The 288358-nt window shown below is 44.7% G+C and overlaps 2 protein-coding genes across 11 annotated transcripts in view; one reads left to right on the top strand and one right to left on the bottom strand.

Moving 5' to 3' along the window:
- Positions 1 to 132153, bottom strand: part of PHC3 (polyhomeotic homolog 3) — a 133935-nt gene extending 1782 nt beyond the window's left edge. The window contains exons 1-16 of one of the 10 annotated variants that reach the window (XM_029615141.1): positions 132114 to 132153; positions 131163 to 131334; positions 129945 to 130100; positions 115020 to 115196; positions 112294 to 112371; positions 97520 to 97678; positions 63607 to 63711; positions 53650 to 53869; positions 51088 to 51923; positions 46119 to 46272; positions 43863 to 44116; positions 41567 to 41726; positions 19936 to 20050; positions 4626 to 4776; positions 4311 to 4545; positions 1 to 789 (exon numbers count right to left, since the gene is read on the bottom strand). The exon at positions 1 to 789 is cut by the window's left edge and continues 1782 nt beyond it. In XM_029615141.1, the coding sequence (XP_029471001.1) occupies positions 635 to 789; positions 4311 to 4545; positions 4626 to 4776; positions 19936 to 20050; positions 41567 to 41726; positions 43863 to 44116; positions 46119 to 46272; positions 51088 to 51923; positions 53650 to 53869; positions 63607 to 63711; positions 97520 to 97678; positions 112294 to 112371; positions 115020 to 115196; positions 129945 to 130100; positions 131163 to 131334; positions 132114 to 132127 (3141 nt within the window). In that variant the 5' untranslated portion in view covers positions 132128 to 132153 and the 3' untranslated portion in view covers positions 1 to 634. Of the gene's footprint in view, positions 790 to 4310; positions 4546 to 4625; positions 4777 to 19935; positions 20051 to 41566; positions 41727 to 43862; positions 44117 to 46118; positions 46273 to 51087; positions 51924 to 53649; positions 53870 to 63606; positions 63712 to 97519; positions 97679 to 112293; positions 112372 to 115019; positions 115197 to 129944; positions 130101 to 131162; positions 131335 to 131775; positions 131979 to 132113 lie in introns of those variants that run through there. The other 9 variants (XM_029615140.1, XM_029615139.1, XM_029615144.1 and 6 more) reach the window with 9 other exon arrangements.
- Positions 132154 to 156321: 24168 nt separating this feature from the next.
- On the top strand, positions 156322 to 285128 carry PRKCI (protein kinase C iota). The gene is made up of 18 exons (XM_029615014.1): positions 156322 to 156722; positions 172368 to 172489; positions 173831 to 173920; positions 188391 to 188441; positions 189101 to 189186; positions 197576 to 197713; positions 199258 to 199312; positions 201987 to 202042; positions 213699 to 213875; positions 225801 to 225898; positions 229385 to 229471; positions 243693 to 243828; positions 252730 to 252817; positions 267648 to 267773; positions 267868 to 267947; positions 279606 to 279695; positions 280887 to 281002; positions 282444 to 285128. Exons 1-18 carry the CDS (start codon positions 156385 to 156387, stop codon positions 282529 to 282531), a joined length of 2022 nt encoding a protein of 673 aa, XP_029470874.1. The 5' UTR covers positions 156322 to 156384; the 3' UTR covers positions 282532 to 285128.
- The last annotated feature ends 3230 nt before the right edge of the window (positions 285129 to 288358 follow it).

Genomic DNA, 288358 nt, shown 5'->3' with positions numbered 1-288358 from the left:
TCCATGTGCGCTCAAGTCGCATGGGCAGGAGCTCTTATACTCTCTACTTCCCAGCAGCCTTTTCCAGTCTTAAGCGTCCCCGGCAGCAAATGAGTTTCAAATGCCAGAAGCCTGTACGAGAGAGTTCCCTTTTCCAGTCGCACGCTCAAGATGTAATGAACTTCAGTACTAAATGCATAGCATTTTACCATAATACGTGTTTCCGCAGACTCTGCGGAAGCTGCTGTTACGCCACATTCTAAAAAAAACCCTCTACAAAGGGGAACACTGCCGTTCTGAAAACTACTACTAACGATGCTCACAGTTCATTAAAAACCTTACGCTCCTACCACAAGACATTTTGGAGCAGGGTCACAGTAGAATATAATCATAGATTCTTTCTGATCCTCGTGCCACCCAAACACTCTACTGTAACGATACATTGCTTCCAGCCCATTCTTACCTTGCAGAATAAAAACTTACCCTATCATCACATTATTTCATGGTTTGAAGCATACTTTAGCTGCAAACAAAAAAAAAAGAAGCTTGTAAAAGTCTTATTGGGGAAAGAGCCGGCTGTAGAGCAGCACTCCGTGTTCATATATGTGTTAATTTACAAGCCCGTCACAGACCCAGCTGCTCTGCACAGCTCCCGTCAGGTCTCTTTCAAGGAGTTAATGCGAGCGCAGATTTTCAGCGCAGGTCCCAGTTTGATGTTCATTGCACTCATAAGGTGGTCCTCCTTCAGCAAGAGAAGAGCCTGCCCATCAATCTCCTGGGCTCTGAATTCATTCGCGATGTCCTGGCATCCTGCAAAGGAATGAGAGAATTAGCCAAGCAGGCAACCACTGTCCCATCTCTCCCAGGAGCCACACAAAGGAGGTGGGTAAGCCAAGAAGCTCTTTCTGGGAAGACACAATTAAGTTGTAAGATACATGCATGCTGTCTCCCAAAGCATTTCATGATTAAACAATGGATAATCCAATTCTGTGGCTTTTCCAGAGATTATGATGGCAGATAAGGACCATGAGGCCTCTCTAGGCTGCCCGGTTTATTTCCTGGCACAGTGCCCTAGACCCCAGTTGATCTCTGGCTTTCCTCTTCACTTCTTTGCAACTAGGGATTCTTTGCACTTATCCCAGGCTTTCTCTGTCACTGTTTTTGACTCCATCTGGAAGCCACTCCAGGCATTTGCCATCCTTTCTGTGAAGAAGCATTTCCTGATATTACTCCTGAGTCTGCCTGCTTGGAACCTCATAATACGAGCTCTTGCTCTAAAACTTGCTTTCTCCACTGGAAAAAATGTGAAGCATTTAAAATTCTTCCTACACAACCAAAAAATCTCCACTCTAGGCTCGCCAATAAATTTCCAAAGAAAGGATCTTCATGGTATAACAATACAGACCCAACCACCCCGGGGCTGGGGTTAGGCAGGAGAACAGGGAACGTTTACAATAAATTAGCAATAAATAAATGATAGCCCCTAGATTCAGAGAGGAAAAGCAGAAGAGTAGCCTAGTGGCTGAGAACCAGGGAAGCCAGAGCTGAAATCCCACTACAGCTCCTTGAGCAAGACCCTGCATTGCCTCAGGAGCAAATTTAGATTCTGAGCCCTCTGGGTTCCTACAGTACCTGAATGCAATCCACTCTGAAGGGCCAGAAAAAATGACTATAAATAAAAACAAAACAAGGAGGTGAAGGATAGTAATTATATATATATATATTTTTTTTTTTACTACTTAAACATACCATAAGAATCTGGAACCAGGAAGTGCCTCTCCTACTGTCCTGTGGAAAGTGTTCAGATTTATAATTTCAAGCTGCTTAAAAACATGCCAGAAGAAGCTGGAGGCTCCAACTTGGAAGCTGCAGCCTGAGGCAGCGACAGGCCCGAGGTGCTGACTGGCACAAAGCCAGCATGCAGGCAAGCGAACGCAGGAGAGACAGACTGAGGACCTCGGTCACCAGTGGATGCTGATTGGTTAGCTGGATTTATCCACCCTTAGGGCTTCGTGCACCAAAACAATTAGCTGGGCCAATGGATACTTTTCATTTCATTAAATTTATAAATTGCTTTACCCAATAAACAGGTTGATTTTAAAAGCGTTGCTCGCACAAAAATGATCACAAATGTGCGTATGTGGGCCGCATGTGAGCATCGCAGATTTTAAAAAGCCGCAAAATGCACGTGTATGTACTTGTATGTACTTGTTCGCACGCATGGGCATTGCAGGGTGGGGCTTAACATTACGGGCATAACTCCAAGTTTTAAAACCAAAAATCACAGCATGCGTACGCTAGATATCCGCGCAACTTTACTGCTGCCCCTGCTGAGGAGCAAGACTGCAGAACTCAAGTTTTAGGGCTTAGAGGTCAGGGTGAGGGGTCTGGGTCAAGTGGGCAGCCTGCAAGATGAAGAAGCAGAGGGGTCTGAAAGGCCTCGATATTAACTGGACAAACTGGTGGACTAATTTGAAAACTGGGAATGTGCCCGGTGCGAGCCTGTTTTACAATTCGCCGACGTATGAGCGTAAAAGCCGACAAGGTCCTATGGAAGACACACTCGCACTGCCCGGGCTCGAGTAAACTCTTAAAATTAGGAGCATACTTACACGGGGCTGGTGCGTTTTAAAACATATGCACGCACGATTAAAAATTCTAGCATATTCTCACTCATGTGCCTATATGCGCGTGTATGAGGGTGCACAAGGGTCCATTTTAAAACAGACCTGAAAGTGATGTGCACCAAATTAAAAAAAAAATATGTACAAAACTCAATACACTAAATACTTAACTAATGCAAAACATACATAATCCAGGTCACAAAACATACATTGAGCGTGCAGTCCAAAAACATACTAATGCAGCACTCTAAAATATAGTCATTAAAAGTCAAGCAAATAAACTGAACAAAGCCACAGCAAATAAATGCCTAAACGGAAGACAATCTGATTCCACCCTATTGTTTCCTGTTAATCTTGCCCGAATTACTGGGTGAATGAGCATCAAGACTCTTGCAAGGATCTCAAACAGCTCGAATTATAAAAAATACAAATGGCGCTGGCAAAAATAGGTCAATAACTGAACACTGAATATATATATTTTGTGCACTGGAAACATTGGGTTTATGTAAATACATTTGAAATGTATTGGCATGGATACTGTTTTTGTTTCTGTTTTTGCCTGTTGCTATTGTGTAAGGATTTCCGCAAAATTTCCAGATACACCCATGGAAGCTTTCCCATTTCCAGAATGTCAGGACTTTTCTAAGTCTTCTAAATATATTCTTTGCCCAATAACTGGTTTCCATTGCTGTGGAACCCCGATTAGAAACAGGAATACATTTATAGCAAGAGGAAATCAAATGGAGGTCTTGTGTTAGGAGGAATATGCTCTAACCCGCTGGGAATCAATCAGAGACGAGGTGTGATACAACTTTCTGACTGGTCAGGGTCTGTGTTTTCAGGAGCAGTTTCTATTTAATACCAAAGGAAGAGGAGAGGTTTTTCAGCGACTTTGTTTTACTGCAGAAATGCGATTCATTTTCAGAACAAAATACACTGGGGTAGATTTTATAAATCTATGCGCGCAGCACCAGGCGCGAACAAAAGTACGCCGGATTTTATAAGATACGCGCGTATCTTATAAAATCCGAGGTCGGCGCGCACAAGGGGGTGCACATTTGTGCAACTTGCGCGCGCCGAGCTCTCCAAGGCCGCTCCGAAATTGGAGCGGCCTAGGAGGGAACTTTCCTTCTACCCCCCCCTACACCTTCCCCTACCTAACCCACCCCCCGGCCCTATCTAAACCTTCCCCCTACCTTTGTTGTTAAAGTCAGGTGTAACTCTGCGCGCGCTAGCGGGCTGCTGGCGCGCCATCACCCGACCCGGGGGTCTGGTCCGGAGACCTCGACCATGCTCCTGGGCTGGCGCCACGCCCCCGGAATGCCCCGAAATTCGCACCACCCACCCGACACGCCCCCCTTGCGAAACCCCGGGACTTACGCGCCGCCGAGCCTATGCAACATAGGTTCGGCGCGCGCAGTGGGGTTTTAAAAGGGTTAAGCGCGTACCTTATGCGCGTAACCCTTTTAAAATCCGGCCCACTATATGCCTCATGTCAGAACTTGTGCCAGCTTAAAACAATTCCCAGTTAATGTGATCTGCTTCTTGAAGCATCTATTTTTAACCCTGGTTCACACAAACTGCAGAACCAATCGATAAGGAAACCGCTGTGCTGCTGCCACAACTCCCAAGTGTTTATAGGAAAGACCCAATCCATTGATGCTGTAGCTTATTTTCCTTGTTTGTTTTTCATAAGAGTGCACGTACCAGGCAATGAATGGATGAAGGCCCAAACTTCATCCACTGTCCACAGCGCAGGATCGGTTTGGGCATCTGGGAGCAGATCAATGCTGTTTGGTGTCTTCCTGATTCTTAGCTCCCTACGTTCTCGCTCCCGCTCCCTCTCATTCTGCCGTCGCAGGCGTGTTGTCATGGCGGCCGGCACAGGATCCTCGTGAGAAGTTACTAAGACGTCATCTGTAGGTGGATAGGGAATTGGAAGCTGGAAAATGTAACGCAAAGTATTATACTCCCCTTATAACCTTAGCAGGTACTGTAGACGTCTGGAAGCTTTTTACAGACCTGTCTAAGAAAGTGTTCTCTAACAGCCCCTTCAGAGCCACTAGGTCGACGCCCTCGACGGCTGAGACTCGGGCCGTCCTGCTTCCTGCTCCAGCGACTGGTCTTGTCCGATTTAAAGATTCCAAGCCTCTTACTGCAATTCACATTGTACCTGAAATTAATTATTCAAGTTAAATATCTTCAAAACCAAATCAACCAAGGAGTTCATTTTATCTTTTTTGCTTGTTGTAATACATATTCAAAACATTGCCAAAATATCAAAACAAATGTCACTGAACAAAAACCTGAGCTAAATCAATAGAGGAAGACAATCAGGTTACGCCAACACCTTCTGTCCCGCAAATACTCTCCAGTCCTGCTCAGTGTTTTTGTTTGTTTTTTTTAAATGTTAGCAACAGCTCAATGGAGAACCAGTACCTAAGCATGCTATTAAAACAGGGAGATAAAGGTCAGACTATGCAAGAGACCCTCATTCAGTAAGTCCCAAGGCCCAGCTTCTGCTCTCCAAGTCAACTGTGGCAGCGGAGGAGGGGAATCGCATGCATTGTTCACTGGTGGCAGCTACTGGCTGGACGTGAGGTGCCACAGTCTGTGGCTGCTAGCCAAGACTCTCGCTGTGAGGGGAGGGCTATATGGAATGGGGCTTGGGCTTGTCTGTTTACAAACTCTGGATACTGGCAAATGAAGACTGATGGCACCGTAGCCCAGTAAAGACCAGATCCAGCTGAAGAGGAGAAAACTGGCAGGCCAGAAAAAAATAACAGGAAAATCATTTAGTGTCTAGGTTGTCTTTCACACAGACTGCATCATAGAATCACCTGCATCACAGACTTTCACACAGACTGCATCATAGAATCACCTTGACCCAGATTTTCACTAAATGCGGATGAGTCCCCCTCGAACTGGTTTCTCCCTAAGCATACATCATTCCTCCTCTCACTCCCTTCTGTATTACCCTACCCCCTCCCTACCCCTTCTTCTCCCCCCCTCTCCTCACCCCTTCCCTTCACATTTGATATTTCATGTTATTCCCTATAATTGTACATTTTGTATATACCTGCAATCTTTGCCTACACTAATTTATTAATCTAATTTCATTCTTCTGTCACTTTTCCTCCTTTTTTCTCTTTTTACCCTCTTGTATTCATGTTATTTTAATTTTAGATTAATGCTTTATTTCCCCTACCTTTCCTTACTCTCTAATTATTATGTTACAATATGTTCTAATTGTATTATGTTAAACTTGTTCGATGTAAAGTGCCGCCACAGGCACTAGTTTCTTGTTTCGCTGTGAACCGATGTGATATCATTGATGAATGTCGGTATATAAAACCGTTAAATAAATAAATAAAATAAATAAAATAAATAGAATCATACAGCACTAAATCTCCATGCTTCTTCAAGAGAACAAGGAATGGACAAAGAGAAAAAAACCCATTAGGATCAACACAATACACATGATTACAGGGCATGCTTGAAGATGTATTACAAGGACACAGCTTTTGCCAAAATTCATACAATCCATACATCAACTGTAAGTCTACACAAAGAAATGACAGAAGACGTTTTGGACAAAATGTACAATACATGCATATATTATTTCAAAGAGGGTATATTTTAATGGGATCTCATTCCTCATAGTACACCCAAGCCTTAATAGATAAATGAACTCAAAACTGATAACAGTGTTATCTGTACACACAAACAAAAGATGTAACGGAAAAAAAGTCCACCTTTACATGGGTTGGGGGCCGGCTCGACTGCTCAGCAGCACGGCTGCCCACTGCCATGCAGAAGGACACAGCTTCAATCACCAAGTCTGACTTCCATCTCCTGGGCCAGCCGGGGCTGAAGGTGCTGCAGAGGGCAGCGGTCACAGCTTCCGAAGTCCCGGCCATTGCAAACGTGGCCAGAATTGGGGAGACAAGCTCCAGAGGGAGTTCCCTGACCGACAGGAAAAGTTCCCCTCCCCTCACCCCCAGAAAGCTGTAATTGCAGGCTTGTGGTGATAAACCTCCTGCAGAGGCCAGTTCTGACTGAGCTGGAAGCTCAAAGTAGCAGGAGGAAAAATTACGAGGTCTGCATTCAAAGGCATTTATAACCAGATATCTTATTATTCGGCTAAAACTTATCTAGATAATTTGGGGCATTCCGGGTCATACTGGGGAGGAGTTACATTAGCTGGACAAGTTATCTGGCCAACACCAATACTGAATAACCTATCTGGCTAAGACTGGTCATGCCATGGAGATGTGCTAAAGTTAGCTGGATAAGTTCATCCAGCTAACTTTACTATTTGGACAGTGACTGAATAAGGACTTCAATATGTATTTTATTTATTTATTTATTTAACATTTTTATATACCGAACATTTTGTTTATCACTTCATGTCGGTTTACATTATGACTAAGCCAGGTTTTAATCCTGGTCTAATAAAACAAGTAACTTTAATTAAATAAAAGCACTTGTAAAATTATCAAAATAGCAAGTAAAATAAATTAAAAATAAAATAAAATAAAACTAAATTAAAAAATTGCCCCAAAATATATTAAAAAGAGTAAGCAAGACAATAATACAAAATAATAAAATACAGAATGTTTTCTAAAAGCTTCCATTATATTTATTTATTTATTTATTTATTTATTTAAGGGTTTTTTATATACCGAGGCACGTTTGCATTAACGTAAGGATTTAATAACTAACTTAATATAAGCGGGGAAGTCCAAGAATAACACAAGGATTAACCTGGTTGGAGATAGGTCTGCTCAAACAACCATGTTTTTAACGTTTTTCTTTTAAACGATTGCATGCTAGCTTCTTGTCGGATGTCAAGTGGTAAAGAGTTCCAAAGTTTTGGCCTGGCCAGAGAAAGGGCCCTTTCCCTAACTGAGTTTAAATGAGCAGATTTAGGGGAGGGTATTGAAAGAAGTGCCTTGCCTGATGATCTTAAATTGCGCGCAGGTGTATACGCAAGGATGCGTTCAACCAATCCGTGTTCTCTCCGTTGATGGTTTTTTGAATTAAGGTTCAGCATTTATATTGAATTCGGGCACGGATGGGTAACCAGTGTAACTTGGCCAGTAGGGGGGGTGATATGGTCAAACTTCAATGAGTTGGTAAGTAGGCGAGCCGCTGCATTTTGCAGTAGTTGTAGAGGACGTATTGTTGCTGCAGGCAATCCTAAAAGGAGAGCGTTACAATAACCGAGTTTTGATAGTACTAAAGCTTGTAACACCATCCGGAAGTCACTCTTATGAAGCAGTGGTTTTAACTTCTTCAATGTTTGAAGTTTATAAAAGCCCTCTTTCACTGTGGCTCTAGTTTTAGAAAACACAGAAAGTAACAATACTATATACTTCCCTTACTTCAACTAAGTACTGGAAATCTTTTTAAATACTTTAATCCCACTGCCTCCTAAGGTAACAGCATTGCTTGTTTTCTTGGGACAGTAAGCAGAAAAGCTGCCTTCACATTTGGCAAAGGCTAACACTAAAAGGTCAGAGGGAGCTATAGTGCAGGGTTCCAGCTGGCAGAATTTTGCTCCTGCTCTTTTTGGGTTTCCAGCTCAGTCAGACCTAGGGCAGGGATGTGGCACTGGGAACCTTCATTCGCCACCTATTCCAACTTGATTTGGTCTAATCCAGGAGTCGGCAACTCCGCTCCTGGCCTGCCACAAATAGGTCTAGTTTTCAGGATATTCACATGGGGCGGATTTTAAAAAGCGCTCGCCACATGGACTCGCCAATTTTCTAATGGGGTAGATTTTCAAAGGGATACGCACGTAACCCCCGAAAACCTACCCCTGCGTGCGCCGCCGAGCCTATTTTGCATAGGCTCGGCGGCGCATGCAAGCCCCGGGACGCGCGTATGTCCCGGGGCTTTCAAAAATGGGCGGTCCGGGGCGGGGCCGGAGGCAGGGCGGCGGTCCCGAGTCCTCTGGCAGAGCGGCCGTGCCGGCAGTCGTAACAGCGAAATAAGGTGGTGGGGGGGGGGGGCTTTAGGTAGGGCTGGGGGTGGGTTAGATAGGGGAAGGGAGGGAAAGATGTGGGGGAGCTAAAAAAAAAGTTCCCTCCAAGGCCGCTCCGATTTCGGAGCGGCCTTGGAGGGAACGGGGAAAGCCATCGGGCTCCCCTTGGGTGCACATGTGTACCCCTTGTGCACGCTGACACTGGATTTTATAACATGCGCACGGCAGCTCGCGCATGTTATAAAATCGGGTGTACATTTGTGCGCACCGGGTAGCGCGCACAAATGTATCCCGCGCACGTAGGATTTAAAATCAGCCCCAATATGCACATGTTATAAAATACGATATCCGCATACACATGCAGACTGGGAGGGAACTCCCCTAACCCTAACTTTCTCCCTCTTCCCCTCTCCTCCCCGACCCCTAACCTAACCCTACCTAGCCCCTAAGTTTTTATTTTAATACTTACTGCTGCTTTGGAGCAGAAGTATCTTCCGTGCGCCGGCAGCCGGCTGGAGCGTGCTTCCCCAAGACAGCGTCTAAAAGCGCTGTCCCAGCCCGCCCTGCCTCGCCCCACCCAGACCATGGCACCATCTCGCTTTTACACGGCCTGGCACTCCTGCACATAACGGGGGATACACCCGTGGCCGGGCCCTTTGTAAAATGCGCGTGGCGCGCGCAAGGCCCAGCCACGCGCATAACCCCTGGATTCTACGTGCGTGCGGGTTTTAAAGTCAGGTTTATAATGAATTTACATTTATATTTCCATGTACTGCTTCCGTTGTATGCAATTATATCTCATGTATTTAATACATTTCTAGTGCGCCTTTTGAAACAAAATTGCACACATGTGTTCACTGTGGTTTTCCTGAAAACCAGGCCCATTTGTGGCACTCCAGGACCAGAGTGGCCTACCTCTGGTCTGATCATTGTAGTGACAGTCCTCAGCTGAGGGCCATGCACCCGGGCTCCTCCCAGAACCCTGTAAATCACAGGCCCTATTTCTGGCCTTTAGCTGCCACCACTGCACAAAGGTTGATGTCCCCGATCTCTCCCCTCACCCCCCTCAGGGGACTCCGTCCCCACAGCATCTCCAACCCCAATCAACCCAGGAAACAGAAGAGCGGAGCTGGATAAAGGTTTTGTATACCTGCAATTCTGTGCATTTATAATTTGGTCTTTTAGCTGTGTAATTCGCCTCGAGCTCGTTTAAATGGGCGGATGATAAATAAAATTATAAATATAACTGGATGGCAGCGTACAGCAGTGCCACTGAGCTGCTGGAATGGTCCCCGGTTACAGGATTTTAACTCTCTGGGGTTATATGTTTTCACACTATTTTCCAGTAATACATTTATTCTTTTTTTTTTTTTTAATTCTATTGCTGGATAATGAGCCCAGGTAGGGGGATTAAAACTATTCAAACAGAGTTTTATGTTTTTCTTTTTAAATAAAAAGCATTTACTGAAAACATAAGTGCAAAAAAGGAACACTGGTTAGTCAGTTGTGTTTTTATCCATGCGATAAAACTCTTTTAATGAGCCCATAAGGCAAGGCTGAGCTTCCATCTCTAGCATTCCATTAGCACTGTAATACACTCTCAAAGTCATGGCCAAGACAACATCCTTCCTTATGATCTAATCACCCTGAGTTTCCACTGTATGCTTCTCAAAGACCACAGCTTGTGCCTCCGAGTTACTTTGCTAATCCTTTTTATTGTGGTAGCTTTTTGACAGAAAAGGTTGTTCATCATGGTCCCTGGGTTTCAGAGGAGCTGCTTTCTAAAACTAAGTTGGAAAAGATGAGTCTTCTACAGAAGTGTTTTCACTTGTTTTTGAATTGTTTTCTTTCACATCCTTTATACCTGATGTGAACTAGGTATACAGCCTGAATATCCTATTCTCCTTACCTGACATCACTCTCACATTTTGTTTGATTCCCCTGTAGTGTAGCTATGCCTCTCCTCTTTCTGCTATAAATTTTGAAGTAAATATTATCTACCTAGACACCATGCAATTGTCCTCAAAGCTATGGGAACTCAAACATTTGAAAATACCAATGGCAATGCCTTTCCTACCAGCAGATGGAGTCGGAGAACAAAAGCTTTGGGCCCTGCTACACAACCAGGAGTGCCACCTGCAGCCCCTCAGTATTGGCCTGTACCCAAGCCCAAACTACTAACCTTACTTAAAGGGCAAACCCCTTTAAGTAACAGCCAACCCCTCGCTCGTAACAGAGAAAACAAAAAACCACTAGACCACCTCAGAACCTGCTCCTTCAAGAGCATCTGCAATAGAACAAATTTATTTCTTCAGGAAAACATCACCTCTTAAGGCAGTCTTTCGGAATCTGAAATGGGGGTGGGCCTCTGGACTGATCGGTGGTATTACAGGAACGAAAATTAGCAGGTAAGAACCAATTTTCCTTTCCTGAACTTACCCAGATCAGTCCAGACCAGTGGGATGTACCCAAGTCACCCTACACTGGGCAGGAACCTGAAAGACCCGGGCGCAGAACACTCTCACCGAAGGACGATTCATCTTGCGCCCTAACATCTAAACGATAATGCTTGGTAAAAGTGGACCAAAACCGCTGCTTGGTGAAAGAGGACCAAACCGCCGCTCTGCAGATTTTCTGTGGCGACAGAAGTTGACACTCAGCCCAGGAGGTAGCCTGGGCCCTAGTGGAATGAGCTCTCAGACCCAGGGGGACCTGACACCCTCGGGCAACGTAGGCTGAGGAGATAGCCTCCTTAATCCAGTGTGAAATTGTCACCTTGGAAGCCTTGTCACCCTTCTTAGGAGCCCCCGAACAAGACAAACAGATGGTCTGACCGCTGGAAGTCATTGGTCATGTGCGACGCACATCCAAAAGATGAAGCTCCTTCTCCTGAGGGGAATCCCTGGACCACTACGGAAATCCTGGCAGATCCACTGCCTGATTGACATGAAAGGCAGACACCACCTGGGGAACGAAAGAAGGAACCGTGCACAGCGAAACTCTATCATCGTAAATCCTAAGGAAGGGATCCTGACACGACAAAGCCTGCAACTCTGAAATCCATCGTGCAGAACAAATGGCTACCAGGAAAACGGTCTTCAAGGTTAAATCCTTAATTGGAGCCCTGCATAAAGGCTCAAAGGGGGCTCCGCAAAGCTCAGGAAACACCAGGTTCAAACTCCAATCTGGACATAACGGGCATACGGGAGGACGTAAATGACTCCCTTAAGGAACCGTGAAATATCTGGGTGCACCACCAGTGACCGACCGTGAAACCTGCTCCTTAAGGCACCTAAGGCCGCTACCTGGACTCGAAGGGAATTGAAAGCCATTCCCTTAGCCAACCCCTGTTGAAGGAAATCCAACACCTGGGGAATCTCCGTTGATAAAGGATCCAAGGAGTGCTGGCACCATGCCTCAAACAACTTCCAGATCCTAACATAGGCCAAAGAAGTAGACGGCCAACGCGCCTGAAGAAGAGTGGAAATGACCTGCTCTGAATATCCCCTCAATCGCAATCGTCGCTTCTCAAAAGCCAAGCTGCGAGAGAGAAGTGATCCTCCCGATCCGAAAATATGGGCCCCTGACGGAGTAGGTGCGGGAGATGAGCCAGCTGCAGGGGACCTCCCAGCACTATTCGAACCAGGTCCGCAAACCATGGACAATGTGGCCACTCCGGAGCCACCAGCACTATGCTGCCTGAATGTCGCTCTATGCGTCAGAGAAGTCGACCAATGAGAGGCCAGGGGGGTAAGGCATAGAGAAGAATGCCCGTGGGCCATGGACACACTAGGGCATCTAACCCTACCGAACTCACCTCTCGACGACTGAAATAGCGTTCTGTCTTTGCATTGGCCCGAGTTGCCATCAGATCCAACTGAGGCATGCCCCACCTGGCGCAAATGAGGTTCCAAGCTTCGGGAGCTAACTCCCACTCCCCCAGATCGAGCTATTGCCTGCTGAGGAAGTTTGCTGAGCATTTTCTACCCCTGCGACATGCAACGTGGCAATTCCTTTGAGATGGCGCTCCGCCCAAGCGAACAAAAGCCTTGCTTCCAGCGCCGCCGTGAGACTCCGTGTCCCGCCTTTGCAGTTGATGTAAGCTACTGTCATCACGTTGTCTGAGAACACTCAAACCATTCTGTTCTCGACTAGGGGCAGAAATGCTCGCAGGGCCAGTCGGACAGACCTCTTCTGAGGCGTTTAATGGCCCAAGATCTTTCCGTTGGGGACCAAAGACCTTGAGCGGATTTGTTAGGCAAACTGCTCCCCAGCCTGACAGACTGGCATCTGTGGAGATAACTACCCAATTTGGCGGATCCAAATACACTTCCTGTACCAGATTGCTGTGTAAAAGCCTCCATGACAGACTGACTCTGGACTCTGAAAGTAGAGGCAACGGTACATGGAACTGTTCCGACACCGGGTTCCAACTCGACAACAGCGCACGCTGCAACGGCCGCAAATGAGCGAACGCCCATGGGACCAAATCCAAGGTGGAGGCCATGGATCCCAGGTCTTGTAAGTGATGCCAAACTGTCGGAACCTTCCTCTGAAGGAGAGCCTTGACCTGATCTTGCAACTTCGTTACATGGTCCGATGCTAGAGAAACCTTGTCTTGGAAGGTATCGAAGAGCACTCCCAAGTAAACCAGCGACTGAGTGGGTTCCAAGTGACTTTTCTGGACATTTATCACACAGCCGAGCGACTGCAAGGCTGTGTCATAAATGGACCTCTGGACCGATCTTATGCAGTCTCCTGTGACTTCGCTCGAATCAGCCAGTCGTCTAGATACGGGTGAACTAGGACTCCCTCCTTGTGCAGGAACGCCGCCACGACCACCATGACCTTGGTGAAGGTACGTGGGGCCGTCGCCAGGCCGAAAGGAAGAGCTTGAAACTGGAAATGTTGACCCAGCACCTTGAATCGGAGGAACTGCTGGTGATTCTGGCAAATCGGGATGTGGAGATACGCCTCGGTGAGGTCTAAGGCCGTGAGAAACTCCCCTTTGCGCACAACGGCCACCACAGGCCTCAAGGTCTCGCAGACACCAGTTCACTTTCTGCAAATCCAAAATGTGACGAAAGGTACCCTTTTTCTTGGGAACCACAAAGTACACCAAATACCGTCCCTTGTCCTGTTCCACAGGGGGACTGGAACAATGGACCGGAGATCGAGAAGCCATTGTAGGGTCTCCCATACTGCCTCGCGTTTGGCCCACGAAGCAACGCAAGACTCCACAAAGGCCTCCCGCACCGGGTGTGAAAATTCGAGAGCGTAACTGTCCCGGACCACTTCCAAGACCCATTGGTCCGAGGCAATCCTTTCCCACTCCGCGTAAAAGCTCGACAATCTGCCTCAGACAGCTTCTACGATGGAATGGGTGCCCTCGGCTTCATTGGGAGGGTTTTCCACGTCCAGCACCCTGGCCCGTGGACTTTCTGCCTGGGCGCCGACCTCCACGAAAGGACTGCTGATGCCCCGAGACTGGCCTGGGCCCCAAAGGAGCTGAAGACCTACTAGTGCAAAATCTGCGAGAAACCCGAACACAAGCTCGAGAGGGAAAAACCTTCCCAGACATTTTCTTATTCTCCGGAAGTCGGTTGCCTTTGGACTCCCCCATTAATTTTACCAATTGGTCCAGGTCCTCCCCAAAGAGAAGCTTGCCCTTAAAGGAGAGGTTACAGAGTTGAGACTTGGAAGACAAATCTGCTGACCAATTCCGCAACCAAAGAGTGTACAAGGCGTGACAGCGGACACCATACTACGCGCCGAGGTCCAAACCAAGTCATACCACGCGTCTGCAACATAGGAAACTTCTGCCACCAATCGTGCGGCCTGCAAGGGCCCCCCACCATCGGCACTCAGAGCCACGGATGCCTCCTAGACTCAACAAAGGCAGGCTCGCTGCATGAGGCTGGCACAAATCGCCACCCTGAGACTCAGCGCGGAGACCTCGAAGACTCGCTTAAGCTGGATCTCCAGCTTGTGGTCCTGTATGTCCTACAGCGCAGCAGCCCCGGACACAGGAATGGTGGTCTTCTTAGTCACGGCCGACATTGCCGAGTCCACCTTTGGTACCTTCAGAAGATCCAAAACATCTTGTGACAGGGGGTAAAGTTTTGCCATGGCTCTACCCACTTTCAAACCAGCATCTGGCGAGTCCCACTCCCAGGTCACCAGCTTGCGGACCTTCTTAGGCAACGGGAAAGAAGTTGTCAGTCCCCGAATCCCATCCAGGACCAGGTTAACTCCTTCGCTGTCAGACTCTTCCTGTGAAACCTTGATCCCCAGGACCTCCAAGATCTGGGGAATGAGAGGTCGGAGCTCCTCCCGCTTAAATATGCGCACCACGCTAGGATCATCACCCTCCGAGGGTGGAAGCTCGTCTGGGTCCGTGTCGTCCTGGTTCCCATCACCCATATCATGGGTGAGCCCCGGATCCTGATCTCCTCCAGAGCCCATGGTATCTCCGAGCGGGACCAGCAACCTATCCTCGACGGGTTGCTGGAGGTCCAGGGGCTTCGTGGATATCCACTTAGGTGGAGGCTCCAACAAAACGTTCGGCTGTGAGGCTCCCTTCAGGATCACCTGTTTCCTAGCCAGGAACGCCTGGTGCAGCAGCAGCAGCACAAACTCAGGACAGAACTCCCCCGTGTCGGCACCCTCCCTCAGATGGAGGGTCTGGTAGCCCAGAGTCATCTCCAAAGGTGGAAACCTGCTCCACTGGGGATAGAATGGGAGGGGCATCCTCCTCCCGCGACACCCGCTGGGAGCCACCCTCCCCCGCTGAGAAGGACCTCGGCCGGAGGAATGGAGCCCCTTGTCTGCCTGATGTCTCCCCTGAGGAAGTTCCCTCCTGCCCTGTGGAACAGGTAGAACAGAGGGAACTAATGTCTAGGGCCTGCCCTGACACGCCACACGCGTGGCAGGTCCCCATTTTGGGTTGGGGTGCCATAATCCGGACCAAGCATGCCACGCGGTCATCAGCAAAAAAGAAAAAATCTAGTCGGGAAACCTTTGTGCGGTTGCTGGAGCTAAAAATAGCAAACTCCCTGCAGGCACGAAACTGCTCTGTGGAGAGCTGCCAGCGCGAAGAAATGTGGCCTAGCACGCACGCGAAGGCTCCCCCCCTCCCCCCCCCCCCCGCCGCCGACCTACCTGGAAGCACAGGGCCGTCGTCGAGACCTGCGGGGTCTAGCTCCCCAGTCCGACTGGCCTGCTGATAAAACGGCACAACACGGCCCATCCCCAAACCAGACTCTGCCTACCTTAGAGAGGATCCGCTTCAGACATACAGTTTCTTTTTTTTTTCTCAAGAAACTTTAAACAGGTACTCCTGGAGCCTGAGGAAAGGCGTGAAGGGAGCCTCCTCAGTAGGGAACCAGGAGCCCTGGTTGTCGAAGCCACTGGACCGTTGTGGGCGAGACTCAGGCAGGGGTGTCCAACCTCCTGTTCACCCGGCTTCCACTGAGGGATGGCCCACGAAGGTGCCTAACACCTCAGGAAGCTATATAGCTAACTACTAACTAGCCTAACTTAGGAAAAAAACTTTCCCCAATACTCTTTTTTTTTTTAACTAACTAACAGACTGCAGGTTTGCATCTCTACCAACTGCTGGAATCAGAGAAATACTGAAGGACTGCAGGTAGCACTCTCGGTTATGTAGCAGTGCCCAAAATATTTGTTCTCTGACTCCATCTGCTGGTAGGAATGCACAACCCATTGGTCTGGACTGATCTGGGTATGTTCAGGAAGTGCCATTTGAATTAACAAATAAAACCTGGGAGCAAATGCCAGAAGTATTGTTCAGGCTTAGCGGCTTCCCTCCAACAAAGGTAGCAGAACTCTTAAAAGCTTGCCACAGATGTACAGAGTTATTCCAATAGAAAGGGATTGCCTATTGCTCTTCTGCTTCTTTATTGAATTAGAATATGCATTTGTTCTTAATAGTTAAAGTAGTTATATTAGGCACTCCTGAATTCCGTTATTTATGTAAAGCCTGTTGCTGTCAATTGTTTACTTCCTGTAAAGCCTGTTGCTAATTTATTGTTTACTGTAAACCGAGGTGATGTATATCTTTACGTGCCGCGGTATATAAAAATCACTAAATAAATAAATAAATAAATAAATACAATTCATTTGTTGACTTGTTTTTACATATTCAAGTGATTCAACATGGCTATCACAATACTTTGCTTAGGACAATTTGATAAACTGGTCCATACAATCAGTGAATGTTAGCACCGCTTGTATGGATTCATCATACCAGAAAAGTAAAATCTTATCAAGATCCTATCATGTCCCAAAGCCTTTCAAGATGTTTCTATTATATTATTGTTTATTGCATTGTTACCCCCTTGAGCATGTTTGTAAGGCAAGCAAGAAATGTAATAAAATAAATAATATAATTTTAGCTTTACCTGGTATCATATTCTTTGTTTTATCTCCCAGTGTAACCTTAAATGACTTACTTTCGTTTAATTTGGAAATTCCTGTATCTAAAAATAAAGTATCTATCCCAAGACATCAGAAGTGGCTACATTTTGGCTTTTCCATTCGTGCTATAAATATTACTGATGGCTATTTTGCAATGCAACATAATTAGGGACGTTCATTTTCATTTTTTATTTTTCCTGGACATTATGACAAGAACAAAATTGATATTAACCTGGAAAAATGACAAGTTATTTTCTTCCACTGTTTTCTCCCATTTTTATTCTTGTTGTCATAAACACTGATAAATTTCTGTGAAAAATACAATAAAAACTGAAAATGAAGGTCCCTAAACATAATAAATGACCTTTTCTCTTCTTTATTTATGTTTGCACACTGTCCAAGTAATTCTGGGGTCCATTTTCAGCGGGATCTAGCTGTCTAATAGGAAGTTAGATGGCTACATCCTACAGGAGGAGGAAAGGAGGAAGTATCCCCCTCTCAGTAGCTAAATGTAGCTGCTCAAAAAAAAAGGGCGGCCCTAGAGGTGTTCCCAGATCAGAGGATGGGGGGGGGGGGGGGTGGATCTTTAGCTGCCAATCCCCGGCTGACCAAATGGCCTAAGTCTAAGTGGTTTTCAGCTGCAACTCGGTGTGGCTGAAAGTAAACCCAAGATCGCCAGCTAAGTTTTAAACTGGCGCTGTGAGGTCTCTGGCTGAAAATAGGCATTTTTGTGCACAGCTGTGGATTTAAAACCGATTCTGGTTTCTGGACGTCATGTCTACAGATACTACATTAATCAGAGACTGGAGCAAGAAAATCAGGAGGGGCACAAACTCTCCACCTAGATGCAGATTCAGTTACCAACTGCCTTAAGAGCAATTTCTGTAGCGGTAAAGTGAGATCTACTTCCCAAACACAAGTAACCAGCATTTGTGCTTTTCCCAATATTAATGCTCATGGGGAGGCGTGAGTGAGATTCGATTCCTTTCATTAATGTAAAGAGCACAGTACAGCATCCTCTCAATGAAGCAGCCATTTCCAGGTAACCTAATGGCACAGTGCCAATAATTCTTGGCTGAGCATGACATTACCTAAAAATAAAATCAATTTTCATCTACTGGGCTTTCTCATGGTAAGAATCTTTTATGAGCACCTTGTATTTTTGCAATTAGCAATTTTATGCATCCAGCAATCTATATATTTGTGCTCTCCCTCCTCCTATTATGCTTTTAGCAATACCTATGCATCTAGCAATTTTACTTCTTATGTTTCCCCCTATTCTTACTAAACTTCCTAACCTTCCTACCTCCCTTCATTGTAGTTCCTTCTCTCCCCCTCATACCCCGCTTTGCCTTTTACTCTTACCCTGTTATTTTAGTATTGCAGTTGCCCCGTTACTTAAGCCTCCCGCCCTCGTTATGTACCGTTGTTACCAGTTCATTGTAAAGCACCTGCGCCGCATTTCTTGTTCCTTGTAAACCGAAGTGATGATCCCAACGAATGTCGGTCTAGAAAAGCTTTTAAAATGAATAAATAAATACATCTGCTCATTTTCTAAGGGGTCGGTTTTTAGCTGGATAAGTGTGACTAAAGATAAACTGAACCAGCCACACTTATCTGGCTAAATATCACACTATCCGCCTAAATTAAAATAGCCCGCCCTGGCCCCTTTCTGGCATGGCTAAAGTTGTGCTATTCGCAATTTTACTCGCACAAATTTAACTGAGTGAAGGTGGAGGGAGGAAGATTTTGAAAGGGTAAGGTTTGCCCAAATCAGTGGCCCATCATTTTTTAGGGAGATGCCATCCCTCCCTCCCTTTTCATTGATCCCTATGAGAGTTGTACAATGTAATTACTATGTAATGCCTATTGGCAAAATTTATGTTTAGTTTCAATGTAAACCGATGTGATTTGTATTTCATACAGGAACACCGGTATATAAAAATCTAAAAATAAATAAATAAATAAATAAATAAATATCACTGTAGCTGGAAAAAAAAATAGAATGGTAACAGCCATTGACATGAACGTGACTCTAGAACCACAGGCTCTGCCCTGGCTACACCTGGCCCTGTACACCTGGCTCTGTACACCTATGTACACCTGGCTCTGCCGTGTACACCTGGCTCTGCCCTGTACACCTGGCTCTGCACACCTATGTACACCTGGCCCTGCCCTGTACACCTGGCTCTGCCCTGTACACCTGGCCATGTACACCTATGTACACCTGGCTCTGCCCTGTACACCTGGCCATGTACACCTATGTACACCTGGCTCTGCCCTGTACACCTGGCCATGTACACCTATGTACACCTGGCTCTGCCCTGGCTACACCACCAGCACACTTCAGCGGGGAATGACTCCAGTCTCAACAATTCCCATGCAGTGCAGGCACCCACTTGGCCTGCCCATCTCAATCTCCAGCAGACTGTGAGAAGGTAAACCTCCAGGTGTGAAGGAGAGCTAGGTTGGGCGTCGAGCCAAACGTCTCAGTGTCAACAGCAAAAGAAAATATGGGGAAAAGGGGCTTGGGTTTGGTTTAAAGGACTGTGAAGCAGCAGCAGCAGCTCTGCCAATCCCTTCTTTTTGAAAGCCCTGAAGGATTATTGCCGGCACTCTGATGAAGTCCAAAGAGAATCCAGGCACCTGCTGATTTTCAAATTAAATGTTCTGTGCCAGAAATAATTGCTGAGCAGCAGCACAGCCAGGTGTTTTGTCTTTTCTAACGAACAACAATTACCTAATAATCTTATTTTGCAGACCAGCCTGGAACCTGCCGCTCCTAACTCGGCAGTGAATTATCGCACAACTTAAATCAGTGCTCAGCGGTGTTTGAGAAGCAGTGAAAAACAACTGCTGAAGCGTCCCCGCCCTCCTGGGCTTGTCCACCCTCCTGCAGCGTACCTTTTGGCGCAGGACATGGTGCAGAAGCGTTTGGACCTCAGGAATGTGTTCGAATATCCCATCTTGCCACAAAATTCACACTTTAGCAGCTCCGGTTCCATTTCCTCTAAGGCTTCTGAAGAAAAGAAAAAAAAAAAATTAACAAAATTAGTTTCTTCAGATATTTAAATATTAATCAAAAAAAACTCTGGTTTTTGGTTACAAATCCCTTTGATTATGCAAACGACTGCCATTTTCACATCACTTTGATTAAAAACAAAGAAGGTAGGTGAATAAGAGATTTAAGATCAGATGTAAGAAAATGGGAAAAACTCTTCAGTTTGTGCCTGAGGCCCACAATGACAGATTCTCCGAGGATCATGGAAGAGTCTCCCGTGCACCTGCCTTCACTGGCTCACTGACCATTTATACTTGTGAAACCTTCCAAGCAGGCTGGGGCAACTGAGACGCCTGCATAGGACGCCAAATAACCAAGCCAAAAAGAGGCCAGCTTCTGCTTGCTACAGTGCCATGGCACTGCCTATGGGTGCCTCAAGGTGAAATCCAGACCTGCTTCCAAGCATTTGTTTCCCCTGACACCCTCTGAAATTCCTCTGTACAAACTAGAAGCAGAGGCTGGCACGGTTTCACCTCTCAGCTACTTATGGTGACTGAGTAGAGTACCTGAAGTCACATCAAAGATGGATTAAGGCAAAGGTAAGGGGATTTTCTTTTTAATGTTTCATTTTTAAGTCGGACAAATAGCAGTGAGATGTACTGTATGGTACAGACAAGACGGCACATTTTTCCAATACTTAGTGATGGTTAATCTCGCTACTAACAACATTTGAGAAATTAAACTCTTTCTTTTAATCCCAATTACCTTAAAGTTCCAGCTCAGGAGAAAGGTGAACAAAAAAAAAAAAAACCCCCCCGAACTCCTGAAACGTCAGAAAAATCCTGAACCCAGAAGTCTACAACCATGGAGCGAAGTCTGTCATGTGTGAATATGAGAACCATGAATCACACATTGTCTTTATCACAGAGGACCAGGGCTGGACTGAGACATGTTAGCGCCCAGGGCAATTGGCGCCCCCCCCTGGCGAGGTTTCAGTGCCCTATTGGTTGGCGCTCCAACCCTGCAGAGGATGTGACAAGAGATTGAACTTATGAAAAAAATTTAGGAAACCGGTCACAGCACCGACTCCTACCTCTCGCGAGCGGCCCCACACATGGCTCGCCAGCGGCAGCAGCAAAGAGGAGATTCAAATCCCCACTCCTCTTTGCCGCCGCCACTCGCCAGGTCAGATATATACCACATATATCTGACCTGGCACTCGCACCCCCTAGGCCCAAGGCTTAGCTTGTCTAGTGCTTCCGCCGGCCTGCCTATAGATACAGTGAAGAAAATCTAATCATAAAAGCCAAACATCTAGCACATGATATGTGACTAGCATCCTCCCAAATTCCATACCATCCATCTAATGTCAATTGTTCCATTTACAGTTGACAGATTCCAACATGTGTTTCCTCTAACCACGTTAACAGCCTTTTATAAACAGCAGAGATCACTTTATACTATTATCACAAAATATCGATTCGATCTGATTCTGCTGACGCAGTATCCATCCAGCCCTTAGGGCCTCAGTTTTATCAGACTGTCTTACCTAAAGATATGTAGTCAAAGTGTCATCAGAAAAATCATACTTGTTCCATAAATAATCAAATGAATGTCTTTGAATAACCAGCCAAAGCTACCAGAGAAACCATCATCTGCGCTATTCCCACCTGGTAGTGTCTGCAAAAATAATTATGAATGGAAACTAGATGAGTTATTCTGAGCGAGGGGTAAGGGAAAACACCCCCTTCCTGTGGCACCCATCTTTGCATGTGCCATATTGACAATGTGTGTGATTCCACATATCTGACTTGGCACTCCGAGTGTGATTCCACATATATCTGACCTGTGTGTGATACCACATATATCTGACCTGGCACTCCGTGTGTGATTCCACATATATCTGACCTGGCACTCCGTGTGTGATACCACATATATCTGATCTGGCACTCCGTATGTGATTCCACATATATCTCCATGTGTGATACCACATATATCTGACCTGGCACTCCGTGTGTGATACCACATATATCTGACCTGGCACTCCGTGTGCGATACCACATATATCTAACCTGGCACTCCGTGTGCGATACCACATATATCTGACCTGGCACTCCGTGTGCGATACCACATATAATCTAACCTGGCACTCCGTGTGTGATACCACATATAATCTAACCTGGCACTCCGTGTGTGATACCACATATAATCTAACCTGGCACTCCGTGTGTGATACCACATATATCTAACCTGGCACTCCGTGTGTGATACCACATATATCTGACGTGGCACTCCGTGTGTGATACCACATATATCTGACCTGGCACTCCGTGTGTGATCCCACATATATCTAACCTGGCACTCCGTGTGTGATACCACATATATCTGACGTGGCACTCCGTTTGTGATACCACATATAATCTAACCTGGCACTCTGTGTGTGATCCCACATATATCTGACCTGGCACTCCGTGTGTGATACCACATATATCTGACCTGGCACTCCGTGTGTGATACCACATATATCTAACCTGGCACTCCGTGTGTGATTCCACATATATCTGATAAGGCACTCCTTGTGTGATACCACATATATCTAACCTGGCACTCCGTGTGTGATTCCACATATAATCTAACCTGGCACTCAGTGTGTGATTCCACATATAATCTAACCTGGCACTCAGTGTGTGATACCACATATAATCTAACCTGGCACTCCGTGTGTGATTCCACATATATCTGATATGGCACTCCGTGTGTGATACCACATATATCTGACCTGGCACTCCATGTGTGATACCACATATATCTAACCTGGCACTCCGTGTGCAATACCACATATATCTGACCTGGCACTCCGTGTGCGATACCACATATAATCTAACCTGGCACTCAGTGTGTGATACCACATATAATCTAACCTGGCACTCCGTGTGTGATACCACATATATCTGACCTGGCACTCCGTGTGTGATACCACATATATCTATGATACCACATATACCCTACTCTCGGCTCTCAACTACATGGGCTTCACACAAATTATAAAAGCCCCTACCCACAAAGCAGGTCACACTTTAGACCTTATTTTCATTAATCAGTGCATCTCAAACACAAATACAATCACATGTTCACCTGTCCCTTGGTCGGACCATCAAATCATCAACACGACCTTCAAGCTTTCACAACATCCTCCACTTTCGTTCCCAAAAAACACTATTCAATTCAGGAAACCTTGTTCTACAGACCTTCTCATCAATCAGTTCACTAATGAATTATTACATCTCGATCTCTCCAACGCATCTACAGCCACCACCTCATGGTGCAACATCACCAAAAAGATCGCAGACATTACCTGCCCTTCCATCACAAAAGTAGTACAACCTTCGCCAGACAACAGGAAACCCTGGTTCACCCCAGAACTGAAGCTGCTTAAACAAGAGCTAAGAAATAAAGAACACACTTGGAGGAGAAACCCATCCCCCACAACATTAGCTATTTATAAAACCTCCCTCAATGCTTATAGGATCACCATACTGAGAACAAAGAGAGATTTTTTCTCAAAAAAAATACATCATTTCATATTTGATTCAAAAGCACTTTTCTCCTACGTTTCAGCTCTCACTAAACCATCACCTCCTACCATTCCTGATGATCAAGCACTCAACAAAGCATCAGAACTAGCAGAATACTTTAAGGATAAAATTGACAAACTGACTATCTCTTTCTCATCATCTTTTTCATATCCCCCTTTCCCTCACATTACCTCACCTCAACTAAATACAACGCTGGAAACTTTCGAGACCACTTCAGCACTTGAGATAGAAAACATACTTAAAAAAATGAAACCGTCATCTCATCCCTTAGACACAATTCCTACTAACCTTCTCATCGCAATAAGAAACTCCATATCAAAACCAATTGCAGACATCATTAACTGCTCTCTCTCCCAGGGTCTAGTTCCTGACCAACTTAAATTAGCCATTCTCAAACCTCTACTTAAAAAACCTAACCTTCCAACCACAGATCCAGCTAACTTCCGCCCAATAGCTAATCTGCCATTGATCGCCAAAATTATGGAAAAGATAGTCAATAAACAACTATCTGAATATTTGGAAGAAAACAACATTCTTGTATCTTCCCAGTATGGCTTTCGGAAATCGTTAAGCACTGAATCTCTCCTTATCTCTCTTACCGATTCTATTCTATCTAATATGGACAAAAAACAACCACATCTTTTGATACTACTAGATCTCTCTGCAGCCTTTGACACTGTCAACCATTCATCTCTATTAAAATGTCTGGCAGATATAGGCATTAAAGGAACAGTCTTCAGCTGGTTCAAATCCTTCCTCGCAAATAGACAATTCAAAGTAAAGATTAACAACAAAGAATCACAACCGATCCCTTCCAACCGGGGGGTCCCTCAGGGTTCCTCCCTTTCCCCTACCCTCTTCAACATTTACCTCTTACCTCTATGTCATCTACTTACTAAACTAAACCTAACTCACTATCTCTACGCGGATGACATCCAGATACTCATCCCAATCTCAGAATCCTTACAAAAAACCTTGGCTCACTGGAACAATTGTTTGCAACAGATCAATCATCTTCTCTCCAGCCTTTGCCTCATTCTTAACAACAACAAAACTGAGATCCTAATCATCAATCAAGACATCAACATCAAACTTCTAAACCCAGCTGACCTACTCAACTCATCCACTCCCATATTAAATCACTCACCACATGTTCGAGATCTAGGTATCATGCTAGACAATCAGCTCAATTTTAAAAAATTCATAAGCACAACCACCAAAGACTGTTTTTATAAGTTACAAGTCTTAAAAAAATTGAAGCCTCTTCTTTATTTCAACGATTTTCGGATGGTCCTACAAGCCATTATTCTATCAAAAGTCGACTATTGCAATTCGCTTCTCTTTGGCCTTCCATATTCATCCATCAAACCCCTCCAAATGCTACAGAACTCTGCAGCCAGAATCCTTACCAATACGAATAAAAGAGATCACATCACCCCCATTCTCAAGCTCCTCCACTGGCTGCCTATAAAGCAAAGGATCCTATATAAAGTACTCACCGTAATTCATAAATCCATTCACAATATCTCTCCTCTTCAATTATGTAACCAACTACGCCCTCACTCCTCCTCTAGACCCATCAGAGGAGCATATAAAGGCACACTCTATGTACCTTCAACAAAATCCTCGCATCATAAACGTGCCATATCTACAGCAGGCCCCATTCAATGGAATGCGCTCCCACCAGACATTCGGCTTGAGTTCTGCCACTCTTCATTCAAAAAAAAACTTAAAACCTGGCTCTTTAGCCAAGCTTTTCCAGGACCATGATCATCATTTTTTCCCCTCCAACCAGCAAGAACATATCTTCTTCACAAACCCCCATTTTCCATACCACTACCTACTTCGGTATCTAATCTCTTGCTGCAGGACACTTGAGACGTTCTCACTTATACGTTATAATTTTTATGCTCAATAAGACCTGTCAACTTAATTGTTTAAGTCTTTTTTTTTTTTTTCTCCTTTATCTTTTGGTCATCAATGTTACAACGTTATCATTAAATTTTGAACTTATGTACACTGTTCCAAGTTTCATAACCTTGTTCTATGTAATGCCTTTTGGCAATTTTCATGTTCTGTTTCAATGTAAACCGATATGATCTTTATTTCATATAGGAACACCGGTATATAAAAATCTAAAAATAAATAAATAAATAAATAAATATATCTGACCTGGCACTCCGTGTGTGATACCACATATATCTGATCTGGCACTCCGTGTGTGATTCCACATATATCTGATATATTTATTTATTTATTTATTTTATTTAAAATTTTTATATACCGACATTCATCCAGGATATCATATCGGTTCACATTGTAACGCAAAAACAAACGCACGGCATGGCGCTTTACATTGAACAGTAAAAAACATGATAACAAGGCATTAACGAGAGGGGGGAACAATAATATGGGAAGTTTTGCAATAAAATTATATACAAGAATTGCAATTATATACATATGTACAAAAGAAAGAAAACTATGAGGTTAATTTTAATCTTAATTTTAATCTATATATAATTTTAATATAATCTAATAATTTAATCTATATATAATTTTAATATAATCTAACCTGGCACTCTGTGTGTGATACCACATATAATCTAACCTGGCACTCCGTGTGTGATACCACATATATCTGACCTGGCACTCTGTGTGTGATACCACATATATCTGACCTGGCACTCTGTGTGTGATACCACATATATCTGACTTGGCACTCTGTGTGTGATACCACATATATCTGACTTGGCACTCAGTGTGTGATACCACATATAATCTAACCTGGCACTCCGTGAGTGATTCCACATATAATCTAACCTGGCACTCAGTGTGTGATACCACATATAATCTAACCTGGCACTCTGTGTGTGATACCACATATATCTGACCTGGCACTCTGTGTGTGATACCACATATATCTGACTTGGCACTCTGTGTGTGATACCACATATATCTGACTTGGCACTCAGTGTGTGATACCACATATAATCTAACCTGGCACTCCGTGAGTGATTCCACATATAATCTAACCTGGCACTCAGTGTGTGATACCACATATAATCTAACCTGGCACTCAGTGTGTGATACCACATATAATCTAACCTGGCACTCCGTGTGTGATTCCACATATATCTAACCTGGCACTCCGTGTGTGATACCACATATATCTGATCTGGCACTCCGTGTGTGATACCACATATATCTGATCTGGCACTCAGTGTGTGATACCACATATAATCTAACCTGGCACTCCGTGTGTGATCCCACATATATCTGATATGGCACTCTGTGTGTGATACCACATATATCTGATATGGCACTCTGTGTGTGATACCACATATATCTGACCTGGCACTCTGTGTGTGATACCACATATAATCTAACCTGGCACTCCGTGTGTGATACCACATATATCTGATATGGCACTCCATGCAGGTTACTCTTAAGACTTTAACAGAAAGCTTCAGAGGAGCCTGCATGAAGTGGCAGTTACTACCCTAAAAATACTTGCTGGGCAGACTTCATGAACCATTTTGATCTTTATCTGCTGACATTTACTATGTTACTACGTAAGCAGTGAGGGACTACAGGTAGGTAGGTGCACAGGTCCATACCCATGAGAAGAGAGGATTCAACCACGAGCCAAGTGGAAGGACAGTCTGGAGCCAAAGAAACCAATCTGTAGGCCCAGTAATAAAACCGAAGACTAGGCAAAGCCATGCCTCCAATGTATTTTGGAAGCCATAAGGTACTGATCTTAAGGCACATAAGTCTTTTGTTCCAGATAAAACTGGATATAGCCCCATTTTACTGGGAACAGAGCAAGTTACATGCTGAAAAATATATCGAAGTCTAGGCAATTGCAATCTGCTTTGACCAGCTGCGAAAGCTGGAATATTAAATTTTAAGAATACTTACCCTACCGGATCATGCAATGGGAAAGGAGTTCCAAAATACTAAATCCTTTTTAAAAGATTGCATTGCTTCCTTATAAATGACCCCAAAGTATTGAAAGCTGTCAGTTTTAAGCTTAGAGGTGGAGAGACAAGACCTAGGAGCAATTGGAAAAAGCTCGGACTTGTAAAAATGTATTTAACTTGAGTGGAGTCCATGCCTTAGAAAATAGGAACAGTAGCACTTTGTCAGCGTATGAAGACACCTTATGTGAGATGCCATTTATAATAAACCCACAAACATTTGTGGATTCCCTTATCATTTGCACCACAAGCTCGATGGCTCAGTTAAAAAGGAGAGGAGAGCGGAGACAACCTTGTTTCGTACCCCTGAGAATCGCAAAATGGGAGGATGAAACTCCATTGACTAGAACCATGCTTTGGGGATCAGACTATAGAGCCGGTATCCAGGCAAGAAATGCAGACGGTAACAAGTTCCTCTAAAACAGAGAACATAAAGGGCCAATACACCAGATCAAATGCCTCACTGGCATCCAGGGATAAGATCAAACCAAGTGTTTTCCTGTTATCTGCCCATTTAATGATGTTAAAAAGGCATCTGGTATTGCCCTTGAGACCTTACCTTTAATGAACCCAGACTGGTCAGGGTTAAATAAGACTGAGAGCAGCTTCAAGATTTTCACTAGTATCTTGATGTCTGCATTTTTCAGTGAATTAATCCTATAGGAATCACAATCAAGCTTGACTCTTCCTTTTTTGTGCAAGACAATAATATGAGCTTCCAGTAAACTACCAGAAGAGCCAGGGATTTTGACATGATTAAATAACTCACGTAAGGCAAAAAGTGTTTATACCACTTAATATGACAGCTTTCAGCGCCTGGGCGCCTACTAGAAGGAAGAACTTTTATAGCCCTGTATATCTCAGCCATTAATATGAATGATGCCAAATACTCCCTGTGTTCCTCGATTGTCACTGGGAAATGACCAGAAAGGAATTGAGAAGTACAGGGGAGCATGATTGTTCACATGCATACAATTTACTGTAAAAATGTTTAAAAACATCAGACTTCTCTTGCAAGATAAGTAGCTTTCCCATTGGAATCTCTTACTCTAACACAGCTGTGGACTGCTTTTTTCTTTGTATGAGCCTGGCCAAAAGCTTCTCTGGTTTGTCTTCATGCTGATAACATTTCTCCAGGGTCTTCAGCTACTCTCTGGCCAAAGTGAGTGCCCTGAAAATTTTACTGGAACCAAGTCTTTTATGCTGTCTCTAAATGACTAATTTTATGTTCAAGATCCAGCTGCTTCTTAAGTCTATCTAGACTGTTAGTGAAACAAGGCTATATTTCCTCCTAAAACCGATTTAAGGGTTTTCCATCTTAGAAAAGAGGTATATTCATTAACAGGATGACATAAGTGTCAGACATAAGTACCTGAAATTCCTCTTTGTCCAAAAGAGAAAAAGGGACATTGTGCTAAAGGTCAGTTTGTATGGAGACTGGGTGATGGTCAGAGAAGAGTTAGAAAGAATATTGCAGGAGAGAATTTTATCAAGCAAGGAAAGCAAGCACACATAATAATCTAGTCTGCTCTAAGAATTAAAAGAAAAGTAGGTGAAATCTTTCCCTATGGAAAGATCTATCTTTCCCTATGGAAAGATCTATCTTTCTCCAGACATCTTGTAAATTTAATTTGGAAATGAATTTGAGAAGCTCCAGTGAATGTTATCTTCCTCCCAACTCCCTGAAGTCAGCAATGCAGCCTGGACTGTCTGGCATCTTACTCCTCCCCAAAAGGACCATGCTGCTGTGTGTTCTGCAGCAAATGTGAGGTGACCCCATGGCTACGGTATGTGTGTGTATGTGTATGTGTGTGTGGGGGGGGCGACGACAGAGGGCTGGAATAGAGGGCTGCATAAGAGTCATAGAAGAGGGGTTTTGTGTGTGAAATAGGGTGGGGCATGTAAAGGAGGGAAGAGACAGGAGATAGCCAGGGATGAAAGTAGAAGAGCTTGAAAAGCAGGGGTAATGGCAGTAGAGAGGTGCAAAAAAAGGCAGAGGGGAAGGGGTGTGTGTGAAAGAAAGCCAGAGGTGGTGATGGGGGATGATAGAGCCAGAAATGTCGTCTGGGAAGGAGTGGGGCAGAGGTAGTGATGAGGCTGTATGTGTGTGAGAGAGAGCCAGAAGTGGCAAAGAGAGAATAGAGAAAGCCGGCGTTCATGAAGGGAGTAGGGATGAGGGGGTGGCGGAGAGACTTAGGTAGGGAGAAAAAGCGAGCGGGAGAAAAGAGAGGGTGTCAAAGAGGATATGAGTGCAGGGCCGAGAGTGAGGAGAGAGGGGAACAGGAGAGCAGAGTTGCTTACCTCTAACAGGTGTTCTCTGAGGACAGCAGGATGTCAGTCCTCACACATGGGTAACGTCATCCAGTGGAGCCCAGCACGGAAAACTTAAGTCAAAGTTTCTAGAACTTTGACTGAGCCTTACTGAGCATGCCCCCACATGCATTATACCACATGTCCATTCGGGGTTGCTTTTGTCTAAGAATTTAGCAAAAAAAATCAAACCATGAAGTGGAGACCCCCAACACCACAGGGAGATGGTGGGTCATGTGAAGACTGACATCCTGCTGTCCTTGGAGAACATCTGTTACAGGTAAACAACTCTGCTTTCTCTGAGGACAAGCAGGATGGCAGTCCTCACACATGGGTTAATCCCTAGCTACAGGCAGCCCCCAACAAAAATGGAGGCAACAAAACTAATGCCAACGGACACAATCACAACAACGTTTTTGTTGGCAACATGCCTTTTTTCTTTCAGTATATACCCTTCATGGAGGGCAGCCTGGAGCAAAAGGAATGGGCCCTAGGTGTGAACAGAGTTGGGTTCTACACCTCAAATATGTTCTGAAGGACAGACTGGCCAAACCTGCTGTCACATTGGCCATCCCTGCCAGACGGTAACATGATGTGAATGAGTGGCTGGAACTTCAAATTGCAACCTTGCAGATCTCCTCCATGGGACTGATTGCAAGTGAGCCACCAATGCTGCCATGACTTGGACAGACGAGCCTTGACATGCCCCACTAGATTCAAGCCCGCCTGGGCAGAACAGGAGATGCATTCTGCTAAACCAAACGAAGAACATCTGCTTGGCATCAGCAATCCCCAGCTTACTCTGAGCAAAAGAAACAAAAAGCCGAGTGGACTTTCTATGGTTTTCTGTCTGCTCCAGATAGAAGGCAAGGCTCTCTTGCAGTCCAAACTGTGCAGGGCTTGTTCCCTCGGTGAGCATGAGGCCTAGGAAAAAAAGCTGGAAGGACAACTGACTAAGATGGATTTCCAACACCACCTCAGGCAAAAGCTTTGGGTGCATACACAAAACCACCCTCTTATGAAAAACTTGGGCAGAATTTTAAAAGCATTGCTCACACTAAAAGGCCCATATACACAAGTATGTGGGCCGCACCTGAGTGACACGGATTTTAAAAAGCAGTAATTACACGCGCATATGCGCAAGCTGAAAAAAATAAAGAGGGTGGGAAAGGGTGGGCATGGCCATTCTGGGGCAGGGCCACCAGTTGTGCGAGTAAATTCTTATTTTAAAACCAGAGGCCACAGCATACAGCGACTTGTTAGCCACATATATTTACTGCTGCTCCTGATGAAGTGCAAGTCTGCAGAAATCGCTTTTTAGGCCTTACGCGTCAGGGTGAGGAGTCCGGGTCAACTGGGTGGAATGCAGGCTGAAGAATCAGAGGCTCTGGATGACCTCGAGATAGACTGGTGGACTACTTGGTAAAACTGGGAATGTCCTTCGCGCGAGCATGGTTTAAAATCCGCTTACCTGCATGCGTTAAAGCCGACAAAGTTATAAGGTACACGAAGTATGTTTGCTCGAGTAATGACTTAAAATTAGGAGTACACTTACACGCAGTAGTTATATTTTAAATCATGTGTGCATGATTTACAATTCCAGAGTATGTCTGCTTGCGCACCCATACGCACATCTATGGGGACCCGCGCACTTGTTTTAAAGTTAATGGATTTATCTGCCTGTGTAAGGTAGATACATTTATTTATTTACTAGTTTTATGTACCATCGTTCAGTATTCTATCACGACGGTTTACAAATCACAGAAATAATAAAATATACAGGTACATAAATAAAATGATAAAAAACAAATATTTAAATACAATAATAGCATAACTAAGAAATAAAATAATAAAACAGTAATAAAAGATGAAAATGATAAAACTAAAGTAAGTATAAAATAAATTAAAATAAGTACATTAAAGCCTATTTTATAACTTCAAAACTAAAACAAAAATGTGTTTCTCAAAGTGTTTTCCTGATCATTATTCTATTTTCTGAAATGCCTTCGTGAAAAGCCATGTTTTTAGGTCTTTCTTCAACGTTCTTAGATTGTTTTGTAAACGCAGCTCTACCGATAAGGTGTTCCATAGGTTAGGTCCTGCTATTGAAATAGCCATTGATCTAAACTTGCTTAAATGAGCTGTCTGAATTGATGGAACGATTAGTAAATCACTAACGCCTGAAGCTCACTGATCCTGTGTGCTAAAGTAACCAGCACCAAAAATATGACCTTCCAGGTCAGGTACTTCAGGTCACAGGAGTGAAGCAGCTGAAAGGGAGCTTCATCAGCTGGGATAAAATCACACTGAAGTCCTATGACACAACAGGAGGTCTGATGAGAGGCTTCAAATGAAGCAAACCCCACATAAAATGTACAACTAAAGGCTGTACAGAGTTAGGCTTACCTGCTACATGATGCAACAACTGCACTAAGGTGTACCCTGACTGAGTTAGTGATAAGACCAGCATAAAAAAGTCGTAGAAGGTAGTAAAGCAGTTTTTATGTTGAGCAGGAGAAGGGTTGCTCACACCACATGGTAAACCTCCTCCACTTCAATCCTTAGGACTTTCTGGTAGAAAGCTTTCTGGAAGTCAAGAGAACACAAGACACATCTTCAGAAAAGTCAAGAAGTTGCAAAATCATCCTCTCAATATCCAGTTGGTGAATGAGAGGGCCTGAAGATTGGGATGACCCAACCTGCCTTGATTCTGAGTGATGAGATCTGAGGAAGTCCCCAGTCTGAATGGTTTCCGAATGGAAAACTCCCGAAGAAGCGGAAACCAAATCTATTTTGGCCAATGGGAGGCTATGAGGATCTTAGTCCTCTTTTCCTCCCTGAGCTTCAACAAAGTCTTTGCGACCAGTGGAACTGGAGGATAAGCATGCCTGGCCCCCAATGAAGGGTGAAGGCATCCAAGGCTAGCCTTCCTTGTGCCCCATAAGTGGAACAATACAGTGGGACCTTTCTGTTCCAGGGAGCCATAAATAGGTCCACCTCTGGGATAACCCACAAGCAGAAGATCTGATTTGCTATTCACTGGTCCAGGGACCATTTATGGGGTTTGAAAAACCCACTCAAGTTTGTCCGTCACCCTAATCTTCAGACTGGCCAGAGAGGTGACCTAAGCACCATCCCCTGAGAGAGAGTACCCAGGCCCAAAGCTGGATCTCTTTGTGACACAGAAGGTAGGATCCTGTACCTCCCGGATTGTTGATATAATACATTGTCACTTGGTTGTTAGTCTGGATCAATATGATTTTGTTGGACAGTCATTCTCTGAAAGCCTATAGCACATACCGAATTGACCAGAGCACCAGGATGTTTATCTGGTACTGATATTCCTGGATGGACCAGGAGCCCTGGGTGCAAAGTCCATCTATATGAGCTCCCCAGCCCAGGTTGAATGCATCTGTGGTTAGGTTAATTTGATTTGGAGGAACCTGGAAGGGAATGCCTCCCACCAAATTGGAATTGTCCAGCTAGGGAAACATATGTACTCCCAGCCAGGCAGTTACACCACCACCATGGTTAAGCATTTTGTGAAGACATATGAGGTAGACACAAGCCCAAATGGCAGAACATGAAACTGAAGGTGCAGGTTTCCCACCACAAACCTGAGATACTGGGAAAGATCTTGATGTGTGTATAGGCATCCTTTAGATCAAGAGAGCATAGCCTATTCCAGAAAAGGGATCAAAATGCCCAGGAAAATCATCTTGAACTTTTCTCTTTTGAGAAACCTATTCAAGGCCCTTAGGTCTAGGATGGGATGGAGTCCCCCTGTTTTCATTGGAATCAGGAGTACCTGGAATAAAATACCTACTCTCTCTGCCATTAAGAGGGAGACGAGTTTCAAAAGCAGTATCCCCTGATGAGCTATGCGCTCCCAAGATGGGCTTGGAGGATGATTTGGTGGAACACCCAATAGATTTAATTTGTACCCTCTCTGACCAATGCCGAGGACCCACTCATCCAAGGTTATATTGTGCCACCGGTTCATGTAGAACCGCAGCCTGCCTCTGACTGGAAGGTCCCTCAGCACGGGTACTGGGATCTGTGCTATACTCTCTGCATTCCTGTCAAAACTCTGTCCCAAGTGTTGGCTGGGATGCTGTCTGGGGCTTAGGTGCCCTCTGCTGCCTGAGGCAGCTGCATGGGACCTGCTGAATGTGGGATTGAGAGGGCAGAGGAGTGTGTCCCTTCGGTGGAAGAAAGGCTTCCTCTGCCCCATTCTCAGGTCCTTCCTGGAAGATGAGATTGGGTCGAAAGTGGGAATGGAGAGCTGTTGGAGTGTTGCTTAGTGATGATGAATTTGTACCACTACATCCTTCATCCGATCTCCGAAGAGATTCTCTTCTATACACGGCACATCAGTGAGTTACTTCTGCACTTCTGGATGGAGATCAGAGGCACGCAGCCAGGTGAATCTGCAGGCCCCTATCCTTGACGTAGAGACTCTCAATGATGCCTCGAAAACATCATAGGTCAACCAGATCCCATGTTTTCCACACCCCAGACTCTTGGATACGAATGACCGGAGGGAGTCTTGCTGCTTCTGAGGAAGATGCTCAGCACCTCCTTCACCTGCTTCAAAATGTCCGCATATATTGTCTTATAAAGAGCTGGCAGGCTGCTATGCGGGCAATAAGCATGGCACCTTGAAAAACATTTTCTCCCAAGAATATACATAGCCCTAGGATCCCTCCCCGGGGGGCTCGGAAGAGTGGGTCCTAGAACACTTGGTAGTCTTGAAAGTGGATTTGACCACTACTGACTGTGGGGAAGCTGACACTTATTAATCCTGGAGATTTCTAGACAAGAAAAACCACGTCCGCCTTCTTTTTGCTGGGAGCCATTGAGAAAGGGTTCTCTCACATCCTCAGCAGTAACTCCTGAAGGATCTCATGCACTGGAACTGCCACAATCTCCTAAGGAGGCTCTTTGTACTAGAGGATATCCAACATCTTGTGTCTGGAATCGTCCTCCATTGGTAAAGTAAATGGGATGGCCTCCACCATCCAAGTTAAGAGCACAGAGTAGTTCTTTGGACCCATGTCCCATTCAAATAGTTCAGAAATCAAAGAACGAAATGTACAGAATGTTGATTCTGATGGTAAACTCTTGTCTGCAAGAGGGGATTTTACCAGATAATGTTAAAAAGCTTGTATATGTCCAGTTAAAAAAAATCTGTCTTTAGACAGTTCTAATTACAGGCCAATTTCAAATATACCTACCATTGCCAAGATAATTGAAAAATGGGTATTAATCCAGTTAAGTGATTAGTTGTATCAGAATGATATTTTAGATTCAAATCAGTATGGGATTCCGGAAGGAAATGGGACCATAACTTGTTTGTGTTCCCTGCTTGATGTATTGCATAAAGATATTGATGAAGATAAATCTACACTATTGGTTCAATTAGAAATACGCTCAGCTTTTGATACAATAAATCAGGGGATAATGTTAGATTGATTAAGAGCAATAGGGATCAGGACTACAGTATTACATTAATTTGGATGGTTTCTTCAAAATGAAAAGCAGAAAGTTAGACTTGCTGGTGACGTGTCTTCTTAGGGAGACAAAATTTCCAGTGTGCCACAGGGTTCCCTGAAGACATGTTGACATGGAATAAAAGGGAGGCTAAATCAAATTTGATGGCAGCGATCAATGGTCGATGGGTTCCAGAGCACAGAAGGAAACAGACAACAAATGAAAACTTAAAGAAACGACAAAAAACCTATCTAGTGATACTACAGGAAGAACACGGGACCCCACACTGAACCATGCAGTGAAAAATCCCACGGAAACTCGCAAATTGATAAAAAAACTGACTTGAGAGACTCAGAAATTGCAACCATTATACCAGAGACACGTGGTATAATGCGTGCTCGGGCATGCTTAGTGAGGCTCAAAGTTCTAGAAATTTTAATATGAGTTTTCCATGCTGGGCTCCATCGGATGATATCACCCATGTGTGAGAGCTGCCATCCTGCTTGTCCTCGGAGAATTGTTATTTTGGGGCCACCAAGCCCTAATGATAAAGATACAGCAAAAGTAATACCTACTACATAAACAAAATGAGAGAAATTTGATACTTATAATACATAAATATTTACAAAATATTTTATATAAATGTTTAATACAAATGATCCAAAAGCACATACATATAAATATACTGCATATATCAAATTATCTAATATGTATTACAAATACACTTTACAAATTACAGGAGAGTTGCAACACCATCAATTAAAAATATATGTATATAACTCACATAAAATATACACATTCAGGTCACGTGATGCGATTGAGCTGAGCAAGAAGTGCCTGCCTCAGCTCCGGACGCCACGCCGCTTTCTTTGATATAAAACAATTCAGACCTCTTTAAAGAAACCTCGAAGCTATTCAACATTGCCCATGTCAATTGTGACCTTCATGCACAAATCTCTGACATCGATGCTGGTACGGGGAGTGAAAAAAGACAAGGAAAAGAACTGTGGCCCAGAAGACAACATGGCGCTGACTTCTTCAGCGGGTAAGGATATTCCCACAGAACATTTGCCGAATGACCAACTCCTAGCAGAAATTAAAGCTACTTTATGTGCGGCCCTGGACGAAAAATTAGGCAGTATTAGGTCCCAGCTAGAGGAGGTAAAAACGGCACTCACGGATTTAGCCCCCTGAATGGACCAAGTGGAGGGGCAAGTTTCACACTCAACCTCACAACTAAAATTTATGCCCTGGAAAAGACGGTAAGAAAGCAAGCTCTAAAAATAGACAATTTAGAGAACTGCTCCAGTCGGTCAAATATCCACTTTACTGGCTTCCCGGAAACGATTGAAGACGCCAGTCTGGGGGCCAGGTTTGGGGAGCAGGCTCCGTTCTTTCCTTTGAAGTATTGCATCAATCTTAACCCCTGGAGGAGAAGGATTGCTTCCCTTATCTACAACTAGCTTCCTTTGTCCGATCCAGGAGGATTGCAATAGATTTAATTAGTAGCAAAATCGATGTTTGAAATTTTCTGTGCTAGAGCAAATAAATTGGATAAGATGATTTCTCGTCTTTATCTTTTACTCACTGGGGTTCTTAGCTGTAAACCTAGGCACATTCTGCTCTGGGAGTATGATCTTTCTGTCACCTTGGAAGATGCGGAGTGGGATAAGTGCTATCAGGCGCTGAGGAAAAGCTCTGCATCCTCCTTGATTTTAGAAAACGGTTACAAATTATTATATAGGGACCAAGATGCCTGCAGCCTAGAGTGCACGCATAGATGCTCTCTCCGTGGACTTTTGGATTTCCTATTTTACTCATTCTTACTATAATGCCGCACACAAAATGAAAAGCAAGAGTAAGAGAAGTTGTGACTTCTTCTCCGATACCTGATTCACGGCAGCAACAGATACTTTTGCTCTTTATTTATTTATTTATTATTTATTTATTTATTTATTTAGCATTTTTATATACCGGGATTCATGCAAAATTTACATATCATCTCGGTTTATATTGTAACTGAAAACAGGCATGTAAGAAAGCCATTACATAGAACAGGGTAAAAAAAAAAATTTGGAACAGAGTCTTTGCATTGCCTCTGTAGATACCACCGGAGAAAGGGGCCGCTGGGGAGTTCGGCAGTGAGCGAACACCGACCCTCTTGGCTGAAGAAACATCTTTATGTCCTGGTGCGCCGTTGGCCCCATTGCCACCTTTCACTGCATCTGATTTCATTTCGAAGGATAATATGCCATTACCACTGAAAGAGTTAAGCTCTGAAAAAAGATCGGATGTCTCGAAAAGGGTCGTCATTTTGACGTCACCTTCGGAAAGTCTTTGGTTTCGAGACTCCACGGGCCTTTCGGAAGTTCCACATATGCCTCAAGTTGTGATGGACAATGGAAACCCCATAGAAGAAGGAGTATGTGAGCCTAATCTTCTTTAGTTAGACCACTGGTTATAATTTATTTATTTATTTATAGCTTTTTTTAGACCGGTATTAGTAGTTACATCATACCGGTTTACATCACAACTGCAGGTTGAAATTATATTAAACAGGTGCAGGGTATGGGACTAGAAGGAACAAGAGCGATAGCGAGGAGCTAACAAACAAGTGCAAAAACAGGTAAACAATGTAACAAGTGACAAAACCTGGTAAACAATGTACCCTAATTTTATTCATAGGTTCCAGTCAAGTATTGATGCAGCAAGGAATAAGAGTGCGAGGGGTCTATTCAGGGTAGGCCTGTTTAAAGAGCCAAGTCTTTAATTTAGTTCTGAATTTGATGGTGCAAGGCTCAAGATGGAGGTTCGTGGGTAGTGAGTTCCAGAGGGTAGGACCAGCAATGGAGAGGGCTCGATCCCTCGTGGATGTTAGGTGTGCTTTCTTGAGGGATGGCACGTGGAGGGCACCTTTATTGGTTGCTCTGGTGGGGCGGTTAGAGAGTGTGAGGCGGAAATGCTCATCTAGCCAATTGGAATTGCGTCTGTAGATAGATTTGTGAATGATAATAAGGGTTTTATAGTGGATGCATGAGGATATCGGGAGCCTGGATTCAATTTAGAATGCCTTCACTTCGATGGAAAATGCTATTCATTCATTAACTCAAGTCTTGAAAGAGACTAGTACTAGGTCTTTGACTATGGAATCTCAAATTGCATCTATTGATTCCCAACTGAAAGAATTTGATACAAGATTATCTCATTCTGAATCTGTTCAGAGTAATTTGGTACGATCGGATAGTGTTTATTCACTGAAGTTAGAGAATATGGAGACGTTGGTTGAGAACGCTAAACCTGAGCGTTTTGAATTTTCCTTATTTAAAATTGATTTCCCCTAAGGATTTATATAGGAACTATCTTATGTGGATTCTCAAACTCCCCAACGAAGCAATTCCAGCTATAACAAAAATATATTACCTTCCTTCATTTAAAGATGTAAATTCAGGTAATCAACCACAAGTTCAACCACAAAATGTTTCTTTAAATATCTCAGAAATTTTGGAGCTCTCACAAGATACTGATATCTAGACAAGAGGAACATTACTTGTTACCTTTGCATTTATATCAGAAAGGGACTCTGTATTGAGGCTCTATTTCCAGAACCAGTCACAACCAGAAAGTCTAGATTTATCCAGACATCATAAGGAGCACCCAAGAACGAAGGAAGAAATTTCTATCTATGAAAACAGAAGTTGTCTCGCGAGGAGCAAGGTTCCAGTTTATTTATTTATTTATTTATTTATTTATTTAAGAGTTTTTATATACCGTCATTAAGTTATTCACCATCATAACGGTTTACAATAGGGCACCAATATAAAAAATATGGGTCGTACATTACATAGGTGGTGCCATTAGTATTCGGTAACAATAAGGTGTTTATTTGGGGATTGAGTGTTGCATAGCAATATGTCCTGAAGGTTGCCTACAGTTAAAAAGGTTGAAATAATTCAGTAAGGATCGTTAAATTAGGTATTCGGTGCTTTATGCCGCATATCTTTGCTTAGTTTCCTGCATCATTTTTCTTTCTTGAAGGCTTGTATGTAAAGCCAGGTTAGATCTTATAGCTGATATCACTGATATTAGCTTACCCAAATCCCAAGTTTGAGATATCCGTGCAAATGCTTAATTTTTCAGAATACTAAATACTTGTTTTTTGAACCTTCCCAGCTACGTACATTCTTGGACTCACACTCCTAAAATTTGTCTTCTGTGTGGGGTCAGGCATTTCGAGTTATGTAGAGGATAGCTAAGAAGCAATTTCTTTGTCTGATTTTTCCTATTGTAATCGCTCTATATATGTCTTGGTCTCTCTCTTTTTCTTTATTACAATGGAGATACTATATATCCTTCTCTCTTTGAGAGATATTGTGTTTTTCTTTTTTGAATTATATCTGTAAAGTATCTCATTTTCTGGAACAAGCATATGCTTGTGTTAATTTGAAAATTAATAAAAATAAAATTTTAAAAAAATTATATACATGGTATCTTACTCTGGAGAAGTTAGCAAAGATTTATTTAGGGACTCCAGCTCTCTGTTGGCGTAATTGTGGGGGGGCTGTGGCACTTTCTTCCACATTTGGTGGACCTGCCCTATAGTTTCCGAGTATTGGGATGTGGTTTTAGATCTTATAGCTGATATCACTGATATTACCTTACCCAAATCCCCTGGGATACTTCTGATCTCGTTGGGTCGTCTTGATACTGATAAACGGTTTAGGCGTCTCATTGGATATATTATTGTGGGGGTGAGGTGTGAAATTGCCGCTTAGTGGCAGAAAGTAGACGTACCACAGAAATCTCACTTGGAGTCAAGGCTCTTTACATTGTATAAACTAATCGCTCATCTCCATGATGATATTCCGAGGTTTGAGAAAACCTGGAGTTCCTTTATCTCTTGACGGTTTCACAGGGATTTAGATTAGGGGATATATTGGTTTAAGGTCTTTTTGGAGGGTGTATATCTTTCTTTGAGTTCTAATCCTGGGGGATGGGTGTGGTGGGTTTGCTCAGGGGAGGTAAGGTGGTGGATTCAGGGGTATTTGACTCATTGCAATACAGGACACAATGTTGTTGATTTGTACTCTGTGGTTCGACGCAGTGTCTTGTTGATTTTGGCTATGTTCTGTTGTGGTATTCCGTACATGCTATTATTATTAATAAACAGTAAATTAAAAAAAAATAGAAATGTACAAGGGAGAAACAGTATAAAGCAGCAGAAGAGAAGGCACTGCTGCTCCAAAGAGAAACAAGTTTATACACTAAAGCAAGAAGGCAAGTTATAGGTAATTACTGCACATCTAAAGAGATGTACAGCACTTCTCACAAATGCAATGACTGGAGACTATGATAGAGCCAATGACCTCAAGGAATATCACCAAAGGCATTCTAAGATGGAGGCAATTTGTAGACAAGGACACTTCATATCAAATCAAACTTTGGGTCTGATTTACGAAGGCTTTTGTCCCATTCTGGTTCTATGGGGGAAATGCTTACTAAATCAGGCCCTTTATTTGATTTTCAATTAAAACTGCCTGAGACAAAGTACAATCATAAATAAACTTACCAGTACAAAGAAACTTCTGCTTTTAGAAAATTATTTAGAGCTTTCAACAGGTACATGGTACTTGTTTGTGGGATTGAGAGTGCCAGAGACACTTATTTGCAAAGATTACAGCAGAAAAAGACCTTATGGCCCATCCAGTCTGGCTGGTTACTCCTGTCCACAGAAGGATATAACCCAGCTGCAAGTCGCAGAAGCATGACCAATTAACATTTTGAATGATCTCCGTGCCTTTCAAGACGACAGGCCACAAGAGGTAAACCAAATACTGCTTTTCAAAACATTTTTTTTTTATGAGCTGACCTGCATGAGCTGGAAAGAAGCAGCGCGTCACAGAGAAGAGCCAGCAGGAGGAGGTGCACTACAGAGTAAAGTCGGCAGGGGGGCAGCATGCCACAAAGAAGAGCTGACAGCACTATAGAGAAGAGCTGGCAGGAAGAAGCTTGCCACAGAGAAGAGCTGGCCTGCTCAGACCAGAAAGAGGAGGGGTACACTGGGAAAGGCTTACGTCTGCTGCGGGCTGCAGGGCAAAATGGGGGCAGAGCAGAAAAAAGGGCAAGGACGAAGAAAGTACCACAGGAGAGTTACTAACCCTCAGCAGCGATGTCCTCCATATCTGTGTCGGTGGAGTTTTCTGGATGCTTGGCAGTGCTCTGCAGCTCTGATGGGACACAGCTGATACCCGTCACCTGATCTTCTGGATGGGGCCTCCTCTTTACAGGTTGTTCAATGAGAAGAGAAGAGCGGCTTACCTATTACAAATAAGGGGGGATCATTTTGTAACATTAAGTTAGCCGGCAAACACGCGCACAAGTTAACACCCGTTTGCAAAGTGGACTCGTGTGCCATAAGTTTGCTGTGAAAGTTAGCCCACCAAATCCACCAACACACACTTCTGCCTCCTATTTACTGCATGGAAAATTTTTGTGCCCGCGTTTGAATTTTCAAAATGTACGCACACGAGCCCAAATCCTCTCCCACAACACGCCTCCACTCAGTCCAGGCAAATGTGTGCACAAACAAGACATGCGTGCATCAATTTACCTGCATGCTGGGCAGCCAATTTTTAAAAAGTCTCTTTCTGCAGGTGAAACGCTGTTTTACCTCTACACATGCTTTTGAAAATTACCCTCTAAAAAGGACCAAGCAAACAAATCCTTCAAAACAATAAGAAATATAAGTCCACTCGCAAAACACAATATGTTTGCTGTTGTTCTCTTGCCTTTGTCAAACTCCACATTATTTTATGATTGTGATTTTCAGGTTTGTTGTACAAGAGCTGAATAAAAAAAAAATAATAAAAAAAAAAAGATATCAAAGGGGACATTTCCATAAGAAATTCATTTGTGTTCCTAAAAATCGTACGCTGTAGGCAAGCAATTCTACAATAGGATTTTCATATTTTGATTTCTTGAAAGGCGACTGAATTGTGAATGTTCATGAAAGATGCGGAAATAGGACTGCATCCAAGATTGAAGCTTGGACGACTGGCACTACTGTTCACAAACCTGTGCGGATTCAACCAATTTTCTATAAGTGCTATGCATACGTACTTTCTGGAAATTATAAAGTTGACAATGCTGCATCTTTCATGGCTTGAGAGAGGAAGACTCACTGCTGCCCCCAAGAGGACTTGACGTGCCATGCAATGTTTGTGGCTAAATTGTAACCAATATTTGCTGACAGAGATCTTTTCCTAGGTTCATTTCAAGATGTTTGTCTAAACTGTTACTTGAAATTTTTTTTTTTTTTTTGCCAACAAGGCTTTTAATGGAGTGTACCGTACTACAGTACCAAGAGGCTATACAAATGAATGAATAAATGAATATTATGTTCCTTTGTTAACTGAGTTGTGAAATGAATGAATCTTCAGAGGCTTAATTATTACTAACAGACAATAACCGGTTAAACATCGCATGTGTAATAGAGCCACTGTTGGTTCGGTTTGTATTTCCACAGAATTGGGATAATATTATGAGACTGTACTTTCAGAATCGTCAAACTTCGTATGTGGACTTGATCTGGATTTTTCCAGATCTATGACATGAAACCCAGGAAAGAAGGAAAAAATAATTGTCTATGTGCCAAGAGGTTGTAGCTCTTGGTGTTTTCTTGAAAATGCATATTTTTTTTTAGCTCTCTCAATTGGGGTATTTTTTTTTCTGGATACTGAGCAACAGGGAAAAGTTTAATAGATTTATCTTAAGCCATGATGACTCCTATGGTTATTAGATGGGTAAGGGTACTACCCCCCGGTGACTAGTTTTTATCTTTTGGGATTTATTACCCTGCTCCTGGGTCATTTCTTATCTGCTACTCTACTAAATTAGAGGTGAATTTTAAAAGCCCAGCATGTGCATTAATTAGGGGATGTGCAAAGAACTCGGGCTTATGCACACTGATCGTATTTTTAAAAAGCACCCATATACGCATGTAAATGCCGCAGTGCGCACATCTCAGAAGTTTTCAAAAAGGGGTGTGGTATGGGCAGGGCGTGGACATTTCGGGGCGTGAGCCAAATATGCATGCAAAAATACTGACACGACCCGGCGTGTGCTGAGGCCCCCTGCTGCGTCAACTTTACGTCTGCTATTAAAATTTAAAGAAAACTAGGCAGATCTGTGATGTTTTAAGAGTTAGGGCCAACTGGGGGGAGTGAAAGCTATCAAACCAGGGGGGGGTTAGAGGACCTCTCTCTTAACTGGGCAAACTGGGGATGAACTGGTAAAACTGGGAATGACGTCGGCACGTGCCCCTTGAAAGTAACCATCCCTATGTTTTGCAGCGAAGGAACTGCTGATTTAGTCTTTGAACCAGAAGTGAACGATTAACAGTCAGAACATTTGTTATCATGCATTTAATAGATCCTAAGTTAATGTTCTACTTACTGGAAATGGCTCCAGGCCCTCCTGTATCACAAACCCTTCTATAACGTGGGTGAGGATTTGCGGCTTCACAACAGCCTGTGGGAGCTTGGCTTCTATGCTTGGGATGCTGTTAGGCATTAAAGTGCTGTTACTCCTTGTTGTGGCGGCCGGAAGCAACAGCGGAGGTGGTGGAATGGAGGCATGTAAAGGGTCAGATGGGGACTTAATTACGGAGGCACTGACCGACGAGGCCACTATCGGGATTCCCACATGCTCTAAGAAACAAAAAAAAAGGATTAAACAGTTGAAGTAGCATAAACTTAGCCATTACGATAAATTACAATACAGGAGTCGAGAAGTCTTGGAACCTGAGTTCAAGATTCCCATCTAACACCACCTCTGCTGCTCTTGGCAAGTAACTTTCTCCCTGTGTCTCTGGTATTCAGATTAAATCAGGCATTTACCTTAATCTGGCTTTCTCAATTAACAAAATAACATAAAATGGAATTTTTTTTCTATTTTTCTTTGTAACTAAATACTTTTCAAAGAGTTTAGTTATAACAGCGATAAAAAGGAGATAGAGCAGCTTTTAAACTAGAACAAGGGGGAAAGCAGACAGTCACTCAGCAGTGCATGGTTCGGAGGAAGGTATCTTTGAAGGATACTAATGAAACAGGAGAGTTAGGGCATCCCAATAGAGAGATTCTAATAAAAACAAAAGTAGTCCATGTGCCTATAAGTAAAGAATCACCTGAGCTAAAGGATTCCAAATTACCCCTAGCAACTGAAAAGCAGGTTGTTAATACAAACAAAAACGCACTTTGAAATGTCGGTATGCCAATGCCAGAAGTCTAAGAAGTCAGATGGGGGAGTTAGAGTGTATAGCAGCGAATGATGAGATTGACATAACTGGCATCACAGAGACTTGGTGGAAGGAGGATAACCAATGGGACAGTGCTATATCAGGGTACAAATTATATGCAATGACAGGGAGGATCAACTTGATGGAGATGTGGCGCTTTATGTCCGGGAGGGTATAGAGTCCAATAGGATAATGATCATACAAGGGACTAAATCTTCAGTAGAATCTATATGGGTAGAAAACCTGTGTGTGTTGGGTAAGAGTATAGTGATAGGAGAATACTATCATCCAACTGGCCAAAATGGTGAGACAGAAAATGAAATGCTAAGAGAGATCAGGGAACTAACCAAACTGGTAGTGCAGTAATAATGGGAGATTTCAATTACCCCAATATTGCCTGGGTAAGTGAAACATTAGGGCATGCTAGAGAGATAAAGTTCCTGCATGGAATAACTGACAGTTTTATGGATCAACTGGTTCAGGAACCAATGAGAGAGGGAGCAATTTTAGATCTAATTCTCAGTGAAGCGCAGGCTTTAGCAATAGTGATCATAACATGATCAGATTTGAACTAATGACTGGAAGGGGGACAATATGTAAATCTACAGCTCTAACATGAAACTTTCAAAAGGGAAACTTTGATAAAATGAGGAAAATAGAAAGAAACAGAAAGATGCAGCTGCAAAGGTTAAGAGTATGAAACAGGTGTGGACATTGTTTAAAAATACAATCTTAGAAACACAGTTCAGATGTATTCCACGCATTAAGATAGGTGGAAGGAAGGCCAAACCATTGGTTAAAAGGCGAGGTGAAAGGCTATTTTAGTAAAAATAATCCTTCAAAAATTGGAAGGATCCACCTGAAAAAAATAGGAAAAAGCATAAGCATTGTCAAGTTAAATGTAAAACATTGATAAGACAGACTAAGAGAGAATTTGAAATGAAATTGGCTGTAGAGGCAAAAACTCATAACAAAAACTTTTCTACATATATTTGAAACAGGAAAACTGCGAGAAAGTCAGTTGGACTGTTAGATGATCGAGAGGTTAAAGGGGTTCTTAGGGAAGATAAGGCCTTTATGGAAAGACTAAATTAATTCTCTGCTTGCATATTTACTAACGAGGATGGTGGGGAGATATCGGTTCTGGAGACGGTTTTCAAGGGTGATAATTCGGATGATCTGAACCAAATAACGGTGAACCAGGATGATGTAGCAGGCCAAATTGATAAGTCATTTTGATTTCCTTAATAAGTTACAGGTTTGTAATAAAAATAAGTGTTCTAAAGAACAAAACTCATTTCTGGTTTTGGAAACCAAAAAAAAAAAACCAGTCTGATTTTCCATCCAAACAATGCCATAAGTCTCACACAAAACTAAATCTGCTGCCGTTGCTACTATCTGCCCCCTGCTCTCACCTGATGAGGTATCCTCGACAGGAAGCTCCTCCCCATTCTCTGTAAAAAGAGGTGGGGGAGATAAAGTAGGTGGTGTTGGGGTCCTCATTATATGATTACAGTCTTCTGCCACCTCTGGCATCTGTTCCTCACACATGTTCTCCACTTGGTAAACCTGCAGAAGATATTCACACATAGCTACCCTTAGAATAAATACTGCATTGCAAAAGGTATCCTACCTTTTGAAGAAAAAGGCAGCAGCTATTTCAGGATTACCATTTTCAGACATATCAACTACCATAAAGCAATAATGCTCAACCTGATCCTCGGGCTATCCACAACGAACGTGCATAAGATATATATTTGCATGCACAGCCTCCATTTTATGCAAAGGTATCTCATATGCATGCTTGTTGTGGATATCCTGAAAATCAGCTGGCTGATGGGGCCCCGAGAGCATTAGCATAACATTTTTCCTTCTATAAAGTGATCTCCACAGATCCAGACCTAAGCAGGGTGGCAGAGGGTGAAAATACATGGTTCCACCCCTTGTGTCCTAGCTGCTCAGAGTCAGTCAGCACCTATCCTTGAGGAGGCACCAGGCTGGTCCTCATTCGGCTCTGCATCAGCAGCGTAGGTTGCCCTTTGTAAGTCCACTGCCTCTTCAAGCAGCTGGAATACGATACGGTAGCAGGTATGCTCTAGGACTAAGCCGGGCAGGAGATGCATTTCCAGAGCCTCCTTAGAAAACAGCCTTTAGTCCAACAGAGGGCAGGAAGAAGGTGGATAAACAGAGAAAGGGAGAGGCTGCTAGAAGACCCCTACCTGCCTGAGAACAACTGAGACAACTAGGAGACCATCAGCCTGAAAGAGAAAATGCACACCCCCCCCCCCCCCCACCCAACCTAAGAGAAAGACACAAGCAGTGAAACAGCGAGAGGCTGTGAGAGAGCCAGTGAGAGCTGAGACAGATAAACAGGTGGTGAGAAGCATCACTATGAGGCCTGCAAAAGCTCTAGCCCTAACCGATCCCCATATCCCCAATTGTGCTGGTCCAGTTCCCCAACATTTTACAAGCACAAATTGCAGGGTTTTTGGAACTTCACCCAAAAACGTTGCTTACCTCTGATCTAGCCTCCAGGAAAATATTGTCTTTAAGAAGTCATGCGCAGCCTGATAACCATTGTTTTATCTGGACAGTGCTAAAAACTTTAGGGAATGCCACATCTAGAATCCTGTTATCAGTTCAGGAGTGCGAAAATATTCTTCTTAAAACACTCTTAGATATATGAGACTGCCAAAGTTGAACTGGTTTTTAATATCAAAATAGATTTTGAAGCATTGTTGAAAAAAAAAAATGCTACTCCACTGGAACACTAAAGGAATCCAAAAACAAGCATTTAAGAGGAGATTTAAAAAAAATCTGTAAGGCAGCACTAACCAGTTACAATGCTAAAAAGGTCAAACAGCAGTAAATCCAGAGGTTGATATTCAATGGGCAGATGAGTGGAAAACTTATCTGGACAACGTTCCTGGATATTCAGTGGAATATACTCAGTTACAGTTACCTGGGTAATTTTAGGACAGCTCTTTTCCAAACCAGCAATAAATATTAGCACTCACCAGCTAAAATATAACCATGCCCCAAGAACATCCCCATCAGTGCCTCTTTCTATCTCTCATAATTTAGTCAAGCAGAAGGGGGAATATTCAAATCTCAAATTTTGTCTATGAACCTCAAAAGTTACCCAGAAAAAATACTGACTTCCCAGAGTATAAATTAGAAAACTGCAAATATTAATAGTAAATATTTGTACTATAAAGCGTTCTTATATAGAATCAATGGTCTTCTCATAGGGTTTTTCAAGATCTGCATAATCATATTGCCCTACCTTTGTGTGAATACAATGCACCTTTACGTGCAAAATGCTCTTAAAGGTGAATTTTAAAAGCTCCATGCGTGCCAAAATTAGGAGATGCATGAATATGTTGAGCTGGTGTGTGCCAAGCGGATTTTAAAAGCTGCCCGGATATGCGTGCAAATGCCACTGTGCACCCATCTCGGAAGGGATGGGCGGCACATGGGTGTTTTGGGACAGGCACCAGAAATTTAAGCATAAATACTCACGTGATCTGCTATGGATGGCGAGTAAGTCCAAAAAAAACCAAGAGAGTCATTTCAGAGGGGTTTAAAGGGTTTGGGGTAACTGGGAGTTGTACAGGCTATCAAAGCAGAGGGGGCTGGAGGACATATCGGTTAACTGGGAGAACTGGAAACGAACTGGTAAAACTGGCAAATGCCAGTTTTACCAGTTCATTTCCAGCGTGTCCCTTTTAAATTCCCCCCACTTACACAGTGGAAACAGGATTGGCAGGAAAAGGCATGCGCCCACTTAAAATTCAGCGCACATGTACAAGTAGTCGGGTTATTTTATAACATACGTGCATATATGCACGTTACAAGACGGCCACATGCCTGGGCGCGAGCCATGTACGCACATACGAACCTGCGCGATGGTTTTAAAATTCACCTTTTATAGAATATTTTAGGGAGGTAATTTTCAAGGAGTCACACATGTAAATATAACAGATCATCAGAGCAATTTTTAAAAAAGCCCATTTACTCAAGTAAATGCTTTTTAAAATCTGTGTGAAAGCAGCATTACACATGAACCTTTAAAATAGTTAATCTAAATACAATTCATCTCACAACAGCAACTGACATGTTTTGTAAACAGATACAGTATAAAAAAGGAACCACGTCATGTTTAAAATGGATAGTAGATACTTCACAATCCTGGCAGACATCAGCTGTAGATGGAAAGCCCTTGCAGTATCAGCTCCAAAACAAGTACAATTACCTACATCAGGGTGATTTCTTTTTTTGGCTCAGCAGGTCCCTCCTGCTCTTTAGGACTTCCAGTTCAGAACCAGGACTAGGATCTGGTTTCAGCCTTCATTCACAAATTCCCAGTGATTTTTCCCTAATTTTATACCCTCTCTCAACTCACTCAGCCCAGCAATCACAGTGACAGTCCTCGGCCGGCAGCCAAGCAGCAGCGCTCTTTCGGGCACCCTGTAATCATGGGTGCTGAATCTCCCCCAGCATCCCATCAACATTGAACTGCCACAGAGCTACCAGGCCGGTCCAAAACAGACTTCTAAACAGGAACATGGGCACCGAAATCCAAAAACTCAATTATACAGGAGCAAAATGCAGCATTACTTCTAAACAGGGACATGGGCACCGAAATCCAAAAATTCAATTATACAGGGGCAAAATGCAGCATTACTTCTAAACAGGGACATGGGCACCGAAATCCAAAAATTCAATTATACAGGAGCAAAATGCAGCATTACTTCTAAACAGGAACATGGGCACCGAAATCCAAAAATTCAATTATACAGGAGCAAAATGCAGCATTACTTCTAAACAGGAACATGGGCACCGAAATCCAAAAATTCAATTATACAGGAGCAAAATGCAGCATTACTTCTAAACAGGAACATGGGCACCGAAATCCAAAAATTCAATTATACAGGAGCAAAATGCAGCATTACTTCTAAACAGGAACATGGGCACCGAAATCCAAAAATTCAGTTATACAGGAGCAAAATGCAGCATTACTTCTAAACAGGAACATGGGCACCGAAATCCAAAAATTCAATTATACAGAAGCAAAATGCAGCATTACTTCTAAACAGCAACATGGGCACCGAAATCCAAACATTCAGTTATACAGGAGCAAAATGCAGCATTACTTCTAAACAGGAACATGAGCACCGAAATCCAAACATTCAGTTATACAGGAGCAAAATGCAGCATTACTTCTAAACGATAACATGAGCACCGAAATCCAAAAATTCAATTATACAGGAACAAAATGCAGCATTACTTCTAAACAGGAACATGGGCACCAAAATCCAAAAATTCAATTCTACAGGAGCAAAATGCAGCATTACTTCTAAACAGGAACATGAGCACCGAAATCCAAAAATTCAATTATACAGAAGCAAAATGCAGCATTACTTCTAAACAGCAACATGGGCACCGAAATCCAAAAATGCAATTATACAGGAGCAAAATGTAGCTTTCTTTGAAATTTCCCAGGGTATATGATATCTGGATGATGATGGGGTTTGTTTGTTTTTTGGAGGCGAGATTTTTTGCTACAGCTGACTTCTACCAGGTTTGGGAAGTATTTACTTTCTATTCTGAACATGACATTTTTTTTTTTTTTTAAGAAGTTCTTCGAATAGTTTTCTTTTTTTTAACGTTATCTACCTGCCAAAAATAGAAAGTCAATTGCTGTTTTGAGATGAACTTTATTTAGATTTCAAATTGTAGATGTTCATTTGCGATATCACTTGCACAATAAAACAGACACAGGAGTATTTTGCACTTTAAAGATGGAGAGGGCAATGTTCAGATTTACTTACCAGGGTAAAGAGCAGTCTGTGCAAGTAAGTTGGCTGTCTGAAGATTGCCCACCCTCAATCTGACTGAAAGGATGCACTGTCCTCCACAGTGTGTGGACATTTAGCTGGACTGCGAGGAGGGGAAGGAAAAGAGCATGTGCAGATTGGATTTTTGAGTCTGTGTACGTTATTTTTCATTGAAATTTCACCTGCAAAAAAGGCAGGTCGAGTGTCCATGAGTATTTTGTATTCGCGGCTGTGGACACATTTCAAAGGGAAAATAGACATGTACAGTCCCTTTGAAAATGAGGTACAATGCTCACGAGCAATCTGCACCTGGTCGGGGTTTTGGAAATAAACATTCGGAGTCTTATTTACACATTGGGTCACTGCTGTTTGAACTTTTCTGTATTTGTTGTGAGGTTTCCATGTCTGGCTCTCTTGTGTACTTTTGCTTGGAACAATTTCAATGTGTGCAATTGTATTCCAGAAAAAGACAACTCACGGGGCTATCATCATGCATCTATTTTTAGAAATATTAACAGAATCAGGAAATACTCCCAGAGCTTACCGCTGGTGTTTCTACAGGTGCAGACGGCTGTACTTGAAGGTTTACAGCGATGGTCTGTGGTGGTGGAAGAGTTTGAAACGGTAACTGCACCAAAGCTTCTGCGGCTGGAAGCTCTTCCTCCGATATGAGCGCATTTTGCATCATCATATGTCCTGGCGATAACATTTCGGGCTGCACTCCTACTGTTTGCACTGATTGCAGGGGCAGTGCTTGCATTTGGGCTGGGGAAGATGTTGACAACTGTGGAGGGCCTAATACAGGAGAAGGAAGAGAGTGCTGCCCTGAAGACACAACATTTGGCTGCTGCATTTGTCCAACGTGTGCCACTGGAGATGGTGGAAGGGGAAGATGGGATGGAGGGTTCAGCTCTTGAGTCGGTTGTACCTGATTACAAGTTGACTGCTGTGGATTCGGTCCTGAATGCAGAACGGGCGACATCAGAGCATGCGATTGTGGCTGCAGGAGTGTCTGGGGATGTATGATTATGGTAGGAGATTGGCTGGGTGAATGAGTGGGTGGAGACACCACTACAGACTGCTGAGTAGACTGAGGCTGAGTTGGAGATGCTGTTAATGGAGGTGCATGAGTATGAACAGGTGAGCAATGCTGTGACTGGACACTGCTGGAAACTGGCAGTCCACCATGGGCACAGCAGTGCTGCGACACAACTGGTTCTGCTGCAGAATTGTGAAGTGCAATTGGCTGCATCTGTTGCTGCCGATTCTGAATCTGCTGCTGCTGTAATATGTACTGATGAGACATCTTTGGAGGCGTTGGAGGGAGAGGAATTTGCTGATGTTTTATCATAGAATGAGGTTGCATTGGTGCATATGAAGCTACAAAGGAAAAGCACAGCAATTATTCCATTCTAAAAGTTGATCCATCACCAAGAAAACAAAGTTGTCATAGCAAATATGACATTCTAGAGCTCACGCCAAATCACATGACCACCACCGATATGACCGTCTTAGATATATAACTTTGGACATATTACAAATATTGCCCACTCTTGCAGGAGGAAGGTTATTCTCATGCTGACCAGCCAGACACACCGATGACCAGGAAAGCCTAGCCTATCAACAGCAATCAATTTCCAGGTCAATGGCAGCAAAGAGCACAAAGGCTGCAGCCAAGTACATGAATATCTGGGATGAAAACAGCACTCGTTTCATTAGGACCCCCAAGCTGAAGTGCACATTAAGGCAGCATTTCATACCTCCAACCAAAATCTAGTTACTTTCTCCAAAGATGTGTGGCCTAGTTTTCTAAGCCCCAAATGGCAGCAGCATTATACCTGGCGAAACTCCAAATCACACAGAAGTTGGTAAGTTTTTTGCTTTTGGAAAGGAGACACAGCATGCGCTTCAGCTTGCCTAGTTTCTGGTTAAGTAATTTGAAAAGCTGCTTTAAGCCCCCCACGCATTTCAGCTTTTTACTGACGTAAGTTATAATGAAAGTTAAAACAGCGACACAGCGCAGATTCTTCAAAATATTAAAATGCTTGTGTTCCTTGACCTCCTGCCTTTTAAAATCCTTTCTTAAACAGTGATGAAAACACTGCTCGACCTTCTCACATAAGGCATGCCTACAAGGTGCATTTGACGATCTCATTATTTAGGACCCTCTGAAGTGAAAGGGATGACAGAACAAAACATTTTGGACTGATTATAATTTGAGTTGTATGAATAACAGGGCAATGTTGTGAGGTGGAATGCAACTGTCAAACCTTTAATGGTAAACAAGCGGTGATTACAGACAACGTTCGGCATTTTACGTCTGTACTGGTTTCTCTGTGTTTCAAAATATATGAGGGGGCAGATAATAATGAACGTGGACAGACATGAAAAAAAAGCTGCTTTGCTGCAAAGTCCGTGGGTAATTTTTACATGAACTCTGTGTCAAATTTCAAACGGGAAAAGGCAAGTGTACTTTATAATTTGCCATGCAGATTTTTTACTTTTTTTTTTTTTTATGTGAGTAGATTTTTCGTAGATAATGACACATGTAGATTTGAAAAAGCAATATACATACATTCTTTTTCCAACCCCCCCCATACCCTTCCCCAAAACACGTCCGGGGAAACGCCTCTGCCAAAAGTTAACAGCACATGCCTTTTGGAACACTGTGTATACTCTTCGGTGAAGTGGGAACTCCTTTATTAAATGAATTAAACAATTGTGATCGGACCAGAGACTTAAAGATATGCAGATTAAGAAGTTTACCATTTGCTGATTGTGTATGGAGGTTTAAAAGTAATGATTATCTGGGATAAAATGGTGAGTGGTACACAAAGAAACGAAAGCAGGTGGCTGGGGTTTGCAGTGCTCTGCTCTAACCACTATGTTACACGGCAGGCACGATTTCAATTTTCTAGATTATAAACCACAAGTCCAATGGCACCACCTGCTGTTGCATCGAGCTTATTTATGAGAAATGGCTTTGATTTTTACGTAGTGTAGCTCAACTTTACTATTGGAGAGGAACGATGGAAATCAAGGATGTGTGTTAACTGCACAATACTTTTATTAAAAGTTACTTGTAAAAGCGATGCTTTCCACCTACTTGGTGCTATCAGTGGGTGTACACTTGATGGGCGAGTGACAGCTGTACTGCGAGACTCTGGGCCAGGGCTCTCCCCTTTCTTGTTACTCTCTGGAGACAGGTCTGGCTGGCTGACTTTGGAAATGGAGGCAGTTGTCTTGTGATTTATAGCCAATGGTTGGCTTTGACCAATGGTTTTTGGTGGGCCATTTTGCTGCCCTCTCAGGGTTAAGTTTTGAACCTAGGGCAAAAAAAAAAAAAGCAAGTTTTTATTCGTAAATCTAACTTACATGTTTCCAGTTAGTCCATTTTAAGATTGCAGTGCTCTACTCAGCCAAGTGCTGGCTAGCTGCAAGCAATGCCAACTTGGAGGCTTGTGGATCCACAGAGAATATTCACTTTTCCTTGACCGCCACTTCAGCATCACATCTAGTCAGTTCACTGTACAGAAATATATTGCTCAAATAAACAAAAATATCCTGAAGGCCAATCCACAACACCTATCAAAAATAACAGTCAAAAAGAGAAGTTAGGTAAGTTGTGGTGCCCAACTATGCTCACATAAGAAATTAATAAGAACATAAGACAAGTCATACTGGGTCAGACTAAGGGTCCATTAAGCCGAGCATCTTGTTTCCAAAGGTGGTCACTCCAAGTCACAAGTACCTGGCAAGCACCCAAACATTAAATAAATCTCAAGCTACTATTCCTTTTTGATTAATAGCTGTTTATGGACTTCTGCTTTAGGAACTTATCCAAACCTTTTTTAAACCCAGTTACACTAACTGCTATAACCACATCCTCTGGCAATGAATTTCAGAGCTTAATTATGCCTTGAGTAAAAAATAATTCTCTCTGATTTGTTTTAAATGAGCTACTTGCTAACTTCATGGAGTGCCCCCTAATCCTTTTATTGGTTGAGAGAGTAAATAACCAATTTACATTTACCTGTTAAAGTCCCTTCATAATTTTGTAGACCTCTAACATATTCCCCCCTCTTCTCCAAGCTGAACAGCCCTAACCTCTTTAGCCTTTCCTCATAGGGGAGCTGTTCCAAGCCCCTTATTTTGGTCCCCCTTCTCTGTACTTTCTCCAGTGCAACTATATCTTTTTTGAGATGCAGCGACCAGAATTGCACACAGTATTCAAAGAGTGGTTTTCACCATGGAGAGATACAGAGGTATTATGACATCCTTCGTTTTATTCGCCATTCCCTTCCTGATAATTCCTAACATTTTGTTTGCTTTTTTGACCACCACAGCACACGGTGCCATGACGCCTAGATCTTTTTCCTGGGTGGTAACTCCTAATATGGAACCTAGCATCGTGCAACTACAGCATGGGTTATTTTTCTTTTTATACACAACACCTTGCACTTGTCCACATTAAATTTCATTTGCCATTTGGACACCCAATCTTCCAGTCTCGCAAGGTCCTCCTGCAGTTTATCACAATCCTCTTGTGATTTAACTACTCTGCATAATTTTGTGTCATCTGCAAATTTGATCACCTCACTTGTCATGCCCCTATCCAGATCATTTATAAATATATTAAAAAGCACCAGTCCAAGAACAGATCCCTGAGGCACACCACTGTTTACCCTTTTCCTCTGTGAAAACGGACCATTTAATCCTACTCTCTGTTTCCTGTCTTTTAACCAGTTTGCAATCCACAAAAGGACATCGCCTCCCATGACTTTTTACTTTTCTTAAGAAATTTTGTTAAGAAATTTTTACAGAAAATGTCCTCCTCCCCAAATTTCCTTTTTTTAAATATACAGACTAAAAAAAATCTAAAGAAAATTTGTACAAAAGTGACTCACCCTCTCAAAATTTAATTAACATTGATGATTTTTTTATGCCTAAACAGGATTACAACCATGCTAGACTTTGCATATGATGCTGGGCAGCACACTTTTGCTATCAAAAATTGATTTTTTTTTTACAGGGTAAATGATAACAAGTGTGTGGTTTATTTTAATTTCTATCTTATCCTGCAGGATCAAAGCAATGTACAGAAGGAACCTATCTCTAGGAGAACAAGATTTTTGTAAAAATGTATTTAGATTATTTTTGATCTGTATATTTATAGAAAAGGAAACCTCTTTTGTGAATATTTTCTGGAAAAAAAACTCTTAAGCCATCCTTAGGCACAACTTATCCAGCTTCTGTTCCTGTTGAGAAATACATTGTGGCTTAAAAATAGTACAACCTATGCGTAAGCATTGGTGTTTAGAAAGTGTATATTTCTACCAAATAAATTAAGAGGGTAACTTTCAAAGTCTCTTCCATGGGTAAAACAGTGCTTTACCCACCAAAATGAGCTTTTAAAAGAACTACCCACCCAATAGGCGGATAAAAGTACACACAGACTACAGACTGAAGCGGCATTCTTGTGAACAGGGCTCAGAATATGTCATAGTTAGGCATTTTCAGAAGTATGTGCATAATTTTCCACAAAAGAAAACTGTGTACACATTAGCAGATGTACATGTGTACAAGTACTTTTGGTGGGAGGAAACACCTACTCTCTCTTTGAAAACTGATGTCAGGTCTGTGGATATAAAGTGCCCACAGACTTTACATCACTAAATGTGACAAAATCACCCCCTTACAAATTAAGACATGCTAGAAAAGCAAGTTTGCTTACCGTAAACGGTGTTTTCTGTAGATAGCAGGATGAATTAGCCATGCTGTCTGGGACATCCACTAGAGGGCGGCCTCGACGAAGCTTCACAAATATCAGAGTTTTGCTTTGTGTGGATGTGCAGCTGTTCTGTCTTTCCCACGCGGCACCATCTTTCTCTCAGTCCATAATAAAGCCGATACCATAAAATGTGTTTTTCCAAGGCTGGCCAGGGAGGCAGGTAGGTCGGCATGGTTAATTCATCCTGCTATCTACGGAAAACACCGTTTACGGTAAGCACAAGTTCCATAGTGTGGACACCCTTAAAGTTTGGAAAAGGAATGGACTACTGCTTTGCCCAGGGCTGCATCCAAAGAAGCCTGTTGATTCTAGGCAGTAATGCGATGTGAAGGTAAGCAAAGAAGACCATGTGGCAGCTCTGCAAATGTCCAGTAGCAGAACATCACTTGATGGGCCTTTGTACTGCCCGTGAGGGTCTCTGACCGCAGGGAGTAGCAGAAACTATGCACTGCGATATCCAGTTGGATATAGTCTGTTTGGCTATGGGATGGCCCAGAGCATTCAAGTTGAAAGGTACGAATAAATTGGTAAACTTTCTTATCTGACTGTGTTCAATGCATGTTTACAGTCCAGCATGTGGAGCAATCTCTCCCTCTTGTTGGCATGCGGCCTCAAGGAAAACGTCGGCAGGGTTATAGTCTGGTTAAGGTGGAAAGCAGAGGCCACCTTAGGCAGGAAAGTGGGATGCGTCCTTAGCATCACTTTGTCATGATGAAACTACAGGTAGGGGGAATAGTGAACTAAAGCCTGTAGCTCACTAACCCACCTGGCTGAGGTTACCACCACCAGGAAAAGCACTTTCCATGTAAGGTACTTCGTGTGGCAACTTTGTACAGGTTCAAACGCGGGTAGCATAAGCTGTTCCAAGACTAGATTGAGGTTGCATGGCACTGGAGGCTTAGCCACCGGTGGACGCAACCTGAGGAGTCCTCTCATGAAATGGACGCAATCTGAGGAGTCCTCTCATGAAATGTGAGACCGAGGGATGGTGCGAGACTGGTAGGCCATTGTGAGAGTGATAAGCCACAACTGCACTTAGATGGACCTGCAGGGACATCATCGCTAGTCCAGATTGAAAAAGCGAGTGTAGATATTCCAATAGCAACTGTAGTGAGCAAGAAAAGATCTCCTGCCTTCTGCACCAGGCCAGTTACCTAGTCCCTTTGCCCTGATAGTTTTTCCTGGTAGACGCTTTTTAGATGACACAAGGACACCTTGTATTTCCCTTGGAATTTGCCAGTGGCTCAATACTGCCCTTTCAACCTCCAGTCAGTGAGGTGTAGGGAGGTATGCATGGGGTGAAGAAGGGTTTCCATCATCCTGGGTCAGAAGGTCCTCCCTGGCTGGAAGGAGGAGGGAAGGTACCATGAAGAATCGCAATGGGTATGCATACCAGGGCTACCGGGGACACGCTGGGGCGATGAGAATAAGGTCCGCGATATCCTCCATGCACTTCCGAACCGTCCGTGACAGTAGAGGAATTGGGGGATAATTGTAAAACAGACCCCCTTTTCCATGGAATGAGAAACTTGTCCAGAGCGAATCTCTCTCTGCTTGGGTAGATGGAGCAAAAGTTGTCCACCTTTCAGTTGAACAATATCACGAAGTGATCTATGCAGGGCATCCCCCACTCTAGAAACAGATCGTTCGATACCTCATGGTGTACAGCCCATTTTTGGGGATGAAAAATTCTGCTCATTCTGTCTGCCCTGGTGATGGCTACACCAGGAAGGTACGTGGCCTGCAGGGCGACCGATTGCTTCTTCACCCATTCCAGGATTGCCACTGCTTCTCAGCATAGGTTCAAGGAACTAGATCCTCCTTCTTTGTCGATGTAGACCATAGCCACTTGGTTGTCCGTGTGGATCATGACTACCTTGCCACAAATGAGGTGATGAAAAGTGTGGAGGGTGTTTTTTACGGCCTGCAGTTCCAGAAAAATGATCTGATGAGATTGTTCCCAAGGTGACCAGAGGTCTTGCGTTTGCAGAGGCCCGAGGTGTGCTCCCCAACCCCTGGTGGAGGCGTCCATGGTGAAAATGATTTCATGGATCAGAGGGCAGAATGGTACCCCCATCCCTAGGGTGGCTGGGGCTAGCCAGCAGCTTAGCTCATTCTGCATGGAGAGGGTGCAGCGCACTATCTGGGAGAGTGGATGGATGAATTGAATCCATTGCTGGTTTAGGCCCCATCACAGACATCGCATGTGGAGGTGTGCGAGGAACCACATATATGACCGCTGTATCTTTGTATTCAGCATGCCTGCCTGGTATGTCCTCTTCTCAAAGTCATCCAGATATTTACAATCCCTGCCCGGTGGGATGCTGGAGTGAAGGCGAGTCTTCTTGGACCACTTCATTGCGGACTCTACAACCACTGAGGCATGGGGAAGCTGCACCGTGTTGTAATAAGGCGACTCTTGCATCCTGAACTTCAGTCAGTATTCTTAGAGGTGGGTTGAGCCAAGAACGGGGAATCCAAGTCTTTGCCATTATGGCGTCCAGGACATCATGGGACGGCAAGGCAGTGGGGCTCTGCTAGAACTTCAATTATTTTGAGAATGCCCAAAACCTTTGCACGAGGGTCCAGGATCTTCTGTGTCTCAATTCCCAGTCGAGTCCCGACCTTCTCCATGAATTTTGAATAAGAAAGGTCTTCCAGGGGAGAGTAGGGTTCCGGCTGCCACTCAGGTGGGTCCGAGAGGACCCCAGAGAGGAAGTGGGGAATCCTCTGGTGCAGAGTCCGGTTGAGGCGATGTAAGGGGATACCTGCTGTGGAGCCTTCCCCAGGAGATTGTGATGGCAATTTATTTGGTCGCGGTAGGTGGTCCTGGGAAGGACTAGATGGACCCTCATCTGCATTCTCCCAGGTATCAAAGAACTGCGAAAGGATCTGGGAGATCTGAGACATGGCCTGCAATGCTAATGTAGCCTTATCCGACCTCATCTGTCACCCCCTGCCCTTGGTGAAGACTGCCGCCTGGGGAATGTCCGAAGGTGGCCCCCGGACACGGTGTCCCGTGTGCTCCTCCCTTCGGGAAGATGTGCCATTTCCGCAGGGGACCTTGTAATTGCAGAGAAGCCTTCTTACATTTGGAGATGTAGAAAAGGTCTGAGAATACCCGCTCCAATGAGCTAGAAGATAGGTGCTCCAAGAGGAGCTCAACGTCAGAAATCTCCAAATCAAGACGTTCTCTTGGTGGGAAGCCTCGTTCCTCCGTTGGTCGCCTCTTGTGCTGGTGAGGCTCTGCAGGCTGGTGCGTTGGGTGCTTCAGATGCAGTGCCTCGGGCACCGCTGAATGAGTCCATCTTTTCTCCTGCGTTGACTGCATTGGGACTTTGTGCGTTGGGCAGGAAGAATGGTGCTGATGTGTTGTTGCACCCGACGCATCCCTGAGTCAGTCATTAGCGAGCCTAGCTGCCAACGCATACGCCAGTGACTGTACCAACAGCGCTGATCTGGATTCCTCGTTTCAAGCATGTGTCCACTTCAAGGCTTCTGACGACATGCATCTGTGCGGCGCATCTCCTGATGCCTGCTACTTTGCCACAGCGTAGGTGTCTATTTGGCGCCTCCGATGCACGGCCCGCTGTGCCTGATGCCCCCAGGGACTGTAAGGAAGAAGCTCTTTTGGCTTTGGTTGGCTTATCCGAGCGAGGCCCCGGATAAGCCAACCAAAGCGTCGGTCCGAGCCTTCCTCCCGCAGTGTGGCAATCTTCATGGCCCTCTGCCTCTGGGGGGATATGCGGCCGCAGTGTCGGCAGTTAGCCTGGTCTTGATCCAGGCCCAGGCATAGGTAACAATAATTGTACCCATCTGTTCCCGAGATAATTTTGACACACTGGCAAAATTTGAATCCGGTGTGCGCGGAGGCATGGTAACACTGAAAAGTGTTGTTCTTTTCTTCTTTTTTCTTTAAGAGAAAAAAAAACGCAGACGAAAAAACCCAAGAAACAAAACAGAGAAATTCTCTGTGAAGCCCCATGTGCAGCTCGCAATGCGGAAAAAAAATAGACTGAGAGAAAGATGGTGCTATGGGGAAAGACAGAACAGCCGCGCAGAGCAAAGCTCTGTGATCTTTGTGAAGCTCCATCGAGGCTGCCCTCTAGTGGATGTCCCAGACAGCATGGCTAATTCAGCATGCTTATCGACAGGAAAAGGCCTCAATACAGTAGCAGAAGGTGGTATTTGCCATAGAATGAAAATTTCAAGGAAAAGGAGTCACTTCATGAAGCCAAAGGGATGGAAGCATAAAAGGAAAGTGAGAAAATACTTTTTCACTGAAAAGGTGATGAATGCCTGGACTTGATGGAGCCAAAACTGGGGTAGAATTCAAGCATGCATGCAGAACCAAAGGGACCTCAATGGTGGAGGGAAGGAGAAGATCACGGATGAAGTAAGAACTCAGCATAGCAGACTCAAAGGTGCTGACCGAGTGCCCCACGTGTGCCTTTTCTGTCGACATCGTCTCTTCCTATTAATTTATGTAAGTGCCTGCAGTATTTTTATTAAGCCATAATTAGGTGTTTGAAACTCACAAGTCATTACAAACCTAATAAAGTAAAATACAAAAATCTTACCTCTGAAATTTTGTATTGCTTTTATATCAATGTAGGATAATCTATGTTCATAAACCAAATGTCAAATGTTTGAAGAATGCATAGAACAGTTTGAAACATAATTGTTGAGATGTCTCCTGAGGCCACAAGTACCAGTAACGATGATAATTATCTTTAATATACAAACATTACCTTGGTAGAATTCTACACTAAGCACAGGCCTTTCAAATTCAGTTTAGGGCCAATTCTTCCATCTGACTGTAAGACTTGGGCTGCATCATCAGAGGTGCAGAAGGAAAGAAAAAAAAAGTATGGCCCGACTAAGTCGGTGACAATGTTTAGACTACATCTAAACATCGGGTAAAAACAATTATCTAAAATATATTAAAACAGCTTTTCTCTGTCTATATGGAAAAAAAGCTTACTGTAAGCTTCCGCCTTCCTGTCCTTCCATCCTCATGATCCTCTTCTCTCTCTCACCCCCCCAGCCCTTCGTCCCTTCCACCAAAACCTTACTTTAAGCTATTTCTTCCCCTCTCTCCGGCGAGCAGTGCTTTCTTCGTGCTGCTTCCTCCTCCTCTGCTGGCCAGCTTCAAATGCAATGCTAGCAGGTCCCATGCATTCAAACCTCAGTGTAAAGCCGCATAGAGCACTGCTCTCCTCCTGCCATCTGAAGGAAGGGGAGAGGACTGTACTAAGACATGGGGGATATGTGCCATATAAAACAGTATTCGCCAAAAGCTGAGTGAGTCACATGACAAAGCTTTGCAGGCCACATGTGTGGCAGGCCTGCTTTAACAGCTGTTCGGAGATCCTGGGCTCACTTATGTAGCAGACTGATTTTTCTGCCATTATGCTACTGGGTAATATGTCAGGAAATCTTAATAAGACAGCCTCCTGGTCTTTGCCCTTCACACACTTTGCTCCATCTTGCTCTGTATATTCCCTCTAAGTAATTTTACTTTCTTTCCAGGTCTATACATATGACATCTAAAGAAAAAGTTGCAAAAGTTTCCAGATATTGCAGGAGATAGTTCCATTTCCATGAAGAACTTGCAGCTTACATTTCTAGCTTTGTTCTCAAACAGGGTTGCTCACAGTAACCAATTTACTGCTTGACAGACTAATTCAGGTCAACAGATCCTCAGATAAAAATAGGATGCACAAACAATTTTGAGAAGGTCAATGCAGTCGGATGACCAAGGATTCCTTAATAAAATATACTGCAAGGGCATTTCATGTTGAAGGTGCTAGTTTAAAAAAAATGCGTTTGGCAGTCCTGTGCATCACATTCATGGACAGTCAGGTGCTATGCAGTTATTATAACAACTTATCAGTTTTGCTAAAAAATGAAACTCTAAGCTTAAAGTTCAAAGGCTTGATCTTGCATCAATTACAGCTACAGCTGGCCTCAACTCATTCCTACTGAGGATAAAATATGAAGTATCTGTTTAAGCGCACTTGTTAGGATGTATGAGGGATTTATTTCCAGCCATAAACAAAGCAGAATTCCCTAAAATAAATCTTTTCTAAAAGACATCTTGGTAAATGCTTTCCCTCTACAAACCAAATTAAATACCGTATATTTGAGAATACAATCAATTTATCATAGTGCGTCGGTTCTGGGAACACATAAATCAAGTGAACAGGAAAACTGGTTAGGCTGATTAGATCAAGGAGTAAATCTCACTATGCTAGCTATGATTAATGCTTATGAACAATAGAGAGGTAAAGGAGAATAAATCTATAGTGCAAAAGAGTAAAATGATTTGCATACATCACTCAATAACCATACAATGGAACCCTAGGGAAAATATTGCCAGAGGAATTCTCGTAAAACAATCTTGTGACAGTTTGCAGATTTTTGGGAACCCAGGGGTCCATTTTCCGCCGCTGTGTGGCTCGGCTACTTAGCCAGATAAGCTGGCTAACTAGCAGGGAATTTTCGGCAGTGTGGTCGCTCTGCTGAATATACCTATCTTTAAGTTAGCTGGTTATATCTAACCGGCTAAGTTTAGGACAACCCTATGGCCCGACCAGAGTTAGCTGATTGGTTAAGTGGCTAATAACGAATAACTTATGCGGCTAACTCTGCTCCATCTTGAAACGCCTTCCGCCCAACCTTGGAACGCTCCCGACTCATGCGGCTAAATTCTAGCTGTGTAACTTGTTATGCGACTAGAATTTAGCTGCATATGACGATGAATATCGCCAGGTAGCCATTTAGACGGATAACTTTTCAATTATCCATCTAAATGGCTTTTGAATACCGACCTCCTAGTGTTCAGACTCGACTTAGCATGTAGAGTGAGAAAAAAAGAACAGTCTTCTGCTATCTCTGATAGCAATCTGGTTGCAGAACACAATATAAAAGAAAAAATATATGCTATTCAAATGAATAACAGAGAAGTGCCATTTATTAATCAAATAAAGCACAACAATCGCAGGAAAACTACATACCAGGTTACAGCGAGAGCATGTCTAGTCCTGGAGGGTTTCACTGCAGTTTTGAACACTACCTATTTGTTTAGCTCTTAAGAAATTAAGTTAAAACTGCAAAACAGGATTCCTCAGACTTGCAGCAACATAAAATCTTGCCTCTATCATTGGCAGTGTTGCAGGTAACCAGATGCCATAAAGTAAACATGGGACGTTCTCAAGACAAACATTAGCTCTGCATTACAGATCCAGCAATTCCTGGACCGGCTCTCACCTGAGTAGCTGCAGACTGACAGGAAGATGATGAAGATGATGATGATGATACAACAGGAATGTCAGACTGGACAGCAGCTACAGTAGCAGCAGGAGTAAAAATCAGCTGAGTAAAGACAGAAAAAAAGAGAACTGGAGATATAGGACACAAGTACACATTGCACATACACAAAAGACAGTCATCAGGTCAAGGGCAAAATTCTGGCACCTGTTCCTTGGACATTACTGTGCACTAGAACTCGCTGTCACACTGAAGTGTGCGGAATTCACAGACAGAAATAAGAGACAAACTCAGGGGTCTTCATAGTTTGCCAATTGTTAATCTGGCAGTTCACATAAGCTAAAGATTTCTTCAGTTAACATGGATTTTTGTCCTTAATGTGTACAGGACTGCATCACAGACCTTAACTTGCCTGCTTCCATTCCCTTCTGCCGGCTATGATCAGGGATGGCAAACACAGTGAGAAAGGCAGGACTGGGCTGAAGGAAAACATCTTCTTGAGCATAAACCATACAGTACTGAGCCTGACATATTTACTACTACTTTTTAAATATGAGAATATTTCAAAGATTGTATTCAACACATTTTTCCAACTGCTCACTCAATGTAACCAGTTTTGTTTCTTACATAATGGGAGGTTTCCCATCATCATGAGCTATACTGGACCAAAGTAATATAATACTGTTCCAGTCCCATGCTGATTATGTACTACAAAACCATGAATCATGTACTAAACGAGAAGAGAAACAGCAGAATTCAGAGAAAGCAAGTTTGCTTACCATAAACAGTGTTTTCTGTAGATAGCAGGATGAATTGGGGATGACATGATGATGTCATCTGGCAACACCGAACAGACCCGTCTGTTCTAGCTAGTAGAGCTTTTAACCCTACCGAGCATGTGCGGAAGTCCCACACAGGAATTACCCCATGAGCCTCCTCAGTCAATAACAGAGCATAATCTAGCTAGGAAGTCGACTCGCTGGAGAGGTGGGAGAGTATATAGCATGGCTAGTTCATACTACTATAAATGGAAAATACCGTTTACTGCTGGGGTGGGCAATTCCAGTCCTCGAGGGCCACAAACCTGTCGAGGTTTTAGGATATCCTAATGAATATGCATGACATAGATTTGCATACAACTGAGGCAGAGTGCATGCAAATCTCTCTCATGCATATTCATTAGGGATATCCTGAAAACCAGACTCATGCATATTCATTAGGGATATCCTGAAAACCAGGGGTGGGCAGTTCCGGTCCTCGAGGGCCACAAACCTATGTTTGTGGCCCTCGAGGACCGGAACTGCCCACCCCTGGTTTACAGTAAGCAAACTTGCTTTCTCCATTGATAAGCAGGCTGAATTAGCCATGACATATGGGGAATCCCAAACTGAGGGTTGCAGTGGAGTGTTACTGAGTGAGCAACCTGGAATCTACCATGGAGAGCAGGCTACTGAAAGAACAAGTTACGCAAAACTGCTTGTCCAAATTTACTGACAGTTTTTGAGAGATTATCCAGACAGTAACGGGACAGACAACCATACTGCAGCTTTGCAGATGTCTCTGAGAGGTTCTTTTCATGTGGACAACAGAAGAAGCCTTAGCCCTCACTTGAGCTTTGAAAGAGTTTCTGATGTACAAGCTTGCTGAAGAGCAGCAGTTCTGAATGCATTCACTTATCCAGTTTGACAATGTACGTTTCAAGATCGCTATTCCAAGTCTGTTAGGGTTGTATGAAACAATGAGCTGCTATGTTTGGCAATATGGCTGAGTTCTTTTCTTTCAGTAATCCAGAGCTCTTTTGCAATCGAATGTATGGAGAGTCTTCTCATCTTCATGTGCATGTGGTTGAGGAAAGAAGGTACACAATGTGATGGATTGATTGATATGGAAAGTAGAGACCAGAAGAAACTTTGGGTAGATGTGAATCCCCACCTTTTTATGGAAGAATATTATGTATGGTGAATAATGAACGAGAACTTGGAGTTCGCTGACTCTTCTAGCCAATGTCACTGCCACCAGGAAAACCATTTTCCAAATCAGGAATGTAAGGGGAGCAGTTTCTAAAGATTCAAATGGCGGTGTCATTAATTAAGAAAGGACAACTTTCAAATCCCATAGGACCAAAGGCTTCTGAACCAAAGGCTTCACATGCCATAAACCTTTCATAAATCTTGATACCAGTGGATGAGTAGAGATGGATTTATTATGTATCACAACATGATAAGCTGCTAAGGCGCCAAGATGTTCTCTGACAGAGGACATAGCAAGACCTGAGTTAGACAGGAAGAGCAAGTAGTTTAGTAAATGTTTCGATTCACAAGAAAATGGATCCAAGGTGATTTAATGACACCACCTGGAATATCTTTTCAATTTAAAGGCATAGTTTTTCCTAGTTGAAAGTTTCCTAGCTAAAACTACAATATCTTTAATGTCTCCGGGCAAGGAGACCCATGATTATTGAATGTTCAACATCCAAGCTGTCAAGTTGAGGGATGAAAGAGTCTGATGGTACAGCATTCCTTCGTTTTGAGTTTCCAAGGCAGGGTCTGCCCCAGATGTATCAAAGGACTTCTGGAGAGTTGTAAGAGATATTTAAATCACATTTATCTGGGCCATGCTAGAGGTATGAGGATCAAGCAATCACAGTCTTGCAGTAGCTTTTGTACCATCCTGGTGATCAGTCGTATAGGCAGAAAAGTGACATGAGGCTTGCTCCCCAAATAGGAAAGCATCCTCAGCTAACCTGAAATTGCTGGGTAGAACTGAATAAAATTAATCAAGTTTTCTGTTCTGCTCTGATTTGAATAGGTTGACTTGACAGCAGACCCTATAAGCTGTCTATTTTATCAACTGCTGATTGTTGAAGAGACCACTCATATGGATGAAATACTCTGCTGAGGCAATCCACCAGCATGTTGGATATCTCTGGAAGATAGGTGACCTACAGAACAGCTTGATTCCTGATCACCCACTGCCAAACATCTAACACTTCCTGGCAGAGGGTCCATGACCCTGTGCCCCCCTGTTTGTTGATGTAAAACATTGTAACTTGGTTGTCTGTTTGAAACAAGACAGTCTTTCCTTGAAGATGTGTGAATGTTGTCAAAGCATATCTGATGGCTCTCAGTTCCAGCAGATTGATCTGAATGTGTCCCCGAGAGACCAAACGCCCTGAGTCCGAAAGGATCCTGTGTGGGTACCCCATCCCTATGTGGAGGTGTCCGTCGCTAGGCTTACTTGATGGGGGAGAGCATGAAGTGAAGCTCCATCCTGAAGCATGCAGAGGTTTAATCGCATGCACAGTTCCCATTTCATTCTCTCTGAAACTTGTACTATTGTTGACAGCGGTTGAGCTAGCTGGTCCCACTGATTATGCAGACCTCACTGCAACCAAAGAATATTATTAATTTGAATCAGTTATTTGTTATTATGTAACTTTATTTCTTCCCTTTCCTTTTCCTCCTCTCTATCCATACGAACCTCGGTATATAAAAGCATTAAATAAATAAATAAATAAGGCAAGTTAGTGGAACCACATGAATGGCCGCCGCCACGTAACTTGTTAAGACTAGGGATGTGAATCGTGTCCTCGATCGTCTTAACGATCGATTTCGGCTGGGAGGGGGAGGGAATCGTATTGTTGCCGTTTGGGGGGGTAAAATATCGTGAAAAATCGTTAAAAATCGAAAAATATCGAAAAATCGAAAAACCGGCACATTAAAACCCCCTAAAACCCACCCCCGACCCTTTAAATTAAATCCCCCACCAAATAACTTAAATAACCTGCGGGTCCAGCGGCGGTCCGGAACGGCAGCGGTCCGGAACGGGCTCCTGCTCTGAATCTTGTCGTCTTCAGCCGGCGCCATTTTCCAAAATGGCGCCGAAAATGGCGGCGGCCATAGACGAAAAAGATTGGACGGCAGGAGGTCCTTCCGGACCCCCGCTGGACTTTTGGCAAGTCTCGTGGGGGTCAGGAGGCCCCCCACAAGCTGGCCAAAAGTTCCTGGAGGTCCAGCGGGGGTCAGGGAGCGATTTCCCGCCGCGAATCGTTTTCGTACGGAAAATGGCGCCGGCAGGAGATCGACTGCAGGAGGTCGTTCAGCGAGGCGCCGGAACCCTCGCTGAACGACCTCCTGCAGTCGATCTCCTGCCGGCGCCATTTTCCGTACGAAAATGATTCGCGGCGGGAAATCGCTCCCTGACCCCCGCTGGACCTCCAGGAACTTTTGGCCAGCTTGTGGGGGGCCTCCTGACCCCCACGAGACTTGCCAAAAGTCCAGCGGGGGTCCGGAAGGACCTCCTGCCGTCCAATCTTTTTCGTCTATGGCCGCCGCCATTTTCGGCGCCATTTTGGAAAATGGCGCCGGCTGAAGACGACAAGATTCAGAGCAGGAGCCCGTTCCGGACCGCTGCCGTTCCGGACCGCCGCTGGACCCGCAGGTTATTTAAGTTATTTGGGGGGGGGGTTCGGGAGGGTGGGGGATTTAATTTAAAGGGTCGGGGGTGGGTTTTAGGGGGTTTTAGTGTGCCGGCTCACGATTCTAACGATTTATAACGATAAATCGTTAGAATCTGTATTGTATTGTGTTCCATAACGGTTTAAGACGATATTAAAATTATCGGACGATAATTTTAATCGTCCTAAAACGATTCACATCCCTAGTTAAGACTGTTGAGTGCCGAGATGTGAGCAGCTTAAATAAGTGATGTCATAATGCTCGCTTGATCTGATGGTAAACTCTCCTTGTCTTGTAGTGAATCTATCCATGCTCTGATGAATTTTATGCAACAAATTGGCACTAGGCTCAACTTCTCAAAGTTCACCAGAAACTCCAAATCCTAAAGAAGACAGATCATCTTGTGCAGGAAGAACACTTCTTCCCTTGTTGTGACTAGCTAGTTGACCAGGTATGAGAAAACCTGAGTCCCCTGACAGCGCAAGTGTGCTGCCACCACTGCGAGGCCTTTGGTGAAGACTCTTGGAGCTGCCGACAAGTCAAATGGAAGTACTTTGTATTGATGTTGGGAAGAATCCATATGGAAGCAGAGGTAGTGCCAGTGGGAAGGATAGATGAGTATATGAGCATATGCATCTTTCAGATCGAGAGTGCACATCCATTTGCCCTTCTGAATATAGAGAATCATGCTGAAGGAATTCATTTTGAATTTCTCTTGGTGTTGATGTTTAAGAGTCTCAAACACAGAATGAGCCTCACTCCACCCAAATTCTTGGGATGCTAGGACTGGCTCTATTGCCAGTTGTTGAAGGAGTGACTACACTTCTAGACAAAGCTGTATCAGATGAGACAGGTCTATATTGAGAGTCAAACAATGAGGTCAGGATGGAAACTGGAAGAAATGTAAGCGGTATCCAGATTCCACAATCTTGAGGACCCAGCGGTCCTTGGATATCTGCGGGAAAGCAGACAGTTACTCAGAAACACATGGTTCGTAATGATGTATCTTTGGAGGATACTAAGAATAGGGAAATTAGGGCATCTTAGTACAGAGGTTACAATAAATGCTAAAATGGACAAGGTGACTAAGTAAAGAGCAGATATAGCAGAAAGATTCTAAATTACCCCTGTCAAATGATAAGCAGGTTGTTACTACAAACAAAAAACATACTTTCAAATGTCTGTATACAAATGCTAGAAGTCTAAAAAATAAGACTGGAGAGTTAAGAGTGTATTGCACTGCATGAAGAGGTAGATATAATTGGCATCTCTGAGCCCTGATGGAAGGAGGATAACCAATGGGACACTGTGATACAAGGGTTCACATTTTATCAAAATGATAGGATGGATCAAATTTGTGGAAGGGTGGCACTATATATTAAAGAGGGCACTGAGTTAAACAGGATAAAAGTTCTGCAGTAAACAAAATGCAACATTGTTTCTTTATAGTTAGAAATTCCAGGTGAAAAGGGGAATAAAATAGCAGTGGGGGTGTATTTTCATCCACCTATCCAGAATGAACAAACAGACAATGAAATGTTAAAAGAAATTAGGGAAGCTAACAAAATCAGCAACACAGTAGTAATGGGTGATTTCAATTACCCTCATATTAACTGGGTGAAGCTCATATCAGGACATGCTACAAAGGTAAAATTCCTAGATGAAATAAATAAGTACTTAATGGAGAAGCTGGTACAAGAACCAACAAGAGGGGAAACTACGTTAGATCTAGTCCTTAGTGGAACCCAGGATTTGGTGCAAGAGGTAACAATGTTGGAGTCCCTTGGCAATAGTGATCACAACAAGATCAAATTTGACTTAATAACTGGAGGGAGGACACTAACGAAATCTACTGCATCAGCATTTAACTTCGATAAAATGATATGTTTGCCGCATCTCAAAAAATACATAGTTGCGATGGAGAAGATACAGAAAACGCTGACCAAAATGATAAAGGTGATGGAACAGCACATCTAAAACTAATCAGAGAAAGTTCGTTTTCACTCAGTGCACAATTAAGCTCTGGAATTTGTTGCCAGAGGATGTGATTAGTGCAGTTAGTATAGCTGGGTTTAAAAAAGGGTTGGATAAGTTATTGGAGGAGAAGTCCATTAATTGCTACTAATCAAGTTGTCTTAGAGCAGGGGTCGGGAACCTTTTTGGCTGAGAGAGCCATGAACGCCACATATTTTAAAATGTAATTCCGTGAGAGCCATACAAGACCTACCAAATTAATTTACTACAACCCCCTACTCTCCTGACGCCCCCCAAAGGCCTGCCAAATTAATTTACTACAACCCCCCACCCTCCTGATGCCCCCCAAGACCTCCAAAATTAATTTGTTTCAACCCCCACCCTCCTGACCCCCCCAAGACCTGCCAAAAGTCCCTGGTGGTCCAGCGGGGGTCCGGGAGCGGTCCGGGAGCGATCTCCTGGACTTGGGCTGTCGGCTGCCAGTAGTCAAAATGGCGCCGACGGCCCTTTGCCCTCACAGAATGGATCCGTGCCTACCAACATTTAAAAAAAAACTCAAAACTTGGCTCTTCTTACAAGCCTTCCCTGATCCTTCAAACTTTCACTAGACAACTACAACTATTCAGCATTGAATTTGGAACTTCGCCCCTTCAATATTCTCATCAGTTACTAGTCTCCTAGTATTTTAATTTAATACCTTCTTAAGGTTTCTCTTTTTCCAGCTGAATTCAACTTCCTAGTTCATGGTCCTTGTTATTATGTAACTTTCTTACTTTTCTGCTTTACCTCCACTAATTATAAAAAGTTGTTCCTTTGTTATGTTATGTTACACTGATCTACCCCTGTTCGATGTAAACCGACCTGATATGGTATTCAACCTTGAAGGTCGGTATAGAAAAATGTTAAATAAATAAATAAACTATGTCACTGAGGTCGACCAATGGCGGCGGTAGCCCCTGTGACATAGTAAGGGCAAAGGGCCGTCGGCGCCATTTTGACTACTGGCAGCCGACAGCCCAAGTCCAGGAGATCGCTCCCGGACCCCTGCTGGACCACCAGGGACTTTTGGCAGGTCTTGGGGGGGTCAGGAGGGTGGGGGTTGTAGTAAATTAATTTTGGAGGTCTTGGGGCGTCAGGAGGGTGGGGGATTTTGTTAGATTTTTACTTTTTATTAAAGATTTGTCTGCGAGCCAGATGCAGCCATCAAAAGAGCCATATCTGGCTCCCGAGCCATAGGTTCCTGACCCCTGTCTTAGAGAATAGCCACTGTTATTACTGGCATCAGTAGCATGGGATCTACTTAGTGTTTAGGTACTTGCCAGGTTCTTATGGCCTGGTTTGGCCACTGTTGGAAGCAGGATGCTGGGCTTGATGGACCCTTGGTCTGACCCAGTATGGCAATTTCTTATGTTCTTATGAGGAAAATAGTTTAGAAAAAACAGAAAGGAGCAGCTGCAAAGATTAAGAGTTTACATCAGGCATGGATGTTGTTAAAAAATACCATATTGGAAGCCCAGACCAGATATATTTCATACATTAGAAAAGGTGGAAGGCTAGACTACCGACATAGTTAAAAGGTGACGTGAGAGAGGCTATTTTAGCTAAAAGAACATATTTCAAGAAATGGAAAAGGGATCCAAATTAAGAAAACAGGAAATAGCATAAGCATTGGAAAGTTAGATGCAAAGCACTAATATGGAAGGCAAAGAAAGAATTTGAAAAGAAGCTTGCTGTGGAAGGAAACATTTATAATAAAAACCTTTTCAGGTGCATTTGTGAGGGACTCAGTTGGCCCACTGGATGATCAAGGGATAAAAGGGCACTTAGGGAAGGCAAAGCCATAGCAGAGAGACTAAATTAATTCATTGCTTCAGTCTTCACTGAGGAAGATGTAAGAGATACTTATACCAGAAATGATATTCAAAGGTGATGATTCAGCAAAAGTGAAACAAATGGAGAAATGACTTACCTGATAATTTCGTTTTCCTTGGTGTAGACAGATGGACTCAGGACCAGGGGGTTATGTGCGCTTCTGCTAACAGATGGGAGACGGAGTCAGATTTCAAAGCTGACATCATCCTAGATATACCCCTGCAGTGACCTCAGCTCTTCAGTATTCTCTTCGAAAAGCCATTGTGGATATATATTTGCTTAAATAACTTGATTCAACTGATTTAAAAAAACTAGAGACCGCCAGTGCACTCAACCAATTAATGCAGACACCGGACAAACTGTGGGTGTCTTGAAGTAGGGGTAGGCAACAGCTTACCCATATTTGCTTAATCTCGAGGTTTGTCCGAGGTTCTCCTTCTCTGGGGCAGCCGGGGGCGGGATGCTGAGTCCATCTGTCTACACTAAGGAAAATGAAATTATCAGGTAAGTAATTTCTCCATTTCCTAGCGTGTAGCCAGATGGAGTCAGGACCAGTGGGATGTACAAAAGCTACTCCCGTACAGGGTGGGAGGCTGCCCGTGGCCCACTTGGTACTGCCCTTGCGAAGGCTGTGTCTTCTCGGGCTTGAACATCCAGGCGGTAGAACCTGGAGAAGGTGTGTAGGGAGGATCATGTCGCTGCCCAACAGATCTGGATGGGCGATAGCAACTTGCTTTCTGCCCAAGATACTGCCTGGGCCCTAGTAGAATGAGCCTTAATCTGTAGGGGTAAGGGCTTTCCTGTCTCTATGTAGGTCTCCTTGATTACTTCCTTGATCCAGCGAGCTATAGTCGCCCGCGAGGCTGCTTCTCCTCGATTCTTCCCACTGTGGAGAATGAACAAGCAATCCATTTTGCACATTGGTTCCGATCTTTCCAGGTATCGCAGCAGGAGTCTGCAGATATTTAGATGGCGAAGGCTCGAGTCTTCTGAGTCCTTATATTCATCCGGAGATGGCGGGGAGATGGCTTGGTTCAAATGAAACTCGGAAACCACTTTCAGTAGGAAGGAGAGGACGGTGCGCAGCTGTATGGTTCCAGGAGTGAACCTAAGGAATGGTTCCTGACAGGATAGTGCCTGTAGTTCGGAGATGCGAGGAGCTGAACATATTGCCACAAGGAATACCGTCTTCAATGTTAAGAGGCGTAGTGACAGACCACGCATTGGTCTGAAGGAAGCCCCCGCTAGGAAGTCTAATACCAGATTGAGGTTCCATAGGGGCACAGGCCACTTTAGGGGTGGCTGAAGTTGCTTAATCCCTTTTAGGAAACGGTTAAACCCAGATGAGCTAATAGACGGATTCCGTTCACTTTGGCTCTGAAGCAGGAGAGGGCTGCTACTTGGACCTTGAGGGAGTTGAGAGACAACCCCTTCTTCATACCGTCCTGTAGGAACTCCAGAATCATGGGGATCTTGGCCATCCGCGGCGCTATCCCGCGGTCCTCGCACCAGGCTTCAAATATTCTCCAGATCCATATGTATGCCAGAGATGTTGAGAACTTGTGCACGCGGAGCAGGGTGTCAATCACGGCCTTCGAGTAACCGCGCTTCTTCAGGCAAGTCCTCTCAAGGGCCAGACTGTAAGAGAGAATCGAGATGGATCTTCGTGAAGAATCGGGCCCTGCTGGAGAAGGTCCCTGTGTAGAGGTAGGCACAGAGGGCTCCCCACAAGGAGTCTTTGCATGTCTGCATATCATGGGCGTCTTGGCCAATCCGGGCCACTAGTAGCACTAGCACTAGTCCCCTGTGGTGTTCTATCTTGCGTATGACCTTGCCCAGTAGTGGCCATGGGGGGAAGGCGTACAGGAAGTCTTCCTCTGGCCAGGTCTGGATGAGAGCGTCGATCCCTTGGGAGTGTGGCTTTCATCTGCGGCTGAAGAACCTGGGGACTTGGGCACTGAGAGAGGTGCTGCCGTATCTTCATGCCGCTCTCTCCGGCGTCCCCGGATCGGCAATGGCGACGGTGTTCGCCATGATTTTCCTGAGGGCCTCCTAGGGTGTGTTTGCGCACGCCACCCAAATCTATATCTACGTCATGGCGGGAATATCGGGGTCATCTCCTCCGAGTGATGTCTTCACATCCTAGTATTTAGCCTGCCCTTCGTTTGCTAACAAACTGAGTTAGCAAGGATTGAGATTAGATTGGACTGCCTTCGGTCTAAGCTGCTCTGCCGCTTCCTAGCTGCCGCAGGAAGCTCTCTCTGCCCTTTGGGGTATTCTTCACTAACCTGGGTACCCGCTCCTCGGGGGCTCTTCTTCTCTATTTCAGGTACCTATCTTGGGATACCGGGTACTCGCTCCTCGAGGGCCTGCTTTCTCTAATCTGGTGCCTGCACTGAACAACTTCTGCCTGCCAGGACCTTCTACAATACAGCTTCTGCTTCAGTGAGTACTAACCTTTCAGTCTGTCTCACCTTCAGCTTCAGGATTTACATCCAAGACCTGTCCCTGCTACACCGTGCTGCCTATCACCTACTCGAATGTGAGGCTGGTCTCCTCTGCTGAGGACTACCTTCACTGCTGCCCACCCCAGGCAGTACCATCAAGCTGTATAATAAATACTACTTCTCTTTGTCTGCGTGTTTAGAGTCTAGCCTAGTACTGCGGTTCCTCACGAGGCTCCTCCCCGTGGGAGTGGTCAGCACCGCAGTACCGAAGAATCCACTCCAACACCTCAAAACCATAATAGGTCCATGGCTGGGAGGCCCCAGCGATTTACTTTCAGTTGGAAGCCTGTGATCGACAGGCTTCCAACTGAAGCCTCTCCCGGGTCCAGGCTCTCTCTGCTGAGGAAGTCTGCTGAGACGTTGTCTTTTCCTGCGATGTGGGAGGCCGAGATCCCTTATAGGTTTATCTCCACCCATGCCATGAGAGGGTCTATCTCCAGAGACACCTACTGGCTCCTGGTTCCTCCCTGGCAGTTGATGTAGGCAACTGTTGTAGCATTGTCTGGTACTACTCGAATCGCTTTGCCTCGGAGTCTGTGGCTGAATCGGAGGCATGCTAGTCTGACTGCTCGAGCTTCCAGACAGTTTATGTTCCATCCCGCCTCTTCCTTGCTCCATTGTCCCTGGGCCGTCAGTTCCTGACAGGGGGCTCCCCATTCTCGTAGACTCGTATTCGTGGTGAGCACGATCCAGTTCGGTGGGGATAGGCTTACTCCTCTGCTTAGGTGATCTTCCTATAGCCACCACTAAAGCTGAGAACATATCTCTGCTGGTAGCTGGAGGCAAATTGAGTAGTCCTGGGACAGTGGGTTTTAGCGTGACAGTAAGGAACGACCTCCAGGGTTGATGCCATGAGCCTGAGGACTTGAAGATAGTCCCATACCTTGGGGCGTACATTGGTCATCAATCGTAGTAATTGTTCCATCAGCTTCCTTCTCCTCGGGGTAGGGAGAAAGACTTTGTTCTGTTTGATGTCGAAACAGGCCCCCAGGTACTCTAAAGACTGAGAGGGCTGCAGACTGTTCTTGACTGTGTTTACGACCCAACCGAGATCCTGCAGTAGGTTCCTGACTCTGCTAGTCACGTGCCAGCTCTCTTCCAAAGACTTTGCCCTGATCAGCCAGTCGTCCAAGTAAGGGTATACCAAGATCCCTTCCTTCCTCAGCGTTGCGACCATGACTACCATAATTTTGGAAAATGTTCTGGGGGGCGGTTGCTATGCCGAAGGGTAGCTCTCGGAACTGGTAATGGTGACCCAATATCGCAAAGCGTAGAAAATGCTGGTGATCTTGATGGACTGGAATGTGAAGGTAGGCTTCGGAGGGGTTCAGGGAGGTTAGGAGCTCTCCTGGTTGTACTGCCATTATGGAGCGAAGAGTCTCCATGCGGAAGTGTAGTATCCGCAGATGACGGTTGACATTATTGAAATCCAAGATGGGTTGGAATGATCCTTCTTTCTTGGGGACGATAAAATAGATAGAATAGCGCCTCGTATTTTGTTGGGGCGTAGAAACTGGAGTTATTGCCTTCAGACTGAGTAGTCTTGTCAGAGTGGCTTCCACTGCCAGTCTCTTGGTGTGGGATGTGATCTCGACCCATCGTTGATAGAAGAGGGAAAGTCGACCCCCTTTTTCCTCTTCCTGTCGATGGATCGTCCCATTCTCATTGGGGAGTACAGCCGGAGCCTGCCCCCAATCCTGTTCCTCTCTTGGTTTGTCGGTTCCGAAAGGGCTGAGACCTTCCTGAGGGACAAGGTGCCTGGAACTGCGAGTTCCTGTAGGGGCGAAAGCATTGAGGGCCTCTGCCCCTAGTTCTTCTGGAGGAGGGGCGCTGGGATCTTTTACCCCGGTCCTCCAGTAGCCGAGGCACTGGAGATTTGCCCCATTTTCTGGCTAACTTCTCCAATTCGCTTCCGAATAAGAGAGATCCTTTAAAGGGCATCCTTGTGAGATTCGCTTTAGAGGTCGAGTCCGCAGACCAATTCCGCAACCATAACTATCTTCTGGCCGCCACTACTGAGGTACGCACCAGATCTGAGCTTGCATCCTTCAGAAAGGCTGCTGCAGGTTCAATCGTTTCACCGGTATATGTTCCTGAATTGTCTGCCTCTCTCGAAAGGAGCAAACAGGAATGTGCCACCAGTGCACAGCAGGAAGCAATCTATAGTGTCATTGCTGTTGCGTCGAAGGCCTGCTTAAGGATGGATTCTAATCATCTATCCTGAGTATCCTTCAATGCAGCCCCTCTCTCAATGGGAATGGTTGTTCACTTTGAGACGGCACAGACCATGGCGTCCACCTTCGGAAAACGCAGGCGTTCCTTGGTCGCTGGTTCCAAAGGGTACAAGGCTTCCAAGATCCGACCTCCTTTAAAGCTGGCCTCCGGGGCATCCCACTCCAGGTCAATCAGTTCCTGGATGGCTTCCATCATTGGGAAATAGCATGAGGCCTTACGAAGGGACACCAAGATGATGGGGTTCTTCTTTGGTTCCGCCATAGGATCCGTGTCTGAATTACCCAGAGTCTTCAGAGTTTGGGAATCAAGGGCTGGTAATTCATCCCTGTGGAAGAAGCGAAGCATGGTTTCGTATGGTTCCAGGCCTGGAGGGATTTCTCCTTCTTCAAGAGAGCCGCCATCATCAACTGAGGTGTCCGGGTCCCTGTCAGGGAAATTCTTGGTTAGGCGAGGCATGTCTCAAGTCATCCGAGCAGGGCCAGGAGGATCTTGCACTTCCGGCAGGGGTTGAACCCAGGTCACAGCCGGGGCTGATTGCGCCTGAACGAAGGATTGCAGCCCTTGGAAAAATTCTAACCAGGAGAAGGTCCCTGGGTCCATGTTAATCCCAGGGGAGTTGGAGTAGGGGCCTCTGAGGTGCCCTCTTGTGGAGAAGCCATTTCGGAGTTGCATAGATCCGGGGTGCTATCGTATGTAGTAGCTCCGAACCCATCCTCAGACAGTGAGGGATCAGGTTTTGGCCCCCCTGGGCTTCTTTGCAGTGATGACTCAGGCAGGATTCCAGTTCAGGCTGTGCAGCTCTGATATGGCAGGCTGTGCAAAGAGAGTGCCTTCTGGGTTTCTTGGATGCCGGTGACATTGCCTCTATGCCTAGGCGCACAGGTAATGTGCTTCAATGTGTGCGTAGTTATGCGCGTGAGCACAATGCGTGTAGCTGTAAGCACGGCTGTGCATGAAGTTATGCGCACGGTTGTGCACAAGTTGGGCGCATTGACCGACCGGCCTGCCCCGTGCGTACCGCCGGACGAGAAGGGACGATGGCACCGGCGCCCCACACATATGATCGGCGCCCCCCCCCCCCCCCAAGGGTCTCCACGTGTTCAGACCCCCTGCACCGGACCGGGGCCTAGCCCAACCAAGGCTGCTCAACCCAATCCGTGCTCCCTTTTACCTCACTGGATGAAATTCGGAATCAGGACAGCACTCCGAGCCCCGGAGACTTTAGTTTAAAGTTTTCCTCTTACCTGGTCTCGGTGCTTACCGATTACGTGCCGGGACGGTCTCCAGCTGCGGGAGAAGAGGGCTTTACCTTCACCGCCGTGCTTGGATGTGCACCCGCTGCCTTTCAGCCACTCTAGAGGCTAAGTCCACACCGGGTTTACCGGCTCCCGGACCAAGGCTCACCTCTGAGGGATATTGAAATCACCTCAGGAATTCTCAACTGGGGGTGGGACCCTTAAGTATCACTGCAGTAGAGCGGGGCTTTTCTTCTTAAGGTAAATTTTGTCTTTTTGCTGTAATTTCCTAATACTGTGCTAGTGTGTGGGATAGTGTCCGCATCTGCTAGGAGATGGAGAGATATTGAAGAGCGAAGGTCACTGCAGGGATATATCTAGGGTGACGTCAGCTTTGAAATCTGACTCCGTCTCCCATCTGCTAGCAGAAGAGCACATAGGAAATCTCAGTGAACCTGGAAGATGTATAGGGTCCTTGGTTTTCAGTTTAAACTGATTTTCACCCTAATTTTAGACTTATTAAAGAGCAGCTCAGAGCTGCAGATGCAGTGTCTCAAGGCCTTCAGCAACTGCTGGAAGCCAGTGTGAGCCAAAGTAACCGCAGCATTTCAAGTCCCACCCTCCACCAGCGAAAGTGCTTGCTCTCCAGTATTGCTGATATGGCACTGGAGAGTGAGTGCCTGCCTACCCCTCCCCCTCCAAGCAACCAATGTGCCTGCTGTCTGATGTCACCAATGCAGCATTTGACGCAGGCCACACGCACCAGAAGCATTTCTCAGCAGACTACCTGGACCCACACAATAGCAGAGGTGCAGTGCTGCAGAGCATGGCAACCTCAGTAAGCATGCTGCTGAAGGAGAGAGAAGTCTGGAATCACCACTAGTAAAAAGGAATGCTGTTGCAATGGGATGGGAGAAAGGAAGGAGATTCTCAGGAGTGTGGGGAGAGAAAAGGACATGCTAGGGCAGTGATGGCGAACTCCAGTCCTCGAGTGCCACAAACAGGCCAGGTTTTCAGGATATTCACAATGAATATGCATGAGATAGATTTGCATACAATGGAGACAGTGTATGTAAATCTTTCTCATGTATATTCATTGTAGATATCCTGAAAACCTGGCCTGTTTGTGGCACTCGAGGACTGGAGTTTGTCTTCACTGTACTGGGGGGGATGGGAACAGAGAGAGGATGCTGCTGAGTGGGTAAGTAGGAAAATCTGCTTCACTGTTTTATTGTACTGGCTTCTATCCACCAAAATAAACTCTTTCCCAGAAAAATGTTACGTTTTTCCACTGATTTTTTCCTATTTTTGTTTTTGTCTTTGTCATAATAAGCCAAGATAAATTCCCAGGAAAAATTAAAAAAATAAAAATAAAAAATGAAGGTCCAAAAAGATGTAATAGGGCAAATAGACAAACTAAAAAGGAACAAATCACCTGGACCAGATGGTATACATTCCAAAGTGCTGAAAGAACTGAAAATAAAATTGCAGACCTATTAGGAATTTGTAAACTATTAAAATAGTCTATGGTACCTGAAGACTGGAGCATTGCCAAAGTAATGGCAATTTTTAAAAAGGTATCAAGTGGTGATCCATGAAACTACAGACCAGCGAGTCTGATGTATGTACCAGGCAAAATAGCAGAAATTATCATAAAGAACAAAAATTGCTGATCATGTTGATAGGCATAGTTTAATGGGACAAAGCCAACATGGATTTCGCCAAGGGAAGTCTTGCCTCACAAATCAGCTACATTTTTTTTGTGGCTGTGTGCACGGTGGGCATGAGAGGTATATTATGTCATAGAACACACAGAAACAAATATTGCAAAAACAAAACTTAGTTTACTAAATGTTGCCAATATAAGGATAATAAATCAGCAAAGTAATATCAACATTGAATACAGTATCACAGTAAGCTGTACATAAATCAATAAAGGTGACTAGGAGACAGACAGAAATAACGATAGAACATTAATCAAAGCATAATAAAGAATAAAAGAACAAACACCTCCCTTATACGCCCTTCTTATATAAGCCAGCGTTCATAGGAAATCTGGAGGACTTTTAAAGGCCCAGAGACTCTGAAAAAGAACCAGCTTTTCGCTCTCTGTTCCCTCAGCTCATCCAATTAGAATAAGCAAATGCTATGCTTTATATATCTCTCTGCAAGATAGGTATTTCAAAGGCATACCAGTACCAGTTTTTGATCTTCCATTTGGTAAAAGGCATCAATTGTTATAACTCATTATCAGCTCATTGGTATTTGTGTTAGTCTTTAGCATTTGAACTTCCCAGGTGATAAAGAAATACCAAATGTCATGGCCTTTGATGTTCCCAGAGACATCAAATGTTCCTTGGGGTCATCCCTGCTCTTTACCAGCACATTGGTGCCAGGAAGTCTCAGGAATGAGGGAACAAATGGTAATAGTGTCATGCCTTTGATACAAACCTTGTACTTAAATTATATGTAATAGTGATCATAACATGATCAAATTTAAACTAATAATTGGAAGGGGACAATAAATAAATCTACAGCTCTAACACTAAATTTTCAAAATGGAAACTCTGATAAAATGAGGAAAATAGTTAAAAAAACAAAAACAAAAAACTGAAAGGTGCAGCTGCAAAGGTTAAAGATGTTCAACAGGCATGGACATTGTTTAAAAATATAATCTTTGATGCGCAGTTCAGATGTATTCCACACATTAAGAAAGGTGGAAGAAAGGCAAAATGATTACCGGCATGGTTAAAAGGTGAGGTGAAAGTGGCTATTTTAGCCCAAAAAACATCCTTTAAAATTGGAAGAAGGATCCATCTGAAAAAAATAGGTAAAAGCATAAGCATTGTTAACTTAAGTGTAAAACACTGAGAAGACAGGCGAAGAGAGAATTTGAAATGAAGTTGGCCGTAAAAGCAAAAACTCATAATAAAAACTTTTAAAAATATATCCGAAGCAAGAAACCTGTGAGGGAGTCGGTTGGACCATTAGATGACCGAGGGGTTAAAGGGGCTCTTAGGGAAGATGAGGCCATTGCAGAAAGACTAAATTAATTCTTTGCTTCTGTGTTTACTAATGAGGATGTTGGGGAGATACCAGGTCCGGAGATGGTTTTCAAGGTGATGAGTTAGATAAACTGAACCAAATCACTGTGAACCTAGAAGATGTAGTAGGCTAGATTGACAAACTAAAGAGTAGCAAATCACCTGGATCAGATGATCCTAGGGTTCTGACAAACTCAAAAATGAAATTTCAGATCTATTAGTTAAAATCTGTAACCTTTAATGTGGACCAGTGCAAAATGTGGCATATAAGGAAAAATAGTCCTTGCTGTAGTTACACGATGTTAGGTTCCATATTAGGAGCTACCACCCAGGAAAAAGATCTAGGCATCACAGTGGATAATACTTTGAAATCGTCAACTCAGTGTGCTGCAGCAGTCAAAAAAGCAAACAGAATGATAGGAATTATTAAGAAGGGAATGGTTAACAAAATGGAAAATGCCATAATGCCTCTGTATCGCTCCATGGTGAGACTGCATCTTGAATACTGTGTACAATTCTGGTCACTGCATCTCAAAAAGATATAGTTAAGATGGAGAAGGTACAGAGAAAGGCGACCAAAATGGATGGAACAGCTCCCCTATGAGGAAAGACTGAAGAAGTTAGGGCTGAGGGGGAATATGATAGAGGTCTTTAAAATAATGAGAGGTCTTGAACGAGTAGATGTAAATTGGTTATTTACACTTTCAGATAATAGAAGTACTAAGCGGGCACTCCATGAAACAAGTAGCACATTTAAGACCAATTGGAGAAAATTCTTTTTCACTCAATGCATGATTAAGCTCTGGAATTTGTTTCCAGAGGATGTGGTTAGTGCAGTTATTGTAGCTGGGTTTAAAAAAGGTTTGGATAAGTTCCTGGAGAAGAAGTCCATTAACTGTTATTAATCAAGTTGATTTAGGGAATGGCCTCTGCTATTACTGGCATCAGTAGCATGGGACCTTCTTAGTGTTTGGGTACTTGCCTATGGATCCATAAAGCCTGGAGGATGGGAATGAAGAGAAGAGGTATGGGGGTTGCTTGCAGGAATGACAGCTACTACCTGGTGATTAATACCCTTATTCAATAAACGTTCACACAGTTAATGCAACTCCAACCCTGCTCTATGCTTCAACGGTAAGAGGAAATGTGGAAAAGAGGATTTGCATTCAGGCAACAACCAACAAGGTAGCATAGTCTGGGTAAGCAAATAAACGTGGGAGTAGCTTGCTTGTTGTGGCAGTTACTACTCCAAACCAATTAAGCCTGATACTTCACTTTCAATGCATATCCAGCGTAGATCTCTGCTTCAACGGCAGGAGGGGAAAGGATTTACATTCAGACAACAACCAACAAGGACTGAATTGCACAGTCTAGGTAAACAAATAATAAGATAAAATGAATTTTTGAACTTAGAAATTGTAGTCCAGTTGCAGAGGAAAATATAAATAATAAGATTAATTTTTAGAACTCAAAGATTGTTGTCCAGTTGCAGAGACCTGAAGGTAGGACTTGGTATGGTGACCATAATTAGGGGATACTTCTTATTTGGGAAGACTTTCCGTCTTGGTAGGATTGTGAGTCTGGGAAGGCTTGTTGGAAAAGAAGAGTCTTTAGTCTTTTTTTGAACTCTTGATGATTGGGTTCAAGTCTTAGATTTGGGGGGAGCATGTTCCACTGGTGGGGGCCTGCTAAGGATAGCGCTCTTTTGCTCAGAGATGATTTTACTTGTTGGGCATGCAGTGATCCTTTGTAAGCGCTTCTGACTGGTCTAGAAGATGTGTGCGGTTGGAGTTGAAAGCTTAATGTGATGGGAGCTATTTTGTTTGTCGCTTTGTGGATGATTGTGAGTACCTTATAGAGTATCCTTTGTTTAATGGGAAGCCAATGTAGGTTACTAAGGATTGGGGTGATGTGATCTTTTTTGTTAGTGCTTGTTAGAATTCTGGCAGCAGAATTCTGTACCATCTGTAATGGTTTGATCGTGTTGTTGGGTAGACCTAGTAGCAGGGAGTTGCAATAGTCGAGCTTAGATAATATAATGGATTGAAGTACTAGCCTGAAGTCGGAGAAGTAAAGGAGGGGTTTAAGTTTTTTGAGGACTTGCAGTTTGTAAAAGCAGTCCTTCGTGGTATTGTTTACGAACTTTTTTAGGTTAAGATGATTGTCAAGCCATGCTCCAAGGTCTCTGACGTCCGGTGAGAACATGTTATTAGCGTTTGGTAGAGAGAGGCTAGAAGAGATTGTGAGGGGATCCTGAGAGACAATGAGCATCTCGGTTTTATTGGCATTCAATACTAGGTTGAGGCTTGAGAGTAATTCCTTAATGGGCTGTAGGCATTCGTTCCAGTAAGTGATGGTTTTTTGAAGGGATTCTGTAATCGGGAGAAGGATTTGAATGTCGTCTGCATAGAGGTAATGGGTAAGCTTGAGGTTTGAGAGTAGGTGGCAGAGAGGGAGGAGGTAGATATTGAATAGGGTGGGAGAAAGTGAGGATCCTTGCGGGACTCCTTGCTCTGTAAGGATTGGATGCGATTCTTGGTTGTTTATCCTTACTTTGTAGAATCTGTTGCTTAGGAAGGAGTGAAACCATTTGAGAGCTGTGCCTTTGATCCCTATATTAGCTAGTTGGTCTATAAGTGTAGTATGTTTTACCGTATCAAACGCCGCAGAAAGATCATGTATGAGTTGGCCTGATCGTGGTTTAGCACCAGGTATCGATAGCACAACACATTGATCATCCATGAGGGGCATTAGCTTGTTGCAGATGCAATTTCTGAAACTACTGATGATAGGTTTCTTTTTTGCCAGATATGTTGAGGCTAGAGATTGTTTTTTTCTCTAGCACAGACAAGTTCTGTTGTAGGTGCTGCAAAGGCAGTGAGGCAAATGAAGGAAAATTCTGAAGAAAAAATACTGAAGTTTTAGATTTTAAAGAAACATTATTTGGAGAAACAGAGTATATGTCCATGCTTGTGCCTGACAAAAATATGACTGGCAAGGCTCACAAGGCAACTACTGAACATGCTCAGTAGAGCTAAAAGTTCTACTATCTTGGAGAGAAGAGTCAATTTTGTACCATTTGATGATGTTACCACATATAATGGCTAATTCAGGCTGCTTACCAACGGAATACAAACTTTATTAGAAAAAGTTTAACTGGCACTCACAAGAAACTTATGGGCAGGACAATTTACAAAACCATTTGAGAGAGTAAATCATGCTTTACCCTCATAAACCGACCATTTGAAAAATTCCACTCTTTCGATGTGGATGAAGACAACAGGTTCTTCCATTGCCATATATAGGGGAGACATTCCCGGGAGCATATTTATGTTGGGGGAGGAAAATAACATGCATAGATTGCATTTTTACCTCTACGAATTATTTTCCAAGGAAAAAGTACTCCACAAAAAGCAAGTGCAAAAGTCCGCGAGTCATTTATAATCATTGCAAGTTTCAAAGTGGAAGTACATCCACACTCTCTCTTTGAATCTTGCAGCAAAGTTCACAGTCCCGCAGACTTTGTCCCAGTGCAGACAGTCTGAAAACCGTCTTCCATGAAAAGGCAACTTTTATTCAGCACGTTCCAAAGACATCAATATTCTCACAAAATATTCAAGACATCTAGTGATCAGAGGTAGACAATAATCAGACCCCAGGGTTCTAATACAGGAGAGCTCTTAACTTTATCATACAATTAGCACTTTTTTTTACTGAAGCAAAGCAAGAAATTTTCCAATTAACTTTATCATAATTATTTTAAAAAGGTTACAAAACATTCAAACTTCTGTAACTTCTGACAACAGCAAAAAAGTCTTTTACAGCAGCACATGAATCAAAGCTTGAGAATAGACCACAATTATTTAATGACAATTAACGAATGCCAGCAACCTAGAGCTTAAAATACAATAACCTTCATTGTAGTAGTTGAGCTTCTAGCAAATCTGAAACCAATTATTGTACAAATTTAGAAATGTCCAAAGGTCAGAAACCCAAATTTTTGAAGGCTAGAGAAGGAAAAGTCTTAGAGAAAAAGAAAAAGAGACAGAGGAATACAAGAATAAAGAAAGACTTACAAAGGAAAGAAGAGAACAAGTGATGAGTAGAACAGAAGACATATGCAGGTACAGCTGCATCTTTTTTAATCAAATAATAATCGTAAACAATTACCAAGCAATATTTCTCTGCAAGAAATGAGACAAGAAGTCTCTTCCTTCTCCCACAAAAGAAAATATGTTGTAACTGATGACTTGATATACTAATAGACCTCTATGATGAACCAAGGGGACTATTTATTAAGGGTATGAGCAATAGTATAGGCATTTTATTAAAGAGGCCTTAACATACAATTTCCCATTAATGCGCATTTTTGATTAAATATTTAAATGAACTGCTAAGATGCAAAATTATGCCCTGCAGTTCATTTAAATATAGCACAGACTGCATTGGCACAAGCAGGTTCTTCCTCCGTCTTCCATTTATCCCAGCCTTTGCAGCAACATCCTCAGTAAGGGACCACAGACCACGACTCCCTCCACAACCAGATACACATGCATATAACAGCAAGTGGGAGGTGAGGGGAACAGAACAGGGTAATATCTGTGGGTCTGCAATATTCAGACAAACTTTCTGGAAGATCTGAATTTGCCCTGTCTGGGAAATTACCAGACTAAAAAGAAAAAAATAGGGACCGTTCTATCTGGTACAACTTACACAGAAGCCTCCTAGAAGGAGGAGAGTCCATTTTTGGGCTCAGGGAGAACTAGATTGCAGATGTCTAAGTGTCCTACTCCGCTGTAAGGATGAAAAAAAGGGGATAGATGCCAAAAGTCTTATAAAATTCCTTTATTGAAGTGGCGACACAAGGGTAGCCCGACTCTGGCCGAGTTTCGCCGTCTGAAAACGGCTGCCTCAGGGGCTTACATATATTCTCTTGTATTCACAATTTAGATTCAAGTAAATTGTGTATGGAGGATCATATAAACCACTATATGACCAACAACAGTATTGAATCTTTTGAACGCATTCACGGTAGAATCTCCACTCGGGCGGTCAATACTGTTGTTGGTCATATAGTGGTTTATATGATCCTCCATACACAATTTACTTGAATCTAAATTGTGAATACAAGAGAATATATGTAAGCCCCTGAGGCAGCCGTTTTCAGACGGCGAAACTCGGCCTTGTGTCTCCACTTCAATAAAGGAATTTTATAAGACTTTTGGCATCTATCCCCTTTTTTTCATCCTGACGGCTATTATACTCCGCTGTAAGAAATTAAATCACACACTTATGAGTGCACAAGCAACCTCTAGCGGCAACTGATGCTTAGGAAAATGACAGTTTGTTGATTTTATTGATTATGTGCTTATTTGTTATGTCTGTTGTTCAGATTGTATTTTATGTGAAAGCTGTGATCCGCTTAGCATAACATTGTTGAGTGGAGGAGTAGCCTAGTGGCTAGAGCAGGGGGGGCTATGAACCAGGAGAGCAGGGTTTGAGTCCTACTGTTGCTCCTTGTGACCTTGGGCAAGTCACTTTACTCTCCCTTGGTACAAATTTAGGGTGTCATTTTCTAACCCTATCGCACGCTCCCCACTTCACCGCGCCATTCAAACCTTCAAAAAAGACCTAAAAACTTTACTGCTTCGCAAATTTTTCACGGACCCCCAATAATCTGCTCATACCTACTCTCAAATGAACTAAGAACTACATTTCCTATCTAACTCATTTCCCTCCTCTTCCAACCTTACTTTACTTACTAGAATTGTTATTCTATGTTTTTACTTTAATGTTCACAATGTTATAATAATATCTCAAAATTTCCTTAATATATTTCTTCACTATGTAAACCGTTATGATGGCTTCACCGAATAACGGTATATAAAACTCTTCAAATAAATAAATAAATAAATAAATAAATGAGCTCTGCGCCATAGGAAAATCCAGGCCTTAGATTGTAAACCCTCTGGGGATAGGAAAATACCTACAGTACCTGAATGTAATCTGCTTTGAAGCGCTGAAAAAAAGTGCAAAAAGCAATATCTTATCTGCTGCCACCATGTAAGTTTTGTGACATGACCTAAATATTTATTACCTCTTAAAAGGTGTCCAGAGAAAAGATAATAGAAAATTTTAAAGAATCACATAATTCACACCATATTTTTCTGGAAGAGGCCAAAGTCAGGGGTCACTAATCCAACCTAGAAGGCCAGAGGTGGTAACCAATAAAAGAAAATAACTGCACAGAAAGTCATCACAGGCCAACCTGAAAATGTGGCCTGCTGTTAAGTGTGCCTCCAAAAGGCGGCCCAAAGGCAGTCATCCCTTGGAGAGTTCCTTGTGGAGCAAATGGGTTTGTTATGTGATTTTTATTAGAGAGGTAACAGATTTAAGCTATAATTACTTTTATTTAAATATATTATTATTGACTCTACTGGCTCATTTCCCAATGAGTGTAGGGACTGAGTTCAATAGAGCATTATGAACTTTTTATTATTGTGATGTTATTTTGATTTATATTATGAATTTATATTTTATAAACTATTTTTGATCTGCATTTAAATTGTTTTGTATATAATTTTTATTTTGCAACAGCACAGTTTCATATTACAAATAAACTTGAGCATTCCAAAATGAGCACAAAAACCCAGAATTACTAAAACTGCCTGGAGTGCCATCCGTGCAATCCTGTGTCTGTTACAAATCTTTTCAAAAACTTTGAACAAACTCAAGAACATATCCCCAAATGTCCCACTCCCCATCCTCCTCTATGCACACAGTTCATTCATACACTCCCATACACACACAGTCTACTCCCTCATTGTTTATTTAAATTGTTATGAATTGTATTGCCTTTCTATTTTATGAATTGTATGAAACATAATAATATTGTTGTAAGCCACTTTATGCCAGCCATGTAGAATGTAAAGGCAGGAAATTAAGTGCAAATAGAAATGGATATTAATGAGGCTATTATTGCAAAACTTTAATGACATTTCTGGAGGCAGAGTTCAAGATTTTGTACCAAAAGTGCACATTAATGTGCATTTTATGATGCTCTTCATCACAGGGCTTAGTCATACGTGAAGAAGCATTAAACATGCTGCAGTAATGCACGCTTTTAGCAAACTTTAGTAATTAGGCCCCAAAGTATTTCCATCACTGTTTGTCCAGCAACCATCAAATTTGCGGTGTTTTCTTCCAGTAATTAGTCCAACTTGCTATAAAACTGAACAAGCATTACCTAAGAGCCCTACATGCAATGAGCAATATAGTAAGCATATTAAAGTTGAAAATGGACAATTAAAAATAAAATAAAACCATTCAAAACATTTTCTAGAGGATTTATAGTCAATTCCATTCTTGCCCCTTGGCTGGTAGGACCATTCAGAGTTAATTTTTAGCCTTTGGGAATTGCTGTTTTAATAATGTAAAATACTTAAATTAATTACTTTTATCACTCTGGAGTATCATAAGCAGGTGGCTTCCACATATATATCATATATAATGGAGAAATTACTTACCTGATAATTTCGTTTTCCTTAGTGTAGACAGATGGACTCAGGACCAATGGGTATAGTGTACTCCTGCTAGCAGTTGGAGACGGATCAGATTTCAATCTGACCCTAGTACATATACCCCTGCAGGAAGTGTAGCTCTTCAGTATTCTCCTCGAAAAGCCTTGTGGATATATGTGTGACTGACTGATTGATTAACTTAATAATTTGGTTAACTTGGATAACTTCATAACGTCATAACTTGGTTAAACGTTAAACTTGATTATCTTGATTAACTTGAACTGGTTGATTGACTATAGCTGGAGACTGCCAGTGTACTCAACCGGAAAGCGTCGACACCCGGCAGGGTGGATGCCCTAGGTAAATGAAAAACATGGCTTACCCTTGAACATTTGAGGGCCTTGCGTGATGGCAGCCAAGGGTGGGATGCTGAGTCCCTCTGTCTACACTAAGGAAAACGAAATTATCAGGTAAGTAATTTCTCCATTTTCTAGCATGTAGCAGATGGACTCAGGACCAATGGGATGTATAAAAGCTACTCCCGATCCGGATGGGAGGCTGCCCGTGACCCACTTAGTATTGTCCTTGCAAATGCTGTGTCCTCCCGAGCCTGAACATCCAGACGGTAGAATCTGGAGAAGGCATGGATAGAGGACCATGAAGCCGCCCTGAAGATCTCGGCCAGTGACAGCATTCTAGTTTCTGCCCATGAAACTGCCTGGGCTCTGGTAGAATGGGCCTTGACCTGTAGAGGTGGTGGCTTGCCAGCTTCTACGTAGGCCGCCTTGATGACTTCCTTGATCCAGCGGGCGATGGTTGCCCGCGAGGCCGCTTCCCCTTGTCTCTTTCCGCTGTGAAGGACGAAAATGTGGTCCGTTTTTCGTACGGGCTCAGACATTTCCAGGTATCTGGATAGGAGTCTGCCGATGTTGAGGTGGCGGAGACTTCGGGCTTCTTCCGAATTCTTCCGGCCATCCATTGTTGGTAGCGAGATGGTCTGGTTAAGGTGGAAGTGTGAGACCACTTTGGGGAGGAAGGAGGGGACCGTGCGTAGTTGGATGGACCCCGGGGTGAGCCTGAGGAATGGCTCACGGCAGGAAGGTGCTTGTAGTTCAGATATTCAGCGGGCTGAACACACCGCCAGCAAAAACACCGTCTTCAAGGTTAACAGGTGAAGGGACAAGCCTCGTAGGGGTCTGAAGGCAGTTCCCGCTAGGAAGTCCAAAATGAGATTGAGATTCCACAGAGGTACCGGCCACTTTAGTGGTGGGCGAATGTGTTTGACTCCTTTCAGGAAGCATGACACGTCCGGGTGAGAGGCTATGCTGTCGCTCTCGCACTTGGAGCCGTAGCATGACAGGGCAGCCACCTGTACCTTGATGGAGTTGAGGGACAGGCCCTTCTGTAGTCCGTTCTGTAAGAATTCCAGGATCACGAGAACTGTGAATGAGCGTGGTTTGATGTTGTGGTCTTCGCACCAGGCTTCGAATACTCTCCAGATCCTTATGTACGTTAGTGATGTGGAGAACTTGCGTGCTCGGAGGAGGGTGTCGATTACCGCCCCCGAGTACCCGCTCTTTCTCAGGCGAGCTCTCTCAATGGCCAGACCGTAAGAGAGAATTGAGCTGGGTCCTCGTGGAGGATCGGACCTTGTTGTAGCAGGTCCCTGTGTGGGGACAGGGGTAGTGGGTTCCCTGCCAGCAGTCTTCTCATGTCTGCGTACCAGGGTCTTCTCGGCCAGTCCGGAGCCACCAGAAGAACTAGTCCCTTGTGTAGGTGTATCTTGTGGATGATTGCGCCCAGTAGGGGCCACGGCGGGAAGGCGTATAGTAGAGTCCCGGGGGCCAGGGCTGTACCAGGGCATCGATCCCTTGGGTCTGCGGTTCCCGCCTGCAGCTGAAGTATCTGGATACTTGGGAGTTGGATCTGTTTGCCAGAAGGTCCATGTCCGGTGTCCCCCACCGATCCACTATTATCTTGAAGGCTGTGGGTGACAGCCTCCATTCTCCTGGGTCTAGACTTTCCCTGCTGAGGAAGTCTGCCGTGATGTTGTCTTTCCTGGCGATGTGGACAGTGGAGATCTCCTGGAGGTTTGCTTCCGCCCACGCCATCAAAGGGTCTATTTCTAGGGACACCTGTTAACTTCTGGTTCCCCCCTGCCGGTTGATGTAGGCCACTGTTGTGGCGTTGTCCGACATTACTCTGACCGCTTTGTTTCGAAGTCTGTGGACGAACCGCATGCAGGCTAGTCTGACCGCTTGCGCTTCTAGGCAGTTGATGTTCCATCCCGCCTCTTCTGCGTTCCACTGCCCTTGGGCGGTTAGCTCCTCGCAGTGTGCTCCCCATCCTCGTAGACTGGCATCTGTGTTGAGTTGAGTCCAGGTTGGGGAGGATAGTTTTGATCCCCGGCTCATGTGGCTGACCTGCAGTCACCACCGTAGCTGGGTCCGAACTCTGCCCGGGAGTGATAGACGTACGGTGTAGTTCTGGGACCGTGGGCTCCACCGAGATAGGAGTGAGCACTGTAGGAGCCTCATGTGGGCTCGCGCCCATGGCACAACTTCCAGTGTGGATGCCATCAGCCCGAGGACTTGTAGGTAATTCCATGCTGTGGGACGAGGATCGTCCAGCAAGGTTTGTAGCCGGTTCCACAATTTTGATCTCCTTGTGGGGGTCAGGCTGACCTTGTCCTCTTTGGTGTCGAATTGGACTCCTAGGTATTCCAGCGACTATGAGGGCTGTAGGGAACTTTTGTTTGTGTTGACTACCCATCCTAGGCTTTCCAGTGGAGTTATGGCTCTGCTGGTTGTTTGGCGGCTTTCCTCCGGTGACTTTGCTCTGATCAGCCAATCGTCCAGGTAGGGGTGAACAAGGATTCCTTCCTTCCTCAGTGTTGCCGCCACCACCACTATTACCTTGGTGAACGTCCGGGGTGCTGTGGCTAACCCGAAGGGTAGTGCCTGGAACTGGTAGTGACGGTTCAGGACTTTGAAGCGTAGGTAGCGCTGATATTCCTGATGAATGGGGATGTGCAGATAGGCCTCCGAAAGATCCAGGGATGTGAAAAACTCTCCTGGTTGTATCGCCCTTATAACAGATCTTAGGGTTTCCATGCGGAAGCGAGGGATCCTGAGGTGGCGGTTGACTGACTTGAGATCCAGGGTGGGCCTGAATGTTCCCTCTTTCTTGGGAACGATAAAATAAATGGAATAATGGCAAGTATTTATTTCTGTGGAGGTACTGGGGTTATGGCCTCGAGTGCCAGTAGCCTGGACAGTGTAGCTTCCACTGCCCCCCTCTTGGAGGGGTCGTGGCAGGGGGACTCCACGTACTTGTCCGGAGGGGTTCGTAGGAAATCCAGGTAGTACCCCTCCCGAATGATGGCTAGGACCCACTTGTCCGAGGTTCTCTCGACCCATCTGGGGTAGAATAGGGCTAATCTGCCCCCTATGGCTTCTTCCCTTGGATGGGTCGGCTGAATCTCATTGTGGGGTGCGGCTGGGGCCCGTACCAGAGCTGGCTCTCCTCTTATTGTGCTTGGTCCGAAAGGACTGGTTCCTGCCCGTAGGGCGGGGCACTTGATAGTTGTTCCTGTAAGGATTGAAGCGCTGTGAACTTCTGCCCCTGGAAGACCTGGGGAAGGGATACTGATTTCTCTTTGTCTTATCTTCCGGCAGTCGCGGCAATGGGGACTCGCCCCATTTGTCAGCCAGTTTCTCTAGTTCGCTGCCGAACAGGAGGGATCCTTTGAAGGGCATCCTTGTGAGGCGCGTTTTGGAAGATGCGTCGGCCGACCAGCTTCGGAGCCAGAATGGTCTCCTGGCAGCCACCGCAGAGGACACTCCTCTGGCCGCTGTGCACACTAGGTCGGAGGCAGCGTCCGCTAGGAATGATACCGCTGGTTCCATGTCTTCTCCCGGGGTGTTGTTCCTGGTTTGTGATAGGCAGGCACATGTTACCATGGTACAGCAGGCCGCAATTTGTAGAGACATAGCGGTGACGTCAAATGATTGTTGGAGGATGGACTCCAGACGTCAGTCATGTGCATCTTTGAGCGCAGCTCCTCCCTCCACTGGGATGGTGGTGCACCTAGAGACCGTGCAGACCATAGCATCCACTCTTGGGCATGCAAGAAGATCTTTGGTTGCTGGGTCCAGTGGGTACAGGGCCGCCAAGGCTCGTCCCCCTTTGAATGCGGATTCCGGAGCATTCCATTCCAGATCAATCAGCTGTTGTGCTGCTTGTAACAGAGGGAAATGGCGAGAAGTCTGTTGAAGATCCTCCAGCAGGGGGTTCGGTTTCGGTTCCCCCGAGGTACCTGGGCCCGGGATAGAGAGCTCCGTCAGACATTGACAGACCAGGTCCGGGAGCTCGTCCTTTGTGAAGAAGCGTCTCATCGTTCGGTGAGGCTCTGTCCCCGGGGGGGAGCTCCCCTTCTTCTAGGGGTTCGGCTTCTTCCTCAGAGGTGTCCGAGTCCCCGTAGGTGGGGCTGCTGGGTAAGGGGGCCTGTGCCTAGGTTTTGAGGGGCCTGGAGCATGTGGGTCCTCTGGTGGAGCATGTGGCTGGACAGCCAGAGGTTCAGTTTGCATTTGAACAAAGGCATGAATCCCCTTGAAAAACTCCACCCATGATATGGATGCTGGATCAAAGCCAAGGGGCGCTGGTTCCTTGGGGATCCCCGTCTGTGGGGGGGTCCCACTGGCTAGGTCCAGGGTGCCCCCTGAGGAGCTGGAACTCAGCCCTGGGTGGGACTGGCCCTGAACTGGATCTCCCAGGGCCTCCTCGCACTGCGTGCACAGGGCGTCGGCCTCCTCGCTTTGTGCGGCTCTGATGTGGCATGCTGGGCAGAGGCCTTGCGCTTTAACTTCTGTTCCTGGGGGTGCCATGGTTGTCGGCGCGTAAATCTTGTGCACTTCAGTGCGCTTAGATTGAGCGTGTAAGTTGTGCGCGTGGCTGTGCCGTAGATATGCACTCGGCTATGTGCGTGCAAGTTATGCGTGCAAGGGTTTATGCGCGCATAAGTCTGTGCGCACAAGTGCTTTGTGCACCTGGCTCGGAGATGTGTGCTTGGAGGCGAACGGCGCGGCGAGTAGGCCAAGATGCTACGGCGAGCACACGGGCAATATGGCGACCCCCTCAGAGAGTCTCCACCTGGGCAGACTCTTGGAATAGCCGGGGCCTGGCCCTGTTAGGGCGGATCAACCCGGTGGCACTGGTCCCGGTCGGTGACCTGTGCTCGTCCTCGACCCTCGGAGACCGGATTCGAGTAGAAGATTTCTACCTTACCTTGTCATCGGCGCTTCCCGGTTTCGTCCCGGGCGGTCTCCGGCTGCGGGGGGAGAGGGCAAATACCTTCACCGCCGCGCTCGAGGGTGCACCCGCTGCCTCTAAGCCGCGCCCGAAGGATCGGGGGCTAGGTCCTCTCCGCGATTCGGCCGCCGGACCGAGGCTCACCTCAGAGGGACCACGGAAATCACCTCGGGAATCTCAACTGGGGGAGGGACCAGAGGGTACCACCGCAGGAAAGCGGGGCTCGTCTTCAGGTGGGTTTTCTTCTTTCAATTTTGGGTTTTCTTCTTTAAATTTGATCTAACGCTTGAGAGCGTGCAGATAGTTCCTAACTGCTATGGAGACGGAAAATACTGAAGAGCTGCACTTCCTGCAGGGGTATATGTACTAGGGGCTGACGTCAGATTAAAATCTGATCCGTCTCCAACTGCTAGCAGGAGTACACTATACCCATTGGTCCTGAGTCCATCTGCTACACGCTAGGAAACTGTAGATGCTATGCATGATCCTCTACATTTATAAAAGCGTGTCCCATGTAGCCAGGGCTGCTTTGAAGCTGTAACAGGCGGTGAGACTTATTTGGGCCCTGCTGTTTCTGGAGACCCCAGATGAATGTTTCTCAGTCTTGGAGCGGCGGTGAGATAGAGCACCCATAGCCCCCTACGTTGCTTCTGCCCTGCCAAGGACTAAAGATGGACATTTTTTCTTTACTGTGCTGCCTCACTTCCGCCCTGCGGGGCTTAAAAAAAAAAAACCATAAAAGCAGTTTGCAACTTATTTTGCTGTCCCACAGCAGGAGCAAAACAGCAGAGTCAGAAACTTTCCTCCCTCCACAAGGAGAAGAGCTGAAGTATACTGGAAGGGAAAGGAGTAGCAGCAGCAGCAGCAGTAGTGGTCAAGGAGGAGATTCCTATTTGTTCGGTACAAAAGGGGGTGGGGGAGAGATGGCTGAAAGAGCCAGAAATGTTTATTTTATTTGCCATAAAATGTGGGGCAGGGTGTGGGAAGCAGAGTATGGCAGGAATCATCATGCTTCATATTCAAATTAAGTGTCCAATATATTTCTTCCCAGATAATATACAGGTTCTATGAGTTACTCCTTTTTGATTGCATAGTTTTAACATCTCAATTTACAGGAATCGATTTGCCATGCTAATCTAGGACTCCAAATCGGGTGCTTCATGGAGCCCTAAAAATGTGTTAAACCTGCTCTTGTGAAAAACCCAAAGGTTAATTAATATCTGTATTGGAATGATAGGAATGAAACCACTCTGATAAGCATAAGAGGATCTTTCTTGATCACATTAAGGTAGCACTGACCCTGGAAATAAAAATGGCCCAGTGGCTGTATTTGTGTTTAATTACTGATAGGCATTATAGTACTTTTTTTTAAAGATTTAAACACCCAGAAATAAAAACAATACAGCTTGTTTTTAGTAGGAAATGGAGAAGGCTTAACATTTTCTGCTTTACCAATGGATTCTTGGGTTTTTAAAAAGTGGAAAGTATCGCTTTTTTTTTTTAAAGAGATTTTCTCCTGGTTTCTGACCACCTCAAAACCTAAAAAATTCTGACATTAGCAGTTAAAACAAATCCAGCAGAGAGAACCATGAAATGCACAGATATCAGAATATTAATATTTGCCAAGCGTGCACCTTCCACTGGAGAGGAACTTTCAACCTCAAGCTGACACCTGGAGAGGTGCGTATTCAAGGGCTTTGCACCTGTAACTGAATCATTTCCGCCCGTCACTGGATATGTTTTATACGGTTAACATTTTATGCAGGTAGGGCAGGAGGCAGGGCTTACGTTTGGCTGGGTGGCACGGATACTGAGCACTAGCCAGTTAAATTATACAGGAAAACTCGGTGGGAGAAAACTCATTGGGTAACTTTAGGAGAGTCTATTCCGCAGCAGACTTACCCAGGAAAAGTCCTGCTGCGTTTCTTGCTTAAAAGTAACTAAGGTACAGTTACTCGGTTAAAATTCCTGCTCCCTGGGATGCTGAATATGGTCCTTCTTGTGTCCAGTCAAAACTGAAGGAAAGTGGCAGCAGTGTCGATGAAAGAAATCCAAACTTGCCTATTATTTCTGATATATCCTGGAAAATAATCTGCAATCATTCTTCATGCTAATCTGCACCCAGATTTAATGTACTGACAAGACTTCCAAGAGACGACAATCCCCACAATAACGAGCCTCAGAAATGCAGCCTAAAACCGAAACCTATTAAAAAACATCAGGGACGGGAACATTCCACAGGATCCTCTTAGGAGATTAACAACCAGGGTGCTGCCAAGATCCATGAGGACTGCAGAAACCTGCATGGATTTCTGAAGAAACAGCAGCCTGACAGCATAAAGTAGCTACTGAAGTTATTAAGCAACGCCACGGGCCAGGCCTGGGTCTGAAACCCAAACACTGCTTTGGCACAAAGCAGCTTCCTGGAAGAGCGAAACTACTCAGTAAGCTATGAAAGTCGCAGTTCTTTCCTGCACCGCAAAAATCAATGCATTATTTTAAAGCACATTTCCCCAAACATCTTTTCTGGAGGGCAATGTGTTATGTACCCACAAAGATTGCCCTGGTTGAAAATCCTCCCCTTCAAGACACGCCTGGGCTTTCACAATCTGCCAGAGGCGTTCTTGGGGGGAGGGGAGAAACAGCACACGTCTATTTGATTTTTCAATCTTCACGTGCTGCTGCTGAACTCTCTTATCGAGCCACCTGGGAAAAAATTGCAAATGCAAAGTAAGCAAATTATTGGTATGTGACTACTTGCAGGTAATTAAAAAAAAAAAAAAAAGTGCTGAAGTAAGCTTCCTCTGAAAATGAATCACCAGGAACGCACTTGCATTCCTTGCAACTTGCAGGCTATTCAAAATTGCCTCCGAGTGCCTCCTGCTTGCTTCCAAAATTCCCATGAATGCTTGAGGGGATAACTGGAAGTACTGAGGTTTTCCCCAGTCTGTTCTTTAAAAACGGATTTGACTGGGATTCCATTAACAGCAGTAAAATTAAACATGGACTATAATTACATTTTTATTTCTTCTTGCAGGGAAAAGGAGGGGGCTGGGAATTAAATTCCCCGTGACTGCTTTGATAAAACCAGACCTAAAATCTGTTTAGCAGTTAACTGGGGCTGAGAGAAAATGCTGGGCAGCGAGTCCAAGTTTCCTCCCACTCCCTCTCAGCTGCAGCCTCCAAGAAAGAAGGAGCAGGAGAAACGCGCTCCCCTCCCACTCACTGCAAAATTAAAATGTCTGCAGGGAAGAGGAGGAGGAACTGCTGCGTTAAGGGAATCCCAACAGAGTAAGCATGAGGCATTAAGATTCTCATGCACGATTACTCAGCCCCTACAGGCAGGGTCACATCAGAGTTGTGGCTAAACGTGAAGACGCTTTAATTCTGGGCCTGACAAATGCATGTAAGAAGGTCTATTAAAGCAACCTGCCGGGAATACAAGGCAGATGGCTGGGTTTGTGCCTGCATCCAGTGCACTCCTGTTCTAAATGTAGTCAGTCACGGGCACTTCAAAGTGCAAGAGCTCAGGGCTATTGAGCTGGTTCTACAGAGAATTATTTTTCCTCGCCTCGGAGTTCTGATAGTCACTTTCTTCCTTGGTGCCAGAAGTTATAAAACAGTATTCATTTGAAAAAGAGAAAAACGAGTGCTAGATTATTATGCCTAGAAAACAAAAAAATACATTAGCCATTTGCAGGAAAATAAATAAATAAATAGAATTAAGAAAGTGCTCAAGTAAGCTCTTGATGGTCTTACCATTTGAGCTCGAAGGTACATTTGAGCCTGGCTTGCAGTCAGCGTTGGGGAAGAACTCCCCAATAACATAGTTTGTTGGGTAATGCTGCTACTGGTAGTGCTGGAGGCCTGGGATCGGCTCATTAACTGTGCAGGTGTAGGAGACGTGGACAAATTAATCTAAAGAAGAAAGAAGTGGTGATTACAATTAAAATATTGTCGTCTTTGATAAATCTTTGTACTGAATGCCCACCGTTGCATCTGAAGCAGCAGAAATCATTTCCTCTTTGCTCAGATGCGCATTAGGCCTTCCTCCTTTTATGACATACCAGTAATGAGAACTGAATTAGTGTTAAAATTTGCACTTGCTGTTAATAGAAACATCCACAGTTAAACTCGTGCTTCATGCTTAAACAGGCCTCTCCCTCATAGAAAAACATTTTAGAAGTTTGGGACTGACAGTTGACTTGGGGATTGTCTGATCTGTGTTTTGACAGCAGTTGGATGAAATGCCATGACCAAGTGATATTAGATTCCAACATACATTTCTTAGATATTCTAGTCGCTCACTATATGCACAAAATATCTATTAGGCACCAAGGTATGATGGTTTACAGGCGCCACCAGATAAATCTCACTCTTAGAGGCTCCACAAAGATTTTTCTCCTGCTTTATACTCATAGCAGTAGAATTCCTTCTAGGAAGCTCAACTCTTCCCATACTTATCACTATATTCATATTTGTAGCTGGGAACATTAAACTGCTAAAGGCCGTGGTAGCTCATTGTCAATTTTGTCAGGCAGTAAATGGAGGCCACCGTTTTCTTAGCTTTCTGAATACTGTCTAGCTGGTTCATTATCTTCCCTTATCCACCCCACAAGCTACAGTGAGATAAGCAGAGAAGCGACCCAACCTCACAAGGAGATCACAAGGAATGAAACTTTGCAGCCTCCTTTTCTTCCCTGTCATGGTTTCCATTAGACATGATCCCACATAAGATAAATGAAACAGTGCAACTGTATTCCATTTTTCCTTAATCCTGCGATTTCTACTTTCCTTGCCTGTGTGTCTCACAGCAAAGTTTATCTGTATCAGCAAAAACTTTACATGATCATGCTAACCAAAGCTATCACAACAGCAAAACAATAAGTATGAGTCACATACTGCCCATGGATACTAAATCTTCAACTCTTGATCCAGATACCCTTTTGACATATAAAATACCCTGTATGCACAAGGATTTCCATCCATTGGATATATAATTGGAAGTTCCAGAACAAGATAGACTCCAAGAAGGCAGACTCAAGAACAACATAAGAAAATATCAAATCAACTTTATTTATAGCTTGTCTTTTCTTTAAAAACATAAGAACATAAGAAAATGCCATACTGGGTCAGACCAAGGGTCCATCAAGCCCAGCATCCTGTTTCCAACAGAGGCCAATCCAGGCCATAAGAACCTGGCAAGTTCTTTGACAGCTAAAGGCAAGGAACAATAAATCTGCAAACTGCAGCAACATAAAAATACACAAATATCTTAGAACCAGATAATACAAATGACATATGGACAAGCTAACAAGTAGAAACCACATGCAACTATATAAAATACAAAAAAAACCACATTTGAAATCTAAAATTACATCAACAAAATACAAGAAATAAGACATCAGATGCTCAAAATCTGTTAACTAAACCATAAAACCTTTAACAATATGATTAGTGCATTAGATGCTTAAAAATCAAATTAAACAGGTCACAGGAAGCATCAGTAAACACCAGGAAACTGCAACCTCAAGTTAAAAGTCTGCTCAAATATTATTTCACGGTGAGGATGGGGGATGCAGACAACAGCCGTTCAAAGGAAGTTGGAGAGACAATAAGAAAATGTAAGAAAGCGTGATAAACACAGATTAGGCTCTAGTCACATAGAAATGAAAGAAAGCCTGAGATCAACCGATGTTCACAACACGACAACAGAAAGCAATCTGGGCTGACTAGATGGGCCCTGCCTCCTTATCTGCCATCATATTCTAGTTTGAATGTTTTTAGAAAGCTGATGAGATAAAGCACATATGGCAAATATGTGTCCAGGAATAAAGGTAATAAAATAACTGAATAAGAGAAACTAACAAAAAATCTCATGTATCTTATTAGTGAAATTTGGGATACCTGAGAGGGTCTCAATCCAGTCCTTGAAGACCTAACAGCCAGTCATGTGTTCAGGAAACCCTCAATGAAAATGCATGAGATAGATATGCATACAATTTATCTCATGCATATTCATTTTGGGTATCCTGAAACCCCAACTGACCAGGTGATCCTCCTTAAGAATCAATGAATATTCCAAGCTGTCCGGTGTTTTGCAAAAGATAGTTCAATTCTGCTGAACCCATTCAAGTATCATCCAATGCATGCATCTTCTGACCAGGAGGAAGAACAGTCTCATGCCAGACACACTCACAAGACATGAAATTCTTCCTTTTAGACATTTGTCTCTAATCAATATGAAAGAAACCAAAGGTGCTCCTTTTTTCTTTTTTTTAAATCAAAAATTATTCAGTTCTAAAATTTCAATTATATTCTTTTGCCTAAGGGGAAAATACAAAAAAATAGTCTGAATCTTGGTAAGTGATCACATTATGGTTTAGTGGGGTTCCAATTTCATGCTTCTTGGTTTCCCTATCCCTATACATCACCATGTTTGCCATGGCGAATACTCCATACCAATCATCAAGAATCAACGTAAACATCAAACTAAGCCTCTCCCACAACACTACAACCGTCATCAAAGGCTAATTCCAATAATGATTTCACCAATCACACAATTCCTCGGCCTTTCTCTGTTATCTCTTACTCTATTCAATGCTCAATCACTTTCAAAAAAAACTCATATCTTAAACGACTACCTTACTGAAGTAAACCCAGATATCTGTGCAATCACAGAAACGTGGTTTAAACCTTCAGATTTAGCTCTGTTAAATCAACTACCAACTCAGCTTTATGATTTTTTCTCCATACCTAGAACCAAAAGAAAGGGAGGAGGTCTGCTTCTCGCAGCCAAGAAAGGTCTAAGAATATCTTTACAACATTCATATACCACATCAAAATTAGAGCTCTCTTTCTTTAAATCTGATCATTTACAAATTGGCCTAATCTACGCTCCACCAGGATCTTTAGATTCTGACCCTTCACCAGTCATTGAACTCTCTGCCAAATACGTCAACCCAGACAAACCTGCCATCTTACTGGGTGATTTCAACTTACATGTCGATGCTTCACCACAATCCCCAAATTGTGTTACCCTACTCTCGGCTCTCAACTACATGGGCTTCACACAAATTATAAAAGCCCCTACCCACAAAGCAGGTCACACTTTAGACCTTATTTTCATTAATCAGTGCATCTCAAACACAAATACAATCACATGTTCACCTGTCCCTTGGTCGGACCATCAAATCATCAACACGACCTTCAAGATTTCACAACATCCTCCACTTTCGTTCCCAAAAAACACTATTCAATTCAGGAAACCTTGTTCTACAGACCTTCTCATCAATCAGTTCACTAATGAATTATTACATCTCGATCTCTCCAACGCATCTACAGCCACCACCTCATGGTGCAACATCACCAAAAAGATCGCAGACATTACCTGCCCTTCCATCACAAAAGTAGTACAACCTTCGCCAGACAACAGGAAACCCTGGTTCACCCCAGAACTGAAGCTGCTTAAACAAGAGCTAAGAAATAAAGAACACACTTGGAGGAGAAACCCATCCCCCACAACATTAGCTATTTATAAAACCTCCCTCAATGCTTATAGGATCACCATACTGAGAACAAAGAGAGATTTTTTCTCAAAAAAAATACATCATTTCATATTTGATTCAAAAGCACTTTTCTCCTACGTTTCAGCTCTCACTAAACCATCACCTCCTACCATTCCTGATGATCAAGCACTCAACAAAGCATCAGAATTAGCAGAATACTTTAAGGATAAAATTGACAAACTGACTATCTCTTTCTCATCATCTTTTTCATATCCCCCTTTCCCTCACATTACCTCACCTCAACTAAATACAACGCTGGAAACTTTCGAGACCACTTCAGCACTTGAGATAGAAAACATACTTAAAAAAATGAAACCGTCATCTCATCCCTTAGACACAATTCCTACTAACCTTCTCATCGCAATAAGAAACTCCATATCAAAACCAATTGCAGACATCATTAACTGCTCTCTCTCCCAGGGTCTAGTTCCTGACCAACTTAAATTAGCCATTCTCAAACCTCTACTTAAAAAACCTAACCTTCCAACCACAGATCCAGCTAACTTCCGCCCAATAGCTAATCTGCCATTGATCGCCAAAATTATGGAAAAGATAGTCAATAAACAACTATCTGAATATTTGGAAGAAAACAACATTCTTGTATCTTCCCAGTATGGCTTTCGGAAATCGTTAAGCACTGAATCTCTCCTTATCTCTCTTACCGATTCTATTCTATCTAATATGGACAAAAAACAACCACATCTTTTGATACTACTAGATCTCTCTGCAGCCTTTGACACTGTCAACCATTCATCTCTATTAAAATGTCTGGCAGATATAGGCATTAAAGGAACAGTCTTCAGCTGGTTCAAATCCTTCCTAGCAAATAGACATTTCAAAGTAAAGATTAACAACAAAGAATCACAACCGATCCCTTCCAACCGGGGGGTCCCTCAGGGTTCCTCCCTTTCCCCTACCCTCTTCAACATTTACCTCTTACCTCTATGTCATCTACTTACTAAACTAAACCTAACTCACTATCTCTACGCGGATGACATCCAGATACTCATCCCAATCTCAGAATCCTTACAAAAAACCTTGGCTCACTGGAACAATTGTTTGCAACAGATCAATCATCTTCTCTCCAGCCTTTGCCTCATTCTTAACAACAACAAAACTGAGATCCTAATCATCAATCAAGACATCAACATCAAACTTCTAAACCCAGCTGACCTACTCAACTCATCCACTCCCATATTAAATCACTCACCACATGTTCGAGATCTAGGTATCATGCTAGACAATCAGCTCAATTTTAAAACATTCATAACCACAACCACCAAAGACTGCTTTTATAAGTTACAAGTCTTAAAAAAATTGAAGCCTCTTCTTTATTTCAACGATTTTCGGATGGTCCTACAAGCCATTATTCTATCAAAAGTCGACTATTGCAATTCGCTTCTCTTTGGCCTTCCATATTCATCCATCAAACCCCTCCAAATGCTACAGAACTCTGCAGCCAGAATCCTTACCAATACGAATAAAAGAGATCACATCACCCCCATTCTCAAGCTCCTCCACTGGCTGCCTATAAAGCAAAGGATCCTATATAAAGTACTCACCGTAATTCATAAATCCATTCACAATATCTCTCCTCTTCAATTATGTAACCAACTACGCCCTCATTCCTCCTCTAGACCCATCAGAGGAGCATATAAAGGCACTCTCTATGTACCTTCAACAAAATCCTCGCATCATAAACGTGCCATATCTACAGCAGGCCCCATTCAATGGAATGCGCTCCCACCAGACATTCGGCTTGAGTTCTGCCACTCTTCATTCAAAAAAAAACTTAAAACCTGGCTCTTTAGCCAAGCTTTTCCAGGACCATGATCATCATTTTTTCCCCTCCAACCACCAAGAACATATCTTCTTCACAAACCCCCATTTTCCATACCACTACCTACTTCCTCTCTTGCTGCAGGACACTTGAGATTTTCTCACTTATACGTTATAATTTTTATGCTCAATAAGACCTGTCAACTTAATTGTTTAAGTCTTTTTTTTTTTTTTCTCCTTTATCTTTTGGTCATCAATGTTACAACGTTATTGTTAAATTTTGAACTTATGTACACTGTTCCAAGTTTCATAACCTTGTTCTATGTAATGCCTTTTGGCAATTTTCATGTTCTGTTTCAATGTAAACCGATGTGATCTTTATTTCATATAGGAACACCGGTATATAAAAATCTAAAAATAAATAAATAAATAAATATCTGAAAGATGAAGTATGGAATTAAGCGAGTAATCGGACTAATGACAACATGGAAATGAAGCAAATTATACCAGAAATAATTTATCTGGCAAAACTTTACTTTAGCAAGTCTTGTGTACATAGTATAGCAAACCAAACTATACTAAAATAATTTGAATTTGATTACTATATTATAATATTTTTTTCAAAAGAGAAAACAAAGAACCAAATCTGTTACTTGCAAGGGTGAATAGAGACAAAGAACATGACAGCAGATAAGGACCTGAACACTAGTCTAGTAGGTAAGGGACACCACAAAATCTGTCTGCAACACATGCACCAATATTTATGCAGACAGGGAAGGATTAGAATAACCATGATTATTTTGCAGACAGTTCTAGTTTGACTTTCAAAACTGCTAAGCCTGTAATTTTACAGCTGATATGACTTACAAGTCTTTTACTTTAAAAGCCTTTGTTACTAAAATATTAAAACAGAAGTGTTTTCTTTACTGTTCCACATCAAATTCCACTTTAATGTACCACATAACCTGCCAACACTCGCTACAAATTCTCACACTACAAACTGCAAAACCTCTAAAGTTTCACGATTAAGTACAGTGAGTTTGCTTACTATAAATGTTTTACATAGCTAGCAGGATAAATTAGCTATATGTGGGTGGCATCATCTGGCAGCACCAAATGGATCTGTCTCTCCTAGCTAGTAGAGTTTTTAGCTCTACTGAGCATGTGCAAGAACTCCCGCGCGGGTTTGCCTAGGTAGTTGACTGTCCACAGAGGCAAAGGGGTATTTAGCACAGATAAATTAATCCTGTCAATGGAAAACACCTTTTATGGTAAGCAAGCTTGCTTTTTCCGTCAATAAGCAGGGCTGAATTAGCCATGACATGTAAGGAGTCCCAAGCTGAGAGTTGCAGCAGATAATTTATTGAATAAGCAACCCAAACCCCACTGTAGAGAGTAGACTACTGAGTGAACAGGCTATGCAAAACTAATAGTCCGAATTTATTGCCACTCTTTCGGGCCGATTCAGTAAAGTCCGTGGGAGAGCGGGCAAATGCTCGCTCTCCCGGCGCACGCACAGGCCACTCGCCTGTGCGCGCAATTCAGTATTTAAATTAGGTCTGGCGGTAGAAACGGACAAAAGGAGGCACTAGGGACACTAGCACGTCCCTAGCGCCTCCTTTTGGCCCCGAGCGGCGGCTGTCAGCGGGTTTGACAGCCGACGCTCAATTTTGCCGGCGTCGGTTCTCGAGCCCGCTGACAGCCATGGGCTCGGAAACCGGACGCCGGCAAAATTGAGCGTCCAGTTTTCGACCCGACAGCCGCCGGCTGACTTAAAAAATTTTTTTTTTTTTTTATTACTTTTTTTACCCTTCGGGACCTCAGACTTAAATATCGCCATGATATTAAGTCGGAGGGTGAACAGAAAAGCACTTTCCCAGTGCCCGAAGACATTAGCGCCTACCTTTGGGTAGGTGCTAATTTCTGAAAGTAAAATGTGCGGCTTGGCTGCACATTTTACTTACTGAATCGCGCACGAATACTAATAGGGCCATCAACATGCATTTGCATGTTGAGGGTGCTATTATGTTCGGCGGGTTGTACGCGCGTTTTCCGCCCCTTACTGAGTAAGGGGTAAGGGAAAATGCGCGTCCAATGGCAGGTACTGTATCGGCCCGTTTGAGAGGTTGTCCAGACAGTAGTAGGATGAAAAGTTGTGTACTAATAAACAAGTTGCAGCTTTGCACATATTTCTGAGAGGTACTGCTCGCAAGTGATTGTAATGCATGAGGCCATAGCTCTAACTTGATGAGTTTTGATGGAATCTGCAATTTGTAAGCCTGCTGATGTGTGGCAGTGTTGAATACAGACTGCTACCCAGTTAGACAATGTTTGCTTAGCTACCGCTATGTCCAGTTGGTTAGGATCGTAAGACACAAAAAGTTGTGAAGCCTAAAGATGTGGCTGAGTTCTTCTCTTGTAGTAAGCCAAGGTCCTTTAGCAGACTAGGGTATGAAGGGCTTTCTCATTTTCATGTGTATGTGGTCATGGAAATAAGGTACGCAATATGATGGACTGATTAATATGGAAAGCTGAATCAACTTTTGGCGACTCTTCAGATGGGTGATGAAGCGCCACCCTGTTGTGGAAAAATTGCATATATGGTGGATAATGAACTAATGCTTGACATTCATTGACTCTTCTGGATGATGTTACTGCTACAAGAAATACTATTTTCCTCATTAAAAACTTAAGAGAAGCAGAGTCTGAGATAGAACAACATTCAAATCCTTGGCACAGGTGGTTTCTGCACCAGAGGTTTAATTTGCTTTTCATATTAATCAGTTCATAAATCTTGAGATACAGGAGCATGAGTTGATATAGGTTTATTGTCAACTTAAATATGGTAAGCCACTATGGTGCTGAGATGTACTCTTACTGATAATGTGGTAAGGCCTGAATCAGAAAGAGAAAAAAAGTAGGTTAGTAAATATTTGGGTTCACATAAGAATGGGTCCAAGGCATTATGTTGACACCACATGGACAATCTCTTCCACTTAAAGCCATAGGCCATTCTAGTTGATGGCCTCCTGGCAGAAACTATTATGCCCTCAATGTCTCTGGGTAAAGAGAGATCTGCAATTACCGAGCATCCAGCATCCAAGCCATCATGTTGAAGGATGGGCAGGTTGAGTGGAATAGACTTCCTTTTTCTTGAGTTAATAAGGTTGGATCTTTTCCTAGAAGAATCGGAGGACTGCTGGAAAACTGTATGATATGCAAACTAAATCTGTGTATGCCACACTGGAGCTATAAGGATCAATCAAGATTGATCTTTTAGCACTTTCTGCACTGATCTGGTTATCAGTGGGCTCAGTGGAAAAGCATACATGACGTCTGTGTTCCAGTTAAGTCTACTGGTGCGGAGTCACAACCCAGGTGTCCTGGACTGATCCTGGTACGTACAGGGAACACACGTTAGGATGGAAACTCTTCTGAGACAATCTACCAATTTGTTGGAGATTCCTGGAAGATAAGTTGCTTGCAGGCAGATTGATGCTTGAATGTCTTGGTAGAGAATCCATGACCCTGTGCCTCTCTGTTTGCTCACAGAGGACATGGCCACTTGGTTGTCAGTTTAAATTAGAATACTTCTCCCTTGGAGAACATAAGAACATAAGAAAATGCCATACTGGGTCAGACCAAGGGTCCATCAAGCCCAGCATCCTGTTTCCAACAGTGGCCAATCCAGGCCATGAGAACCTGGCAAGTACCCAAAAACTAAGTCTATTCCATGTTACCATTGCTAATGGCAGTGGCTATTCTCTAAGTGAACTTAATAGCAGGTAATGGACTTCTCCTCCAAGAACTTATCCAATCCTTTTTTAAACACAGCTATACTAACTGCACTAACCACATCCTCTGGCAACAAATTCCAGAGTTTAATTGTGCGTTGAGTAAAAAAGAACCTTCTCCGATTAGTTTTAAATGTGCCCCATGCTAACTTCATGGTACATGAAAGTTGACAGCATGTACCTGATAGCTCTCAGTTCTAGTAGGGGGATCTGAAACTGGTTTTCTTTGAAAGACCACATCCTTTGTATTTGAAAAGGTCCAGTGTGTACACCCAAACCTTTTACTTATTTAATTTAACGATTTTTATAATCCACAGATTTCCAGAAATTAAGTTATTATGGAGAACACCAAAACATTCATGTTAATAAAATACAGAAACATAAAATAAAATTAACAAACATAAAGGGGTAGATATTCAAAACTGGCTGTGTAAGTAACCTGCAGGTAAATTTTTATTCGCCAGCGAGCGCAAACACCAGGAGATATGTGCGTGGCTGGGCCGAATGCATTTTAGAAATGGCCCGGCCACGCGCATATCTCCCGGTACGTGCAGAAGTACCAGGCCATTAAAAAGAGGCGGGCCAGGGCCAGGGGCAGGGGCAGCGCTATTTTGCAACTTACTTCTACTCCAAGGAGGAAGTAAGTTAAAAAACAAACAAAAAAAAGCCAACAATGGATAGGTAGGGTAGATTTAGGGGTTGGGGTGGAGAGGTTAAAAGGGAGAAAGGTAAGGTAGGGGGGTAGGGAAATTCCCTCCCAGTCTGCTCCTTAATTGGAGCGGACTGGGAGGGAACTGGGCAAAGGCCCGATCGTGTCGCCAATGTGCTTTACAAAATCCTCCCCCCCCCCCCCCTTGCGCTGATACAAAATTTGGCACGCATGTGCGCATGGGCATTGTATTTTGAAACATGCGCACGCAACACATGCATGTTATAAAATCGACACGTCAATGCGCGTGTGCATGTTTTCAAATCTACCCCTTAGTTGGTTAGAACTTATCCGGCTAAGTTACGATGTATATTCAGCGGCACGGCAAAGTCGATACACACACACACACACACACACACACACACTTAGCCGGATAAGTCTACACGGCTAAGTTTAGACCTGCTCTATGGGGCGTCTAGACTTACATGCACACTTATGCGACTAACTCCAAATACTGGTAGTTAGTCGCTCTGCCCCCCCCAACCCACCCACTACACCTACTTGTCGTGCATGTAACTTTTAGCCGTATAAGAGGCTTATACAGCTAAGCAGCAGTCACTGAACATAGGCACATATTTAGCGGTTGCTAATTAGCTACAAGTCTCACTTATCAGGCTAAATAGCTCTGAACACGCTTTGAATACTGCGCCCAAAATGTACAAGTATTATAACTCATACAGAAAATACAGAAATATAACCATAATACATTATGCCCAATCAACAAATGCTTCATTAAAATAAAAGACTTTTAACTTCTTTCTAAAAATTGTAATATCTTTTTCTGAACATAGTTCTCCAGCAAGCTGTTCCATAAAGATGGGACAATGCAAGAACATGCTCATTCATGTGGATTAGAGTCTATGAACTCGTAAGGACAGAATTGTTAATATATGTTAGAAGCAGATGATCTCAAAGATGACCAGGAGATAATGTATAATAATTAGATGGGTTTTCAATATTTAAGTTTAAAAACAATTACTAACATTTTAAACTGAGCCCTCCACTTTACTGTAAGCCAGTAGAGGCTACGCAAGTAGGTGTAATATGCTCAGTAAGTTTAACACCAAATAAGGCATCTGTCACTAAATTTATCTGATGAGAGAGCAAACGAAGTGGAGCTCCTTTTTGAAGAACACGAGGGTTCAGTAACCAATGTAATGCCTGTTTCATGCTCTGTGAGATTTGTATTTTAGCTGTCAAGGGTTGAATTAACAGGTCCCATTGACAGAGGAGATGCCACTGTAGGTGGCAGAGGTGGAGGCAGGTTAACGGCACTATATGCATGAATGCCACCATGTGATCCCAAACCACCAAGACTTGTCTGGCTGCCGTGCGCTGTGAGTCCAATAGCTTGTAAATGAGTGATCTCAGAGTGTTTTCCCATTGCGACAGAAGAAAATCTTTCTCCCGCAGTGAATCTATCCATGCGCCAATACATTGTATTTTCTGGGTCGGCACTAGATTCGACTTCTTGAAATTCACCAGAAATCCCAACTTCTGTACAAGGTGAATTGATATTTGCAGAGAGATAAATATGCCCCCCTGGTTATGACTAGCCAATCATCTAAGTATGAAAAGATTTGGATTCCTTGATATCGTAATGTGCTGCTACTCAGCCAGGCACTTGGTGAAGACCCTCGAGGCTGCTGCAAGTCCAAAGGAGAGTTCTTTGTATTGATAATGGAGACATTTTTCCCTAAAGCAAAGATAATGCCAGTGGGTGGGATGGATGGGAATGTGGGTAAACGCATCTTTCAGGTCGAGAGCATATATCCATTTCCCCTTTTGGATGGTAGGAAGAATCATTTTGAGGGAATTCATTTTGAATTTCTCTTGGAGTAAATGCTTGTTCAGGCTTCTCAGAAGTATCAGGAGTAGAATCCCTATGCAATAATGCAGGGATCAACTCTATTGCCCATTGCTGAAGAAGCGATTCGACTTCCAGACAAAGCTATGTTGTGAGGTGGATCTGGATTGAAAGCCAAAAATTGAGGAAGAAATGGTACATAAGAACATAACATAAGATATGCCATACTGGGTCAGACCAAGGGTCCATCAAGCCCAGTATCCTGTTTCCAACGGTGGCCAATCCAAGTCACAATTTCCTGGCAAGAATCCAAACATTAAATAATTCTGAAGCTACTATTGCTTATTAATAAATATCAGTTTATGGATTTTTCCTCTAGGAACTTATCCAAACCTTTTTTAAACCCAGATACACTAACTGCTATAACCACATCCTCTGGCAATAAATTCCAGCGCTTTTCTTTTATTTGTTTTAAATAAGCTACTTGCTAACTTCATGGAGTGCGCCCTAGTCCTTCTGAGAGAGTAAATAACTGATTTACATTAACTTGTTCATGTCTTTTCATGATTTTGTAGACCTCTATCATATCCCCCCTCAGTATTCTCTTCTCCAAACTGTATCTCGATTCCACAATTTTGAGAACCCATTGATCTTTTGTTATGTTGTGCCACTTCTCCAGAAAGGCCTGGATTCTCCCCCCACCCCCCAACTAGAGAGGGCAGTTGGTGTTCTGAAGAGATCAAAAACTCAGGCCAGGCTTGAGCTGGACTTCTATGCAGTTTTAGGCCAATGACACTCATGCTGTTGAGGACAAGCCGGAAGCTGTTGTTGAGTAGGAGAGGCGGAAGGGCATCTTTGGAAGTACAGTCTCTTAAAAGCCTAGAAAGAGCATCTTGAACAGGACTATTGTTCAGTTCTTGTAGAGAGGAACTGGACCACTACATTTTTTTCTTTTATTTGAGTGACAATTTATCTGAGTTTCTCTCCCAACAGGTGTTCCCTAAACAATGAACATCTGCTATCTTCCAACGGTCCATGGCTCTCAACTAGGCCATGTGACTCGCTCTAATAGAAGCTGTTGATGTATGTGACACAGAATCAAAAGATTCATAGACTAATCGGAGAAAAAGGTGTATGCACTCTTCAGCATCTAGGTGCGGCTGTGAATAATAATTTCCACCCTCTATAGGATGAAGAAAGAGTTTTAGCTTTTGTATACAATCGTACAAATACTGCACCATGTAAAATTGGTGAGAATAAATCCATGGACAGCATGGAGCTCTGAAAAACTTTCTTCCTGAAATTGTGCTCAGACAAAAAAGACTGAGGAGGCTGATGAGACAATGCCCACACGCGAATTCCCTGCTAGCTAGGAGAGACGGGTTCATTTAGTACCACTGGACGATGTCACCTGCATGTCATGGGGGTGATTCATCCTGCTTATCGACAGAAAAAAACCTCTTACAAAACGTACAAGGCTGCAGTGATTCAGTATAAAATGTTTTTTATCCATCTATTTTTCTTTTCCAATTTCACATTGCTTATTTGTCTGTGAGACAGCCAGACTAAAAACAATAGCTGGCAATCCAATTCAAGTTTATCTAATCTTTAACAGTTTGAAGGGTAAACTAATGCAGCTACTACCGGACTGATAGCTTTCATGCAATGCTAAAGAGAGAGATACGATTTGCATTTTAGAGCCTGGAAAGGAGTTTGGCTTCTTTGGGGGCTGTGATTCCACAGAAGTGATGGCCTGTGTCCAACTGAACGAGAGGTCTAGGTCCTCGGTGAAGAATCTGACTGGACACAGACTGACACACTACATCACAGTTTATTACAAAAGCATAATGATATGCGGGGATAAATTTAATCTCCAGCAACAAATGGACTGGAACCTGTGACAGTCTGACGGCTTTGTGCTGCTTCATCAGGGTCCTTTTCCCTGAAAGTTAATCAAACTTCCACCCCAGCCGTACTGTGGTGTCGCAGTTAATTCATGTTCGGCAGTTTTCTGGTCCTCGGGAAGTAGCTCAGAGCTGTAAAATGACTGCTGGGAGCTTTTGGTCTGGACCACACAAGCTTTTAAGACTTTTCCAAATTGTTCTAGTAAACCTATAATTAACTCTAACACTCAATGTGCAGTCTTTTGACCTGTGAAGGCAGGCACCTGACTGCTTTAGAAGCTCAGCATGCACATAATGTTACAATGAAAAACCTAAGCTATTGCAATTGTTCATGCCAGAATGGAGGTTTGGTCAAAACTACAGAACAGCTCAAACCTTAAAAAAAAAAAAAAAGGTTTTTTTGTTTTTTTTTAATTTTTTAATTACCAGCTCTCTAATTCTAGAGCAACCTGCATGTACTCTTACTTATGGCATGCTCCCAGATGGCACTTAGAGCCTCTGTAGAGCCCATCAACCGATATCTCTGTAGGGAGGGCTAGAGGGAAGCTGGGTACACATATTAAGCTGCCATCAAATCACAGAGACATGTTCATTTCCACTTCTTGAAGTTTAATCATTTCAAGCCTACCAAATTTTCAAGTCAGCAAGGTTGAACTACCTTTTTTGAAAGTACACAGGGAAGCAGACTACATTTTTAAATGCCACCTCGTTTCATTTCTATCTGGGCTACCCATGCTGCTTTAAGTATTTTAATAATAATCCCCTCTCACATTGGCTTTGTGCTCTTTTTTCCTCACCAGTCAATGATCTGCCTTTCCAGAAACCTGATCATTCCATGTGTTCATCTATTTCAAACCTGCTAGGTATATTTTCTAGTCATGATAAATCAGTGGAAACATTGCCTTTTCTGAGGCTCTCTAACTCTCACAAAGAGGTCAAGATTTGCCCAACAGCTGGTTTGCAGTTACTTACGGAAGTCTGTGACATGCTTGATTGCTGAGTGACACTCCTGGTGGGGGAGGTAGATCGTCTTCCCCCTGACATACTCGACTGAAAGACAAAAACAAACTGTTACATGCTTTCTTCAGTTCGTATCAAAGTCATTGTATTTATTTAGCTGTGATCTGATTTCCTGACTCATCAACTCAACTCAAAGCGGGTTGCAAGACAAATCAATCATTCACATTTACAAATGCAAATCTCAACCCTAGAAGAATAACTCCCCAAACTCAATCTCAGTACCATAATAAAACCTAATTTCATGCTACTGATCATCTGAAACTCATGTTAGAACAAAATACAATCCCATCCAAATTCCTCCTCCCTTGCCACCCCCCCCCAGATTTCATATCATTAATGCTCTGGTACTTGCAATAATAATCAGTCCTAACCCCAGTGCTAATAATATTTGCATTGATTAAAAAAATACTTCAGCTATTCTAGTGTGAAACTCTGAAGAAGAGATAATTTAATAAGAACTGAAGAAAGCAGGAGATGATTAACAAGTCTGCGATGTAATTTATTGCCCCGGTTTTGCATTTTTATTATCGCAACCTGTGCTCATGAACCCTCCCATGCTTAATACTCTGATTACTGGGGAGAAGAGTGGGGATTGCAGTCCAGATGATGGGCCCCAAAACCCCAATCTAGTTCCACTGCTCACTAGCAGCTGAGTATTTTGGAAATATTATTTGTTGAAATAAACGCCTTCTGATATGACCCTCAACACAGGGCGGGGGGGTCAGGGTGAAGCACTGGAGGGTTTAGATGTACTGGGAGACGTATGGGTGAACCGGTCATAAGTAGAGTATGTGCATTCGCTATAAAACGCCCTCTTCACGTATAACTCTGGGTAATTACATGCAGTTACAATTATTACATGCATGAAATATGTGTGCATACTTTGTTTAAATGGGTAGAGAAAGTCTGAGTTTTCCTGCATTACAAACATGCAGGTTCTGGGCAGATACAGATTTATACAATACTGCTGCAACTTTTCACATGCAGACTAAGGCAGAGCATTGAGAATTACCCTCAATAAGCAGGCATCTAGAGAACCAATTTCTTCATTAATACTTGGGGAAAAATGTCTTTCCAACAAGGAACAGGTTCAAATTTAACTTCCACACACGACATTAAAGGGTTGGCCAACTTTGGGACAAGCAACGTGCAAAAGGCCGGCAAATCAATTTTTTGTAACTGCCCACATTTTGGAGTAAAGTCTGCAGGTACGTTTTACCAACAGTCCTTACCCCAGTTTTCATGGATTTTCCTGTTTAAAAATCATGCCACCGATACTACCCACGTGCATTCTCACCTGCCAAGGTGTGAGCAGAATTTTTGGGGGTAAAACTTATGCACATACTTTTGAAAATGCAAACAATTGCAAATCCAACCCATAAGGACACTTCATCACATTGCAGGTAAAAGTAGGCCCCATACAGGTCATATACGCATACTTCAACTCTCATATTGGGTGGACAATGCTGTAAAAGTGCTGTTTTACACATTGAAGTGGCTTGGAAAATGATTCTCTTCTTGACTAGCCCTTGAGAGCTAACACTCCCTTCAGTGGGTCAAAACAAAATGGAGCAGGACAGAGCAAAAGGCACTGTAGCCTGACCATACAAGTGACTCATCGATTACAATGAAAAAAGCATTTGTTTTGAACTTATCTAACTCTTCAATGGACTTAGCAGGAGGGAGCTTGTGATATGACACACATGACCAATGGATGCCGATGCACTTTGCAGCAGCAGGGTCTCTCTCTCAAAGCAAAATATCAGCTGTGTATCAAGAGGGTGGGTAAGCCTTAATCTGGGGAAAGGGGAGAAAACTGCAGGCACCATTCTCAACTAAACGCCGAAGCAGGCAAATGGCCAGCATCGCCCATTCCGCTTCTTACCACCAATCTGTTGCTTTGCAAACATCAAATATAACTTGCATTGTTAGTAGAAGGATTTGTTGCTTAATAATTTGCCTCCAATTGGCTTACTTCTCCCAATAAGCACATATTCTTTATTATTTGAAGTTTCTTGTATTCCGTCTAAACAAAATTTCTGTCCTAAGTGGATTCCAATGTAGTTATCCATTTATTTAATATTAGGACATAATAAAATTCCATTGGTGCTGGTGCTGTAAAGTAACTGATTACACTTATGGTCTTAATTTCTTCTAACTCATTTCAGGCATGCTTATATCAGAGCAGTATGATAAGAATAAAAGCTTTGTTCTTTCTTTAAAATATATGGATTGCTCAGAAAGGTAGGTACACATTAAATATGGTACCTAAAATTTCTGACAAAACGGTGAGAGGAGAAGACTGTGGACCAAAACCTGATTTAGTATTGAGGTCCTGGGGTGAAGCTAGGCTCCCAGGAACCAAGAACTCCAACAAGAGTAGGATGAAGAAAGCCAGTGGCTCTTGTATGTGGCTATATGTCCGTGCATTTATTGTCATGCCTATGTCAGTAATTATTTTGCTCCCAATTCAAAGTCTCTGCAAATATTTCCAATGCCATGTCAGCATCTTGCCGTCACAAGCACACACTTCAGGATTCCCATGGCTCCTCTCCTGCTAAATGGATATTTTCAGTTAATGGTTGCTTGCAAGACTCAATACAGGCCCAAAATGAATTGTGCCCTGATGCAGATTTTAGCTAGAAAATGAAGCACTGGTGTTTTCTTTATAGATTTACCTTAATAAACATTATTTCTCTATTTCTGACGCCAGCCACTGTCCTGCGCCTTCTCTGCTTTTTATCTCCTGGGCTTCTCCTCCCTCTCAGCCGTGTGCCTGTTCCAAGCCCGCTAGCGCCATTTCCAAAGTATCTACAGGAAGAGAGTTCTGGTGCTCTGACAGCACCCCAGTGAGCCTGTAAATGGGAATGCTAACAGTATTTGCATTAACTATAAATATACTTCAGCTATTCTAGCGTGAAACCTTGAAGGGAGAATTATTAAGCAATGAAGGAAGCAGGATATGAACAAGTCCATGATGTCATTTATTGCCCCAGTTTTGCATTCTATGCTCATGAACCAATAAACCCCTCCCACGGGTAAATACTCCAGTTACTGAGGAGAGGGGTGGGGACTGCATCCAGCTGATGGGCTGCAAAATCCCAATCTCTCTCTACTTCTTACTAGCAGGTGAATGGTATGGAAATATTACATGCTGAGATAAGCCCTTCTGGCATGATCTGCAACACATCAACTAACTTAGCTTATGCTTCCCGCGCAGCCCCCTAGATCCCCTTCTCCTACGGCGACGAGCTGTGCTGGAAACGTAAGCTTAATGTAAGCTAACGCTTGCGGCGCTGTCAGTCTCGGAGCAGCGCTGGAGGTGCCAGGAGCAGGGCAGAGGTTCTCTTGCTTCTGGCAGTAGAAAAAGAAAGTATTGGGAGAGGGGTGGGGGATGGTAAGAGGAAGGGGGGGAGGGGGATCCGCGCCATTTCTCATCTTTGCAAGAGGGAGCAGCAGGCTGTTCGTCAAGATTGGTATAAACGTTAACGAAGACCGGGACAGGGAAATTCTGCACCAAAATGTTTATGGGGTTGAGATGAGAAAGGCCCGGAAAGGCCTTCGAAAGATACTGGGGAGGGGAGGGATAGGATTGCCCCAGAAGCTCCTATATTTTATAGTTTTTCCACCCTTATGACCCGAATACTTGGGCAGGAATCATTTAAAGATATCCAGTTAAGTAGCTAGATATTCGGCCACACATCGCTGAATAACTTTAGACTTGCTTCCGAGCAGCTCTAAAGTTATGCGGCTAATTTAGATGGATATACCCGACATTTGGTTAAGTTAGCCGCATTACGGACCCCTCCCCGGAACGCCCCCCAGAACGCCGCTTTTATATACGGCTAAATTAGAACTGGATAACTGGCTGAAATTGCCATATTATCCATTTACCCAGATAACTTGTCAGTTAACCATCTTAGTGGCTTTTGAATATCTACCCCCAAACTACTTGCCCCACCCTAACTCTTCCTCCAGAGTTATTTGCCCCACCCTAACTCTTCCCCCAGAGTTATTCGCCCCACCCTAACTCTTCCCCCAGAGTTACTAACTTTTTAGCCTTCTAGAAATTGGGAGCCTCCTGCACCGAGAGCCTAAATGTAGGCGCTAAGGCCTAGCAAAGTTTCAAAAGGGCCCAACTTAGGGGGTCTGTCTCCAAACGTTAGGAGCCTAAACCTTTTGGGAATTGACCTCTTTGGGCCGAATTTTCCAAGCCATTCATGAACGTAAACCATGGCTACGAGTTAGAGGCACAAGTTATGCTCCTAAAGGTTGTGTGCAAAGAACACGAGTTAAAAGCATAAACATCTTTGCTCGTAGGTTGTGCGCAGAAAACCCACATAAAACCACAAGCAGAACCCCAACACCATCAACTCCAGGTTCAGCCCCACAGACTAACCCTAGCCCCAGAAACTTTAGTCCACCTCCGACGTTAAAAAAACAAGGGTTACGCTATGTTCCTCTCTATACTGGCGGTTAATAGCTAATATCTTAATTAACCTGGGATCTGCATGGTGCAGTGCTAAGCTGTCTGCACTTACTCAGGTTTATGTGCTTAAAATAGGCTTTTTGAAATCATCCTGGGGATTTTAGGCAAAATAGTACGCAGGAAAGTGATTTCACGTCTACTTTTTCAGGCGCTGACAAGAGGCGTTCCCGGAAGAAGTCGAGGCAGGGAAATCCTTTCCAAGTATACTTTTGATTTTCAAAAGATTGCATGTGAACGTTTCGCGTGGACACCGACGCCCGCTTCCTGGCAAGCGTAAACGCATGCGCCTCTGCCCACACGAAGGTCCCCCGTCATCCTGCCAACCACTCTGAAGTTGCAGGCTGAAGACCGCATGTGGTGAAATTGGATTCCCGTTGCGCAGAGCTCCCCTCCAACACAAAACTGCGTGCAGAACCGCACACGGACAGCCGAGCAGGCCTTGTTACATGGGGGCCTCCATGAGGGGGCTGCTTGCTATTTCCTTTGCCTGCCTTGCTAAAATTATAGGCAGCTTTGGGATTGGGAGAAGATGTTGGCTGGCGCACCCTGACTTCATGGATAACAGGCTTCAAATCTAGCTGGCTCCCGATGACCTGTAAAAGAAGGCTGCTTTGTGAATCAAGGGAGCTAGGCCAGGAGGGAGAAAGATTGAGGCTCCAGAAGAACATTGCTTTTTTTTTTTTTTTTTAATTGGGAGAGCCAGGCTGGTAGGGAAGGAAGGAGGGAAATTGGGGCTCTCGGGGATAATTGATTTGTAGGAATGTGCACTGATTTTCTTTTCATGTGATTTTCTTTTCAGGTTTTTTTGTGCTTAATTTCGTTTTTTTAAATGGTTCGGGGGGGGGGGGGGGGGGCAGGTTGTGTTTCCCTAATTTCGGACTTAGTGCGCACTAACCCGAAAAACTAATTATACAAAATTCTGACTTTTTTTTGTTTCGTTTCGGGGCGCTCCCAAAACAAGACAAAAGAGAGAATTTCGTTGCCATTGTCTATTTCGTCTAAAACAAATGCACATCCCTACTGTTTTGTGTATATGAAGAGTCTGGCTGAGAGTGAGGAAGTGAGACTGCGGCTTTGGGAGAGGGTGGGCTTTTGTACTGGGGAGCCAGGCGAAAGGAGCAGATTTTTAAAGAGAAGCTGAGTACCAAGGCTAGCAAGCAGCATAGACATTCAAACAGGAGCCACATATAACATTTATGCTAGAAAAAACACATGCCCAACTAGTATTTCAGGAAATTGCGCATTATATATATTTCAAGATTTATTAGAGAAAAGACATCAAAGCTGCCCTTTTGGGAACGCCACTGAACATTTGAGTCATTGTTCCCACAAAGTGGAGAGACAGGGGGAGGTTTCAATCCTTTGGCACACGCAGTATAAGGAAACCAGGAACAAGCCGGAACCAGAACAAAAGACAACATAAAACATGCGGAAAAAAAAGTTTGTACACATGGAGGTTGTAGGCATAAATGGATAGGTTATTGGCAGTATCCAACATTATACTGCTATAATTTTCCATGACACAGGCTAACTTTATTTGGCACTATTCTATAACAAAAGCATGCATTACATTTATGCTGGCTCAAAAAGAGTATCATTGCCTCCAAAGCCAAACTGAATACATATAGTCAGAAAACTAAATATTCTCATCTCCATGTTACTTACTGAACTCGGAACAACATAATTGTTTGTAATAAGACTAATTCTGGTCAATAACAAATATAAGTCCTTGAAGTATTGCAAGTAATTCAGTAAAGAACCTATATAATAGTGTCACTAAATATGGGATTAATTTAAATCAATGCCACCTTGCACTATCAAGTATGTCAGCAGTTCTCCAAGCAAAAGCAAGTGCTAAAACCCCAATCTGTAAAGTTTTATATGATTTAGTTGATATCACCCCTATCTGGCACAGATGGAGTCCTAATATTGGAGAGAATACTGGAAAACCCAAGAACCACAATCTTCAGATATTTCAACATCTATGTGGATGATCAAATACTAGCCAGTGTGCATGACTTCCTTACCTCCACAGATGTCCTTGGCTTGACCTTGCGGGTCAACAAATCAACAGAAGATGTGAGCCACACACCTGCCCTGGTTCTTGCCTCAAACTCGTTGCTACAAGCATTATCTATTGGAAAAATGCCAATCACCCAATTCTCCTGGTTGGACTATGACATGGATCTTTTTGTTTTAAAGAAACTTCCCCGCTAAACAGAATAAAAACACAAACTCCACAAAATTAGTCAGCCCTACCATGCACATAAACTCAGAGACTGTTCTAAATCCTCAAAAACCAACCTGCAGAGATAACAACTGAAATACGAACTCATAACAGGTCTGCAAACTCAAAAATCTTAAACCTATAACTTGGTTTACACCAGAATTAACCGACGTAAACAAACTGAAAGACAGCTAAAACAAATGGCAGAAATCAGCATTGCAGTCTGAAAAACAAATGACTGCAAGTGACACCAAGCATTTAGCTGAAGTGCTATCACCAAGGCAAAGAAATCCTACTTCTCAAAACTATCAATCAAAGAATTCTCCAGAGAACTATTTCAAACAGTAAAGAAATAACTAGGATCTACATCATCTCATGCCTCTTCCATGGCAACCAGCTAAGCTAGCAAAATTCTTCTTAGAAAAGATCACATTTAACTGGACAGACCTAAACTCTGGCACCCCAGACAATCTACTGCTAGCCCATAAGATCACACTCTCGCACAGCTTCACATCCTTTCGCCCCTTACTAGACAAAGACATGGATACCCTTCTACCTAACATAAAAGCTACAACATACTGTGATAACATTTGCCTCTCCTGGATAATAAAACAAGTTCCATCTGGTCTACTTGATCATATCCATTCAACTGTAAACGCATTGTTAGTTGGGTGGGGGCATGTATCCAACTGATTTTAAAAAAGCATATCAGACCTGAACACTAATGAGCTGAGCCTCAAACCTATCATTTCTGGAAAGATAATAGAAAATGCTGTTCTAATATAGCTATATGGCTTCCTATCAACCATAACCAAGCTTCATTTCAGCACGAAGTAAGCCTAACTGACAAACTCCGATTATACACGAACTGGAGGAGAGAAGCCCTGTGGATACGACTTGATCTCTTGGCAACTTTTGACACCGTCAACTATGATATCCTAATCAACTGTCTAAATTTTCATTCCTGTAGTACCACGGATCAGTCCAAACACCTGGGTTCTGTCCACTCGCCAGCAGATGGAGGCAGAGAAAGTTCCAACTGACGCCGCCCCTTCCGTGAGGTGCACCTACAGTACTTCAGTATTTAAATGTATCGAAGCAGAAGAAATGAAAAACCCAACTAAGTAGGTAACTGCAAAAAACCTGAGAGAACATTCCAGAAGAACCAGACTCACTGACCCAAACGGCAGCAGAGCACCTAACAACATAGAACAAACATTTTATTTGAAAAATACTTATCTGCAAAGTAAATAACAAGAACGAGCGGACTCTGTTATCCCCAAACTGAAATGGACGGGACTCTGGACTGATTCGTGGTACTACAGGAATGAAAATTAGCAGGTAAGAACCAATTTTCCTTTCCCTGTACATACCTGGATCAGTCCGGCTCCTGGGATGTACCAGAGCTCCTTTACACAGGGTGGGACCCTGAGAGTCCCGCTCGGATCACAGCTTCACCGAAGCCCCCAGATCCTAGGGCCTGAACATCCAGACGATAATGTCTAGAAAAAATGTGTAAAGACTTCCAAGTTGCTGCCCTACAAATCTCTTGCGGGGAAACTTGCTGACACTCCGCCCAGGTAGTTGCTTGTGAACGAGTAGAATGAGCACAAAGACCGGGCGGAAGCAACCAACCATGAAGTAAGTATGCCAAACCAATAGCTTCTTTTAGCCATCGGGCTATAGTAGCCCTAGATGCTTTGTGTCCTCTCTTGGGGCCGCTCCAGAGCACAAAAAGATGGCCTCGAATGCCACCAGTTGGTTCTTGGTTCCCTCCTGGTGGTTGATATAAGCCACTGTCATCGCATTGTTGGAAAGGATTCTGACTTCCCCTGAAGAAGTGGTAGAAAAGCCTGTAAGGCTAGCCTCACCGCTCTGGTCTCTAAACAATTGATCGACCAAAGAGATTCCTCTGGGGACCATTGGTCCTAAACAGACTTGTTGAGATAAACTGCCCCCCAGCCGGATACTCTGGCATCCGTAGTGACTACTGTCCAAATTGTAGCCACTAGGTCTACTCCACGATGCAAATTCTGCGATAGGAGCCACCAATCGAGACTGGAACGAGCAGAGTCTGTAAGAGGAAGGGGAAGGTGAAACTGTTCCAGCACTGGATTCCAGCAGGAAAGCAATGCTGACTGAAGAGATCTCATATGAGCAAAAGCCCACGGAACTAACTCCAAAGTGGAAGCCATGGAGCCTAGAACTTGAAGATAATGCTCTGGGAGGAGACTTGGACAACAGGAACCGAATCTGACACTGTATTTTCCAGATTTGTTCATTCGTGAGAAAAACTTTCCACAACCGTGTGTCGAACAGGGCTCCCAGGAACTCCAAAGACTGGCACGGTACTAAGTGACTCTTCGCTGGGTTGACTACCCAGCCTAACGACTGCAGCAACTGAAGAACTCGAGACACAGCCGAGCGACAGAGAAGTTCCGATTTTGCTCGAATGAGCCAATCGTCCAGGTAGGGATGAACAAAGAATCCCTCCCTTCGGAGCTGAGTGGCTACTACAACCATTATCTTGGTGAAAGTTCTGGGTGCCGTGGCGAGACTGAAAGAAGGGCGCAAAATTGGAAATGATCCCCCAGAATCGAGAATCTCAGAAACCTCTGATGGTCGGAACAAATTCCTATATGAAGATAAGCCTCGGTCAGATCGAGAGAAGCTAGGAACTCGCCTTTGTGGACTGATGCTAAGACAGCTCTTAAGGTCTCCATACGAAACCTTGGAATTCGCAGACACCGATTGACCCTTTTTAAATCTAGAATGAGACGAAATATGCTGTCCCTTTTGGGCACGATGAAGTAGATGGAATATCGACACTTTCGTCTTTCCGGCGGAGGAACTGGAACAATGGCCCCGAGCTCGCTTAAGCGATGTAAGGTGTCCCATACCGCCTGACACTTTTGAGTGTAAGAGCATGGAGAGACGAGAAAACGCTTGCGGGGGTGCCATGCAAAATCTAAAGCGTAGACTTGTTTTATTACAGAAAGAACCCATTGGTCCGATGTTATTTTGGCCCATTCCTTGAAATAGAGAGACAATTGGTTTCCCACCACCGGAACCGAAGAACGGACTGGCCTCATCTCATTGAGAAGTTTTCGCTCCACCAGAAGGCTGGGAGGGCCCAGGTCTCCCATAGCGACGTCCTCAAAAGGGCTGAGTCCAAGACTGCTGTCTAGTTGGCTGTTACCGAAAGGAAGAACCTAAACAGCGGGAAGAGCGAAATCTATGATTTCCTCAGAAACATGATCTGGAAGGTAATGACCCCCTTGTCTTGGGCTTATCCTCAGGCAGACAATGTACCTTATTGTCTCCTAAGGAATGAATCAAGTCCTCAAGATCTTTCTCAAAGAGAAGTTTACCCTTAAAAGGCAAAGATCCCAATTGAGCTTTGGAAGAGACATCCGCAGACCAGTGTCTTAACCAGAAAAGTCTGCGGGCAGAAACAGCCAAAACTATCAATCTGGCTGAGGTACGCAACAAATCATAAAGAGCGCCAGCACTGTAAGCAACAACGGCTTCCAAACGCCCAACTTGAATAGCTTCGGATTCAGAAAGAGAAGAATTACTCTGCAGGAGCTGAACCCAGCGGAGCCCTGCTCTTAAGGCGAAGCTGCTGCACATAGCAGCTTGGACTCCAAGAGCCAAAACTTCAAAAATCTTTTTTAGTTGAACCTCTAGCTTATGATCCTGAAGATCTTTGAGAGCTGTAGTACCAGTTACCAGGATAATTGTCTTTTTGGTAACCGCAGAAACCGCTGCATCAAGCTTGGGAACCCATAAAAGGTCCAAAGCATCCTCAGGCAGAGGATATAGCTTATCCATGGCCTTACTGACCTTTAATCCCATGTCAGGAGTGTCCCATTCGCGAAATAATAAGTCTGTGACCGAAAGATGAAAAGGAAAATACCAAGCTGGGCCACGAAGACCAACCATGACCGGGTCAATTGAACCCATATGAGAATCCTGTGGTGGAGAATCAATTCCCAACTCCTCAAGAAAAGCAGGAATGAGAGGAATAAGCTCATCCTTCCTAAAGAGGCGGACCACCTTAGGATCACTGTCTTCGACCACATGGGAACCCTGAAAGGGCAAGGGATCCTGACCAGGAGCAGAATCAGGATCTTGAGGAGCAATGTCACTTGGGTCACCCTGGTCTGACTCTGAGGTGTCAGTAGAGGTGTCTGGTAAGACCCGAGACACCGGAGTCCTGAGAGAGCGTTTACGTTTAGGAATGTCCATCCCCCCCAAGGATTTGTTCCTTTTAGAAGCTGATTTATGAGACAGCGGTACTGAATGAGAAATCCCCTCAGGGTTCTTTTTAGAGGATTTTCTGGCCTTGAAAGCCTTATGTAAAAACATAATAAAGTCGGAAGAAAATGAAGAAGAGGAGTCTGAAGTCCCCTCAGGACTCTCCTCACCAGTAGCAGCTAAATTAGCAAAAAAATCACCTCCCTCGGAGGCTAATTGCTGTGGAGAAAGAGGAGGAGGAGAAACACCCCCCCCCCCTCTGGTGCAAGGGAAGCAGTGCGAAAGGAGCCTGAAATAGCTTCCATTGAAGCAGTAAAGAGTCTGCAGCAGAAACACGCAGGTGTCTCGGTCTAACAGAGCGATGGAGAGAAGAAGAAATGGCACCCGCAGCTGCCCCCGGGGAGGCCGTCACGAGATACTCTCGCCCGTGAGTCTCCACACGCGCGGCATTTCTAAGAACGAGCCGGCTGAGGAGAAAATGAAACTAAAAGAAAAAAAAAAACCTGCCGACCGCCCAACGCAGCGAAAAAGGTAACGGGGAGTCCGACTGGCAAAGCAAAAAGGCTGCAAAAAGTATTTACTTCAGAAAAACATATAATTAAGTTAATTCTTTATTTTATTTTCTTTTTTTTTTTATACGACCTGAGAAGAAGCTGGGTCCTCTGCTCCCCGGTATCACCCCAAAAGCTGCAGCAAACTAAGGCTAAGGGTCCTCAACCCCTAAAGCCAAGAGCCTCAAATACCAGGGAGGATGGTGCCCTCAGGACCTGCCAGCCCCTTGGGAAGCTAGTCTCTGCTTATCATTTCTTCAACAAAAAAAGTTTTGTTTTTTTTTAAACTAAAGTAAACTAAGAAATACTAAAAGAAAGGTTAAATTTCACAAAAAAAAACCTCTTTCTTTTTCCTTTTTTTTTTTTTAAACTAACTGACTAAGAACCTGACTGTAGATTTTGAACCGCCACCATCTGCTGGAGGCAGAGAAATCTTGACATATTGTAGGTGCACCTCACGGAAGGGGCAGAGTCAGTTGGAACTTTCTCTGCCTCCATCTGCTGGTGAGTGGACAGAACCCAGGAGTCTGGACTGATCCGGGTATGTACAGGGAAAAGACCTTTAACTTTCAGGGCCGGAGCTACTCTGGTTCAAATCCTTCACCAGATCCACCCCCAAACATGATACCTGAAATACTCATCCTTATACCCCTTGCTCTCTCTTGTGGAGTGTCTCAGAGGTCTGTACTATCACCCACCCTATTTAATATCTCTACAGCCCGTAGATAAACTATTCCAGGACAATCACATCACCCACTACTCATATACCAAAAACATTCAGCTAGTAATCCCTCTTGACCTGGACCCTGACAGTGGATAGGAAAAAATGATCCAGACCACTTAGATATCAAGATGACCCTTGAAGTTCGCAGTTTCGGATTTATTTTAGACTCCACAGTCTCTCTATGGAAGCTCAAATCCTAGCAGTATCTTAATCAGCTTTGTTCCAACTATGTTATCCTTGTGCTTCTGCCACAGTCCATTCAGGCCTGTGTGACTTCCCATCTGGACTACTGCAGCTTGCTTTACACTGAGATTCCAAGAAGTCTTCCAAAAAGTTGAATGTTGCTGAATACAAAAAAAAAAAGGGGGGGGAGGGGGGAAGGATCACTCTCATCCTAAAATCTCTGTATCAGCTCCCAGCATTCTACCGTGCCAAGTTCAAAATGCTGATGCTGGCCTTTAAGGCCATTAGAGATGATGATCCAACCTAGCTCAGCAGTCGTATAAAGTGTTATATGCCGTCCCCACCTCCACCTCAAGCCTGCCTCGCCATTCCCATGCAACTTACAAAGAAACTGCTCCTTACAAGGACCACGGAAGAGCCTTCTTGGGTTTCGTTCCAACCCCGTGGAACTGCCCATCACTTAACATAACGACTTGCACCCAAACTCCTAAATTTCAGAAAATTACTAAAAACCATGACTCTTTGAGGCAGCCTTCAGACTAGAAGCTGAAATAGAAATGTGACAGACAGGCCAGAAGGTCTTTTTCTGCTATCAAGTCTGTCCATTCACCTAACCAATTCAGCGTTACAATCCTTACCATTCCTTGAGATCCTCTGTTTATTTCATGCTTTCCTGAAGTCAGACACTGTCCTCATCTCCACCAGCTCCACAGGGGGACTGTTCCATGCGGTAGAAACTACCGTTAAGTCTGTTCTACTATTGCACTTCTACTACTCTCCTGCAATCTTTCTCTAGCCTCAAATCCATTGCTCTTTATACAGATGAAATCTAGAAAACTACCTCGTACCTTGCCCTAAAAGACTATTTGACAAAACTACCTCACACCTTACCCTGTTGTCACCTTAGCTGGACAAAGAGCAACATTTGAATTTCCACCACGGAGACTGTCTCTATCAAACTAAGCACACAGCTGGATAAAATGTAGCCAAATAATTCAGAGGCAATCTGAGCAGAGCAAAGTTTTTTGTATAATGCTGGTGTTCAGCATCATCCAGCAAAGGTATTCAGCTAACTTTAAGACTGCCTGAGCGCAGTCCTAAAAAATATTATTTTATTTTTATTCCGCTTTTTGGCACTTCAAAGCGGATTACATCCAGGTACTGCATGCATTTCCCTATCCCCAGAGGGCTTACAATCTAAGTTTATACTTGAGCAATGGAGGGTAAAGTGACTTGCCCAAGATCACAAAATGCAGCAGTTGGGACTCGAACCCTGGCTGCTCTAACCACGGCTACTCCTCCAAGTTAACCAGATAAGTTCATCTGGTGAGCTTGTCCAGACGCCACGCTGCTGAGTGTTGGCCTCTAAAAATCAAAACTGCCTTGCACCTTACCCTGTCATCACCTAAAATGCCACTTGACAAAGCAGGATTATTCCTGCTCACCTAGAAATGAGCCTGCAATTTAGCAATCACCACCTTAAAAGACTAATTTGATATTCACTAAAAGTGCTCAGGCAGTTTTTAACCCCATATCCCTGTGTTCTCTTCTGTTCCCTTTACTTCATTTTGCCTCCCCAAATGTTACTCTGCATGCTTTTGGTTACTTTACCATCACCCCAGTACCATTATCTTATCCATGAATATTAAAAACGCTTACAAATGCTGCTGTAAATCCAAGGGCCGCAGGACACCTTTCTGGTTGGGTAGGCCAACCAAGCTCCACCCCCAACTCCCCAATTATGCCCACAGAGCCCACTGCCAAGTTTTTACTTTAGATTTACAATTAATGTCATTCTTTCTTGCATTATATTCTTCATGTGAATCAGGGTATAAATATTCATTCCCTGTCCAACCAATAAAAAGCTTGATGTTAAAAAAAACCAGAAATAACGGTAAAGTTAAAAATGACCAAAGAAATAGCATGACTTATAGAGGTGTCAGTATTAAGCAACTATTCTGTGCTATGTATGGACGGAAAGAAGCTGATCATGTAGCAAGACATGTAATCAGAGACCCACAAAACATGGCCTAAAGATACAGAAACAGTCCCGCTTGTTTGGGCACCACCACTCACCTAATTAAAATGTACTTCCCAGCTCAATATTTTGCCTGTATGTATTACACCCTGCAAGTGCCAGAAAGAAGGCACTTGTAAGCATTAAGAGCACTAACAGTAAAATTGAGAGACTACAACAATACCTGTAACCGTAAGGGTACCTTGCACATCCCTCCCATCAAGAAGGCCCGCCTCACCTCAACAAGAGAGCGTGCCCTATCTATTGCTGGCCCCACTCGCTGGAATACACTACCCACTAATCTACGCCTAGAGCCCTGCCCTTAGAAATTCAAGATAAAGCTAAAAACATGGCTCTTCCACCAGGCATTTCCAGCCTAGATCCATTTTTTCATTCCCCCTTCTCTCTACCCTACCCCCCAAACCCCCTTTAGTTTAATGCCCTATTCCCAGTACTCATAGATATGTTTAACTCGCACAATATCTCCCCCAATCCAGTAATTTGTATAATATGTATATTTTGTAAACTATGTTATCTTGACGTTATTTCTTGTTATTTTTCACTGGTTTCGCTTTCTTCTCTTTTTTCTTTCCTTCACTCATCTCCTTATAGCCTTCTTTATTACAGCACCCCTGATGCCACTCGCTCCTTCCTGCTATCCCCTGCCCCGCACCTGTTAAATGTAATTTCCATCTTTTTGTTGATGTAAACCGATATGATGTATCTACTAATGTCGGTATAGAAAAGCTGTTAAATAAATAAATAAATAAATAAATAAATAAATAAATAAATACCCAACATACCTTGGCTTAAGAGTGAGGTTCATTCTTATCCATGTATGTGCAAGACAAACCAAACATACAGCCTGTACCTCCAGTTCTGTAAATATATGCTCTGCATCCACAGAACCCACCCCCAATACACACACACACTCTTTCAAAAATGGCAGCAGAGCAGGATGTTTCCTTGTACACCTCATCGTTCAAAAAAATATTCTAATTCTGGTGTCATCTAAGCAATAGAACACAAACTCCCTCCTCTACCAGGCATATTCTGAAATACAACAAAATCCTGCAAAAACAAACAAACAAACAAAACTGTACACTCAGCACATACCACAGCAGCATTAATTCTCTGGACTTCAATAGCAATAGCTCTACCTATGAGAAGGCAGCACTGCAAATATTACACCAGGCTCTAGAACACCAATATACCTCCTGTTGGGAAAAAGATAATGAACAAGATTGCTGCAGATCCCTATATTTTAGCAAAATACCTCAGCTCAGTCACACTTGTAGAACACAGACAGACTATTACCAAATGCAGAATAGTGGACCACATAAGACATAAGAAATGCCATGCAGGGTCAGACCAAGGTACTGTACATCGAGCCACAAGTACCCAACACACCCAAAAAAGTAGATCCACAAACTACAAATTTGCAGACAAAAAAGGAAATGGAATCCCCACTAAGCCAGAGCAAAACTGGAAAACTAGGAACAGAAATATATCTTTCCATGCTAATCCAAGGCCCTATCATCATTCTTGTGGAGAGTGAGGGGTGTTATGTGGGGGCTCGCCGAGCTCCTGTCATTTTCCTTGTGGAGAATGGGAAGGGCTTTGTTATATAACACTCACCCCAACACCCATATGAATAACATGGGGGCTCAGCGGCCCAAAAATAAAAACTTCCCACCCCAGCCATGTGATACTTTGCTCTCCCTACTACCTGCCCATCACCAGGGATGTAGCAAAGCTTGAGGAATGACCTACAGACTGGTAACTAAGCCTTAATGCTAAAAAAAAAATAATGCAGTCATGCATTCAGGCTGCAAAAAACCAAAGGGAGCAGTGCAGTATAAAGATAAAATTCTTCTAAGCACAAAAGAACGACTGATATTGGGGTAATCATATCGGATGATCTTAAGGTGGCCAAACAGATGGACATGGTGATGGCAAAAGCTGGAGGGGATGGTTGGCTGCACAGGGAGAGGAATGGTCAACAGAACAAAGGTGATATTGCCCCTGTATAAGACCCTGGTGAGAACTCATTCGGAAAACTGTGTACAATTCCTACAGCCACACCTTCAAAGGGATATAAACCGATTACAGTCGGCCCAGATGGTGGCTACTAAAATGGTCAGTGGTCTTCATTCTGAAGCATGAAACAGACTTCTGAACACGTATACCCTTGAAGAGAGGCAGGATAGGGTGGATATGATAGAGATATTTAAATACCTCCAAGGTTTCCATGCACAGGAGGTGGCCCTCTATCAAAAGAAAGGAGGCGCTAGAATGAGAGGATGAACATGAACGGGAGGTAGACTCAGGAACAATCTAATGCAATATTGTTTTTGCAGAGAGGGTGGTGGATGCATGGAACAGCCTCCCCTTGGAAGTGGTAATGATAAGGATGTTATCTTGAATTCAAGAAAGCATGGAATAAACACAGAGAATTTCTGAGGGAGTGGGAGAGATTGTAAAGCTGAATGATTAGTGTGGATGGGCAAACTAGACAGGCTATATAGTCTTTCTGCTGTCATGTCTCTGTGTTTCTAATATCATCCCAACCCGTCTTTTTTTCCACATGACCAGCAGGTATTCTCGACTTCCTCTCTTTCTGTCCCCCGACCCACCAAAGGAACAAGGATGGGAAGAGGACCCCAGCCTGCCTCAAATCCCCAGCTAGCCTCAGACCTCCAGTCTTGGACCCCCCAGCCAGTCTTGAACCCCGTCCTCCCCAGTGCCTAGCCTCGGAGTCCAGCCCCCAGTCACTTACCCTATACCCTCTCAGAAGTATTCCTGCAGCAGGCATGACACAGCTCTGCAAGTCTGAGCCTGTGAGATTCAGTGCGAGACTACAGGCACCAGCATAGCTCAAACGAGATTCAGCATGAGAATACAGCTTTGGCACGGCTCAAACTTGCAGAGCCACGCCATGTCTGCCGCAGGAGTATTTCTGGGAGGGTGCGGCAACAATTTGGTGGGGTCATGGCCAGGGTGGCCGACTGTGTTCCAATGCCCATATGTAAAGCTGAACTTACTCTGACCTCTTTTGCTGGAAGAGGGTGAAATAAATAAATGATAAGGATGATGATGATATAAATAGTACTTGAAAGTGAAGCCAGCAATCTGCTCTCTTTCAATCTTACCTGCTGAACTGTGGCCAGGCTCTGGAGCTGAGTGCTACTTAAATGCTGCTGCTGGAGAGCTGCAGTCTGCAGCATTAAATGCTGCTGCTGGGCAGCGTACATCTGCTGGAGGTACTGAGCAGCTGAACTTGGACGATGCAGAGCCTGCTGGATTACCTGTGGGATGTCAGTTGTGAATTAGCTAGAATTGCAATATGGGCAATTTGACAACACAGCCAGTCAGTCAAGAGTGGAAAGTCAATCTAGGTTTCAGAAAACCAATCATCTTAAATTATAGCTTGTCATCACCTAGTCACTATAACCATATGTTCCAGATTAGAGGGTACACCATGGCCACCTATGCCTCATACTTCTACATTTACTCTTCCCTAACCACAAAAGTCAGAGAACTACATCAAAGAAATTAAAGGTCAGAGTAAAAATTAATCTCAACTGTAAGAGAGTGACTGGAAAGCAGAAGGCTTGGGCACAGGTGTCATTTTTGTAGGGGGGGGGGTAGATATGGGGGAACTGTGCCCCCCTACAGGTGCTAGTGCTTAATCAGGCATCTTCTGCACCCCCATCAATAGAATCTCCGTACACCTTGCCCTGCCAAACTAAGCAGGTAAACTACACCTATGGGCTTGAGGCTCAATCCCACTTCTGACAACTCAACTTCTGACCAAATGTATAAAGAGGTTTTGCCCATTTTGGGGCTATGAGAGAAATGCTGAGCATATCTGTCCCTTTATTTCCCATTGCATCAGGTTCCCAACTAGCTTTTAATCTTTCTAGGGAGACACTCAGTGTACTTGTATGTAATTTGTTCTAAAGTGCTCTGGTTTAGGGTACTACATAAATGCTAAAGTAATAACTTCAACTAATGATTTTGTCCCAAAGGGACACAACTGACCAGGCTGTTAATTTGTGGCACACACAAAGTGTTCTTGTCATTTGAAGCTGCTTGGAATGCCATGTATCACAAGAATTGTGTAGGGAACTGGAGATTTGCTAATTCTGCACAGTTCTCATTCCTTCTGCTGCAGTTTTGCGGGGTAATGGTCACAAACGTGTACACTCTTTTGTGAACAGAGGCAAAACACATATGTAAACACACAAGAAAAGGAACCAACCAGGAACAGCATCCTAAGACATTTTAACCCTAACGCTTTGCTATTTATTAGATGAAGTCACTTTCTGCTAGTTGCGGACCCTTGCTACTACTGCTGCCTGCCCTACCTGCACAGCATGGCGATCACTGCCACTATAGACAGAGATCTGGGGAGGCTGAGTCCGGAGAGATGAGGAGGAGGAGGAGGCAGCTGATGTTGTGGCGGTGCTGGTAGTACTGGATGCGGAGGATGTGGTTGTGCTCTGCTCGTTCTCCATGCTGCCACTGTGTTCTTTCAACCTAAGGAATACAGAGTATACACACAGCAAATATAGTTTTTGTATGTCGTAGTGTCATCGTTGATCACCAGTGTCCACATTACAAGACGTCACATGGCCTCACACTGCTGTACATCAATGTAGAGAGACACTGCAATCACAAGACAAAGCAAAGCCGCAATAACTTTCCTGTGGTACAGTATTTCTACACCTTGTAAGAATGATGTGCTAAAATAATCAGTCATCTTCCAAAAAAAACAAATAAACCTTGCACACCTAGTGTGCAAGGTTTATTTCTAAACCTTTAGGTCTAAAGAAGTTAGCAAGTGACAATAATCACAAAATCGTGCATAATTTTTTAAAAAGTCTTAAAAAAAAAAAGAAGCCACATAGTATCATCCTTTTTAACATGAATGATTTGTTTACGATGTTTATTAGGGCGTAACGAAAGCAGATGCTACACCTGTCAGCGCGAGGCAGGGAAGTTAAAATGATGTCATTTAGCATTTCCTACGTTTCATTATGTGCAGCTCGCATGGCAGAGCAGATCTCCGGGGGCTTCCCTCCCCGACCGGACTCTCCTCTTCACAGTTTCCCCGTTTTGGGGGCAGCTGCGCCGCTTGCGCGGGGCGTGGCTTAATGCCTGCAGCCTCGGGCTCTTGGCCACGTCCGTACCGGTGGCGGCCCCCGGGGCGGCCCAGCCGCGCGCGCCCCCCCCCCCATTCCTCCCGTCCCTCCTCGAGTAGATCCCGAATGCCCCCTCTCCCCCCCCCCCGCCTCTGCCGCCGATCATTCACTCACTCCGCTTCCGCCATCTTCTCTCCTCCGTCAGTAGGAGACGCTGCGCATGCGCCCGATCCCCCTCCCCACCGCAAAAGGGGTCAATGGAACGACCCCCCCCCCCCCCTCCCCGCGCGCACCGTTTCCGGCCGGGAAGCTGCGGCGGCGGCGGCCCTGCTGCTCTTCAGCTCGGGTTTGTGGAGAGGCGAGGAAGCAGGGACGCCCTTGGCGAAGTCACTTGGATGCCTTTGTCTCTGATTTCATCCTAAACTAGAAGCTGCTTACATTTTCTGGCTGTAATGCCCGGGGGGGTCGGGGGGGTCTGCTCGTTAAAGAGGAGGCATCCACATTTGATAATGTGCCCGCTTCTGGGAAGTAGGAAAAAATAACCGGACACCAAATTCTTAACAGGATTTTTTGTCAGTCAGGTACTTCCACGTAACAGTTTTATGAAGGTCAACTGATGCTATTGAGAATAAGTGATCATTCCCCATTTGATTGCTGCCCTAAAGCAAGAATATGGGACTATGGTGCTAATGAGTCTTTTTTATTATTATTATTATTATTATTGGTTCATAGGTCTTGAGGCAGACAAGAGCGTATCCAGTAACAATCAACTGTAGTTTTGATCCCTTTCTGCTGAAAATTCAGCAAAGTTTTAACAGCAGAGGATGACTTAACCTGTACAAACAATTCACAAAGCCTGTTATCACCAGGTTTCTTATATCCAGCCACTCCCAGCTCTGCAAGATTCAGAGGCTTCGTCAGAATAATGTCTTTGTTGAACTGCAAATCCTTCTTGCACAAGACACTTTTATAAGGAACCCTGGGTAAATAACCTGAAACGTGAACAGTTACATTTAAGTTAATAACATAAAAAAAATATGCATCGGGTATTTATTTCAAAATGTTTACAAATGCCTTTACAAATGAATTGATCAAAACTGATTACAAATAAATATAAATGTAAATTATAAAAATATAGAAAAAATAAATAAATATTAATTTTATGTAACAGTTTTTTTTTTACATAATATAAAACAAATAATATAAAACAAATAGTGATAAATATCAGCGCCCATTTTCTGCACGCTGATATTGCCATATTAGAGGCAAGAAAGCCTGAAGTTCTGCAAGTGGGTGGCTGGAACTCTCTAAAGGAGAGGTCCCTACAGGCCAGGATTTAGGCAAGATACTATTACCTAAGATACCAAATTTTGATAGGCGCCAAATACCCTAGCTGAAGAGGAATTTGTTTCAAGGGGCTGTCATCATAGCATTTCATCTACACCCCTCCAACCCTGAATTTCCAGTCTTGCCTATGCACGATAAAATCTTAAATCTGGCCATGGGTCCCTAAACCTAGATAGGAAAACCCATGCAAGGGGAAACATCCCAGTGAAAAGGATGAGAGGGCAGCTGTACCTGCCACTACTCATGCATGACCATCTGCACAAACAAATCAGTATGCAGTGGACTGTGCCAGCATCCCTAAAGCTGTGGGGAAATGTAGCAGCATTAAGAAACTGAAGTGCCTTGTGGTTTTGGGGGAGGCGAGATACAGAACAGAGACTGAGAGTAGCAGGCCCCACTTACAGTGTTTGTACTTGTTATAAATTGTACTTACAAAATAATGTTTGTTGGCCACATCCTGCATTCATTCTTTGGTATATGTTGTAATTAAACCCACAGTCTCAGAGGCAGGTAGTGTAGAGGAACCCAAACACATAGAATTATTGATGTTTATTAATGCACTGTAGCTGAGGAAATTCTTGGGTACATCGTGTTTAGAACCCAGAACCTTTATATACCTTGCTATGATGAGTTAGTTAGGCCCCTCCCAACGAATAAAGAACATCCAAGAACAGGTCACAGTGATACTAGGAGATCCGCAGGACTAAGAACTGTTCCTTCTTATAGGTTAAGGTGGGATATAGAGAGTGTAACGGAGAATCTGGGTTGAGGGCAAGGAAGCCAAGGCACCAGGCATGTAGGCAGGCTGTCAGGAGAAACCCCAGAGAAGTGGATGAAAGAATTCTGGGGCTCTCTTAAGGATGGAGTTCTCTACAGTGGAATCTCTAAGGCAAGAGTGGACAGAAGCTATGACTTCTCAGAATAAAAGTGAGGACATCATTCCAGTGGACACAGAGCAAGGTGAAGGAGCTGGAACCATAGCTGGAAGGAGATGACATGGAAGTGGACTGGCCTGAGAAACTACTGCTGAAAGACATGGACACTGATTCAGGACAGTACTGTTTAGAACTGTACATTTGATTCACTACCCGAGCATTTGCTTTGACAGTTCAGTGAGAGCTGTGCTATTGTATATCTTGAACTCTGCCTTCTGAATTACTTACTATCAGAGTGTATGACAGTTGCAGAGAAAAGAGAGAGGTATCATATGTTCCCTGTACGTACCCGGATCAGTCCAGACCACTGAGATTATGCCTCCCTTCCAGCAGATGGAGTCAGAGAAACAAACTGAAAAGTACCCCTCTTAACCGGTGTGTGCCACCTGCGATCCCTTCAGTATTTTCTCTGACTCTAGCAGATGAGGGTCACATAACCTGCGGTCCTGATCCTACGGTATAAAAAAACAAACCACAAGGATTTCTATTCAGGAATTGGAAAAAGAGGGATTTCAGCCCCTCCCTGTCTTTGGCTAGTTCAAAAAAAAAAAAAAGAGATACTAATTTGAACAGGAGTGCAAGTCCTCCCAAGGGGGACAACCGGTTCCCCTTGCTGGTAGGCATGGCTGGTTTTTTTCCCCAAAGCCTAATTTGCCCAGAGTCGTCTGTCACCCGGTGAGTGGGGGGATTTACCGGTGGGCCGGTCCCTCCCCCCTTGTCCCCAGAGATATGGCATTCCTCTGGAAGGAGCAGTTTTAGGCTTGGCTCGGACCCAGGGCGGTTAATCCTGGTTGATTAGGAGCATATAAAAAAAAAAAAAAAACCTGTGAGGAAGGTTTCTGCTCTCCTGGGTCTCCGGAGGTGATAATTTATTTTCAGTCAGGGTTCTTACCGGGCCGACATGCCGCGTGGATCTCGGTGCTCCGCCTGTGGGGAGCCGGCAGCGCGGCTCTCCCGCGACGGTCTCTGCTCCCTTTGCCTTCCCAGGGGAGAGGGGCCGTCAGATCAGCCGCGGGCAGGCCAGGGAGCATCTAGCACGCGATCGCGGGCTGCAAAGAAGTCCCTGCAAAATTTTAGAATTAGGCCTGCCTCGCTCCCGATCAGCGTGGGAGCGGTGGCCATTTTGGCTCCATCGGACTTGGAGGCAGGGCAGAGCTCGGGGGGAGGAGATTTTCCCCCACAGCTGTCGCTGCCTCGTTTGAGCCCTGTAAGGCCTCAGGAGTCGGAGCATGATTCTCCTCCTCCATCGGGCCCTCCCCCGGAAGGGGGCCTTAATGCGACAGCATCCTTTTTCCTCCCAGTTTGTGCTTCTATTGCACAAAGCTTACATGGAGGCTGAAGCTGATTTGGATGCACAAGCTCCTCTACCAGCGAAGGTTCCGAGGCCAGCAGAGGCCCCGGAGGCTCCCAGGGTCCCGAAAGTCCCCAGGGTTCGCGTGGGGGGTACCGCTCCGGACGTAGTGGCAGCTCCGCATGCCAACCCACCAGGTCTCACGTCCCTGGTTCCAGACTCGGCTGAGGACGTGGATAAGTCAGTTCAGGTAGAAGGCGATGACTCGAGAGTTCTCCGTCTGTTCAGCAGGGAGGAGCTGGATCCTTTGATCCCCCACGTACTAGCTGAGCTGGATGTTCAGGCGCCCACAGGCTGTAGCGGAGCCTGCTTCGGGAGATCCGGTTTTGTCGGGTCTTCGGCCCCTACCCAAGACTTTTCCCTTTCACCCAATGCTTTTTCAACTTATGACTCGGACTTGAAAATTCTGCACAGCTTCCTGTTAATGTGCGGTAAGTCTTCCCATGTAGTAGACCCTCTCAGTGTGACCTCATAACTGGCTTGCTTCTTAACAATATGAAAAAAAAGAACCCACACTCCCACCAACAGTGCCCCTCTTACAGTAGAGCTAATGGAGTCTTTCCAGAGTCAAGATACCACCGGTGTAACACCTTATAACTATTCTCAACTATAAGCAATGAGACAGAACGTCTTCCTGTTTGCAAGAAACAATAATTCCACATCATCTCATCTGATTGGCCACCTAGGTCCCTCTCCCAAGCTACTACGTGAGCTAGTTTCAAATTTCTTGTTCCGTAATTTATAAATCTTTGAAATGGAGAGCTTCATCCTATCAGCCTGTTCACAAAACCCCGCAAATAATGATTTGCCTTTAAGAAGGTCCGGTGTGACCTATTTTCATTTTATAAAATGTACCAGCTGAACAAATGGGAAGTTATCACTGGCTTGCAACAAAAATTTCTGCTGTAAATTAGTAAAGGGGAGAACTTTCCATCTATCCCAGTGCCAAGAGGTCTCCTTTCCCAGATAAAGCTAAATAATTTTTTCTGCCACAATTTGAAAATCCCATCCGAGATGGAAATCGGCAATGTTTGGAAGAAATAACAAAAATGGGGCAGCCCATTCATTTTAATTACTGCTATTCTCCCCAGCCATGTAAAACTATATCTCTCCCAACTGTCTAAGTCTCGAAAAATCTCTCTAGCTAATGGCTCATAACTGAGTTTAAGCAAGTGGCCTCAGTGAGCCCAATATATACCCTTAGGTATTTTACTCCCTCCTTTACTCACTTAAATGTAAATGTACTTTTTAATGCCCCAGCCTGGCTATTAGGAACCAAGACTTTCAACATTTCTGATTTGTCTTCAGTAATCTTAAAGCTGGATACTCTCCCATATTTCTGACAATAGCAAATCTATTGATATCTCCAGTTTCGATAGCCAAAATAAAATATCGTCTGCAAACAGTGATAATTTATAGTCATCTTCTCCAAGCCTTATGCCTTTAATCTCTGTCATGCTTCTAATTCTCTCTGCAAATGGCTCTAGAGATAGAGCAAAGGGGAGTGGAGAGAAAGGAAACCCTTATCAGGTTCCTTTGCCCACTGGGAAGGATGTAGAATAATCCCCATTGATCTTAATACATGCCAAGGGACCAGTATACAATTTTTTAATCCATGTTATCAAGTTCACTTGCTGTTCCATTTTCTCAAGGACTTTAAAAGGACTTTCTTCCTTCATGGAAGCAATGAAATCACTAGGATTCAAGCAAATCATAAATATGCCCACACATAAAGCTGGTCACTCACTCGACCTCATTTTTACCAACCGTCACATCGTAACTGACTCTCTATCATGCACTCCCATCCCATGGTCTGACCACTATATCTTAAGAACATCTAACACCATACAAAGACCTCCGCCCCTTCCAATTAGCACTACCACTATACAATACCGAAAAACATGCAATAGAGACGAGCTTACTACAGCTCTATCCAACACCCAGCTTAATCTTGATCTATCAAATGCTGACACTGCTCTAACATCATGGAATGAATACACCCTCTCAGTTGCAAATAACATTTGCCCCCTCATTACAAAAAAACTATCCTCTCAGAAAAATACAAAAAAACCCTGGTACACTCCCACACTAAAAGATTTAAAACATGCCCTTAGAAAAGCCGAAAAAAATTGGCGTAAAGAACCCACACCTACTCTACTTGCACGATACAAAACTTCGCTGCAAAATTATAGTGAGATGATCAACAATGCAAAAAAAAATTACTACGCTGGTAAAATACACCAATTTCAATTCAATCCAAAAGTGCTGTTTTAATATGTCACTTCACTTACAAACCTCACTCCCAATATCATCCCAGAAGAAGAAGCCAAAATCAAATGCGAACAACTGGCCTCTTTCTTTCAGGACAAAATTAACAAAATTATGACACGCTTCACCCACAATTCCCATTTGCCCCAATTCAATAACCTCTGTCACACAAAAGACTCTGCACCTCAGCTAACTATCTTTGAAAACACAGCAACAACTGAAATTGTATCCTTACTCAAAAAAGCGAGACCCTCCTCCCACCCCTCTGATACCATCCCCACAAAACTCCTCCTCACTGTCCCTGATCTAATAGCCAGCCCTATCTCTAACATTATCAATGCATCTATTGAACTTGGACAAGTGCCTAACTCTCTCAAATTTGCTATCCTTAAACCCACTTTAAAAAAACCTAAGCTCGACCCATTAGACCTTGCCAATTACCGCCCAATTTCTAATCTCCCATTTATTGCTAAAATCCTAGAAAAAACTATCAACCGTCAACTTAGTGACTATTTAGAAGAACACCAAATCCTCTCTCCCTCACAATACGGATTTCGCAAACTACATAGTACTGAAACCCTGCTATTATCTCTGTCTGATTACCTTCTCAAAAGCCTAGATAAAAATCTACCTCATCTTCTAGTAATCCTGGATATCTCAGCAGCTTTTGATACCGTTAACCACCAAATTCTCCTCCAACGCCTTCACGAGATTGGAATAACTGGTACTGCCCATAACTGGCTTACTTCCTACCTGTCCAACCGTAACTATAAAGTCAAAATTGGCAACCACCTTTCAAAAGAAATCCCCCTGAAGCAAGGAGTCCCGCAAGGCTCTTCACTTTCATCTACCCTTTTTAACATCTATCTCCTACCACTCTGCAATCTCCTCGCCAATCTTAAGCTTCCACACTTTTTGTACGCTGATGATGTACAAATCCTTATTCCAGTAACGGACTCCATACCCAAAGCCATTGAAATCTGGGACACTACCCTCGCTTCTATCAATAATCTACTAACCTCCTTACAACTTGCCCTCAACTCCTCAAAAACAGAACTCATGATCATTTCTCCTCCCACCCCTCTACATGCTTCTCCCACCTCACCAATAACATCGACGCACATACAATTCTCCCACCAAGTCCGAGACCTAGGGGTCATTATTGACGACCAAATGACCCTCAAAAAATTTATCAGCACAATCCTTAAAGAGTGTTTTTTCAAATTACATACACTCAAAAAATTGAAACCCTTACTTCACACATCTGATTTCCGGACAGTTTTACAAGCCATGCTGTTTTCAAAAACAGATTATTGCAATTCACTCCTCCTAGGCCTACCTAAAAATGCCATCCGCCCCTTACAAATCCTGCAAAATACTGCAGCCCGCATCCTTACTAATACAAACGCAAAGGAACACATTACGCCAGTTTTGAAGGATTTACACTGGCTCCCCATCCAATCTCGCATACACTATAAGACACTAACACTTATCCATAAAGCCCTCCACAATCCTGAAATGAAATGGTTTAATAATACACTACAATTTCAAAACTCTATTAAACCCACCAGAAATCAATACCTTGCCAAATTACAGACCCCCTCGCCCAAACTATATAACTATGCTTCTACCAAAGTGCGAGCGCTTTCTTTTGCTGGCCCTTTGTTATGGAATACCATGCCCACCGAACTGCGCCTTGAGCCATCTCCCAAAACTTTCAAGCAAAAACTCAAGACATGGTTATTCACACATGCCTATACTTGAAATAAATATGTCCTCCCCTCCTTTACCTGCCCTGCCTTTCTACCCGACACCCCCTGTCTATATACCATCTCTAACTTCCCCTATTTCTGCTCCTACTCTAATGATCCTACCATATAATTGCTCCTAATCTAAGATTAGCACAATCTCTCCCCTCTTACCACTTCTAATTTAGAACTCCATCACCCTCTAACCCTCTCCCTTAGCTTTTACCTATTCTCCTTGAACCCTCTTTACTCTATAGTGTTGTTTTAATTCAGCTCAGTTAAGTTACAACTAAATGATAGTTCTGTTTTTTATTTTTAAAAGATTCTACTTATTTTATGTTCAAATATTTATATACTTGCCTTTTTTAATTGTATAACGCTTATATAACTCTGTTAAATGTAAAACGCTCCGGCGTAAGTTCCTGTTCACTGTACACCGACGTGATATCTTTGATGAGCGGCGGTATATAAAAATTTTTTATAAATAAATAAAAAGAATGGCCTGTGTACCCTGTCAAACGCCTTTTCAGCATCTATTGTTAATAGGACGGATGGTATAGATTAAGTTGGGTCCACCATATTAAGTTTAAGACCCTCCGCATATTTTGCAAAGCTAACCTTCCGGGAACAAATCTTGATCATCATGTATCAGTGTTGGTGCCACCATCCCCAACTTCAGTGCTTAAGACCTTCGCTAGAATTTTCAAGTCCACATTAATAAGTGATATAGTTCTAAACAAGCTACATAGTCTTGAGTCCCTTCCCCCTTTACCTAGGACTGTAATTCATGCTGTATTTCATTCTGCAGCTAATTGTTCATCGAGGAGTAAGTAATTATAGATAAAGGGTTTCATAAACATAGGACTGGAAAATCTGTCCAGTCCTGGCGCCTTGCCTGGCTTAAGTTCTTTAATCACAAGAGCAATCTCTTCGGCCATAATCTCATTATTCAGAATATCTTGCCCCACATTATCTAACACCGGTGTCACCACTTAGCTTAATTAATGTCGATCGATTCCATAGACCTCAAATTAACTGCGGCGTACAGTTCTTCCTAATATTGGGTAAATCGTTCGCGGATGCTCTTATTATCGAACACTACTTTACCCTGTCTGTCCTTTATTTTAAGGATTTGAGTTTGGAACCTTTTTCTTTCAACCTCCTCGCCAAAAGGAGGCTTGCTTTATTCCCAAACTCGAAACGTTCCCGTTTCACCTGCTCCATCTGGAATGATTACTTACAGCGGCCAGATCCAGGGATTGTAATTCCCTTCTAAATGCAGAGCTTTAGCCAGGCCATTTCGCACCCATGGCCAAAGTGAAAAAGTGCGCCCTCAGCCTGAACACAACGTACATCAACCACAAGCCGGGAGACTCTTAAATGTAAGGAGCTTTTATTTTTATGTTGACACAGCAATTTCCTCCTACTTCTTTGGGCATCCAACTCAATCGGAACCAGTAAGGGGATCCTGGCGCCAGGAGCCTTAATTATTTATAAAAATATATAACCCACTCTATCTGCAGTTCTAGGCAGGGTAGAAAATTACATACATATTACAACTTATAACCATCAAAAGGCTCACAAACAGCACAAAGAAAAATATTTATACAGCCATGCATCAAATACTGTTTACCTTGTTTCAATTAGTTAGGTTTCCAAAGCTGAAATAATGAGCATGGCCGATATCTGTATCTCATGGATAGATCAGAGGATTCAGTATCATCAGACATATCCATGAAGTTTCTCTTTGAAAATCTGAGGGCCAGCTGGAGCCGAGGGTACGTGCACACCCACAGACTTTGCTCCTGCTTTGTAGCGCAGACAAAGTCAACACCATAAAGCACCCACAGGAATTTCAAAATGAAATCCCAGCATGTTTGCTGGCTCCACCCTTTCCCCTTCAAGCCTTGTGGCCCCCCCCCCCCCCAGTCACATCTTCCCCACACACATTTAAATTTAAATAAAATTTGTATATTCCGCTTCTCGGCACTTCAAAACGTACATCAAAGCAGATTACATACCTACATCAAAGCATAATTCCGATACTATAGGTATTTCCCTATCCCCACAGGGCGTACAATCTAATTTTGCACCTGAAGCAATGACTTGCCCACGGTCACAAGGAGCGTCAGTGGGATTTGAACCCTAACCACTAACCACTAGGCTACTCCTCCACTCCTCAATTATAAATTATACATACAGAATACATGAAAAAGAGCATTCAAAGTACAATCTTCTGAGTAAAAATATCACTATCAACATGTATATTTTATTTACATGCTCTGTTATGGTGCCAATCAGAAAAGAAAAAAAAGATGCTTAAACCCACATGGTATTACATCTATGGTAATGCATACTGGGTGTGCATTTCGCCCTGAGAAAACCATGAGTAAGCAATTACAATAATAATATAGTCAACCACCTATATCAGAACAGAACTAAAAGCCACCACGAACAGTTACAACCCTAGCTTGAAAATACAACACTGTAAATATTACACCAGGTCCTAGAACACCAATACCCCGTCTTTTACGAAAAAGGAACAAGCCAGGCTGTTATAGATCACTACACAGAAACTACAAACTAGCAGAATACCTCACTTCAGTCACACATGCAGAACACAGACAGCTCTTCAAACATAAAATAGAGATCATAATGTATAAATAGAAATGGGCAGACAAAAAACTAACTGGAAACCACAACAAGCCACACTCTGCATGCAGTAAACAATGGAAAAACAGAAACCACACCTTTCCTCATAAAGCATCAAATAAAATCAAGAAATATAAAACAATCATAATAGTAAAACCATATTAATGAAAAGAATAAATATTTAAAAACAGATTATAAACAAAAATCCAATAATGAAAAAAATCATAAAACTTTATCAAAGGCCAATAAAATATTTCAAAACAGCAGAACATCAAATAATGCCCATGTGAAGGAGTGGCCTTACTACCTCTCCTTAACCTGCGCAGGTCTACCTTAAATCCCATAGAGGGAAAGAACTCTGTGGTTGGGACCCTGCTAGGCAGGAAGCGTTCAGCTAGGAAGGATGAATCCGAGCCCAGCTGGCTCGGGAGGCAGCTACTGCATACACTGCTGTCCTAACTGAAGCTGTAAGTAATCCTGCTAGAGATAAGCAGTGGTAGTAGGAGAAGGCAGCTCTTATGTACATTTCTGTCCTGATTAAATCTAGGCGTGGTAATGCTAGAAGGTAGTAACTGTGCTGACTGTATATTGAGAGTGCTTAAGAAAGGCTGGAGTCAGTCTAATTTGTGCCTCTAGTTTATGAAAGTTGCTTGGTCATCCCACAACCCGATAACTAAAACTAAAAAGGATTTTTTTTTTTTTTAAATTCCTTACTTTCCATACCTGGCAACTTTTGATTTCCAGGTGCCCTGAGGTTGTTGTGCATTAGCAATGGGAGAGTAAGGGGTTTGTTGCTCACAAACTTTCTCCCCTCTCTCCCAATCACACACCCACAGGGCAGGAGGAACCAGTAGGCGAGCTAGGCCCGTGCCCAGGGCGCCGCGATTTAGGGGGCGCCGCGGCAGGTGGCAAAATTTTGAAAGGGCAAAAAGTGCCCTTTCAAAATTCTGCCAGCCCCCCACCTCACCGTGCCACCCTCCCGACGCCCCCCCCTTGTGGTCCAGCGGAGGGCCCGGGAGCGATCTGCCGCTCCCGGGGCCTCGGCTGCCACTAACCAAAATGGCGCCGGTGGCTTTTAGCCCCTACCATGTGACAGGGGCTGCCGGTGCCATTGGCAGATCGCTCCCAGGCCCCCACCTGGACCACCAGGTATTTTATACGTTTTCTTTCCTCCTCCTTCTGGTGTCAGGGCCGCACTGCACCTGGCTCCAGACTTAGGGAAGGCCGATGCTGCATCTTCTGGCCGGTGGGCGGTGCTGCTCCTCCTCCTTCTCCCTGCCTTGACTGCCGGGAGAAGAGGGGGAAATGTTTCTTCTTCTTGCGGAACCGCAGATTGTGCTGCCTCTGCGAGCTGGGGGGCAAAGGAGACTGATGGTTCTTGCGGCACTATGGGTCACACTACTCTAACTGCCAATGGGGGTTGGAAGGGAGGCCAAGGCATCTTCTTCAAGCTGGCGGGTGCCCTGCTTTTCCTGTTCCTGACTGGAGGGGACCCTGCTCAGACGCCTCCACTGGGCAGCCGCATTGATATTTTTGTCCCAATTTCCCCTCTCCCTTCAAGGATGGCTCTGAGGGGAGGGGAGACAACAAGAACAGGCGCAGCATTTCATCTTCTCCTCCGGCCTGTATCGGGAGGAGGGGAGGCGGCTTTCCTGCAGTACTGTGTGAAAGCAGTGGTGCCTTAGGCTGGAGGGCGCCTATGGTCATGGCCATACTGGTCGTAGGCCAGCTATGGCTCTGTCTTACTGATTCTACTTTAGAAAGCCCTTGCAAATTTGGGGTCCTCTTATAACTCAGTTCTAATGTGGCAATCGTTTGCAGCAACTGCACCCTAGCCTTCTCCTCCTTCGCGAAGCTAGCATGGGATATTAACTTTCCCCTTACTATTGCCTTCAGGCAGTCCCACATTATCACTGGTGACACCTCCCTGGTATCATCAATGTTAAACAATCCTGAATTTTAGCTATAAGCTGGTCACAAAAAAGCTGTATTGGTCAGTAAGTTATCATTGAGTCTCCAAATCTTCCTCTCAACATTCCCTCCTGCAGGGAAAAAAAATAACACAGCTAGGGGAATGGTCCGATCAGATTATCTAGCTTATATCAGTCTCCCCCGTACAAGGTACTAAGGCTTTATCCACCAGAGAATAGTCAATCCTTGAATATGAGGAATGAATTCTGGAGAAGAAAGTGTCATTATGAGATGTGGGATTCCTCAATCTCCATAAATCAAACCAACCCCCCAATTTGCCATCAGGTTTTTCAGGCTAAGCCTATGTTGTTGAGTAGCTGTTCTGCTCCCACTGGAATTATCATGATAAGGAATTTTGTTAGGTCTCCACCTATGATAAGGTTACCCTCGACCCAACCTGAAAGTGATTCCTGGAAGGGTCCCTGTTCCACATTTGAAGCATAGAGGTCCACCAGGGTAAATATCTCATTGTTTAATGCTTTCTTTATAATGATATATCGCCCCTCCTGATCTCAAATAATCATATGAACCTCTACTACCAAATTCCTAGAAAATAATACACCCAGTCCACAATATTTACTTGTGTTAGTCAAGGAAGCAAAATACTGTTGTGGAAAACTCTTAGAGGTTAACGATTTTTCATTTCTTTTATGCAGGTGTGTTTCTTGACAGAAAAATATGTCTGCCTTCCGCCATTCTGCTTCTCTAAGCATTTGTCTCCTCTTGCTGAAGGAATTCAACCCTTTTACATTTAAGGATAGGATTTTTAACTGATCCATCTAATCTTGCTGTAGAGCCATGCTGACATACATGCAGAGAGGGCTCCCTGCCTTTCAGTTAAGCTTCACAGCCCCCTCTTCTCCAGGCCCAACTTGTCCCCATATTCGCACTCAACAAAACCCCCCCCTCCCCCCCATACCAGCTGAGCATGTAGTTCCCAGTCCCTGCCTTCCCTTCCTCCCCCCTTATTCTTGTTTTTCCACCCCTCCAACTGGTGGCCATCCTTCCAAATGCCCCTCCCCCACCCCCACGCTTCTGTGCAAACCGCATGCTTCAAAGATATGTAACCATTCCTTTCACCCCTTTTCTTATTAAATGTTAAACAACAACTGCATTCTGCATTAACTTAGAAACCACCCCATGCCTGTTTCCTCGTTCACTTTGAATACCATTATGCCTTAACTACCAACTCTAAAGGCCATGTGTACTAAGCATTGTTCCCATAGACGCAGAATGGGAGAAAACCTTTAGTAAATAACCCCCTAAGTGTGGTTCAATCACATCATAAGTCATCTTTCAGGTGTGGCCTCCTTAGATGAGGATGAACCTCCCGACTGTCTTCTTAGTCTCTTGCCACCATTAGCGACTCAATGCCATTTAGGAGGATCCTCTTTCAGTGATGATGTTAGGGAGTCTCATCCCTGGACCTGCAGCGAGGAAGGAAGCCCAGCCGCTCGCAGAATTGGGCTAGCTTCCTCCACCTTTTAACACAAGGGAAGAAATGCCATTAATAGTAAGTCCAAACGGAAAGAGCCATCTATATTTAATATTTTCCCTTTTCAATGTAGTTCGTATGTCTCTGAACTCCTTCCTTTTCCTTATAGTTATGGGAGGTAGATTTTGAAACACCTCCACACTCTGGTCCTTCCACATTATCTGGCCCATGCATGAATACCTTTCCTTTAAGCACAAACTGGTGAAAACAGGTCAAGATATCATGTGGTTTTTGTTTCCTTGTGGTAGCCCAAATGTTTTATGAACACTTTCTAATTCAATCATGAGAATATCAGCTGCATCATCTCTAGCTCCCAAAATCACTGTGCATAAACTGGTCACTATTTGCGAGCAACCACTAAATTCCGGTCCCTCCGGAATACCTCAGAACCTCAGATTACTGCGACGGGACCTGTTCTCATAATCCTTGAGTTGATCGCTCACATCTGAGTCAGCTTGCATTAGGTCTATAGTTGCTGATCGCCATAGCGCTATCTTGCTCATCGAGCCATGATTCGGCTTCCTCCACCCAAGTCCACAAAGTTGCTACAGAGCTCTACAACCTTCTCCAATATCTTCCATATCATGTTGCAGCTCCTTAAACCATGTCTGGAAATCAGCTCGAGTGAGTATTTCTGAGCCATTTGTAATAAGTGCGTCATTTCTGCTATTGCAGTCTACCTCTTCTGCTCCTCCTTCCTCTATTTGTTTTTGTTTATTTTTGATGATTTTTTAATGTACAATGTTATTTGTGTGATATTTTATGTAATGAAATGTATGAATATAAAATGGAATAAATAAAATAAATACATACATTTCCTGGCCTTTATTTGGACTTTCCTTGGTGAGTGCTGTACTGTGAACATACAGGTGTAAAACCCCCTTTCAACAACCAAGCCCTTTCAATGGCCAAATCGTAAGACAGAATTGACCCAGATCATCCTGCAGAATGGGCCCCTGAAGTAACAGATCCATCCAAGATGGTAGCCTGAGGGGACTGCCCACCAGAATTCTCTGGAGATCTGTGTACCACAGCCTACGAGCCCAATCCGGAGCCAGTAAAAGGATGGTGTTGGTTTGACTTGCAATCTTCTGGACCAGCCTGCCTATCAGAGGCTAGGTCAGAAACACATACAGAAGGACACCGAGTGGCCACTCATGAACAAAAGCATCTACGCCCATCTCTTTTGGGTCCCGCCTGTGACTGAAGAAGCATGAAACCTTTGGGTTGTTGAAGGTCACCAACAGGTCTAGATCAGGAAGATCCCAGCGGTTCTTCAGGGGTTGAAAGGTCTTGTCCACCAGCTCCCTTTCTCCTGGGTCCAAGTTTCTCCTGCTAAGGAAATCAGCTTGGATATTGTCCTTTCCAGCAACATGAAAGGCAGATATGCTTAGGAGATGATGCTCCTCCCACACCATGAGTGCTTCTATCTCCTCCGACACTTGTTGATGCTTGGTTCCACCCTGATGATTGATGTAAGCCACTGTCATCACATTGTCAGACACAATCCGGCCGAGCCTCTAGACACTCGGCGAACCACAGACACGCCAACCGAACCACTCCAGTATGTTGATGTTCCATTGCCGCTCTGCTGTATTCCAGCATCCTTGTACCACCAACTCCTGAAAGTGAGCCCCCCCAGCCCCGGAGGCTCGCATCTGTCATGTGTACCAACCAATCCAGCATCAGGAAAATACCTTTCTGAGATGATCTCACCTCTAACGGAAGGAGCAACCTCATCACATAATTCTGCGGCAGCCATCAACCACACGGTCGGACAAACAGAGTTCCACAGGGATCAAACTGGAAGCATCAACTTGTGGATCTGAGACTCCAGCAGAAATACTTTGCCTTGCCTTGTATTGAATCAAACCCCAAAATACTCCAGGGTCTGAGATGGCTGCAAATTGTTCTTGGCCAGATTCACTACCCAGCCTAGTTTATGTAGCAAGGAAACCACCCTGCAGGAAGCATGAAGACTCTCTTCCACTGTCTTGGCTCAAATTAACCAGTCGTTCAGATAGGGGTGAACTAGAAGGACCTCATTGTGAAGGGCCACTGCTATCACCACCATGAGCTTGGAAAAGGTCCTGGGCACCATGGCTAATCCGAAAGGCAAGGCCTAAAACTGGTAATGATCATCAATGATAGAAAATCGGAGGAACCGCTGATGTTCCTGCCATATGGGAATATGCAGATACTCCTCCATCAGATCCAGAGTCATAAGGTACTCCCCTGCTTGAACAGCCATTATGACAGAATGCACCTTTTATATCCTGAAATGTGTAACTTGTAAATGTTGGTTGATGTCCTTGAGATCCAGTTTGGGCAAAACGACCCTTCCTTCTTGGGCACAACAAAATAAATAGAATAATGGCCCGTATTTCACTGTGACTGATGAACGGGAATCACCACTTTCAGATTCAACAGCCGTTGTAATGTCGCTTCCACTTCTACCCTCTTCTGAGGGGAGTTGCATGGAGAGACCATGAAGGCATCTAGAGGATTGCGAAGAAATTCTAGAACATACCCGTCCTGAATCACTTCGAGAACCCATTGATCCAAAGTAATCCGGACCCACCTGTGATAAAAATGAAATAGGCGATCACCTATCTCCTACACCAAACAGGTGAACCCACACAACTTCTTTGGGAAGATCGAGGGGCTCCATCTCCAGAGCTCGCATCCTTCCAAGGTTCTCGGAAGCGAAAGGACTGAGACCTATAGAAGGGATAGAACCTCTAGGAAGAACCTCTCCTATAAGGCCAAAAATGCCAATAGTCTTGAGAGCAGCCACTTGCCCAAAAAGACCGGGCAACTTGTTTCTTGTCCTATGGCAATTGAGAGACCTGGGTCTCTCCCCATTTACTTGCCATTTTTTCCAATTCACTGCCAAACAAAAGCAAGCCTTGGTAAGATTGGACTTTGAAATAGTATCCGCAGACCAGTTATACAGCCACAGCTGCTACCTGGCCGCAATAACTGAAGCAGCTCCTCTGGCAGCTGTGCAAACCAGTCACAGCCCGCATCAGCTAAGAAGGTGGCCTCCGCTTCTACCATAGATCCAAGATCAGACCCAGTGCCATCAGATTCTTGACAAAGACACAAGGTATCCTGAGCTACCAAGGCGCAACAAGAAGCAATTTGCAAGTTCACTGTCACTGTCTTGAAGGCTTGCTTTAGGATAACCTCAATCCTCTTATACTGAGCATCCTTCAGTGCCGCACCTCCCTCTAGGGGATGGTGGTACGTTTCATGAGAGAACATACCAAGGCATCCACCTTAAGGAAATGCACCTGCTTTCTGGCCTGTGAATCCAAGGGGTAAAAACCCACCAAGATGCATCCCCCTTTAAAAGACCCCTCTGGTGCACTCCATTCCAGATCAATCAACCTCTTGGATTGCGCAGGGTGAACAAAATAGGATCCTTCTGCATCCCCAAGGAATCAGGCCCAGCCACTCCAAGGGTCTTCAAGGTCAGAGATCAAACCTGGCAACTCATCTCTCTGAAAGAAACAGAAGAGTTGGGAGAATGTCCTCTTCCTCACCAGGAGAGCCACCACCATCATCATCAGTATCATCATGCTCCACCTGCATTCGAGTTTTGTCAGACTGCTCTGCGCCATGGCGCTTGACCATGGAGCCAGGCAAAAGAGCACTCTGAGCACATGGAACTACAGTTGGCACTGCCAATTCTGAAGACCGGCCCTGTAGAAAAGTCTGCAATGCCTGGAAGAATTCTACCCAGGAAGAGGAGGACGGATCCATTCCAGGCCCCATAGGCGAAACCGGATGTCCGGAGAACTAGTGTCTCCTGAGGACTCGACCCATGGATCAATCAAGGGAAGGGACACCCCCCCCCCATGTTTCCCTCGGTCCCACTCCCCACCATCGCCAGCAAAATTAGAAGGAGGTAAATCTCCCCAAGTATCCAGGCAGCGCTTACACAGGCTTAAATAAAGCGCCATCTAAATGGCCCTGATGTGGCATGCAGCACAAATAGATAGGTGCTTAGGCTTCTTCGCTGTGGGTGCATGCAGACTATCAGTCTAGGTTCGCACCTAGATTACCCTCGCGTATAATCCATGCCCAACATAGACACACAAAAAAATGTGCATCCATGCACATGTGCCTAGGCCGCTCATCCAAATGGATGCCCAATACCGATGGCTAAGCTGGACACACAAGATGTGCGTCCAGAAGGAAAAATACCCAAAGCAGACACAGAGATAACAGACGCACTCACGGATGGATGCGCAGGCGCGCTGATGGCCTAGAGCAAAAAAGTGTGAAACTACCCCGTGGCCTACCATGCACCAAAATGGGAGAGGCCTGGGAGTGGGGCCTAGCCAAACGGCTGCTCAACCCACCGTGCCTGCACTATCTCCTCACCTCACAGAACTCCAAAGAGGCGTGAGCAGGACAGCAGAACACCGAGGAAACAGACCCTTTCTCCTGCTTTCTTCCTTTTCGTTTTCTTTTTTTTTTTAAGTAAAAAACTTTTACCTGAGCTCAGCCCTTCCTGCTGAGAGCAGGAACGGGTCTCGGCTACAAATGAAGAGGGCAAAAGTCTTCATCGCCGAGCCTCTCTCGGCCTGCAACCACTAATTAGAATTTAGGTCCACGCCACTCAAGGCTACCAGACTGAATACACTCGACTGAGGGAGAGACCGCACGGTTTCACCTCGGAAGGGAAGCAGTGCTATATAGACATTACGTCTTTCCAATACCTCCTTTCCAACTTCTTCCTTCTTTTCTTCTTTTTTTGTTTTACTCACAGGCAATCCCCCAAAAGGAAATGCATGTCCACTGGAGACGGAGAATACTGGTGGGCTGATGTTGGGATGGGACTATATGGCCGTGTCGTCAGCTTTTGCTCCTTCTCCATCTGCTGGCAGAGGTGATTAACCCACTTGTGGGCATTGACTAGCCCGAACACTGAGGAATGCTTTTTTCTACCTTTTTTGTCTGGACAATTTAATTTTTTAATCGTGTTGGTCTCCGTTTTGTTTTCTCTCTCTCCTCCATCTGTCATCTTCTAACCCCTTTTGCAGTGACTCATGTTCATTTGTGTTTCCTTTTCTCTCCTGCGTTCATTTCTTCCCTTATGGCAGCCAAACTACTACATCTGACATCAATCTTTTCCTTTCATCTCTTTTCTCAGTTTCTCTTTCTGCCTCTTTATCTACGCCTACTCATCCACCTCCTCTCCTAGCCCCGTTTCCACTCTCCTTCACCCCTTTCACAGACCCATTCCTTTCCACTGCCTCTTGCCCCTTCCCTAGTCCTCCAGGTCCTTCACACCATATCACAACCTTTCTCCACCCTTCAGACCCCCTTCTTCTGCCCCCACAGCTTTATCTCATAATTCCCAGCCCATCTAATACATCCTCACTCATGCCCCCACCCAATGACCAAGTCCTTATTCTCTCCACCCATCCCCAAAGCCCTGCTTCCCCCCATTCAATCTCTTTCCCCACATATTCAAGTCTCCACTCTACTCCACAAGCAGCCTCCATTCCCCTGCTCTCCCCCCCCATCTACCAGTCCCTGCTGTTTCCTTCCTCCCATCCTTGAGTCTCTACTCCACTTTCCCCTCCTCCCCACCCGACAAATGTAGGTATCCTCTTTGTCCCTCATCCCTGAGACTTCAATCTTCCCCTCACCCCCCAATCTGGGTGTCCCCACACTCCCTCCCCACTCACCAAATCTGGGGGATCCCCACATCTCTCTTCCCCAAGTATCCACACTTCTGTTCTCCCAGTCTAGGTGTCCCCGCTTTCTCTCCCCCCAAATCAAACTTTTCAAAGTGACTGCCCCAATCTTTTTATCTCCCGCACCTCCTTCCTCCTTGCCCTTTTCAGAAACTTGTAGCCGGCCTCTCCTCCTCCTGCAGTGCCAGTTTCTTGCTGCTTCTTTCATACCAGCGCAGTTCAATGTCAAGAAGTTTAAACCGCAGGTCTCTGCCTCTATGGCGTCCTGCATGGTTCACACTTCTTGTCAAGATAGAGTTAGATGAAGGGGATAAAAAGATGGAGGCAGCCACATTAAAAGGTTTAAAGAGAACTCCAGAGGACTCAGAGCAATGACAGAGAGGCTTGGGACAAAGGCCCCATATGCCCACACCTAACATCACCCCTGGCATGAACCCAATGATCTCACTTTCTCCTTGTGACCCTCACAGGCAGAAATGACGACTCCTGCTGCTGTTGCTCCGCAAGGGCCCGGATATCAGTGGGCCTGTGCCGGCAGAAAGAACTCCTGCTCTGCCTCCCTCAAGCCCAGCACCCGGGAGCCTTGACCCCTCCCTGCTCCCCATCCCTGGGTATGCCACTGATTTAGAGCCCATGATGCCAGCCTCAGGACCGTTGCTTGCCACAGACTAGGAATGGTTGAAGGTTGGGGGGGGGGGGGGAACTATTAAAATATGGGGAAAAAAAATCCCTGGTAATTTGGAATGAAGGCTCATTGTGCAAGGATCCCAGCAATGGTTATGATTGACCTAGAAGTAAAGGGAAGAACCAATGGGCCAAAAAAAAATAAAATACAGTTAAAATGAAAATCCCAAATCGTGCAGCTAGCTGGTATTACAAGTATGACTGGAGCAAAGCCACCTTGTAATATTTATTTATTTATTTATTTATTTGATGAGTTTTATATACCGTTATTCGGTTGAGCCATCATAACGGTTTACAAAAGTGTACAATATCTTGTAACAGAGCATTAGAAAGAACAGTACTTAACAGATGGGTAGCAGTACAGAACCATTTGAACTATTAAACAATATCAGAGAAATAGATATCAAGTCCAGAAAGATTTAAGATAAGGATAGATGGGGAGGGAAGGCAGAAAAGGGAGGAAGGGGTGAAATTATGCGGTAAACAATTGGGAGTTTAGTTGGAGGTCGGGATCATTAGATGATTGAAAGTCAGTGAGGAATTTGCGGAACATTATTGTTTTTAAGTCCTTTTTGAATATTTTTAGGTCGTGTTGAATTCGTAAGAATTTAGGTAGTGTATTCCACATTTTGGGTGAGGCAATTGAGAAGGCTCTTTCTCTAGTGGTTGCCAGATGTGCATCCTTGACAGGGGGGATGTTCAGGTAACCAAAGGTTACCTCACTCGTAATCAAGGTTAGGTTGAGTCTAATTTCGGTCTCTCAAATTTACTGCTAATGCCATTTTTAATACTGTACATGCTTTGTGCCAAAGAGAGCTTTCTTCTGGAGTTCGTAGGGTGTTATATGTACAGGCAACAGGACTAGATGCACCTGGAAATTCTTTTCAATCAGGCCAGAAGCACCCAGTACAATTTGACCACTTTCTGTATCTTTCTGCCACATTTTCTTGATCTTTTAACTGCATCATTTGATACCTGAGGATCTTCCCTTCATACAATCCGTATGTTAGTTGCCTGATACTGGCACTTCTATCAGCAATGCTGTCATTGTGCTTTCCTCCTTTGCCACAATATCCAGTTTTCTTGCATGAACATAAGAACATAAGAAATTGCCATGCTGGGTCAGACCAAGGGTCCAACAGGCCCAGCATCCTGTTTCCAACGAGGCCAAACCAGGCCACAAGAACCTGGCAATTACCCAAACACTAAGAAGAACCCATGCTACTGTTGCAATTAATAGCAGTGGCTATTCCCTAAGTAAATTAATAGCCATTAATGGACTTCTCCTCCAAGAATTTATCCAAACCTTTTTTGAACCCAGCTACAGTAACTGCACTAACCACATCCTCTGGCAACAAATTTCAGAGCTTTATTGTGTGTTGGGTGAAAAAGAATTTTCTCCGATTAGTCTTAAATGTGCTACTTGCTAACTTCATGGAATGCCCCCTGGTCTTTCTATTATTCGAAAGTGTAAATAACCGATTCACATCTACTCGTTCAAGACCTCTCATGATTTTAAAGACCTCTATCATATCCCCCCTCAGCCGTCTCTTCTCCAAGCTGAAGAGCCCTAACCTCTTCAGCCTTTCCTCATAGGGAAGCTGTTACATCCCCTTTATCATTTTGGTTGCCTTCTTTGTACATTCTCCATCGCAATTATATCTTTTTTGAGATGCGGTGACCAGAATTGTACACAGTATTCAAGGTGCGGTCTCACCATGGAGCGATACAGAGGCATTATGACATTTTCCGTTTTATTAACCATTCCCTTCCTAATAATTCTCAACATTCTGTTTGCTTTTTTGACTGCTGCAGCACACTGAGCCGACGATTTTAAAGTATTATCCACTATGATGCCTAGATCTTTTTCCTGGGTGGTAGCTCCTAATATGGAACCTAACATCATGAAACTACAGCAAGGGTTATTTTTCCCTATATGCAACACCTTGCACTTGTCCACATTAAATTTCATCTGCCATTTGGATGCCCAATCTTCCAGTCTTGCAAGGTCCTCCTGTAATGTATTACAGTCTGCCTGTGATTTAACTACTCTGAATAATTTTGTATCATGCGCAAATTTGATAACCTCACTCGTATTCCTTTCCAGATCATATATATATATATATATATATATATATATATATATATATTGAAAAGCACCTGTCCAAGTATAGATCCCTGAGCACTCCACTGTTTACCCTTTTCCACTGAGAAAATTGACCATTTAATCCTACTGTTTCCTGTCTTTTAACCAGTTTGTAATCCACAATAGGACATCGCCACCTATCCCATGACTTTTTAGTTTTCTTAGAAGCCACTCATGAGGGACTTTGTCAAACGCCTTCTGAAAATCCAAATACACTACATCTACCGGTTCATCTATATCCACATGTTTATTAACCCCTTCAAAAAAATGAAGATTTGTTAGGCAAGACTTCCCTAGGGTAAATCCATGTTGACTGTGTTCCATTAAACCATGTCTTTCTATAAGCTCTACGATTTTGATTTTGAGAATAGTTTCCACTATTTTTCCAGGCACTGAAGTCAGGCTCACTGGTCTATAGTTACCCGGATCGCCCCTGGAGCCTTTTTTAAATATTGGGGTTACATTGGCCACCCTCCAGTCTTCAGGTACAGTGGATGATTTTAATGATAGGTTACAAATTTTAACTAATAGATAAGAAATTTTATTTTTGAGTTCCTTCAGTACCCTAGGATGCATACCATCCGGTCCAGGTGATTTGCTACTCTTTAGTTTGTCAATCTGGCCTACTACATCTTCCAGGTTCACAGTGATTTCGTTCAGTTCGTCTGACTCATCCTTCCTGAAAACCATCTCATTAGTAAACACGGAAGTGCCTGGCCTGATTATTAATAATAATTAATAACATAAGAAACAAGAAGGTTTGGATGTTTTTGTACAACGTTAATGGGAAAAACCTCAACATTTGTTATCTGAAACTTTGCCTATAAAACTAGAAAAACATCTTTTTAACTTAGTAATCAACAGCTGACAAAGCAAGCTGCACCACTAAACACCACCAACCAAAGCTGAGACAGAAAAATTCTGTAGAGCACTGGTTCTCAATTAGGAAAACAGACACTGATAAATTCAGCATCCATTTTCTAACGTGGCGGACAGCCGACTGCTTGAGGGCTCCCGCTGTTGAGGAGGTGCTAGAGGCAATAATCGACCCTAGCGCCTCCTTGACAACGCAACCCCTAATTTAAATATTGCATGGCACCCCCAGGACAGGTGGCTGGGGACGTATTAGGAAAGCGGGCGCTTAACACTCAGTGCCTGCTTTCAGTGCTTTTTTTTTTTTGTATCGGCCCCATAGATGGCAGGACAGAGCTGACCTTTATTTGATTGGCCCGGGACAGGCACTGCATGGGGGAGGGGGGGGGGGCACGCACCATAATTTTTTGCACAGGGCAGCAAAACAAAAACAAAAAACAACTAGCACAGCCCTGTTAAAACAATAATAATGAGAAACTCAAAGATTTTTTGCAGAAAAAGTCCATACATGCTATCTATTCTGCCCAGTCACACCAACCAATGATTATTACCTCTAAAAACATAAGAATTCTAACTCTAGAATAGAAAATGTGATTTTATACGGCAACCATAATACTTTGTCCAAGTCTGATTGCAGTTAACTTCAAAAATGCAATATTAAAAGCAACTTCTGAAATAGGCGTAGCCCATGAGATTGATTCTAAGAAGCATGTGAGTCAGGCGCAACTCTTTTTGTACCGTATCCTGGGAATGTCTCAGTGTGACAAAAGCAGAAGGAGCTGCAGCCCCAGGGCTGACTCAGCCGGGAGCGGAGCCAAGCCGTTAGTCCTCATGCCTCAGGTATGCACGGGACGGTGACTCACGGTTCAGGCTGCGCAAGGGCATCGTTAGCCCCTAAAGCAGCTGGGCCAACACCACGGAACTGAACTATATCTCCCAGAATTCCGGGTGGCCGTGCGGGGAAACAGACGCACCTTCCTGCGTCACTATCGGCGTCCGACGGCACGTAAACACCTAGGAATGTTATTGTGGACCGTAACATTCTAGGGCATGCTGTGGTGGGTGTCGTGAAACTTCCATTCAGAAATGTTTTCAGCGACTGACTTTAGTAGAACAAGAAATAAGCAGTATTTGCGAACACCTCACTTGTGAACCTGCTCTGGCGGTGAACCACGGGTCATTACGGCTCAGTCTCGCCGAAACCCCCTAGTCTAAGCAGGTTGTCCCGCGGTCTCCCCCCCCCTCTACGCGTCAGTCGTGGATGGTACGGTCGGCGAGCGCGAGGCGCGCTACTGGCGGAGGAGGAGGAGGAGCGGAAGTGGGAAGGAGAGAGCCGGAGGCTGTAGCGTTGGTTGGGATCGGAAGGCGCGCGGAAGCTCTTCCGGTTGAGGCTCGTGCGGAGTGGGGTTATTTGCAGTCAGCTCGAGGTGGTGCTGCTGCTACCGCCGCCGCCTGGTCCGGAGAGTTGCGGGAGGGAGGGGGGGTGCTCTTCCGGCGCCCCTGCCCGGGACGTGGGATGATGCCGACGCAGCGGGACAGCACCATGTCCCACTCGGGGGACAGCGGCCACCAGGTCCGGGTGAAGGCCTACTACAAGGGGTGAGTGAACGAGCCGGGCGCACCGGAGAGGTGGCCGCGGTGTGGGAACCCCCCCCCTGCGCTGGGCATTTTTTGCACCGGGAACGGCTCTCGTTATCCCCCCCGGGTGCTCCTGCCTGGGAAGGTGTTTCTCTGGCCTCTTCTTTCTTTCTGCTTTGAGTCTCTGTTCTCCTCAGCTTAGATTGCCGCACGCTTCTGGGTGTCAGGTTTCAGAGGCTCTTGAGAGCAAAAAAAAAAAAATCTTTCCCGATCAGGGAGAGGCGGAAACAGACTTAGGGTGAGAGGGGGGGTAAATCCCAGGTCTTCATTTCCTGCACCGCTGGATGTCTGTTTTGATGGTTAAAACGCCTGTCGGTGATTGAGCACGAGCTGCCGCCAGTGAAGGGCTTGGACATTTCCTCCTCCGAGGTGGAAACTTGAAACCTGGATCATAAGACCAGAGAACTCACTTTTCTGCAATTTTCTTTTTTTTTCCCCAGCGTGCCATTCTGGTTTTTAGGCTCGGGGAATACCATGTTATATCTACAGCTGTAGATATATCTACAGCCGATCTACAGCCACCTTTATATGTCTCCCTACTCTCTGATTTTTCGTTGACTATTTTAATGCTCACCAGTTGTATTCGTTTAAAATCTTTCCTGTCTTCCAACTCCCATGTTCTTGCTCCCTGTTTAATGTAACTTTACCTTCTATTGTAGTTGTTAATTGGTTTCACCCAGTTCCATTGTAAACCGGTAGGATAAGACTTGGTCTTGAGCATCGGTATATTAAAATAATTTAAATAAATAAATATGTTTCTCCTTTACTATTCGATGGAGACTGGGGGTTCCTCCAGTGACTTCGCTTAGTGGTTTTTGTATTGCTCTTTCCGTAATAAATTTGATAATTTCCGTATGGAAAAGTCATTTGTGAATGCTAGTTAAATCCAAAGAATTCCATAAACTGATAAAAAGGGTATATTATTCTGGAAATGGAATAGACAAAAATCTGTTTTGAGGTACATTTTCAAAAATGTATTTACCCTTTATACAGATAAAAAATAGTTAACCTGCATAAGTTGGCTGGATTTTCAGTTACCTAAAACAGACTCGACCACACGTGTTTTGGAGGCATGAATTTAGATGCTTGTGCAAACATTGCATTTTTAATATATGCAGTATGAATTGGGTGAGACAAAATATTGGTGGACAATGCTTACATGCTGTTTAGAACCACCATAGCTTTCTTTTGGAAAATTACCTTCCACCTACTTCATTGGTTCAATGTTTGTTGAAACCGCTCTTATGGATAAAATTACCTACCTGCTCAAAGACAAGGCTGATATGTATAGCTCGGTTTGGGGTCCGTACTGGAATTGGAGGAGGCTTCATCCTTGAACTGCCTTTCTTCTATCTCCACTTTATTTATTCACTTTCCTTGCTATCTTGTCTCCTATTGCTTAATTGAATTATACAGAAGTAATTTTGCCTGTACTGAGAAACAACGTTTGTATTGTTGGTTATTGCTGCCTTTTACTACCATGGTTTGTTTTCTGTGTGTTTTCTTAAATAGTTCAAAAAATGTGTGGCATGCCGTTAACGTGCCTCACTTTATGGGTTTTTTCTTCTTCTCCTAAATATGTTACCTCTTCGTTCTGTCGGACCAGTAACCTGTGGGATTCTCCTTCCCAACAGCAGATGGGGGCAGATCGTAAAAGCTTCCTCTCTGATGTCACTACCATAAAGGCTGACCTAGCAGAGGGGGATGTCAGTAGTGTCTGCCTCCAACAGATGGGACTGAGCACAGACGTCGCTGGTCCAGCAGTCTTAAGGGCCCTAGGGCAAAGGCCTTCCCTAAGGTTGCTTTTCCTAGGAGTCTGAGCCAGGGTGAGGACCCCATGGGACAATAGCCTCCATAGGTCTGATCTTCCCTCCCTAGTGCAATCATTTGTTTTGGTCTCCTGGTTTCTCAACAAGGTCGTGTGAGAAGAAAAAAAGGTGGAGAAGTAGCCCGGCCCGAACCATTGCTATCTGCCCCAAGTATGGACAAGGAGAGGAATTGTGCCAGGTGTGGGGTCCAGTGGGTCTCTATCATGTCTGACTCTTTCTGCTGCAATTGTGATTTATTTATTTATTTTATTTAAGTTTTTTATATACCAACATTCAAGACAATAGTCCCATCATGCTGGTTCACATGAAACAGGAGTGCAAAATAAACTTAAACTTGAACAATAGTGCGGAAATAGCAGTTACATGTAACAAGGAAAATTGAACTTGGAATGAGAAGGAAAAAGGAAAACCAGCTAATTACATATAATTACATTGTAAGAGGTAGCTAATAGTGATGTTGATGGTGATGTGATGATTGTTAGGAGTTAAATGATATTGGAGTTAGGAAAAGCCTGCCTGAACAGCCAGGTCTTGAGTCTTTTCTTGAAGGTAAACACGAATCAACCAACCTCAAACCCTCTCACTAATTCCTGCTGAATATTTATCATACTATTACCATTCACAACTGTCATATTTATTCATTTGATTACCTATGTACCGTTTCATAGTCTTATTTTTTCACTTGCTATTCTAATGTATCAATAGGCTGAAATGTAAATATTGTGCTGTTCAATTTCTCCCCTTCCATCCCAAGTTTATTTTCCTTGTTTTTTGTAACTTTCCCTCTCCCATTTTCTGATTCACTGTATTTAAAGTTCAAGGTTCTTATTGAAAATATTGTTTTTTACGTTACGTTATGCTTTACACTCCTTGTTATTTGTAAACCGGGTTGATGTGATGCCTATCATGAAACTCGGTATAACAAAAACAATAAATAATAAAATAAGGTTGAGAGGCTGGGTTCCATTCTAAGATCTGGGGGGATAGAGTTCCATAAGGTAGGACCGGCTGTGGAGAAGGCCCGATTTCTTAGCGTAATGTGTCTGGTAGTTTTGGCTGGGGGGACTTGAAGTGATCCTTTGTAAGCATCTCTTGTCGGTCTTGTTGAAGTGTGTAATCGGAGGGGGAAATGAAGGTCAATTGGGGCTAGTTGATGAATGTGTTTGTATATGGTGAGAATGGCCTTGTATATTATTCTGAAGTGGATGGGTAGCCAGTGGAGGCCCATTAGGATAGGGGTTATATGGTCTCTTCTCCTGGTATTAGTGAGTATACGGGCACAGGCATTTTGAACCATTTGCAGTGGTTTGGTGTGTAGAGAGGGGAGACCAAGCAAGATGGTGTTACAATAGTCCAGCTTTGCGAAGATGATTGATTGTAGGATTGTTCTAAAGTCATGAGTATGGAACAGAGGTCTTATTCTTTTCAGTACTTGGAGTTTATAAAAGCAGTCTTTGGTGGTTTTGTTGATGGTAGCTTTCAGGTTCAGGTGATTGTCAATTTGAACTCCTAGGTCTCTCACTTGTGTAGTTTTTGGTATGGCTGGATGAGTGGGGGTGCAGGAGCTGTTCTCTGGTGTGATGAGTAGTAATTCCGTTTTGGATGAATTTAGTACCAGGTTGAGGCTTGTGAGAAGCTGTTTGATATTTTGGAGGCATGTTTCCCAAAATTTTTGATGGCAAAAAGCAGGCCCTGGGGGAGGAAGGAGGCAGGGGTGGGCCAATTGAACAGTGCATACTAGGGAACGCCTTCTTTCTTCCAACTCTGGAGCACATTTCAGGGCAGTCAAGGCATTCCTCCGCAGTTTCGGAGGGTGGGCAGCATCAACGACTAGAGCCCCCAAAGGTAGTAGTTGTCTGAGTTTTTCCCGAACTTAATCTTGACTATGCACCAAGCCTATCTCCAGATGAAAGATAAGCAGAATAAGGCTCCTTCTTAAGGGGAAAAGCCCAAGCCACCTTCAGGCTGGGAAGATTAAGTCCCGAGGTGGAACCTGGGGGGGGGGTTTGAGGAGGAGGGCTCTTCCCAGGAAGAGACTTTAGGTGAGGAAGAACTGGAAGCAACATGCCATCCAGGCAGATGAGCCTGGGGCCTTAATTTCAAAAGTCTCGCATGTCCTAAGTCTGAAAGAGGAAATGCCCAAGGCTAGAATGAAGGGAACTCCCATTTCTAACAGGGATCAGAACCCTTGCAAAGCCTTTCCCATCCATTTAGCAATCCAGGATATGCTGACAGCGGTGTGGGAGATCCCAGAGTCTAGGCTTAGAAGCTGTGGAACTGTGCAGAGGCTGTATCTAATAGAACAGCAGAATAAGGATAGGTTTCTAGATCTGCCTAGAGCAGATGCAGCAATAGCAAAGAAAACCACTACACCAGTAGAAAGTGGAGCAGTCCTAAAAGACCCTCAGGACAGGAAAGTGGAAACATTACTAAAGAGAGGTTATGAGCTTTTGTCCTTGGCCCTCCAGGCAGCTATTTGTGGAGATTATGTAGTCAGGGCCCTTCTAATCTGGTCTCAACAAGAGATCCAGTGTCCTGAAGTTGCAGGCCCCTCAGAGGATAGGGTGGGACTGGCTCTAGTGGAATCGGTAGCAGCCTTTGTAGCAGATAACTATGTATGACCTTATTAGAGCTTCAGCAAAGTTAGCAACAGAGGTCATGGCTAGGTAGCTTTTATTGCTAAAGAATTGGACAGCAGATTCAGCATCCAAGACCAGGTTAGAAAAGCTACCCTTAAAGGGGAGGCTCCTGTTTGGAGAAGACCTAGAGAAGGTGGTCAAAGACTCAGGAGGATCGAGGCCCCCAAAGGTTACCGGAAGAAAAGCTCAGAGGCTTTGCAAGGGGAGGCAACTAGAGACGGTGGCCCAGGGAGTAGATGATAGAGGGGCGGTAGAGGCCAGATCTCTTGCCCAGTCAGGATCCCAGGCAGATCTCAGCCCTTTTGGGGGAATATAAGATTTCCAAAGGAAAGGAACCCCTGAGGCCCCCCCCCTCCCCTTGGTGATAAAACTGCACAATGATGGGGAGCCAGGCCTGCTCCATGATTCCCCAGGTAGGGGGTTCATTACAGATCTTTTATCAGGAGTGGGCCAAAATAACAAAGGACCAGTGGGACCTGGACATAATAAACAAAGGATATCACTCAGAATTAAAATTCCCCTTAGAAGATTTCTTTGTTTCTTCCCCATACAAGGCAAGCAGGAGAGATGCAGACATTAAGACAGATTAGTTCAACTGCAAGCCATTATTCCGGTACCTCCTGGTCAGGAAGGAAGCTTTCAGCCAGTACTGGACCTAAAGCAAGTTAACAGGGCCTTGGTAGTTCCCCTTTTCCACATGGAAAGGTGGCCGTAAGGACAGGGGAATTCCTAGAAGCCTTGGAAGTGTCAGAAGCATATTTTCACATTCCCATCAGGAGAGATTTCCAGCATTACTTACACGTCGAGAGAGCCAATCGGCATTACCAGTTCAGGGCACTCTCCTTAGACTGGCCATGGCACCAAGTCCTTTACAAAGGTGATGGTAGTAGTGGCGGCCTTGTTAAGGAAGGAAGGGATCAAAGTGCACCCTTACCTGGACGACTGGCTAATAAGAGCAGACTCCCTGCAGGAAGGCCAACAGGCCACAGAGAGAACAGTTCATGTCCTGGACAAATTGGGCTAGATGGTAAACGGGGCAAAGAACCAGTTTCAGCTGTCTTAGATGCTAGTGTACTTAGGGGTAGGGATGTGAATCGTGTGCCCGATCGTTTTAACGATCTGGTTCAGCTGGGAGGGGGGGCAAATCTGATCCTTAGAGATGTGAATTGGGATCGGTTCCGATTCCAATTCACATCACTAATTTTTTTTTAGTGAGGCCCGCGCCGATAAAAAAACAAAAAAAAAAAACCCCACCCAACCCTTTAAAATTACCCCCTTAGCCTCCCCCACTCTCACTCTCCCGACCCCCCCCCCCCCCAAAAAAAAAACTTTTTACACATACCTGGTGGTCCAGGGGGGCCACGGGCGGCGATCTCCCGTTCCCAGGCCATCAGCTGCGCTAAAAAAAATGGCACCGATGGCCCTTTGCCCTTACCATGTGACAGGGCAAAGGTAGCGCCGGCGCCATTTTGAATACTGGCAATACGGCCGGAGTGCAGGAGATCGCTCCCGGACCCCCGCTGGACCCCCAGGGACTTTTGGCCAGCTTGGGGGGGCCTCCTGACCCCCACAAGACTTGCCAAAAGTCCAGCGGGGTCCGGGAGCGACCTCCTGCACTCGGGCCGTATTGCCAGTATTCAAAATGGCGCCGGCGCTACCTTTGCCCTGTCACATGGTAAGGACAAAGGGCCATCAGCGCCATTTCTTTTAGCGCAGCTGATGGCCTGGGAATGGGAGATCGCTGTCCGCGGCCCCCCCTGGACCACCAGGTAGGTGTAAAAAGTTTTTTTGGGGGGGGTCGGGAGAGTGGGGGAGGCTAAGGGGGTAATTTTAAAGGGTTGGGTGGGGTTTTTTTTTATCGGGCCATCGGCGCCATTTATATTGGTGGCAGCCAAAATGGCGCCGATGGCCCGAGAGCGGGAGATCGCGCCGGGACCCCCCCACTGGACCACCAGGTAATTTAAAACATTGTGGGGGATTTGTTTTAAAGGGTCAGGATGGGTTTTAGGGTTGTTTTGGTGTGCCGGTTTTCCCGCCCTCCCCCCCTCCCCGATTTACGATTTTTCACGATAAATCGGGGGAATTTCTATTGTATCGTGACTCTAACGATTTTTTGACGATTTTTTTTAAATCGTCAAAAAACGATTCACATCTCTACTGAGGAGTACTTTTCAGCACCAAGTTAGGGAGAGTATCTAACAGACCGATAGGGAAGTTGCAGGAGCAAGTAGATGCCCTGTCATAAGACCCACTCCCCTATGTGTGGAGATATCTACAGGTCCTGGGCTCCATGGCAGTGGTAATCGGGATAGTGCCATGGGTGAGAGCGTACATGCGCCCTCTTCAGGCACACCTATTATACAACCGGTCGCCACAAAGTGAGCAGGATGAGGGAAATCTGCCACTGACGTACCAAAGCAGGCAGAGTCTGTGGTGGTGGCTAGACTTGAACAGCCTTTCTGGAGGAGCCCCTCTGATTCCCACCGATGTGAGTCATCGGGGGTGGGGAGCACACACTCGGGGGCCAAACCGCCCAGGAGTCCTGGCCACACCAAACGGTTCTAAGTTCCACAAACAGATTAGAGTTAAGAGCAATCAGGTTGGGCCCTAGGCCATTTTCAATCCTAGTTAAGGAACAAAGCAGTCCAGGTGCGCTTGGACAATGCCACAGCAGTGGCCTATGTGAATAAGCAGGGAGGGAGGGGGGGGGGGGGGGGTGTCAAAAGAATGCAGCCCTAGCAAAGGAGGCCCAGCTCATCATGGAGGTAGCAGAGAGGCATTTCTTGAATCCATCTGCAGTGCACATAGCAGGCATGGACAATTTGCAGGCAGATTTCCTCAGTCAAGGGAAGATAGACCTGGGATAATGGAAGCTGTTGGAGGAGGTGTTTGCGCTCATAATGGGTGCATAGGGCACCCCACAGTGGGATTTAATGGCAACAAAAAAAAGAATATCAAGGCCAGTCTGTTCTTCAGCCGAAGGAAAGAACGGAGATGTGGGGGAGTGGACGCACTGTCCCAATCCTGGCCGGCAAATCAGATGTCATACAAGGTGGTCAGGAAGATTTCTCAACCCCCAGGCTGGGTGCTCTTGGTAGCACCAAGATGTCCCTGGCTTGCTGATCGGATAAGACTGAAGAAGGCAAAGCCAATCTCATTCAAAGGGAGAGTAGCACTCCTCAAGCAGGGGCCAACAGTAATGGCAAACTCGGAAAACATTCTCTCTGTTGAAAGGAGAAGGTTTAACAGAAGTGGGTACTCGGTCCCAGAAACCGTGAACCTATTAAAGGCCAGAAAGAAGTTCGCCGCCTTCACATATAGTCCCATTTGGACAGTTTTGGAAGCCTGGTGTAAAAGTAGAGGGTTGGCCCCGATGAAAGCAGAGGTTGCTTCAATCCTGCATTTTCTACAGGAAGGGCTGGAGGTTAACATATTGAGGGTGCAAGTGGCAGCGATTGCATGCCTCAGAGGGCCATGCAGAAGAATATTGGTGGCTGCTATCACGGATGTGGTACGCTTTCTCAGGGAAGGTCATAGTACCGCCATGGGACCTGAATTTGGTACTGAAGACGCTAGTCAGAGGGCCTTTTGAGCCCATTGGTGAGGTTTTCTTGAAAGACCTAACGCTAAAGATGGCGATATTAGTGGCTCTGTGTTCAGCCAGAAGGATCTCGGAGTTGCAAGTGCTGTCCCGCAGGAATTTGTACTTATCCTTTTAAAAGGAAACAAATGACAATCGGACTGGTACCCAACTTTCTTATGGAAGGTAGCATGGACATTTCATCTGTCAGCCCATCTCTCTTCCTGGAATGCACAGGGAAACACAGAGATTTGAGATTCCTAGATGTTCGTAGGTGCCTCTTAAAGTACCTGGAAGTGACCAGTGACTTTAGGAAGTTCATAGGACCCAGGAAAGGGTAGGCAGTGTCCAAAGCCTCAGTCGCGAGATGGATTAAGGAGACCACAGCAACAGCCTATATAATGAGGAACAAACCAGTGCCAGAAGAGCTAAGGGCATAGTCCACAAGAGCACATGCAGCGTCTTGGACAGAAAACAGACCAAACCTTTTACAAAACACTATAGATTACACTTTCAAGAAAGGGAGGAGACGAGTTTTGGAAGCAGCACTAGGGATCCCACCCAGGGCAAATACAACTTAGTTCCATCCCACAAGTTACTGGTCTGGCAGGACAAAGAGGAAGGTTCAATTAAGACTTATCTGCTAATTGGCTTTCCTCGAGTACTGACAGACCAGTCTAGATCCCGCCCTTAAAAAAAAAGAATAAATGGGCATGTGAATAAAGGAACAGTGTTTGATAAGTAAGTTAAAACCTAATGAACATTAGAAACAAAAGGGAGCATAGCTGAATGCGAAGGCAGGTTGTTCTCCACTTACCATTTTCTTTCTTGCTGCAGAAATTAGGGAACCAGTATCCTATAATACCAGGGGAGGACAAGACAGACAAGGGAGCAGGCCGGGTAACAAGCTGATAAGTCTCCTTAAATAGAAAAAGAAAAGAGGGGATATAAATACAAACGACAAGCCATGCTTTGTCAAGACTACTGACTTCCCCTCTGCTGGGCCAGCCTTCATGGTAGTGATGTCAGAGAGGAAGCCTTCGTCCTCTGCCCCCATCTGCTGGTGGGAGGGAGAATCCCACAGGCTACTGGTCAGTCAGGACTTGAGGAAAGCCAACTAAGCAGGTAAAACCTAATTGAACCATACTTTTGCCTGCCTAACATTAGTTTTAAGATTTGAGCAACAGAAATTTGACCAAGGGCTAGATTTCCCCATTTTGTGTTTAGGGGGAAAAAATCGTAGTGACTCAAAGCTTAAGTATCAAATAAAGATAAACTTAAGTACTGTAGTACTGGGTTAGACACACTGGTTCATTGAGCCCAGCATCCTGAATCCAGTGGTGCCTAATCAGGTCACTTGGAAATACCCAGAAGATTCTTTTCTTGTTGCTCATTTCCAGTCGTAGGAGTTTTATGATCCCCATGCTTGCCTGACTAATAAGTTAATTAATGAACCTGCCCTCCAGAAATTTGCTTTTTTTTAATCCTATTAGCTTTGACCGTATTATTTCATGTTAGTGTTATGGTAGAAATAGTTGATTGAAGAGTGAAGAAATTAAAATTCACATCCACAGTTACTGGAAATTTCAGTATAAAGTGGTTTACATTATATCACAGTAAGAAATGTTGCTTTTTTAAATTGTTTAAAAAAAAAAAAAAAAGGACCCATTATCTGTACTTGACCACAGAGGGTTTTTGTTATTTGAGCCTGGTAACAACGTTTATAATCACTTTGAGTTCTTAAAAGATAATTTATTTGTCTGAGATTGTGTTCTGACCAACTGACTTATTTGGAACTGAAGCCAGTCAAAAAGGGGAGTTGGTTGATTTTGAGACTGAACAAATACATAAATTAGTTTTCTTTTAATGAAGATTTCTGTAGTTGTAGAAGAAGCAGATTTTCTAGTGGTTAGGACTGGGAGCGAGGAGACCTGGATTCACATTCTGACGCTGGTTGTGACTTTGAGCGCGTCACTCTTCTCTCCCATTGCCTCGAGGCCCGTTCACTTTGATGGCTCATTGTATCTGTATGTAAATTGTTATAAAGCAGTCTGGTTTGGGATGCTCTATAAATGCCAAAATAATAGTGAATTGTTTTCCCTTGCATGTAAATTAAAAACCTGGCTCTTTAAACAGGCCTTCTCTCAACACCCCTCCACTCTTATTTGACAATCTCCTACCCCCTCACTGTACATTCTCCCCCTTTTGAGTTAATTCTATGTTTTCTTAAAGCAGTTACCTGTTCCTCTAACCTCTCCCCCTTTTCTATCTGCCCTTCTCTATCCTGTTCACTTCTCTTAGCCTCTCTTATTTTTCTAATCGGTTATTTGTTATAATGTAACTTTTTTTCTTCCGATCTCTCTTCCTCCTCTTCCCTATCGTTTTATGTAAACCGATGTGATGTCCATACGAACTTCGGTATATAAAAATGTTTAAATGTATTGACTACAATTAATGAAATTTAAAAAATTTCGGTAATATGCTTTGTCCTTTAGCCCAGCAAACCACTAATATCTTACAGTATCTTAGCAAATGATATTTTTAAAAATTAATTTGACAGTCATTAGAAAATAAGTGTCTTCAGAAAAAAATCCAGGACTGTTCTATTCTCCTAGCATTCTTAGGCCCTTATTTAAAAATAGGCTATCCCCACTCCCATTCTTCTGTATAGAGCACAGAAACAAAGTTACTTGGCCATGTGTGCCTATGGAAACAGTCTTTGAGTAGGGGCCCTTGGGATGTAAATGTCAACATATGGTTGAAGCTTGCCACCAGAAAATCACAGAAAGGAACAGAAACCACAATAAAAATGTGGAAGATTATCAAAGGTAAGACGTTTGTGATAACTTCAACAAACACCGCTCTATTCATTTGTAACAGAAAACACAGACCGATCCCTCCCCCTTCCCAAGGCAAACAGTCTGTTATGCTCCATGAAATTTGATAAGGATAAAATATTAACTTGGTTGCTAACATAGTATGCTAAAAATCAAATAGTAGTTTCTCTCTCAACATTTATTTCACAAATTTAATGTATGAGGTGATTTTATTTTTACTTGTATAATATGCAAGAGAAATAATAGTATAGCAACAGATTAATGCTTCCTCTTCATCCTGCCAGACAAATTCAGACAACTGGGCTATGTCCCCCAACCAACAGATGGAAGCAAAGAACACATTTTTTTCTCTGACATCTCCTCTATATAGCCTGGGTGCAGCAGGAAAGAAAGTCGGTAATTCTCTGTTTTCAGCAGATGGTGGTCTCCGGCAAGGGGCTTCAACTTAGTGCTCAGTTCCCTAACAGGGGCACCTTGGGAGCCTCTGAGAAAAGCATCCATTAAGGTTGGATGCTGAAGGCAGTGTTCTGGGGAGCCATCTCTGAGGAGAATTTCAGGCGCTTTAGGGTAGGTAAACCCTATTGATGGGGGTCAAGTCCAGGGGAGTCAGGCTGCTAGCTCCATATGAAATGCTGTAATAGGGATCTCACTATACTCCTTTGTCAAGCGTTAGAGAACTGCAGTCCAAGGAGGTTGGGGAGCTCGTTTGACTCCTTCCTGCCCAAGATAGATACTGCTGGGGCACATCCCATTTGTTTGGACTGATCTGGCAGGATGAAGAAGAAAGTGAATATAAATTTACTTATTAATTTTCTTTCCCTGAGTCCTGACAGACCAGATCAGAGCCCACCCAGGATCAATAGGAAGAAAGTGATACAAAAAGGGAAAAGATGAATTCTATAATAATAATTTATATATGCTTAACAATAGGAGCAACCCACAGAGGGCAGGAAGACTAAGAACAGAAGGACCTGTTCATTAGACCTGGATAAGTTTTTAATCTAATTTCTTTTCTCATTGTAAAAGTCTGTTTGGGTGGGCTTCATCCAGTAGGTTGATTATCTTGGGCAAGAGACTACTGACTTTCTTTCCTGCTGCACCAGGCTATATAGAGAAGGTTATGTCAGAAAATAATTTGTTCTCTGCCTCTATCTGCTGGTCAGGGTTCATAACCCACTTGTCTGGACTGATCTGTCAGGACTCAAGGAAAGGAAATTAATGGGTAAGTTAAAATTTCAACTTTTAATCAGGGGGTGGAAAATCACTGGAGTGGCTAACCTTTCATTGCTGGTGTGAGGCACTGGGTTGTTGGATGGAACTACGTAACAGCAAGGTGTGGCTAGGAGAGAGCCATATACTGGATTGGCTTCCTCTGTCAGGAGCGGACTTCATATCAGCACTGCCCCCACTGGGCCACTAGGAGAGGAGTTCATGTTGACATGGCCCGGTGCAGGGCCACTCACAGAGGACGGTGTGTTGGTACAGCCACTGGGAGAGGAGCGCATATTGGTGTGTCCCCACTGGGTCACTAGGAAATGACGTGCAGCTGCAGCCTAATGCGAGCTCTGTCAGCTGCCTTAATTTAATAAATGGTTACTAGAGAGAGGAGTTGGCTTTGGGGGGAAAAAGATTGCAGGAGGAAAAGAGGGAGAGAAAAAGGAAAAAAAAAAAAGCAACACCCCTTCCCATGGCCTGCTCCAAAAACCCACTCCCAAATCATAAAACTAAAAAGAGCAGCAGAGCAAGCAAAAAAAAAACCCCCCACAAAGAAAGCAATACAGTAAATGCTGACTGTATACATAAAAAAAATATATATTTATCTGTGAAGATTCTGAAATTGCTGTTTTAACCGGAATCTTACATTCAGACCAATACAGAACGATGCACTCGGCCGAGCGCACAGTTAGCCCCCGTTTGGCTGTGCGTTTTCGATGCGCTATTTTTACCCCTTATACAGTAAGGGGTAATAGAGCGTGGAAAACACGCGGCGAAACCCCCCCCCCCCCCAAATAATTATTTAAATAATTTATTAGCCCAAAGCTAATAGTGCTCATCAACATGCAAATGCATGTTGATGAGCCTGTTAGGTATTTACCCGCAATGCAGAAAGTAAAATGTGCAAAGCCGCACATTTTACTTTCAGAAATTAACTCCTGCCAAACAGGCCAATACAGTAAACTACGCGGGAGAGCCAGTGCTCCGAGGCGAGCGCCGGCTCTCCCGACTCGTGCCCAGGCCCCTCTCCTGGGCACACAATTTAGTATTTAAATTACGGCCTGTGCTAATAAGGAGGCACTAGGGACACTAGTGCGTCCCTAGCGCCTCCTTATTGGTGGAAGCCGCAGCTGTCAGCGGGTTTGACAGCTGACGCTCAATTTTACCGGCATCGGTTGTCAAACCCGCTGACAGCCACGGGTTCGGATCATGGACGCCGGCAAAATTGAGCGTCTGTCTTCCAACCCGCGGACTGTGGGCAGATATATATATTTTAAATATTTTTATTTTTTTTTTATTTTTGGGGCCTCCGACTTAATATCGCTATGATATTAAGTCGGAGGGTGCACAGAAAAGCAGTTTTTTTTTTTTCTGCTTTTCTGTACACTTGCCTGGTGCTGACTGAAATTAACTCCTGCCATTGGCAAGAGTTAATTTCTGAAAGTAAAATGTGTGGCTTGGCCGCACATTTTGTTTTCTGTATTGCGGGTGAATACCTAATAGGCTCATCAACATGCATTTGCATGTGATGAGTGCTATTAGTTTCGTGGGGGTTGACAGCGCGTTTTCCACGTACTGTTACCACTTACTGTATAAGGGTAATAATAGCGCGTCAAAAAAAAACGGGGGCTAACTGTGCGCTTGGAGTTAATTTCAGACGGCACCGGGCAAGTGTACAGAAAAGCAAAAAAAAAACCCCTGCTTTTCTGTACACCCTCCGACTTAATATCATAGCGACATTAAGTCAGAGGCCTCAAACATAAAAAAAATAAAAATCTTCTTAAAAAATAAATCTGCCCGCAGGTTGGAAGACAGATGCTCAATTTTGCCAGCGTCCGTTTTCTGAACCCATGGCTGTCAGCGGGTTCGACAACAGACGCCGGTAAAATTTAAGCGTCTGCTGTCAGACCCGCTGACAGCTGCTGCTTCCACCAATAAGGCACTAGGGATGCGCTATTGACCCTAACGCCTCCTTATTAACGCGGGCTCCAATTTAAATACTACCTCCCGCGCCCAGGAGAGGTGCCTGGGCGCGCGTTGGGAGAGGGGGCGCGTGCCTGGGAGCGCCGGCTCTCCCGCGCAGTTTACTGTATGGGCCTGATTGTAAGCAGTCAGCTGCAATTGTCTTCCCAACACATTCCATTCCTTGATTCCTTGTCTTTAAATGTGGCCTCAGATAATCCCAAAATGAGGACTTCTACCTGGGAGGGCTTTTTCACGTTTTTAAACCTGCTCTGACTTTTGGTAAGGATTTTGTGGCCAGTGTTTGCCTCACCCTTTTCTTAAAGCAGCATCACTTTCTACTCACTATATACCGGTACATTTATTTGCAGAAACTAAGGGGGTGGGTGGGTAAGGGAAGGATGTATAAATTCCCAGTTTATGGCTTGGAGGAATGGGAGATGCCAGAGCCTTTCATAGTTTATTTTTGGTAAAACTGGACAGGGAAAATGTTTTCTTCTCCTGCTCTTCAAAATTTATACGTTAGTTATTGTAAAAGAAAAAAAAACAAACCCATTACTGCCTAAATATGTTGGTTAGATTTTACTGCATTTGAAACAGCCAGAACATTTTGTTTGCTTTGAACTGACAGAGATTAAGTTCCTATATTCCTTTACAAGCCGTTAAGCCCGTTAAAACAAGCCACATTAAAAAAAAAATTCGGTCTGTTTTCGGACACTGCACCCGTCTACACTTCTTTTCCCTCACTCCCCCTTCCCCTCACTCATTCACCTCAGTCACTCATCCACCTCCCCCATCATTCTCTCTCCCTCTCCCTCTTATGCTCTTCAGCGTGGCCTGCTCATGGAGACGGGAGGTCTCCGGGGATCCCTCCCCAGCGCGCACCTCAGCTGCTCTATGCCACCGTCGCCACATTTCCTCCCGATATCGCTGCCGCCGCTCGGCCCGCCTGACACTCGCATACTGCCACTGCACCGCCCGATATCGTCGCCGCCGATCCACCGCTGCTGCTCCTCCCAGCGCCATCTTAGCTCCGCTCTGACCGACGTGCTCGCCCGCGCATGCGCGGTAGAGCTGCTCTCTACTGCGCATTTGCGGGCCGTCGGTCAGAGCCCATTTATAAGGTAGATGGTCCTAGTTTCCAGGATTAGGACTTGTCTTTTTATATCACCTCCATGTCTCTGTGCCCATAGAAGTGTTTCCACCAGTTGTGTACTGCTTGCTGTGTGGCCTTTATGACCACCGTTTGACATTCATTTTGCATGTGGTGCTGTGACTTCCTGGAATGTCCTTGACAAAATATTAAAGAAAGCAAGTCCACTTTTAAACCTGATGTTAGATTCTTAAAAGGTGAATCATTAGATGGGTAGGTTGGCACAAATGACTTGTTCTGGGAGTGGATGTGGATTTCCTGTTTTCTGTTTGAGTGCCTTTATTTGCAGAGGTGAAAAGAAACCATGCTAGAAGTATAAATTCTCAGTGTTTAATCTTGTATCATTCTTGTAATCCTTTTTTTTTTTTTTTGGAATTTTTTCCCCTCTTAGTGACATCATGATAACACATTTTGAACCCTCCATCTCATTTGAAGGACTTTGCAACGAGGTTCGTGATATGTGCTCTTTTGATAATGAGCAGCTTTTTACCATGAAGTGGATTGATGAAGAAGGTAAATCTTCCCTCCACACCCTTCCTTCGTGGTTATTTCTCTTTTGTGAATCAAAATACTAACGTTTATGCATCGCTGCCAAACCAGCACTTGTCTTAAATAGTTGACAGTAAAAATAGATTACATTTATTTGATTTGCAAAATTCAGTTGAGAGAGCACTCATACAAATGTTATATACTTGGGTAATTTAGATCAGGATGCAATATAGCCCAACATATGAAATTTTGCTGCACTTTCAGTTGGGGTTTGTGAAGACGTTCATACTTCAAGCAGATTTTTAAATAGATCAATTGTATTTAAAAGTGTAATGGAGACTTGGCACTTAATTCAGGAGAAGTTAGATGACTAGAGTAAATTTGGTAGGAACAGATTTTATTTTTGGGCTGGAAAGAACTGTGGTTCCATATACAAGATCAGATGAAAACCATTTATGAGGTTCATTCTGTTCTGAATAAATAGCTTTCAGAGAGAACCAGTGCAAATGCCACTTTGTGATCCCAGAAAGCCAGAGACCGTTGAACCAAGACAAGATAGTCAAAGGAAAATCCTATGCTTAAAAGCCTCAAAAGCAAGGCTCCCTTCAAGGACAGAAAGCTGACTTTTGAAGAACATTGTGTCCGAGAAGGACACCAGAACTATATCAAAACTATCAACTGTTCCACACGCACCTTGAAACATTTGTTGCAAGCCCAAGGAACAGACACTAAGCAAAACATTACAAAAGCATAAATGGTGGGATAGAGGAAAATGCCCACTTGTGGTTACAAAGTCTCTATTCTTTCTTATTTTTCTTGGACCTTTGTTACTAGTTTCACAAGGACTCATTGGCACTGTTGGGTCACTTCCTTCCCAGGGCCCGAATTCAGTTGCAGAATAAAAGAGCAGATTGTCATACCACCATTTCTCTTCTCTTCTCTTCCTTCCTTTTGTTAGTACAGTGTCCTGATAGATTTTATCTAGGCACACCCAGGAAAACTGTTTCTCAAAATAAACATTTCCAGCTGGGGCCTGGAAGCCAGTTAGGCAAGTGATGCATGTTAAGGTATCTGATAACTTCCTGGATTTTTTTTTTTCACACTGCTTGTACAGGTTTTTGTTTCTGTATATATTGGGAAATGGTTTTCTTTGCCAGATGACTTACAGTAAGTAACATTCAATTAGATAATCTGTGCATAGCATTTTATGAACAGGTCTGAATTGTTTATGGGCATTAAGATGGCAAAAATGGTTCACAGGTAGTAAGTACTTGCTCTGTACAGTCCATTTTACTGAAGCATTAAGTGTTGATTCTTTTATGTTACCTTCAATCTGACACATCTTTTTCATGTTTTTGATGTTAGGAGACCCCTGCACAGTCTCTTCCCAACTGGAATTAGAAGAAGCTTTTCGATTGTATGAATTAAACAAAGATTCAGAGCTTTTAATTCATGGTGGGTGATTGTCCTCCTTCCTCCTGGAATTCTCTTTTATGCACCTGTAGAGTGCAAGTTATATGCTACCAGTTTCTCTACTTAGATACTAGTAAAGATACAGGTATCAACAACTCTTTATAGTGTGATCAGAAAGCTGCAAGGTGACTGGCTGATCAGGTAGTTTTGTGTTGCCATATTAGTTGCGTGAAAGACTGGGTCGAAACTGCAAATCTTTCACAATCAAGAAAAATTATTCCTATTATGACATAAACTAAGCTCAAAAGTGCCTTAATCTGGACATTATGGTACTTCCTGAGAGCTCAGGTTACTCTCATTTTGCCCATATGCTTCACAGTGCACAATTGTTTGTCTATCTGACATCATCTGTTTTCTCTAGTGCTTATCCCTTAAGCTTCTAAGCAGTACTGGAGGCTGATGTGTGCAGTGTTACTCAGTTTGTGCATCTGTGGCTGTGGTAGACAATGAGTTGAAACCTGCGCAGCATTCTACATGATGTTGGCTGGCTTGTTTAAAAAAAAAAAATAAACTTTTTTTTATTTAGTACCAGCAGCATTTAAAATTTAAATTATAGGCACTCCCTAAAGATTACAAAAAGAGAGCAGTAAGCTTACTCTGTTCTCGAGATGACATGCCTCTTAAAATTTGCCACCACAATGTATGCCACCTCTAGATACTTACATGCAATTGCACATAGATTTCATGAGTTTGGTAGCAAGATCTATTGCTTTCAGAAAATTGAATTTTAGAACTGCTTAAAAAAAGTTTAAATATTTCTGACTCGTGCTACAGTATTTTAAACGCAAAAGAGTAGCAGTAGCTTTTTACAGGAAACACACTTCCTTGAGCTTCTGGTGCTCAGCAGCTGATGAGAGTGGGTTGGTCATGTTTTTTTTACTTCTCCTCTAGCCAACAGGGGGTTGCCATCCTGATAGCCAAGCACCTTGCTTTTACTTGTGAGGGCGCAACATCAGATCCGGAAGGTAGATACATAATTGTGAGGGGAGTCCTACAGGGGCTCAAAGTCCTGCTAGTAAATATTTATGCCCCCAATTCTTATTCACACCGTTTTTTTTTCTCAATTGACCTCTCAAGTAGCCCCATGGACTGAGTATACTGTACTAATGGGGGGAGATTTTATACCACCGATAATCTCACCATAGATTGCAAACTCGCCCCCTCCCCCCAAAAAAAAAAAATCAAGCAAATTTAGGTATCAGCTATCTATGCAAGGATCTGCAGCTGATCGACGTATGGCGGGCAGTTCACTTGGAGGAGGCAGGCTTCACGCATTACTCTCACTCCCACTGGGTATATGCCAGATTGGAATACTTACTCTATATTCTAGGGTGGAAGGCTGTAATATTGACCCTGTAGTCTTCTCAGACCACGACACAGTGCTGTGCCACCTGGAATTTGTTCTAGATGCCCAACCCTCCAGGCGATGGAGAATGTCCCCCTGGTTGCATGATGATCCCCCAAATTTGTTTTATTTCTTAAGAAGAAATGAGAAGATTATAAGTGTCTTAATGATATGGAAGATGAGGACAATATTACCTTTTGGAATGCCGCGAAGGCAGTGTTGTATGGCCATATCCTGGCTTACTCTGCATACAAAAAAAAAGAAATACCAACAAGACCTTCTAGACCTTACAAAACAAAATACGCTCTTTAAAACAATTGCATGCCCAAACATTAGCTGATTCCACCAAAAAGGAATTGATGCAAGCCAGACAGGAGATGAATGCCCTTCTCACAGCAAAAGCACAGCGCAACCTGTTGTATTATAAATTTAAATTATACCAGTGGGGAAATAAATCCCGTTTTCCCGTCGATAGCAGGGCTGAATTAGCCATGCTGTATGGGAACTGTCCATCAGGGCCCAGGAGGCGGAGCTTTGTAGCAGAGTGTAGATCTTTGATCCTCTGCGGCTGCGCGTGGGTTCCCGCGCAGCATCAACGGTTCTCCTCAGTCTGTTTTTTTCCGCGCGCTGGAGAGCACGCGGAGCCTTTTCTCCTCAGAGGAAAAAAAAAAAAAAAAAAAAGAATGTCAGCGCAGAAGTCGGGTTTCAAGCCGTGTCCGTGCGGTAAGATCATGTCCGTCACAGACGGACATGATCGCTGCTACCGCTGCTTGGGACGCGACCATGACCAGTCCGACTGCGAACACTGCGCGAAAATGTCCCCGAGGGCCAGGCGACACAGGAGCTACTGGTGGCTGGCGCTCTCGACGGAGGACAAGGCGTCCACAACTCACTCCTCTCCGGCCCCAAAATCCAAGACGAAAGCGGGTAAGAGAGCAACTTCGTGGGACCCTCAATCGCCAAAGGTCCGAGACGCAAAGCGGAAACCCAAGGAGAAGGGAGACCAGGGCCCTGGTCTCAATTCCGAGCCGCTGCACGTGGGGACACAAAGGCCTTTCAGGTTGACTGAGCCTAGTACCCTAACGCATACTAAAGACAACCCGGTCCGATCCTTACTATTATCACGAAAGGAGGACCCATATAGAGACAGGGAACCTCCGGTAAAGGTTCCTAAAAGGACTGAAAGGACGCCGAAGAAGTCACAGGCGGCGCCGACGCAGTCCATGAAGGCACAATCGAAGCCCAAAACCCTCTCGGCGCCGAAACCTCTCTCGGCGCCGTCACCTCACTCGGCTCCGAAGACCCACTCGGCGCCGAAGACCCACTCGGCGCAGAAGACCCACTCGGCGCCAGAGACCCACTCGGCGCAGACAACCCGCCCGGCGTCGAAGACCCATGCGGAGTCGAAATCGGCGCCGAAACCTCCCCCGGCTCCGAAGTCTCAGTCGGCGCCGAAACCTCAATCGGCGCCGAAACCTCGTTCGGCGCCGGAGACTCAGTCGGCACGGGAGCCTAAGTCGGCGCCGTCAACTCAATCGGGGCTGCAATCTCAACTACAAAGGGAGCCGAAACCATCCCACTCCAGATCAACGGCAGCACCAAGGCCTACATCTCGCCATACCGCGGCAGCGGACACCGAAGCATCCGGGGCACCCGAACAACGGGACCCCTGGTCAGAATCCCTGACAGAGGATAAAAATTCCCAAAGGGATCGACAGTTTAAAGATCCAGAGGGGGACCTGCGGAGTACCACAGGTACTCACCATGAACACTCGGGCCACACTTCAAAGCAAGGTGGTCGACACCGTTTACAAACACAGTCAGACAGGAAATCTCGAGAAAGTACTCGGCCTTCAACACAAAAAAGGCATCGATATCATTCGGGCTCTTCCAGATCCACCACTAGGGAGCACAGTGCAAAAAGGCATCATGCCTCTCATCGTAAAGAAAGGAGATCCTCCTCTTCTTCGTCGTCACAACATAAGAGTACATCTCAGAGATCGGGCTCGATTTCTCAAGGGATTATCCCGATTTCATCCTCATCATCCAACAACTCGAGGAGTATAAAATCCACTCCTCGAGAAGGAATGGGATGGAGTGAAGATTCGGAGGGGGAAGGTACTTCTGTTCCTCCACCAGTAGAGGTACCATATCACTCCACACAGAGGGAAAAGCCACCATCGATGCCGCCCCACACATCGAAAGCTTTTTGGGACTTGACACATTCCCTAGCCGGGTTTTTTGAGACACTGCAGTCGACATACACCCTACCACCGGAGGCTGCGAGCCCGGCAGACACTGCTAGCCCGGGCCCACAAAGGGATTTACCATTTTCCCGATCCCCATCTCCGCAGGGATCGGCCGTCCACTCACCGTCTCCGGCAAGGACTATAGAGTCTACGCATTCCTCGCCTACATCTTCAACGGGATACCCGTCGGATCCTCCGGAACAACCAGCGGAACCCTATTCCCCTCCGGAGGATCTCACATATCCCAAATTCATTGCAAAGATGGGAAATATACTAAAGTTAGAGGTGCAAAAGCTACCGGAACCAAGAGCAGAAACCTTGGGATTGCTCAAAATTTTTGATGCGCCCGGAGAGCCGGCTGCTCTCCCACCTCATGCAATACTCCATGGTGTCCTGCAAAAGTCATGGGAGACCCCCTTTAACTTACAGTCGGTATCCCGAAAGACTGATTTAAAATTTAAGCTCCAAAAGCCTTCAATGTATGCGACGCCACAACTACCACATGACTCCATAGTGGTGGAATCCGCCTTACAAAAGTCTAAAAAAGCGAAGACGCATGCGTCCGCCCCACCAGGAAAGGACAATAAGTCCTTAGACGATTTTGCCAAACGCGTCTACCAAAACGCTATGCTGACAGCGAGAATCCAACACCATAATTTTTATATGGTACAATATATGTATGAGTGCCTACAAGCCACTAAGGGTCTGTTCACGTCCTTAGGAGACTCCACACCGGCGGTAATTTCGGATATGGAGGAGTGCACCCGACATATGCTGAGGGCGGTATACGAGGGATTCGAAAACTCGTCCAGGGCTTCCGCCATGGCAATAGCAGCTAGACGTCTGGCCTGGCTCAAAGCTAGTGCTATTAGAGAAGACCTTCATGAGAAGCTCGCAAATTTGCCATGCACGGGGGAGAACCTTTTTGGAGACCGCCTCCAAGATACGGTCAGTAAGCTAAAAGATCAAGCGATAGCGGTCCAGTCACTCGCGGCCCCAGTGCCAGCGAAACGATATTTCTCCTCGACGCGCCGACCACAGTTTCCCAGGAAACAGTACAGGAGCTATCAAAATTTTAGACAGCAGAACTACCTACCGTATAACCGGCAGCCAAACAACAACCCTCCGCAGCAGCAACAGCAGAGGAGGGGACGGCCTCGCGCTCAACGCCAACAACAGCCACAACAGTCGACAGTTCCAGCAAAGACCACGCAGTCTTTTTGAACTCCCGGCCACCACCAACACCCCATTTACCGGAATATCCCCCGGGCAGGTTAACGGCTTGCCTGACCGAATGGCAGGCCATCACGACAGATCAGTGGGTACTCGACATCGTAAAGGAAGGGTATCGGTTACATTTCCTATCCCAACCGGTCACACCTCATTTCCCCCTAAATCAGAGACACCTAGAACATCCACAACTGGCCCGGGAGTTAACCAATCTTCTCCATCAGAACGCAATCCGCATAATCCCGCGGGCGCTGAGAGGCCAGGGTTTCTATTCTCCATACTTCCTCATTCCAAAGAAAACGGGGGGCGATCGACCCATCCTCGACCTCAGAGAGCTCAACAAGTGCTTGGTACGAGAGAAGTTCAAGATGGTATCTCTGAAATCCATCCTACCTTTAATTCAACCCAGGGATTGGATGTGCTCTATAGACCTAAAGGATGCGTACACGCACATTCCTATCCACAAATCCTGTTGGCAGTACCTCTGTTTCCAGTATCGCAACAAACATTACCAATACAAGGTCCTGCCGTTTGGACTGTCAGCAGCCCCCAGGGTATTCACCAAGTGCATGGTGGTGGTGGTGGCCCACCTTCGTCTACAAGGTCTGACCATATTTCCTTACCTCGACGACTGGTTAATAATAGCATCGGACCCGAACGTCCTACAGTCGCATCTCAGCATAACGATAGCATGCTTACAACGCCTAGGATTAATGATCAATTTTCCAAAGTCACATTTACAGCCCTCGCAGATCCTGCAATTCATAGGAGCTCGACTGGACACAATTCGAGTCAGGGCTTTCCTACCAGAGGACAGGAAGTTTCAGATGTGCTCCTTACTCAGGGTTCTACAACACACGAGATGTACCACAGCCAGGTCCATCTTGAAAATTCTAGGGCATATGGCAGCGGCGATATTTACGGTCCCGAATACCAGACTCCACATGCGGCTCCTCCAGTGGGGTCTCAAGAGGCAATGGACACAACACTCCCAACCATTACACAAACGAGTTCAGGTAACCAATCCGATGCGACAGGATATCGATTGGTGGCTCAGGAAACCCACTCTCGAAAAAGGAGCACCGTTAAACCCCCCACCTCACAATGCAGTCCTCACGACGGACGCTTCACGGAAGGGATGGGGGGCACATTTAGACCACCTAGAGACACAAGGCCTCTGGTCCCTATCAGAACAGGAGCTGCAGATCAACCTCCTAGAACTCCGGGCAATCCGGAATGCCCTACTCACGTTCCAAAACTATCTGCAGGGAAGAAGAGTGATGATTTACACGGACAACCAGGTGGCGATGTTCTACATAAACAAACAAGGGGGATCGGGATCATGGCCCCTGTGCAGGGAGACGCTTCAGATTTTTTCTCATGCTCACAGACATTCCATTCATCTTCAAGCGACCTATCTTCCGGGCATAGTAAACACCAGAGCGGACAGATTAAGCCGCATCTTCTACCCACACGAATGGCAATTGAATCCCGATGTACTACAAGAGATCTTCAACAGTTGGGGAAAACCAACCATAGACCTCTTTGCCACGGAAGAAAATGCCCAACTACCGCAATTCTGCTCAGTCCGACCCAGCCCGTCCCGCTTATCGCAGGACGCCTTCCTAATCCCTTGGTCGGCAAGTCTCCTATACGCCTTTCCGCCAATCCCATTAATAACGAGAACCATACAAAAATGTATGGCAGATCACGGTCAACTTATACTCATCGCACCAGCGTGGCCTCGACAGCCGTGGTACAGTTATCTGTTACGGCTATCGGTGATGACCCCAATCCGCTTTCCGGACAGGCCAGACCTTCTCCTGCAAGACGACGGAGTACTCATTCACCCACTCCTATCCTCCCTCCATCTAACTGCATGGAGATTGAGCGGGCATCTTTAACGGAGCAAGGGGTATCTCAGACGGTACAAACCATTCTTCTCGAATCCCGGAAACCGTCAACAAGGAAGTGTTACTCGTTCAAATGGAAACGTTACTACAACTGGTGCAGCGAAAGGCGTGTTTCACCTACGGACTGTCCCCCAGCAACGTTACTGGATTACCTACAGTCTCTCTATGACTCTGGATTAGCAACCTCGTCGATCAGAGTGCATCTCAGTGCAATAGCGGCATATCATAAACCACTGCACAACCACTCGGTGGCGGAACACCCGTTACTGTCCAGATTCTTTAAAGGTCTTTTACGTTTACGCCCACCGATCGTGAAACCACCGATACCGTGGAATCTAAATGTACTTCTAGAACAACTAACCCAGCCGCCATTCGAACCCTTGGAGTCGGCACACCTGAAGTTCCTCACCTGGAAGGTAGTGTTTCTGGTAGCCATCACGTCAGCACGACGAGTCAGTGAGCTACAAGCACTGGTACACTATGAACCGTATTTACAATTTCATCATGACAAAGTTGTCCTGCGCACTCACCCTTCGTTCCTACCAAAGGTGATTTCCACATTTCATCTCAATCAAACTATAGATTTGCCGATATTTTTTCCCAAACCACACGCTAACGACAGGGAACGCTTGTTACACACATTAGATTGTAAAAGAGCATTGGCATACTATAAAAGGAGGACACATTCCCCAAACAGGACATCACAACTGTTTGTGTCATTTAATCCAAATGCTCCAGGCTTAGCGGTAACCAAACGCACCATAGCCAGCTGGATAGTTCAATGCATCAAGTTTTGCTATTCCAAAAAAGGAGCCCCGCTGCTTGCGCAACCCAAGGCTCATCAATTAAGAGCCGTGGCGACATCGGTAGCACATCTCCGCAACGTGCAGCCAGTAGATATATGCAAAGCAGCCACGTGGTCTTCCCTACACACCTTCACATCTCACTACTGCATAGATAAACAGTCAGCGGGAGATGCAATTCTGGGACACACAATTTTACACGCAGTAGCTAAGTGATCTACGACTGCCACAACAACTCACGCTACCGGACGACAACAGCGTGTACGGGGGCTTGGGACTCCCATACAGCATGGCTAATTCAGCCCTGCTATCGACGGGAAAAAGCAAGTTTGCTTACCGTAAACGGTGTTTCCGTAGATAGCAGGATGAATTAGCCATGCTGACCCACCCGCCTCCCTGGCAGTCGATAGGTCCGCGATACGCGCTTGCTTAAATACAGACTGAGGAGAACCGTTGATGCTGCGCGGGAACCCACGCGCAGCCGCAGAGGATCAAAGATCTACACTCTGCTACAAAGCTCCGCCTCCTGGGCCCTGATGGACAGTTCCCATACAGCATGGCTAATTCATCCTGCTATCTACGGAAACACCGTTTACGGTAAGCAAACTTGCTTTAATTACTTGCAAGACTAGTTAAGGGTAGTAGGGGCCTGCGGGATTTAATCCAGCATCTTCAGGTGAAGTCCAGGTACACCATTCATACTTCGGAAATTTTATCCAGTTTTGTTGACTATTTTCAGCAAATATACACTTCTGTACCTTCTTCCAATTCAAATAGGGATGAATTTTTCAAAGAGCTGATGGTCCTGCGCTTCTCCGAAGAGACCAAACAATATCTGGCGACCCCTGTTCAGTTGAAAGAAGTGCTTGAAGTTATTCGGAAGCTACCCTTAGCCAAGTCCCTGGGACCAGATGGATTCAGCCCTGAGTTTTACAAATTACTAGGACCCCAAATAGCACCATCTATGATCCGCATGTTTCACACAGCGCACACTCAGGGCTTCGTTGGGGGAGAACAAAATGTTGCCACCATAGTATTCCCAAACCAGGGAAAAATGTGGAATCACCTGACGGCTATAGGCCGATATCGTTATTGAACCAATACATAAAAATATTAGCGGCTGTGCTGGCAGCACACTTGAATCGGGTAATACAACAGGTTGTACATAGATATCAAACTGGATTTATTAAAGGCTGCCTCTCAGTGACCAATTTAAGGCTATTTTGGCCCTGCAGGCCCCCACTCAAAGCAATCCCGATGGCATGTTGCTTAGCCTGGACGTGGCTAAAGCGTTTGATTGTGTGGAATGACCTTATCTTTTTGGTCCCTGGACCGATTTGGTGTTCGGGAAGGTTCATTGCCTGGGTTCAGCTTCTTTATTGTCAACCACAGGCCCAAATCCTGGTCAACGAGGTGCTTTCAGATTTTCTTTCCCGCTGGGCAGAGGTACCCGACAAAGATGCCCCCTCACCCCCCTACTCTTTGTACTCTCTTTGGAACCATTGGATATCAGGCTGCACAACTTAGACTAGTATCAAGGTATCCTATTACAACACCAACAGGTAAAGATGGGATTATTTGCTGATGATATGCTTTTTATTAGGAACCCAAGGGAAGCGCTAAGTGATATACTGCATATCATATCCATATTCAGCTCTTTTGCGAGTCTCCACTTGAACCTTGACAAATCTGAAGACTTGCCCCTTGCTGTATCACTGCCACAACTCAAGGGCAGGGTCCCTTCCCCTTGAGCTGGGCACAATCTTCTATATGCTATTTGGGAATTCACCTGGATGCCAGGAACAAAAAATTATGAGACGAATATTACACCCATAATCAAAAAATCAAGGCTTCAGCTTCGTCATTGGAAAGATCTTCCACTATCTATTCTGGGGCGATGTGCTCTCGTCAAGATGGTGGTCCCAAAGTTTCTCTATTGTCTTCAGATGCTCCCTTCTTGGTTAAAGGAGAGGGATATTAGAGCTTTTTGATCTATAGTAGACTTGTTTCTCTGGGGGGGGGGGGGAAAAGCGGGCCAGTGTCAAATTTGATGTACTCAGGCTTGACAGAGATTGGGTAGAGAAACACTACCTGACCCACGTTTATACAACATTGCTTGCTGTATGTGTCAAATCCATGATTGGGCTGCGGGACACACCAAATTCGATGTTGAAGGTTTATTCCAAGATTGAGTCGCCCTTTCTCACCCCTGAACTTTCTACATTTACCCCCCCCCCCCCCCCCACTAGTATAACCTCTGTGCTCCCTGTCCCATTTTGGCTGAGAGCCTATGGCAAGGCGTGGTGATAGTGGCGCCAGTCGATTGGGTGCAGCTGACGTGTTTCTCCCTTCATATCTCTAGTGGGTAATGATTTCATACCAGGTTGGGGAAGTGGGGCCTTCAGGTCATGGACCAACAAAAGCTTCCGCCTTCTCTCCCAGTGGATAGATGAGGAAACTAATGCCTTTTATTCTTTTCAACACCTTCAAACACAGTGGGAGATCCCCCAAACGCAGTTCTTCGCGAATCTGCAAGAACGACACTATAATTATCAAATGCGTAAGGGAGATCTTAGAATCTTCCTCATCAGTCATAGACTTTCTTTGATACGCCCGCCCAAAAATGCAGTTTGGATCATGTAGTTGAAGCCCACTCTTCCCGACCCGCATCTTACTCGTTTGGCTGGGGGGTAGAGGGTTGATCTAGGGCAGGGGTCAGGAACCTTTTTGGCTGAGAGAGCCATGAACGCCACATATTTTAAAATGTAATTCTGTGAGAGCCATACTAACTACAACCCCCCACCCTCATGACTCCAAGACCTACCAAATTCATTTACTACAACCCCCTACTCTCCTGACGCCCCCAAGACCTGCCAAATTAATTTACTACAACCCCCATCCTCCTAACCCCCCCCCCCCCCCCCCCAAGATCTGCCAAAAGTCCCTGGTGATCCAGCGGGGGGTCCAGGGCTCGCTGACAAATCTTTAATAAAAAAGTAAAAATCTAACAAAACCCCCCACCCTCCTGACGCCCCCCAAGACCTCCAAAATTAATTTACTACAACCCCCACCCTCCTGACGACCCCCTAAGATATCCAAAATTAATTTACTATAACCCCCACCCTTCTGATGCCCCCCAAGACCTGCCAAAAGTCCCTGGTGGTCCAGCGGGGGTCCAGGAGCGATCCGGGAGTGCTCTCCTGGACTTGGGCTGTTGGCTGCCAGTAGTCAAAATGGCGCCGACGGCCCTTTGCCCTATGTCACTGGGGTCGACCAATGGCGGCGGTAGCCCCTGTGACATAGTAAGAGCAAAGGGCCGTCGACGCCATTTTGATTACTGGCAGCCGATGGCCCTTTGCCCTTACAATGTCACAAGGGCTACCGCCGACATTGGTCGACCTCAGTGACATAATGAGGGCAAAGGGCCTTCGGTGCCATTTTGACTACTGGCAGCCGACAGCCCAAGTCCAGGAGATCGCTCCCGGACCACTCCCGGACCCCCGCTGGACCACCAGGGACTTTTGGCAGGTCTTGGGGGGGTCAGGAGGGTGGGGGTTGTAGTAAATTAATTTTGGAGGTCTTGGGGGGCGCCAGGAGGGTGGGGGATTTTGTTAGATTTTTACTTTTTTATTAAAGATTTGTCTGCGAGCCAGATGCAGCCATCAAAAGAGCCATATATGGCTCCCGAGCCATAGGTTCCTGACCCCTGATCTAGGGGAACCTGTCACAGTTGAAATTGTGAAAAAGGCTTTCTTGGGTCTTTGGCGGCAGTTACAGTCTGCTACCCTGTGAGCGATCCAATTCCAATTGTTAATCGGGTTTACTTATCGAACGCAGGGGGTCAAAATGCACCTTTTGGGATTCTGACCACTGCCTTAAATGCAATGTTCAAGTGGGGACTCTCTGCCACATGTTCACTAGATGTCCTAAATTGAATGGATACTGGTCACAAATTTGGGGACTAGTGGAACAAGTACTTTATTTTATTTAGTTAAAGTTTTTTACTATACCAACATTCGTTAGATTACATCACATCGGTTTACATTAAAACTTAAACAATAGCAAAATTGCTTTACAGAAAACACAGGAATTAAAAACAGTAAGTTGTGGCTACAGGGGGGAGGAACAGGGGAGAAAGTTGGGGTAAACTATATACATACACATGACACACAGATATCTGCAAAATGTTAGAGGCTTGCAGGTTATGGGCTGGCTATACATGTAGTGGGAGTTGGGGTAAGAATATATATAAAAACGCCTAGATAATTACATCTTGTACAGGTATTGGCAACTGAAGGGGGGAGGGGGTTTAAAGAGCGGGTTATGTGTATGCTTGTAAGAAAAGCCAGGTTTTTAGTTTTTGTTTGGATTTTTGTGGGCTTGTTTCTTGTCGAAGATCGGGGGGTAGGGTATTCCATAGATGGAGAGGGATCGCTCTTTGGTAGAGTTATAGTGGGTAAAGTTTGGGTGAGGGTGTGTTTAAGGTTGCTGAGTGTTGGGGTCGTGTTGGTCTATTGGTGTTGCGGAAGACTAAGGAGTTATTACTTGGCAGACCGGTGCCCTGGTCAGGAGCTCTATTCTATCAACACCTGTCCAGCGATGGAACCTCCCTTCCAAGGGGGGGGGGGGGGGGGGAGCCAGTTTCTTTTCATTGCATTGGTCCTGGCTATAAAGCACATTCTGCTCCAATGGAACTCAGACTTTTTGCCTTCAGTATACGATTGGTGAATCTCAATGCAACAACAAGCTCAGCTGGAACTGCTCCGGAAAAAGTCGATCCATCAACCCAAGCCCCTGTTCCTGTTGAATGACTATCTTGTCTTGTGGAAGAAAGCAGCCACACTACTTTAAAAAGTGCTACCATCTTAACCCTACGTGTGTGTGTGTGTGTGTGTGTGTATGTATGGTGGGGGGAGGGGGAAGGAAGCTGTTTATTGGGGAAAAAAAGGAAAATGAAACACAAGAGGTGATTGTCACCATTGATATCAGTTGTCTGTAAAAGCCATTACTGGTACTTACTGTGTTAACTATTTGTTATTATTTTTGACCTGCATTTCTCTTTGGTTTCAATAAGAGATATATTAAAAAAAAAAAATTCTGACTTGCCAATCCAAGGTTGTAGGTGAGAAACATAAAAACATTCATCTTAACATTAAAACATTCTAAAACAATACAAAGCTATCAACAGTGTGCAAAGCCAAATATAAGACTCAATTACTGCATCTAGATGATTTCAGGAAAAACAATTGCTGATCTTATATCCCCTGTTGAAACACCTTCAGAAGGCTGCTGAGTTGAGTTCTTATCTCCAAAAGTTATTGGGGGTTTTGATTACGGTATTTTTTTTTTTTGTGGGTAGAGTATCACTTCAGCTGCAGATTGCACAATCTTGTGGATGTTCTGATAGTGGGAGCAGTTGGCTCCAGTCTGGCACAGAGCACATAGAGATCTGTTTGCTACATCCCTGTTTTGTGACCTACAGTTAAAAACTCTCATTTCACCAGTCCCTCCATATGTACTATTTTTCCTGGGAAACAAGTCTGGCCAGTGTTGACAGCGAACCTCATGATAGTAGAATTGCAAAGAGAAGTATGCAGTTTATTACAGAACGGTGCTGCATTAGGTTTGCAGCAGAGTAACAGAATGAATGTAGACATCCGGTTTTAGATGAACAGGGTGCGGGCTAATATCCGTAGAACATACTGAGGCTTCTCGTCTTTTTCAAATTTTACCAGCAGAGAGGATGATTTCTAAGTTCAGGTAGGCAGAACTAGCCAGACAGACTGTTGGAGTCTCATAGAAACATAACATAGAAGTGACGGCAGAAGAAGACCAAACGGCCCATCCAGTCTACCCAGCAAGCTTTCACACCTATTTGTTTTCATACTTATCTGTTACTCTTGTCCCTTATAAGTAACTTTTTGGTTCTAATTCCCTTCCACCCCCACCATCGATGCAGACAGCAGTGCTGGAGCTGCATCTAAGTGAAGTATCTAGCTAATTGGTTTGGGGTAGTAACCGCCGTAATAAGCAAGCTACTCCCACGCTTGTTTACCCTGCCTGTGCAATTCAGTCCTTGTTGGTTGTCTGAATATAAATCTTCTTTACTTCATTCCCCCTACCGTTGAAGCCGTGAGCTGCGCTGGATATGTTTTCCAAGTGAAGTATCAGGCTTAATTGATTCGGGGTAGTAATCGCCGTAACAAGCAAGCTACTCCCCTGCTTATTTGTTTACCCAGATTATGTAATTCATTCCTTGTTGGTTGTTGTCTGAATATAAATCATCTTTGCTTCATTCTCCCTGCCGTTGAAGCAGAGAGCTAAGCTGGATATGCATCAAAAGTGAAGTATCAGGCTTATTTGGTTTGGGGTAGTAACAGCGATAAGCAAGTTACTCCCCTGCTTTTTTTGTGGATGCAAATCCTTTTTTCCACATTTCCTCTTGCTGTTAAAGCATAGAACAATGTTGGAGTCTCATTAACTGTGTGTATGTTTATTGAATAAGGATATTAATCTCCAGGTAGTAGCCGTCATTCCCGCAAGCAAGCCACCCTGTGCCTCTTCTCTTCATTCACATCCTCTAGTCTCGTCCATCTGTTCAAGGCCACAGCCTTTAGGTTTATTGTTGTATTTATAGCAGACTACTATACTGTGCATAATGCAGAAGTGGCTCTATTTTCCACGTATGAAAATGAAATAGATGTGCTTTCACATAAAGAAATTCTCATTACAAAATGTGTTCACCTGGTTTGAACTATGTATTTGTGGTTTAATTCACTATAAAAAAAAAAAAAAAAAAAAGCAAGCATGCAGGGTGTCTCATTTTTCTGACCTATGTTTTTGTAATATTTAAATTATAATTTTTCATCTGTATTGGGCATTTTTTTTTACTTGACATATTTTTATTTGTAGTTTTTCCATGTGTACCAGAAAGACCTGGCATGCCCTGTCCAGGAGAAGACAGTAAGTATGTTTGCCTGTGTAATCTGCATCTTCCGTGATCATTTAAAATATAACAACGTAAGCAGAGGAGGCCATTTATAATTATAATTGAATTGTTTTTCATTCTCTCCTAATCGGGTATTGAAATGGAGCAGTGCTTGCTTCAGAGCCCTGCTTTTCTCCTTCCATTCATTTTTCTGTTTTAATGCAATCTAGCCTAAATACTCAGCTTTCCAAATCTCATTAAATGACAGTGCACTGCAGTTGTGGTTTGTCGTTAAGGTTCACATGGTATTAACCAGTGGAAACTGTGTTTTCGCTTGTGCATTATTTTCAGTTGAAAGTGTATTGCGGGGATTGCTTTGTATTACCCAGCGGAAATAAGACATGCACACAGAAGAGATATTGACAAATGAGTATGTAAATGTATTCTGAAAAAGGCAGTGATCGTATGCATACAATATATGCCACAACAATGCACTGATAAGTAGCATCATTGTGATTATATAGGCCTGCAATACAGAATGCAGCTTAATGAAAAGATCTCATGAAGGAGTTACTTTTCCTCATATTTTCAAAACATTTCAGTAATGTGCACAAAACATGGTTTTAAACTGTGAAAGTTGTAATTGGTATTTATATAGCTATATATTCTCAACATCTACAATTTGTTGCCTTAGAGTCTATCTATCGGCGGGGTGCCCGTCGCTGGAGAAAGCTGTATTGTGCGAATGGCCATACTTTTCAAGCCAAGAGATTTAATAGGGTGAGAGTTACTTCTTTATGACTTAAGTTGTTTCCATTTCTTGTGCATGTATGTGTGTGTGTGTATGTGTATGTATATATATATATATATATATATATATATATATATATATATATATATATATATATATATATATATATATATATAATGGATTATTTTTAATTAACAAGGCAAGTTATAATATCCAACCTGGCCTTGCCCTGTTTTAATGTTGATGAAGAAGCAATGACTACTGATCATTATATTGTGGTAAATTTCCTGTGTAACTAGTGAGCATACGAGTTGGGTTTCACTTTTCTTACCAGCTTTTTCACTGCAATTTAACATTCCATTTAGTTTTATTTTTGCCTAATCCTAAGAAGGTGAAGCATTCATAGTAATACAGTGATAGTGGGAAAAGACCAGCTGGCTCAGCCAGTTTGCCCAGTTATTCCCTAGTTCTCTACCCAAGGATATATCCCAGTTGCCAAATATAGAGTATGACTGCTTGTAGAATATTGCTCCTTATCCAGGACAGATTTTTATCGTTTTTCTCCTTTGTATTCTACCATCTTTCGTAGATGAGCATAAGGATCTGCTGTCTAGTTCACTTCTAGCACCCTTCCCTTCCCTTGTCTAACCACTAGGTTTTATTTACATAATTGCAGCTTTAAGATGATTATTGAAACTGTTATCACAGGTCATATTAGATTTCTATATATATACCAGTCAGGACCACACTTTTATAGTTTGTTGTTTTCTGTATAGTTGATTGCTATTAGTGCTACACATCATTTGTTAAACTGGGGACACTTTAGATACAGCAAGGCTGGAGTGGATCTATGTTGGAGGGGGGGTTCCCGCTCTGATGTGGCCAGATGGGTAGTGGGAGGATTCCCTTCACGAGGATCTCCCTTACAAAAATGCAGGCCCCCTTCTTACCCTTTGTCAAACATCTCTCTCCCTGCCCCCTTCCCAGAATCTCTGATATGTACTCAATCTGTCTCTCACAAACACACTCCCCCCTCCAACCTCTTGCCTAACTCCCACCTGCTCATCTCTGCTTGAGGTACTATTTGGTTTTCCCTTCACCCTTCCTTCTTCCAGCTGGCTGGCTCCTCGCAAATGCAACACCAGCATGTTTTCTGCATCCCACTTGAGTAGATGTGATGCCTACCCAAAGCATTTTGGACGCGCTATTACCACTTACTGAATAAGGGATAAAGCTAGCACGTCCAAATGTCGGCTAACAATGCGCCCCATCGGAGCGCACTGTACTGTATTGGCCCGATAGTAATGATTGCAGAAAAGGAGAAAATGGTCCATTCAGCTTACCCAGCAAGCTTCATATGGTAATATCTACTGCACAGTGTAGGTCACAGCCAGGTTTCTGTTAAGGGTAGTCCGTGCAATTACCCCCAATCCTTATGTTAAGGGTAATATTTACAATCAAAAACCAAGCAACTGTCAAACTCATAAAAAATGACTGATTTTCTGAAAATTCCGGCAATGCTGATTTGTTTTGCTTTTGGACTTGGCCGCAGAAGCAGTCCTTTGCTTATTTCCTTATCTATGCATATCAGTACCCCCAGACTGTAAAAGTCGGGACCCGTGTTGGTTGCAGTATGAATCCAGTTCCCCTTCCCCACCTCCCACTGTCAAAGTGGCGCGTGAAGTTGCAATTGTGTCAAAAGTATCAAGGCTTATTTGTTGAGGATAAAAATCCCCATGCTTTTGTTAAGGGTAGAGACTGTCGAACTGAGCGGGTTACTCCATGCACTCTTTTCTTCATTTCTGTCCTCTAGCCTTTAGGGAACCACAGTGTTTATCCCATGCCACTTTGAATTCTTTGATTGTTTTTGTCCTCACCATTTTCTCCGGAAGGGCATTCCAGGCATCCACCACCCTCTCCATGAAAAAATATTTCCTGACATTGGTTTTGAGTTGTCTCCCCTGAAGTTTCATTTCATGACCTCTACTGTTTCTTTTCTAACAGAAAAGATTTAAAGTTCATGCACCATTAAAACTTTTCAGATATCTGAAGGTCTGTATCGCATCTCCCCTGCACCTCCTCTCTTCCAGTGTATACATAATTTAGGTCTTTCAGCCTCTCCTCATGTCATTTGATGGAGACCCACTACCATTTTGTTCGCCCTTCTCTGGACTGCCTCCATCCTGTCTCTTATCTTGTTTGAGATATGGTCTCCGGAACTGAACAGAGTACTCCAGGTGAGGCCTCATCAAGGGCCTGAACAAGGGGATTATCACCTCCATTCTTACTGGTTATTCCTCTCTCTCTACAGCCCAGCATTCTTCTGGCTTTAGTTATCGCCTTGTCACATTGCTTTGCCATCTTCAGATCTCCAGACACTACCACCGCAAGGTCCTTCTTTGTCTGTGCACATCAGTCTTTCAACCCCCATTTCTTCAGCTCTTTTGGAACACCGGACCCCAGATGCATGACTCTGCACTTCTTGGCATTGAATCCCAGCTACCATAGCTGCCATATCTTCAACCATTATTCAAGATTTCTTAAATCATTTTTCATTCTCTCTACTCCTTCTGGCATTTCCAGTCTGTTGCAGATCTTAGTATCATCCGCAAATAGACAAACTTTACCTTCTATCCCTTCCACAGTTTCGCTCTCAAAGGTATTGAATGGAACCGGTCCCAACTCTGATCTCTGTGGCACTCCACTTAACTTGGTTCTCTCTTCAGAGAAGGTTCCGTTTACCATTACACGCTGTCTTCTATCTGTCAACCAGTTTATAATCCACACCACTACCTTGGTGCTCACTCTCAAGCTTCTAATTTTATTCCCAAGCCTCCTCTGCAGGACTGTATCAAAAGCTTTGCTGAAATCCAAGTAGATCACGTTGAATGCTCTTCCTCAATCCAATTCTTTAGTTACCCAATCAAAAAAAATCATGCACCTCTCTCTAGGTGCAGAATTTAGGTAAAGCCGGGCACATGGGCTGTACACACAGTTCGCCGTGGCACATGTAAGCACCTGAAATCTGTGCGCACAAAATTTTAAGCGTGAGCCGGCTGAATACACAATTACTGTCCCTAATGGCTCCGGCAGCAAAGAAACATAAGCGACATTCTCTCAGTGCTGCCTGTCATATTAGGGCTACATAGTCTGACTTGATTCTTTCTTATGTAAGTACTGTGAGGAGGCCCAGGGAGTGTTGGCCTCCCCAGACTTTACTAAGCCTGGATCCTCCCACTTTGAGGATGGGTCAGCCATAGCCTTAATTGAAAGTACCCTGGATCTGAGTAATCCCGGGACTGGGTCTTCCATGGGAGAGGGAAATCCAGTGGCGCCTACCCCAGTAGCTCCATGGCTAGGCATGGACCCGGCAGCCTTCTCTTGGGTGGAATTTTTTTCAAGGCCTTTAAGCTTTCGTACAGGTGCAATCTGCTTCACTTGCCCCTGTCCAAATGGAACACCAACCAATAAAGCCTCCCTCTCCCAGCCCTATCGGCAGGCCTCAAGACATGTCTCGTCTCACCAATAGTATCCCTGGCAGGGACCCAGACAGCACAGACGAAGAAGGGGATCCAGATTCCTTGGAAGATGGGGAAATCCCACCAGTTTTGGAGCCATATCGGACCATGTTACGTTTTTGCCATAGAGATGAATTGCCGGCCCTGGTTTCCCAGACCCTGAAGTCACTGGGAGTTCCTGGGGCAGACTGTATGACGGAACCAATGAAGAATTCCATTCTAGTGTCTCTACGGAAAGCCTCTTGCTGATTTCCGGTGCTGGAAGCCATCCAGGAGTTAATTGACCTGGAATGGGATGCCCCCTGAAGCGAGTTTTAAAGGTGGACGAACATTAGAAGCCCTGTATCCACTGGATCCGGCGGCGAGAGAATGCCTGCATTTCCCTAAAGTGGATGCACTGGTCTGTGCTGTTTCGAAGTGAACAAATATCCCAGTGGAGGGAGGAGCGGCCTTAAAGGATCTGCATGATAGGCGGATGGAGTCCATCCTTAAGCTTTTGATGAGACAGCAGAGACCTTACAGATTGCTTCTATTGTCCCTGGTAACTCTCACTAGAGAGGTGGATGACTCAGGGGCATATTCCAGAGAAGCTATGGAGCCCGCCGCTGCCTTTTTAGCTGATGTGACCTCTGACCTAGTCCATACCTCAGCTAGAGGAGTGGTCTCAGTGGTAGCGGCCAGAAGACAGCTATGGCCGCGAAATTGGTCAGCAGATGCGACCTCTATGGCAAACCTCACAGAGATGCCCTTTAAGGGATTACTCCTCTTTGGAAATGAATTGGAAAAGCTGGCCAGTAAATGGGGTGAATCTCCACTGCCCCGGCTACTGGAAGAAGAGAAAGCAGTTACAGCACCCCTCGCCCATGAGGGGGTCAATCCAGGGGCTCACAATGCTTTTGGCCCTACAGAAACTCACATTTCAGAGGTTTCGGTCCTTGGGGAGGTCTCAGTCCTTTCGGAGTAGATGGCCCAAGAGGAGGGGCAGGTTCAGGTTTGGTCCGAACTCCCCAATGAAGTTTTGCCAACTTACCCATGGAACGAGAAGATATGGGGTCAGCTATCCCTCCTCTATCAGCAGTGGGTCGAGATCATGTTGGATAAATGGGTAATGGATGTCATTTGAGAAGGATACGTGCTGGAGTTTTGCAGCACTCATTGAGACATGTTCATGATGTCTCCTTGCTACTCCCAGCACAAAAAGCAGGCGGTGGAGTCTACCTTGATAAGGATGCTCAGGTTGAAGGCTATAATTCCAGTACCTGCGCTCCAGGAAAATAGCGGGGGGGGGGGGGGGTTATTCCATCTGTCTCACCATACCCAAGAAGGAGGGTTCCTTTTGCCCCATCCTGAACCTCAAGAGTGTCAACTGACACCTATGAGTATTTCATTTCCGCATGGAAACTGCGCTGTGTGATAATGGCCGTACAACTGGGAGAGTTCTTAACCTCCCTGGACCTTTCCAAGGCCTGCCTACCTTATTCCAATCTGGCAAGAACATCAGTGTTTCCTACGCTTTGTGGTACTGGAGCGCCATTATCAGTTCCGGGCGCTGCCCTTCGGCCTGGCCTGTGCCCCCCAGAACATTTTCCAGGATTATAGTGGTCATAGCAGTGGCACTGAGGAAAGAGAAAATCCTGGTGCATCTGTACTTGGACGACTGGTTGATCCAGGCAAAGTCAGTATAAGAGAGTCTCTGGGTGACCAGCAGGCTGACGTCCCTGCTTCAGGAGCTTGGTTTGGTCATAAACATGGACAAAAGCAGTCTCAAGCCTTCCAAGTCGTTGGAATATTTGGGAGTTCGGTTCGACACATAGCGGGGCAAGGTCTTCCTCCCGCCCTCGCGGATAAGGAAGTTGTCCCAAATGAGTCGGATGACGAACGTGATACACCCCAAGGTGTGGCGCTATCTTCAGGTCCTCGATTTGATGGTGTCAACTCTGGAGGTAGTACCGTGGGCGAGGGCACACATACGACCACTTCACTTCAATGCTTTCTGCTGTCACGTTGGAACCCGCTGTCTCAAGACTATTTGATTCGCTTCTACCTACAAGTGGAAGTATGCTCTCGGCTCCAGTGATGATTATAGGAAGCTCACCTGGGCAAGGGTGTAACCCTCTCCCTGCCAAACTGGCTGGTTCTCACGACAGATGCAAGCCTCAGGGGCTGGAAAGCTCACTGTTGGAACTGACTGCCTGGGGCATTGGACCAAGGAAGAGGCGCTCTGGAACATAAACCGCCTAGAAGCCCGAGCAGTCAGATTGGCATGTTTACACTTCAGCCACATACTCCAAGGTCAGATGGTCCACGTAGTGTCTGACAACACAACAACAGTAGCCTGCATCAACTGCCAGGGGGAAACCAAGAGCCAGCAAGTGTCGCAGGAGATAGATCTCCTTATGGAATGGGTGGAAATACATCTACAGATGTATTTCCACCCATTCCATGTATTTCAGCCTCCCACTTCGCAGGAAAAGACAACTTCAGAGCAGACTTTCTAAGCAGGAAGAGTGGATCCAGGAGAGTGGGCAATGTCAGGCAAAGCCTTTCAGCTAGTGATAGATCGCTGAGGCCTCCCGTCCATCGACCTGCTGGCTGCATCTCACAATGCGAATGTTCCCCGATTTTTACAGTCGCAGAAGAGATCAATGATCCCTGGGGATCAACACCCTTGTTCAGACCTGGCCTGAAGAGGACTTACTATGCGCCTTCCCTCCGTGGCCCCTGCTGGGCAGGGTCATTTGTAGGATTGAGCACCACGGGGGATTAGTAGTAGTTCTGGATTGGCCCAGGCATTCATGGTATGCAGGCATGGAGGAGGAGCCCCCCCCCCCCCCCCGGTGCCTCTCACCGCACAGGGAACTGCTTCCGCAAAGACCAGTCCTTCACGAGGATCTAACTTGATTCTGCCTGTGAGAGGGCTCGCCTAATGAAGCATGGATATTCGGCGGCAGTAATTGCCACCTTGCCCCGGGCACGGAAGTTCTGTACATCCTTAGCGTATGTGCGGGTATGGAGAATATTTGAGGTCTGGTGCGAGGAACACGGTGTGGCCCCTCAGACGGTCATAATCCCACTGGTTCTGGAATTTTTACAGGACAGCTTGAATAAAGGGTTGACCCTTAACTCCTTGAAAGTCCAGGTAGCGGCTCTCTCCTGTTTCAGGGGCGAGGTGAACGGAACCCGCCTGACGGAGCATCCAGACATGGCCCGTTTTCTGAAAGGAGTAAAGCACCTACGGTGGCCAGTTCCCTTGTGGAATCTTAATCTAGTATTGGAGTTTTTGGCAGGGCCCTCCTTATGGCCGCTGCTCAGACTTTCCTTGTGCTTGTTAACCCTGAAAACTGTTCCTGGTGGCGATATGCTTGACTCGTCACATCTCTGAATTACAGGCATTGTCATGTCAAGAACCATTCCTCCAGATGACTACAGAAGCGTTACAACTTTGTACCGTTCCATCCTTCTTGCCTAAGGTAGTTTCGGAGTTTTATTTAAATCAGTCCATTTCGTCGCCATCCCTAGATAGGCACAAGGACACAGAATACCGCCTCCTCTGCCATTTAAACATCAGTAGACTTTTGGTGCGGTAGCTGGAAGTTTCAGAACCAGTCCGCAAAATGGACCGCTTGTTTGTTCTTCATGGTGGAAGGAGACAGGGTGAACCAGCTTCGCGGGTTACCATAGCTCGCTGGATCAAGAAGGTGGTCACGAGCTTATGTAGAGGCAGGAAAGCAAGTACTCTTTCACGTTAAAGCTCATTCCACCAGGGCTTAGGCAGTCTCTAGGAAGCTAGACTGCTGTCTCCCATCGACATCCTTACACACCCCCTCCAGGTTCTATCACCTGGACACTCAGGCCTGAGAGGACGCAGCCTTTGCAAGGGCGGTGCTAACCAGTCCGCAGGCAACCTCCTTGCCCCAATCGGGAGTTACGTTTTGTACTTCCCATTGATTCTGAGTCCATCTGGCTACACGCTAGGAAATGGAGAAATTACTTACCTGATAATTTTGTTTTCCTTAGTGTAGACAGATGGACTCAGCATCCCGCCCACGGCTGCCCAAGAACGGTGCCAAGGAATCATCCGTGAAATGAATATCCATTCCAAGAAATTACGGGTAAGCAGTCACCCAATCCCTAGATCAGGGCATCTATGATCTTGCTGGAATTCAGCGTTTGTTTGGTTGAGTACGATTATTGTTCATTTTTAATCAAGTTTTCCAATAGTATGTCCAGAGTGGCTTTTGAAGAGAGTACTGAAGGGCTGAGATCACTGCAGGAGTGTATTTAGGTGACATCAGCTTTGAAACCGAACTCTGTCTTCATCTGTTAGCAAGGGAGCTTATAACCCATTGGTTCTGAGTCTGTCTGTCTACACTAAGGAAAACGAAATTATCAGGTAAGTAATTTCTCCATTTATTTATTTAGTAGTATTTATAATTTCACCCCATCCAAAGTTTGGAACATATATAATCAAAAACATGGCTAAAAAAAATCATAAAAAGGAACAAAATTAAAAGAATAAACATAAAAGACACGAGTTAAAACAGAGTAGCAAGAAAGGACGACATAGCATCAGAAAACAAGGCTGCAATAAAAATGGTTATAGTTCAAATACTGAGCAGGACACTGAGAAACTCTAGGGGCTGAAAGGTACGTGTGAATAGATATATTTTTAAGTTCTTCTTAAATTCCTTAATGCCTGTAATGGAACGAGTTGCCAAGGGAATTCCAACAGATTGGACTGGGATTGGAAAAAGACCTCTCTCTTGCGGCTGGGACATCCAGGAGGTGTTGATTGGCAGATGTGAGGTTTCTGATTGATGTGTAAAATAAAGTTTGCAGGGATGGAATATGTATATTTAAAAAAAAATACTGGGCTAATTTCCTCACTTTTCTCTTTTAGCGAGCTCACTGTGCCATCTGTACAGACAGGATATGGGGTCTGGGACGTCAGGGATATAAATGCATCAACTGCAAATTACTTGTTCACAAGAAGTGTCACAAACTTGTCAGCACAGAATGTGGACGACACACGTTACCAGTAAGAGAAACTATGAGTCCGGTAACCTTTTTTTGCAATCAGTATACAAATCAAGTAGACATCCCATTCTATTGAATGCTGTCTCTCGTCCTGTCCTTGTTCTTCCGGGCTGTTTGTATTCTCCCCATTCTTTCAGTCTGGGATGGGAGAATGAAGAGTGTGCTCTGTTTTCATTTTTCTTTAAGTAAGTTAGAAAACCTAAAGAAGTGAGAATTGTTTCAGGAATGACAGCATTTTTATATGGACATTGTTGTAATTTTATTTTTTGAAACTAGAAATTAGTTAAAACAGTTTAACTGGGCTCCTTATATAAAATATGAAGAGAAGATTTAAAACTTGAATTTGAAATTTAGTAATTCATTTGCTTAATGTTCTGATTTTTGTTTTTTCTTGCCAAAAATAAACCAACACCTTTTAGTGCATATCTAATTTTATTTTGACATAGTATTCTCAGTAATGAGCTAATTTAATATCTCTTTAGATAAACGAGTGCATCCCAGATGCAGTAATTCTAAATAGATCTGGTAACGTCTTGCTTGACTGAATTGTAGTTTGTTGAAGAGGACTGGTCAGAAATGATAAAGCCTTCTGTATATATAGTATGTGTGTAGATATAGAGAGATCTCTATATAACACAAATTATTGATCTGTTAGTTTCCTCCTGCTCCTTGGGCTTCCAGCTCAGTAGGACCTGGTTTCTTTTGGGCTAGAGCACCACGGGCTTTCATTCTCCAGGAGATTTTTCCCATGTTTTCTATCCCCTCCCAAATCAGCCCAGCCATTGCAGCGATGGCTCTTGGCCAGAACCCTGCAGTCATGTCATCAGTTCATCTAGTATCTATTACTGTTGCAGAATGACTGGGCCTTCCCTCAGGGACTGTTTACACTGCATCTGCAGCATTTGCCACCCTGGCCGACCCAAGGTGTGAGCCACCAGGCCATTACACTAAATATTTCAGTTTAAAGGCTGAAAACTATATATGAAAAATGCTTTAGAACTTCCTACTTATTCCATTAATATTTCCACTTGATATTCTACATTTAAGTTGGGTTTTTTTGGGGGTTTTTTTGCCTTTGTTTCCTATTACTCCTTTAGGCTTCCAGCTCAGTCAGAACCAACCTCAGATGGGCTACAGCGCCATTAAATATTTACCTGTGGCATTTTCTCGTCGTCTTATATTCCTCCTCCCAACTCAGCCCAGCTATCAAAGTGACAGTTCTCGGCCAGGGCCATGGCCACAAACGCAACACCTAAGTCTGGTCACTAGTTATCACTGTTGCACAATGACCAGGTCTCCGCAGCATTGCCAGCCTGGCCTGGCCTAGGGAACGGACATCTAGCCCGAGAGTCATGCTTGGGGCTTTTGCATGGCAGCGTGCAGTACTTGTTACTTGAGTCACTGGGCCAGCTCAAAGATTTCTTTAAAATAGATTTCTGTTTAATTATTTGTCTGGGAGCCTTGGTAAAGGATCAACTTTATTTACAGTATAAGCTGATTTTTTTTCTGTAATGAATTTAAAATGTCTATTACCAATATTTATAGGAGCCAGTAATGCCTATGGAGCAGCCAACAATGCATCCAGAGGGTTTGGAGCCAGGTAAGGTCAGGGGACTCTAATTATTATGTCAATTTTACAACTGAGGACCTCATAAGAAAAGCTTCAGTTACAATTTGGAAATAACATAACTTTAGCCTTTTAACCAGTGCAGTAAATGAATCAGCAGTTATCTGTTCTTTAGGTCTCCCATTCAAGATCAACATAGAAATAAGATTTAAAGAGATCTAAGTTCTGAAAGCAAAGGATTCTCTTATAAAATGTGTCCATATGTCTTTTTACTATGTTGATGATTGTGTATAAGGCTAATAAGCCAGAACCTAGCATGGAGCAGGCTTTCCCTTCCAGTGGGTTACAATAAAAAGAAAGTTGAAAGCCCCAACATTTCACAGTCACTGCATTTTAAGTGGTGAAAGAATCAGCAAGCCATGACAGCCTATATAACCATTTGGATTTTAAGGTATTCACACATCACATTTCTTCATTTATCCAGAATGTACACCAGTAAGTTGCACAAATCATACTTGGTCACATACAAGCCTCAGAAATCTATTTATATTGATGTATAGCTATCTATGTATAGCGAATTTATAGTGCACAATAATGCAGACAACTCCCTATTTGGTTTGAAGGTACGCTGTTGTATGTCCACAGCTCTAGTAGCACTTTTAATTGTTAAAGCAGTGTGGACTTGGACTTTTCAAGAGCGATTGACTTGTAATGCCTCTTAATATATCTCCATCAATTTATGATCATTCAGTCTTCTAAGCAGAAAAGTTGAGAATCTATGATGATGATGATTTTATTTGCAAAAAAGAAATTATACAAAAAAACTTCTAGAATCCAATGAATATATATAGAGCACAGCAAAGATTCGCTACAGCTTTTCAGGTGGTAAAAATCACCTGATAGTTTTCGTGGGCAAGAAATATGCCTTTTTGTAGGATGGTCTTTCATAGCAGCATATACTTGAATACAGCTGTGTAATTTTTATGAGTTGTTGTGCGTTCATACATTTAGTACCTTAACAACCGGCTTGACACACACAAATAAAGACAAAACGTTATCACTTAAGTTGCAAATAAAGTCTCTTAGCTCCGGATCCCAGCCCTTGTTTTGAATGAGGTGGAAGCCCGAAGAATCTGCAAGAAATTTCCAGCAGCTGCTCTCTCCCCTTCCCCCGCTCCTTGTGACATTGGGCAAATCACTTCACCCTCCCTTACCTCAAGTACAAACTTAGGGGGTCATTTATCAGATCGAGTTAGGGTCTTATCAGGGCCCTAATGCCCACGATAACATCGTAATGCATGCAATAAATACCGCACTGCAGAAAACACCTGCAAATTTGAACAGTTTATTCAAGTGGGAGGAGTTTGGGCGGAGCAGATGGGAATGAGGGCTGTTTAAAGTTGTGTGCAATAGCGTAACACACACTGTTGTGGGTTTTAATGCCAGAAATAACCACAACCTTTTCCTGAGTGTGTTATGCCTGCGATAGCTGTGCATTATGGCCTAAACGGGATTTATTGCAAACCCATTTCGGGAAGGAAAGAGAGAGCGCCTCTGTGGAGGCCCACTGATTTCTGAACTTTTTATACCACTGTAAAAGGGGGGCATTATGAACTCGGGGTGAGGTTTGTGAGGCGAGTTGGGTTTTAGGGGCAGTTTAACATGCACAGTCATACTTACGAACTGCACAGTTACCTTCAGTGAAGATTTGGAGGGGTGAAAGGTGAAAGAAGAGTAGATTTGTACCATGTTCTCCTTACCTAACTTGATTGCAGCTAGGTAGGTAGTGCATCAAACTAGGCAGAGAGACCATGGTACAAATCTATTCTTCTTTCACCTGCCATCCCTCCAAATCAAATAAAATCTTCACTGAAGGTAACTGTGCTATTTGTATGTATGACTGTGTGTGTATGTATGTTAAACTGCCCCCTAAACCCAACTCGCCTCATAAATAACTTTTTTCTGAGCCTCTATAGTCTCTCTTTCTCTGTCTCTCAGCCCAAAATGTAATAACAGCCTGTCCGGGCACTTCTCAGCTTACCTTTTTTTTTTTTTTTTTTTTTTCAGGCGCAATTGCTAGATTTATAACAAAATGATGAATCTAGATCTTAGGACAGCCTACAGTACCTGAATGTAATCCACTTTAAAGTGCCTGAAAAGTGGAATATAAATATAGCAAATTAGAAAATGCAAAACAGTTTTGAATTGTGCAATGATGAGTGGACAGCTTTTTATTATGGATTGTCTTGAATACACTTATGTTAGTGACCTGAAATGCAGGCCTTGAGTCTTTTTTATTGACAATAAATAAGCTGCATGTACAGAAGGATCAAAGTGCTTTATTCCAATAAAGGTAATTGTTTACCCTCAAAAGTATTTATAAAAATTGAAGCTTGCCAGTCCCTTGTTTATACCTGGATAATAACTCCATCATGTACGCCAACAACTCCTTATTGAAATAAAGCATTTTGATTCTTTTATTCTGCTGGCTGAGCTGTGCATTCGCTGTATTGAAGACTTGAGTGCACTAACCCCCTGGTTCTACCAGCCGGGGCCCAAGTATGTCTTTCTGCTTTTATGGTAGAAAACAAAACCCACATTCATTCCTATGCACTTCACTTTAAGGAATCACAAGAATTGTGAATGTTTGAATTTGACTCAAAGCAATGTATATTTACAGTATTCCATTATGTTTGTTTTACCTTAGTTATTCCCTATCCTTTAAGTCAAGAAAATCTGGATCATATTGGCGAAGAAAAAGAGGTAAAATCTACATTTAGATGGATTTATTACTGTGTACTTCAGTGTCTATAAGATTAAAATTAACATTCTTTTTATCTTTCCTCTAACTCTAATCCCAGTTAGAATGACCCCCGTTTTATTGTAATTTTTTTCTTCCATGCACTTGTTTTACTTTTTAATGTATACTCTTATGTTATTAGTTATTTACGTTATAATGTATTGCTCACCCCTTGTTTTATGTAAACCGACATGATACGAACTCCGTGAATGCCGGTATAGAAAAACACAAATAAATAAAATAAAATAAAACATTCCTTCTAAAAGCCTTAAAAAGGAAACAATTTGTATCTAGTTTTATATTTTACATGATGGTGGTTAAGGTCTGCGAATGCACATTAATTTCAGTTCCCATTACTCTTACCCTCCATGCTACTCCTACTCTTTTCTACTCTTTTCACCCCCTTAAAGTAGTCTTTCTTCCTACCAAGTCCCATTACCCTAAACCCATTACCACTTCTTCCACTACCCCTGCTGTAAATTTACCTATATCAGTTCCATGTAACGTTATAAAGTTTTTATTATTGTTACATTTCATGCATTATCTATTCCACCTTCACTCTGCCTTTCCTATAACCAATTACTCTGTCACCTATTAGTCCCTGTTTCCTCCCTCACCCTGTTCCATGTAATTTCAATCTGCAGTTATGATGTAAACCGATATGATGTTTCACACTAATACCGATTTATAAAAAGCTTTAAATAAATAAAATAAAATATATAAAACATCTGTAGTATGCGTGCACTGTATTTCATGGCCATTGTTCGTTAACCCACGTGATCCAGAATTCAGCCAGGTTATAATGCTCTACCCTGGTGTGTCATGGTTTATACCTGCAAGGAACATTGCAGCAGGGCTAATGTTCCACTTCGGTTAAAGTGTTGTAACGCATTGCTTTATAGATATGAAATCCTGTTACCGCATAACAAATTGTGCTACGTAGAGAATTCAGCAACACAAAAACTGCCTGTTCCACTAATAAATATAGAATAACTGAGGTTCTGCAGGAGTTCAATCTGTCAGTAAATTTTTAACATCTCATCGTGCCTGACTACTAGACTTTGAGAAAGTAAAAGCTAAAAGCAGTCACATGAATATTCCCAGTTATATCCAGGAAATCTATTTTCATTCTAGGGAAAAACTCCAGAACTAGTTAAAGCACTTTACCTGCAGCCTTAAACCCCTACAAGTTTGTCACTCATGCAGCAATTCATCAGTGCATGCAGTGTCATATTGTCGTCTTTTAAATAACACGGCCTTTCCGAGTTTACAGTGCATTTATATCCAACTCCATAAAATTATAGAAATTACTATGACCCACCAAACTGAAATGATTACATCAAAAAAAATGCTAAATAAATAAATTGTGTCTGTAAGGTTTGGGACAGGCTTAACCCTAAGGATCTTGATGCAACATTTGATCTTTTTATCCTCACTGCTGCAGTAGCCCAGTAATTCCATAACCAGAGGCAAAACCCTATTCCCTGTACTACCAGGATCAGTCCAGACTGCTGGGTTATGCCTCCCTTCCAGCAGATGGAGTCAGAGAAAAGCTGAAAAGCACCCCCAGATAACCCGGTGTGCCACCTGCGATCCTTCAGTATTTCTGTGACTCCAGCAGATGAAGGATGGCATAACCCATAAATTCATCATATTTTATTGTATCTATTTTGCAGCGTTAATATGTCAATATTTCTACATTAAATAGTTAAACTGTATATATAATATTTATTTATCACTATGTTAATTAGACATCCAGTTATATTGTTCCATCTGTTCTACGGTTCTATGTAAAGCCACTCTCTCTGTTGGGCAGTTTATCGTTTTATGTAAACCGGATTGATTTGTAATCCCTACAAGAACTTCGGTATAAAAAAAAATTTAAAAATAAAATAAATAAATAATAAATAACCTGCATACCTGATTCTTTATTTGATTGATTGATAAGTGAAGGGGGTATCCTAATCTTAGTACCTTTGACTAGATCAACTTGTAAGTAGTTAAAAAAAAAAAAAAAAAAAAAAAAAAAGATCACTTTGTAAAAGCAGGCAAGGCTGGGCTTCTGCCCATGGCCTTAATACCCAGAGAATATTGACACAGCCCAGTGAGTTAGGGGGGGGATTTACCAGTGGGCCGGTCCCTCCCCTCCATACAGTGCCAGAGACGTCTTAATTCCTCTGGTGGGAGCTACAAATTGCATTTTCCTAGCGTGTAGCAGATAGACTCAGGACCAATGGGTATAGTGTACTCCTGATAGCAGTTGGAGACGGATCAGATTTCAATCTGACGTCAGCCCCTAGTACATATACCCCTGCAGGAAGTGCAGCTCTTCAGTATTTTCCGTCTCCATAGCAGTTATGGACTATCTGCACGCTCTCACAGTGTTAGAACAAATTCAACAGAGAAAAACCCAAATTCGGAAGAAAACCTACTCTGAAGACGAGCCCCGCTCTCCTGCGGTGATACCCTCGGGTTCCTCCCCCAGTTGAGAATTCCCGAGGTGATTTCCGTGGTCCCTCGGAGGTAAACCTCAGTCCCGCGCCCGATTTGCGGCGAGGACCTAGCCGCCGACCTCGGGCGCGGCTGAGAGGCAGCGGATGCACCCTCGAGCGCGGCGGTGAAGGTATTTGCCCTCTCCCCACGCAGCCGGAGACTGCCCGGAACGAAACTGGAAAGCGCCGAAGACAAGGTAAGGTAGAAATCTTCAGCATAGACTCCGGTCTCCGAGGTTCGAGGAGTCGCCAGGTTGCCGGCCGGGACCAGTGCCGCCGGGTTGATCCGCCCTAACAGGCCAGGCCACGGCTAGTTCAAAGGGTCTTCCCACGTGGAGACCCTCTGAGGTGGTTGCCATATTGCCTGCGTGGTCACAGTCGCTATCTTGGCCCTATTCGCCGCTCTGTCCGCCGTCTCGATCCAGGCGCACAAGGCTAGCTAGTTGCACAATATACTTGTGCGCATAAAGTTACATGCACAAGGGCAGTGCGCATAAGATATACGCACATCGCGCGCCTACCGGGCTGAGCGCATACCTGCGACTTGGGCGCATAACTAAGCGCACAACCCGCACGAACATATTAGACACGCCGGAGCGCATAAGGGTTTACGCGCCTATAGCCATGGCACCACCGGAAACGGAGATCAAGGCTCAAGGCCTCTGCCCAGCATGCCATATCAGAGCCGCACAAAGCGAAGATGCCAATGCCCTGTGCGCTCAGTGCAAGAAGGCCCTGAGAGACCCAGTCCAGGGCCAGTCCCACCCAGGGCCGAGCATTAGCTCCTCAATGAGTACCCCGGACCTAGCAAATTCCAGTGGGACACACCCCCTCAGATGGGGACCCCTAGGGACTCTCAACGCCCCTTAGCTTGGACCCAGCGTCTATCTCATGGGTGGAATTCTTCAAAGGGCTACACACATTCGTCCACATGCAGACAGAGCCTTCGGCTAAACAGCCACAGCCTCCACCAGAGAACCTTTATGCCCCAGGCCCCTCTAGGCATAGACAAATGTTTCCACCGCCCAGAAGCCCCATTTATGGGGACACAGACAACTCTGAAGAGGAAGCAGAGCCCCTAGAAGAGGGGGAACTCCCCCCGGGGACAGAGCCTCACCGGATCATGAGACGCTTCTTCACCAAGGACAAGCTCCCAGACCTGGTCACCCACAGCCTGAAGGAGCTCGCTATCCCGGGCGCAAGTGCTTCGGGGGAGCCTCCACCAGACCTCCCGCAATTTCCCTGTTACAAGCCATCCAGCAGCTAATTGACCTGGAATGGAGTCCACATTCAAAGGGGGACGAGCTATGGCAGCCATGTACCCCCTGGACTTGGCGGCCAAAGACCTTCTGACATGACCAAAAGTGGATGCCATGGTCTGCGCGGTCTCGAAGCGCACTACTATCCCAGTGGAGGGAGGAGCAGCGCTCAAAGATGCTCATGACCTGCGTCTGGAATCCATCCTTAAACAGTCCTTTGATGTTGCCGCTATGTCCCTACAAATAGCGGCCTGCTGCACTGTAGTGACACGTGCCTGCCTCTCTCAGACCAGGAGCAACACCCCTGGGGAGGCCATGGAACCAGCAGTATCATTCCTTGCGGACGCTGCCTCCGATCTGCGGCCAGAGGATTGTCATCGGCTCTGGCTGCCAGGAGACAACTCTGGCTCTGAAGCTGGTCGGCCGACGCATCTTCCAAAACGCGTCTCACAAGGAATGTCCTTCAAAGGATCCCTCCTGTTGAGCAGCGAACTAGAGAAACTGGCCAACAAATGGGGCGAGTCCCCATTGCCGTGCCTACCGGAGGACAGGAATAAGAGAAACCAGCGACCCTTCCCCTGGTCCTCCAGGGGCAGAGGTTCACAGCGCTTCAATCCATACAGAAGCAACTATCAAGCGCCCCGCCCTACGGGCAGGAGCCAGTCCTTTCGGAACAAGCACAACAAGAGGGGAACCAGCTCGGGTCCAGGCTCCAGCCGCACCCCACAATAAGATTCAGCCGACCCGTCCAAGGGAAGAAGCCATAGGGGGCAGACTAGCCCTATTCTACCACAGATGGGTCGAGAGAACTTCGGACAAGTGGGTCCTAGCCATCATTCGAGAGGGGTACTATCTGGATTTCCTACGAACCCCTCCAGACAAGTTCGTGGAATCCCCCTGCCAAGACCTCTCCAAGAGGGTGGCAGTGGAAGCTACACTGACCAGACTACTGGCCCTCGAGGCTATAACCCCAGTGCCTCCACAAGAAATAAATACTGGGCATTATTCCATTTATTTTATCGTTCCCAAGAAAGAGAGGACGTTCAGGCCCATCCTGGACCTCAAGTTGGTCAACCGCCACCTGAGGATTCCCCGCTTCCGCATGGAAACCCTACGCTCCGTAATAAGAGCGATACAACCGGGAGAGTTTCTCACATCCCTGGATCTTTCGGAGGCCTACCTACACATCCCAATTCATCAGGAACACCAGCGCTTCCTACGTTTCAAAATCCTGGACCCGCTCTACCCTTCGGGTTAGCCACAGCACCCTGGACGTTCACCAAATTCATAGTGGTGATGGTGGCGACAACACTAAGGAAGGAAGGAATCCTCGTACACCCTTACCTAGATGATTGGCTGATCAGGGCGAAATCCCCAGAGGAAAGCCACCAAGCAACCAACAGAGTCAAAACTCTACTGGAGAGCCTAGGATGGGTGGTCAACACAAAGAAAAGTTGTCTGCAGCCCTCACAGTCTCTAGAATACCTAGGAGTCCGATTTGACACCAAAGAAGACAAGGTCAGCCTGACTCCCACAAGGACATCAAAACTGAAGAACCAGTTACAAACCCTGCTGAGCGAACCTCACCCCACAGCGTGTAATCGACACCCTACTCCGAGCACGCAAGTTCTCCACATCCTTAACGTACATAAGGATTTGGAGAGTATTCGAAGCCTGGTGTGAAGACCACGACATCACACTGCGCTCAATTAAAGTTCCCGTGATCCTGGAATTCCTACAGAACGGGCTCCAGAAGGGTCTATCCCTCAACTCCATCAAGGTACAGGTGGCCGCATTGTCATGCCACGGCACCAAGAGCGAGGGCGACAGCATAGCCTCTCACCCGATGTTTCACGCTTCCTGAAAGGCGTCAAACACATCCGCCCACCCCTAAAGTGACGGTACCTCTTTGGAATCTCAACCTGGTCCTGGAGTTTCTAGCAGGAGCCTCCTTCAGGACCCTCTGAGGACTGTCTCTCTGACTATTAACTTTAAAGACAGCATTCCTGCTGGCAGTTTGCTCAGCCCGCCGCATTTCAGAACTACAGGCACTGTCCTACCGTGAGCCGTTCCTTAGGCTCACCCCAGGAACCATCCAGCTATGCATGGTCCCTTCGTTCCTTCCCAAAGTGGTGTCGCACTTCCATCTTAACCAAACCATCTCACTACCATCGCTGGATGAGTTCAAGAATTCGGAAGAAGCTCGTAGTCTACGTCACCTCAATATCGGCAGACTCCTATCCAGATACCTTGAAATGTTGGAACCCGTACGAAAAACGGACCACCTATTTGTCCTTCACAGCGGGAAGAGACAAGGGGAAGCGACTTCACAGGCAACCATAACCTGCTGGATCAAGGAAGTCATCAAGGCGGCCTACGTAGAAGCAGGCAAGCCGCTACCTCTACAGGTTAAGGCCCATTCTACTAGAACCCAGGCAGTGTTCTGGGCAGAAACCAGAATGTTGTCACCTGCCGAGATTTGCAGGGCAGCGACATGGTCCTCCATCCACACCTTCTCCAGGTTCTACCGCCTGGATGTTCAGGCTCGGGAGGACACGGCATTTGCAAGGGCAGTACTAAGTGGGTCACGGGCAGCCTCCCACCCGGTTCAGGAGTAGCTTTCTCCAATTAAGCCCAGGGACATACATTCCCCTGGTTGAGTAGCTCTGAAAAAGAAAAAATAAATAAATACATAAAAGACAAAGGATATGCCTTTTAAACAGAGCGAGTCTGCTGAAATCTCCTGGGGCTCCGGAGGGGGTGAATTGCTTCACTCAGCCGATTTTGCTACTTACGGCTTAGATTGCCATGCCACAAGGATCGTGATGTGCAGCGTGTGGAGAGCCGGCAGCGCGGCTCTCTCGCGAAGGCCTCTGCTCCCGCTGTATCCCCGGGTCGAGGGGCCTTCGCAGCTGCGGATTGCAGGGAAAAGATCAGCATTGCCGCGATCGCGCGGTTTAGGCAGCAGTCAGTTCACAAGGAAAGACCTGCCCCATCCTCGACAAGCGCGGGAACGGCAGCCATTTTGCCCGATTCGGGCTCAGATGTTCAAGGGGAGAGTATTTCCCGCCAATTTCTCTGCCTATGTTAAGCCCCCAAAGGCCTCGCGATTTGGGACATGATTCTTCTCCTCCTCCTCCTGCCGTGCCTCCAGGGGGGCCCTTAAAGAGAGAGCACCCATTTTCTTCTCGGTTTATTTTACTGCTTCACAAAGCTTATATGGAGGCTGAGGCAGACTTGGATGGGCAATATTCTCCTCCTGCTAAGATCCCCAGGCATGCGGAGGATCAAGGGGCTCCTAGGACCCGGCCTTCCCGTCCCGCTCCTGATGCTGAGCTACCAGCGCCTTCCACTCCAGGGTCCGTGCTTCCGGACCCCTCCCCGGTGGATACGAGCGATGATGTTGACAATGCCGCTCTGGTGGAGGGGGATAATCCGCAGGTGCTCCAGTTATTTCGTAAGGAAGAGCTAGACCCTTTGATTCCTCATGTGCTACAGGAACTAGATATTCAGGCTCTGCGGCCGGTGATGGATCCTTCTTCAGGGGATCCTGTTTGTCAGGCCTGCGGGCCCCTCCTAGAACTTCTCCTTTCCACCTGATGCTTTTACAGCTTATGACCCGGGAACAGGATGCGCCTGAAGCCACCCTAAGGGTTGTTAGGGCCATGGAAAAACTTTAACCGCTGCCGGACAAGTTCTTGGATCTTCTCAAGATCCCTAAGGTGGACGCAGCCAAGCGCACCACAGTTCCGGTAACGGGAGGAGCAGCTCTCAGAGACTTCCAGAATAGAAAGCTGGAGGTTCTACTCAAGCGGATATTTGAAGTATTGGCCCTCGAATTAGGGTGGCCATCTGTGGTAGTCTCATGCAGAGAGCTACCCTTAGATGGGTTAGGCAATTACTCACAACTCAAGAGCTCCCTCCGGTGGAGGCAGAACAGGCCGACCACATGGAAGCGGCGGTTGCTTAAACAGCGGATGCCTTGTACGATCTTCTTTGTACTTCTGCGCGCACAATGTCCTCAGCAGTGGCAAGGAGGCTTCTTTGGCTCCGCAATTGGTCGGCTGATGTCTCTTCTAAGTCTCAGCTGGGCGCCTTTCCATTTAGAGGAAAGCTATTATTTGGAGATGATCTGGAACAACTGGTTGTCCTTAGCGGACAATAAGGTTTACAAGCTCCCGGAGGACAAGCCCCTGCCATTTTGCCCTTTTGGTGCGATCCGAGGTCGTTTTTTAGGTCAGCGCCGTTTTCGTATGGGTAGGGGTTCGTCTTTTGCCCCTTGGCAGTCGTCAGCAAGGTCTCAGGCTTGGGCTCATTCCTTTCGTGGTAGACTGCCTCAGCGCGATGGATCCTCCCAAGGATTTTTCTCCAATAAGGCTTCCCAATGAAGGTGTGCCGGCCCATTCCTCCGTTCCTGAGATCGGAGGTTGTGTCTCCCTGTTTCGCGAGGAATGGGTCAAGATTACTTCGGACCAGTGGGTTCTAGATGTCATAGAACACGGTTACGTATTGAATTTTGCTCGCCCGCTTCAGGATCTGTTTCTGGTGTCTCCTCGCGGGTTTCAGGCAAAGCAACAGGTCATATTCCAAAACCTGTCTCAGCTCAAGGCTCTGGGAGTGGTTGTCCTGGTGCCACCGAACGAATGTCAGACCAGCAGGTACTCCATTTATTTCATAGTCCCCAAGAAGGAGGGCTCCTTCCAGCCGATATTTGACTTAAAAAAAGGTCAACAGAACACTATGGGTCCCTCATTTTCAAATGGAGATGTTGAGGTCCATCATTGCAGCCGTCCACAAAGGCAAATGTTTGGCTTCTTTGGATTTGACGGAGGCTTACCTTCACATAGGAATCAGAGAGCATCATTGAAGGTTTCTGCGGTTCATGGTCTTGGGCGAGCATTACCAGTTTCGTGCGCTGCGGTTCGGTTTAGCGATGGCTCCCTGCGTCTTCACCAAGGTGATGGTGGTAGTGGCAGCGTGTCTGCGGCGGGAGGGGATCTTAGTTCATCCCTATCTGGATGACTGGCTCATTCGGGTGAAATCGGAAGAGCTCTGCAAGGTGACGGTGCAGTCTGTTTTGCATCGCCTCCATTTGCTCGGATGGGTTGTCAATTTCTCCAAGAGCCAATTGGTACCATCCCAGGTGTTGGAATTTCTGGGAGCATGGTTCGATACGTCTGTGGGCAAGGTTTTCCTGCCTCGGGAGAGGATGGGCAAACTGTCTCAGGTTCGTCTTCTGGCCCGTCTGTTGCCCAAGATATGGGACTGTATGCAAGTTCTTGGTTCTATGGCGTCTACTCTGGAGTTGGTTCCCTAGGTGTTTCCTCATATGAGGCCTTTTTCAGAGGGCGTTGCTTTCCCATTGGGACCCCAAGTCCAAGGAGTTCCACTTGCCCCTTCTGGATCCAGCTAGGGCCAGTCTAGAATGGTGGTTGATCCCCGATCACTTACAGCAGGGAATGGATCTAGAGGATCCACAGTGGATGATCGTGACAATGGATGCCAGCCTTTCCGGTGAGGGGGCAGTCTGTCAGTTACGATCAGCACAAGGTCAATGGACAGTGCAGGAGTCCAAGTGGTCTATAAATTGGTTGGAGACGAGGGCGGTTTGTCTAGCGTTGCGCCATTTTCTCCCGCTAATCCAGCATCGTTCGGTAAGGAGCCTGTCCGATTAATGCGACAACTATGGTTTACATAAATCATCAAGGGGGAACAAAGAGTCGGCCGGTGGCCGCAGAGGCGGACAAGTTGATGGACTGGGCGGAACGCAATCTGCTCCAGTTGGCAGCGTCACACATAGCCGGAGTGGACAACGTCCAGGCAGATTTTCTCAGTCGACTAAGGCTAGATCCCGGCGAATGGGAACTGTCTGAGGAGGCAATGCGGCTCTTGACTCGCCAGTGGGGAGTCCCCCCGGCTGGATTTGATGGCGACTCGGCTGAACTCGAAAGCGGCTCGTTTCTTCAATCGCAGAAGGGAGCGCACGGGTCTGAAGGGGTGGATGCCCTGGTCCTTCCGTGGCATCACGACGCGCTCCTCTGTGTTTCCTCCTTGGCCATTGGTGGGGAAGGTCTTAAGGCGAATGGAGTCCCACCGGGCGCCGGTTATTCTCATAGCTCCGGAGTAACCGCGGAGGCTGTGGTTCGCAGACCTGATCAACTTGGCGGTAGATGGTCCCTTGCATCTCGGTCACCTACCAAATTTACTCCGACAGAGTCCAGTATTTTTCGATCAGGCGCTCGCTTTTGTCTAGCAGCTTGGTTTATGAGAGGAGACGGTTGAGAAAGAAGGGCTATCCGGATGCAGTGATTACCATTCTACTACGCGCATGAAAGACCTCTACTTCTCTCACCTACGTTCGGGTGTGGAAGGTTTTCGATTCCTGGTGCAGTGGGTTGAAGGTGTCCCCGCGCCAGGCCACTATTGTGCACATTCTCGCGTTCTTGCAGGAAGGCTTAAAGAAAGGACTGGCGTATAGCTCGCTCCGGGTTCAGGTAGCAGCATTAGGCTGTTTCAGAGGTAAGGTTGATGGTACATCCATTGCAGGGCATCCGGATGTGACGCGTTTTTTGAAGGGAGCCAAACATTTACATCCACCGGTGCGTGCAGTGTGTCCTTTGTGGAATTTAAATTTGGTTCTCCGTGGGCTCTGCGGTCCTCCCTTTGAGCCTATCAAGCGGGCTACATTGAAAGATTTAACACTCAAGGCGGTGTTCCTCGTGGCTATCTGTTCGGCCAGACGAATATTGGAGATTCAAGCGTTGTCCTGCAGAGATCCGTTCTTGCGAATCTCGGACTCTGGGGTTTTGCTTCGGACGATGCCTTCTTTTCTGCCGAAGGTTGTATCGGCATTTCACATAATCAGTCAGTTGAGTTACCAGCTTTTCCAGATTTGGATAGGAATTCTCAGGCTCAGGATTTGAGGAGACTGGACGTCCACAGGATACTTCTGCGGTACTTGGAAGTGACTAATGCTTTTCGATTGTCAGATCATCTTTTTGTCTTATGGAGCGATCCTAAGAAAGGGTGTAAGGCTTCAAAGACTACTATTGCCTGATGGTTGAAGGGCGCTATTGCTTCGACATACATATGTCACGGGCGGCAAGTGCCAGATAGTCTTAAGGCTCATTCGCTCAGATCTCAAGCGGCATCTTGGGCAGAGAGCCAATGTGTTTCGCCGCAGTAGATTTGCAGGGCAGCTACTTGGAAATCTTTATACACATTTGCTAAGCATTACCGTTTGGATGTCCGGGCTCCAGATGTTGATTATTTATCAGCAGTGTGCTTCGAGCGGGACTCTCCGGGTCCCACCCCATTTAGGGCAGCTTGGGTACATCCCAGCAGTCTGGACTGATCCTGGTACGTACAGGGAAAGGAAAATTGGTTCTTATCTGCTAATTTCGTTCCTGTAGTACCAAGGATCAGTCCAGACACCCGCCCAGGGGTATAATGTTCAGGAGAGTCCGCTCGGTTGGTCTTGTTTGTTTTCTTTCTGCAGTTTTTAGACGAATCTGAAGATTTTCAAGCAAGCTTATCCATGGAAGCATTTCAGTTCGTACTCTTGTCCTGTACATAGTTTTCACAGGTTATTGTTCAGCTAAATTCTCTTGATCTAGTTATTGGTGGTTTAAATTTACTTCATTCTGCTTTGATATTGATTTATACTGAAGGATCGCAGGTGGCACACCGGGTTATCTGGGGGTGCCTTTCAGCTTTTCTCTGACTCCATCTGCTGGAAGGGAGGCATAACCCAGCGGTCTGGACTGATCCTTGGTACTACAGGAACGAAAATGAGCAAGTAAGAGCCAATTTTCCTTTACGTAACGAGTCCTGGAGTGTTTTATTAATGTTATTATTTCCCTTTGTAGGAACTGAGTATCCGGGAAAGTGGGAAAGCTCCTTCCTGTCTGGGTCTTCAGGATTTTGATCTGCTTCGAGTTATTGGAAGAGGCAGTTACGCTAAAGTGCTTCTGGTGCGATTAAAGAAGACAGATCGCATTTACGCGATGAAGGTTGTGAAAAAAGAATTGGTCAATGATGATGAGGTAAGGAATATTTAACTATTAGTGCATAGTTGTAACCTATGGATGTTTACCCCAATCATATAACCTTTAGAGGGACAGGAAGGGATTATGCAAGAATCTAATGACTGGGAATTTGGTGTCTAAGGGATATAATGGACACTGTTCACACTGCAGCAGGTAACCTTGAGAAGTTTTATGGATGGGGATACACTTCCCAAAGTTCACTCCACCCCTTTGATAGTTTTTCCACCATGATGTTATTTTACAAAAGTTGAGAGTAATGGTGCATATATAAATGCTGCTTGGTTTAGGTGTAGCATGTAGACCCTTAAGTCAATACCACCCAGTTGCTGCAAAAATTCATTTTATAGCTAAAAAAAAGAAAACTTTCCATTAGCTGATATTTATAAGGATATTCTATAGCAACCCGCATAGTAGTGAAGTCTGTATGTACATTGCAGGTATTTTTAAAGAGAACTTTTGTGCATAAGTTTGCTTTGAAAATCCTTAGGTAATTGGCCAGGTATGTGGGCATTACTTGTGCAGGTTAATTTGTGCTTTATTTTAGAAAATCAACTCTGCCCCCTTAAGAACATAAGAACATACCATACTGGGTCAGACCAAGGGTCCATCAAGCCCAGCATCCTGTTTCAAACCGTGGCCAATCCAGGCCATAAGAACCTGGCAAGTGCCCAGAAACTAAGTCTATTTCATGTTACTGTTGCTAGTAATAGCAGTGGCTATTTTCTAAGTCGACTCAATTAATAGCAGGTAATGGACTTCTCCTCCAAGAACTTATCCAAATCTTTTTTAAACACAGCTATACTAACTGCACTAACCACATCCTCTGGCAACCAATTCCAGAGTTTAATTGCACGTTGAGTGAAAAATAACTTTCTCCGATTAGTTTTAAATGTGCCACATGCTGGAATGCCTCTGTGTGCATAAAAGAACATGCTAAACCGGGTTATGTGCATACTTTTATGCAAGCTGAGCCAGGATCAATTTTAGAATAACCATTTACATGCATAAAATGGGATTTTATGCTGTAAATGGCTTTGAAAGTTGCCTCTATAAATGAACAGTAGAGTTTAGAAACTACGCCCCAGTTGAGCAATTAATTGAGTGAGAAAAATATACTGAACCAACTGGCTGCAGCACCACCTGTGGTTTATCAGAGGGGGAGCTTTGGAAGCAGATTAGCTATTAATACTGGCCCTCTGACTATCCACTGAGGAAGAGGAACCAGGAGGGGAGGGGTGTGCTGTAGCCCACCACTCACATTTTCTCAAGGCCTGCTTAACTGCCTAATTAGCGTGCTCATTTTAGGTTTACAGACTAGGGAGGTGTTTCAGGTCTCATTTACCCCTTGGCTTCTTATTCAGAAGTACTGCTCTTTATAGTCAAATATTTTTAATGAATTGAAAATATTCAGAAAATACAACAGACATAGTGTAGGGGAGTCTTCATACACCATATTCTTGAAAATAGAGTTCGTACATATTAACATATAGAATGAACAGAACAATAACACTCCCTGTGTGGGCATAAAAATCACTCTCTCTTTATAAGCTGGAGACTGTTCCTTCTGCATTCACATGGCCAGAGCGGTCAAGCCCATTCCACCAGGGCAAAGAGGGAAGGGATTCTGCCCCCGGTACTTCCTGATCCCAAAGAGAACAGGGGGACTCCGCCCATCCTAGACCTGAGAGCCTTGAGCAAGTTACTAAAAAAAAGAAAAGTTTAAGATTGTTTCCCTAGGCATCCTGGTTCCCCTCCTGCAAAAGGGGACTGGCTATGCTTCCTTGATTTAAAGGACGCATACACCCACATAGAGATCTTCCCAGGTCATAGGAAGTATCTCAGGTTTTTAGTGAGAAACAGTACTTCCAGTACAGAGTGGTGCCTTTGAAGACTAGTGTCAGCCCCACGTGCCTTTACAAAATGTCGGGCCATGGTGGGGGGCACACCTCCGCAGATTGGGAGTGCATGTTTTCCCTTATCTGGACGATTGGCTAGTCGAGCACATCTAAGACCGAGGTCACTCAATCCATGAGCATGACCATCCGGGTGTTGGAGTTACTGGGGTTCGTCATCAAGTACCCCAAAATCCCATCTCAGCCCATCACCTCATTTGGACTTTATCGGATCCCTGCTAGACACAGCTCAGGCAAAAGCCTTCCTACCATGATACAGGGTGGTCACCTTAGCGTCCATAGCGGAAGGGATTCAACATAGCCATCAGGTGTCAGCTCTGCACATGTTGAGGCTGTTGGGCCATATGACCACAACTGTCCATGTTACTCCCTTGGCACGTTTGCACATGTGCAGAGCCAGTGGACCTTGAGGTTGTGGTGGTGCCAGGCCATGCGCAGATTCCAGGCTCGCATCCAAGTCACTCCATCTCTCTGGGGCTCTTTGTCCTGTGGCGGGTTCTCTCAAATTTGGAGTGGGGAATATCCTTCCAAAATCCCCCCCCCATCCAAATTGTTCTTACCACGGATGCATCCACCTTGGCATGGGGAGCTCATGTAGAGGGGCTCTACACCCAGGGCCTGTGGTCTGCCCAGGAAGCAAAGTGTCAGATCAACTTCCTGGAGCTTTGGGTGATCAGGTATATGTTATGGGCTTTCGGAGATCAGCTGTCCAATAAAATTGTTCTGATACAGATAACCAAGTTGCAGTGTGGTATGTCAGTAAGCAGGGAGGCACAGGATCATATTTGGACTTGGGACATCCCACGGGATGGTTCTCAGGGCCATGTACTTTGCCCTGAGAATAGAGAACATGGTAGCAGATAGACCAAGTCGTGCCTTTAGACCCTACAAGTGGTCTTTGGACCAGCAGGTAGCAAACCGGATTTTCCACCTCTGGTGGACTTGTTTGCATCCCCCTGCAAAAGGAAGGTAGCCTAGTTCTACTCCATGTACAGGTCAGACAGAAATCCAGCTTCAGTCACCTTTGCCCGCCATTGGGGCAAGGGTCTTCTGTACGTGTATCCTCCAGTTCCTCTGGTGGTGATTACTTTCTTGAAGCTTCGAGAGGACCCGAGGATCTATGATCCTCATAGCCCCTCATTGCCAAGACAGATCTGGTTTCTGCTCCTCCGGGAGTTGTTCATCCGTAAACCGATCAGTCTGGGGACTTCCCCAGATCTGATCACACAAGATTGGAGCAGACTGCAACATCCCAACTTCCAGGCCCTGTCGCTCATGGCTTGAATGTTCAGAGGTTAATTTTGCAACCTCTTGATTTTTCTGGATGTGTCTGGTCCTGATAGCTTCCAGAAAGTCCTATGGACTGAAGTGGAGGAGGTTTTCCATGTGGTGTGAGCAGAAGGCCCTAGATCTTTTCTCCTGCGCCCCCCCCCCCCCCACACACACACACAAAAACTGCTTGACTACCTCCTACACCTGTCGGAAGCTGGCTTAAAAACGACCTCCGTTAAAGTTCATCTCAGTGCAGTTGGCGCATTCCAACAAGGTGTAGATGAAACGTCCATCTCTTTTCAGCCTATAGTTGTTCACTTCATGCTGGGCCTGCTTCATTTGAAGCCCCCCCCCTAAGGCCTCCTGCTGTGTCTTGGGACCTCAGCATAGTAGCTCAACTGATAAAAGCTCCTTTTGGATTGCTACGCACTTGTGACCTGAAGGTCATATTTTTGATGGCAGTCACTTCAGCACCGCAGGGTCAGCGAGCTCCAAGCCTTAGTGGCTTACCCACCTTACACTAAGTTTTATCATGACAGGGTGGTCTTGCATATGCACCCTAAGTTGCTGCCTAAGGTGGTGATAGATTTCGATCTTAACCAGTCAATCGTCCTACCAACATTTTTCCCCAGGCCCCATTCGCACCAAGGCGAAAGAGCCCTGCACAGTTTGGATGGCAAGAGAGCCTTAGTCTTCTATCTGGAGCGGACAGAGCAGACAGTCCACCCAACTTTTTATTTCTTTTGATAGGAATAGGTTGGGAGTTGCCGTTGCCAAACACACTATCCAGTTGGCTAGCAGATTGCATCTTCTTCTGTTATGCCCAGATGAGACTGCATCTTGGAGGTCATGTCAAGGCTCATTCTGTCAGAGCCGTTCCCTGTACGTACCAGGATCAGTCCAGACTGCTGGGTTATGCCTCCCCTCCAGCAGATGGAGTCAGAGAGAAAACTGAAAGCACCTCCCAGATATACTGGTGTGCCACCTGCTATCCTTCAGTATTTCCTCTGACTCCAGCAGATTGAGAGACATAACCTGCGGTCCTGTCTATCCTGACAAAAAATCTTTCAGGTGTCATTTACTAATTATTACTTGTTAGTTATACTGTCTAGATCAATTAGTTGGTTCTCTAACTAGTTAAACTAAAACTCTTTTTTTTTTTTTTTAATTTCGTTTATTCTCCCTTTTTCTGGTTCAGCGCAGCGTGTTATTCACTGCAGCATAGAGGCAGGCTGTGAGAGCATTGCTCTCATTCTTTTTCCCGGTGTTGTGTCCCTTTTGGTCCGGGGGAAAGACTACCGGTGGTCCGGTCACCCTCCCCCATCTATCTCTGCTTTATGCCAGGTATTTTAACCTGAAGAGGGCCTTGTTTATTTGTAAAAAAAAAAAAAAAAAAAAAAAGTTAATTAAATTTAGAATTAAAGATTAAGGACCCGTAAGCCCTGTTGGAAACAGGCTGCAGTCCGTTGTAGCCCTAGCCTGCCGCGCTGACCGGGGACTCCGGAGGGGGTGAGGTTTCTTCACCCAGCGAATTTGCCAGTCGCAGCGACAGCTTTTTTGGCGCGAATTTACTGCTCCCAGACCCAGCTACTTACTTTGGGCGCCCTTTTCTGCAGCTTCAGGATGCCCCGATCTTCGGCCTGCACGGCCTGTGGCAAGGCGGGGGCGCGACTCTCCAGGGAGGGTCTCTGCTCCCACTGCATTCCCGGGGGCGAGGGACCCTCCCGGGGGCCGAGCGCAGCCCGCAGCACGGCTTCTCGTCCTTCCTCGGAGCGATTAGGCAGGCTGGCAGCCGCGCGGTCCTTAGCCCCGCCTCCCACTGTTAGGGAGCCGGCGGCCATTTTGAACACGCGGCAGCCTGCTGATTCGGCATCGGAGGAGGAGGATTTTTCTTTTAACTCTCCTCCTGCCCTAAGCCCGTGCCGTGAGTCGGATTTGGAGGCTCCTCGAGCCCTTCCCCCTCGGGACCAGCCCGCGGGGGGGCTCCAACAAAAGGAAAGTGCCTTTTTCTTCCAAATTTGTTTTGTTAATGCATCAGGCGTTTTTAGACGCGGAGGCAGGCTGGGAGCCGGAGGAACCCCCTCCCCCTACGGTCCCCAGAGTTTCCCCTGAGCAAGGACGGTCTGGGTCTCAGGACAAAGTGGGGGGTTCGGATGCTGCTAGAATTTATTCCCTAGGGGGAAAGGGAGGTCCGGGAGCACCGGATTTTACCCAGGGGTCTCCGGATGGCACAGGGACAGAGGTCTCTGACGCTCAGGGAGCGCTCAAAGGCGATGACCCCCAGATTCTGCGCCTCTTTGGCAAAGATGAACTTAACTTTTTAATCCTTCATGTTTTGAAGGAGTTAGAAATCCCAGCGCAGCAGCAGGACGCTAACACTTCCACAGGGGACATAGCTATGGCAGGTCTAAGGGCCCCCCCGCTGACTTTTCCTTTACATGCCAAGGTCTTACAGATCGTGTCCAAAGAATGGGAGGTGCCGGAGGCATCCCTGCGCGTAAGCAGGGCAATGAATAAGTTGTATCCCCTGCCAGCGGATTCTTTGGATATTTTTAAGGTCCCTTCCGTGGATTCGGCAGTGACTGCTGTGGTTAAGCATGCTACCATTCCTGTCACGGGAGGAGTAGCCTTGAAGGATCTCCAAGACCGAAAGTTAGAGGTTCTGTTAAAGCGCATTTTTGAGATAGCAGCCTTAGGGGTCCGAGCAGCGGCATGTAGCAGTATGGTTCAGCGCGCTACTCTCCGCTGGGTTCAACAATTGCTTGCCACATGGGGAGCTTCCACCAGCCGAGGCTGAGCAGGCCAACTGTGTGGAAGCAGCGGTTGTTTACACGGCGGATGCCTTGTATGATTTGTTGAGAACCTCGGCCCGCAGCATGTCATCGGCGGTCGCTGCTCGGCGTTTGCTGTGGCTTAGGCGTTGGTCGGCGGATGCCTCGTCAAAATCGCGCCTCGCCTCCTTTCCCTTCAAGGGAAAATTATTGTTTGGTGAGGAGCTGGATCCGCTCATCAAAGACTTGGGGGACAACAAGGTGTACAAGTTACCGGAGGACAAGCCCCGTTCCTTTCATTCTTTTGGAAATGTACGGTCCCGATTTCGGGGCCAACGCTGGTTTCGCATGGGAAGGGGGGCCCCTTTCCCGCAGAAACAGCAGGTCCCCAGGTCTCAGCCTTGGTCTCCTTCCTTTCGAGGCAGACGTCCACAGCGTCGGGGATCCTCGCAGAACTTACCCGCTGGAAAGCCTTCGCAATGAAGGCGCGCAGGCCCATTCCTCCCTTCCCCGCATCGGAGGTCGGTTGTCCCTGTTTTGGGAGGAATGGGTCAAGGTCACATCGGATCAGTGGGTCCTCGACGTCGTTCGCTATGGCTACGAGTTGGAGTTTGCTCGTCCCCTCCGGGATCTTTTTATGGTCTCCCCCTGCGGGTCTCAGGAAAAGAGGCAGATTATCGCCCACACGGTACACAGGTTACGGGCTCTGGGAGCAATATTGCCTGTTCCTCCGGAGGAGACCAGAACAGGCAGGTATTCCATTTACTTCGTGGTCCCAAAGAAGGAAGGTACGTTTCGCCCAATTTTGGATTTGAAAAGAGTGAACGTGGCCTTGCGCGTTCCCCAATTTCGTATGGAGACGCTCAGATCTGTTATTGCGGCCGTCCACAAGGGAGAATTTTTGGCTTCTTTGGATCTAGCCGAGGCGTATCTTCATATCGGGATCAGGGAACGTCACCAGAGGTACCTAAGATTCACAGTATTGGGGGAGCACTTCCAGTTTTTGCGCCCTTCCGTTTGGGCTAGCAACAGCCCCGAGGGTATTCACCAGGGTTCTCATAGTAGTCGCAGCTTATCTGCGATGCCACGGAATTCTGGTGCATCCCTATTTGGACGATTAGCTAATCCGGGCGAAGTCGCAGGAGGCGTGCAAGCGGGCAGTCCAGTCGGTGGTGCAGCAACTTCAATCGCTAGGTTGGGTGGTCCACTTTGCGAAGAGCCAGTTGGTCCCGAGTCAACAGTTGGAATTTTTGGGGGCGCGTTTCGATACCTTGGAAGGCAAGGTATTCCTCACTCAGCGGAGACTAGAGAACCTGATGTTTCAGGTGCAGGCCTTACTAGATCTCCCGTTCCCACGGCCTGGAATTATTTACAAGTCATTGGTCATATGGTGTCTACTGTGGAGATGGTGCCGTGGGCATTTGCTCATATACGTCCTTTACAGCGCGCTCTCCTCTCCCGTTGGGGCCAGAAATCAGGAGATTACGGCACCCAATTGCCGCTGCTGGAGCCGGCTCGTTCCAGCTTAGCTTGGTGGTTAATCCCAGACAATTTATTGCCAGGGCGGTACGTCTCGCCTTGTGCCAACTTCTCCCGTTGGTACAAGGGCGGGCAGTGCGAGTTCTGTCAGACAACGCATCCACAGTAGCGTATATAAATCGCCAAGGCGGCACGAGAAGTCGGCCGGTAGCGGACGAAGCGTCGTTGTTAATGTCCTGGGCGGAACGTCATCTCTCCCGCATAGCGGCCACCCACAGAGCAGGTGTCGACAACCTACAAGCAGATTCTCTAAGTCGTCAATACTTGGATCCCGGAGGGTGGGAGCTCTCGGCCGAGGCAATGAGTCTCATCACCCGGCGATGGGGAATGCCGCGTCTGGACCTGATGGCGACTCGGCAAAATGCACAGGCAGCGCGTTTCTTCAGGCGAGAACACGGTTCGGAGGGGGTAGATGCCCTGGTGCTTCCATGGCCTCGTCACATCCTCCTCTATGTGTTTCCCCCGTGGCCTCTAATAGGCAAAGGGTTAAGACGCATAGAATCCCATCGCGGGCCAGTGATTCTTTTGGCCCCGGAGTGGCCAAGAAGACCGTGGTTCGCGGATCTAGTCAACCTGGCGCGGGACGGACCCTTAAGGTTGGGTCATCTTCAGGGCCTGCTTCGCCAGGGACCCGTATTTTTCGAGCGGGCGGACCGCTTCTGTCTGGCGGCTGGCTTATGAAAGGAAGCAGTTGAGGAGGAAAGGATATTCAGAGCCTGTCATTTCCACCCTCCTGCGGGCGAGAAGGCCCTCCACCACGCTAGCCTACGCCAGAGTGTGGAAAGTGTTTGACGCCTGGTGCGCGGCAGCTAAAGTTCCGCCGCGCCGGGCCTCGGTAGGGAATATCCTTACGTTCCTGCAGGCGGGCTTGAAAAAGGGTTTGGCGTACAGTTCTCTGAGGGTTCAGGTAGCGGCCCTGGGGTGTTTGAGGGGTAAGGTAGACGGATTCTCTCTCGCGGTAGCTCGATTTTTGTGTGGCGTTCGGAACTTGCGTCCCCCATTTAGACCCCCTTGTCCTTCTTGGAATTTGAATTTGGTGCTCACAGGTCTCAACTCGGCCCCTCTCACGCTCAAGACCGTGTTCCTAGTGGCCATTGCGTCAGCCCGTCGGATGTCGGAGCTTCAGGCACTTTCTTGTAGGGAACCGTTCTTGCGTATTTCGGATGCCGGCGTGTCTCTGCGTACAGTTCCTTCGTTCTTGCCGAAGGTGGTATCGGCTTTTCATGTTCATCAGACGGTGGAATTGCCTTCCTTCTCGGCGTCGGACCTAAAGTCTTCGCACGGTTCCGATTTGAAGCGTCTAGATGTGCGGCGAGTGATCATGCGATATTTGGAGGTCACTAATGCATTCAGACGGTCGGATCCTTTGTTTGTCCTATGGCAGGGGCCCAAGAAGGGCCTACAGGCATCAAAAGCAACTATTGCTCGTTGGTTGAAAAGTTCGATCGCATCCACGTACATTGGCTGTGGTAAGTCTGTTCCTGAGGGGCTTGAGGCACACTCACTGCGTTCTCAAGCAACTTCCTGGGCAGAAAGTCGTTGAGTTTCTAGCCAGGAGATTTGCAGAGCAGCCACGTGGAAGTCGTTGCATACCTTCGCTCGTCATTATCGGATTGATGTTAGGGGAGCATCAGCTGATTCTTTTGGCAGCAGTGTCATTCGAGCGGGACTCTCTGGGTCCCACCCCAATTATGGCGGCTTGGGTACATCCCAGCAGTCTGGACTGATCCTGGTACGTACAGGGAAAGGAAAATTATGTTTCTTACCTGATAATTTTCGTTCCTGTAGTACCAAGGATCAGTCCAGACGCCCACCCGATGTTGAGTGTCAGGAGAGTCCGCTCCAATAACCAGTTTCTATACATAGCTTTTCGATATTTCAACAAGGTAGGTACCTATCCCTTGTTCTTTGCTTTTCGAGGGTGGTGCCTTTTTGAAGTTACGTTGATGTTTGCCAGGTTTTTGGCAGGGGAGAGTTTTACTACTTGATCTAGACAGTTGCCATGTTTTTCATTAGTGGCTAAGTTGGCGGAGGATTTGGTTTTGCCTATCTTCTGCTTTGTTATACTTTATACTGAAGGATAGCAGGTGGCACACCAGTATATCTGGGAGGTGCTTTCAGTTTTCTCTCTGACTCCATCTGCTGGAGGGGAGGCATAACCCAGCAGTCTGGACTGATCCTTGGTACTACAGGAACGAAAATTATCAGGTAAGAAACATAATTTTCCTTTACAACATCGGTGGCCCACTTGTGAGCAGTTCCCATGGAGGAGATCTGCAAGGCTGCAACGTGGAGTTCTCTCCACACATTCGCATCTCACCACTGTCTGGATAGGGATAGCTGACATGATAGTAGGTTCGGCCAGTCTGTTCGCTGGAATCTCTTTGAAGTGTAGAACCCAACTCTTCCTGCCTAGGGCCCATTGTTTGGGTTCAGGCTGTCTCCCCCTCTGTTACCAGCAGCACTGTGGTTGTTGTCTGGCACTTGGTTGGGTGTCTGGTCTCCTTTTTGTTGGGGAGCAACCTGTAGCTAGGGATTCACCCATGTGTGAGGACTATCATCCTGCTTGACCTAGGAGAAAGCAGAGTTGGTGTTCTCCTCGGACAGCAGGATATTAGTCCTCATGAAACCTGTCTGCCACCCCACAGAGTTGGGTTCTCATGTTTTGTTTTATGTATGTTGCTTAATTTCATAATTCTATGTTATGAGACTGAAGAGGGGACCCCGTGTGGACGCGTGGGTTAGGGCATACTATGCATGTTCAGTGTGCACAGACAAAGTTTTAGAATCTTTGACATAAGTTTTCTGTGCCGGGCACCATACAATGATGTCACCCATGTGTAAGGACTAACATCCTGCTGTCCTAGAAGAACACCTGTTATAGGTAAGCAACTCTGCTTTATCCCTCATACTTTTGAATTCCGTTACTACTCTTGTCTTCATCTCGCTTCTTGTAATTATCAGATTAGATTATTGCAATGCTTTAAATCAGTCTTACATCTCGTGCTACCTGTCCACTTCAGTTAGTTCAGAACACAGCTGCCAGGCAAGGGGAAGTTAGACTATGATTATCCACTACTTCAAGAATTACATTGGTTGCCGATTTCTCTGTGAATCCAGTTTAAAATTGGCTGTCTTGCTTTTAAAGCCGTTCGATTTAGTAGCCCACCTTATCTTGCTAATCTGTTAACACCTTATAGTCCTTGTCATAACCTATGCTCCTCTCAACAGGAGCTTTTAAGAATTCCTACTTTAAAGAAGTAAGGCTCGAAAAAATTAGGGAAATGGCTTTTACTTTCCTAGCCCCTTCACTTTTGGTATTCTCGTCTCCTTGCACCAAGACGTGAGAGACTACAGCAAATATAGGAGTCGTCTTAAAACTCATCTCTTTAGTAAGGCTTTTGATGTGTAGGTTTACTGTCTATGCAGTTATGATTGTTTTTTATTGAAGATGTGGATAGTTTCTTATGATTTTATTATTAATATAACTGTTTATTCTTATCAGTTTTATTTACTCTAACAATGCATAATTGTGTTTTATGTGGTTTAAATTGTGTAATAAGATTTGTCTTTTTTTTTTTCCATTTAATGCTGCATTTTGATTTCTTTTACATTGTATCTAACCTATTTAATGTGCATTGCTTTGATTCTTAAATGGAAGAAAAGCGGTTTTACAAAGTAAAATGAAACTATCTTCCGGGAGAGCATTCCATGCCGAGTCCCAAGGAAATGGTACTGAAGAACATGCTGATGCTATGGATAACCCAATCTGTACTTCACTCTTCGTGCCATAAGAGCCATGGAGACAGCAGAGGAAAATTCCGGGGTACCCAACAGGAGGAACAAAACCAGCAACAGTTATCTGTATGCTGTGTATGAAAACATATATAACACATCTGCTTAGTGGTGAGAAGGAGCCCCTGTAGCCTCCTGCCATGACACAGACTTGTCAGTTAATTTCAGACGTCGCTGGAATGCTGCCTCATTATGATGGACCCATGGGTATCTCCTCTTCCCACCCCCCCTTTGGTTTAACATTTGGAAGAGAGATTGGTGGGGCTGTCTGTGCTTCCCTAGCTCTTCTTTTCACCTTGTGAGTTCTCTTCTTCTTCAGCTGCCTGTTCCATGGAAGCTGGTGCCTCACACAACATATTTTTGTTAATCTAGGTGTGCCTTGGACTTGAAAAGGTTGGGAAAGACTGCCTTATAGAATAAGTACAGCTCCCTGTTGTGTTCTTACTACTGTACACTTGAACTGTAAACAATGCCTCTTTACACTACATTGACTTTAAGATGAAACCAAAGGGTTTCTTTTAAACTAAACAGAAGGCAGGATGTAAATTTCCGTTGCATATGTTGACACACTTCTCTTATTTACAAAGAACAATACTTTTGTTTTCATCTGGAGTTTTTGTTTCTTTCAATAGGATATTGACTGGGTGCAAACAGAAAAGCATGTATTTGAACAGGCCTCCAATCATCCTTTTCTTGTTGGGTTGCATTCTTGTTTCCAGACTGAAAGCAGGTAAAAATGTATGAAAATAAAGTGCATAGAAATTTTAGTTATTTAAACATGCACATACCAAAAGTTGCTGAATTCTGTTGTTAAAATTTCTCCCCAGTAGTACTTGTAATAGTTTGGTGTGTATATTTAGTTTAACCTCTTCCACAGCAAGTACAGAATATATACTGGCACTAGGTTATATACGTGTGGGAGTGATATTCTTGTATATGGGCCAGTGCTCATTGACTGGACCTGGTCCTCTCCATCCAGTAGCAGATCTCTGCCCCTCTGCTGTTGGCTCACACCTGACTGCCCTCCTGATAACTGCTGTCGCCAGTCAGTCATCTCTACTGGGGAACAGCCACCCCTTAAACCTCCAAAATCAGAACTAGAACACCACACATACATGCCCCCACCCTATTCCAAAGCACAAGATGAGACCCCTGTCTGTTTATGAGCTGGAGCAGGGTCACAGACTGACAGGTGTACCCATAAAGTGTTCTGCACTAGTTTCTGCAGAATGCCTAAAAGAGACTCCATGGTCTCTTCCTTGTCTCATTTCCTATGCTCTTCCTTGAATGCTCAGTATAAGCTAGCAATGAGTAAAGAAAAAAGTTTCATACAATCAGTAGTGTGGGTGGAGACACTTTGAGTGTTGGTCACAAAAATGGTTGGTATATTCTGAATCAGAGGTTGTAATAGTTCATGGATACATTTTATTATTTTACAAACCTATAACTGTTTGGAAAGCAACTTTCAAATTTTATAAAGAGAACAATTTACTTTGATTTAAGTGCCTTTATGAATATGAAATTCAATCAAACTGGTTTACGGTGCTGTTAGCAGATGAACAAGTAGCCATTTGTAGCTTTACAATAGATAGTGTAAACAATTTAAAGTGGCGGCAATTTAAATTTTTTCAAGTTAAACATTTCAATTTGTCATTAAAAGGGTGCTTAAATACTGACTAAATTCTACTGACTAATATTTTCCCACTATACTTATAAAACTTACAGGGTCATTTTTGAAAACGTGATGGGCTGTTATTGCAAGTGTATAGGCCTTATCGCTCGTGATAACACCCTAACGCACGCGGTAACGACCGCATCGGGACGATAAAATTTAAATGAGGGAAAGGGGCGGGGTTTGAGCAGGGTTAGGAAAAAAACTTTTCCGCTACCACTGCAGGCAATAATGTTTAACACACACTATCACCAGCAGTAGTACCGGAAATAACTACACCTTTTACGGTGGCACTATAGGGGCAATGGCGGGCGAAAACGCACCGCGGAATGATAAATCTTACGGCAAGCGATTAAATTCTGGAATTAGGTAACATGTGGAAAATGTTTGTAGCAGTGTTAAGCAGCGTGTCTGAGGCATTCTAGATGAAGCCAGGTAGTGTTTGGTATTAAAGGCCTGACAGAAAAGCCAAGCTTTTAGTTATTGTTTCCTGAATTGACAGTAATGTATTTTTGAAACCTTTTTGGAATGGAATTCAAAAGGGCTGATGCTGCTCTTGAGAAGGATCTGTTTTGGGTGTCCGTTCTTTTAATTGATTTTGAGGATAAAATTAATGTCAAGGATCTATGCAAAGATCTTAGTGGTCTAGATGGTAAGTATGCAGATAAGTATAAAGGTCCATCTGCTCTTAGTGCTTTGAATATGGATGACAGTGTTTGGAATTTCATTCTGTATGGTATTGGTAACTAGTGTAGCTTTTGTAGGCTGTGTGTGCTGTAGTCATGCTTTTTGCATCCTTCTATTTGTCATGTGGCAACATTTTGAATTAACTGGAGTTTGTGGAGGACCTTATCTGTCAGACCTTTTGTACAGTGCATTGCAGTAGTCCGGTCATTTTACAGTGGCATGGACCACCGTGAGAAGGTTTGTTTTATTTTCGATGAATGGACACAGCCTTCATAAATTTTGTAGTCTAACTTGGGAGCCCATTACTGTTGCCTGGATTTGTGGGCGCATGGTAACGTTTGACCTGTGGTGTTAGTGGGAGCTTATAGGATCCAAATGGAATTTTCTGGTCTGGAACTTGTCTGTCTGAGTTATATCCAAAAGATCTCAGTTTTGTTGGGATTTAAGTGGTCTTATTTTCATTCATGTATGACTACAAGTCATGCTAAACTTCTTTATAGCTGTTTGCGGGTCTGGGTCCATTGGTAGCACGAACTGAACATCATCCAGGCAGATGTAGGCTTTTATGTCAAAGGTACGGATCAGCCGTGCTTGTGGTTGGAGGTATATATTGAATAGCACTGGTGGTGATTTGAAACCTTGGGTGGAACTCTAATGTCCATGGTGCTGATGTGTGGTCGGCGACATGTACAGTTTGTTCTCGGACTAAAAGGACTTGAACCAAGTAAGAACCTTACAGCTTAGTCCAGCTTCCGCAAGTCGAGGTAACAGGATATTATGCTATACGGTGTCAAATGCTTCAGAGAAATCTAATAGCACCAATACTGCCACCTGGTTTAATCATGGTATCAGAACATTCAGCAGGATGATGATGATTGACACTGTTCTGTATGGCCTTTCCTGAATTTGGATTGATACAGGTCCAGCTAGTTTTCTTTCTGCTAGCCAATCGACCAGTTCCGCTCTTACTGACAATTTCCCTATGAAAGGAATATTGGACAGTGCGCAGTAGTTTTCTGGTTGTCTGGATTCAGGTTTGATTTTTTTGTTTACAAGTGGCTGTATTACAGCCTTTTTAGATCTCTGGGAAGCACACCCTCAATGAAGGAAGAATGATGGTTGCCCAGGCTGAGAGGCCTTGCTAGCTTTATTACCTTAGATGGATATGGATTAAGGATGCAGGCTGCTGGACATAAGGCAGCTAGCATCTTTCTGATAACTTTTTCATATCTAGGGTGAAGGAATCCCACATCTGTGGTATGTTTGGCGTCATCAGACTTATCTTTTACTCCAAGGGGGATGTCATGATGATGACAAAGGACCTTGATTTTTTTTTTCAGAGAAGGTGGCAATTTTGTTTGCTGTTCATTTCAGATTAGCTGTAAGACTTGTGATGGTTTTGTCAAACTATTTACAATTTCAAATTTTTGGTTGGGTTTGGGGCTTATGCAGTAGAGTGGGAGAATGGGGTGTGTTTTGCCTTTATGTTGACGAGGTTTGCATTTCATTCTGGGCTCTGTGACAGTGTAACGGGAAGTAAATTGGGAAGACGAGAGAGGCCTAATAGTCCTTTTCTGCCATGCTGTTCTTTTTCTTTGAATTTGCTTCAAAGTGTAGATTATATTTACAGTATCTGATAATTATCCACGTAGTCTCTTCCTGTCCTTTACAAACATATGTAGGACCAGGGCTTTATTGTAAACAGAATGCCAGTATAAACTCCAATTTAGCCAACCATGTTACTTTGAAAATTGCCTGATAACATGCACTCATTACTACAGATTTGATTAGATTCCTCTGTAGTGCATGGAAGATTACAGTGGATGCATATTTATGGTTTGCCTTTCTTTATTTTAGATTATTTTTCGTCATTGAGTATGTAAATGGAGGGGATTTAATGTTTCATATGCAGAGGCAGAGAAAACTTCCAGAAGAGCATGCAAGGTATGTTTTGCCAGATATGATAAATGGGACAGTTGGTAGATGCAGGAGGTAAAGTAACTGATAGCAGAAAAGCAGTTGAGTGGTACAACCACAAAGATCCTATAAAATGTTAGCATTAAGGAGGTTTGAAACTCCCAGCCTTAGGTACCCATGGACATTTATCTAATTTTCAAAAGGAAAGTATCCACATACTTTCTTTTGAAAACTGTCCTGTGCACTTTCCCCTTCTGATTGTATGGGTGAAATTTCAATGCATGTAGATTGGAGTTTCAGTTTTATGCATGCAATTTCACTTCTCTGACCGAAACTCAGGCCAGCTAAAACCTATACATACTTTTAGCCAGATGGGGAAGAGTAGCTTACCCAGGTGAATGGCTTTAAAAATTATTCTTTAAAGGAGCAGATTGTGTATGTATATAATTAGGAATACAGATAGAGCACTATCAGGTCGATCCAGTAAAGTGTGCTCCGTCGGAGCGCACTGTCAGCCTGCTCTGGACGCGTGTTTTCCCTTACCCCTTATTCAGTAAGGGGAGGAAAACACGCGGCCCACCCGTGGCACCTAATAGCGCCCTCAACATGCAAATGCATGTTGATGGCCCTATTAGGTATGCCCGAGCGATCCAGTAAGTAAAATGTGCAGCCAAGCCGCACATTTTACTCTAAGAAATTAGCGCCGCCCAAAGGTCGGCGCTAATTTCTTCCGGCGCCAGGGAAGTGCACAGAAAAGCAGTAAAAACTGCTTTTCTGTGCACCCTCCGACTTAATATCATAGCGATATTAAGTCGGAGGTCCCCAAAAGTAAAAAAAAGTAAAAAAAAAAAAAAAAAATTTTGAATTCGGCCCGCGGCTGTCGGGCCGAAAACCGGACGCTCAATTTTGCCGGCGTCCGGTTTCCGAGCCCGTGGCTGTCAGCGGGCTCGAGAACCGACGCCGGCAAAATTGAGCGTCGGCTGTCAAACCCGCTGACAGCCGCCGCTCCAGGCCAAAAGGAGGCGCTAGGGACGCGCTAGTGTCCCTAGCGCCTCCTTTTCCTCGTTTGCACCGCGTCGCCTAATTTAAATACTGGATCGCTCGCACCGGCGAGGGGCCGGTGCGCGCGCCGGGAGAGTGGGCGTTAGTCCGCTCTCCCACGGACTTTACTGGATCGGGCTGTATGTTGGTTATGTTACAAAATCTTTAATAAAAACAAAATTAAAAAAATGAATAATTTAGGATTGAGGAAAATGTACACACGAGTCCAGAAAGATCAAACATGAAATTCGGATGCAAATCTTTTACTGGGAAGTAGTCTGCTTGTCCTGATAAGTAGAACCTGATACGTATGGTTCCAGGGGAGATAGGATTGTGCAGGTGTGTATTAATGCCAGGTGTTTAAGCCATTTTCCTTAACCAGTTACAACATAGAAGTGGAATGTTGACACATATTTCCTTTTGTGTTTATTTCTAGTAATTTGTTTCTCAAAATGTCCTTTTTTCGTCTGTCAGAACATTTTAATTTAAAAAATTAAGCAGCACTAGGGGGCAGTGGAGACTTTGCTGCCAGATGGATGTGTGCATTCTGCTCTGAGGAATAAATGAAAAACCTGTAACCCTGCAAGTAAACTTCCTGTCTCTTCCAAATACCTATCCCAGGAGACCTGTCACAGACCATAGTAACTGGGCAACATAGAAGTGATTTTTTTTTTTTTGTTAAAAGGTCCAAACAGGAAAATGGCTGCTGGAAAGGAAACTGACACCACCCATAATCCTGAACAGTGTTTCCAGAATTTCTCCAGTACTTGCTATGGATGAAATGCCCAGCACTATACCACATGTCCACATTGGAGCCCTTTCAACTGTTCTTTTCCATGGAGCCCACCGGTCGCAGTTCCTAACTTGCCCTGGTCCTCACATTCTTTGCTGGGAGAAAACTTTTTTGAAGAATCATTTGGCATGGAGCTTTGCTGTCCTATTTAGTCCTTGTAGTTCCCTAGGGTAGGTTTTCTGGAAAATGTTTCTAAGTTTTTGTTCTGTCCTCCATGCCTGATCGGTGCTCTGTGGGCATCAACTGCCTAGGGTCATTGAATTCAATCTCACTTTCCTTGTTTTCCAGCCAGCCATGGATAAACAGACCAGCAGTTTCCAACTATGTCCTTGATGTGCCAGTGTTATATTTATTAAGGACCCCATGATAGATGTATCCTGTGCCTGAAGGCATCGCATGATGTCTGATGGTGCCACCTGTACACGACCATGACCTTCGAATTACGACAATCCTGCTGGAGCTGATAGAGAAGCACTTTGGATAACAGAAAACTGATCCAAAGGCATCATTGGCATCAAAGGACCCAGGAGCTGTACTGCATACTGGTGATGTATTGACATTGAGGGGACATTCCATGTGCTCCACCTCTCACACCAGTAGGAACTAAAGAAATAAGCTATCGCTTGCCTCTTCCCACTCGAAGAAGGCATCTGTACACGATGCCTTCTTCTTTTGAGACTGGCATCTTTTGATAAAGCCACTTCTTTTGAGACTGGCATCAAATGAAGGCAAAGAAGCATCAGCATTGGTCCCTGTTAGTGCATGATGCCAGGAGTTGGGGGTAGACCATCAGTGGCTGTGAACACCCTGGAGTGGTCATGTGGGGAGGAGAGCTCAGTCTCACCAAAGCTTCAGACTCTGGGGGTCCTGCTATCAGCCACAGATACATTTCTCAGTTCCCAGGATGATGTGGTCACCCCTCCTGCCTCCTAGTTAGTATTTGCATTGGTTATCTTTGAGAAAGACTGGGCAAAAAGATTCAGCAGGTCTTGGATATGGCCTTGATGCTCTAGCATTAAGGGCATTGGCACCAGCATGGGCTGAAGTCGAGTTGCTGCTTGAGTCCCTCCAGCTACCCAGTGGCCTTGCACTGGTGCTAGTTCCTGGATGGGAATCACTGTTCATGGTAGCCGCCCCAATGTTAATCTCCAGTCCATTGGGGGAGGAAGATTCCTTGAGTCACCAGATTTCCTATGGTTCTAGGCCCAAGTAGACCAGAGCACCCCTCTCTGATGCCTTGTTTGCTGGGCAGGCCATAGTCAAGGTCTTCACCACCAGCGTATCAGTTGGGATCTGACTTTGAATTCTCTTGGGAGTATGGCTATCGACTGGTCTTCCTGCCAACTTTTCTCCTTCCCCAGAGAGAAGGAAGTCCCTTCTTGTGGATCTCTCTTTCACTGGTTTTGTTAGACAAATTGTGGAGGCCATTTCCTTTACTTTTACAGAGGACATCCTCCAGTTCATGGATCCCCCTAAGGAAGTCATGGCAGTATTAGTTCATTAAAATCTTTCAGGAGGTGCAGATGAAGATGTGGAAGATCCTCCCTCCCCTCTCTGTGGCTTCTGTGAACAAGAAAGTAGATGTGATTTATCTCATCCAGGAGGTTCCCAAATATGAAAAGAGGCAGCTACTACACCAATCTGTGGTGGTTGAATCTGTTCTCAAGAGGATAAGGACCCATTCCTTGGTGAACCCAGGGAAAGATTCTAGACCCCTGGACACTCTCAAGAAGGTGTTTCAGGGGACTATGCCAAACACCCACTTAGCATCCTACCATCTCTTCAAGGGCTAGTACTTGCAGAACGTATTGAAGTAGATACAGAGGGTGACTGAGCGACTTCCTCAAAAGCAGCAGGACACCCTCCAGTCACTGGAGAAAAAGAGAATAGAGCGCGGAAAACGCATGGTCCACTCAACTTTTGATGTTGAGAATCTCTGCCGTGGGGACCTCCAACCTGAGGTACAGGAAAGACTTACAGATGTGCCATGTACTGGAGAAAATCTCTTCATAGATAGTTAAGGAAGCAGTAGCACAGATATGTGTAAAATGCACAATGCTTTAACAGCCATTTTGGACCCTCCCTCCCCTTCCAGGAGGTATCTGAGAATGGGGCAGGAAGCACTTTTGCCAGCTGAGGAGGCATTATCCTCTGCCTCCTTTGGACCCATACTTAGGAGGACCCTTTTTCCTGTCCAAGGCAGCAGTGAGCCCCTAAGTCATAGCCAGCATCCAGTTCAATGCTTGGGATGGGGTTTTGATTGGATCACATTCTTATACCTGTAACAAAGGTTCTTCCCATTGGAGGCAGGCTGAGGGTAAACTGTTGGTCCAGTGTAACTTCAGATATGTGGGTCCTCAGCATCATAAGAAGAGAGTACAAATTACATCGCCCCCTGCCAGACCCCAATTGATATCACTTGCCACATCAGGAATTGTTTGAAAATGAGCTACTCTCCCTCTTAGGACACCAATGCGGCTAAGCCCGTTCCATCTTGGGAAAGAGAACAAGGATTCTACTAGAAGTACTTCCTGATTCCAAAGAAAACAGAAGGACTCTGTCCTGGAACTAAGGGTCTTGAACAAGTTTCTGAAAACAAGATGGTTTCCATGGGCACCTTGATTCCCTCCCTTCAAACAGGGGACTGGCTATGTTCTCTCGATCTCAAGGATGTTTAACCCACATAGAGATACTGTATTTCCTCCTCACAGAAAATATATATAGATTTGTTGTGGGAATCAGTCATCTCCAGTATCGTGTGCTGGCTTTTGGCCTAGCATCCATCCCACATGTCTTCATCAAATGTTTTGCTGTAGAAGCAGTACACCTGCACAAACTGAGGGTGCTTATTGCGGGCAGGTGCCACAGAATTGATATGGATCACCATCTGGGTGTTGGAGTTACTACAGTTTGTCATCAACTATCCCAAGACCCACCTGAGCCAGTCATCTCAATTGGAGTTTATCAGAGCAGCTAGACACAACTCGGACGTGAGCCTTCCTGCTGAAACAGAGGGTTATCACCTTAAAATTTGCAGTAGAAAAGATCCAGATGAGTCTGAGATCAGCAAAGGTACATGTTGAGGATAATTGGTCCTTATGGCATCAAATACATATAACTCCTTTGGCACGTCTCCACATGAGGAGAGCTTTGATATTTACTGAAGAGGATGTTGGAGAGATACCTCTGGTGGAAACTGTATTTAATGGTGATTTGAAAGAACTGAAACAAATCACGATGAACCTAGATAATGTAATAGAGCAGATTGACAAACTAGAGTAGCAAATCACCTGCACCATGTGGCCAATGTGACGCCGATTTTCAAAAAGAGCTCCAGGAATGATCTAGGAAACTATAGACCGATGAGTGACTTCAGTGCAGGATAAATCATAGAAACTATTCTAAAGAACAAAATCACAAAACATATAGACAGATATGGTTTAATGGGACACATCCAGCATGGATTTACCCAAGGGAAATCTTGCCTCACTAATCTGCTACATTTTTTTTGAAGGGGTTAATAAACGTGGATAATGGTAAGTCTATGGATATAGTGTCTTTGGATTTTAAGAAGGTGTTAGACAAAGCCTCCCATGAGAGACTCCTGAGAAAATTAAAGTCATGGGATAAGAGGGAATGTTTTATTGTGGATTGCGAATGGGTTAAAATGTAGGAAACAGAGTAGGACTAAATGGTCAGTTTTTTCAGTGGAGAAAAGTAAACAGTGGAGTGCTTCAGAGATCTGTACCGGGACTGGTGCTTTTTAATGTTTTATAAATGATTCGATAAAGGGAACGATGAGTGAGCTGATCAAATTTGTAGATGACACACAATAATTCATTTGTGATTTAATAAAGGTGAGCCACTAGATGTAGTATGTTTGACTAAGTCCCTCATGAGGGGCTTCTAAGGAAACTAAAAAGTAATGGGAGAGGAGGCGATGTCTTTTCATGGATTACAAACTGGTTAAAAGACAGGAAACAGTAGAATTACCGTATTTTTCGCTCCATAAGACGCACCTAGGATTCAGAGGGGGAAAATTAAAAAAAAAAAAAATTGTGCTAAACCGGCTCTGCGTCTGGGCGTCTTATGGAGCAAATTAGGGGAGTGCATAGTTTTTTTTTTCTCCCCATTTTGTTTTCGGGTCTGGGGAGGGCCATTTCGGTCCACTCCCCAGATCAGAAAACTTTTCTTTCTGTGGGAACCCCCTGACCCCCCCCAAGACCTGCCGAATTAATTTCCTGCAACCCCCCACCCTCCTGACCCCCCCAAGACCTGCCAAACGTCCCCGGGGGTCCAGGAGCGGTCCGGGAACGATCTCCTGGGCGTGAGCCGTCGGCTGCCAGTAAACAAAATGGCGCCGACGGCCCTATGCCCTCACTATGTCACTGAGACCGACCGCTGCTATTGGTCGGTCTCAGTGACATAGTGAGGGCATAGGGCCGTCGGCGCCATTTTGTTTACTGGCAGCCGACGGCCCACGCCCAGGAGATCATTCCCGGACCCCCGCTGGACCACCAGGGACGTTTGGCAGGTCTTGGGGGGGGGTCAAGAGGGTGGGGGGTTGCAGGAAATTAATTTGTCAGGTCTTGGGGGGGGGGTCAGGAGGGTGGGGGGTTGTAGGAAATTAAGTCGGCAGGTCTTGGGGGAGTCGGGGGGGGGGGTTTGTTAGATTTTTGTTTGGTTTTTTTTTTATATTCGCTCCATAAGACGCACATACATTTTCCCCCCACCTTTGGGGGGAAAAAAGTGCGTCTTATGGAGCGAAAAATACGGTAAATGGTCAATTTTCTCAGTGGAAAAGGGTAAACAATGGAGTGCCTCAGGGATCTGTACTTGGACCTGTGCTTTTCAAAATATTTATAAATGATCTGGAAAGAAATACAATGAGTGAGGTAATCAAATTTGCAGATAATACAAAATTATTCAGAGTAGTTAAATCACAAGTGGATTGTGATAAATTGCAGAAGGACTTTGCAAGACTGGAAGACTGGGCAACAAATAGCAGATGAAATTTAATGTCGACAAGTGCAGGATGATGCATATAGGGAAAAATAAACCATGCTATATTTATATGATGTTAGGTTCCATATTAGGAGCTACCACCTAGGAAAAAGATTTAGGCGTCATATTAGATAATACATTGAAATCGTCGGCTCAGTGTGCTGCAGCAGTCAAAAAGCAAACAATGTTAGGAATTATTAGGAAGGGATTGCTGAATAAAACAGAAAATGTCCTAATGCCTCTGTATCGCTCCATGGTGAGACCACACCTTGAATATTGTGTACAACTCTGGTCAAAGCATCTCAAAAAAGATATAGTTGTGATGGAGAAGGTATAGAAAAGGGTGACCAAAATGATAAAGGGGACGAGACAGCTCCCCTATGTGGAAAGGCTAAAGAGGTTAGGGCTGTTCAACTTGGAGAAGAGACAGCTGAGGGGGAGATATGATAGAGGTCTTTAAAATCAAGAGAGGTCTAGAACGGGTAAATGTGAATCAGTTATTTACTCTTTCGGATAATAAAGGACTAGAGGGCACCCCATGAAGTTGGCAAGTAGCACATTTAAGACTAATCGGAGAAAATTCTTTTTCACTCAACGCACAATTAAACTCTGGAATTTGTTGCCAGAGGATGTGGTTAGTGCAGTTAGTGTAGCAGGGTTTAAAAAAGGTTTGGATAAGTTCTTGGAGGAGAAGTCCATTAACTGCTATTAATCAAATCTTAGAGAATAGCCACTGCTATTACTGGCATCAGTAGCATGAGATCTTCTTGGTGTTTGGGTACTTGCCAGGTATTTGTAGCCTGGATTGGCCACTGTTGGATACAGGATGCTGGGCTTGATGGACCCTTGGTCTAACCCAGTTTGGCAATTTCTTATGTTCTTAACAACTCAGAATAGTGAGAAATTCAGGAAGACTTTGTAAGACTGGCATCCAGATCTTGAAGGGCCAGGGACGAGCTCATGTTTGGAGGGTCTGCTGCCGAAGTCTCTTGACATCCGACCCTCCCAAGTTCTCATCTGGATCCACCGACAGTGCAGCTTGACTCAGGACTCGCCAAACCCTGGTCGACTCACCCATGTCCATTTGGACTGCTTGGCCCTACGCGGGTCCTGCAGGTCCTCTAGCCTGGAAAGGTGGCATCCCATGTCTCTCCTAAGATATATGCCCTGTGCAGAAGTAACATAAAATCTGGACAAAAAGCTGCTGGGTCCTCAGGTTCTGGTCCTAAAGGTTTTCCTCTTCCCCAGAGAGAGGTTACCAGCACCCTCAGGCCTCTGTGGGTCTTTTATTGGCCGGGGAGAGCAATGGAAGAAGAGCTCCTGCCCCTCCCACTCTCTCAGCTGCTGACTGAAAAGAAGCCAAAATGGCCACGGAAACCGGGAAGTGGTCGCCAGCTGAATTGACATCCTCCGTGTTCTTTGCTGCTGCCCGATGCCTGTCCACTGCTCCCGCAGCTGTTCCCATGCTGCCCTCTCCCCCAGAGAGGCAGCGGGGAAAAAGGCCACTCTGCATGAAGAGCGTGTGCCTTCTCACAAGCTGCACGTTGGCTGCTGCACGGCATGGCCTCCATAGGCGCAATCGCTCAGGGGAGTCACTGCTGCCGGGAGGATATACGATAGAAATGCCGACGACCCATTGAACCGCCCCGCCACACTAACTGTGCTGATAGCAACAAAACAAAAGAAGGAACTTTTTTTTTTTTTTTTTTTTTTTCACTTTAAGAAACTTTAAGGCAAAGAATAACAAACACTTTCCTGAAGATAAGGCAGCAAGCTCCAGGCGTCATCCTGAGGGGAGGGGAAGGGAGCTGGCACAACCAGTGAGACAAAAAGGGTTACCAACCCTCTGCTTGTCCACCTCTCAACCAGAAGGGATGGCCCCACCAGGACCTGCCAGCCTTCTGGGAGGAACTCCGTACAACAGAAATCTAACCTTAAAGAAAAAAAAAAAAAAAAGGATTTAAGTCTAAGACTGCAGGTTCTGCACTGCCACCATCTGCTGGAGACAGAGAAATACTGAGGGACTGCAGATGGCACACCAGGTTTTATGCCAGTCTCGGCGAAACCTTCTCTGTCTCCATCTGCTGGAAGAGAGGCAAAACCCAGGAGTCTGGACTGATCTGGGTATGTACAGGGAACAGGTGTTCTCTGAGGACAGCAGGATATCAATCCTCATGAAATCCACCCATCTCCCCCTGGAGTTGGCTTTGCCTTATAATGCTAAAGAACAAAAATGAAGTGGCCCAGCTTCATATATTGGCATGCCAGTGAGGCACAGTCAAAGTCCATGTTCAGGGCCAGACTCTTATCGGATGATGTCACCCATTTGTGAGGACTAGCATTCTGCTTAAGTCACTTTGCCCAGGTTCAGTCCTCTGCTCGCTCTCTCTCGCCAAGTTCTACTCCCTTTCTCTTTCTTCTTTTTCATCTATCATCTCCTCTCACCTCCCCCCATGTCTATTGCAAACCTGTCTCTGTCCTCCTAGGGCCCTTAAGGTGCGGTCACCACCTCACCTACAAAAAAAAAAAAATCACTTGCCTCAGCTGAGTGGATTTTTCAAACCCTGGTCATGAAGAAGCTGCAATCCTTAGTGGTAGTAATGACAAGAGTATCTTAGTGCAGCTAAAGCAGGGGTGGCCATACTTTTTTTTTTTGGACCCAAGGGTTCTAAGATTGAAGGATCTCTGCCTATCTCTTTCCCTTGGCCCCAAATTACACCTATCAGAGGATTGGATGCCTAGGAGGCAGGCATGCACCAGTGACATCACTTCCAATCTACAGATATTACTTACAGGCAAGGAACCACCTTGAAGCCTCCCATGGGCTGGATGTGACCCATAAACTGTAGTTTGCCTACCATGGAACATAAAGGAAACTGAAGTTAGCTCTTTTTTACAGCTCAATTCTTTTTAATTTATAGAGCATTTCAAAAATTGGATAATTCATACAAAACTGTATAAAAAGGCACAGCCAGAAAGCTCCCATGGAACAACCTAATGTTTAAAATGATCAGTTCTTGTGTTTGTTGACCTAGGTGGCAAGGAGAGTGGGCATATGGACATTAGATCAGGTATTAAAAGTAAAAAGAGCTTATGACCTTCCAAGAGATAAGTAATTTAGCAAGTTCTCAAAGATGTAAATGGCTTGAATTGAAATACTCTATATTAACAGAGAAAATTGATATCCATTCATTGCAGAATTTCCCAGAGATTGTTAAAACTTGTGATCAGGTGCTGGCACCCTGTAGAACAGTGTTTCCCAACCTAACTTTATTCTTAATGCATGCCTGTCCAAAAAATGATTCAAACCAAGTCAAAGCTGTATCTTTAATACCCAGCTTCTTGCAACTTATTAAAATGCTATGAACAAGGGTATCTAAAGCTGCTTTTGAATCTAAAGAGACTATGCCTGAATCAACTGCCCTATCTCTTCTAAAATCATCCATCAAAGCAGCTAAAGCTGTCGCGGTGCTGAAGTATTTTTGAAGCTCTGATTATTATCCAAAAAACTAGATTCCTCAAGCCATAAATTAAGTTGGGAGGCCATTATTTTTTCTATAATTTTCCTTAAAAAGGGAAGATTTGAAACTGGACAACTCTCCACCTGCAAGAATCTCTCATTTCAATAGATTTGTACCCCAAACAACAATATGCAGACACTTACCTTTTCTTTTTTCCATAACCCACACGTCAAACAGATACCAGTTTCAATGCATTTCCAATATATATTTCCTGTGACTTTGCCTTATTCTCTCCCTCGTACCTATACTTGGTTCTCCCACCACTATCTCTCTCCCTTAATAGTATTTTGCCTTAATTAATCCATGGCATCACATGTACTTATACAGCTTCAGTTAGATATAGTTAAGAATTTACAGAGGTCGAATAACAGTTTCTTTCAAAACTGATGGATATTCTCCTGTCTGTAAGGAGAAATTAGTAATCAATAGTGATGGATCAACTACGGTAATACATCTGATCTTTCTTTAATCAAAAAGGATGGACAAGATTATGCCACAGAGAGAAATTCTTACTTACATATTTCTGTAACACTATAAGGACAGTTTAGATGGGTATGAGGGAGGATGAAGAATTTACTGAATATGAATGTGAGCATTCGTTTGAAATTAGGCTTTCATTTTCAGATAATCAGATGTAGGCAATCCCTTTTTATTGGACTAACATGATACATGTTTGACTCTCCTGTCTGTAATGAGAAATTGATACATTACTTATGTCCCTTATCCTTAATAACCAGAACGATAGTTCCATCCTAGAAATACATACTATGCATTACACACAGCCGAAATCTGAAACCCGTGGATTTTGTATCCTAGTACTATAATTGCAACCTTTTTCTGTTATATCTGGGGTAGTAGTATTCTTCCAGACGAATTAGTTATAGTCACTAAATGGAATGGAAACTATATAACATATTCTTGTGAAATCAATAAAAAATATATGAACATACAGGCATCACCAGTTAAGAAATGTATTAGTGCCAGCACTGCTAGCAGTAAACTTATATAAATATTGAATTTTATAAATATAAATATCTCTTATTCTCTATATATGAGGGAAAATATTGTATATATCAGGTCCTTTCCTTAATTCTATGGATTGTGCATTAGTGGCAGCCAGGGCCTCTGTGGCAGTACTGCACACCCCCTATGCACAAGATCTGGGTTCAGGTTCCAGAGCTAGGGGATGCTGCAGAGGGGAACAGGTGCCAGCCTCTGCCATTGCTCAATGGTGAGGCATGCTAGCTAGACTTCCAGTGCCTGTGTACTGGCTTCCAAAGGATCTGCAGGCAGTGACCCCTGCTCAAGGACTGCCAGTGTGATGGCCGGACTAGGTGGCAAGCTATGGGGGGGAAAAACCCAGATAAGCTGTGAATTGAGGCTCATCGCCCCGTAGCCCAATAGAAAGCCATTGTAATTCAAGTTGGAAACCTCAAGGAACAGGAGATAATAGTAATAGTAATAAAAAGTGTTCATTAGTACTTGACTGATAGTTGAAGGCCAGCTATGTGTTAGGCTGGAAAATTCATCAAATTAAAGTGCCTGAATCTTCACATAACCCTAGTACTGCAAGCAGTTCACTGGTTTAAGATACCCTGGCATTCCATGCTTTACGTGCCAGATTTCCTCTCTTTCAAAACTTCTGGCTCCTTATGTTCCATCCCTCACCCTACATTCCTTGTAGAAAGACTTCTGAACCAACAAAGCTTCCTCCATCTATTATTAGGCTTGAAATGTTCAGAGAGCATTCAGTTACCAAGCCCCTCCCCTCCCCTTGGATATCTGTTCAGAACCAAACTATATAAAATCCTGGAAAGCTGTTAGGCTTGTATTTTTTTTGCCAGGCATTTGATTGCTGAAGCAGACTTATTATTTTCTCATGAGTGTTTTTTTTAAGTATTTATTTATTACTTGTCTTTGATTGTATGTTTTGATTAATTTTATGCTTGTTCTATTTTATAAACTGCTTAGATATGTCTGTTACAGGCGGTATATTAAGCTCAATAAATAGTAATAATAATGATAAATGTGGACTCCTTAGGTGCTGAATGCTGAACTTACTTGCCCTGCCTACATTTTAGGTACCTAAATGCAGGCACTCAGCAAGGAGATATGCAGATCTCATAAGTTAGGCACCTAGGTCTCTTGAATTTCGACCCCCATAGTGTTAAATAATGAGATAATTGTGTTAATATTGTTGGTGGAACAGCTAGATTCATAAATAATTAAAATAAAACCTCTACTTGTACTGTCTAGCAAGTTCTTCATTGACGGCTATTGAAATGAGCTACACCACCAGGAATTGTTCATTACAATCAAGAGATGTATGATATGAGTTGAGCATTATGGGGACAATTTTAAACTCTCTGCATTGAGACGAAGATTGTGTGAACTTACTCGTGGGCTGTGCACCAATTTTCAGAGTGGAAGTTCACTTGTACTTTTGCTGTGAACATTGCCACAAGTACAGAATGTGCATATCCATTGCACTTGCTTTTTGTATGGGTAGAATTTTTTAATTTTGGCTTGATAGCTCCTCCTTTCTCCCAGTTCACTTGGAACCAGAACTGAGATCCCGGCACCATGAGCTTTCATTCATATCTGTGGATCTTTCCTCTATTTTGACACACCCCCCCCATGTTCTAGTCTGATTGTTGCAGCAGTGGCCCTGAGGCTGGGAGCTATGCACCAGGGCTTCTCCTGGAACCCTGTGTCATGTGCTCTAAATCTGGCCACCACAACTCCCCCACATGACTATGAGCGCTTCCTCTGCAGCATTCCCAGGCATAGAAGACTTGATGCGGGATCAAAGCAGGGACCTTCCGCATGGCAGCGGACAGCACTGCCACTGGTACTTTTCTCTGCATTGAGAGAGGACGGTTCTCAGACAGCTGATTAATGGGCAAGTAATATTGCTTTGAAAGTTAAACTCTGCGTTTGCTGAAGCGTGATGGTTCAGTGGTTGAGAGCATGGGCTTCTTCCATTGATCTGCGCAGATGATTTTTTACCTCCCTATATTCCACCTTACCCAGTTGTGATTGGATAATGGTAACCCTGAATTGTACTTTCAGATACTTTTTTTGGCTGTGTAAAGGTATGCAAATCCCAAATTCTTATCTTGTGAATACAAATATTTTCTTTGACTTAGCCTTTTCTGTTCTGAAAACCAAAGATCTCCTAACAGTATAAGTGTTATGTTTTGCTATCTTTAATCTGAAGACACAGCAGCAGTGCCAACTGCTCCCCGCAGAGTTTTCATATTGCTGTGCGTAGGAGAACATCATCTATTTGTTAATAGGGAGAAACTGTCAGGGCATTTTTCTTCAAAGAAGCCTTGCTTGGAAAAACATTGGGTTTTAATTAAAGTCTGAGGTCTATGACCTGTTGTTCCTCAGTCTCCCTCTTTCCCCATCCTGCCTTCTTGTGATAAACTCTGCCAACAATCGAGAGAGTGAAACTTGGCAGGATTCTCCCCACCCCCTCTATTAGTAATATACAAAACAATCCTAATGTTTCTATAGTAAAGCTTGTTTGTCAACTTGCAGCAAATTTTATGGTTTTCTTGTCTTTGAGAAATGGGCTGAAGCAGGAAGCTCTTCTGTTGGAGCCCTACAGTAAACAGCAGACAACCTGTTGAAAAGATCTCGGGTACTGTGACTGAGGATTTGCTTACTCCACTTTGCCTGCCGCATGTAAACCTCTTGAAGATTAGCGCTGTACAGTGGTTACAAATGGTAGTATGCTTTGCTTTGCAACAGCTTTTAATAAGACACTTGGCTGTTAAGGTTGAGAAAATGTAATCACTGGTTCCATTAATACAGCAGATTAAGGAAAGATGATGCTGTAAGGAGCCTTTTTATAATTCACATCTCTTTTTGCCTTTTGTAGGTTTTACTCTGCAGAAATCAGTTTGGCATTAAATTATCTTCATGAAAGAGGAATAATTTATAGAGACCTGAAACTGGACAATGTCTTGCTAGAGTCTGAAGGGCACATTAAACTTACAGACTATGGCATGTGCAAGGTGAGGGGAAAATAATTTGGAAGGCCATGTCTCAAAGGAACAATTATGGGATAGCTGTCTGACTTAATTTTAGTAATTGTTATATTATTTACTTCATCCATTTCCAACTTTTTCCTAGCTCTGTGGTAGGAGAAAGGAAACTAATTCAGGGATAGAAGATAGAGCGTGGTAATAAATGACATTCACTCTGGGGGAAAAAAAAGAGAATGATACGCAGAATGTCTCAGAGATCAGTCCTAGTCTTTGTGAGCAATAATGCAGAAGCATAAGGAGGAAAAATGTGTCTTTTTGTGCATGATGCTAAGACCTGCAGCGTAAGGGATACTTCTGAGGGAGTACTGCTTGGTATGTAAGCTTCAATACAAGAAAATGCAGAGTTATGTACTTTTGGGTGCAGAAATCCAAGGGGGTGGTACACAATAAGGGATAATCATGAGACACTGATATCCAGAGACCCCCTTCCTGTTTTGTGGATAATTTATATCTAATGATTTCAAGGTAGGGAGGCAGTGTGACGAGGCATTGGCCAGACTCGGAGGGGATACTAGAGTGCATAAGGAGCAGTATAACTAGTAGAAAAGAGGAAGTGATTATGCCTTTGTACAGATTGTTAGATCTCTTCTGAATTGTCTAGCTTTTGGATCATTACTTCCAGAAGGATATAGATGGAATCGAGGTGGTCCAGAGAAGGACTCCCAAAATGGTGTGGGGTCTACATCAGAAGACCTATGAAATGAGTCTTAGAAATGTAAACCCTTATACCATAAGGGAGATATGACAAACACCATTCAAATACCTGAAAGGTATTAATAATGTACAAGACCCAGACCTGTTTGAGGTAAAGAAAGTTCTACAACAAAGGGACATGAAATGAGACTCTGAGGAGGCACACGGAGGAACAACATCAGGAAATATTTTTTCACCGAAAGGTTGGTGAATGTGTGGTAATGCCTTCCTGGGATGGGTGCTGGAGGCTGAAACAGTTTGTTACCTAGTGGTTAGAGCATTGTGCTGAGAACCAGGAAAGCAAATCCTACTTCCCCTACTGACATTCCTTGTGGCCTTGACAAGTCAACTTTATCACCCGTACTCGTGCACATTATTAGCTCTTTGAGGCAGGGATTCATTGTACCTGGATTCTAATAATGTTGTAGGCCAGCTTGAGCATCCTTTGGAAAGGCAAGCTAAAAATCCAAAATAAAAATTTTAAAAAAGTATAGAATAAACACAGAAAATCCTTAGATGGTAAAAGTGAGAAGATGGCAGAAAGTACCGGATTGATCTAATTCAGTAATGAATGTTGAGGCATAGGTGTTAATATGAAATGTTAGACATCCTAGTAGAAACAGGCACCCACAAGCCCGGGTTTGTCTGGCAGATTGCAATGACAGAATTAATTTTAGCAGGTGGTAGTCAGCAAGCACTGTAATGTCTGCATGAGAGCCTGCTTTCTAGTTGGCTCTGTCAAGGGACCTAGGAAGCCAGATGCTTGAGCAACAGTCACTCTAGTATCACTGGTTATTTGGATTATTGCAAAGCTTTGTGGTTAGACATGGTAAAGATGGGATGCAGGAGGGGAACTAAGAGGGAATCTTGTATGCTCTGCTATCTAAGATGGTGGAATACAAAAGAGAGAGACTGACCTACATCAGGATATATTGCAGGTAATCACATTCTGTGCTTGATAGCTGGGACGTATCCTTAGTGTAGACAGTATTAACTAGGAAGGCTAGACGAACAGACTGATAATTTTCTGCTGCCATCTGCTCTGTTTTTGTGTTCCTTGGGTATGCAGGGTGGCTGTTTGTATGTTATAGTATTAACTGCTATAGAAGACTGTTATTTTCATCTAATTTTGAATATATGTATAATATATATTAATTGAAATTAAAAAGTATGTACCATTCATATACCAGGCCTAGTTTTGAGAAATGATCTAGTAGTTTGTATTTGGATAAACATTATTCCCTGTACGTACCTGGATCAGTCCAGACCCTGGGTTATGTCACCAATCCAGCAGAGGGAGGCAGAGAAACATTCTACTGACTCTGACGTATACCCTGGAACACCACCTGCAGTCCATCAGTATTTCTCTGTCTCCCAGCAGAGGTGGACGTCCCTAACTTCTGCAGTCTGTGGTAGTTTGTTATTTTTTAGTCAGCTAGTTTAGGAGTTAATTTTTGTAGACTTTCTGTTTCTCTTTAAGAGAGGCTGTTCTTTTCATTTAAGTTATTGAAAAAAAAAAAAAAAGTTTCTTTTCTTCACAGCCGTTTCACTGCCTCCCGGGAGGTTGCCAAGTCCTGGGAGGACTATCCCTCCTGGTTCTGAGGCTGCTGGAGTTGGGGAGGTTTGAACCCAGCAACCACTCCTGGCAGGGGTGATACCGGGGGGGCCCGGCTCACTCACCCTACTTGAAGCAGCTTCTGGGGTCCGCGCCGTTTTGTCAGGTAAAATAAATAAAATTATTCTTTGACAGCTGAATCATGGTTTACTTACCTTTTGGTGTTCCGTGGGCCCGTGCCTTTGTTTTTCGCCGGGGTTTCTTTTAATTTTTTAGTTTCTTTTATACTTTTTATTTCGTGCCGTTTTTTCTTTATAATGCCGCGAGGCGCGGCCTGCCACGCTTGTGGAGACGCGTGTGCGCGTCTCTCCAGGGAGAATCTCTGTTCATCCTGCCTCCCCGGGGGGAAGGCTCGTCAAGTTTGCCGGTAACAAAAGGGACTCTGCCACCTCATGCGGCCCCAAAACCTCGGTGCAGCTGCTCCCCTGCCCCGGACTCATTTTGCTGCGGTGCTGGAACTGAGGAACTCTTATCTTCTCTGAGGGTGGCAACACAACAAGTTTATTCAGGGTGCTTCGGACCCGCCTCCACTGTCGCTGCAGCCGGCGGTCCCTGGGGGGGACAAGCCGCGTGAAACAGGGGCATATTTATCTGCTGACAGCCTGGAGGAGATTTGATTCTTCTTCTGCCTTTTCAGGGGATTTTATTCGTTTTCTTCGCAAAGCTTACAAATTGAGGAAATTTCATAAAAACATAAGTCTCATCTGAACAGGGTCTAAAGCCACGTTCCTCTAAACGGGCTAGATCTAAGGATTTGGGAGAGGGGTCAGCTCCAAAGCGTCCCCTTCGTCCAGGTCCGGATCAGTCAATTTTTTCTTCTTCAGAGGATTCTGAGCATGTCTGTTTACCTATCCCGGACAAGTCCCTGCAGGATGGGGATTTGGATGGAGACCCTGCTTTGGGTACTAGTTCAGACCCTCACGTTGCGGATGGGGATGATCCCAAAGTAGTCCGTCTGTTTAGAAGAGAGGAACTTAGTCCCTTAATTCCAGCAATTTTACTGGAATTGGGTCTGGAGGCTCCAGTGAAGGATTCTTGGATGGGTAACATTGACCCAGTGTTGCTTGGCCTTAGAGGTCCAACGACATCCTTTCCTTTTCATCTTTCTCTCACTGACCTTTTATACCGGGAGTGGGATACTCCTGAGTTGGGTCTTAAGGTAGCACGAGCCATGAAAAAATTGTATCCATTACCTGAGGAAGCTTTGGAAATTTTAAAATTTCCTAAGGTGGATGCCACTGTATCAGCTGTCACTAAGAAAACAACTATTCCAGTGACCGGAACTACGGCTCTTAAAGATCTCCAAGATCGTAAGCTGGAGGTTCAGCTTAAGCGAATTTTTGAGGTTTCTGCTCTCGGTGTGCGGGCGGCCATGTGTAGTAGCTTGGCTTTGCGAGCTGGCCTAAGATGGGTCCAGGCTTTACAAAACAATTCTTCCCTCTCTGAAGAGGAGGTTGCATAGGCTGGTAGACTGGAAGCTACAGTTGCTTACAGTGCAGATACTTTATATGATCTCCTTAGGACCTTGGCTCACTCTTATCGTTGCTTCAGTATCTGCTCGCAGACTTCTCTGGTTGAGGAATTGGTGTGCAGACGCATCCTCCAAAGCTCAGTTAGGGGCTTTACCCTTTAAGAGAAAATTACTATTTGGTAAGGAATTGGAAGATTTAATTTTGTCCCTAGGGGAGAATAAGATTCACAAATTACCAGAGGACCGTCCTAGACCTCGAAGCTCTTTCTCATCTCGCTCTTGTTTTCGGTCTAACAGAATTCGTTCTTCTCATCCGGCTCCTCCGGCTAAACATTCTTCAGGTAGACAACAGAATTGGTCTCGGTCCTTTCGTGGCCACCGCTTTGGCAGACCTGGAATTTCCTAAGCCTCAGGAGGCACAAAGTCTGCCCAATGAAATGCAGCCTGTCCTTTCTCCAGTTCCCGTCATAGGGGGCAGGCTGTCTCTGTTTTACGGGGAATGGGCCAGATGTACGTCGGATCAATGGGTTCTGTCAGTGATAAATCAAGGTTACGCTTTAGATTTTGTTCGGCTTCACCATCGCTTTCTAATCCAAGACTCTCTACAGCGTTTAAGCGACCTAGGAGCTATAGTTCCAGTTCCAACATCAGAACATCGGAGGGGTTGTTGTTCAATTTTCTTCGTCGTTCCCAAAAAGGAAGGAACCTTTCATCCCATTCTCGATCTCAAGAGTCCACCGTTGCCTAAGGATTCCAAAGATGGAAACTGTCCGGTCTGTCATAGCTTCGGTACACAGAGGAGAATTTCTAGCGTCTCTCAACCTCACTGAAGCTAATCTTCATATCGGCATTCGCTCCGATCATCAGAAGTTTCTCAGGCTTTGCATTCTAGGGCAACATTATCAATTCAGGGCTCTCCTGTTCGGATTAGCCACAGCTCCCAGAACATTTACCAAGATAATGGTTGTGGTGGCCGCACAACTCAGGAAGGAGGGCCTGTTGGTACATCTGTACCTGGACGACTGGTTAATTCGAGCAAAGTCGGAATCTTTGTTGTTCTACAATCAACAGGGTAATCAGCCTTCTGCAGTCTCTAGGCTGGGTGATCAACAAAGACAAGAGTCACCTAGTCCCTTCCCAATTTCTGGAATTTTTGGGTGCATGGTTCGACACTCATCAAGGGAAAGTGTTCCTTCCAGAGCATCGCCTTCTCAAGCATCAAACACAAATTCGAGACTTACTGTCTATTCCTATTCCATGTGTGCGGGATTACTTGATAGTTTTAGGCTTAATGACCTCTACCCTGGAGTTGGTTCCCTGGGCCTTTGCACATATGAGACCACTTCAGTCTGCATTGCTTTCACGCTGGAATCCGGTTTCGGAATTATATCACCTTCCCCTTCCTCTTACAGAGACGGCTCGTTCCAGCCTAGATTGGTGGTTACAGCCAGCGAATCTACAAAGGGGTGTACCTTTAGAGATTCCAGAATGGACTGTGGTCACTACCGATGCCAGTCTTTCAGGCTGGGGAGCGGTATGTCAGAAAACATCTGTTCAAGGTCAGTGGTCCGAAGAGGAAGCGCAGTGGTCGATCAATCAGTTAGACCCCAAAATGGTTCGTTTAGCCTTGATTGCTCTTCAACCTTTCCTTTGTGGGAAGTCTGTCCGGGTTCTTTCTGACAATGCGACCACGGTAGCGTACATCAACCGCCAGGGAGGAACCTGAAGTTTCCTAGTAGCACAGGAAGCACGACAGCTGATTACCTGGGCAGAACAACACCTGCTCAGCATCACAGCTTCACACATTGCCGGGGCGGACAACGTTCAAGCTGATTTTCTCAGTCGACATCATCTCTATCCAGGTGAGTGGAAACTGTGCGAGGAAGCCTATCAAATGATATGCAACAGATGGTCCACTCCGGCAATGGATCTCATGGCCACATTTCAGAATACCAAAGCCCCTCTGTTCTTCAGCCGCAGGAGGGAAAGAGGAGTGGAAGGAGTAGACGCTCTGGTACTTCCTTGGCCAAGGGATGTTCTTCTCTGTGTTTCCACCCTGGCCTCTGATCGGCAAGGTTCTGCGTCGGATAGAAGTTCAACAAGTCGACGTTGTTTTAGTGGCTCCGGAGTGGTTCGCGGACCTGGTCAGTCTAGCACTGGACAGTCCCCTAAGATTTCAAGATCTACCGTGCCTTTTGTCTCAGGGTCCGGTTTGTTTGGAAGAGGTCTAACGCTTCTCTCTAGCGGCATGGCTTTTGAGAGGCGTCTGTTAAAGAATAAAGGTTATTCAGATGCCGTAGTAACTACTTTATTACGTTCTAGAAAGCCTTCTACATCTTTGGCTTATGCAAGGGTGTGGAAGGTTTTCGAATCTTGGTGTAATGAGCATCAGGTAGATCCAGTTCCCTCTTCTGTATCAAATATTTTATCTTTTTTGCAAGATGGGTTAGCCAAGGGTTTGTTCTGTAGTTCCTTATGGATACAAGTGACAGCGCTTGGATGTTTTCGCGGTAAGGTTCAGGGATTATCCTTTGCTAATCATCCGGATGTAGCGCGTTTTCTCAAAGGCGCACAACATCTACGTCCTCCATTTTGGAATCCTTGTCCTGCTTGGAGTTTGAATTTGGTTCTTAGGGCTCTGTGTTCGGCTCCCCTTAATCATGCGACTTTGAAAGATCTTACGTCGAAAGTGGTGTTTCTTGTGGCCATTTCTTCAGCTCATAGAATTTCAGAGTTGCAGACTTTGTCTTGCAGAGAGCCTTTTCTTAGAATTTCTGATACAGGAATTTCATTACGAACTATACCATCTTTTTTTACCTAAGGTAGTGTCGTCTTTCCATTTAAATCAGTCAATAGAGCTTCCGGCTTTTCCGTGTTTAGATCGTTTGGATCCTTCCTCTAAGGATCTTAAGAAATTGGATGTGCGACGAGTACTGCTGCGTTATCTTGAAGTTACAGTTTTCAGTTGTCTGATCGTTTGTTTTGTGGAGTGGCCCTCGCAAGGGTCATAAGGTTTCTAAAGCTATGATTGCTCGTTGGTTAAAAGAGACAATTCGTTCAGCTTATCTTCTAGCTCGTCGTGATCTTCCTGAAGGTTTGAGAGCTCATTCCACTAGGTCATAGGCTACCTCTTGGGCAGAATGTCAGTTTCTCCTCAGGAGATTTGTAAGGTAGCGACTTGGAAGTCGTTGCATACTTTTGCTCGTCATTACCGCTTGGATGTCCACGCTCCAAGTTCGGCAGCCTTTGGAGAGTGTTCTCCGAGCGGGACTCTCTGGGTCCCACCATAATTGAATCAGCTCTGGTACATCCCAGGGTCTGGACTGATCCAGGTACGTACAGGGAAAGGAAAATTGGTTCTTACCTGCTAATTTTCATTCCTGTAGTACCATGGATCAGTCCAGACGCCCGCCCTTTATGTCTGTGTATTACAATTATCTTTTTGGAGAGTCCGCTCGTTCACTGTTTGGGTGTCTAAACCGCCTTTCATGCTGTCTATTTTTCTTAATGTTTTCTTGTTTATTCCCAAGATTTTTTGGGGGGACTCTGCTTCCATTTAGGATTTGTGAGTTGGAAATTCGTTATTCTGTTTAGATAGCTAGTTAGTATTTTAGTAGTTGCATTTCTGCTTTGATACTGTTCAATACTGATGGACTGCAGGTGGTGCTCCAGGGTATAGGTCAGTCAGTAGAATGTTTCTCTGCCTCCCTCTGCTGGATTGGTGACATAACTCAGGGTCTGGACTGATCCATGGTACTACAGGAACGAAAATTAGTAGGTAAGAACCAATTTTCCTCTCTTTGAGTTCAGTCTTCAGTGTTATCCTATCTTTTCAAGTTCAAGCCACATTTACATTAACAAAAAAGTGTGGCATACCAACCTCTATGGGGCAGATAGTACGGACATGGATGGGTCTCATGTGATCAAAAGAGCTATTGAAACACTGAAAGCCTCTTCCAAATTTTAAAACAGAGAGAGGGGGCGGTAACACACATGAACATGTCACAGTGGATAATTTCCCTCTAAATATACAAGTTTCCGGAGAAAGGAAAAGTCACTGTGATGTGGGCAGTTGGCTCATTTAGTTATCTTGGCTGACAAATGTGGCTGCCAGAGCTCTGCTTTTGCTGCTGCTGCTGCTCCCAACACTCTGAGTCACATGCAGTGCTCAGCATGGTGCTCCCTGTTTCATTTAGCTTGAGGATAAGACAGAAGCTGTAAAAAAACAAAAAAAAAAAAACTCATAGGAGGAAGCTCAGGAGGGGTAAGATGAGGAGGTGGTGTGTGCACTATGTATGCTGCACAAAGCAAGGCCCACCTATCCATGCCCTGCATGCTGCCCATTAATTACCCCATACTGGGGCTCATTTTGAAGATGGGAAGGAAAGGCATGCATGATTACACATATCAGAAAGGAGATCCTGCACATTTGAAGAGCTACTGCTGGTATCTTGTGAGATGCTAATAGCAGAGCCTAGGTACTATCCTGGACCTGAGCCTCGGGTAGTTGTAACTTTTCTGTGGCACACTTGTTAAGACACACTGGTTAGGGCAGGGATGGTGAACTCCAGTCCTCGAGTGCCACAAACAGGCTAGGTTTTCAGGATATCCACAATGAGCACGCATGAGAGAGATTTGCATCCAGTGGAGGCAGTGCATGCAGATCTTTCTCATGCATATTCGTTGTGGATATCCTGAAAACCTAGCCTGTTTGCAGCCCTCGAGGACTGGAGTTCGCCATCCCTGGATTAGGGAAACGCTGAGCTGGAACAGTGGAATCCTGCAAAGGCTTATCCTTGGGTTTTGTTCGTAATGGTGTGTGTGATTATAGGAGATGGTCTCAGACACTTTAGACATGCATTTCTCCTTCAACTTAATAAAAATCAGAATGGAAAAAAATCATTTTATTTAGCCACTGGCTGAATTATTTAAATATGGTTTTGATAGTTTTGCTGTACTGTTTCAGCTTAATAGCATTTGTACTTTAAAGGTTTTTTTTATGCAACCCATATCAGAAAAAACATTTTGCAAATAGCATGTGTGTATTTTGATAACAAAATACATTTTGTTTTCTTGTTTTTGCTCAAAGGAAGGTTTAAGGCCTGGAGACACGACCAGCACTTTCTGTGGTACTCCCAATTATATTGCTCCTGAGATCTTGCGAGGAGAAGATTATGGTAATAAACTGCTTATATGCAAATGAGTACATTTTCAGTGCGGCTTTTTCAACTATGTGCTGTCTTGATTTTGTTTCTGCCTAACCTTCTTAAGAAGGCAGTTGTATGTTTTAGCGCATAGTGACATTTTCTTTTATTTAATCAATGTAATTGTTCATAGTACTAGACTGGGGCTGGCACTCCTTGGCACACATGGTAGCATGTGAAACCCTCCTGGCCATTCATACACCACTCTCTCCTGAATGGTGGCAGTGCAGCTGGGATAATCTTTCAATGTTCGAGTGGAGGGAATGGATTTGAGGGCAGGGGTCACTAGTTTTCTTTGGGGATATCCTTTCCCTCACCCGCACCCAGCACAGCTGGTTCTTGTAGGGGATGATCCTGTCCCCCAGTGGCATTTGGTCCAAAAAGGTTGCAATCTATGCATTATAGACCATGGGCGGCCAACTTCGGTCCTCAAGAGCCATAAACAGGCTTGGTTTTCAGGAAATCCAGAATGAATATGCATAGGGTATATTTGCATGCAAATCTCTCTCATGCATGTTCTTTGTGCAAAACCTGACCTGTTGTGGCTGTTGAGGACCAAAGTTGGCCACCCTTGCACTAGACCACTGGCATTCTGTAACTCAATGAGCCACAAATGGATTGGGTTTTCAGGATAACCTTAATGAATATGCATATGAGAGCTTTATATGCAGACTGGCTCAATTGTATGCAAATCTATCTCATATTCTTTAGGGATATCCTGAAATCCTGACCCATTTTTCTACCTTCAAGGACACACTGTGAATACTATTGCACTAGATGGTTGTAGAGCATTAGTGACTATAATAATGAAAAGTCAGTGCTTTTATTTATTTATTTATTTATTTATTTATTTAAAGTCTCTTCTATACCGATATCCGTTCGCACATCGCATCGGTTCACAAAGAACAAGAACTTTTGGGCGGAGCCCTTACATATAACCGAATGAATACATTAGATAGGGAGAGGGATAAAACTGGCTAGATAAAGTAATATCAATAAATGAATAAATAGATACCACAAGCTATAAATCATTGAATATCATTGAATTTCTAGTAACTATATTGGTACAGGTTTTACAAAGTGAATTTATTCATTCTTCAGGATTGCATGCGCCTTCAGTCTTCTAATTATGTATTTACAGACTGGAGAGTATAACATAGTCTACTTTCTTGATTTGTTGACTAGTAAGTATCCATTCATTGTCTCTAACAACTTCCTTTTGCACCTTTTGGGCTTCTAGCTCAATTGGCACCTGTCCAGATTGGGGCCATGGCTCCATCAGTCTTCATTCACAGCTACAGAGGATTCTTTCCTCTATTTTTTCAATCTGTCTCATCTAGCTCAGCCGTTCCAGCAAGCATTGTCTTGTAGAGAGGAACAAAACCTTTGAGCCAGCTGTGAGCTTAGTTCCTACGTGATAGCTCAGGCTCATCCCTTCTTCCCATCCCACCAGTTTCCCCAATTCTTGCCTGTCCAAGGAGGAGCCAGGGCCAGTAATTGAACAAGGGTTTCTCACATGGGTAGCGTCTAGTATTAGTCATTAATCTGCTTTTTATTTCCAAGCCCTACTTTTGTTCTTTGGGGATGCCGTGGAGCCCAAGTTTACAGTCCCAGAGTGCCCTGCTCATTGTGTACTGACCAGCCACAAGGTGTATATGTATCAGGTTCCAAAGGAAGCCTTAGTCTATGGCTGAGGATCGTTGCTACAGTGACTGCAATAGATAGGAAGGGGGTGAAAATGGAGTAATGGGGACCTGGCTAGTTGTGAATGAAACCTCATGGTGCTGCAGCCCCAGCTGAGTTCTTTTCTCACAAGCAGGATGGTAGTCCTCACATATGAGTGACATCACAGAATGGAGCCCTGTATGGAAATCTTTTCTGTCAAAGTTTCTACAAAGCTTTGACTGACACTGGCACACTGAGTGCACTGAGCATGCTCAGCCTGCAATTATCCCTGTGAGCCACAAGTGTCTCCCTCAGTTGTCTTTTTTCCGCTCTGCAGTAAGCATAGCGGTTAGGAGCTCTGTGAGAAATTCTAACACTTTTTCCATACGGAAACACTTAAACTTTTACTTCACAAACACTTTTCCCTGCACAGGTCTCCCTTCGCATACGTTTATTTGACGCTCGGTGAGTACTATGCTCTGTTTTTTCAGTTGGTTCCTGTCACCTCCCTGGCCTGCCAACCGACTGCGGCCTTCCCTCTCCCTATGTTTTCAGTTAGCCACACATAGCCTGCAAGTGTCCCTCTGTGACACTCTGCCTGGTTATTAGCGCTAGTGGGACAGGGACTGCCACAGTTTCCATTGCCGCCAGGGCCCCTGTCGATTTCAGGTCCTTCGATTTCCTCGGTACCCTTGCGCAGTCGATACCCACATCACTACCGTCTGTACCCCCTTTAGACCGTCCTGGATTCTTCGATGCCATCTGTACCCCTCCCCCCACGGTACACTGATGCCATCGGTCCCTGCATCGTTTCTATCAGTGCCAACCATGTTTTTCATCCATGGCACTGATTTTTCCTTGGGTTTCATCTGTGCCATCATTGCCCGGATGGATGCCATCGACACACACCTTTGTCTCGTCTGTGCCATCCATGCCCGGGTCGATGCCACCGTCACCCAGGGAACTTCCATCAATGCCAGGGTCATTTCCATCGATGCCATTGTCCATAGCATCGATGCCAGGGTCAATTCCACAGATGGCATCGATGGATTCGATGCCCGTGGCCATACCACCGTTGCCTTCGGTGCCTGCCTCCATACATCGATGCCCTCGACGCCCACGTCATTTCCATCGGTGTCTTCGACGTTCCTATTGATGCGGTCATCGACTCTGTCAATGCCGTAATCATTTTTCCGATGCCAACGATGTTTTTTCGATTATTCGATGCCACATCGTTTCCATGGATACTTACGCCGATGCCGTCAGTGCTTCCATCACTGTCGTCATTGCTCTGCCTGTGTCATCAACGTTTTTTCATATATATATTTTTGACGATACCCTCGAGGCCGCTTTGTCCGCCATCGACACCTTCAATACCGACATAGCACCTCCACTTAATGCCCTCGCCTAAACACAGTGCTCCGTGCTTTGGGTTCTTATTAAAGCCCCGTATTAGCCTACGACACTACATAGTGGCAGGAACAGTGCAGGCATGCTGATAGTCCGTCATCAGTCGCCATCCAAGACAACGAGGGCATCCATTTTGGCGCTGCGAAAGACCGGGACAAGCACCTTGGCATGCATCGTCACCGACACGGTGACTGTCCGCTACCGACGCCATCCAGCACATCGGTGCTATCCTTCTCGGTGCTGGAGAATGCCTGGGCCGAGCAACATCACCACTGCCATCGCCACTGTTCCTCACAGCGCTGGCAGTCCTTGGTGCTACAGAAACACCGGAACGAGTTCCGAAGAATTTTTTACTGGCGTCATGAGATATCGAGCCGCTGCGGCGAGGGCAGGGTTCATGAGCCAAAGATGGCTCCCCTGTTCCCGAGGCGTGCCCCACCAACATCGGTGCGGGATTGTGGCCCTCCACTAAATACGGTGGTAGTGCCAGCCTGTCTCCTCTATACCTGCGCCACCATACCAGGTATCAGAGTTGAGACAGACATCTACGTCCGACAGGCTACCCCTCGATGACTCCTGAAATCCACGGAACCAGCAATCTTCACTGGCTCGTCCTTCGGCGATTCACGTCGGATGGTAAGTACCCACTTCTGCGGCATTCCCATTGAGATGTGTTCTCTAATTCGGGCCATATGGTTCGAAAAGTTCTAGGTCATGTACCTTCCAAGAACTGTATTAGTGTCACATATCGCTATGCCAGCTATGTCAGCCACAATACCAAGAGAACCTCTCTATCATTTCTTTGGGATTGCATCAGGACATCCTCCCATTTTCAGCAACGGGGCTCTCTACTGATAATACTCTGGCTTCTGGTTCCTAATTCAGAACCAAAGTTCCAGATGCATTCGCTGATCTGCTAAACACGAGATCCAGCAAATACTACCTCAAGTGCAAGTCCACCTCGAAGCCTGACGACAGGTCTCGATGTCTCCTTGTACAGCACACAGAAATGTGGGTAAGACTTCACCGCTCACATTCCCGTGGGAGGTTACATGATATCCAGATTACATCAGCCCCTCCAGTTGGACACCACCTGGTCTCCCAACTGGCCGGATATCAGAGCGGCCAACCCACTTTGTACCAAAGTTCCTGGTACACTCCCCCAGACGCTACAAAGCGCAGGGGGGGTGGGGGTTGGGGAGTTTAATTACACTATTCTTTCTTTCAACTGAAAGTAGTTACTCTCCGCCCATCCTGGACCTCAGAAATACCAACTTTCTTCAGAAGGCACAGGTAAAATGGTATCTCTCTTCACCATGTTTCCATATCGCAGTAAGTACATTACCTTTAATCTTTCTATGTGCTTCATGGTGAGTCAACAATATTACAATCCCAAGCTCTGCCTGTTGCACCAGCTTCGGCAACTGGGGTATTTCATTGAATCACTATCAGAGACTGCTGTTTCTCTACGGAATGCAACATCATTCAACTTTCCTTGCATGGACAGCTGCTTAACCACAGTCAGTCCACGCAAGGAGCTCTAACTTCTACATGACTCACTATAAATTACCACCTGGGGTTACTGTCACTGTCATAAATCCCTTATACAACACTTCTGGACACCACAGTCACAATGACCTTCCTGTCCAGCAACCACGCAGACATTCTAATAAATTCTTACATGTCCCTGAGCGCATATTCTTTAACTTCAGCCCCTCAATTCTTTCATTGTCGGGCCATGGGGTTTTTTCACGATGCACTTTCCTCGTAGATCCAAAACTGCTATGGGTTAGATTCAGTGAAATTCCATTATCAGTGGGTCTAAGCTGTTCAACCGCTTTCGTCCCTCATCCATATTGCAGATCTAGAACCAAAACCTAGTCTGATTCTGCTCATGCTCGCATTTTCTCAGGGTTGTAAAGTTTGACCTAAAATCTTCTCAACACAATATGCGTCTATTCCACTCCAGGCACAGTTTCACATGCACTTCCTGGAGCTTGTAGCCATGAGTTATACCCTTATGCCTTTCAATACTGCCTCTGCAACAAATCTTTGTGCATACAGACAGACAGCATAGGGACAATGTGCTGTCCAACACACAAGCACGCACAACCTCTTAGCTGCTCTGCAAGGAAGCTGATCAGCTCTACCCTTGGCCCTTGCTCACTCAACGCATCCTCTGGCCACTTATCTAAGACACTTATTAAACGCACTAGCAGACCTTCTCCATATAGGTTTCCATCCTCTCGAATGGTCTGACTACATGTGTAGCGGGGAAAATCTTCTAGCGCTGAGGTCAACCAAACTTGCCCTCTGTGTCCGAATCGAACCATACAGTGCACAGATTCTATTCCCTATGCATGTTTCCAATGCTTTCCCATAGACGCCTTTCTTCCATCAAGGGCCTCTTAAATGTGTCTCTTCCGCTGCCTCTCATAGCCAGCACTCTTCTAATGCTGAACCAGGACGGGGTTCACTGTTCCTCAGATCCACATCCTGGCCGAGACCAGTATGCTTCCCATACTTCTCAATCTATCACACCAGTAACCAATTCACCTTCTCACCAGTCAGTCACAAATGATGTTCTCAGGTACTGGTAGCGTCACAAAACCTTACACACACAAATCCTACCATTCAAAATGTCATGATTTACCACATGACGCATGCAAAAGAGTATTACCCTTTTTCTTTTTTTCTACACCACTCTTTTCTCTTGCTCCCTCTGAATCTGCTCCCCAGACATCCTCCACATAGGTACACCTCAGTTCCAATTGGTGTATTGTTTGGGAGTGGGGATACCCGATTAACGGTAAACCCCTTCTGAGTCAGCTTACCATGGATTATCCACTGATCAAGCCGCCTCTATTTTCACTAGTCACAGAATGGAACCTATATTTCATGCTTATAAGTCTCATATGTTCTCCGTTCAAGCCTTTCCATTCCTCTCATTTCACAGTCTGGCATGGGAAATTCTTTCCCTCATAAATGTAATTTCTGCCAACAGGGTCAGTGAGTTACACACCTTGTTACATACTCATCCGACCTGCGTTCCTCCGTGACCAAGTGGTTTTACGTATTCAACTTCATATCCTTCTTAAGGTAGACGTTGCATCTCACCTTACTCAGAATATACTCTGCCCATTTTTCCCAACAGCTCTCTCTCACCAAAGCGAGAGGGTTTTTTCCACTCCTTGGACAGTAATAGTGCACTTGCATTCTATCTAGATCGCACTACACTCCATAGGAATTCCACCTAACTCTTTCCTTCTGTGGCAAGAGTCAAGCTGAAAGTTCCAGTGGGCAAACAGACCTATTCCTCCTAATTGATGATCTGTATCTCTTTTCTACCAACAAGCAGGCATTTCACTACAACAATGTGTGTAACCACACTCTGTTGCGTCTGTCCCAGCCTCAATAGCTTCCCCTCAGCCGCTGCTGCTTGTACATATTTATCAGGCTGCAACCTGGAGCGCTCTCCATATCTTCACAGCCCATTATTGCTTAGATATGGCCAGTCCGTCTACTCTTATGGTTTTCGGTTTAACTACCCAGCATCCTTCCACCAACCCGTTACGGGTTTCAGGATGCCCTCCGTTCCAAATTCCACCCCCGTCATTGCGCCTTTTGCGCATCTTGGGTGCATTTGGTGCACTCTCGGGCATCCTCAGCTCGGTAAGAACATAAGAAAATGCCATACTGGGTCAGACCAAGGGTCCATCAAGCCCAGCATCCTGTTTCCAACAGTGGCCAATCCAGGCCATAAGAACCTGGCAAGTACCCAAAAACTAAGTCTATTCCATGTTACCATTGTTAATGGCAGTGGCTATTTTCTAAGTCAACTTAATAGCAGGTAATGGACTTCTCCTCCAAGAACTTATCCAATCCTTTTTTAAACACAGCTATACTAACTGCACTAACCACATCCTCTGGCAACAAATTCCAGAGCTTTATTGTGCGTTGAGTAAAAAAGAACTTTCTCCGATTAGTCTTAAATGTGCCCCATGCTAACTTCATGGAGTGCCCCCTAGTCTTTCTACTATCCGAAAGAGTAAATAACCGATTCACATCTACCCGTTCTAGACCTCTCATAATTTTAAACATCTCTATCATATCCCCCCTCAGCCGTCTCTTCTCCAAGCTGAAAAGTCCTAACCTCTTTAGTCTTTCCTCATAGGGGAGCTGTTCCATTCCCCTTATCATTTTGGTAGCCCTTCTCTGTACCTTCTCCATCGCAATTATATCTTTTTTGAGATGCGGCGACCAGAATTGTACACAGTGCGGTCTCACCATGGAGCGATACAGAGGCATTATGACATTTTCCGTTTTATTCACCATTTCCTTTCTAATAATTCCCGACATTCTGTTTGCTTTTTTGACTGCCGCAGCACACTGAACCGACGATTTCAATGTGTTATCCACTCTGACGCCTAGATCTTTCTTGGGTTGTAGCACCTAATATGGAACCCAACATTGTGTAATTATAGCATGGGTTATTTTTCCCTATATGCATCACCTTGCACTTATCCGCATTAAATTTCATCTGCCATTTGGATGCCCAATTTTCCAGTCTCACAAGATCTTCCTGCAATTTATCACAATCTGCTTGTGATTTAACTACTCTGAACAATTTTGTGTCATCTGCAAATTTGATTCTCACTCGTCTTATTTCTTTCCAGATAATTTATAAATATGTTGAAAAGTAAGGGTCTCAATACAGATCCCTGAGGCACTCCACTGTCCACTCCCTTCCACTGAGAAAATTGTCCATTTAATCCTACTCTTTGTTTCCTGTCTTTTAGCAAGTTTGCAATCCACGAAAGGACATCGCCACCTATCCCATGACTTTTTACTTTTCCTAGAAGCCTTTCATGAGGAACTTTGTCAAACGCCTTCTGAAAATCCAAGTATACTACATCTACCGGTTCACCTTTATCCACATGTTTATTAACTCCTCACCCATATGTGAGGGCTACCATCCTGCTTGTCCTGTGAGAAAGCAAATGTTGCTTACCTATAACAGGTGTTCTCACAGGACAGCAGGATGTTAGTCCTCACGAAACCCACCCGCTACCCCGCGGAGTTGGGTCTGTATACGTTTTTACTTTTATTTTAGTTTCGCTTGCGTTTTTAGCTATAAGACGATTCTGAGGGAGACATCTGTGGTTCACAGGGATAATTGCAGGTTGAGCATGCTCAGTGTGCCAGTGTCAGTCAAAGCTTTGTAGAAACTTTGACAGAAAGGTTTTTCGTACAGGGCTCCATCCTGTGATGTCACCCATATGTGAGGACTAACATCCTGCTGTCCTGTGAGAACACCTGTTACAGGTAAGCAACATTTGCTTTCTCACTGAATTAGGAGCAGAAGGAAGCTGCTGGACCACAAGTATTATAAATCAAGACATCTGTATTTAGAGAATTCACTGGGACAGATCCTTGATAAATTTCCATATGGATATGGACAAACAACCTCCAAATGCATGAACCATATTCAACCTTAGAAATCTAGAACGGCTCGGCACACAAAACTGTTGCAGCAATGAAAAGAAAAGAAAATTGGTTTTTAACCTACTAATTTTCTTTCCAGTAGTACCACAGATCAGTCCAGACTTTTGGGTTTTGCCTCCTTTCCAGCAGATGGAGACAGAGAAAGTTTTATTGACACTGCAACATAACCTGAGGTGCCACCTGCAGTCCCTCAGTATTAAGTACCCAAGCCAAGATGGAAATAACACCAACCACTTTATATTCCCATGAGCGAGCAGTGGGAAGTTGAAAACTCAACAGATAACCTTGACTTCAGTAACAAAATATATGCAGGACTACATACAAAACCTGTGCCTTTCTTAAGATTGATTACGATAAGAGATTGAGTGGACTCTCCAAATCCAAGACCTCCTCTGGGCGGGACTCTGGACTGATCTACAGGAATTAAAATTAGCAGGTAAGAACCAATTTTCCTTTCCCTGTACATACCCAGATCAGTCCAGACTCCTGGGATGTACCAAAGCTTCCCTAAATGGGGTGGGACTGTGAGAGCTCCACTCGAAGCACCCTTTCCCCAAAGCTCCTTGATTCTGAGGCCTGGACATTCAAACAATAATACCCCCGCAAAAGCGTGCAAATTCTTCCAAGTAGCTGCCCTACAAATCTCCTGGGGTGACACTTGTTGACATTCAGCCCAGGATGCTGTCTGAGAACAGGTCAAATGAGCCTGTAACCCCTCCGGAACAGGACGAGCCTGGCAGGTGTATGCCGATCCAATAGCATCCTTTAACCACCACGCAATCGTGGCCTTCAAAGCTTTACAACCCTTTTTTGCACCACTTCATAAGCACAAAAAGGTGATCCGTTAGCCGAAAAATGTTAGTGATCTCATGGTACCTCAACAAAGCACACTTAACATCCAAGTGATTTAACTCTCTAGCATGAGTCTCCGTAGCATCCAAACTTGAAAAAAGGACAGAAGTCCCACTGACTGATTAAAGTGAAATGACAAAAACACCTTCGGCCAAAAGGAAAGAACCATCCTCAAGGAAATCCCGGAATTTGAAATCCTCAAAAAGGATTCTCTAGCAGACAACACCTGCCATTCTGAAAACTTTCGGGCAGAACAAATGGCCACCAAGAAAACCACCTTCAAAGTGAGGTCCTTCATAGTGGCTCTCTTAAGTTCGAACGCACAGCACACAAGCACTTAAGGACTAAATTAAGGTTCCAGGAAGGACATAACTTCTGCCGCTAGAGTCTCTCCCTGTACTTTGCCTCAGAGGCAGCCCAATGCTGTCACCTGAACTCTGAGGGAGTTAAAACAAGCCCTTCACCAAGCCTTTCTGCGAAAAGGCCCAAATATGAGCCATGGAGGCCCACATAGGAGCCACTGCCTGTTCCGCACATGAGATCTCAAACATTTTCCAATTCCTCACATATGCCAAAGAGGTAGAAGTCTTTCTTGCTGGCCAAAGGTAGCAATACCTTCCTCAGCATATCCTCTCTTCCTTAAGCACTTCCTCTCAACAGCCAAGCCACGAGACAGATGCAATCCACATGATCAGAATAATGGGAGCAGAAGCTTCGGCAGATGGGCGAGCCTCACTGGACCATCCTCCGCTAAGTTTATCAGGGCTGCAAACCAAGGTCGCCTCGGCCACTCTGGTGCCACAAGCATTTTCTCGCTTAGATGGCTATCTGCTGCAAAACTTTGCCCATCAGAGGCAACGGGAAAAACTTACAGAAGAATGCCGACCGGCCAAGGCAGAAGTAAGGCACAGACAACTTCTGCTCCCCGCTCCCTTCTCTGACTGAGGAACCATGGGGCCTTAGTGTTTTGGAAGGTTGCCATGAGATCCATGTGCGGCCTGCCCCATCTTTGGATGAAGGTATGCATTACCTCCTCTGAGAGTTCCCACTCTCTGGGATCCAACTGCCGACAGCTGAGGAAATCCACTTGCTCATTGACCATTCCCTCTATGCGAGAAGCCGCTGTCTGTGCCAGATGCTGCTTCACCCAGTGGAACAATGCCTGGGCTGCTTGAGCTACTGCCCGATTTTTGGATCTACCCTGTTGGTTGATGTAAGCCACTGTCGTTGCATTGTCCGACAGGACCCTCAAAGGCTTGCCCCCTCAACAGCGGCAGAAACGCCTGCAATATCAATCTCACTGCTTTCATTTCTAGGTGGTTGATAGACCACAATGCTTCATCCGTCAACCATAGACTCTGAACAGACTGGACCTGACACACTGCTTCCCATCTAGAAAGACTGATGCCAGTGTAACAGCTGTCCAGCCGGAATCTTCAAATCCACCTCTCGACTCAACTTGTTCCAAACAAGCCATCACAAGAGACTAGACCTGGCCAACTCCATTAAAGGAACAACAGATGAAACTGCCCCGATCACAGATTCCAGTGGAAAAGTAACGCTGACTGTAAAGGTCACATATAAGCAAATGCCCATGGAACCAACTCCAACGTGGAGGCCATAGAGCTGAGAAAACTGTATGTAATCCCAGACCCTGGGAACATGCTTCTGCAGCAAAGCTTGGACTTGTAGATGTTGTAGCTGTAATTTGTATATGTGCTCGTTGGCGAGAAAAACCTTCCTCACCTTGGTGTCGAAACGATCCCCCAGAAATTCCAACACCTGTAAAGGGGAAAGATGGCTGAACCAAGAGGCGCTCTCTCCAGAGAGCCACCGCCATGACTACCATCACCTTGGTGAAAGTCCGGGCCGCCATTGCCAGACCAAATAGAAGGGTGCAAAACTGAAAATGCCGACCCAGGACATGAATCTGAGATGATAGTGATGGTTGGTTCGGATTCCTATATGCAAATACGCCGCAGGCAAGCCCCAAGAAGCAGGAATCCCCCCTTGCGCACTGCCGCAATCACAGAACATCAGATCCAAAATGGGCTGAAAATAAATGGTCTAGCGGTCCTTCCCTGTTCTTCCAGAAGTATGGAAACCATGGCTCTCAGCAACCATAGACGGTCTACTGTTTGCTGTACTATGAGTTTCTCTCTCTCTCTCTCTCTCTCTCTCTCTCTCTCTCTCTCTCTCTCTCTCTCTCAGGAACAGGGGTAGCAATGAACAAATCTCTTAGCAGACAAGCAAACTCTAAAGTGTAACCTTGTCTTATCACATTTAGCCACTGATCCGACGTGATCGTGACCCACTCCTCGTAAAAGAGGGTCAACCAACCCCCTTACAGCTGGTACCGAGGAGTTGGAATTGCTTCACATCATTGAGTGGACTTGGCTCCACTACTTCCTATCCCTGTTTGATCTGTGCCCGAAAAGGACAGATTCCAGGATGATTGTCATCCAGTAGACTTGCTCTGGGTGCCCCTGATAGCCCTGCTGGGCCAGAAAACATTTATTGCCTCTGAAACGAGAGCGTGAAGGTGTAAAGACCCTTTCCTTTTAGGCTTATTCTCAGGCAATTTATGACCTTTATTCTCCCCAAGAAGTTTGATCATCTCTTCTAAGTCTTAACCAAAAAGCACCTTCCCTTCAAAAGGCAAAGCTCCCAGCTGAGACTTAGATGACAGCTCTGCCGACCAGTTCCCTCAACCAGAGGAGTTTCCTAGCCAAAACTGCTAACATCAGTGTCCTCGGAAAAGTTTGAATGAGGTCATATAGTGCACTGGCTCCATAGGCTACCACGGCTGCCAGCCACTCAGCCTGTTTAGTCTCGAGGTCAGACACTGGTCCTGTCTTCCTGCAACTGCTGAACCCAGCGGAGATCTACCCTTAGCATAACACTGCTACACACTGCAACCCATATGCCAAGGGCAGTCACCTCAAAAACCTCCTTGAGGTGAACCTCCAGCTTCTATCCTGAAGGTCCTTTAGTGCTGTAGCCCCGGGCACCGGAATGGTTGTCTTCTTTGTAACAGCCAAAACTACGGCGTCCACCTTCGGTACCCTGGAGTTCCAGAGTTCCTTTGGCAAGGGGTACAATTTGTCCATTGCTCTGCGCACCTCCATCCCATCTCAGGAGTATCCCACTCCTTGAAACCAACTACTTGATGGACTTATGGAAAGGAAAGGCCCTTGCTGGACTTTGAAGACCTTCCATGACCGGGTCCATCCCTTCCTGATCCGAATCTTCCTGCAGAAGCTGTATCCCCAATTCCTCCAGAACATGGGGTATCAGGGGGCTCAACCCTTTCCTGTGGAACAGCCGAACCACTTTTTCTTTATTTATTTATAAATTTTATATGCCGACATTCAAATGAATATCACATCGGTTCACATACAACTGGGGAGCCAAAACTAGTTGGGGAAAAAGGAAGGATAAAGTTACAATTAACAGGGATTCGTAAGGAACGGGGGAGAGAATGAGGAACGGTCTAAGGGACCAAGTGAGAGTAATAGCAGGAGGATACAGCAAACGTAAACAACTTTATAGTTTTGGATCAGGCCACTCCTCGACGCTGCCTCCGCATCCTTGCCAACATAGTGACCTCCGACCCCTGCAGGGCTTGCACCTCATTCTCAGAAAACTCGGTCTCCCCTCTCAAGGCGGGTGGCCCAGGGACTGTCCAAACTCTTGTGGCCTCAACCTCATTAGCGGGTCCAGTCCTCTTCGCCAAACACGGGTACACCAGGGGCCCATGGCTAGCCTTGCACCTCCCTGCGGCTTTTCTGGTCCACAACGCCATGTGCATCAAAGGTCGGTGGAAAAAAAATCTGAGGAGTCATCTGAGGCTCCCTGCTCTGGCCCCTCCAGCCTGGTAACCTCCCTCGGAGGCTCTATGAGCTGGGGAAAGAGGCAGGAAGGATTCCCCCGCGTCCCGTGAAAGTGAATAAAATGGCCAACGTTCTCGCACTTAGCCAGTAGGGGCCATCCACTGCCTGCAGCACATCGGAAAGCTTGCCAGGCTTATGCCGCCTCCCCAATGCTGCCAGAATGAGCGCCGAAGTCCCCTCTTCCCCCGGAGAGGCACTGAGCGCATCTGCCTATTGCAGGAGAGATGCGCATGCGCCCCCACCGACCTCTCAACTAGGGCTGCGTGGCAGTGTGCGAACAAACCAACAGCCACTGGAGTGACCCACTAGGGAGACTGGCAGCAACGACCGCCAGAGGACCGAGGGACAAGGAGAGCTGCTCAGTCAGTCTCAAAAGAAAGCGGTATCTTTTTTTTTTTTTGTAAACTTTAATGAGGCTGCCAAACTAACGGGCCGATACAGAAAAACCTGCGGGTGAGCCAGCGAGCACCCACTCTTCCGGCGTGTGCCCAGGCCACTATCCTGGGCGCGATTCAGTATCGGCCCGTATGCAAATGAGGGCCCGCGGTAAAAGGAGACGCTAGAGACATTAGTGCGTCCCTAGCGCCTCCTTTTTGACAGAAGCGGCGGCTGTCAGCAGGTTTGACAGCCAACGCTCAATTTTACCGGTGTCAGTTCTTGAACCCGCTAACAGCCACGGGTTCGGAAAACGGAAGCCGGCTAAATTGAGCGTCCGTCTTCCAGGCCGCGGGCAGATTTTAATTTATTTATTTATTTATTTTACTTTTTTATTTAATTTTTTTTTTATTTTTGGGGCCTCCAACTTAATATCGCTATGATATTAAGTCGGAGGGTGTACAGAAAAGCAGTTTTTTCTGCTTTTCTGTACACTTTCCCAGTGCCGGCTGAAATTAAAATGTGCGACTTTGCTGCACATTTTATTTTCTGTATCACGCGGGAATGACTAGGTCCATCAACATGCATTTGCATATTGCAGGCGCTATTAGTTTTGGGGGGTTGGCAGCGTGTTTTCCACACGCTATTCCCCCTTATTGTATAAGGGGTAAAAATATCGCATTGAAAACGCGTGGCCAAACGGGGGCTAACAGTGCGCACTTTACTGCATTAATAAAGAAAAGACTACTTCCCTTTAAAGAAGATTGCCTGCAGGCTCTGTCTGTCCTCCTGTGGATGAGGGAACTGGGACACCCAGCTATCTGTCCGTGCAGATGGCACCTCATGTTATGTTGCTGTGTCAGTAAAACTTTCTCTGTCTCCATCTGCTGGATGGGAGGCAAAACCCAGGAGTCTGGACTGATCTGAGTAGGTACAGGAAACAGCTAGTTTAATGGTCTTGGCTGTAAGGGGTAAGATTTTAGGCCTAATTCAAAGGAAAAGATTTTAAAGGTAATACAGTTTTGTGCTGTAATTCCGATTCAAAGACTCCAGTGCCATCTGTGGATGGAATTTTGGTCATAACGCGGTTTATTTTGGACCAGGTTTCAGTGTGGACTGGTGGGCACTGGGCGTGCTGATGTTTGAAATGATGGCAGGCAGGTCGCCGTTCGATATTGTTGGAAGCTCAGATAACCCAGATCAAAACACAGAGGATTACCTTTTCCAAGGTGAGATACCTCTTTTACGTTTACTTGCAGGTTTTTTGAAAAAGGACATGCAAATTATTGTTACAGTTCTTAAATTGTTTATTTCTCTTCTTAGTTATTTTGGAAAAGCAAATCCGTATTCCAAGGTCCCTCTCTGTGAAAGCTGCCAGTGTTCTGAAAAGTTTTCTTAACAAGGTGAGAACTGCATTCTGTGTTCCACTAAGGGGGGGGGGGGGAGCAATTTTCAGACTGTCCACAATGGGATGAGGACCCTGCAGGTTTTGCACCACATCTAAAAGTGAAAGGGCACCAGCTTTCCCTTTGGAAACTTGACTTGCATGACAGTGTGCGCTCAGTCACTTGTGGCTGCATGTGGAATGCCGACGGGAAGCTGCACACAAAGATTAGGAAACACCCAGCTCTGTGTGTGTGCTCGTCTTACCCCCTGGAAATGCCTCCTCGATGTGCCTAAACGTCTGTCCATCGTTCCACCATGCACAAACCTTTAGCCATGTTGCAGGAAGGTGATTTTCAGACATCCACTTAATATAGGTAGAAGAGTTTGAAATGTGACTCTCATATTAGGCCTTCTCTACCCCAAGTGGACTGGGGATGCTGCAGGGACAGCATTCATAGCCACTGGTTGGGGTTTGGAGGGGGAGAGGGGAGGTGTGGTCACCAACAACAGTGACTGATACCTAACAACTAGGTTTATTACACATGATACAAGGTTCCGGGCCCCAGGACTATTGCTGCAGTGACCAGTCTAGGACTAGTGGAAGAGTGGGACTAACTCCAGGTAGCTGTGAATGAAGGCTTATGATGCCAGGATCCTAGCAATGGTTCCAATTGGTTGAGAGGAGGAGGAGAAAGAGGAACTGCTGGGCCAAAAAAAGATATATTCTGTGTGTAAGTACTGCCTGTTTCTATACAGTCTCCTTATACATAGGATCTGTAGGCTTACAGTCAGCTATTTAAAGGATCTCTGCTTTGTACTCTGGCTGCAATTGTGTACTGTATAGAAGGCAGTGGCAACAGGGACTGGTCAATCAAGCTAAATATAGTTTCAATTTTCTAGATCATTGGTTTAGTTTTTGTATATCTTTGCTGTTTTTACAGCAGGCTGCTGTTCAAACCTCACATTAGTATAAGCCAGAGAAACAAAAGCATTTTACTTAGATTTCCTGTTCATGTTTATGGTACCGAGGAAGAAATGTGAACAAGAGTGAAAAGTAATTTATATCAAGGTGGCTCTTGTAGCACTAGTAATAGCCAGAATTGATTTCTAGATGATTCAGTTGACAGTTGAAACCATTAGTCATGAAGACTGTGAAACCCCTCCTATGCACTCGCTCCTGCTGTTCTGAAATCAAGACTGTGAGATTGCAGCATGCTGATCCTTAGCAAAACCGCGTGCAGGCATCATGCTGATACTTGCAGTGTGTAAAGAGCACAAACAACTGATGAGTGGGTACAGGGAAGGAGAGTGTGGCTTTTTGTTTTTTCCAGTGGAGGCCTACTTTTAATGAGCAATACGCTCCCTGTGCTGTAAATACTAGGAGTAGTCTAGTGCAGTGGTTCTCAACCTTTTTTTGGCCAGGACACACCTGACAGATAGTTCTCACATGTGTGACACACTGAAAATGTGACCGTCACAGGGCTAAATGTAACCATATACTCTGCATCCACAGGAACCCCCTCAACCCCCAACAATGTGTGCAGAGCTAGGGCATTACCCATACAACTCACCATACAAAAAAAAAAATTCTGGTTCTGATGACATCTCAGTAAAAGCAAAACCTCCCTTTTCTTAGCATGTAGCCAGATGGACTTAGGACCAATGGGTTATGCTCCCCTGCCAGCAAATGGAGATGGAGCAAAGCTGACGTCACAGTACATACATTCCTTCGGTGACCTCAGCTCGCCAGTATTCTCTGTCTCCAGCAGATGGTGGATATGCCTCTCCCTATGGGGATTGCTGCACTTTTTTGGAAGGAGAAATTGTACATCCTAAATTGAGCACCGCTCTCCTATGGTGATACTTAAAGGTCCCTACCCAGTTGAGAATTCCAGAGGTGATTTCTGTGATCCCTCAGAGGTGTGCCTTGGTCCGGTAGCCGGTTCCCCGCATGGACTTTGCTGCTTATGCAGCTGAAAGGCAGCGGGTGCAGGAAGCCAAGCACGGCAGTGACGTTCAAAGCCCTCTTCCCCCGCAGCCAGAGACCAGTTCTGTATTCAGCCAGTAAGTTTAAAAAAAAATGGAAGAAGCTTTTACCTTCCAATTCAGAGACAGAGGGGTTTTCTGTAGGACTTCCTCCGGTCTCCGTACTCAGCGTGCCGTACCGGCAACGTTCCCGCTCCCATTGGAGTAAGGGGAATTGGGTATCTGGGCAGGTTGAGCAGCCCCCCCCCCCCCCCCCCCCGTGGGTTAGGCCTTGCTTTAGACTTTGTCAGCACACCACGTGATAGGCCGCGGCGGGGCCACTTTTCGCACGTTCCTGTGGGTGCCCTATTACCCTCTATAGTCTTTCTCCAGTCTCTCTATTTCCATGGAGCTGTAAGCATCACTTTGGCTGTTTTTTTGACCTTTTGGAAAACTTTGTTTTTTTCTCACGGTTTTCACTGTTTTTCCTCATGGTTTGCGATGCTGGGTCCTTCTCTGTGCGTCCCCGTGGTGCTCCTAGTCAGGGTTTTTGATGTTTCTGGTAAATTTCCTTTCCCTGTACGTACCCAGATCAGCCCAGACTCCTGGGTTTTGCCTCCCCTTCAGCAGATGGAGACAGAGAAAGTTTTACTGACACTGCAACATAACCCGAGGTGCCACCTGCAGTCCCTCAGGATTTCTCTGTCTCCAGCAGATGGTGCAAAAACTTTAGTCTGAGACTAGTTTAAAAAGAAAAGAGACAGAATTGGACATTTGGAGATTGCCTCCCAAGGGGTTGCTAGGTCCTGGTGGGGCCATATCCCCTGGTTTCTGAGGCGGACGAGCAAGGGTTGGGGACCCTTTATTGCTCAATCCTTGATCGCCAGTGAAGGGCTGAAAGCTGGAGGTCCCAGTTCCCTCGCCCTCAGAAAGATAAACAGAGCCTGTGGCCAGCCTTCATTTTGCAGGGAAATGCTTTTTTTCTCTAAGTTTGTCTGCCTTCATAAAGTTAAAAAAAAAAAAAAAGTAGAAGAGAGCAGTTTTGTGCATTTGACTTCTCAAGGGGAGGTTCAAGCAGTTCTCCTTTCTCCCCAGTCCCTCCAATGGCTGTTTAGCAGTCGCAATCCCAGCACCCCATCGACATGCCGTGTGGTTTGAGCTGCACGCACTGTGGGAACACGTGTGTCTTTCCTGCGAAGGCCGTTGTCCCTTGTGCCTCTCCCGGGGAGAGGGCATCTTTGGGATGGTCGCGGCAACATCGAGCAGGCGGCGTGAGCCTGGGAGGCTTTCTGCTACGTCGCAAAATGTGGAGGTCACCATTCCCAGTGAGACACGGGAACGGAGGCCATTTTGTTCAAATTCGCAGGCCACGGAGGGGGAGGGGGATTTCCCTCTTCCTTTATCCTCGGCTAATAAAACCTCTGAGAGAGGTCACGAGGCTCAGGGGTTCAGTCAGAAGGTAAGGAGGACCTCCTGAGGAGAGGTTTCTGATGTTTCCTCTACCTTTTCTTCTGACTTTGTCCTGTTACTCCACAGGGCTTTCATGACCAGAAAAGCCGCGGGGCAGTGCAGGGTCGAGCAGGGGACATTGGTACATCCGCAGCCGGAAAAAAGGGCCAGACCTTTCCGGGCTGCGGGGTCTGAGAGTTCGGCGTCCCCCAGGGTAGCACGCGCCGGCAGACGCAACAGAGGATCTTTCTGAAAGTTCAGAGACTGGCAGATCTGCAAGCACAGGACCCGCATGGTACTGATCTGGCTCTGGCGGACCAGAACCCAGAAGAAATGCAGGAGAAGACCCCGGCTGTAGAAGGGAGATGCTCCAAAGGCGGTTTGGCTGTTCCGCAAGGAGGAGCTGGCTCCCCTGATGGCCCCATGTTCTGGAGGAATTGGACGTACAGGTTCCGCAAGAGGACTCAGATCAGGAGGGTGCAGGTCCTTTTATGGATGGTTTGCGGGGCCCGGTGGTAGTTTTCCCTTTCCATAAGTCTGTCAAGAAGTTGGTGTTTAGAGAGTGGACTACTCCTGAAACTGGAAAAGTTGGCAGAGCGATGGATAAGTTATATCTTATGCCTGAGGATACTCTGGAGCTCCTGAAGATGCCGAAGGTGGATGCCCCAGTGTTGGCAATAACTAAAATGACAACCATTCCAGTGGCCGGAGCTGCAAGAAGATTTTTTAGGGGTCTGCCTTTGGCATACGGGCTGCAGTGCGCAGCAATTTTATGCTAAGGACAGGACTCTGCTGGGTTCAACAGTTGCAGGCAGAAAGGACCATGTCTGACCTTGAGGCTGAGCGGCTGGTAGACATGGTAGCCTATGGAGCCGATGCACTATACAATCTCATTTGGACTTCTTTGAGGACAATGATGTCAGTGGTTTCAGCTCGGAGACTCCTCTGGATGAGGAACTGGTTGGTGGATGTCATGTCATCTAAGTCTCAGTTGGGAGCTTTAACTTTTAAAGGAAAGCTGCTTTTTGACAAGACTTAGAGGAGATGATCGAACTTCTTGGGGAGAATAAAGATCATAAGTTGCCTGAAGATAAGCCTTAAAGGCAAGGGTCTTTGCCGTCGCACGTTTGTTTCAGATGAATAAATGTTTCCGGCTCGGCAGGGCTATCAGTGGCACCCAGAGGCAGCCTGCCGGGTGGCAATCGTCCTAAAATCAGTCCTTTCGCGGGCACTAACAAGCTCTGCCCTTCATCTATAAAAAAAATCTCACACCAATGCCTCCAACAGACAACCTTGGTTCACCAATGAACTCAGAAAACTAAAACAAAGCTTAAGAAAGAAAGAAGCGACTTGGCGTAAAACTCCTAGTGACATCACCATCTCATCATACAAATCTACACTATACCAGTACAAAGCCCTCACCTCAAAATCAAAAAAAGATTATTTTGCATCTAAGATTCACAACCTGGTCTTTGATGCTAAAGCCCTCTTCGCTTATGTATCCAGCCTCACGCAAACCATACCGCGAGAAATCCCCAGCGACATGGCACAATCCAAAGCTGAAGAACTGGCCCAATTTTTCCAAAATAAAATCGACAATCTTTTAACCCAACTGCCTTCCAATACAGTAGACGCCCTCCCAACATACCAACACCCGACCTTCTTAAACTCCAGCCTTAACACTTTTGAGCCCGTCTCTTCCACTGAGATACAAACCATCCTGAGAAGAATGAAACCTTCATCTCATCCTGCAGACCACATCCCCACTAAACTACTTCTATCCATTCCAGACACAATAGCTACATCATTGACAAACATCATCAACTGCTCTCTAGCCCAAGGATCCTTCCCAGACGATCTCAAAATGGCCTCAATCTCACCTCTCCTAAAGAAACCCAACCTTGACCCAAAGGACCCCATCAACTTCCGCCCCATAGCTAACCTCCCATTCATCGCCAAGATCATGGAAAAACTTGTTAACACTCAACTCTCAAACTACATAGAAGACAACAATCTCCTCTTCGCCCCACAACACGGATTTCGAAAAAATCGAGGCACAGAATCTCTCCTCATCTCTTTGACAGACCATATACTATTGGGCCTTGACAAAGGAAACTCGTTCCTACTAATCTTGCTAGACCTATCCGCAGCGTTTGATACGGTCAACCATGCCATCCTCCTAAACCTATTGTCATCCATAGGAATCAGCGGCACCGTCTTCTCCTGGTTTAAAACCTTTCTCAACAATAGAGGTTACAAAGTTAAACTCCAAAACAAGGAATCCTCAAGATTTGACTCTGCTATAGGAGTCCCACAAGGTTCTTCACTATCCCCGACTCTATTCAATATTTACCTTCTTCCTCTATGCCAACTTCTCACTGACCTCAATCTAAAGTTTTTCCTATACGCAGATGATATTCAAATCATCATCCCTATTAAAGACACTTACTCTAATGCTCTTGACTACTGGGAATCATGCCACCAAAAAATCAAACAACTACTCAACAGCCTACACCTCATCTTAAATTCCTCCAAGACTGAGATCCTACTCATCTCGCCTGAAAACACAAACAACAGTACTCTTCCTTCCAATCTTCTTACCACACAAACCAGAGACCTAGGAGTGATAATAGATAACCGGCTAAACTTCAAGGCACACATCAATAAAACAACTAAAGACTGCTTCTATAAACTCCAGGTCCTAAAAAGGATAAGACCTCTTTTCCACGCTCACGATTTCAGAACGATCATCCAAGCAGTCATTTTCTCGAAACTGGACTACTGCAATTCCCTATTGCTAGGTCTACCTTCATCCTACTCCAAACCACTCCAGATGGTGCAAAATTCAGCAGCCCGTATTCTGACAGGCACAAGGAAAAGAGACCACATCTCCCCCGTCTTGAAAGAGCTACATTGGTTACCCATATACTTCCGCATCATGTATAAGGCCTTAACCACCATCTATAAAACTATACATCAACTCACCACTCTCGATCTCCAATTCCCTCTCCAATTACATAATTCTACTAGACCTACCAGAGATGCTTATAGAGGCTCCCTACTAGTTCCCCCAGCGAAAACGACCAAACACATCACCCTAAGAGATCGCGCCACCTCCACAGCTGGCCCTCTACTGTGGAATTCCATTCCTACAGACCTCAGACAGGAGCCATGCCTCCCAACATTTAGGAAAAAACTTAAGACTTGGTTATTCAAGCAAGCTTTTCCGGACACAACCTAATGACACAATCCAATGACTCATAAAACACCTTGCCGTTTGTATTTAATATTTATTCTATACTACATTTATATTGTATTTTGTTAACTAGTCTCTCCTCTCTTCTTCCTTCCAAGTTCGGCTTCCCTTGTTAAATGTAACTGTACCTTCTGTCACCACAGTTCTAGTTCCATGTATTTATTATCATTTTTTGTATTTATTGCACCCCCGTTCTATGTAAACCAGCAAGATATGTTTTCATGATTGCCGGTATATAAAAACTCTAAATAAATAAAAAAATAAATAAGTAGTGGAGCCAAGTCCGCCCAATGATGCAAGGCTGGTCCACTCCGCTGTACCAGCGGTTGGGGGTCAGTTGACTCTCTTCTACGAGGAGTGGGCTGAGATCACGTCGAATCAGTGGATGCTGGGTGTGATAAGACAAGTTTGCTCGTCCACGAAGAGATTTGTTCATAGTCTCCCCCTGTTCATATGAGAGAGAGAAATTCGTAGTACAGCAAATGGTCAACTGTCTGTGGTTGCTAAGAGCCATTGTTTCCATACCTCTGGAAGAGCAGGGGAAAGGCCGTTATTCTATTTATTTTGTCATTCCCAAGAAAAGTGATGTTTTGGCTCTGGACTTGACCAAGGCGTATTTGCATATAGGAATCCGAACCGACCATCAAAGATAACTCAGATTCATGATCCTTCGTCTTTTATATCTTATTTGAATTTATTAATCACCCATGACCTGGGCGATGTACATAAAATGCCTGGGATGGCATTTTCAGTTTTGCGCCCTTCCATTCGGTCTGGTAATTGCACCCTGGACTTTCACCAAGATGATGGTAGGCATGGCAGCGGCTCTCCGGAGGGAGGGCGTCTTGGGCCACCCTTTTCTGGACGACTGACTGATTCGGGCAAAGTCTGAGCTCTTTTTCCAGCAGGCAGTAGATATGGTACTTCAGCATCTGCAGTCATTAGGATGGATTGTCAGTCAGGCCAAGAGCCATCTTTCCTCTTCTCAGGTGTTGGAATTTCTGGGGATGTGTTTCGATACCAAGGTGTGGGGAACGTTTTTTCTCAGCGATGAGCACATATCCAAATAACAGCTTCAAGTCAGAACTTTGCTGTGGAAGCAGGTTTCAGGGTTTGGAATTACTCTATGGCCTCCATGTTGGAGTTGGTTTCATGGGCAGGTGTCTGGACTGATCTGTGGTACTACAGGAACGAAAGTTAGCAGGTAAGAACCAATTTTCCTTTCGCGGTCGAGTCCCCCATGGCGGCAGCACTTTGGTGCCCACCACCATCGATTTTGAGGATGTTAGTCCTCACGAAATGCACCCGCCACCCCCACAATTATAAAGATAATTCTGTGTTATAAAACTGGAGAGGAACCCCATGTGGACACGTGATTTAGGGCATGTTGGGCATGCTCAGTGTGCCAAGTCAAAGTTCTAGAAACTTTGACATAAGTTTTCTCTGTGGGGGCTCCATCTGATGATGTCACCCTTGTGCTCTTTTGCCATCCTTCTGTCCTCCAACACCTGTTACAAGTAAGAAACTTTTATTTTTTTTCAGATGAGACAAAAAACTGTACAGTATAGTCAAGACTGACGCTGTGCCACCCCACCTCATTGAGACATGACTGCTTTATAACTATTGCCAAAGCAGAAAGATTAAACTTACTACTTGTTAAAAAAAAAAAAAAAGCTGTAGTGAATAGATTCTTCAAAGTATCAACTTTTCTGATTCTTGTCTATTACCACCTCCTTGGATCTTATTCATATGTCACCTTTCTTTTTTTGTCTTTATGTATTTTGCTTCTGTTTTGTTTGAATTAGTCATGCATCTAGAGGGACGGGGCTCTTCCTAATTCAAAAATTGATAAAGCTTCAGAAACTTAGCAATGCTTTCATCCCATATTGGCATCCTCTTCAGGATCAATAAATGACCTGTTGTGCAGCACTTCTTTTTACCATCAAGCTGAAGCCCAGTGTCGGGGCCGACTCTAGGGGTGTACAATTGGTTGTATAGGGCACCACTTCTTCGGGGGCACTAAAAACGTTTTAAAGGAGCGTCGCTGCAGCAGTCTGCGTAAAGACCCCCCTGCTGGCCCCCTTTTTACAGGGGCTGCTGGCATTCTCAGTGCTCATGAGGAGACCCTTCCCTCTTGGCCATGGAGGGCCCTGATCCTTCTGCATGCACAGGATGCCAGTACTGCTCACTGTAGTGATACGACATCAGGAAAATGCAAATTAAAAACCACCGTATGCAGAAAGCCTCCCTAAGAGCAGAGAAAAAGCATTTGATTATGGCCATACATCCTTATTTAAAAATTCTGCTTCCGAGATTGCTCTTCAGCTGTATTGGTGCCTTAATTTGTATGATCCTTGCATGAGATCTAAAGATAAATCAGCAGAGTAGCCCCATGTTTCATAACTCTAGGTGAAGGAGCTTTCAGAAATCTTAAATACCATCTCCTCAAGGTTGAAATACAAATCTGAATCAGGGCTTCTCTCAACCCTGTCCTGGGGGCATACCCAGCCAGTCACGTTTTCAGGCTATCCACAGTGAATATGCATGAGATAGATTTGCATATACTGAGTCTCTGTGATATGCAGATATAGCTCATGCATATTCATTGTGGGTTTCCTAAAAACCTGACTGGCTAGGTGAGCCCCAGGGATTGGGTTAAGAAGCAGTGATCTAAATCAAAAAGACAGCTTGAGTTTTGTTTAGACAACTGAATTGTCTAAAGATCTAATGGTTAGTAGTACTGCTTTAATGGGCTTTTGGCAGGATTAGATTAATGTAAAGAGATGTTTTTGGATAAAAGGCTCTTGATATCCATTTTAGTTGTTGCCTTCCGTCTCGGTTCTATATTGTTTTTCGGAGCAGCCGAGCATTTTAAGCCTGCTCCTTTTGGCTTCTAGTGCAGTTGAAACCGGACCTGGAATCTGGTGGCTTGGGACTTTGTTTGCAAGTAACCAGGGGACTTCCCCTCATTTTATATCCCTACCAACAGCGTTCCCTCTAAGATGCATAGGTAAATGCTGACACTTTTCTCCCCACCAGGCTCATTCCAGCCCTTCTGTGGTTTGAACTTCATGGGGCCAGCATCTTCTTCAAGCCACAGGGCTTCAGATTGTGAAATGCCTAGAGCATGTCTGGTGAACATGCTGGCAGTCATCCACATACCTTAGAGGAACCATTGCTCCCGGTGCACCAAGCCCACCGAACTCGGTGATCATGCTCTGCACAGGGGATAAGCACCAAAGCTCCTGTTGCAACCCTGTAGTCATGGACCCTAAATCCAACCAATAGGTGTTGCTGTTGCTCGATGCCTGGGACTCCCTCCCATCTAGGGGCTGTGAATGTTGAGCCACCCGACCAGCTCAGTCTTATGTTTTTGATGGACATTTGGAGGACATGTTTTGGATTTGAAAGTCGGTGGAGTTAAGCAGCAGCGTTCAGTCCTGTTGGCTTCAAGCTCTGAGCATTTGCTGCTCCATGGAAGAAAATAAAAGTAAAAAAACAAACAATTCACCATAATAGATTTCATTTGCAAAATAATTTGTAGCATGTTCTGGGGGGTGAAGCTGGGTAGGAGGCGGCTTCCTGTTTAGTGCATCTGCCTAACTTTTCATTTTGTTTTTCTTTCATTGTCTTCTGTGGCACAGCAGCTAGAGTACAGTCATGGCATAACACAGTGTACCCACCCTGCTGAGCCTCCAACAAAAGCAGTAGCATCTCAGCAGGTTTAAAAATACAAAATATTTCTTTAATTGCTAACATTTTAATTATAGCAGGAACAGCCATGACTGCGGTTTGCATATCTTTAGTGCTTGATCGGGGCTGTAAACTTGTCAACCGTTGACATTATGCCAACTCTGACCAAGTCTCTTTTTAGCATATACATATGAACTACTTTTCACACACTCAGTTTCCATGTTAAAGAAGCCAGGATGCAGACTTAAAGAAGCCAGGGGCTTCTTTAAGTCTGCATCCTGTGTATTAAACAGTTCTTAGTGGTTACTCTTTCTTATGTCTTGCTGTCACTGGAAGAAGATGTGTATTTGAGCTGGATATCAGAGTTTTCACCTATTCAAAGCCTGTGGCTAGTACAGACTTTAGCACATCGCCATCTCCTCCGCCTGATTTACAATTATTACAGCCCTGGTAGAACCAAGACAAAAGTTAATTGGTATGTCAGGATGATCAACTGCCTGATTTTTGACCGGACAACCCGGTTTGCGGCCTGTTGTACAGTGTCCGGTTACAAGGGTAACCGGACATTGTAAAACCCGGTCAGGCAAGGCCAGGGTCCAATCAGTGCTGGCAGTGCTCCAATCACCTGCCTGTTTTGGGGATTCGGTTGACTCTCCTCCTCCTCTGCCTCTCTCTCACAGCTGTACAGCACTTTTTTTCTACTTCTCGCTACCCTCCTGGGAGTTGCAGAGGAAGAGGAGAGTCGAACTGAGCCCCAAGGACAGGCAGGAAGAATCTGCCTAGGAAAAAAAAAAATCTGTGCTCGTTTTAAAAGGGAAACAAGCTGTGGGTGGCCACCCAGCCCCCAAGTGTCCGGTCCTGCTCCATAGAAAAGTTGGCAACCCTAATATCAGTGTACGAGTTTGGGCTGGCCTTGTACATGCTGCAGCGTAGAGATCCAAGGACTGTTTACCCCAGGGCATGCTGTGGAGAGATTGTGCTGAGGTTGTAGAAGGAAAGGACAATGGCTGCCACTGTTGTAGTTTCTCCTGTGCTGAGAGTGCACTGAAGAGGAGGCATTCCTCCAGTTGCTTTGGCTGGCAAGGTTTCCCCAGGACTACCTGTGCAAATGATGAAGGGAGTTCAAAGGTGGAGTGGGGAACAAGGCCAAAGGATATTATGATTTTAGTATTTATTTAAATTCTTTTGTCCAATTTGATGTGCATTTTGTATTTGAAATTCAAATGCAGATTTAAAATGCTTTCATTCCTGGTTTATGCAGCTCTCGCAGAAACGATTTGTTTGTTTTTTGGTTTTTTTCCCTCTTGCTCAGGATCCAAAGGACCGTCTAGGCTGCCACCCACAGACTGGATTTGCTGACATTCAGGGACACCCGTTCTTCCGGAATGTTGACTGGGACATGGTATGGAAACTTTGTTGGAACCCTCTGTGCCTCTTCTCTTGATAAATGAAGGCCTCTCTTTCCAGTTCTTCAAATCTGGCACCTTTCCAGTCCAATTCACTGATTAATACTGATGGGTCTCCTTTTAGCTCTGCAGAGTTTATGGTTTTAAAGGACTACTCTTGTGGCTGCCTATGCACTATATTAATGCATCTGCTACCCTGCCCCTCTGTCTTTAAAAGGTGCCTGGACAGCAATCTGACAGAAGCAGTTTTCTCACTCATTTTTGGGATTTGTGCATATTCTCTCTTCCCCCACTGATTGAAAACAGAGCTGGAGACAAGGTGGCCAGTTCTAAGACTAGAATATGTGTGTGGAATGGGATGAGGGATTTACTGATCCCCCCAGTTAAAAAGAGGTGCATTTTAAAACATACGTTTAGCTTTCTAACAAGGTTAGTGCTGAAGTTTCTGAAAACTGTCAGTCTGCTTGGAACATCTGAGTAATAGAAAAAAAATGTCCCCTTGATCAGAATAAGTCATAAAGTGAACAGTACTCAGGTCAGAACATTGTGTGTGGAGGTCTGAAATTTCCCAGTAGCAGAACAGTGCACCCTTGAAGAAAATAGTTTCACATTAAATTGGCAAAGAAAAGCATTTTATTCTTGGCTGTAAAAAAAAATAAAATAAATAAAATTAGCCAGGTTGAAACTTGTAAGCGTTGCCATTCTTTACCCCTACGACCAGGGAGATCTGTTTTGCTGGGTAGCGTGAGATTTCTGGAGGACTGCAAGCTGTTTGACTCGGGTTGGAATTAGCTGTTCATATTGGTGGAGTACTGAGCCAGGTCCTCTGGTATAGCAGCAGTGTTGCGTGCCGTCTCAGGAGAAGCCAGACTGCAGCACTAAAAGGATTTGAAAGAGCATGGGCAATCTTATAGCACTTAAGTTGCCTTCAGATGGTATTGATTGAGCAGCTTGGGCCTCCCAAGCCATTGTGTCAGCCATCTGCAGCTATTAGATACTTTATGGGGAAAAATGGGACAAACATCCACCAAAAATCAAGTGTTCTGTAACTTTGGAGTACAACTCTTAAACATGAGCCTGTTTTTTGTGTGGTTTTTTTTTATTTGTGTGATTCTTCAGGTGTAGGCTTTGTTCTTTTCTGATCTACTCTTTTTCATTGGTACCTGATTGAATATATTCATTTTTAGATGGAGCAAAAGCAAGTGGTTCCTCCCTTTAAACCAAATATATGTGGAGAATTTGGTTTGGATAATTTTGATGTCCAGTTCACTAATGAACCTGTTCAGCTCACACCAGACGACGAGTAAGTGACATACATATATTTTTAAACTTCTGCATAACAGTTGAAATGCTCCCTTGTCAACATATAGCGCACTATTTCCTAACATGAAGTGATTTAGTTAAGAGAGAGACACAAATCAGCTTTTCAAAATCCCGTTCTTAATGATGCCAAATTGGGTGAGCCTATTTTACTGCTGCTACTCTGAGAGGTAGAAGGCAAGAGAGCAGTACCTAGTGATCTCATAATTGCAGAAATAAACTTTTCCCTTTTTAAATAAATTTTGCTCTTGAGTGTATATTTAATTTTTTTTTATTTATATTCCACCTTTCATGACTGGTCTGCCGCTTCAAAGCAGATTGCGTTCATATCACTGTGAAACTGTGCTCTAGAGCTGGAGGAAAATGTTAGAACGCAGCTAACTTTCAGGATGGCTGCGTTGGCCCGCTGCTTTCGCTGGGGACGTAACATTAAGTGCAATGTGATGGTAATGGTTTTATAGAAATGCTTTGTTTCACTTCATTAAAAATCGGGAGTTGGGGCTTTTTTATTTGTATATTTAGCTTATGCCTTTTCATTAGTAGCTCAAGGTGATTTACATTCAGGTACCTTATATATCTCCCTGTCCCCAGAGGGCTTATAATCTACTTGTACCTGAGGCGATGGAGGATAAAGTGACTTGCCCAAGGTCACAAGGAGCCACTAACCAGGGGGCTGGGTGGCATTTCCACACACTGCCATGCAGAGAGAGCTGGGTTCAATTTCACCCCTCCCCAGAGGATCCTGGGGAGGGGTGACACAGTCATCGTGCTATGGGCCCACCTAGTGGCTGGATTTATAGGGCTCATGCTTGCAGGGTTCTGTACGGAGCCCTGCTGGATGTCTCCCCGCAGAGAGCCATCACTTTAATGACTGGATCAGAAGAAGTTGGGAGGGGATATAAAACCAGGCAAAAATCCCAACGTTAGAACGCGAAGGCTCAAGGACCCAGATCCCAGTCCTAGTTCTGATTCAACTGGAAGGAGCAGGAGGAAACTGTAAAGGTTAAATGTTGGATACAAACAACAATTGAGGTTAACATAAGAATGCCTTACACTAGTGTCTTAGGTAAAGTTCTGCCAAATATACTTCTATCCCTTTAAGGCAGTACCGAGGAAGAGTACATAAACCTGAAGCATGGATCATTGTCTCTTCAGAACCGCTTGAGTAATGATGTGGTTTCTCGTCTGCCAGCAAAGACCTTTGGCAAAAGGTCTTTATTAAGTACTAATCAATAACCATTCCCATTTTGTGTGCTTTTAATTTGAGTTTCCAATGTATATATTTCTGCAGATTGATTCATTCTAGAGCTTTCCTTCAGTATGAGTAGTATAAGTGCCTGTTTGTTTTTTTTAGCTTGATGTCCTCTCACTGCAAAACGTTATTTCTATATCACTCTTGTTTTGATACTTTTTCATTTTACCAGGGATATTGTGAAGAAGATAGACCAGTCTGAATTTGAAGGATTTGAATATATCAATCCGCTCCTGATGTCAGCTGAAGAATGTGTCTGAGCTGGTATTTGTACCTTTTGTCATCGTACTTCTGCAAGGATACACGTACAGCCTGGATATGAGCAAAGAGCAGACAAACGAGTTCTCTGACTTTGCCGTCGTCTGTGCTGTTGAGTGTATTTTCAGCCTGGACTCTGACGAACTGTTACCCGGTTTTGTTACATTTCCCATCTGGCTGCATGAGTACATGGCATGGCTGTTTCCTAGGTCCCCCATAAGGAGGCAACCAGGGGTCTCCACGTTGCCTGATCTTCAGCTGCTGGGTTTCCGTGTCCAGGCGTCTGTAACATATACCATAGCTGTTTATGTAAAGAAACGGCTGAATCTTTCTGAGTGTATTGTTACTGTAATGCACTTTTAAATGCAGATGGCATGAAAGATTTGGGACTTAAATTCCATGTCCCCGATCACCTGCCTATTTATTTACCTCTTTCTGAAAATACCAGTTGAGGACTCAGCGTTGTCCTGTGGCGTGGGATGGAGATTCTCTGGACTCATTTGCTCACCTTGAGTGTTACTGAGCAAAGTAGCTGTGTTCATTTGGATTGGGAGAGTTGGACATGGATGTTTTAAAATAGGCCTTCCACTCTGTATGATTCCTCCGGGGGCTCGCCCCTTTCCACTTGAGTTCCAGTGCCTGCAATGTGCTGTTCAAAACCAGAAAACAAATGAGAATTCAGATCCGTAGAAAGCAGATTTTTCTTTTCTTAGTTCAGTAAAAGGCAGCTACATGTTAAAGTCCAGGTATAAAATGTTGTTTAGAGATTCTGGAGCAGTTTCTCTACACCTAGAAAATTGTGTACCGGTTGCAAAGTTCATAAGCCTATTCTGTGTCTCTCGCAGTCGGTGGAAAGCAGAAAGTGCCTGGATTGGGAGAGCAGCAGTGAGCTACATAAGCAAGAAATGTCAATAATTTGAGTGGTCTTGATGCTGATACGCAGATATAAGGTCCCCGTTCTTAGATCTTAAGTCGGAAGTGATCCAGCTGTCACACAAAAGATAAATAGATGGAATATAAAGAATTTCCTGCCTGGCGAAGCAGATTTGGTGCCATGCAGAGGAGAATGCATATCCCATGCAGAGAGCCAGCTTCCCATTCAGTCTTCTTACATTAAGGGTATAGTTTCTTCAGGCTTAGCTAAATAGGTGCCAAATATTTGATCACTTTTATAGTTTGTGTTTATCCCTGTTTTTATTATTTTGATATGCAGAGAGAATATTTAGAGTAGCAAATAACGTTCACACAAGAGTCCAGCAAAAGTTTTCAATACTTGAAAATGTGAAAAAAGAAAAAAAAAAAAACCCTCCCGTTTTGTCTTCCCCTACCCTCTTTAAATTTGTTTTTTTTTTTCATGAAAAAAGGATTGAGGGGCATTTAGTCGACTGCTCTTGGAGACTATGACGTGGGTTGCTAATTATCACTCCAAAGCAAATCCATGCAGTAAATATTATTGCCTGTTGGGAATTGAAGATTACTTGGCAAGTGTTAGTGGAGGTGCTAATGAGTTTGGATTTTGTTTTGTTTTGTTTTTTTTTTTACCTGCATAAGTTTTATGTTCCTAGACAGCAACACTATATTGTACAATAAGGTTATAATTTCAGATAATTTTTAATTATCTTCATCTGTCATTTCTTTGTATTTCCTTCTGTCTTTAGAGGCTTTTGTATGGTTTTCTGTTTCTGCCCAGGGTGTTTTACCAAGATTGTTTCTTGTGTTTATTTTTATTGCAAAGCTTAAGGGTAAAAGATGGAGATATTTTGTTTTTAAATGGGAAGAAAATAATTTAAGTGCATCATTTGTGTGCAGAAAGCAATTCCCACCGTAAGCCTTGAATCAGAAATCGTAAAAGTGTTTGACTCAACTTAAAATGGCTGGTGGTTGAAATTCAAGGTCTGTTTTAGATTTTGGCTGAAAAATGAAGTTAGGGATTTTTATTTTTATTTTTTTTAAAGAACAGAATTTATCTGCATTGTGGCTTCATTTCAGATGGGAGATGTAATACAAAGTGGCTTTGAGAGATGTGTGCTCCTGTTTTCCAATTGCACACCAGTAAAAGCACAAATAAGGGTGTGTCATCCTGGATTAAGAAAGAATTCAGGAAAATGTTACACATGAATATTTTATTTTTCTATATGCTGCTCAACTTTCAAACTGTTTCAATCATATCTTTTAATTTCTGTCTATTTTTATGTTAGGAGACTTATAAAGTGATATGCTTTTTATACAAAATTTACATTGCAGGTGTGGGATTTTTTTTTAATTTTTTTTTTACACTTTTTAAAAAGTTTCTCTGGGATGTTTGCTGTTTTTTAATGTGCCATGACAGCAGTTTTATTTTATATTTTCTTATCTGCGAAGTCATCTTAAACACTCAACAGGGAAATTGGAAGTCAAGTTGTGGTAGTGTGGCATCTGTCCTCTGAACTGACAGTGTTGTGAACTCATTCATGTACAAAACAGGCTGTTATAGTCTATCTGCTAGTTAATGTAATGCCAGCATGTTTACCTTTAACAAAAAAGCAAAACACTTATGTTATGCAAAAGCTGTATCTTTGCATATCTTTGAGAAGTTGTTAATAAAAAAGGTTTATAATAATTCTGGAAGTTTTAATGTTTCAGTTACTAAAACTTAGACATTGAAATTTGTATGATTTGCATGTGCTTTAGTCTTAATAGTAAATTAAAGTTTCAAATATAATTTTAGCAGAAAAATTGTATTAATATATTTCTCCCAGCTACTATTGCTGCAGATCATGCTGACATCACAGCTGTGCTGATGCAGCACAAAGTTAATGCTATTGAGGGCAGCAAAATGTCTTTTTCTTTATCATCAATGCTAGACCAGTCCAGACAAATGGGTTATATGCCTCCTGCTAGCAGATGGAGACCAAGAAAACAAGTTTAAGCTATCTTCACACTCCCTATAGGGGTCTGGTACTGCCTTAAGCTCTTCAGTATTTCTCTGTCACTAGTAGATGCAGCTACGAGCAAGCCACTCCCAGGAAGGCTTTAGGTCCAGGTATCTGGAGGAGCGTAAGCCGAATCATGGGGTGCACTATGGGTGATGGTACTGGTGGGACTGATTCTCCCTTTCCTCTTGGGAACAAACTTTATTTACTTCATTTATATCCTGTCTAGCCATAATTCTAGGTGGGTTAACAACCAAACATCTGTCTGGGTGACTTTGTTCCCTTAGTAGCTCCTGCTGCTGGATCCACCATCAGAATCTGGATTTTCTGACTTATGGCTGTAAGAACGTTAGGCAATGTAGGCCAGAACAGGAATGGCTATTCTCCAGTTAGTTTTTTCTTGGCTAGGGCTTTGATGTGTCATATTAAAGCACAGTGGTTTCTAAGGCGTTGATTTCAGGAGGAAACAGGAGATGGGAGCTGCTGTCTGCTCAAGCAAGAGTTTGCAAGTCCCAGATAGCTGTCAAGCCCACTCAAGGGTGTAGGACTCCTAGTAGGCAAAATCGTAGCCTTTCTTTCCAGAGGATAATGGCAGGGCAGCGTCCTTGTCTCCATTGCATTCTTACTCTAAGCACCTCAGCGTGGGTGTACAGTGCAGGAAAGGCTACCCCTTGACGCACGAGTCCTGAGAGTTACTGTGGCTTCTTTCTGCCCCGTCTGGGTGGAACTTGGGTATATCCCACTTGTCTGGACTGGTTTGGCATAGATGATAAGGAAAGTGAAATTTAGTTTGTTTATTTATTATTTGCTATCTGTATAATAGGCAGAAGCGAGGTACAATTAAAACATGGCATGGATGATAAAGTAAAACATAAGCATACCTGTTGATTTCCTTTCCTTTAGTCCTGCTAGCCCATCCAGAACCTACCCAGGGAATCCACAAGGAATCAAGGACTTGGTCTAACAAGTTCAGAAAATTTGAGCCAAGTGTGTTGTGGCCCACTCTGAAGGTAGTCAGTCTAGTCATGACCTTGATATAAGTATTATCTATTTCCTGGGTTAATGACCGTGGAGTGAAGTTTCTTGGCTGCTTAAAGTTTTGGTTATGCTAGTGATTTAGAAACCAAACAAAAGTAGCCTTCACAATTGTCTTAACTTTGACACAGAATACTGAAGAGCTGAAGGCAGCACCAGACCCTTATAGGGGGAGTGAAATCTGCTTTGAGCTTTTTTTATAATCCCCAATAGTCTGGCAGGAGTAAAGAACAGATAAGTTTACTTCACCTTGGTTAGCGGTGGGACCAAGCCAACCAAGCTCCACCTTCTCTCTTCCCTGTTCTTCACCCTCTGTCTTTCTTGCTTATCCTTTCTCTCCATGTCCCTTAACCTAGGATCTGAGTTTGACAAGCAGCAGTTACAAAGAGAGCAGTAGTGCCTCATACTGCATCGCCATCCTCCGCTGCCTGAATCAACTTCTGCATTGAACTGTGCTGTTACCATGTGGTTCAAAAAGGCAGTCGGACCAGAGTTGCAGAAGACTAGGCCCAATGCTCTGCTGCTCTCCTGCTGCTGCTGACCAGTGTTGGAGGGGGCAGAGAGTTGAAATGCACCGCTGGACAGCAGCTGACTATCTGACCTGGTCCTAGGTCTTTAGGAAGGACCAGATTTTACCACCCTTCCTCAGCATGGCTGTGCTGCCTTCCCAAAGTCGATGGGACCGTGCCCATCTGGTCTACCCCATTCTGAGACTATGAATACTTTAAATAGCACGACGTGTCTTCTCCAAGATAGACTTGAGTCTGTTTGCATCTGAAACATGTTCATTCACAGTCATAGTAGAAGCGGAGAGGCATAAACCTTTCATGTGAATCTCTGGTCTAGCCCAGGAAGGGCAGGGGTAGAGAGAGATCTGCTGCTCCCTTCTCACCATTGGTGGAGGGACAGTGGCAACTCGCCATAAGAGCACACTGTTTTGGCATTTTGGGAGATTTTTGTCTTGGGAGGACGTTTACTGCGCCTCTTTCTTTCCCAGTAGCTGTGGAAAGGAGAAAACCCTAACTTTTCCTTGCTTAAAGGATCTTTTGGTCAGAAAGATGCAGATTACCTTTTTTAAAAAGGAGAACAGGGAATAAGAAATGTTGCACCTGGGAGAGCCACACCGGATTCTTCATCCTGGGCGAAAGAATGAGGACTGGTATTTTGGAGACCTGGAATTACACTTGGACCTCAGGTACTGGTGGGGGAGGGGTCCCACCAGATCTAGAATACCCCCACCCACCCAGGACTCTTTATTATTCCAAGCCCTGGAGTGTAAGAATATCTCAGGACCCAGTACTGAGAGACCCCTTCAAAGATCAAGAAACAGATGGAAAATAAGTATTTGGACATGAATATAACTAAGAAAGAAAGATGGAAATGTGATGGCATTATGGCCCATCCAGTCTGCCCACCCACACTAATTACTCAGCTTTATGATCCTACACTCCTTCAGAGATCCTTTGTGTTTATCTCATGCTCTCTTGAACCCAGGTTTTTGTCCTTGTCTCCACTATCTCCTTGGAGGCTGTGCCATACATCCACCATACTCTCTGTAAAGAAATATTTCCTTAAAATTACTCCTGAGTTTACCCCTTTCACCCTCATCTCATGCCCCCCTCTCATTCTAGAGCCTCCTTTCCTATGAAAGAGGGCACCACCTCTGTATGGAAGCCTTTGGCGGTATTCAAGTGTGTCTATCATATCTCCCCTATCCTGCCTTTCCTTGAGAGCAAGGATGGCCAACTCCAGTCCTCAAGCGCCACAAACAGGCCAGGTTTTCAAGATATCCACAATGAATAGGCATATGAGAGATTTCCATGCACTGCCTCCAAATCTATCTCATGCGTGCTCATTGTGGATATCCTGAAAACCTGGCTTG

The sequence above is a fragment of the Rhinatrema bivittatum genome, chromosome 9, assembly GCF_901001135.1.
Source record: "Rhinatrema bivittatum chromosome 9, aRhiBiv1.1, whole genome shotgun sequence".
In the NCBI taxonomy this organism is placed as follows: domain Eukaryota; kingdom Metazoa; phylum Chordata; class Amphibia; order Gymnophiona; family Rhinatrematidae; genus Rhinatrema; species Rhinatrema bivittatum.
Note: the sequence above shows the minus strand (reverse complement) of the source record. Positions and strands in the feature narration are given on the sequence as shown.

Coding starts and splice junctions, on each gene's coding strand:
- PRKCI (XM_029615014.1), top strand. CDS start 156,385: ATGGTACGGTCGGCGAGCGCGAGGCGCGCTACTGGCGGAGGAGGAGGA. Junction 202,043..213,698: donor ATATTGGCGAAGAAAAAGAG/GTAAAATCTACA, acceptor TTCCCTTTGTAG/GAACTGAGTATCCGGGAAAG. Junction 267,774..267,867: donor AGAGGATTACCTTTTCCAAG/GTGAGATACCTC, acceptor TTCTCTTCTTAG/TTATTTTGGAAAAGCAAATC.